The sequence below is a fragment of the Panicum virgatum genome, chromosome 7K (assembly GCF_016808335.1).
Source record: "Panicum virgatum strain AP13 chromosome 7K, P.virgatum_v5, whole genome shotgun sequence".
NCBI classification, from domain to species: domain Eukaryota; kingdom Viridiplantae; phylum Streptophyta; class Magnoliopsida; order Poales; family Poaceae; genus Panicum; species Panicum virgatum.
Window position 1 is genome coordinate 32,609,595 of NC_053142.1, and position 277,815 is coordinate 32,887,409.

Consider the following 277,815-nt stretch of genomic DNA (forward strand, 5'->3'; position numbering starts at 1 on the left):
CCCAAGGTACTACAGCAGAGAGTACGAGCACCATGGTACCCTCCGCTGCAGGGTGATCCTGGTCATCACCAGGAGTGATCGCTACCCCGACATCCAGCCGTGGCGAGTAACCGCTACGAGATTTAGGCACCAAGACACCTATCCCTTGGCCATCAGAAAGACACTCCGTTACCTGTGCCGGATTTTCGAAGAACACCTAGCACCCACACCAATGAGGTTCTTCCCGCCGGCCATCAGAACTCCCGTTTGGGAAGCTCGCATGAGGAGCCTGGAACGGCGCCGCCATGAAGAGGACCCTCTGTATCAAGTGGCTAACTACCTAGCCGCTTTGGATCAGCTCTTCGATGAACAAACCCACCTGCTGAGGGAGCAGACCCATCGTGCTGAGCAAGCTGAACTCACGGTGAGGCTCCAACAGGTCCGAGCAGCCCAAGCCGAGGCAAGAGCCGCAGCCGCGATCAGCAGTGAAGCAGTTGCACAGGAGAGCCTCAGACAAGCCCGAGACCGGTGCATGCAAGAATGGACCAGGAGTGGGACCCCAGTTCCGGCCATCGAAGAAGACCATGTTCTACTCGGGACACCCGTCATAGGATGGGGGCCACTCGGGATAACCCCACAAGCACCACCCGAGAACCCCGAAGGGTCTACTGCTGTTAGAGAAGGGGAAGCTACTGCGCAACCCCAAGAGAACGGGAACTTAGAGGTCGGCGAGCAAGGACTACTCGCACACTCCGCCCCAGAAGAAGGCTCACCCCGCGAGTAGAATGTCCGACCCTACCCTAGTGTTGTACCCCTCTAGCCCTTTCGGTTTAAGTTGTACCCCTAGTACGAACCTATACCCGGACGTGTAGTACGCGTTCTAGTCGTGTCCCCGTGTTGTACCCTGCCTCGCTTTAGTAAAAGTTGCTTGTTTGCCTTGTTGTGTGCTTGTTGTGTGTGTGCCTTTCGGCAGAAGGTTGATTCTGCCTTGTTACACGTATTAAACAACTTAAACATCACCTAATCTTAGTCTCAACCCACTTGTTCTACAGATGGTTTCCCGAAGCGTTACGAGGGCCTCCCGCGTCCGGGACCCTGCAGCCGCTGATGCAGGAGTACGTCCTAACGGGCAAAACCATCCTCAGGAAGAACAAGAAGTGAGTCAGGGCAGAGGAGAAAATCATGATGCACAGCTGCCACCACCACCACCACCACCCTTCACGGACCTGGCACAAATAATCCATAACCAGACTCTCATACTGGAGACACTGGCCAATGCTCTAGTGAACAGGCAGCCACGAGAGCAGACCTTTAATGACAAGCTGACAGCTTTTCTGAGGGCCAAGCCACCCACTTTTGCCGGATCCAGCAACCCCTTTGGATGCAGATGATTGGCTCCGCGTGATCCAGAGGAAGCTCGAGCCATTTGGGTGCCAGGATCGAGATAAAGTCCTTCTGGCAGCACATCAACTCACCGGGACTGCCTTAGCCTGGTGGGAGAACTACTGTGCCGCCGCCGAGGATGCCTCCACCATCACATGGAAGGAGTTCGAGAAGGAATTCCGTCGATATCATATTCCCTCGGCCACCCTGAAGCGCAAGGCGGATGAATTCCGCGCACTTCAACAAGGGAGTATGTCGGTGGAAGAGTATACACACCAGTTTATGGAGCTGGCTCGCTATGCACCAGAGGAAGTGAACGATGACGAGAAGAAGCAGGATATGTTCAAGAAGGGACTAAACCCAGAACTCAGGACCCTGCTCACCCCTCAGATCTATCCGGATTTCAACACCTTGATGAACAAAGCAATCCTCACCGAGAAGCCCAAGAGCGATGAAAGAAAAGATAACAAGCGCAAGTTCCTGGAGAGCAAGGCCCGCTAGCAGGATCGTTCCCAGAAGGCCAGAAGCTTCAGCTATAATGAACCAAGGCCCCAAGCCCCAATGCAGTACAGAACTCAGTCTCAAGCGACAGGACCACGGGCCCCTAACACACAACCCAGAAGCCAGAACACCATGAGGGCCCCTCAGAGTAATGCAAGCCAGGTCACTAACAACAACGGCAATGTGAGGGCCTGCTTCAACTGCCGTGAGACGGGACACTTCATCGCCGACTGCCCCTATGCCAAGAACAAGCCGGCTACTTCAGCCTTTTCCAACACAGTGAACGGACCCAAGCCAGTTCTGACCGGTGCCAACCGAGTGCCGCTCCGCGGCAACAACAACACCAACAACAACAGCCAGCAGAGGCAACCCCCGCAGTCTTTTGGACGAGCCCGCGTCAACCACATTGACGCGAAGGAAGCTCAAGGAGCTCAGGGCGTCGTACTCGGTGAGTACCTAGTCAGCTCAACTCTTGCAATAGTACCTTTTGATTCTGGAGCATCACACTCATTCATATCTTCGAGTTTTGTGGAGAAACATAAAATACCTACAGTACTACTAAAAACACCCCTATTAACCCGGACGCCCGGAGGAGACATCAGGTGTCAACTGGGTTGTCTACGGGTGAGGATCAATTTAAGTGGGGTAGAGTTTCTAGCAGATCTAGTAGTACTTAAGTCAGAAGGGATAGATGTGATCCTTGGAATGGACTGGCTAAGCAAACACAATGGTCTCATAGGTTGTACGGACAAGGTAGTGCATCTAACAAACCCAGAGGGAGTCCGAGTGACCTGTCACACCCGGGAAAGTGGAGCAAACCCAATGGTATTCAGCATGGAAACCAAGGCCTTGGAAGAGGTCCCAGTAGTGAATGAATACCCCAATGTCTTTCCCGAAGAACTTCCCGGTATGCCACCAGATAGGGACGTAGAATTTGTCATTGATCTTGTTCCTGGAACCGCCCCCATAGCCAAGGGACCTTATAGGATGGCGGCCTCCGAGTTGGCGGAGTTAAAGAAACAACTAGAGGAGTTACAACGGATAGGCTTCATCAGGCCAAGTTCATCGCCTTGGGGAGCCCCGGTTCTATTTGTCAAAAAGAAGGATGGAAGTATGAGGTTGTGCGTTGATTACCGGGCACTGAACGAAGTCACTATCAAGAACAAGTACCCCCTCCCTAGGATCGATGATCTTTTTGACAAGTTAAAAGGAGCCAAGTACTTTTCCAAGATTGACCTGAGGTCCGGATATTTTCAGCTCAAGATCAGGGAGAGTGATATCCCGAAGACAGCATTTGTCACCTGATACGGGCAGTTTGAGTTCACAGTGATGTCTTTTGGGCTGACAAATGCACCTGCTTATTTCATGAATCTCATGAACAAGGTGTTTATGGACGAGTTAGATAAGTTTGTCGTAGTCTTCATCGACGACATACTTATTTACTCGAAGAGTATTCAGGAGCACGAGCAGCACCTGAGAGTAGTTTTGGAGAAGCTGAGAATGCATAGGCTATACGCCAAATTCAGCAAGTGTGAGTTCTGGTTGGAGAAAGTAGCTTTCCTTGGTCATATTCTGACCGCGGAAGGAGTAGCAGTGGATCCCGAGAAGGTCGAAGCAGTCTCCAACTGACGGCAACCAACCAATGTCAGTGAGATCAGGAGTTTCCTCGGATTAGCTGGGTACTATCGAAGATTCATTGAGGGATTTTTGAAGATAGCCCGGCCCATGACAGAACTGCTCAAGAAGGAGAAGAAGTTCACCTGAACGGAGTCATGTGAGAGGAGTTTTCAGGAATTGAAGTGAAGATTGACGACAGCTCCAGTACTAACCCTGCCGGATATTCATCGGGATTTTGTCATCTATTGTGACGCGTCCTGACAAGGATTGGGTTGTGTACTGATGCAAGATGGGAAAGTCGTTGCATATGCTTCTCGTCAGCTCAGGACTCATGAGCAAAACTACCCGACCCATGATTTGGAACTTGCAGCCGTAGTGCACACACTTAAGATTTGGAGGCATTATTTGATTGGAAATAAGTGCGAAATCTTTACCGACCATAAAAGTCTGAAGTATATCTTCACCCAGCCAGACTTGAACTTGAGACAAAGAAGATGGCTGGAATTAGTCAAAGATTATAATTTGGAGATCCATTATCACCCTGGTAAATCAAATGTAGTAGCCGATGCCCTTAGCCGGAAATCCTACGGGCCCAAAAATGACCATTTGCGAGAGGAAATGGCACGATTAAACGTGCACATTGTCCCTCGAGGCTCCAGCCAAGTACTGAACGCCCAATCCACTCTAGAAGAAAGAATCGGGAAAGCCCAAAGATCGGACAAGGGACTGATGGAAATCCGGAGGCAGACCGGAGAAAATAAAGCCCCAGACTTTAGAGTGGATAATAGGGGAACGTTATGGTATAAAGATAGAATTTGTGCCCCAGAAGGGAGATTTCAGGCAAATAATCATGGATGAAGCCCACAACTCAGCCTACTCCATTCACCCAGGATCCACCAAAATGTATATGGACTTAAGACAGAAATATTGGTGGAATGGGATAAAGGCAGATATTGCACGATTCGTCGCCCGTTGTGATACTTGCCAAAGAATCAAAGCTGAACACCAGAAGCCGGCAGGATTGTTGCAACCCCTACCCATTCCGGTTTGGAAATGGGATGAAATAGGGATGGATTTTGTGGTAGGACTGCCCAGAACCCAGAAAGGACATGATTCCATATGGGTAATAGTGGACCGACTCACTAAAGCGGCTCACTTCATACCCGTACGGACCAACTATGGCGGAGAGAAGCTAGCCAAGCTTTATGTGGAAAATATAGTGAAATTGCATGGTGTACCCAGCCGAATTGTTTCAGATAGAGGGACTCAGTTCACCTCTAGATTTTGGAAAAGCTTGCATAAAGCCATGGGCACCAAGCTAGATTTTAGCTCCGCTTATCACCCGCAGACTGATGGCCAGACAGAAAGAGTGAATCAGATTATGGAGGATATTTTGAGAGCATGTGTTCTCACCTATGGCAAGGATTGGGAACAGAGTTTACCTTATGTAGAATTTTCATACAACAACGGGTACCAAGCAAGCTTGGGCATGTCGCCGTTCGAAGCTCTTTATGGAAGAAAATGCAGGACCCCTCTGATGTGGTCAGAAGTTGGAGAACGTGCCCTAGTCGGGCCCGCACTCATAAAAGAAGCAGAAGAAAGAGTAGCCGAGATTAGAGAGAAACTGAAAGCAGTCCAGTCCCGACAGAAGAGCTACGCGGCCAAGAAAAGACGGGAAATTTGTTTCAACCCGGGGATTTCGTGTATCTCAAGGTATCACCCATTCGAGGAAACCGAAGATTTCAGGTACAAGGAAAATTGGCCCCTCGGTACATTGGACCATACCGAGTTCTGAAGAAAGTTGGAGCAGTAGCGTACCGTTTGGAGCTACCAGAAGAAATGTCAGATATACATCCAGTATTCCACATCTCGCAGCTAAGAAGATGTTTGAGGGTACCCGAAGCGGAACATGTGCCAGTAGAAACAATAGATCTACAGCCAGACCTACGATATCAGGAAGTACCGGTCAAGATTCTAGACACTGTCACTAGGAGAACCAGAAACTCCGAAGTACGGATATGCAGAGTTCAGTGGAGCAGACACGGAGTGGAAGAAGCTACCTGGGAATGCGAAGACGCTCTAAAGAAGGAGTTTCCCCACCTGTTTAGGAACCAGCCGAATCTCGAGGACGAGATTCATTTTAAGTGGGGTAGGTTTCCCCACCTCGTGCGCTAAAGCTGTTTCTCGTCGTTGAGCTCGACCCCTCCTTAAAGCCCTAACCCTAAATTTTCGGGAATTTTCCCTGATCTCCCGATATCCCGGAGAACCGAGCTCGAGATCTGAATCTCCCGCTGTCACATATGCTTTATTGGCCCTCGTCCCGCGCGTCACGCGCGACCGGCGCGCGTGCGCGACCGGCCGCGGTCGGCGCCGCGAATCCCGCCCCCTTTCTCTTCCTTTTTCTTCTCTCTCCCTCCTTTTTTCTTTCTTTTCTCTTTTTTTTTTTCCATTTTCTTTTCTCCTTTTTCTTTTTTCTCCTCTTTTCCCTCTCTCTTCTTCCTCCCCGAGCGCGCACGGCTCGGCCGGCCCTCGGCTCCCGCGCGCGCGTCCACGCCACACTACGGCTGCCAGGCCGCACTCGCGCCTGCCCGCGTCGGCCGCACCACGCCGTCCGGACCCACTCGCCCGGCGCCCACGTGCCTCCCCCGCGCCGCTCGCCGCCCCTGCCCGCTCGCCGCCCCTGCCCGCGCGCCGCGCCACGCGCGCACGCACGTGCGCGCACACGAGCCTACCACGGCACGCCGCGCCGCACGCCGCTGAGCACCCTGCCATGCCACGTGCGTGTGCCCGCGCCGCCCGCCGTTGACGTCCTGCCTCGCCGCCGGCCGCCCTATGCTCACCCAGCGCCGCGGGCCCGCCCGCCAAGCCTGCCCGACACATCACGTCCCGCCTCGCCGCGGGCGCCGCTTCACGACGGCCGCAAGCGGTCGGAACGCCATTAAGGCGCCCCGCTGAACTCGCCGGACCGGCCACCGGCCACACCTACCTGCCACCGCCACGCTCGGCCTCCCCACTGCCTCCCCGCCGCTATAAATAGGCCCCGACGTCGCCCTCAAGCCCCTCGTTCCCGACCGCCATAGCCCGCTCCTCCCCAAGGCTCCCAGCGCCGCCACCGCACGCCGCTAGTGCCGCCGCCGCCTGCTCCCGTCGCCCCGCCTCTACGCGCCACCCCCGCCCGAGGTGAGGCAGGGAATCAACTCCCCACAGCTCCCTCTTCCTTTTCCCCCTACCCCGAGCCGCCGCCGAGTCCCCACGCTGCCGAATCACCGGCGCCGAGCGCCGCTCCCCTCCTCTCCTCTGTTCCGCGTGGGGAGAGGAAGGAGATGGCAATTATGCCAACCCCCCCCCACCACTTTCTTCTATTCCAGAAAGAGCCCTCCACCCTTTTTGGCCATTTTGCAAACCATGCCCCTCCTTATGATATAATTCAAAATAAACCCTTACCCCTATAAACATGATTCTAATTAAACCCTTGATCTTTCCAGGATAGTCCAGAGTTTTCCACAAATTATAAACAGGCCCCTGTTTCCCCCAAAATATTTACAAACAAGTCCCTAGACCCTTATTTAACCTCTAGACGTTTACACAACCTATTATTTTATGCACTAAATGAACTTTGATCAACCCGAAACTTTACCACGCCTCTCATAACTTAGTTTCGGCCATGCCATTAGGAAAACACTTGATAATATTACTCCGTACCCCATATCTTATGTGTTCCCGTTTCGAGCTCAACGATAAATCTTTGTTTCCTGTGTATTGATTGTGTGCTTGTTTGTATGCGCTGTAGACCGCGGAGTGAACGAAGGAGAGCCCGTCAACGAGCAGTACTATGAGCAGGAGAACGAGGACCCGTTCCGCGACCCCGAGCCCGAAGGACAGGACATCCCGGAAGGCTTTGAAGACGGCAAGTTCAATCCCATCCTTTGATGCATGTTTCTGTCCTAGTTTTTATAAACACATCCCAATGGTCTGCTTTATAAAATTGCATATGTTTTGCTTGCATGAAAACACGGTTGTATAGCCACCCCTTGATTTGTGATGACCATTCCTTGACCACCTAGATTAATGTCTGATTTTGCTTGGACGTTAATCGATATTAGGACGCTTAGGGCTTTACTCATGATTCTATTTTATAAAGAAAATGCGTGCGTATGTGGGATGGGATAATGTGGTGTTTTTGTAAAGAAATTTCAGACGGGATGGATGGCATTTCTACGGATTTGCCATTTGGTGTGCTCGTGCCATTGTGGCAGGGCAAGGAAGGGAGATATCCATCTCGTCGTGTCTAAGGACCGAGTTGGTGTGTCATCTCACCTAACTCCACTGTCGTGCAAACCACTCGACCGTTGAATGGGCAACGGCTTAGCATAAATCCCACTAGTTAATTTGATAGCCATCAGGAGGGCTGAGAGCAACGGGTGACTAAGGAAAAGGGATAACCCCCGAGTGACTTATGCCCGGTTATACCTAAGTGAACGGTCGATGACCCCTTGGTGCATCCCGTGATGGCTAGTCAGGTTTAGCTAAGGTGGGTAATGGCTATGTCGGGATCTACACCGACACTTCGGTGCTCGGGTTGTGGTACCCGCTTGTGGGTAAAGTTGCACACCTCTGCAGAGTTAAAAGCTATTCGAATAGCCGTGCCCACGGTATTGGGCAGTTACGGTGTGATCACATAACTAGTGTTTTATTGGGATGGGCTGGTGTGAGTTATTTTGGAATTGTGTCCGGCAGTTGTGCCGTGTGCTACGACGGACGGGGAGTCCGGTAGCAGTTTAAAACTTGAACTCCGTGTTACTCAATACAAAAACTGGTTTCTGAAATGTTTTCTGCTAAATAAACCCCTGCATAAAATTTAGCTTTCTGCAAACTAAACTGTAACCTTACCCTTGATTTACCTGTGCATATTATTCTGATATAACCCCCTCCGTGGGTGTGGTTGGACTTGCTGAGTATGTTTGTACTTACCACATTCTTACTTTTTACAGAAGAAGATCCAGACTTCGTACCAGACGACGCTGAGTAGGGTTATCGTTCTACACCCAACCTTGCCTGTGGAACCGGCCCTGTTCGAGATGTTTTCGCTGATGCAGTACTCTGAGCCCGAGCTAGACCCCATGTGGGTTGCGGTCTGGTGTTATGTTGTAGCCTGGTTACTTTTTATCATTATCTGTATCGAGTGTCCTCCTCGGAGGTTTGTACGGTAATGGACCATCTGATGTAATAAATGTGGCATCAGCCTCCTGGGACTGATGTTTGTATCATATTTAAGTTCTCTCTTATGAGGGGACGCTTCACATACTTTGCTAGGAGTTCATGATCATGTGACTGGAAATCCAAACAAAATAGCCATTAGACGGGTACACTAGTGAAAGTAAAAATTTCATTGAAAGTAGTCAGAAATAAATGTTGGGGTACTACACCAAGTACTCCCTCCATACCTATAAAGTAAGTCGTTTAGGACATGATGATTAGTGGCGAATCTAGGATTTATTGTTAGGGTGGTCCAATAGAACATTTTTAAAATATTTTAGTAAATAAATCAATTTAAATCTATAAAAATGTACTTTCTCACATTTCACCTTCTCAATTCATTGTTATACATAACAAAATAGTTGCTAACTTATTTTTCTATTAGAATAATAATAAAAGATATGAAAAAGCCTAGCCGAAGAGGGTGTTTAGGCCAAATCTTAGGGTGGATCGGGGCCCACCCCTTAGATCCGCCCCTGATGATGATTGTGCATACTAAGAAGTGATCAATTAGAGAATATTTTTCTCTGTTTGCTCATATTAAATGCTGTTGTGGGTGCATTCCTTATTATGAGAAACGATCATATATAGCTCAAATGGCTAGTGCAACAAGGCATGAGTTCCCAGGTCCTGGGATCGATGCCTGGCTCATTGCAATTAAGTTTAAATGTTATAAAACTGAATCAACTCCCTCTTTAGTCCATCACCATCAAATCAAAATGCTATAAAACTGAATCGCGGGATTACTGTTGCCTTTATTAGAGAGAATGGGGGAGTAGTTTCACTACTGGTGCAACTTGCATGGTTTCTCCTGAAACGAGCTTGAAATTTGCTCTCACTATAAAAATTTTACGGCAATACATTCCTCAACCGCTAACAGCATGACCATTTTTTTCCGAAGATAATCGGAGACGGAATGTTGGGGGTCCATATTGGGGGGGCACCGCCACTGCCACTGTTATAGCACACTGCTCACCCCACACAGTCACAGCACTGACCAAAGTGGAAACCCCGGAAAAGCCGCGCACTCGCTCGCTCCGATCCATCTCCGCCTGCCATTGATTCCCTTCCCGTTCTCGGGGAAACGGGCGCGGCCTCCGAGTGCGAGCCGTGTCCCCCGGGGTGGCCGACACCCGCGACGGGGACGTGAGGACGTCCACGCCCAGCTCCCGCGCCGAGACGCCACACACGACGGCGTCGCGCGCGCGCTCCCCGGCCTTGCCGGTGGTGACCAGCAGGCGCCGTGCGCGGCGCTGCCGCTGGCACGATCTCGCTCGCGTTCTCCAACGAGGGCCAGACAACGGACGCGCGCGCACGGCCTGGGACGGGAACGCCGGCTCTCGGCAACTGAGCCTTTGGGTCCGAGTGGCGAGATGGGCATCAGAGTGCTCCGGGTCGGGCGCGGTGGATTCGCGTTTCCGGATTTGGGCAGTGGCCGGTGGCCGCGGCCGGGCCTGGTGCCCGCCAACTGTTCCCGTGCCGGTGGCGCGCGCTCGCGTCGCCAGCAACAGCAAGCGCCACGCGTCGAGCGGGCCTGCCGGCCGGGTCTCGGCGGCGGGGGACGCGCTGGCGGGAGAGCGGGCGCGCTGCCGGTTGCTCAGACACGAGCCGCCGGCATGGTGCGCACGCCCCGCGAGCAGGCCGTGAGTGCCAGGCTCGCGCTCCCAGCGCGTCCCTGTGTCTCCGGACGGGCCTCTTGATCGAGACGCGCCACGCGTGCCGCGCTGGTCACGGGCTCCCGGCTGCTCCGGTCTCGCGCGGGGCTGCACGTGTACCACTATTCCCATGCCTACAGTATGTTCAGTGGAGCAGGGATTTTTTTTCCTTTCTGGTCGCTTTGTGCCCTGGCGTGGATGGTGTTCGCCGGAGCTCCCCGCTGACGTGTTCGTGCTCGGTTTGGCGGCGGCAGAGCTGCAGCCCGCAGGCGGTGCCGCGCACAGGCAACGCCAGCGGGCGCAAGTGCTTCTCTATTGTTATATAGATTAGTTTAGCAAATGTAAACGTGAATCAAAGTGGCGCAGCGGAAGCGTGGTGGGCCCATAACCCACAGGTCCCAGGATCGAAACCTGGCTTTGATATCTTTTTTTTTTTCGTTTTCTTGGTTCTTTTTGTTATTTTCTTGCCCTTTTAGTTTGTTTTGTATTGTCTGCCCGGTGCCTGCTCACCTCTTTTGAGTCATCTGATGGCACCCTATCGAAATCAAACCTTGTGCATGGATCCGACCACGACCATGATAGGTGCACTACCAAATTGTTTCGAACAGTAGAAAAATCAAAAATTGCATCACCAAACCTTGTTCCGTTCTGGAGCGACAATGACAAAACCTGTTTGCATACATGTATTTGTGGTGCCACAACTTTGCAACGACATACATGGCAGATCGACTAAAGAAAACCGCCAAAATTGATCAGTAAACGCTCAAGAACAATTGTTACAAGTTACAATCACCGCCTAGACTAGTAGGAGGATGTCGACGAAATCCTGCCGGTAAGGAGTACAAGAAGCGCTACAATTGCAGCGAAGCTCACGGCCAAACCGCACCACAAAATCGTGTCAACGTTTACGCCTCTCCTAGTTACAATGTTCACCTGCTGTTCCTTCCCTACCGACTGTGCTGCATTGCTTTCACTTGCTTTCGTCGATCCCTCCACGTTTCTCCTGACAAGCGTAGACTGGACTGCCCCCTGTTGATTAACGTTACCACTGGTCTGGGGTGCATCAGGTATATCCTCGCATCGTTCAGGGCCGCAGTGTTGTGCGACGTCGGAGCACGCACAGGCGCCACAAGAGTCGGTGGCACAACAACCAGCATCCTCCGCCTGATTCTGTATGTGTTCTTTCTGTGGTTCACTGCTGGTTTGCTTAGGTGCTTCCCCTGCAACCACAGATCCTTCTATCACCTCACCGAACACAGACCATCGCCCAACTGATGTGATCTTCACATTCGCCGATGTCCCTAGCATGCTATCTGGGGCAATGACCAGCACCTGGATATATCCCTTGGTATGTCCAACCTGTGCAGAAAAGGAGTAATTTCAGGGAAAGTTTAGCATCTGGGGTGAGCATCATCAGCAACTGGTGACAAGGATTACTATGCACTTACCAAGTGAACACCATCGGTAGCTATCTCAGTGATCCAGATTCGCTCTACCTTGCCTTCCATTCCTTTGTAGGGTGAAAATGATTCAAAAACAGAAGTCAGTTCACGACTCCGCTTCTTCACATCATTGCTTGGCACTTTCTTCATCCTAGCAGCAGGTGTCCCTGCAAAAACAACATTGTAGATGTGCGTATAAGAAAAGAATATTGACAATTACGAAGTGTAATTATACAGAACCCTGTGGCTTGAGAAAATCCAGAACAAGATACCTGGTCTGGGGTAAAACTGTGATATGTGGACTTGAGGAAATTGATATTCCTTTACGAGATTAACAGTCTCAGCAAAATCTTCATCAGTCTCACCTGAAAATGACATGTTATAGATCAATGCAAATAATAGCAGTAACATCTTTCACATTCAATTGATTAGAAATGGTACAGATCCACTAATAAATTATAACTAAGAGCGAATTCCAAAACTGAGAACTTCAGCATACCAGGAAAGCCACATATAATATCAGTAGCAATTTGCATTCCAGGGACAAGTTCACACAGAGTGTCAACTACCTTCCTGAACTCACCAACAGTGTATTCACGATTCATGGCCTGCGATTTCCGACCATAGACTGAGTCAGATCCAGGGGCAAATACTTGACATACAAAGAATATTCAAGTTGTATGTTTGCAACTAAAACACTTCTCAAGCAAGAGTTGAAGTTTGATCATACCGTTAAAATAGCATCACTTCCAGACTGCACAGGCACATGGAGGAAAGAATAAACACAAGGATGACGCAAAACGGCAGCTATCTCCTTCAGATGCTCTAGTATGAAAGGAGGGTTTGTCATGCCTATGCGGAGCATTGTGCTTCGGTCAACAGGAAGCTCTTGGACAATTGCATTTAACAGATTTGGAAGATTTGTACTGATGTCCCTGCCTGAAAATTTTGGAAGTCAGAACAAGTAAATTACCATGCAATTATTACATGTATCAGTCATTATAAGATCCAGAAGGAATTGGACACTAAAATTACCATAAGCACCAGTATCTTCACTGCTCAACCATATCTCTTGGACACCTTCAGACACAACAGTTTTCACACGATCCACCTACAAGATCAAATGATTTACCTGGAGTTCAAAGAAGAAGCATTGCTCGACAATAGAAAAAATTTAAATAACACTTACCAAGCTGTCAATAGTATAGCTTCCCAAATGACCACGAGCATGCTTTGTCTTACAGTAAGTGCAGGCGCCTAAACACCCCACATTAATAGGAAGAATCTCGATAAACTTGTTCTTTCTTACCTGTAAGTTTAGTTTTACTGAGTCATCAGAAATAAGCTTACAGGCTCCATTGACTACTAAAAAGCTGCTAGCACAACAATTTTCTTATCAAACAAGAAAATCGCACACCAACATGCTCATATAATACTGAAGAGATACAAGTATTATGCTTAAGATATTGCGCACAGGTTCAACTTGTACCTTAGGTAAATCAAGTGAGGGCAGTGTTTTCCGACTCAGTAACCGAACCTCATGGCCTTTTAAGGTTTCCTCAACCACTTCAACAACCCGGTCTATCTGTTGCACTCCAATTATACTAATACCTTCAAGCTCCTTGAGACCCTGGCTTCCTTGTGGTACACATCCAGCGACTACTAGTGGTTTGTTTGCGTTCTTGCATTTCGATATGAGGGTTGTCATTGCAGATTGACTAGGATTTTTCACTGTGCATCTGGAATAGAAGAAGTAAAGGTTAAGCTATATATAGTTAATCTTTTCTTCTCGAGTTTGGCATTGCAATAAAAAAGTGTAGGTTTTTTCACCATGCATCTGGAATAGCAGAAGTAAATGTTAAGCTATATTACAGTTAATCTTTTTTTTTATAAGTTTGGTATTGCAATAAAAATATGTATAGCTTGTCTCTAAACATTAAAGGACCCAGCTACTGTGAACGGGAATCTACTTTGCACCAACATAGTACAGTTCACTGAATGTGAATGGTAAAGTACGTTCAATGCTGCGAGTCCAGAGCCATAACAATTTGAGATTTCTGGTGATGTTAAATTCATTTCAGTTATGCCTGTAGTCTTCTATGAACGATCAGAAAAACAGAAGAGAGGGATCATACGTGTTAATTAGCCATAAATCTGCTCCTTCGGGTTCTTCAGTAATAGCATATCCAAATGCCGATAGCTGTCCCGACATGTACTCACTGTCACTCTGCAGGGCAGACAAAGGGACATATGTTACATTAGCATAGAGTAAACACTGCTCTACCCAGTGGCGGAGCCACCACTAGGGCGAGCCCGGGCGGCCGCCCTAGGTGCTTCTAGACGAGATCTAGAGCATACTGTTAACAACAAAGGTAGCGGAGAACAAGAAGTAGGATGGATCTGAGAAACATAAGAAGAATAAAGGAGAACAAGGAATTAACTTTCAAAGGACAAATTACTTGAGTAAAGAGTAAGAGTTCATATAAGTTGTTCGATACTCCTCCTCGTATGCACTCAGTATTTTAACCAGCGACTCTCTTGCATTTATATGGGTTGGGCTTGATACGTGCGCGCAGGCACATCTAGCGAACCCATTCGCTGCCATCAAAACTAACACTAGGCTTTCTGGTAGGACTGTCCATAGTGGTAGATGCTTCCTCCGGTTCGTGGGTGCTGACAATATCCCCCGTTCTCAACTCCGATCGGGGCTCATGACGGTGCGATGACGCCCCCCTCCCCCGAACGTGAGGACGACGGTCATCTACTGCCAAGAGTTGCGAGACTCAGATTGGGCCAATGGAGCACTGCACGAGAGGACTTCGTGATCTCGTGGACCGTCCGGTCGAGTGGGCTGTAGCCTCTTAAGAGGTTCAGTCTAGCCCCAGCCCAACGCTGTGTCTTCTTGCCACCAGACGCTGCTGGCGACTTTGGCAGTTCACCATCCACCCCCTGCCTGCAGTCCCGCTCAGGCACTCACGCCGACGCATTGCTGTCGTTGCATGATGGCGCTCCGCGTCCGTCCGTCAGTCCGTCCTGCAACCCCAACTCGACACCCGCCAGCCGCGTCAGCGGATCCCGTGCACCGCTGCCGCGGGCGCTTGCAACCGGGCAGCAATCTTTGGCGCATCACTTTGGCCGTGTGAAAATTTTGATATTGAACTCCGCCCTAGGTCATTTTTTGGGCTGGCTTCGCCAACTGGCTCTACCAACACTTGCACTAGGCGCTAGCAACAACAGCAAGAAACACAGAATTATACAGTATTTCATACCAGCACACTGCACACCAATTAGTTTCCAAGCTTGCATATAAAAAGTTAGCCCAAAATAGTGATGAGGAAAAAGCTTACCTGGTTATGTGAGCACCCGAACGTCTTGACATATATCGTCTGCAACACCGACAGCACAAGAAAACGGAGTGCGCATCAGATCGCGCCAGCGAGCACGGATCATGTCGAAGAATCCCGCAAGCGAAAGCGAGTGACGTTGTTACCTGCGTGCCGGGGATCCGCGCCTCGGGCTGCGTCGGCGTCTGCGCAACCCTTGACGACCGGCGCTTGGGCTTGACCGCGACGGCGGCCAGCGGGAGGCGAAGCCCCGGAGGCGCTCCGCCGCCGGAGAGGCCGGCCGGGCCCAGCACGTCCTCGATGTCCTCCATCTCCAGCAGCGGCGGTGGCGGCGGCGGGCGTGGCGGGGTGTGCCGAGCCGAGTAGGGTTTTTGCCCGCGGACCAGCAGCCACACGCCAACAGCCGCGGAGCGCGACGGCGACGGAAGCCAACTGGGCCTCCGCGCTGGCATCGTGGGCTTCCTCTGGGCCGAAGAAGCATGCCTTCTCTTGGGCCAAGTGGAACGAAGCCCATTCAGGGCCTATGGTAAAAAGCCCAAACGCACGTTATATCGGGCCGCTTTTTGCGAGGGTCCCGGCCGCTTTTCAACGGCCAACTCCAAGGTCCCGAGCGCGCGAGAAACGAAACCATCCGGGGCGCCGCCGCGTGCGCGCCCGCGTGTCGCCTGCGGGCGTGCCATACGTGCCGTCGCACGCGTCGCCGCCCACCCACGTGTCAACAGCGCACACCTCGGCTTCTTCTTTGGGAGCTTCTACAACCATCGCCGGCCGCGAATTTAAGCTCTTTTGGCACACGGCGGAGCACAGTAAAGAGGCTACACTACACCGGCTACTAGCAAAGCTTAGCTCGATCACTTGGTACAACCAAGCCGATGCGTGCTCACCCAATGCGACGCCGACTCGTCGCCGCCATGATGAACGTCGTGGCCATCGGGCTCGTGCTCTCGACGCTGGCCGCCGCGGGGGTCTGGTCGCCGGCGCCGGCGCCGCCGGCCCAGCCGCACGGCGACCACGTCGTCCGGGAGGGGCGCCGCGTGGTCATCGTCGAGTACGAGCGCGAGGTCCAGCTCTCGGGCGAGGACGGCGGCACCGTCAAGGTCAAGGAGACGCGCGTCCTGCCCCCGGACGCCCTCGACGGCGTCGAGGGCGACGGCGAGGGCGTGGGCGGGGTCTTCGATGGAGCGAAGGAGGTGGCATCCGACGCGGCCGGCAGGGTGGCCGGCGCGGCGGCGGAGGGCAAGGAGCGGCTGTCAGACGCCACGGGCGGCGTCCTCGGCGCGGTCAAGCGGTGCAAGGACAGGCTCTGCGGCGCGGGCCGGAAAGCCGAGGAGGCCGCCAAGGACGCGGCGTCCCGCGTCCAGCGTGGCGCGGAGGACGCCGCGAGGGGCGCCGTGGAAACGGTGTCGGACGCCAAGGACAGCGCCGAGAACAAGGCGTTCGACGCCGCGCAGCGTGGCAAGGACGCCGCGAAGGGCGCCAAGGACAGGGCCTTCGACGCGGCGCAGCAAGGGAAGGAGACGCTGAAGAGCGCCAAGGACAAGGCGGCCGATGCGGCGCAGCAAGGGAAGGAGACAGCGAGGAGCGCCAAGGACAAGATCACCGAGGCGGCCGGAAAGGCCAAGGAGAAGGCGTCCGACGTCCAGCACGGCGCCGCCGAAGCCGCCAAGAGCGCTAAAGATCGGGTGTCCGAGGCGGCCAGGCACGCCAAGGACGGCGCCAAGGAGACCGTCCGGGGCGCCAGGGACAGGGTCTCCGACATCGCCGAGCGGGCCGAGGAGGACGCGGAGGACGCCGCGGAGCGCGCGGCGGACACGGCCGTGAAGGCGAAGGCCGGCGAGGTGCGGCGCAACCTGACGGACATCGCGCGGCGGGCGCGCGGCGTGGCGTCCGACGCCGCCGCGGACCTGCTCGGCGGGGGCGGACCCCGGAAGGCCGCGCGCACCGCGACGGCGGTGATGCACCTCCTGGGCTTCGCCACCGCCTACGGCACCTGCGTGTGGGTGACGTTCGTGTCCAGCTACGTGCTCGCGGCGGCGCTGCCCCGGCAGCAGCTGGGCATGCTGCAGAGCAAGCTGTACCCGGTGTACTTCCGCGCCATGGCGTACGGCGTCGGGCTGGCGCTCGCCGCGCACCTGCTGGGCCGCGAGCGGAGCTCCGCCGCCGCGCGCGCGCAGAGCTTCAACCTCCTCGCCGCGCTGGCGCTGGTCCTCGCCAACATGCTGCTCCTCGAGCCCAAGGCCACCAAGGTAACCAACCTGCTTGTCTTCGTGCGTGTGCACGTATGTTCCCAATGTTCCTGCACAGTTTCTAAAAAAAAAATACTCGCGTGCATGAACAGGTGATGTTCGAGAGGATGAAGGTGGATAAGGAAGAAAGCCGGGGGCGCGACGTGGCGGACATCGCCGACCCGCCGACGGTCACCGTGTCCACGACGGCGACCAACGCCGCCAGGGCGGCCCGCGCAGAGGCGGCGGCAGACGCGGCCGCGCCCGCGGCGGCGGCGCGTACCTCCATCCCCGTCGACGGCGCGGCGGCGAAGGCGGGCGGCGGCGACGCGGAGATGTCGAAGAGCAGGGTGGTGAGGCTGAGCAGGATGCTGAAGAAGCTCAACGGCTACTCCTCCCTGTGCAACGTGCTGTCGCTCATGTGCCTCACCTGGCACCTCGTGCACCTGGCGCGCCGCCTCCAGCCGGGCACCGCCTGCTAGGCTCGGCTCGGTTGCTCAAGGGGGCCTCAGCTCCTCCTGATGCTCCCGCCTCAATGGCTTCATGGTGTCGTCTGGTGGTATTCAGCGTCAGTTTTAAGTCATCTTGTGGATCTGACACGCATGTTTATTTGCTCAGTACGTAGTTCTCTTAGGGTTGTGTTGATGCGTGCTTACAGGCCGGTGTCAACTTGAACGGCAGCTGTAGTCCTCCAGTAGTAATGCGAGTGTCAGTTGTATGTGGTGCTAGGAGTAGGTCGTAGCACTAGCAGCATGGGTGTAAGTTAAATCTTCAAGTTTTCATGTAAGTTAAATCTTCAAGTTTCCATGTCAAGTTTCATGTCTGCAACGGTGACTGGAGAGTGGCGACGCTGTTAACTGAAAAGTCCTACTATGTTCTTGCAATCTTGCTCGGCAGTCAGCACAGGCACTGGTACAATTCGTAGCTTCGATTTTGTCTTCTCGACTTCAGAAGACAGCACTGGTGTGCCCAAGCGCATGACGCTATAAGCTTGAAATGGGCCTCCAGTCCATCGTTAAAGCCTGGTGTCTGGCCGCCGCGGTTTTTTCTTTTTTATATTTTTTAAAAATAAAAATTTCAAAAATATATATCCGTTTTGAAATATTTCAAAAATACCCCCGGTCGCCCCCATAGGGCGACAGGCCTTAAGTGTAATTTTTTTTGTTTAAATTCGCAATGAGGTCCCTGAAAAAAAAGGCCCTGTCGCCCCCCCAACGGGCGACAGGGTCCTGTCGCCCACCCCTGGGGCGACAGGGGCTGTATATTCTGCCATTTGAGCCTGCCATATGCCGCCATTTCCTTTATCATTTGAGTATAAAAATTCAGGAAAAAAGAGAGGGGTGAGAAGAAGAAAAACGGCGAAGCTCTGCCGAATTGCGTACTTTTTGAAATGATGGAAGGGCACTGCTATTGGGTCACGTATGTCTGGGCAAACAATGCCACATTTGGGAAACCCGTGATCGCCGTGCTGAGCAGTGGCAACCTATGATCTCGTACTCGCAGCTAGATACACTATGGTTCCTATTTTGAGCTATTCGAGCGTGTAGTCGTCATCATCGCCGGCAGGATCTCGGCCGCTAACTCCTACCGCACCTAACTTTTCTTTCATTAAATCACGGGAAAAAATCACAAGAACTTCCCTTATTTCACGAGCATTGTGGAACCCACAAATATAATAAGTTCACATCAATAGTATCTATAGAAACAAATGACAAGTAAACTACCACAATCATAAACATCGGATACAAATAAGCGGTCCACAGCTATCTCATTACAAATAAACATCAGAGATACAAACATCAGATACATCTAACCACCCCTAGGGCGTCGGACCCTCTTAGCCCTCTGCTGGGCACGGACATGGCCCTCGGAGTAGATGAGAACATCCAGAGACCTCACCTGTCGCTCAGGACGCGCAAGGGCTGCGGTGTCTGCTGCTGAGAGATCCCAAGTGGTGCTCCTCCTAGCTGTGAATACCCCAAGACATCGGGGTCGCATTGCGCGGCAGGCTCTTCTGGACTCAAGCTGTCGAAGTCGTCTAAGGTGAAGGTCTCGTTATCTGGTCGAAAGGAGGAAGAAGAAGGTCCGGCGCCCGCATGGGGGTAGAATCCTACGCAAAAATGTGGATGTTAGCGTACGCTCGTATATTTTATCATGACATGTAGAAACCGAAATACGAAACATAAACTAACCTGTGTAGGCCGGTATCTGTGGCCCTGGTACCATCCCTGGATACGGTCCGCCAACTGGTGCTGTCCCTCTAAACATTTCAGTATGGCCGAACGCAGCAGCTGGATCGTATCCTGTATGTGATATTAGTAAATATGTAGGAACACTTGATGTAATTTTAAAGAGATATGTACGTTACCTGCACTTGGGAAGAACTGCGACGTCGGCCCGTGCATGGTCGACGGACACGGGAACGACGACGAGGCCTGAGACGACCCGTGGCTGTCTTCGTACTGCACACGGCTTCCGAAGTTGTGCACTACCTGACGCAACTGATCACGCTGCCTCGACCATGCCTCTGTCTGCTCAAACTGGGTCATTGGGGATCCGGCACGTACCCTCGTAAGTAAGTCGAGCAGTCTGTCTCCTTCATGTTGCAAAGGCGAAGCTGCATCAATTCAGTAAAGGTACAGTTACAAACACATGAATTATCTTATGAATATGATTATATATATTTATATATATATATGCAAATATGATCAAGAGACTCACCGCGCCAGCTAGTGCCTCCACGTGGTGCCGGCCATAGCCATCCTGAGGCCTCGCCTGGTGTGGCTGCGGGTGAGTGTCAACAAAAACCAGACGAGCCCGAGTCCGGGGTAAGTACCAGGTGAGGTAAGCCCTAAAGGAGCTGTCTGTGTGTGGTCCTGTTGGATGGACCAAGTGCTCGTCTGCCTGTTCCCATTGGTCCACCCACGGCTGGATCTTGGTGAGCCAATCATCAGAGCACGGCAAGCCACTCCTTAACAACCTACAAAGTGGACCACAAAGAATCGTTACATTCAATACGAATGTATGAGCCAAGTTCATTCATAATTACCTGTGGTCCTGGCGACTGACACGCTCCAACGCGGTGGGCACCGGAAACTCCTGGCGCTGCCTAAACTGTCTCCTGACTCTCCAGGGGCAATATGCCTTAACCGCGATGTCATAAACCAGGACGGCGGAAGTAAGCCACAGGCTCGCATTCGCGGAGCAGTGCGAAGACAGGCCTGCTGGTGCACGGGTAGCCACAGCCTCTGGGCTGTAAGGCTCCCAGACAACGTCCTCGGGCGTCAGCATGTCGAGCTCTGAAACAAACTCAGGATATGCGTGTCTAACCTGCGCATGCGCCCAGGACCTCTGCATTCGGAATAAGTAACATTAAAAGTGCGCTAATGCATCATGTAACAATGAATAATAAAATTAGATGTATAAGAATGCACCTGACGCCAGATCCAGATAGTTCCCATAGTGGGCCTCTCGTCCTCCTCTTCGCCGTACATGCCCCTGTGGTAAGGCTCGTGGCTGACTAGGGGCCGACCAACGGCTAGCCTCTCGTACGACCAAAGCTGTAGCATTAGTGGGCACCCTGCCAAGATAGCGTTCCCATGTGTCTTCATGCAGCCGTCGCAGAGTCCACGGTAAGTGGCTGCAAGTACCGCCTCACCCCAGCTGTAGGGCGGTACGTCCTCGTCCCCATCCACAATCTCCCGTGCATACGGAAGGAGAATCCTATCGACCGAGTTGCCATGAGTGTTGTTGAACATGATGTAACCAAACAACCAAAGTAAGTACGCCTCCAGCGATCTGGTCACACTGTACTCGTCTGCATCCGCAGCCAACAGGGCAGGCTGCATAAACAATTAAGATTAATGGTTTCAACTGTTAATGGAACATTTGAATTCTAACAATTAAATTTATATATGGAATGAATACGTACTGTAAACTGAAGGAACCAGGTCTTCGAAGGACCTGCTGCTCGCGGGTGCGGGTTGATCGGACCTGCTTCCTCCACGCGGTCAACCAGGGCAAAACGGGCCTCCAGCTCATCCTTCCACGAGGCCGCCACCATACGCGGACCTACAGCCTCCCCGACGATAGGGAGGCCGAGGAGGTAGGCCACGTCCTGCAGCGTAGGAATCATCTCCCCACACGGGAGGTGGAACGTGTGTGTCTCCGGCCTCCATCTGTCAACGAGCGCCGTCAGGAGGGATCGGTCGAGCTGAATAGGCCCAACCTCGACAAGACGGCTCAGAGTCAGTAGGCCGGCCTCACGTAACCTGAAAATAAACAAAAATGTCGAAACAAAGGAATACCGACGAATACATAAGTGATAAACAATAATATTTCATTACATACCGGTCACACCAATCGTGGTGTATAGAGATCGCCTCCCCGGGTGGACGAGGACGTATCACCTCTAGGGCTCGGTGCTCAACAGCTGCAAAGTAAGACCTGTGGCTCGAGTCGATCACTGGGTCTAGCAAGGAGTCCATCTCCATACCTGCATTCAAAAATATATGAGAACACATAGGTAAATATATATTTCATACAAACTGGACACATAGGTATAATAATAGTTCATTACATACCTGCAATATTTCATTACTATATATTACAAATAATGAAATACAATTGTGGATCATGACACCGAATGCCTTCCACGAGCAATTCTCGCCGATGCTCGTCTGAACGTAGGAGGTGCTCCATCTCTGGGATTTCCGAAAGGACCGACGTCAGCAGCATCGTGAAGTGCATTCTGAGGACACTTCTTGTAGTTGTGACCCAATGCTCCACATTGGCTGCAACGCTTTTGTGCCTTGCTTGCTTCCGACTCGTCCATACCATTCCGAATACGACGTGTCTGACGACGGCCTTTGCCTTTCTTAGTGGCTGGATCAGGAATAAACATCTTATTCTCATTATCCTGAGTGAAAGGCCCCACAATTTCAATCCCGTATACCTCATGTCCCCAGGTGGATACAGCTGATTCCTTGCTGAAGTACGGTGAAACAAATACTCCTGGCTGCAACGCAGACTCTGCACATGCCGCAATGAGATGGGAGCATGGCAAATGCAATAACTTAGGCTTCATGCAGGAGCAGAAGGCTTTGCCATCAACTGTAATCAAACTCTCCTGTACCACCCTATCTCTACGGATACCACGACCACTTGTACCCTTTCATAGAACCTCAAATCTATGCTCCATTGTACCTGTCGATATGACGCGGTGCAGTTTGACCTTTTCAATCTTCTCTTGCATATATTGTGTCACTCTTTTGCAAAACTGAATTTGGGGGTTGCTGATGTTTATGCTTGCAGCCGTGTAACGCTATCTGAAATACTTCATGCACCCATACATGATGAACTCAACAATTCCCACAAGAGGAAAGGCACGACAAGAACGCATAACCATATTGAAACACTCTGCATGGTTCGTTGTCTGAATACTATACCATATTCCGTTGGTATCATAAAGGAATGACCATTTCTCCTTAGGTGCACCTCGAATCCAGTGTGAAAATGGCTTCTCAATTGAATCCCTAGCCTCTGCAGCCTGACTTGTGCCTGCTCCTGATGCCCTTTCCTTCACTAGCTCTGCAGTCAACTGATCAAGCATCTGCCATAATGCATTGAATTTTCTCTGTTGATTTTGGGTGCACAACCTCTTAAACAGGTTCTTAAGATTCTTGTTCTTGAAGTGCTCATAGAAGTTTGCACCCATATGCCTAATGCACCACCTGTTTTGGACATCGGGTCACAATGGAGGCGTTGTCGCAGTTCCACGTTGTAATTTCAGTATTGATTGCAGGATACCTGCATGCCTATCACCAATAAGGCACACATCTGGGCGTGCAGCAACAACATGAATCTTCACTCGTTCAAGGAACCAATACCAACTGTCTACGTTCTCATTCTCAACAAATGCAAATGCGAGCGGAACTATTTGGTTGTTGCAATCTACACCGATTGCGGTGAGTCTCTGACCTTTATACCTTCCAGTCAAAAATATGCCATCAATGCAGATCATCGGAAGACAAAACTAAAATGCTCTAACACAAGCACCTATGCAAAAGAAGGCTCGTTGCATAATTCTTTGTCCCCTAGTCACGGCTGGTACGAGGTATGTGTCATAAAAGCTTCCAGGATTTCTAGCAGCAACCTGGGATAACATACGAGGTAGGTTATCATATGATGCCTCGTATGTGCCGAACCGCATCTCGAACACCCTTTGTTTAGCCCTCCATGCCTTCAAATAACTGATGGTGTACTGGTAAGTCTGCTCAATGTGTCGAACAATCATTTTTGGCTCATAATTAAGATTGTCCATAATAAACCCATACATTTGCTTTGCAACAAAGTCGCATGATATATTGCGATGCGAGGGAAGAACTTCTGACAGCAAACAAGTGTGCTCTGTCACAATGGAACATTTCCAGTTCGACTTCCATTTTCCCTTGAATGCATGTACTCGCCATGGACATCCATCATTCACACACTTCACCTCATATTCTTTACTGCCAGACTTTACGACTCTGAATTCTCGTTTCAATGATATTGCACATAGTCTCACAGCATCTTTTATGGCTTCAATGTTTGGATATGTTGCACCTTGCACTACCTCATTCCCTCTGTACTCCCACTCCTGATTTTGTACATCTTCTGCGACATGACTGCCAAAACCATGCTCCTTCCACTCTTTTGGCAATGAGTACTGCTCGTCATCAGATGAGCCCTCATATTCTTCCATCTCTATTGCGGTTTGATCTTCTGCCTCCATCTCGTCCACAATGCTATGTATCCTCTCTCCCTCATCAGCAAGGCCCTGTGGTCCCATGTTTTGGTTCTCTGACTCTTCTGACTCATCTTGCTCAACATAATTGGTCTCTCTTCGAATACTCGGAGTTCCTTGATCTGCACAATGTTGGATTTCATTTTGTGTCTTCTCCCGGATTTGAACAAGAATGGCCAGAGGCCACCCACGCTCTAGAGCTGCTTGCATGTACTTCTGCCAGTCATCAGTGCTGTGTATCATCATCAATTCCCATAATTCACTTTCTACCTCCCAATTAACAAGAGACTGGACAGTGATCACATGTGTCAACGGATCAACATGGAACCCACGCTGCAGCCACTTACATATGGAACCAAAACTCCTTTCCAGAGGTTTATCTATGCCGCTAGATGTGCGCTTAAAGGCAGAAAGATCTATTCTATTTGGCCCATACATAACATTGTATTCACCATAAAATACTTGAAACTGCATCTTGCTCGACATATCTGTATATCACATAATACTTATCGAGTTATACTCTTTACTTCACTAACTTATTCAATAATCCGTAAAAACTAAGTATGAAATTCAACTACAACGTATAAGTATTCATAACTATGTGATGACACTCAAATTCTATACTGCATATGCCAAATTCTATTCTAAATCATAATTAATTTATAAACACGTCTCTAATAGTACTGCAATTGTAATAATAAATGCGTAGAACTAATTTTCTAAACTAATTTACTACTACGTAACTACAAACTAAAGTATCATTGAACTCCTACTTAAATGGTTCTACTATAGCAATAATTAAATTAAATTACTCACCCCTACTTAAATTACTCATATTTAAATACATAGTACTTAAATATAACAATATATAAACTAAATGTACTAACCTGCAGATCACAAGTGCTGAATCCGGCAGGGCTTCGCAGCTTTCCTTCTCCTCACTCCTCTCTTTTTTTTTGGATTTTTGGTGGAATTTTCGGACTCAAATGAGGAGGGGAGGGTTGGAGCTTTTATAGGGGGATACCCCGGTCGCCCGCAGGGGGGCGACAGGCCCCCCTGCCGCGCCCGTGGGCTGGGGCACGCGCTGGGCCCAGCGGTCGCCCGAGGCGGGGGCGACAGGCCCCTGTCGCCCGTTGGGGGCGACAGGGCCTTTTTTTCCAGGGATCTCATTGCGAATTTGAACAAAAAAAATTACACTTAAGGCCTGTCGCCCTATGGGGGGGCGACGGGGGTATTTTTGAAATATTTGAAAACGGACATATATTTTTGAAATTTTTATTTTTTGAAAATATAAAAAAGAAAAAACCGCCTGGCCGCCTGGGTTCGACATGAGCTTCGGGCCATCGCGTGCTGCTTCCACGGTCCGGAAACAAAAAAAAAACCTCGTCCTTGAAAACGAAAGGCAGCCTGGTTTCTGGGCTTCGGCACGAATTTGCGTCGCAATTGGATAGGTGGGCCTGCAAGTGCCAGGAGCGAGAGCGACTGGGCATGAATAGAATTTTCAACTGTAGATGCTTTTACCCCCTAAAAAAAACTGTGGATGCTTTTACGTTACAATTACAAGGATTTTTGCGCCGGCAGGAATCATGGGCCAGGCCGTTGCCCGTTGGAAGGGTAATAATGTACTAATGCCGCGTAATACTATTTTCCTTTCCTTTGTTTGCTCAAGGTCTATTAATCAGGCTGTAAAGCAGGCCGTTCCATATCATTTGCGTCGGAAACACCAAAGGTACCGTTTGGATGTTGGCACTGGAGGTCGGAATTGAGAATTGGAATTGCAAATGACGAATACCGTTGTTTGGATGTATGTGGAATTGAGATTTGTTATTGAGGAGCCAATACCACGGAATCGATCGACAGCTAAAATAGCCCTTCATCAAAATCGAGCCATGCCCCTCCATATTGGGAGGAATCGCTCAGACCCCGCCATAGCCGTCGCCATTCCCTCCTCCGGCGGGGGTGAGTCCAGCAAGCCGCGCCGCCCTCTCCTCCCTCCGCTGTTGAGGCCGCGCCGCCCTCTGCTCCCTCCGCCGGTGAGGCGCGCCGCCCGCTGCTCCTGCCGCCGGTGAGCCGTGCCGCCTGCTCCTTCCCTCCACCGTCTCTCGCCGCCGCGGCCCTCCATCTCCGTCGCCGCGACCTTCCTCTTCTTCCCGTCCGGTGAGCCGCGCCGCCCTCTGCTCCCTCCGCCGGTGAGGCCCGCCGCCCTCCCCCTCCCCACTACGCCGGCGGGCCGCGCCGCCTCCATCCTCCCTCCCTTGGTGGGCTGCCCCGCCCCGTCCTCCCTCCCTCCCGACAACTTGTGCCGCCCTCGTCTTGCCTTGCTCCTCTATTCCATCTAGCAATTTCATCTGCATCCAAACAATGACTTTGGTATTGTAACCCAATACCAATACTAGTCTGATTTGGCATTGAAACTAATTCAATGCCAAGGGCTCCAATATCGACATCCAAATGGAGCCAAAGATTACTTTTTGGTGCTGTTATCTCTGCGATGCGCGTATACTTTGCAGACACTAGCGTATTAGATACCAATACTTATCGTAGATTGATGCTCCTTAGATATGTATTGGAGACTTAAAAAAAAAAGATACGTATCGGAGGATACTTGGCGAACCAGTATCAAAAAATTTTATGATTCTCGTCAGATACATAAATAATCCTGATACCTTTTTTGTAAAGACCCTCTCGGATACTCTCTCTCTCTTTTTTGAAAAGTTTGTCCTCTCGGATACTCTCCATACCTTGAAACTTAGAGCATCTCCGAGAGCTCTTGTATTTTATTAGTTAAATTAGGAGGTTGTAGGCCTTTAGTAAAAATAGAAAAACACCTAATTCTATGGGGTAGTCCAAAAGACTAGGTAAAATATGATGGCTATATTCAAAATTGAGTCCACGTCATCTAATTCCATCGACTCTTCCGATTCCACCGAGAAATCTGTTCGCGATGCCGTGACGTACGTGAGCGCCGCCGCCCCTTCACTCGCGCCGCCGCCCCTGGACGACGTTAGTGCCAGCGCCGCCCTTGATGACGTGAGCGCCCGGCGCGCGCCCCTGGACGTGAGCGTTGTGCCGCTACTCCTTCAAGCTTCATCGCCTGAAAGTCGTTTGGAAGTTGGATCAAATCGATTGAAGCGACTGGAAGTCCTCCTTGGCCTCCACGTCCAGACGGTGCAACGACTGGAAGTTGGATCAAATCAATTTGAGGTATCATGACGTGATCACTTCAACGTAGTGCCTTTTCAATCTGTACCGCATTGAAGCGATTTTTTGATCAGCTGTGTTTTTATTCAGTCTTTAATATTGCTTTGACAACAACCTCATTGAGTATGGATTCAGATGATGAATTCAATCAATTTGTAATGGATGAAATCATTGATTCCTCCTCTTCGGATGACGAGAGGAAAGCTGTTATTTCTGGTGCCGCACACTAGATAGTTGAGGATATACTTAATCATCCGGGTCGAATTCGTTCCGTCGAGGGACATGATGTTGTGGATCGTGAAAGACTACTATACCATGGTCTTCTTTACAAAGACTATTTCTCAGAAAAAACCTACTTTCGGACCAAAGACTTTTAGACGCAGGTTAGTATTTGTGCCTACAGTTTCTATCGTTACTTTTAGTGGCTTGCTTTACAATAGAGCTAATTTTTAATTGTGTCATGACATAGGTTTCAGATGAAACAACATTTATTCATGCGCATAATGAATGCTATTGAGGAGCATGATGAATATTTTGTGCAGAAGAGGAATGCGGCTGGTACCCTAAGACTATCTTGTTTGCAGAAGGTTGTGGCAGCATTCCGACTGCTAGCTTATGGCGTCGCGGCCGATGCTTTGGACGAGTATATTCGTATTGGTGAGAGTACCGCTTTAGAAGCTTTGAGAAAGTTTATCGTGGCTGTTGTTGAAATTTTTGGACAGGAGTACATGAGATTGCCTAATGAAGAGGATACCGCTAGATTACTAGCAATTGGAGCCAACAGAGGTTTTCCTGGTATGCTTGGGTCCATAGATTGTATGCACTGGAGCTGGAAAAATTGTCCTACTGCATGGCATGGTATGTACCATGGACATAAAAAGGAGCCAACAATTATACTTGAAGCAGTTGCTTCTAAAGATCTCTGGATATGGCATTCATTCTTTGATATGCCTAGTTCACATAATGATATCAATGTGCTTCAAAGATCTCCTATATTTGCAAGGCTTGCTGAGGGAGAAGGTCCACAAGTTAATTTCAATATCAATGGCAATAATTATTCTATGGGTTATTATCTAGCAGATGGCATATATCCGTTGTGGGCCACTTTTGTGAAGACTATTCCAGAGCCTCAAGGTAATAAAAAGAAATATTTTGCAAAGGCACAAGAAGCTTGTAGAAAGGATGTTGAACGGGCATTTGGGGTCCTACAATCTCAGTTTGCTATAGTTCATGGTCCGGCTCGCTTGTGGGATGAAGAGTCGCTAGAAAATATTATGAGGGCTTGCATCATAATGTATAACATGATTGTTGAAGATGAGAGAGATGAATACACTGATGAATATGATTGCGACTATGACGACATGGGAGAAAAGGTGACAATATCCCATAATAAGCGCCCGAACTAGAAGCTTTCATTCAGAATTACAAGAACATCAAGAATAAGAAAACCCACACTCGGCTTCAGGCAGATTTGATCGAGCACCTGTGGAATTACCACCCAGATTTATACTCTCTTGATTAATTAGACAAATTGTACCCAGATTTGTACCCTCTCGGTCAATGTCTTTTTTTTCCAACAATGCTGGTGATTTGTACCCTCTTAATTGTTTAGCAAATGGAACTTGTTTCTCCCATCAGCAGGTTCATTTTTCTCTGGTCACAAGCTAGCACATGAACGTGATTTGTACCATCTTGAATGTAGAATAAACATCTTGAATGCAAAATAAACATCAGTCGGCACATAAGAAACCAAACAGTACCATCACAAGGCACACATGCACACAAATTTTTTTGACAGAAACCATTTATCATCTCCAGTCTTGACCCTTGACCATTGTGCTGGTTACAACCATAACTTAAAAATAGTTTGATGACCGACAAAGGTAAACAACGATAGACTGAACTAACCTGAACTAAACAGTTTCATAACTGAACCTGAACTAATTTGAGAAAAATTCTAGATATTCGAACGCCTTTCCAGAATCTTATTCTTACGATCTTGGAAATACTGCTGGTCCTCGAAGGCCATTGTGCTCAAATCCATAGCAATAATTTTGTCCTCTTCCAGCTCTCTTTGGAACTCAAATTTCTCTCTCTCCAACTTGATCTTTTCCAGCTGCAGATCTCTCTCCAACCTTGATCTTTTCCACCTGCAGAGCAAAGGCCTTGTTGCATGTCTCTTCTTTCTTCAAATCTTTCTGAGCATCAGCTTCTTTCAACTTTGCCACAAGATAGTCCAATGCTTTAATGGTCAAACGTTGGCGTAGCTTCTTTTTCTCTGTCTTGGTTCCATCTGGTCTTTTTGAAGAATCTTGAGCTGGTGCTGCATCAACACTGACTATAGGTGCAGCTGATGATGGAGATGAGTTTTTCTTTGTCTTCTATTTCTTATTACTAGTTGTTTTTTGTCCTCCAATTTGCTTGCGCCTTTCTATCCACTTGGGCTGGTCCTTCAGAATTCTCCAACAATGCATTAAGGCAAAATTCCTATGCTTCCTGTCTTCTGCCTTAAATAGTGAACATGCTGTTGCAATCTGTACATAGACATGAAAATATTTAGTTGAAACAAGATCACATGAAAGACAACTATTTGTTTGCAAGGATTATATTTACCTTGTCATCAACTGAGCAACCACTCTGATTTCTATCCTCAATCCTGGTCACACATCCACAAAAAATATTGACATCATGTAGTATAGTGGACCATCGATTCATTAAAGAACCTTGTGTACGATCTGACTCGAATGACTTGTTAGCATGGAAATATTCATGGATTCTTGCCCAATAAGAGGTTTGTGATTGATCAACTCCTCGAATAGGATCCATGCCCACATTTAGCCAAGCAGACACAAGAAGTCTGTCCTCATCATCTCCAAATTTTTGGTTCTTCCCTGTGATCCTTTAGATGCTGCAGGACCCTGATCATTGGGTGTGACTGCAGTAGGTGAAAGATCTTGAGACTCTTCTACACCATTCACTAGGTTGTGAAATATGTCCCCGCTGAACTAGCGCCGCAGCCCCTGGACTGGCGCGCGCCGCCCCTGCTGGATGTGAGTGCCGCTCGATTGGTGGCGAATCGGCGGTGAAAAGCAGAGGTGCGCGAGGAAGAGGGCAGCGGGCGCGGGAGGGTTGTGGATGGCGCGCGCTGAAGAGGGCAGCGGGCGCGGGAGCAGCCAAATCCGCGCGGGAACAAGGGCCGCGGCGCGGGAGATCTCGGATGCCGAGCGCACGGCGCTAGCAAAAGATGGAAAGGGGAGCCTACAGGATACAAAACCGAGATACAAGACGAGATGGATGGAATACCTGTTGGAAGTGATTTTTTTGTCTTCTTTTTGTTTTTTTAGATAATCCAACCAAGATACAAGAACTCTTGGAGATGCTCTTAGACCTCTTATCTTGCTTATAAATATACTCCCTCCGTCCCAAAGTAAATGCAATTCTAAGAATGAGCATGCAAACCAATACTGTGTAAAATTACTAAAAAAATCTTTATCTATTATGATAATTGGATGAAGTGTTAGTTGTCTTGTGTAAGAATATTTCAGAAATTGTCTTGTCTTTTTGGTACAGTGGTTAGGTCAAAGTTAACATTCTTTGTAGGTCAAATTTTAAACTCTATACTCCGTAGAAGCAATTTTTTTTGGAGCGGAGGGAATAGGCTCTTTTTGTGCACATGAAACATTCCCCTAAAATATAGCCTTGCATCTCAATATCTGTGCCAGTTGTACCCTATTGGCACCATTGTCCATGCCCAGTGCCCAATATAAGATAATGCCAACATTACGTCACAATCTATACAAAGTTTTACGTATTCTCCGTCCACCGCTAAGATTTAACTTAGGACGAGCCAAAAATGTCGGAGAGTACTCGATGATCGTGGAACAGCCTTCCAAAATTTGTTAGCGGCTGATCACGTGTTTGTTGAATTCATGCTCGTCGGAGTACGCGGCTGGAAGCATCACTGGGCTGGGGTGATCACATACAGTGCTCTCGTCCCTCATCAACCGCATCACGAAGTGATAACAAGGGACCTGCTCTGTACCACGCGATCGGCCTGCCACCGGCACGTGCGCCGCCCCTTCCGGCTGGCGCCTGGCGCCGGAAGTTCGGAGGCTCTGGCCCACGCCCTCGTGCCGGGCCGTCAGGCACAGCGCACGCCCGATGCCCGACGAACCACCAGCCCCCGGCTCCCGTCCCTCGGCCGCTCGTGGCCTCGTCACCTTGCTGCGTGAACCCATGACGGCGGCGGGCCACGCGTGTACCGGCGCCGCGGCGCGCACGGGCGCAGGCGCCAGTTCTGCCGTGCGGCCGGCCGGCTGCTCTGGCCAGCGGCGACGGCGAGCCGGGGCTTAGCTAACTGATGCGCTTGAGGCTCGCCAGTAGCTCCAGACTGGGGGCAAACCCAGATCGCACAGCCACCACCAAATCCTTGCGCAAGAGCGACCGGTCTCCTACCAAGCCAACACGGGGGCCTCGTCGCAACGCGAGCTGCGACGTCCTCCCAGCGCTGGAGGCCCGAAGGGACAGAACGGGACGGAGCGATCCGTGTCGGATCCTGCCCCGCCCCGAAAGCCCCCAGCGGCGCCGGCAGGCCCGGCCTAGCAGCCGCGCATCATCACCCCCTAGGCCCCTACCCGCCGTGTACCCATCAGCCGGCCGGCCGGGCTTCGAGCCTTCGACACAGACGCGCCCCGACAAGACAACTCGCGAGGGGTGGGACGCGACGCGACGCGTCTCCGGCCGGCGCCCCCACACCGGCGAGAAAGCCTCGGCCGGCCCCGCGGCGGCACGAGCACGAGCCACACCGGTGAACCAGCGGAAAGTCAGGCCCGGGCCTAGAGGCGCAGCGCGGCCCAGGCACCGGCAGGCAGCCAGGGCGAGCCGGCGAGGCCCCGGCTCCGGCACCGCGCCGGCCGCGGCGCAGGGCGCAAATGGCAACAAAATATCAGGTTTCTTTTCCTCGCAGCGACAAACCAGACACACACACAGACTACTCGTACCAGACAAGAACAATGCGATTACTTGTATCAAGAAAATGACGCGACCAAAAAAAAAATCTCAGATCCTTCCAAAGGAGATTTCCACGCACCGACTCCCGAAGCATTTCAGGTGGATTTAGCATTACTCGAATCATTAGTCACTGATGATTAGGAGACAGTGCGGCATAGCAGCAGGGCCTAGAACTAGAACACTCACTCCAATTAAGCGGCGGCGGAAGTGGAAAGATGACAGATGTGCCCCTCCGTGGCTGCACGGACGTACGGAGCGGCCGCGTCACGGGGGGCAGCCGGCAGGGAGGGGAGGTTAACAAGAGCACGAGGGGGTAGTTGTGGTGGGAGCAGCTACTGACTGGCCGACAGTTACCTAGAGCTAGAGCTAATTAGTCGCTAAACCCTAGGGGGATTAAGCGGACGGGGCTCATTAGCGTGCGCGGGAGGGGGGAGTGTGGAGGAGCGCCCTCGATCGGCGGCTGGCCTAGGCCTAGACGCTGATGGGGGACGGGGAGGGGGAGGAGACGGCGGCGCGGGGCGGGGAGTCGTCGGTCTCGTCGTCGTCGTCGTCGTCGTCGCCGGCGCCGGTGCCCATGCCCGGGGCGGCGGGGCGGATGCCGATGCCTGCGGCGGCGGGGCTGATGCCGATGCCCGCGGCGGCGGCGGGGGAGGTGGAGGCGAGCTGGTTCTTGTGGTTGTGCATCCACACCTTGAGCACCTGCCGCTTGACGCCAATCTCGTCGCAGAAGCGCTCCAGGGCGCCGTCGTCGTTCCGTTGGATGCGCCACCCCTGCTTCTCCGCGAACTCGCGCATCCGCTCCTTCTGCTCCGGGGTGAACTTGGTGCGAAACCGCTTCCGCCCGAAGCCGCCGCTGCCGCTGCCGTTGCCGGCGCCGCCCGCGCTCCCCGCCGCGCCGCCGAGGCCGAGGCCCGCGACGCCGAAGTCGTCGGCCCGCGGCGGCGTCTCGGACCCGGACCGCGCTAGCCACGGGGCCGCGGCGGCGGCGGCGGGGTGGTACGGCAGCGCGAGGTGCGGTGGCGCCGCGGCCGCCGGAACCCAAGGGAGGAACGCCTGCAGCGCGGCCTGGTGGTGGTGGTGGTGCTGGTGCAGGTAGTGCGGCGGCGGCGCGGGAAGCAGCGCGGGCATCGGCGCCGGCGGCGGGCGGAAGAACACGGGCGGCGCGGCGCCGCCGCACGAGGAGGAGGAGGCGCCCGCGTCGCGGCGGTGGAAGCTGCGGTGGCACCCGCAGGCCGCGCACTTGAGCTGGTCCGGCGACGACGGCATGTACTCGCCGCAGCCGTCGAACGCCTGCCCGCCCATGGCCGCCGCGTGGTTGCGCATGCACTCCTTGTACTTGCCGCCGCCGCCCCCGGCGCCGGCCCCCTCGTAGGGCACCATGCTCAGCTGGTGCTGGTCCATCTCCATCATGTCCCTCCCACCCGACCAACGATCCCCACTGCCAAGGCCGTGGACGGCGGTGGGTGGCCTCCCGTGCCGCGTCTCCCCCCACCTTCCCGACCGGCACCCAGCTCCCTCTACCTGGCTATCGCTTTCGCAGCAGCAGCGGCGGCGGCGAGACCGTCTCGGCAGGGCCGGAGCGCGGCGGCCCGGGTCTTTTATCCGCGCGCGGCGCCGCGGCTCGCCCCGCCGCTGGGTCGCTGTCACCCGGCCCCCCCGTGCCCGGCCGCTAACCTTAACCCCTCGTGGTCGCGGGGTGTTAAAAATCCGGCAGCATTAGGCGTCGGCGGCGCGCCACGTGGCGTCCGGGAGCCGCTGATCCCGGGCCTGCGCCCGCCACGTGATCCGGTGCGCCGGCTCGGGGACGGAAGGGAGCGGGCGGGAACGTGTCGAGCCGGCACTGGGCGGCGCGGTGGTAACAGTGACGGCGTCCGTGCTCTCGGGTTCGGAGGGTTCGCCGCGGGGGGGCCGCCACGTTCGTCGGCGGTGGCGCTGGCGCGGCGTCAGGTGATGAGAGGGGGGCCGGCGAGGCTGGCCGGGCGGGCGGACCTGATGCTACCGGACGAGGAGAGACGTGGGCGGGTACGGGCTGGCTAACTGCCTCTGCCTGGCCGGCCTCCGGATCCTCTGCGCCGTGCGCTCTCGCTCTCTCTCTCTCTCTCTCGGTCAGCTGCGCAGCATGATCCGCGGCGTCGCAAGTTGCGATCCCGTGATGCCATTGCCAAGCGGCGGTGTGTAACGGACTCGTGATGAGCCAGCAGCAGGACACGGCATCACGACAATTACTGGCACGTCGCCGGGCGGCCTGTGACGGAGCGCCTCCCGTGGCGCGTGACGGCACACGGCGATGGGCGGCGATACACTCCCCGAAACTTAAGCAGCAGCGCTACCCGTTCATTCATGGCGATCACAGGACGCTTACCCCCTGCATTGATCATAGTTAGCGAGACGGAGAAACGACGGGGGAAGGGACGAGCGAGGCCGCTCGGCGCTCGCTGGGCGCAGTAAAGGCTCGCTGCGCACCCCCGTGCCATGGCCCGTACACAGAGCACTCCCCCGCGCTACATCGAGCTCGCGCGCGCACGGCGGTGTCGCGTCGCCCCCCGGTCGATTCGAGAGGCGCGGATAGGGCTAGCCGCCGCTAGAGAGGGCTGGAGCCTTGTCGAGTCGTCGAGGGGATCGGAGGCCGGCGCCGTTGCCGGAGACCAGAGGGGGGCCGTCGGTTGCGAGTAGGCGGGGCGGGCGGGGCAGGTGGTGGGAGCAAGAGCAAATGCGAGGCCTACCCCGCCCGCACGGACTTTTGCCGTTCGCGGGTGGTGGTGACTCATCATGAGGGGAGGAGGAGGACGACCGTGCGCGCGCGCGCGTGGGTGGGGTGGTGTCAGCGCCAGCGGCAGCAGCAGAGGCGGTTGATGGAAATGGAATTGGTTCGGCCCGGCAATTAATGGCGCTTGGCGCTCGCCCCATGCGCCGCCGTCCCCTCCGGGTCCCCTGCTTCCTTCCCTCCATGACGGAGGCCGCCGCAGCAACGGCGCATGCGTGGACACGGCCGCGGCGAGCGCGATCACTGTTTCGCGTGGGCACGGCGGCAGCGTTGCTACAGCACCACTGCTGGGCTTTGTGGGGAGACGGCATTGGGAAAAGTCCCCCAAAAAAAAGAGAGAAAAGGACGAAGCTTTCGTGTGTCCGGTTCACGTAGGCCATTCGCAGCCGCCTGGAAATCGAAACCCCCAGACACACGCATGGAGAGGCGCCGCTGGCTGCTGCTGCGGTCTTGCGCCCCCGTGGCACGCGGACCACGCCGGTCAGGATCGCCGGACAGCCGGATGGAGACGGGGCAGGCGGCGGCAGCACTGCAGCAGCCAGCAGCCAGGCCTCTTCTGTCTTCTCAAGCCCGCGTCGTCCCGTCTCGTCCCTCGGCTCCCGTCTTGTCCGCCCTCGCTCGCGCGTCGTCGTGGTAATCCCTGCCCGTGTTCGGGTAGCTGTCACATCAAAATTATACAAAGACTCCGTTTAGATTACACTCCATAAATCCGCAAACAAAAAAACGTCACAAATAATGTTTCGACACATGCATAGAGTACTAAATGAAATCTATTTACAAAACTTTTTGTATAGATGGATTGTAAATCGTGAGACGAATCTAATGAGACTACTTAATCCATGATTTACAATAATGATGCTACAGTAACTATCCGCTAATTATTGATTAGTCATAGATTAATTAGCATTATTATATTCGTCTCGCGATTTACAATCCATCTGGACAAAAAGTTTTATAAATAGACTTTATTTAGTACTTCAAATTAACAAGATTTCAACACAAAAAATTTTGCTCGTGGAACTAAACATGACAAAAAAGACAAATGTCCGCATGGAGTACTAAATGAAGTCTATGTGCAAAACCTTTTCATAGATGGGTGTAATTTTTCGAGACGAATCTAATGAGCCAAGTTCTATCATGATTGGCTATAGTGATGCTGCAGTAACCGCCCCCTAACCATTTTCTAATTACATAGTCGAATACCTTATTAGCTACAATACATGCTACAGTATCATAATTTTGAAAAATATTTTATAATTATACTTTATTTAATATTTTTAATTAGTGGTCAAAGAGGTGAAAAATTTTCATAAAAACTTTCGATTTTGTTCGCTTGTTGCCATAAAAAAGCTGCCGCCGGCATCATTCCCCCTCGCCAACCTGCCGGCTGCGCCGCGCGCGCTCTCCCCTACTCCCCTTCCCTTCCGTGCCTTCCCCTCCCTCTGCGTGATCTCGCTTCCAACACTGACGGACAGAGTGATAGAACATGGGCCTACCCTCGCCTGGCCTGGCCACCTCCCTTTCCCCACGCAACTGGCCAGGCAGCTGCAGCAGCGGCGTAGCAACCCGATGCTGCACTGACTGGTCACTGCCCATGTTTTGGAACTTGGGACTGCCATCATCGAATGCTTGTTTTGTTGATTGCGACCAGGACACTACTTGATTCCCCTCCGTTTAAGGCAATGTTTGGTTCCAAATTTTTTTTAGAAGTCTCTATCACATCAAAAAGAATCTTATTATTTTATAGTATTAAATAAAATTTATTTATAAATATTTTTTGACAGCTGAGTGCTTTTTCAGGAGACGAAACTAATAAGCCTAATTAATTCATAATTTGCTGCAATGATGCTACAGTAATCATTCGCTAATCGTATATTAAGATACATTATTAGATTCATTTCGTAGTTTAGCTCCAGAATTCTACAGTTAGTTTTATAATTAATTTTTATTTAATACTTCTAAATACTAAAAAAGCCTCTGAGACTTTTTTTAAATCCCTATTCCAAAACACCACACTTAAATGACGCTGCTGTTTCATAAACAACTTACAGTTCGTCGACGTAATTTCTTTCGGCTTTGATGTTTTCGATTCGACTGAGTTTGTGCGTAGTAGTATGTACTAAAGTACAAGTGATTTGCTAATCTGTTACTTCGTACCATTTCCCATTTCTAAGACTTGCTTGGTACGAACAAACGCTCTACTAGATACCATCCAAAGTGGTACTGGTACCGGGGTCCTGTACTCCTATGTACCGGTATTGAATTCCCTTCTTCATCATCCCGTCCAGGGGCAGGTAGGTACTCGTACCCTCGTATGAGGACGTTTAGAATGTTGCTCAAAACTTGTTTGTACGGAATAAATAGTTCTTAAACCAGATATGTATGTACTGTGCAATCAGTTTATGAGAGTTTATAGTAAAAGATATCAGTAAGCATATGGACAGCTCATAGAAACTAAATCGTATTAATCTCCCACTCAATCACTCACTACCTCTCTCTCTTCACACTTGCTTACTCAAATAGTCAAATGTGAGGTTCAGCTTACTATCTATTTTGAGAACTAACATTGCGCACGTTGTAACAACCAAAGATCTTTTTTGTATGGAATCCATCTATATGGATTATTGGATCCAAATATAATGGTCTTAGAAAGATGCTCTTTCGAACGTTGTAGGCGGCAATACCACGCGAGTCAGAACGGGCATTATGATGAACTGGAGCTCCCAAGCGCAACCGGGATTCCAAGGGGGCATTATGATGCCCCCTTTTAGCATGTCCGCCCTTCGCGAGTCCAAGACAGAATTATAATCCGCTCAGCCTTTCCTTGTGCTCCTTTTCTTTTTCCTTTGAACGATTTCGACGTGCCTGTTACAACCCCGGATTGATCTGCACTGCACATCACACTGTACCTACACTCGGTCACTCAGCTTCAACTAACCAGATCTCATCCAACCGCTAACGGCGTACAACCAAAAGCCAAGCCACCACGGGACCATGGACGTTCGAAGTCAAAGAGGTTCTTGGTAGGAGGGAGTGTACATGGCAGGTTGACAGAATGACGGCTGCGATACAGGAGCACATGACTACATGAGCAAGGAGATACACACGCGTATAGCACGGAACAGCGCGCAGAGGATGTCCGGTCCGGGCAGTGCCGTCGTCCTCTCCAGCCGCAGGATCGGCCAGGACGGCCTGTGCTGCACTCACCACTTCACCAGGAGCCGAGCCACGGACGGTTTGTTTTAAGGCGGAGATTCGGAGCACGGGAACGCCATCCGCCGCGGTCCCGCAGATGACATGATGCCACGGACATTCGCACTCCGGGTACCACAGCACGCATAAGCCGTAGCATAATAAAATCACAAACCCGTATCTCGCAGGCTCGCAGCGTGGCGAGCCAGCAGCGCCCAAGCCGCGGCCGTGCCGGACCCAAGTCAAACCTCGCACCCGGCACAGCGCCAAGTACACATCAGTCACGGCATCACATAAAGGCAAGGTGCCATATACAGGCTACAGCCGCGTCCTTTCGGGTCTGCTACAGTTTTCAGTGCAGGTACAACAAGAACTCCGCCTTCGGCGTCTTCCCAGCTCCTACCAGTAAATACAATCCTGTACTCCTAGTCCTACTGCTAGTAGCATCTTTGTGATCCAATAAGCTGTACAGGATAAAAGGTATCTGCATGCTAACTAGTAACTAGTAACTAGTGAGCATCAGCGCCTGCAGTCTAGCCACATTTCGCTTCTCTTTTTTTTTTCTGCCGGTTGGACGCAGGCGATCCGTGTCCAAATGCGGGTTAATCAGGTTTGCATCGGTTGTGGCAGCAACGGTGTCCCACTGTTGATGGAAACATTAGAGCGACAGGGGCATGAGAGGACATCAGCAGGAATGCAAGCTGTTGCCTCCATGAGGATTGAGGAAAACGGCGTCTCAGTGAGGCTTTTGCTATAGCGCCTGACTTGCCATCTGCAGAGCACGACAGAGGCGTGTTAAGAAGGGAGAGGGCACTTTCAGACACCAGTTTCAAATGCTAGCACGTAGTATGAAAGACTCAAAGCATGTTGACTAGTAGTATGTTAAAAGAAATCCGAGTTTTGCGTACACGCATGTGCGGGACTGTCGTGTGCGCAGGGGGACTGGGACGTCACAGGTGAAACACCATACCTTTTCTTGGCAGATCCTTGACAGCGCTTCTACATGGAAATTTTGTAGCTCTTCAAGGACTTTAACATCCAAGCCCCTGAGGTCCTCGCCCTGAAAAGAAAAATTCTGTATCAGAAGCATAGAAATAGAAGACGCTGAATTTCAGCACATTCTGTCAAGTGGCTCAAGGCAAGGCAAAGAAAGCTCCCAGAGAGAAATTTTATATCGCAAAAGTAGATTTATCATCTTTCCAGCTGGAAAACTAGTGCAAGATAAAAATATTATAATCACCTTCAATCTGGACACAACGCTTTCCAATTCTTTGCATCGCCTTCTTTCAAAATTGTATGCAGCTCTCGCTTCTTCAATGGTACTGAGGCCATCCCAGCTCCCATTTTCTGAAGATTGCATTTCACTTGCCAGTCTGCCACTATCAGACTTAGATGGGTGGATGCCGTTTTGCTTTGCTTTGAATTCAAAAACATCCTCTTGAGAGCTTTCTTTCTTTATTTTTGAAACAAGAACCCACATACTTGCCAGCTCGGTTTCCAACTCATGCTCATGGCATTTTGCGTCATCAATTATCTTTAGAAGCTCACTCTCTCTTCGATCCTTTTGAGATAGTGTGTCCTCTAATACAGCCTCCCGCTGACAACTAGCAACCAGCTCTTTCTGCAACTCTTCCACTAGAATTCCATTCTCATGATCACACCGTTTTGTGTCATTGTGAATGTTGCTCCTTGAAACTGATGCAATCTGCTCTTTCGCCGCAGCTAAGTCTGCTCTCACCTTTGCATTTTCATAAGAAAGCCTTGTGACTTCTTCCGCCAAATTTTTTAGTTCAACTGCAGCAGCAGATGCCAATTCTTTAGCATAGGACGATTCCTCAGCTAGTTTTTGACTGTGAATTTCCAGTCCATCCTTCTCTTCTGCTAACCTCAGATTTTCTTGCTTCAAACTTTCAATTTCTGAAGCCTGCAGCACCGTTTTAGGTTTCAATTGGCATATCATAAAAGAAGATAAAACAGATGAACTATAAAGGAAGGTGATGACATAGGGGCATATGCTCTTTACCTGCTTGAGCACTTGAGATATTAATCCTGACTCGTTTCCTTCAGTTGTTCTAGAGGACACATTTGCATGGTTTGAGAGTTCATTTGTGTTATCCTTAGTATCAGTGCTTGCTGTTGATGGTTCACTAGACTGCACACTGGCAAAACTATCCTCGCTTTTCGCAGCCTTCAAGCTACTGATTTCTTGCCTCAATTGTGCAACTGTTTCTCGGAGTTCTGCATTTTCTGCTACCTGTTTGAACAAGAAAGCAGAATCAAATTAATCCATTGAACATTAAAAAAATTATGACCTCCACCAGCTGCTCACCTTAGCTTGCAGCTGGTCTTGAAGAATTCTATTATCCGCAGACATGATCTAGAGAAACCACCCAATCCAAAAGAAAAACAGTAATTAGTCCAGCATAAATTTCAACAAAACAAAAGGATAGTAGCTGACAGATTGACTATACACAAACCTCCAGTTCAAATGTCTTCTCGCTCAACTGTGTACTCAACTTTGAAAATGTCTGTGAGAAGATCAGATTATATGAAATACTCAGAACATTGATATGGCATTAAAAAACAAAACATTCTAGCATATGGGACTGGCTCACAGAATAGAAATTAAAACTATTAAATTATTTTCCCCTCAACAATACAAAATAGAACAACAATATGCCCACTGGTAAATGGTAGAAATTTGTAAGTAAATCAAACTAGGATGAAGTTAGATTTCGGCTCGTCATTGCGTAGCCATTTCATGACCTGGGACAACTCTGTCTTATTTGCTGGGTCTTCTGTAGTTTCAAGTGATTGAACCATCCGCTGCTCCAGCACATGTATATGCGACTTCTTTTCAGTGATTTCGTCTTTCAACTTTTCAATTTGCTCCTGCAGAAGAAAATAAAGGGAAAAGACACTTCATAAAAATACACCCAGAAACTGCTCAACTGGTTACAGAAGGACAGTCAGAAAATTACCTGAATTTGCACATCATCAGGGTTGTTGGCTGCTTGCTCTGACAGCCTTTTGAGTGAGCTTGTACAAAGTGCAACTTCCCCAGCCAGCATTTTGACCTGCTCTTGTAGAAGATCTATTTGATCCACAATGGTTGTTCCACTCTACAAATGCAATAAGGCTGTCAGTGTCAATGACTGTAGTGAATACCCACTAAAACAATACACAGTTGGAATAAGATGTGAAAACCAAAGCAACACGATTGGATGTACTATTAGCAAGGAAGGTATGGCCAGGCTGCTCCTGGCCAGAGGAGGTCGCCAGGCGAGGAAAATAAGTACTAGCGAATATTATCAAACTTTCAGAGACTGCATGAAATCAAACATTCAGACTCCATATTTCCATAACTTCAAACTTGAATACACTTAGCAACTTCTTTCACCTACTATAGTTTGATATTACATTATCCTTTGATGGGCAGTGAAGATTCCCCAAGGGTCCTTGTCCTCCAGTAAGCATTAAGCAACACCCAGGGAAGTGCCAGACTTCAATTATAATTAGGGTTTGCACCAGCTAATATTGCTTGTTAGGACAAGGCAATGTATGCACAGGAAGTGCGGAATCAGGGAGAAAAAATGGAAAGAGAGAAGTGTAAACATAGATCAACTCACTGGTAGCGGGTGACGTGCTCTGGACGCCGCACTAAATAAGTCACCAGCTTGAGTCCTTTCAAGAAAAGAATCGGCAAGTGTCGGGTCATCTCCTTTCCTGGTCATTGATTTCCTTCGACCATCCTTCAGGTCAAGCAGCAAGTTTTTTTGTTGTGATGATTTAGAGCAGGAAGGTGAGCCACTAGCACTGCTATCGCCATCCACACTGGATGATAACCCCGATAGTTGGTCAGACTTCTGCATAAGTTAATACATATACAATTATTAATGCATACAATCCATATAGCTAGAATGTCTTTCTTCATGCTATCCATAATCCATTATCCAGTACCTTTAGTTTGAACCAACCAAGCATTCCACGTTTACGATTCCTTTTGTCAAACCTGGCTGACTCATCAGGATTGTTCGCATCAAGTTTCCCTTCAAGCGAAAGCTCTGAATCAAGGCTTATATCATCATCATCTACAAAGTATTCCCGCTTTCGATCTGGCAAATACACAAGCTGCAATTTGAAACAGAATAAGAACAATTGATACCCTGCGCTACACAAAAAAACATACTGTGAATATATTAGCACCACACAGTCAACACCTAGTCACCTACACACAGGATTAACAAGGTTCCCCAAAGCACCGTACTGTTATGGCATATTGCAAGTCCAGTAGCAAATGACTATTCCTTTGCGGAGGGGCAGTATGACGAGAAAATTTTCTCGGGCAGTTATCTTGGTATGGTACATGCTACTAATTGGAAAGAAATACTCAACTAACTAGTGTAGGAAGGATGGATTGAGTATAATGGATTTGATATTGCATTGAGCCTCTCGGCGGTATATATATGAGAGCTGCAAAGACTCAGGGGGCCAAGACAGTACAAGGGATCGTAATTCCAACAAACTCTAATCTAATCATGTGTTGTGATATACTCCAACAACTAGGAGTTATTGATGGAGAGAATAATTGCATGTATTCCTCCAAACCCTAGAAGGGTGGGATATATAGATCCTAAACATGGGCCTCTAGATGGGCCTCTATATATGGGCTCACATATACACCAGCACCCCCCCCCGCAGTCTGAACTACCGGCGCAGCGGTGTTCAAGACCGGACAACGAGAAAGCTAACACACCCCGCAGTCTGAACTACCGGCGCAGCGGTGTTCAAAACTGGACAAAAAAAGAGTACAAAGAGAGTACAAAGGGCAAATACCCCCCGCAGCCACAACTAGCCACCGGCTACGTTGAGGCTGGAGCGAAACTCCGTGAAGATTGAGGAGGGCAATCCTTTGGTGAAGATGTCAGCAAACTGGGAGGTAGTCGGGACATGGAGTACCCGAACATCGCCGATGGCGACTCTGTCGCGCACGAAGTGTAGGTCGATCTCCACATGCTTCGTCCGCTGATGCTGGACGGGGTTGGTGGAGAGATACACGGCGCTGACGTTGTCGCAGTAGATGAGCGTGTTCTTGGCGAGCGGGTTGTGGAGCTCCGCCAAGAGCTGTCGTAGCCAGGACGCCTCCGCCACGCCGTTAGCGACAGCCCGGTACTCCGCCTCAGCACTGGAGCGGGAGACAACCGGCTGCCGCTTGGACGACCAGGAGACCAGGTTGCCGCCCAGGAAGACGTTGTAGCCGGAAGTAGAGCGACGAGTGTCCGGGCAGCCAGCCCAGTCGTGCGGAGCGCCAGCTTGTGAGAAGCGGTGGCGGAGGTGTTAGGGTAACACGCACACCCAAAGACCCGAAGGTGGTCGTAGCGAGGAGGGGTACCGAAGAGAGCGTGGTGTGGAGTGGGAGCAGGAGAAGCAGTGGACGGAAGGCGGTTGAGCAGGTAGGTGGCGGTGTGGAGGCTCTCAGCCCAGAAGCGCGGGGGCAGAGAGGCCTGGATCAGAAGGGTGCGCACGACGTCGTTCGTCGTGCGAATCATCCGCTCAGCCTTGCCGTTCTGGGGAGAGGTATACGGACAAGACATACGCAGCTGAACACCCCGAGAGAGGAAGAAGGAACGGGATGTGGAGTTATCGGACTCCCGCCCGTTGTCACACTGGACGGCCTTAACAGTGAGGCCGAACTGAGTGGACACCCAGGCAAAGAAGTGGAGGGTGGGGAAGGTCTCAGACTTGGCGCGCAAAGGGAAAGTCCAAGAGTAATGAGAAAAATCATCAACAATGACCAGATAATATTTGTAGCCAGACATGCTGAGTACAGAAGATGTCCACAGATCACAGTGAATAAGATCAAAAGCATGCGCAGCATGCGAAGAAGAAGAAAACAGAAGTCTAACATGACGACCTAACTGGCACGCATGACAGAGGTGCTCAGCAAGAGCCCTAGTACATGAAACATCGGTACTATGACTGAGCTTAGCCAAAACGTCACGGCCGGGGTGTCCAAGCCGGCGGTGCCAGGTGGTAGAAGAAGGCGTCACGGCAAAGGCAGTAGACGAAGAAGAAGTCGAAGACGGAGCAGCGGAAGCTGGAAGCCGAAGAGTGTAAAGGGGAACCGGGCTATCACATTTGAGGAGCGGACGCCGGGAAACCGAATCCTTCACAGTAAGACCAGAAGATTCATATTCGATAGAACATGAGTTGTCAGCAGTAAACTGGCAAATGAAAAGAAGGTTGTGAACCATTTGAGGAGCAATAAAAACATTAGGAAGACGAGGAGCAGAACCCACGGCGGTGACAGAAAAACAAGACCCATCACCAACCATGATAGAAGAAGGACAAGAGGGGTGTGGGAGTCGGACGGAAGAGAGGATACCGGCATCAGGAGTGGTGTGGAACGAGGCACCCGAGTCGGCGATCCACTCGGTGCTGACCGACGGCGTCAGTCCCATGGTGTTGAAGGACTGCGCCAGAGCGGCCTGATCCTACCCCCCAGACTAGGTCGGCTGCTGGCTGGGCTGAGCGGGCGGAGTCCAGTACGGCGCGGAGAGGGGAGCAGCACCGGTGAACATGGCCGCCGGCTGGAGCTGAGGACGAGGCCCCCCTCCCGGACCCGGGAACGGCCACATCGAGATGCGCCCTGACCATGGGTTGCTGAAGGATGGCCAGGACGTACCTCCAGGAGCAGGGGCAGAAGCGGGAGTCGGAGTCGGAGCCGGCGCGCCCCGACGGCCCCCACCGGTACCGGTACCCCCAGAAGCAGGGCCACCGGTGCCACCACCCCCCCCCCCCCGCGCCGACGACGTCCACGCCCACCCCCCCACCTCCGGTCTGCCCGGCGGGAGCAGCACCAAGGAGAGGTGGCAGGGGCGGCGGAGGAAGCCGGTGGAGCAGCGACGAGCGCGGTGGAGGTGGACGAGGGCGATCCGGGCGCAAGACCCCTGGTGATCTCCTCGAGGGCGAGGTCGTCCCGGACCTGCGGGAAGGAGGCGAAGGGCCTCTGGAGAGCGATCCAGCTCTTCAGGTGGTCATAGGTGCTGCTCAGGCCCCACAGGACATTGAGCACCAAGACCCGATCGGACACCGGATTCCCGAGGTCGTGAAGAGCATCGGCCATGCCCTTCATTCGCCTCACCAACGGAGAGGTCCTCCTGCATGAAGGTGCGGAAGGTGGCGTCGAGCTGGAAGGCGCGGTACTCAAGCCTCTCGAGCGCCACCCAGGCCTGCCGTGCGGTGCCGCCGTGGGTCCTGACGAGGTCCTGAAGATCCAGGGAGGTAGTCCCGAAGATTCAGGACAGGGCGACGCTGTTGAGGCGCAGCCACGCCACTGCCTGCGCCTCGATCGGCGTGTCGAGGACATGGTCGTTGAGGGCGTAGCGGCGGAGGGCGAGCAGGACCTGGTCCCGCCAATATCCGTAGGAAGAGGACGTCGGGTCGAGGAGGACGGTGACCAGGGCCCTGATGTTCTGGACGCCGGCGGCCTGGAGGTGGAGCTGGGCGATCATGGGGTCGGTCGGGTCGTAACGGGCTCCAGAACCAACAGGCGGGGCCTGGCGAGAGGAAGAGGAGCCGGGCTCGGGGACGATGGGCCGGCCGGAGGAGGCGCGGAGGAAGTGCTCCGCCTCGGCAACCCGGAGTGCGAAGGCGTCGGCCACGGCGCGCTCGCGCTCCCAGGCGAGAGCAGCCACGCGGAGCCGCTCCTGGGCCGCCGAAGCCTCCGACTTGGCGGCGAGGAGGGCCGCGGCGAGAGCGGCGTCGGCCGGCTGCCCGCGGAGGGCGGCGGCGGAGAGCGGCGCATCCGCGGGCGACATCCCGAGCCCGGTCCACGCGGGATCGGGCGCGGCGTCAGCGGCGGGCTGCTTGCCCGCGGCGATGGCGGCACGGTAGGCAGCGGCGGTGGCGGGATCGGCGGCCGCATCCCCTGGAGCAGCACCCGCGGCGGCAGGCAGGGCTAACAGCGGGCCGGGAGGGGCCGGATCGGGCCCCGGCGGCGGCGGATCGGGCACCCCCCCCCCCCCCGCGCGCCCTCCGCGCCTCCTGCGCCTGCGGGCAGGGGCGCCAGCACGACCAGGGCGGCGGCGGCCGGGACGGCAACGCCCCCTACGGTGCTCCCCGCGCCTGCCGCACCCGCGCGCACGCCGGCGGCGGCGGCGGCAGGGCCCAGACGGCCCCAGCCGGCGGCGGCTGCAGGGGCAGACGGGGCGGCGGCCCAGGCGGCGTCCCTCGCGGCGCGCGGAGCAGAGGAAGGGAGGGGAGGGAAGGAAGAGAGGGGAAAGGGGGAGGAGGAGGCCGGCTGCTGCTGCGGGCGGCTGGGAGGGGAGGGAGGAGAGGAAACCTAACCCTAGGCTAATGATACCATGATGGAGATAATAATTGCATGTATTCCTCCAAACCCTAGAAGGGTGGGATATATAGATCGTATACATGTGCCTCTAGATGGGCCTCTATACATGGGCTCACATATACACCAACAGTTATTAAGTTTCAACATGACAAACAGCATACCATAGCATCCACAAAAACAAGGAATAGAAGTGGAACCTATGCGGCTCTTCCACACTTGCATTATATTTCAGTTTCTAGAGCATGCTATTGCTAAATTTCGTCTACTGTCCTGAGTTAGATTAAGAGAAAAAAATGCCCGCAATCAAACAAACAAAACAAAGAGGGCTCAAACCTCATCTTCACCAAACGAATGCCGTCGACGGAGGTTAGTCTTTCCTGAAACATTTGAGGATATCGAACTTTTGGTTGATACCAATATTAATTTTGTTAACCTCTGAATTCTACCCATCAGTGCTGCTTTTGCTTCTTCTTCCTGTTCTAGCCTTGATTGAAGTTTGACTTGCCCAGCTTCAAGCTGTCACACAGATAGATTATAAAGAAATAGATTAACATATCAGTATTGAAATATGACCAACAAATATTGTCCACATGGAACATGTTCATTTACTCTACCAGGATGTTTTTAGGAAAGGCATCAGTTTCATACTCCCTTTGTTTTAAATATATGATGTTTAGAATAAGCTAGCTTATCCTAAACATCAGATATTTAAAAATGGAGGAAGCAGCACATAAGCATGCAAGATAAAAGTGAAAACTACTCATGCAGTGATGTTTCCATTTGCCTGTTCTTATAGTTGTAGAAACAGTTTCCAGAGATCATGTGAGAATATTACACCAAAAGTTTGAATATGAAGCAAACCTGGAGTTTCAGATTAACAAGATCTTCTTGATCCGTAGGGAGAATACACCCATTGCCCATCATACCACGTCTCAATTGCTGTAGCTCTTCTTTCAGGCAGGATATCTCCTTTTGATACTTCTTTATTAAGGACTTCTCGTCTATTATCTGAGAATGAAAATCCATCAACATTAGTAACAAGCACACCACAGTAGACGTTTCCTGTAAAGTTGTTGTCACTATAAAAAAAAAGCAATTGTACAAGCACAGTAGTGCAAAAAAATGGATTAAAGGTTATTGACTGTTACCTTATTTTGAGAAGCTTTTATTTCAACATGCTTGCTCCTGTGAGCAAATTTTAATGTGTTATGTGTCTCCTCACTGTTGCTGGATGCAGGTGTGACTGTGCAAATAAGCTGCAAAAAAGATAAGCATTCAACATAGCAACATAGGCTTCGCTATGCACGCGGTACAACATTTAGATGTGGAAATACTTTCCGCAAATGAAAAGCAAAACATAAAGACAACAAAAAGGCTTTTTAGTGAAGCAAGATAGAAATACACAAACGATTTCCCATAAGAACTACTTACAGATATGCGTCCGTGTCCACTAAGAGAAGACTGAAGTAAGCGCGTGAGCTTTGAGTCTCTATAGGGAATATGAGTGGCCTTACCATCGGTAAGTTTAGCAATTACCTGCAAGATGTTGATGACAGTTTTACCAAGAGAAGAACAACCAAACAAATGAACAAAGAATATGACCATTCTTGCACTATCCCTGCTAAAATAGCATATTTTAGGACTAGCAAGTAGCAAATACATCTAAGTTCTCCAAATTGCAGATTAGGAGCCATATGCTGATCTGTCGCCCAACTAGCTCCGAGAGAGCAGAGGGGAACACCGGTTGGCACAAATATATTAAGGAATATTTCCATTACCACTATTTGAGTTGCACGTTTAATCTATACCACCGGGCTGTCTCAATGACATGTGGAACCAGACCCCACACCATTGACTACTCTGATGGTATAAATGAAAAGTATCCCTCAAGTGACGGTATGAATGAATCTCCCTATGTATAAAACAGTCCACAAAGTTATATACTTATATTTTCTGTATGTATCAATATGTCATAGTAATAAGACAAATAGTTAAAAATATCTGGTACTTACAGTTCCAAGGGTGAGCAAACTCTTGTTTATGTATGAACCTTCTTTGCGTCGTAAACCAGTTGTTTCAGTCTTAGAACTCTCAGACCCAGCAAGGTCAATCAAGTTCTGATCAAAGGATATAAAGAATATCATAAGAGCACTTAGGTGTCCCAAAAATTTTAATCAAGCTCCTGTATTCTAAATGCCAAGAGACACAAATTAATTGTAGGAGAATGAAAATCAGAAGCAGCTGAAGGGGAGGAATTACCAACTGAGACAACTTGACTTCTTCTGCTGCATCACTTTCACCGGAGGGACTACTCTCAATGGTCTGCAGTTGTGTTGACATATAAGTTTAACAAGTCTGCCTGATTTAGCTGTTATAAGTTTATTAGCCTAGTCTTACCGAACAAACTTCTAATGGGGAAAAAACAGTTTGATATCCAATAAAGTACTAGTTAACAGATTTTTCACATATTTAACAAGTATTAGTTGCCGTACATATTATATGGAGTAAATGGCACGAGTCATTAAACTTTGCATGGTGAAGTCAAGTATGCCCATAAATTCATTTTAGTTAACTACCACACTTGAATCTACAATGCTGATTTACTGAACCAAAAAGAGAGCAAGCAGCAATACCAGAGTGAAGATAGTGTGACTCCTACTGCTGACAAGATTGAAGTTGTTTGATCCAACATGTCTGTGCTCTGCAATAAAGCAATGATGTCAGGAGTTCAGAACAGTACAGATTTGATTCCATTGTGTATGAACCAACATTGAAGGAATTGCCCAAACGCAGCTCTCACATACTTGGATGCAGCCATGCAGGCACAAGGCACAAGCATCATGCTTGTTTGAAGCTTATATTAAATAATCCATAGAAGTATGAATTAATGTGTTATGTTTCAAGGGAAACAGCAATTAAATAATCGAGGACAATACAAGAGATGTAATTTAAAATGGAAATACCATGTGGACCCTAATCTGAACACATAAGTACATTAAAAAAGTCAACCCCATGGAAACTAAAATTCCTTGGATGCCCCCTTTCTTATTTATAAAATTGCACGAGTCATGTTTTGAACTTAGATATCTTAGATTTTAATACATTATGGGTGCACATACACCAAATCAATTCACCCAATGGCTTAATCTATCCAAGAAATTTGGGTGGTACAATATAAAGTGTGTCCTCTAGATAGAAACAAATACCTTCTCCAGATGCTATTAGAGAGAGTGCATGTGCAGGTGATAAAACAACCTCTTCTTTAATCCCTTCCACATAAGTTCCCTAAATGATTAGATCAACAGAACAAGGGTATGATAATTTATCAGCTAAGAAGGAAAGACTTATTTTCACACTAATGGAAAAGGTTATCTTTCTCAAAAAGGATAAGAAAAAGGACCCAGCCCACAGACAAAATAAACCAAGAATGAATATGGAATGGAACAATCCATATCAATTAAGGAAAAGAAATCCATGCGGCTTAACTCATTGTTCTGTATAAATTGAATGGGCACGACTGAATAATTACAGAATCAATTTTAATAAAAACCAATACTCCAGGTACCTGTGCATCTTCTCGAATTCTGAGATTCTGTCCTGTTGGATCAAGTAAGTCATTGATAACCTGCAAAGTTATAAAGATAAACCAAGCTTCTGAACAAGTACTGCACAGTTTCATGATTAGTTCTGAATCAGTACATTTCAACAAATTGTGACCACTTTGAACTGGCCTATGTTTCATTACTTGTATGCAGTTCAAGTTGAAGAACAAATCAGAATCCTTTCATATAGATTGCATCGTAATCAAAACTAGCATGGGAATTATGATCAAGTCATAATATATGAGTAGGAAATAAACTGGCATCAAATATCCAATATGGAGATGAAATTGTAATTGGTGGTGTTGCTATGCAGTAGCAAGAAAATTCACAGCTCGAAAAGAGAAGTCACCTCATTGTAAATTTCAAGATACGAAACACGCAGAAGGAACTCTCGTCCAGGTGTCTGATGTCAGCAAAAGATATAACAATGTCATGTTGTCCTTTTTAGTCAAACAGTGTATAGAAAAATGAGGAAATTACATCTTGAATAATGCTGAATACATCCTTCACTGCCAATGGAATGATTCCAGGTGACTTCTGCTCTCCCTGCAACAATAATCCAAATGTACCATGAAAGGAAGTTCAACAATGAAGAGGAGTAAATTCTTCCTGCACAAAATTTGTAGCATGTGAAATTGAAATTGAGTTTCTTTAGCTTGTTATCAACTTATCATAACAAAAGGATGATGAGCAATATATGTACTAAACAATAAAGGAATGCCTTGTGCTGAACAAGCAGGTACAGAAGACCATTGCTAGAGGCATAAAAAATAGTAGACACATAGGCATAACATGAAAGCAGAAACTTACATGCATGGTGTGAGTTTTCCCACTGCTAGTTACACCATATGCAAAGACAGTGCCTGAAAGGAACAGAGAAATTTTAGGGAACTGAATTAGTATCAAAGTACCTATGCTATCTCCATAAGGTTCACTTGTCTTTTAGGCCATTGTTACGGTCTCCAAGACACATATTTAACAACTATTACTCTTTCTAAGTATATGTTTAGAAAAAATGATTTTCCATGTAATGAAGTTATGTACTTTTCAAAGCCGCATAGTCAAAATCTTAAAATGTTGAGCACGGGCATTCTAGGGCGACATGTACTTTGGACCAGAGGTAGCAAGAAAGCATGTGCAACTGCACCAGCAACCAGCAGTGTTTGTGCTTTGGTCCTAATCAAAAGCAGAGGTGGCAATGACAAGAAGAAGCATGCACAATTGCACACCAACAGCCAGATATGCCAAATTTTATGATCAAAGAACAGGTAACACTTCATAGTTCAGAGGATACAAATAAAGTAGGGGCTTTCCCCACCAAAAAAATTGGCTCAATGAGAATGGCCACACACCCTACCAATCTGCATTCTGAAATAGACCTTATTTGCATAGTGCATAACTTGAGTCTGTTGTCTACAGAGCTCTCCTTACATGCCGCTATTGTAGGAACTGGCTACCCAATATTTTGCCCCACTCAAAAGTCTAATAGTCACGTAACAACAATTCCAGTCTCACAACTAATTAAGGTCACATGTATTTCTAGACAAAAGAACTGAAAATGGAAACATACCATTGATTCCTTGCATGGCACCACTTACAACATGCTGAGCGGCAACATCATATACATGCCGAGTCGTAGTAGCAGGGCCAAAAACTTTATCTGCATCAGAGAAAAAATGCAAAGGATTCACAAGGTTCAGTAAACACTAGTGCACTACAAACTTGGTTAATATCTCTGGAACTGCACTGCAAAGCTTATCTCTGACCTAAGGTTCTTTTCCTCGAACATGAGTTTAGATTCAAAATAACAACAGAATTAACCATCCTCTAAAGAAATGACAGAATTAACCACACTGTTCTTAACCATTTAACGAAACTTCTGCTGAAAAGCATGAAGACCTTACCATGCTCTACATTTTGCATACTGCAGCATGCCTGATCAATAAAGTGAGAAATAGTACAAAGCGGAAATATGGCTCTCTTCATTGATTACAACACTGACCCTAGGGAATTGTTTAAGCAGCCTCTCCGCTCTACTGTGACAATGTATCAACATTCATCCCCAGTATACCGCATAAAAGGAATTCAAGCTTCTAGAGCCAATCCATTACCAAACATGCCACAATCACTATCCTTATTCCTCAAGTACCTGGCCGGGCTCAACAGACAATTTTATCCCCTTTTTGGGTAAATAGTAGGTACATTTCCTTTGCAACATCGACTGTTCCACAATGTAGCATCGCACAGCAATGAGCCCAAGAGCACTCACCGAAAGCATAGGCAATGCTGGGGTTGTACTCATTGCGCACCATATTGTCACCGTCCGCGTACCACGCCACCTCGTCCCCCTTGTTCATCTCTCTAGGACTACAGCACAAAATACAAACACGCATTAGACGAACACGCAGCATAAAGCCTACGAAATCGAAAACCCCATCTCCAAACAAGGCATAAAGCAAGCAAACAAGCGTAAAGGCACACCTGAGAGGCCGGAAGCGGACGGTGACCATGATGTTCTCCTTGGCATTGGCCGGGTCCACGAGCGGCGCCCTCCCCGCGGCGCGCGAGGAGACCGACGATGGCGTGGTTGGCCTCGCGGAGGCTGTAGAGGACGGCGTTGCGGGACGGACCGAGGACGACGGGGTGGTGGGGCGCGCGAAGGCGGCGGACGGGGTAGCGGGCCGGCCGCCGGAGGTCGACGACGGGGTGGTGGGCCGCGCGGAGGCGGTAGAGGAGGGGGTGGACGGGCGGCCACCCGAAGAGGCCCTCGCCGGCGGAGGAGGCGCCGCCGCTGCCGCCGGCGGTGCCGAGCGGCGGGATCGGAATGGGGAGATACTGGAGCGCGTCGACCTCGACGACGACATTGCCGCGGCGCGGCGGTGGAAACTGGAGCGGAGCCGGGATTGGGGCGGGGGACTAGGGTTTTGGGGGGGGAGAGGAGGCGAGCACGAGCTCGTGGGGATGGAGACGGAGAAGGGAGCTCGTGGTATTGCTTTGGAGGGTCGTCGTCGTCTTCCTCCGAGGCGCCCCCGGGTGCCGCATTATGGACCACCGGAGGTGAGATCACCGCGGCGGCCTCCTGAAGAAGTCGATGGCTATGGCTCGTTAAGCAACTGTTTGGATGTGATTGTGATGATTTAGCATAACTAAGATACTTAATTCATATATCATCCGAAATTGACTAAAGCTTCAGTCAACCGTCATTCTCTGGCTTTGTGGGTTTTCCGTTCATGTTAAACTTAGGGTAGAACTTAGTGAGTGATGTCAACATGGCAAGAAAGCTAGAATGTTGTGAGCTGAGGACAATTTATGTTGAAGAATATTATTTCAAAAAAGAAAAACTAATGTTAGAAGAGCTAAGATAGGAACATACCTGAACCCAATGATTGTTGTTCAATGGTTGAGTGGGAAATCATGGGTACCACTAAAGATGAGATGATAAAAGCAAGATAAGAGTAGATGGCACAAGATAAATAGAGCAAAAAAAAAGAGGTAAAAGGAAGGAAGATGATACGAGTAGAAAAAAGGATGAGCAGTTCAGCACCATCGGGTTAGAAGGAAATGGCCCTTACTTAAAAAATGGGTGAAACACAAGCGACTGGAATTTAGTACATCTCGTCATCCTGTCCTACAATTTGAATTTAGAGCTACCCGGCCCCAATTCAACTTTTTTTTGAAGTGAGTCATGTATTTGATGAACGTAGAATGATATAACAAGATATAGAAAGCAAGCACATGAAACACGAAAAGGACAAGTATATATGGATAAATATTTAGTGTTAGGATTAAGATTTCACTCTAGCCCTAAGTATGTTCAAGACCATACGATGCACTTGTAGTCTTTACTCAGATAGTATGCTTTAACTAAGTATGTTTGTTTGAAAGATACAAAAGTATACTAGTACCGACGGTGCACCGCAAAAAGTTAGGAGAAAAGCGGTTCGGTCGTTTGGGCGGGAAGCGACGGTAATTGCCGCTAGGATCACCGGTGACGTGACCGGACACGAACCTGCGGTCACTTTGAAGTTTGTAATTTGGCTACCGGTCGCGCTTGCGCCACAGAGCGCGCCGTTGGTGCCCGGCACGTGGCGTGCACGTGACGCTGATCAGAGTTAATGCTGGGCTCGTCGCCGTGGCCCATCAGCAGCATCTACTAGCACTCCGTATGTCTCCGCTACGCTGCTGTCCTAAATGATGTCTCAAGTGGTGGGCGCCCACCAGCCAGTCGGTCCAACCGGGCGATCCAAAATTCCAAATCCAGGTCGCGGCCCGAGTTGGTGGACCGGGTCCGTCCGTGGCCAAATGGCCCATCCACTGCTTTAAAAGATTCTCTCTCCTGCCTGTGACGACAAATCCAAGAGCATGGACAGATGAAAAATTACTCCTGGCTGTGTTGGGCTGGGAAGCACTCGGCAGATGCACCAGACGTAGGGTCCAGAAAGTTTTTAAGTGCTGCGGATCTGGCTGTTATCTGTAACCCCGTGCAAGAGGAATAGAGGAATCATGCTGCTACTTGCTGGTAGAAAAATTGACAGTACATGCAAAGCAGCATGTGCAAGAGAAATGGAACATCAGATCAGATAGCTCCATCTGGAGGATCACACAATGGCTCTGAAATTCATGACGTGTCTGTTTTATTCCATTTATTCGCAAGCTCGCTTCCGAAGTCGGGATAAATAGAAAGAGCCAATCTTCAATTATAAAAAAGCTGGGGACGGATCCATCTTGTACGATGAGCAATAAATCGTATGTGTTTCTCTTTGTCTTTGATCCTGCAAGGGGCAGTAGCCGAGTTATTTTTATTATCTTTAGTAGATGTCTAAATGAACTGCTTGGTCCTTCATTTTGCCAAAGAGCCATAGAGAACCTAGTCAAGCGACTTTACATATTTGAAGGCAGGAGGAATAGACACCTTTTGTACGAGAGTATTTGCCTGCTTTGCGGGGCTAGGTGCAGCACTAATCATCCAGAGAGATTCCCTGCAGGATCAATTTGAGTGAAGGACGATAAGAATGGTCAGCATGTTGGGGAAAAAACAAATCAGCAACATTTTTGATGGAAGAAGCTAGTCGCCTGCCAAATACGAAGCACCAACTGAAACTTGCTATTTAAAGAAACTGCAAATGACAAGGCAGCCTCGTAGGAAAACTGACACTGACCTGTGGAGGATTGAACTTTGCACCCAGATTGCTCAGTTTAGCATGAGCCTCAGCGTAGTCTTTAAAGAATGCATCTTGGTCCGCTGCATATTTCTCTGCATAGACCTGTTTGTGTTGTGGATTCTCAGACAGTAAGTTCAATGATTATCGTAGGATACCAACATCATAAAGATGAGCATCAAAGATCACCTTGAATGCTGGGTCCTCAAATAAAGCAGCATCTGTAGGTAGGACCAGAAGATCCTGATCTCTTTTCTCTTTAATCTCCTGAAATATTGCTACCAGATCAGATATGATAAACTCAGATTAAATTTTGCAGTATGTAATATGTGGCAAAAGACGCATACCTTGAAGTAACTGTTATCAAATTTCAACCACTCAGCTGTCCATGACTGCCCACCAGGTGCACCAGGACCATTTTTCTGCATGAGTTGGACATGGTAGGTGAATTCAAGATTGGTCCAGCGAAATTTATTCACACACACAATGCAGCATGTTCGACTTCATATGTCCAGATAATACCAATGGTTTTGAGAGGATTTTATATATAAATCTAAGTGAGCAATTATATCCTTTGAATATAATAGAATGGTAAGATGGGGAAAAATGCCAAGAGACAACACATGGCGTGCATAGCTTAGTCAGTACATAGAAACAGAACAAAAAAGATTTAGATCCTTTAAATAACAGTCAGATGAAAAAGGCCAAGAAACAATACATGACGCGAATAGCTTAGTCAATGCATAATCATCGAATAAAAGCATTACAGAGATATTGAGGACAAATCTAAGAGCTGTGCAGGCACAATATGACAATATACCAAAGCATTGAGAAATTGCAATGTCTCTCTTACAGAAAAGTTATAAAATACAATTCAATCATTAATCAGAACAGAGTGGACGGAACAAATCATGCTCAAAATAGAATTCCTGAAGAAATGATAACTGATGTTCCTGCTTTGCACCTCACACAAAGAAGATAAGAACATACGGTATATTTTGTCTCTGGTTTTCCCCAGCCACTCCGTTCAGGCCTGGACCTTCCAAGTGTATGTGCTCCAGACAAGACAACAATGTCCTACACAGGATTCAAATTCCAAAAAGTTCAACAAAGGCAACAAGAAGTACATACTGAAACGGCTACGTGTCTTCATCTGCACACCTTGTCATCAAGGCCCATTCTGTAGAATACCTCCCTCAAGTGGTCAGCAGGTGAACTTGGGCCAGCATCTGTAAAGCACAAGATAAAGGGGAATTGAAGAGGCATCAGAACAATGGAATTGGGTAACATGCAGGTGCATCTATTCCCATCTACACAAAAACAGTGTTGACATCAATGCAGCAATGGAGGTATACCCTTGATTTCTGGAAATAAAAAATATACTTATTTGATATTCTCAGCAGATAAGAGAAGTCTAGAGAAGTATCCTTTGTATCTAACTCTTCCCTACAAACTAAGAAAGGTCATTGGTACTAGATGCAGAACACTGCAAAGTCCAGTGACGAGATCTACTAACCAGGAAGCTTCCCCTCAGGTGGGCACTGCTCAGGTCCTGTAACATCAACCCGTCCATATTTCATTGGAATCTTTGGGCCACCAGCTTCCTGGAGTGAGATTGACTAGGATTAACATGGCAGTAATATATTAAAAGTAAAATGGCTAGATACTTCACTGAGGGAAAGGTCAGACCTCAATTGCTGTAGCACTTGCCAACTGAAATAAATCCGCATAAGTAATGCCCGGGTACTTGTCCTTAATTGGTTGGATAAGCTTTAGAGCATTTATCAGGCCTTTGAGAATTTCAATAAAAACATTTAGTCATCCACAGTACACTTTAGAAGAATAAAGCAATGATACTGGGGGCAGTCTAGTAAAAGTACCAGCATTGGCTCCATGTTTCAGTTCAACATCAAATCTTAAGCTTCCATTAGCTCCACCTCGTTGTGGCCACTCCTCAATATTCTTGTCATATGTACCAGAATCATGCCATCCCAGGCGGACCTTCCCAATCAAATAAACAACAATCAACCATCTTGCATAAATGAAAGAAGCCCTAAGGTAACCCAATTACATACACATTTTTCTTAAAAAAGATACTAGAGGACGGAAAATTGAATTGCATTTGGTAGGCAAATAGAATATGCACGATTTCATGCAACAACACTTAACTGGAAAAACAACAGTCCTGTGATACCTTCAACCTCTAAAACATAAGACAAAAAATCACATGACCATTCAAAGGTAAAATACATGAGCAGCATAACTAACAAATAGAATCTGACATGATCCTGAAGCGTATATTGGATAATGCCTTCATCTACATAGTATCATTAGTCACTACTACATCATGAGTTTGAATTGAAAAATTCTGTTTGGATTACTTAATACCATCTCATGAGTAATCAAACTTTTCTAGCATACCACTCACTTTTTTTACATTCATACTGGTTGACTTTATCTTACATAGTACCATTTTATAACAAACAAACAACTCATGTCGAACTTACTTTTACCTGCCTATATGGGCTAATCTTCGTGCATCATAAAAAGACACATATTAGGCTCAGCCACAGGAGGCAACTCCAGCATATGCTCATTGGTGTCAAGTGGCAGTGTGGCATCAATGACTTGTTGCAAAAACTAAGTAAATCTCTAAGCATAATCAAGAAACAACACCTAAAAATGGGAAACAAACCCATGTTCTAGTAGGATTGACCGATAACATTTTTTTCTGGATCCACCCCTGCTCAAGAGTGCTGCAGAGGCACATATGAATGGATCGGACGCCACTAACAAAGTTAGTATGATATCACAGCTACTAGGATCATAAGTCAATGCCTCACATCTTCTAATGTTGCAATGCGATGTCACATCCCAAATCTCGCACAATACACAACGATGGTGACCAAATGGAGTGTCTCAGCAAGTAAGCGCTTGACAAAGGTGACCGTACGCACCAGGACGGGGTGGCAATGAGTCGTCCCGAGAAGCTCCCTGATGCCCTCGCGGGCGGCCTTCAGCTGCGTTGCGTCGGACGCCGCCGTCGCAGCCGCCGCCGAGCACCTCACCGCCCTCGCCTTCTGCGACCACACACGGAAACACGAGTCAGCTGCCGCACCATTTCGATCCGCGTCTCAAGCCGCCCCTGAGCACCCTGAACCCAGCAGAGGCGGGCGGGTACGGACCTGCGGGAGCCGGGAGGGCGCGGCGCGGAGGGCGACGCCCGCGCGAGCTGGCGAGGCCGACGGGTTCGGGAAAAAGGCGCGGCTGGCCCGCGCCGCGCGGCGGGCGGACGGGGCGGCGGCCGAGGCTCGGAGGGTGGCCGCGGTGGCGGCGGCGAGGCGCTCGGCCATGGCGGGCTGGGGCGACTAGGGGTTGGTGGGTTGGTGATGTGGGGGGGAGCAGCGCGGCGGCCCTTGGAACGAGGAGGAGCTGCGGGCTCCGAGAGAAAAGCAGCCGGTCGATTCCACCACGGCGCGGCGCCTCTCGCCTGGGTTTCGAGGGGTTTTGTGGGGGGTTGATGCGGGAGGCGTGCCCTGGGCTTCGGGGGCTCGGGGTCAAGGGCAACGGCGGGTCGGCGGCCGCGGGAGTGGGGAGGTTTGGTTGGTGGTCCGGAGGCGCGCCATTTGTTTATCCCGCGGCGCCAATGGGCGCCTGGCGCGGCGCCAGTCTCAGGACTCCGGCGGAGACTTCCGCGGTGTTTGGTGGCGACTGGTGCGTCGCCGCGCGGGGGCGGCGTGGTGTTTTCTGCTGGTTTTGGAGGGCCGGTTGGCGGTTGCGGTTCTGGTCATCTGGCGCCGTGTCAGGTTTCTCCACGGCTCCTCGGAGCCGCCAAGCAACGACGGGGCCTACGACTGTTCGTCCTTTTGCTTCTACGTGTCCGTTGCAAGGGCTTCGGAATGATGGCAGATGGGTTTCTCTCTGAATATTATCTGCAGAGGCTGATGCGAGATGCACGCATTGATTTGGAAAGGATTATGTTAAGTTGGGTTTATTCGCAGAACGGTTAATGCTAGGATCAGGATGTCCGATATGCAGATAAAATTGGACGCTCGGACTCATGCCGCAACAGACAAGTACAGATGTTGTAACTATTGTTTCTTTACGTTGCGTAGTGGATGTTGCATGAAACATGATATTAATGTTGCAGAGGAAATTTTCCATCCTCAATTCTGATATCGGAGTCATTGTATGCATAGTTTTTTTATGTTGCAAGAGTTGATTTCTGATGTTACAACTATTATTTATCAATATTGCCACGAATCACCTTATAAAAAAAATCCGATCGGACGTCCAGGCGCTAGTAGTGCCATTTGCCGAACATAACTGATATCTCACGAGCCAAACTATGACTAAGGGGTGTTTATGAGAGCTCTACTCCAACTTTTCAAACTCCACTCCACGAAGTCCCTGCCAAATATGTCCAGCTCCAACAACTCCAAATCAGAAAACTCAAAAAAAAAAGAGTTGGGGCCAACTCCATATTTTTCAAGGAGGTCCACAAGGGATGCTCCGAAAACACCTGTTATAGACACTCTCATGGAGTTAGGGTAAAATTACCCACCATTACCACTCTTTACACAATTTAAGGGGATCCTATCACTATCAACAAATTTGTTCCAACCTAGAATAATAAGCTCATGAGCTTGGTCTTACTTAACCCTTTTTTTCTCCCTACACCGCCCCCTTCTCCCATCGCCGCCCAAACCCTATGCCGGCCCTCCAGGGGACGTTGTGTGACATCCCAAAAATCTAACAAAATTAAATCACGCGCCAAAATATTTTTTCCAAAAACTTTTCATCATTGAGCTCAAAATCCGCCTAAAACCCTGAACCCTAATTCCCGGAATCTTTCTCTATTCCAAACGTCCGATCTCCAACACCCCCGACCCCTTTTCCCTGTGGCCTCGTTAGCGTGCACACGCGACCGCTGAGCGCGGCCGGCCGGCCCCGCGGTCGACGCCGCGATCAGCGCGGCGCGAATCTCCCTCCCTCTCTCTCTTCTCTCTCTCTTCCCCTTTCTCTTTTTCCTTTTTCCCTTTTCTTTTCCATTTTCCCTTTTCTCTTTCCATTTTCTTTTCTTTTCTCCATTTTTTCTTTTTCCCTCTCCCTCCTCCCTCCTCCTCTCTCCTTCCTCTGCTCCCGAACGCCGCCCGGCCCGCACCGTCCGGCCCCCGGCTCTCCGAGCCCCGCCGCTCCCCACGCGCAGCCCGGCCTGGCTCCTCCTCCCCTCTCCCGCGTTGGTGTGTCATCTCACCTAACTCCACTATCGTGCAAACCACTCGACCGTTGAATGGGCAACGACTTAGCATAAACCCTACTAGTTAGTCTGATAGCCATCAGGAGAGCTGAGAGCAACGGGTGATCAAGGAGAAGGGATTAGCTCTGTGTGACTTATGCCCCGGTTAAAACCTCTGTGATAGGTCAATGACCCCTTGGTGCATCCCGTGATGGCTAGTCAGGTCTAGCTATGGTGGGTAATGGCTTTGTTGGGATCTGCACTGACACTAAGGTGATGGAGTTGCGGTACCCCGCTTGTGGGTAAAGTTGCACACCTCTGCAGAGTTAAAACCTATTCGAATAGCCGTGTCCACGGTACTGGGCGAGTTACGGTGTGGTCACGCAACTAGTATTTATTCTGGGATGGGATAGCGTGAGTTGTTTTGGAAATGTGTCCGGCAGTTGTGCCGTGTGCTACGGCGGATGAGGAGTCCAGTAGCAGCTTAAAACTTGGATCCTATGTGGATCAACTTTGTGTTACTCGGTACAAGAAACTGGTTTTGGAAATGCTTGTTTTCAAATGAACCCATGCATAAAATCTAGCTTTCCGCAAAAGTAAACCTTAACCTTATCTTTGAATTATCCTGTGCATTATATTCTGTTATCCCCCCTCCGTGGGTGTGGTTGGACTTGCTGAGTACGTTTGTACTCACCCCATCCTTATTTTTACAGAAGAAGATCCAGACTTCGTTCCGGACGACTCGTTCCGGACGACTCGTTCCGGACGACTCGTTCCGGACGACGCTGAGTAGGGGTACCGTTCTGCACCCAGCCTTGCCTGTGGATTAGGGTCACCCGCAGGAGATACCGCATGGCGCAAGACTCTGATGACCCCCTTTTTATAGTTAATATCATTGTGTGGGTGTGAGTTGTTATCCTCGCGATAGTGGCGCTTCTCTGCCCATTACCGCGTAGAGTTGTACGGTAATGAACCATCTGATGAAATAAATGTGTCATCAGCCTCCTAAAACTGATGTTGGTATCACATTTAAGTCTTTTCTTATGAGGGGACGGTTCACGTTGGCAGCGGCCTCCTCTCTCATGGATATTGTATCTCCAAGATGATGTTCTCCCTTCTAGAGTTCTAGTATAGGTATTGTGGCTTGATTTCTTGTATATCCCCTTCAAATTTTCTTCTTCTCCCTCACAATTTCTCCAAATCCTTGACAGAAGCCTCCGCTCCTTCGTTGGGGCGGACCCTTTCATCCCGCCAGCGCTGGCCGGCTCTCCGCCGCCTGTTCCTGCACTGCGCAGGGCCGACACCCTGTTGTCGCTTCCTCCTCCTGTTGCACCACGCGGGCTTGGCGCTCCGCCACCTCCACCTGCACCGCGTGGGACCGGCGCTTCGCTTCCTTCGCCTGCACCTCACGGGTCCAGCGCTTCGTTGTCTTCGCCTCCTCCTCTCGCGTTGCACAGGACGGGCGCCCCCCAGCCTCCGCCTTGTGCGCGGAGTGAGCTGGCGCTCCTCACGTCACTGACACTGCTGACTCGAGTGGGTCCAGTTCTCTTCTGCATGCCACCGACGCGCGGGGCGGGCGCTCCTCGTGCCGCAGACGCAGTCAACTCACATGAGTCGTCGCTCCACCAACCGCTCGAGGGGGCAGCTAGGGTTAGGGGGGTATTTAATTTATTGCCATCTTCTCAAATGGCGCTGCTTCGATTGCCATCCTTAAAATGGCTTCCATATTTTTGCCATCGTGAAACCGAGTTCTCAACATAATTGCCATTTTTGCTGATGTGGTGCTCCACGTCGCCGTGTCAGCGTGACCTCCATACCCTATTCTTCTTCCTCCCTTCTTCCTTCCTGCTCAAAAATGGACGAGCCGTAGAAGAGGGTGTGAGTGCCAGACCTGCTGCTTCCCCAGCTAAGCGGCATCTTGTGCTCTATCAGAGTCATCCACCCTCACTGCGTCTGGGCCGCCGCGCACGAAACAGGAATGCGGCACCTCAACCGAACAGCACCCAACGGTCGTCGGCTCTCCGAGCTCAGCCGGTCCACCTACGCCTGCAGCCATGGCCCTGCACCTCCATGCGTGGAGCCATGGTGAGCAGGGCCGGCTCTACCTTTCCGAGGGCCCTAGAGCAAACAGGATCTAGGGGCCCTTTAGGGTAGACATTTATTTATATTTTTAAAATAATAAAACATATAATAGAACTAGTAAAATGTCTCACCTAGTTAAAAATAACGATATCATAAACTAAAAGACATGAAAGTAATAACAAGCTCAATTAACACCTAATAGTAATGCTTGAATGTGAAAGAGTTTCTAGCCTAGCGGTTAAAGCACCTAAGTAGCATCCAACATATTTGAATTCGACTCCCTGTGAGAGCAAATTATATGGGTCGGAAAAAATAAAAAATTGATTAGGGCTTCCCCTACTGACTTCGGTTAGAAATAATAATGTTTGAATTACTTTTAGAGAAAAAAAATAATCTAAAGCAATCCAAGACAAGTTATTATGAGGGGAGATTTCTGCAAAAGTAGTGACATAGTTTCATGGATCATTATTGTCCAAGAATATTCTAACACCGAAATTACGAAGGAATGTAATATTAGAATTAAAAGTTTAAAGCCTGAGCAACCTAACTTTCTAACCAAATAGTGAATTTAACTACTTAAGGGGCGATTGAATGAAAATAAAGATGGTTCCTGACCATGAGCCTCATGGTGACCTGATCCAAGCGCAGCAAGTGCTAGGGCGTTCATGGGTACCGGCACGGTAGCAAGTGCTTCGCTGATGACCGGTTGGAGCATCGACCGCAACAAGTGCAGCAGGCAGCAATCGCTAACAAATCAATCGACCGCAACAAGCGCAGCAGGCAGCAATCGCTAACAAATTTGCTAATTCTTTCGATCAGGATCATTTCTGAATTTTGATAAGATATGGCAGGATCCGCGTGCGACGCAAACTTCTCTAGCGGCCACAACACCTGATCACACTTGCTGGTGGGTCGTGGCTCTTCTTCCCTCGATTCAAGCGCTGTGATGATGTTTCGATATCTCTACCACTGCTGGGCCCAGAGTTCTTTACAGATAGAATACTACGGACTAAAGCCGCAAAGGATGGGACTTGAGAGTCAGACTAACCGTTGCACTGCAGATGTATCTGGGGTTGGGCCCCCCTCGGGCATGGGCCCTATGCAGTCGCCCCTCCTGCCTAGGCCCAGAGCCGGGCCCGATGGTGAGCACTGCCCAACACACGCTCACGTATCAATCAGCACTCCATGCTTGCCGAGGATTTTATCGCGATCGGTGAGTCGGTGGTAGGAGGCGGTCACTGGGTCATAGCCAGTAGAGAGCACGACGAAGACCCAGAGCAGCGGGAGCGCGCTCTAGCTGGCGAACTAGTGTGCGTGCGCGTGAACACATTGTGGTGGAGGTGGTGCACCAACGGGAACACGACCATGCTCGCCAGGAGGCCGAGTATTGCTGATGCGATGCCGACGACCTCGCCGGGCGTCACGTCGTGGTGCTGAAGCACCTGCACGAGCGCGTACACTAGTGACCAGCCACGCCAGCGACAACGCGTGGTAGCTGCTGTGCATGCCGCCTAGCGACTGCAGGATGCCCACCATCAGGTGCCACGTGTTAGCAGCAGGATAGCGGGGGAAGGATTGGAGAAGGGAATTCGAGGAAGAACAGCAAGAATTGGGGATCAAAGAGATGGATCGGGAACGGCATGAGATCCGGTTGCCTTGAGGAAGAAGAAGCTGTTTAGTTCATACATGATTGATTGATGTCTCTCCTCCTCGCTCTCTAGGTATAAGTAGCTAGCTGGTTACATGGGCTTAGCCCAATGAAGAATAGGCACGCAGGCCCGGTAGGAAACGTCGGTTCCTAAGCCCAAAACGAGACATAATAGGTATGGTGATCCTGACACCACGCTGGTCTTGACGCTGGCACCCACGGCCGGCCGAAGAGCGTCACGGGGAGCCAAAAGTCCAGAACACGACCCCCAGCACTGCCTCAGAGCATCACAGCGCGAGCCTCAGGATGTTGCCCTTGGCGAAGAGCCGAAGTCGGCGGAGTGCTGCCTTGCATAAAGGAAATGCCCGTTTGCCACAAGCACGAGCCCCACCATGTTCAGCAGGACACACAAAATGAAGAGGTGCTTGTACACAGTGAACAAGACCTGGTCGAGCAGGAGCAGTATGACGCCGAGCCTCGAGCGCGCAGATGGTATCTGCTTCGCCGACACCGGTGCTCTCGCTTTCTTACTCGGCATGCCATCAACGGTCACTGCAGCCGCGGTGACGACGGCCATCTCCTTGTCAGCGTTGATGATAACGGGCTCATCGTCCTGCCAAAAACGACAAGAAAGATCTTGGAGGGGGGACGGCTGAATGACTCTGGCAGCCAAACCCAGCAGCCAGTGCTCGGGGCGTCCGCTAGCGTCTGGGGCAGATAACGACCGTCGGCTTGGGGGCGAACGGGCTGCCCAACGGCGGCTTGAGCTCGAAGGACATACCGCGACAACTGGGGAACTTGGTGTGCATCATGGGCTTGGCTTAGTCCCACCCATCCATGGCGCCACGAGCTAGCTAGTCTTGCCAATCGTGCACGTCGAAGGAGATGCAAACGGGAGGAGAGGGAAGGAGAGCCTCGCGGGATGGGGCGTGTGAGCTGACAGATTGGTGTGGTTCCAGAGGAAGAAAGGTGAGGGTAGCAGGGTCATTTCCTATGTGCTTAGCGTATGCTAGCACGACGATGGAGCGCCACATCAGCAAAATTGGCAATTCTGTTGAGACTCGGTTTTATGATGGCAAAAACATAGAAGACCCGAAGGAGGGGATGATTAAGAGGGAGCTAAGTGGGGGATTGGTGGTTATATACGTAGGGTAGGGGTTGTTGGGTTGGGCCGGGCTGGGTTGGTCAGTTTATTATTGGGCTTCGTGTATATTTCGAGTATCTCAGTTTTCTCAGTTACCGAAGACTTAGAACTGAATAAGCCGAAATTATTTCGGTTAGTAAGAACTAAGAACCGAATTTAGAACTAATTTTTCAATTTCGGGTAATTCATCGGTACTAGGATAATTCGATTCGGTTATTGTTTATCTGTTTATTACGCAAAGCTAATTCTACGTGCGCTCGCTATTAACAAAATCAACGATCGATCTCAGTTGCCCTCCTCACATGGACCCATAAGCAATTAATGCCACCTTCCCCATCCGCTTCTATTCCCTTTTCTTTTTCCCTACCGCTAATTTCCGCATCTCTATCTCTCTGATTCTCCACATGCTGGAGGATGCGGCAGCTTCTCTCTTTTTTCACCTTCTTCATGTTGTGTTTCCAAGATATTCTTTAAACAAATATTTTGCAAAAGTAAGCTGAAAATTTATCTCGAGAATTTGTATTTTCTACAATCTATATGGCAAACTTATGCATCAAAATTATGTGAGAAATTTTTTCTAATAACTTTTACATGAAAGTTAGGTCCAAGATTATCCTTTAGCAAGTAGGCTGCAAAAAGTTATATGTAAAAATTGTACGTGCTGTGAAAGTTGTGTTAAAAAATTATCCTATAAAAAGTTTGATTGGAAAAAATTATGGCTAAAAGTTATGCACATCATAAAAGATGTGCTAAAAAATATAATCTAATAGTTATATGAAAGAAGTTATATATACATAAGTTATAACTTTCTAAAAATAGAAAGTGGTGGAGAAAAAAACTTTCCAAATAAGGAAAATCAGCAACTGTGTGAAATCGAGCGCTCGGAGCTCTCCTGGCGCGCTCACCAATTAGCACACGCCTGTTTATTATGCCCACCTTAAGCCATAGGCCCACAGCTGGCCTCGCCAAACTAGCCTTAAGTCAATAACCTATGATACACAACAAATGATTCAAACAGTTGTTGTAGTTGCTCCTCTTCGCTTAGACAAAATAGCAAGCTCTGTGGCACAATCTAAACTCAGCAACTGAGACGAACTTCTCCATTAGATGCATTGGACGAGAAACACACTAATCGATTTCAAAATGTGTGGAGAGAAAAATAGAAGATGGAGAAATCGGTCAAAATAGACTGAAATAGCTCGAGAAACAACAATAAAGATATGTCTGGAACTATATACAACTTTTGTATGGACTTGTGAAAATAAATAAATAATATAGTATCTTCTGACCGAAGTAAGCAAGGACACCCAACCTATTTTAAAATATAACCTTTTTATTTAATTCATTATTGTTTTTATGAGTCAGACCTAAGGTCTGCTATACGCTACTGAGGTATTGTAATAACTAGACTAGAGATCCTTTCTCTAAATAATAATCAAAATATTGTAAGGCACAAATCAAAGTCTAACATCTATTCATGGTGAGCTAACATTAAATTCAATCCTCAGAATTTTATTTTGCAAGTTAAACCACCGTCGAGACGTCAAGTCCAATCCACTATCAAAATGACAAGTCCAATTCACCGACGCGATGCCAAAGAATGATCGTCGCGACGAATTGAACAGAAGAATGTAGAGTTAGCTGCACCGGTTAAACCAAAGCCCCACTATCGGTTCATCCGATGGTAACAAGATAAACCGACGCTCTAGCATCGGTGCAAGTTTTGGGGCCAGAAGAGATCAAGTGAAGACGGCCCTTAGGCACTGGTTTAACCGACGGGTCACTCAGAGGCATCGGTACAATCAATGTAATATTGTCCAGAGACAATGTCAAGTGCGCAACAGCCAAGCCTTCAGCACCAATTTAATTGATGCCCCATCGGAGCTACTTCGGTACAACGTCAGCAAGAAATGATCAAGAACAACGGCTAGTGAAGATTCAGTGTCACCGGTTTAACTGGCGCCCACGCACCGGTTTAACCGATGGTTACAAGAGTTGCTACAGCTATGTCAGAGGAGCCAACGGCTACTATTTGGTCCAGAGTGACCGGTTTAACTGATACCCTCGCAGAAAATTGGCCAACAGCTCTAAACGGCTAATTCAAGTGGGAAGGCTATATATATAGACACCTCCGGCCATTTGAAGCTTGCTGGAGTTTCAAAACATCACACCCACATCCAAGAATACCTCCAAGCCATCCAAGAGCTTAGTGATTACATCTTTAGTCCTTAGCACACATTTGAGAGTGTTAGTGCTAGGTTAACTCCTAAGAGAATGAGAGAGAAAGGTGTTGCTGTCTTGTGGCTGGTTCTAGAGTGAATCAAAAGTTGTATCTCGGTGCGCCGACCCTTTGGAGCATTGGTGGCTCGTCGATACGTCAACGACCCTTCGACTTGGTATGGAGTGGCCTCGACAACTTTGTGCGGGGGACGTGGAGATCCCCTTCCTTTGTGGGCAAGCTCCTTAGTGGAAAGCGAGATCAATGTGACCGTGATTGGCGAAAGAGACTTGATTGCCGGAAGCAATACTTTTTGTGAGTGCTTCAACAACGTGGATGTAGGGGCGTCTTTGTGACAATCCGAACCACGGGATAAATTCTCGTGTCGAGAGTTTACTTCCTCTCGCCCCTCCTTTAAGCTGCCACATTTCTTATTACAATTTGTGCGACTTTACTTTCTTAGTGTAGTATCTAGCTAGGATGGGCTATAGGTTGCATTTTTTTGGGATGAGAGTTTCACACTAAGGAAACAGTAGTTGCACATCTATATAGGTTGATTTAATTTAAATTTTATGCAAACTAGTTGAAAAAATCTTTAAATTACCTAATTCACCGTTACCTCTTTTAGGCTAAAGCATCCAGGCTAAAGCATCCAATCAATTTAAATCTGAACTTCTTTTCTATGTTCCGCTCGTGTCGCCCACGACTTGGGTGGACTCCTGCCTTGCTCGAGTCCGCCGTCGCCGCCACCTTCGGCGTCCTAGCAGGTGGCTAGGAGGAGCGGGGTCCACTCTCTAGTAGATATGCTACTTTGTTAGATAATAATTTTTTTCCTTATATATATATGACTTGACTAACGTACGGCCGGCCGTACGGCCGGCCGTACGGCCTGTTCCTTTTTGGAAACCGGAATCATTCAATATTTATCCACTTTCTTTTTTTTGGAAAAAAATATGGCATCTATTACGGGATGAACCATGACCAAAAAAAGCAGTATTATAAATTCCAGTACGCAGCTCAAAAACTACACAAACATCATTCAATTCTCTGACTAAATGCCAAAGCTAGATAAAATAAAATGCTAACGGAAGATGAACAAATTGCTTGGTCAAGTTGCCTAAACGAAGACGTTCTCCGGCTTCAAGTCTCTGTAGACCATTCCAAGCATGTGCGGGTACTCCAGCAAGCAAGAAGCACTTCTGCAACGTAGAACCTGCAAGATTGATATGATCATACACCTCATAACAAACTAATTTCGGTATAATTCAACCATAATTTAGCAGAATGTTTAGGCAATTTGTATCTGTAACCTTTTAACTTAGGAAAAGAAGTAGGGAAGTCATTAGTCTGTGAGTTTCAGACTCGGCAAACAAAATAATTATCTGAAGCTTGCATATCTCTTTGTGAGCTGCGATAATTGATTGTGAACCTAGCAATTTGGTGCTGTGTGCATGCATTTGCCGCCCCCCTTAAATCCAAATTGCATCACAAGCAAAATAGAGATCTACTAGGCATATTATCACAAATGCACGTTATCTTCATATTTGCATAACTGATTATCTCCTTTCATGACCTGTCATACAATAAGGAAAAAGAGAACCAAATTAGTTAGAATATAGCATGCAAAAAAGGTTCTGGTGCCATAAGCATTTAGATTAATATCTATTATACATTTTAATGATACGAATTAAGCATTTCAGATGTCCATTCCAAGTAGTTTGTTGCGTAATGAAGTATATTGATTTGTATAATCCAGAACCATAATATTTCCTAATTCCCTCCCATATTATTGCGGGAACCGTAATTTTGCCTAACAAACTACATTGTTTTGCCTAGTTATAACGGTAAAATTGTATAATCAGAACCACATTATTGCCTACTAAATAAACTATATTATTTTGGAAAATTGAGCGAGTTACACCAGCATAGCTCTAAGATAAAGACATAGCAAAATGGTGGGTTTGTTACCCGCACCAAAACAATTTCGCCAAGATCAAAAACACACAAATAGAACTGCTATGATTAGGTTCAGCTGTACTTTATGCAGAGTTAGCATTTTTCACAAATATTTATATATATATATTTAATGATGATATTTTCCATTCAAAACAATGCTAGATGGCAAAATGAACAATATGCTTGTTGATTTAGCATAGGCAACCTTCCAGTAAACTGAATGTTTAGTCAATAAATTATAATATTGTCTAATAAATACAATATCATTGCCTATATCATATTTCTAAATTGGCTTTGAATAATCACTGAACTGCTTGGCTTCAACTTAAATGCTAGAAATGATATATTAGCAAATTATACTAAGTTTCTTTGTCTTGTTTTGTGTCCACACTTGCTTATTTGGAATTTTTCAGGATCAACAACAAAGGTAGTGTAGTTTATTAAGCATAACCATTCATGAATCTAACGATTTTGGTAAGTTGAGTTTTACTCCTATGTGAAATTTTTAGTAAATGATGATTGCACACATAGCATTTACTCATGTGTGGTCAGATAAGGCTAAAAGAACTAGATTATGTGTTAAATACCAGTGCTGATAGTAGTATATTACTTACTCTCTCTGTCCCAAAATAAGTGTACTTTTAGGAGTTGGGCACAAGAATTAAGGATGGATAAAAAAAGTAGAGAGTACATATGACAGAACAGAATAGTACGGAGAGTGCTTTGGCATGAAATGGAGAGGAGACACTATGGCTAATGCAGACGATTCCAAATGAACAAAACATTATCAAGATGGAAGTGCTTTTCTAATAACAGAACTTTGCCAAACCAATAATAAAACTTTGCATAACTAAACATAAAATTTTGCTTATCTGATAACAGTACTTTGCCAAACTAATGACAATACTTTACCTATCTAAGTACAATATATTGCCTAAGTGTAAATAGTATTTTGCCTAACTAATAATAACACAAACTAAGAAGGAATGGATAATTAGTTGCAGGAAATCATTGATGGGTCATTCAATCACTGGCAAATCATTGATGAAAAAATTGCTTGAATTGAACACTTAAAATGCTATCTTAATAGTAATTAAATGCCAACTAAATTTTATTCACATGCTTCTAATAATGCTAATAGAAAAGTTTATGGGTCGCATGCATCCAAAATGTAGTTTTGCACTTGCTTAGTCAAGCCATCATGCTGATTTACAGAAAATGAGAATGAAAAAAACAAAAAAAATCACTCACAATTAAAAATGCTACCGAATTAAATGTGTAAGGAGGAGCTGTACAAACAGGAATGCTTATTGCTTGACTATTGGGCAGCTACACCGAAGGAGTAGATTGTTCAATGTTTTCTCTTACGTATCTACCTCCCTTTCAGCATACTATAGATTTGTGATTGACGATGAGATGTTTGTTACTTTGTTATATAATATTCTATAGGTTTGCAGAAGATGAAAAAAATGATGCATAGAGAATGTACCCTTCCCCATCACAGCTTGAAAACAATCCTACTACCCATTAATTCTGAACTAGCATAGAACTATAGGAAGTACAAACTAATATTAGCCACGTTTATTCAAGATATGTGTAAAACTAATAACAGTAAACTACCATAAGTAAACTAGTAGCACGGATCTAGAATATGTCATTACATACACCTCCCACAGGCTAATCCTACCAGTCAATAAACTGCAAAACATCATACAAAGTAGGGCTATCCCTTGCTTGCAACAGTCAGGTAAAGCACAATCTACATTAAAAATGATGGATATGCTTGACTCACCTTTCTGCTGCTACATTCAGAAAATATACTCTCTCAACTTCAGGTTGCCCAGCTTAAAAAATTGTCAAAAAAACGAAATAGAATCAGAATAAATCTGGGTGACGAGATTTGACACCAAAAGAACAGTAACAGATTGCTCGCCTGATGTGAGCCTGTGATTTTGCCCCATCGATGGACAGAACAAAAATCACCTGGAGATGAGCGCGGCTGACCTAGAGTCAAACTCAGCAAAAAATCATGTGTGTGTGAGGATTTATGGTGTGCGGAAGGACATGCACTAACCTGGTCTCCCCCCACCCCCTCTCGCTCCCTCTCCTCCTGAGTATGTCGCCGAGTTCCAGGTGATTGCGCTCATAATCTCCAACAAATCGAAAACGAGAAAAAGTCGCACATCAAAATGATAAACATGGGAGGAGATCTGCGAGCATGGTGGCTGCGTAGGTGAATGCACTCACCTGTTTCCCCCTCTCCCTTCCCCTGATTAACTCACGGATTCCAGATGCTTTGCTTTGTTGGATCTCCACCAAATCAAAATGGGGAAAAGCCAGACATCAAAACGACGAACAGGGAGATTTTGCTCGGGCGTGCAAGGGAGGGGGGAATAACTTAACTGAGCTCCCGAACTGCAGCAGATGCCCACAGGATCCAGAGAATGGCGCCGATGTAGGAGATGCGAGCGGATGGAGGCGAATCGCTGGCCGATGTATGCGATAAAAGAGGAGAGAGATTAACCCTAGAGAGAGAGGGGAGGAACGAAATGAACCGGCGCTTGGAATAAAATTTCTCCACCACTCTATCACCAGCCTTCTGGAAATGTGGGACCGCCCGATCAGCTGCACATGGGTGCAGTGCGGACGAAGGGTGGAGCGGCCGTGCGAATAGACAAATATACGGCGAGGCTAAAATGCAATAAAGTGTATTTGCTATAGCAAATGCACAGACTCTCTGTAGATCTCGTATAAATGCAGATCTGGTCTTATGCATGCAAAATTAGATGCAGCCAATCACAGCTCATCCTCCACCACCTACCAGGAAGCATGCATGCAGAGAATCTTTTCTTGATTCAGATTGAAAAAATGCAATATTTTCTAAACCGTAGCTTCGATTCCAGATCCGTTTGCAGCAGGTTGTTGGAAAAATTGTGCTTAACAAACCAAGATCCATGAAGACTATATTTGATGAACTTATTTTTTCAAGTACGTAATTGCAACTTCACTGTACTATGAGTTGCCATCACAACTACAGCACAATTGCAACTTGGCTGTAATATAGTTAGCATTTATTGCAACCACTCAGAATCGAATTTCTACTCAATTGCTACTAGTGCAACTAGTTACAATCTAGTTGCAAGACTAGTCAGTGAAAGTTGTTATATGTTACTAATCAATTACTACTTGTGTAAGCAATTACTACTTATTGCAAACTAGTTACTATTAGTTGCAATCGGTTACTAATAGTTGAAAATCAATTACCACTCATTTGCAACCCAACTATTGCCGGTTGCAATCAGTTACAAGTTAGTTGCAACCAGGTAGTACAAGTTGCAACCTCTAATTAGTACTAGTTGCAATCTAGTTATTGTTCCAGTTGTAACCTAATTACTACTAGTTGCAATCTAGTTACGTGTAATCAGTTACTACACATTTGCAAGTCAACTGCTACTCTAGTTGCAACCAGAATTACGAATAAACCTATTTATAGAGATCAGATGCAAATAGTACATATAATTGCAACTCGATAATATATAGAGTTGTAATCGGTGGTACACAAAGATGCAATTTGCATAAAAAAGTAAACATATATTGATATTGGATCTTGTTTTGTTATGCACATTTTTCTGAGTAAGATGCAACAAACGGTTTGTCAATCGGAGTCACGGTTTAGGAGAAATTTTGTGTCAAAAAATTGAACCAACAAAAAATTCCATCCATGCATGCATCTGGTTGACCTTTGTGCTGATGGAAACTGCTCCGAAAATATCGTCTACCTTGCGGTCTTTCCCCGTATAGATCGCCTCACGTTCCAATCTATAGTAACCTCCCCAGCTTGTTCTCTATGTTGCCTGCTCGTCCGTCGTCGTCGCGAGCTCCTCCCTCGCCGTCGTCGTCGGTGCCTGCTCTTCCCTCGCCTGTCCTCGGCCCTGCATGGGGATCAACCTCTACGTCCCCTCGCATGAACAATAATACGTCGCCGCCGCCCTCTTTTTCTCACCACCACGCACGCCGATCCGCACTGCGCCGCCGCCGCCGTACGCCCGTACTCACCAACCGTATCGCGGACCACTCAACCACTCCGTACCTACGTGGGTCTCCATTGACGATCCAAATTGGATGCCTGCCACTGTCCTCCGCCCAGGCTGCCTGCTTTCAAATCACCTTCGAACATCATCCGACGGTATGTATACTTTTGGCCGATCCATTCAAATGTGTGCATGTTGCTAGCTGCCTAGCTGATCCAATTGACTGCCTGCGTACACTTAAAAAGTTTCTGGCTGCTGGCCGAACCAATAAAAGGTTTCCAGCAGCAAGTTTGTTCCAGCGTGGCAGTGCATGCGTATGACTTTGGAGTTTGGAGAGCCATGACTATTAAAAATGATTGCTCAAAGTCTAAGCAAAAGTTCCATCCGTCAGTGGGCTACCAAGGTATGCTGGCATCTGATTCTATAGCCAATCAATCCGATGCACTAAAATTCCTACGGTTCTCCTGGCCGATCCAAATTTCTGGTGTGCATATACATGCAGACGTTTCTGGATAAACCTTAATTATGGCCAATCTAATTGAGATGTGCATTCTTTCAAAAGTTTCTAGTTAAATCATTCTGCGGCACCCAATTCACATGAAGCGACTCCACCACTGTATGGCTCTAAACTTTGAAATTGTTATAGATCAAAGCGCCTTGCTAAATATTCATGTAATTGATTGCATATATAGGTACGCTCCTTTTAGTCATCCTAATTGGGTTTGATCATCTTATTGGGCAGTGGCTGGCAACAGCGTTTGCGCAGCGACTGACACCGGCTCGAGCTGCACCGACCTGAGCCCCCTTTCCATCCGCCGGTGATCAATGTTGGTCTGCGGGTTTAACCTGGACAGATCCATCATCAAACGTCGATCTACATGTACGTGGTTATGACATGGTCTTTTGTTGTTCGATCGGTTCAGTGCATCCTACCATAGGAATTTCCAGTACACCTAATTCAGTTTCAGGATTTAGGGATGCATTTGTAGCACTGTTTCATGTTGTAGAGTGCATATGCATTTGTTTGAAACATTGAGTTTACAGCTAGAAAATCAGGATTTCCTGCGACAGAGATGGTTCACACCCTTCAGTTCAAAATTAGGATTTCCTGTGATTGAAAGCTTGAATTTCGGACGGCTACAAAAGCAACCATGGTTGTATACTGGAATAGAAAAACAATTGAGGCCGTAAATTGATTGCGACAAGCTTTTTACTGCAGTAATAATATCCAACATGAGACTATTTTAATCCTTTTTGGAACTTCAGGACTTAGTTATAAAGTTGACACGTGCTATATTATATCAGCGTTTTGCAGTGAAAGAAGAGGCTAATGGAATCAATAGAAAGAAAAATCATGTGGTGAATGATAACGTACTTTGCCATGTTTTGTCTCTGTTTCTAGAATTTGAAGTTTGAATAATGTTTATTGCCATGGCTAATAGATTTCCTCTACTGTTATAGGGCCTAAATTTAGGAACTCAGGTATTTAGAGTGTGGTGAATAAATTCTCTGTGCCAGCTTTGTACAGATCATACAAAATTGTTTGGGTTATTAAGTTCAGCTAATCTCTACCGTGATAGGTTTAGACCCTTTATTTAACCAAAATTTTGTATGCCAAACATACCTCAACTACAACTGGTATAGATAGAGTTATATACACATCAACAAAAATTGGGCATATTGCATTACTAATAAGATGAAAAAAGTTATCATGGAGGCAGTTGATCGAAAAAAGTTATCATATTGTGTCATCGGGAAGGCATGAGGGGCCATGGTGGCATCCTTGGCAGCTCTGGTGCTGTTGCAGTTGGTTGGGCAAAATAAGATAATAATATTTGGTAATAAAAGAGAGATGAATTTGTGTAAATAAATCAATTTTTTTGTAATCCTACCTAGATTTGTTATGTTTTTATTTTCTTTACACATAGGACATTATTTGCATCCAGGATACATGAAACTCTTGTGTGTTTTCAGTTGATCTACTGATATAAGCAACAGAGAAGCATGCATGTTTGGTCCAAGTGGCCTACTAGGTAGAAGGAATCTGGATATATTCTTGTTTGAAACATTGTATGATTGAGTGAACGTGCTTTCTTTATATGCTTGCATTGTACGTGTATACAGCCCTTTTCTAAGGTATGCTTTTTCAGTTGATCTATTAATAAATCTAATACCGTATTATTTACTTATTCAATTCGTATCCTTTTTCTTTTTCTTTAGTAGTGACTGAGAAGTCCGAAGTGTCATTGTTATTACCCCTTTCTCTCTTATTTTACATTCTAGCAACTTTTTCCTTGTTTAACTTTGTTTTTGTCTAAGAATAATGGTTCCTCATAGCTTTAGTACTTTAAGGTGTGTTGGACTGATCAACAAGCCAAGCATTTGAGGAGAGACAAGCTTATAAAAGTATTTGAGCAAAGTCAAACTTATATAGAAGAATTGAAAGAAAGATTGGTTATTTAACTCATTTAAAAAGCTTGCTAGAGCTATGCGGCCAAGATCTCCTGTAGCTAAATCACATGAACGACAGCAGCGAAAGCATCCAGACCATGTGCTCTCTAGCAAGCTTTTTAAAATTTTCAAATGAAGAATCAAATGTATGTTACACACTCTAGAAAGCTGCCGAAAAGCTAAAATTTGGCTCCATGCATATTTATATTTATGCAAGCAATTTATTTCACCCGTAGCAATGCACGGGCGTACACCTGGTACCGAAAAGAGGCTAAGGGCGACGTTTTTTTCAGTCGTCTTTCGTCCGTCGTCGTCGTCCCCCTCCGCGATCGTCTAGCCTGTGCGATCGAACGCACCGTCCGATCAGTTTCATCGACGCCCGTATGACTGCTGCCATCGCGCTCGCAACGCCGCAAAGCTCGCCCCTTCCCAAATTGTGCACGTTCCTCCGGTTTTGCGATCAAGTTCCTTGATTTTCTACCGATCGAGGGTTCCGTGCCCAAACATCCTTTTCTTTCGGCGCTCAGTTCGGCACAAATCACGCCCCGCAATCCTCTCCCCCGCCGCTCCTTGATCTCCATCTGCATCTCCTATCACAAAATCCCAGGGCCTGCGCTCGCATAGTCCATGCTGATCGACAGGTACAGCACCAGTCCACCAGAACTCATTCCCCGCCAGGAGGATGGCGATTACAGATAGGAAATCTCCGATCCACCGGGAGGATGATGATGACAAACAGGAAGGCGACCATCGAAACCACGCCTAGAGCGGACATGTCCGTTCGTGAGTAATATTCGTGTTTTTGTTATACGTTGGGCTCTCAAGTTTGATTCTGGGTGTTCGCTATGGTTACCGACGCATCGTGATGTCTTCAACAAGTTCGATTCTACATACACGTCCACGTAAGATATTCAAACCATACTTGTTGATCCGACTCCCCCTCCGTGGTCATGTATTCGATTGAGGCAGCAGACTCAGAATCTCAAGCAACTAATAAAATGGTTGCCTGCAAGGAGTTACAATGTATAAAGTATGGTACAATGTGCTCATATTGTTTGTAATCCTTACAGAGGCAGCAAATATTATTAGATGAATAAACAAAACTCCCTTTAACCATAGATAGTTTAAGCATGCGACTTTGATTCAGATATCTTTTTCGATTCCGACTTTTTTAACAGATAATTAGTTCAACATCGTATCAATAGACCTTGCAGAAGTAAACTAATTGCTAAGCCACATCTAAAAGCTCTAATAGACACATAATACAATAGATAGAAGACGGGAGAGAAGGGAGGTGAATTCTCACTATGCCCAAACTGCTTGAGCTGGCCTCTCTTGGAGAGCACGGTCAGTGAGTGTCTTCCACGCACCGGCCTTGTAGCAAAGCTCGACGCAGACGACGACGGCGGACGGGGTCCGGCAGGCGTGCGCTCACCAGCGGGCGCGCCAGCGGCGAGGAGCGAGCGGCGGCAGGCGGAGGACTGAATTGAGATGGCACAAATGTGCCTTGACTTTGAAAAGCAACCAACCACACAAACTCTCCATCTGCTGCCTGCCAGTCAGCCTTACTAGGTCCCTTTGATAGTTTGATCCAACTGCTAATGGTCGTCGTTGGTGCTGTGTTCAGGAAATCTGGATCAAAATAACGGAGCTACGAACTCTGGGCTGCACACCCTGTCCAATGCTTCTCCTGTGATCATCGCAGTCAAGAGCCCCTCTTGCTTTCATAAACATAGTTTGTGCACTATTTTTTCTGCATTGACCGTGGCCCTCTTGTCTATTTGCAGGTTTGCCAACTAAACAGGGATTCTTAACTTTGTTCGAAAAAAAAACAGGGATTCTTAACGGGGTATTGCATTCAGCTATTTCCCCTGGTGGATTGGTGATCTTGGTGACATGTTTCCTCTTCTCTATGGTTTGTGTTACTATTGTTCAGCATTATTTTTATTTGGACCTGGAACAAGATTGAGAGCAAAAACAATACACATCCACCTCGGCTAAGGGTGTTGATTATTTTTGTTTCTTTCTTTTAGTTGATGTCACGTGATCCTGATAGAGACAAGGCTGGATTCATCTTGGATTGTACTGTCTAGCTGATGGAGTTAAGATAGATGTCAAACAAGATAACTCTTGCAAATTCTGCTTGAGCAGTGGTGGAATGGATCAAAGAAAACAGTCAGCAGTGTTCAACGCTCTCAGTCATTCTATTGCATGAAAAAATGGGCTTATGTTTATTTTCATTGATATCTAATTTTCATGTTCACAGTTTGAAATATTGTCTTACGAAATTCTGGGGCATGTGTCTTATCTGATAAGCTGTAGTTTCAAATTATTTTCTGGTCATTTAACATATAAAAGCTAATTAAGTTATATAGGTTCCGCTTTGTAATCTTATTTGGTTTATCGCCAGCCAAGTTAATCACTAGCTGAATTATGTCAAATGCTTAAGCACTGTTAGAGCAATTGTTATTTGTGCTGAAAAGTTAATCAATTGCTCCCAAACATATTTGCATAGGTGTCTGTTGCGGAGTACAGACAATGGCAAAGACGGTGGCCTTGGTGCAGATCCGGGATGCTTGTTGGATGCGGGAGCTTGCGGTGGATCCGCGACGGTGTTTGTTGTACGAATCTCTTGCCTATCAGCTTTCTTTTTGGACAAAGATCATGCTTCCCTCCATGACTGAGCTCCCTTCATGTTGGAAAAAGAATATCCTTGATAGTTTTTACACACCTTCCTTAGACCTGTGTCCCGCATTATTTTCTCTATAAATAGTTTAGATGGTTCAATGGCTCCAGATCAACATATAGTTGTCTTGAATGTCTTGGAATATATTATACGTACATGAATGACTCTTCCATTTTGGTTCCGAACTCACGCCACGAGTTTGAATGTCATCTATGTTTCGAATCAAGCACAGTCTAGATTGTTAGTATTCGGAATGGATTCAATAAGCGGTATTTGTATTGCACTGAATTTTTTCAGCCCGTAGCAACGCACGGGCACGAACCTAGTAATTGGATTAAAGTTTGGATCTTCATTCCGACGTTCCAATTTGGCTTTCTATTTTGTACTAGATCCCCTCCAGAGGAAGAGTCATTTCTCCGGCAGCGAAGTGTTCAGGAATCAAAGTATGTTGGTCTAGTCCTCTTTGAAAAGAGATTAAATCCATTTTCCCTTTCAGTGGAATCATCTCTCTGGCTACTGGTGATACTATCAGTGGCGACGGCAGATTTCTTCCAGCCTTCGCTAGTATGCTAGATTATCACAAATTCATGAAATTGTGAGTACTCTTGTTGAGTTGAGAGGTGTAATTTCGATAAGTAGGTTCTGCCACCAGAATTTTTAGATCTTTTGGGAGACTGCATTTGTATAATTAAGAAATTGAATACGAAGAGCGTTTCAAGAGCTACGGTCTGGGCTGTAGCCCAATCATATATACAGCCCAACCCATTATCTCTACAGGACCCACCAGTCAGTGTCAAAGCGCGATAACGAGCGGCGAGGCAGAGCCGCCACAGCGGCATAGCCCCCGCGACGAGATACCGATGTCACTCGTCTCTCCCCGCTGCGGCCCGCCGCTAGCGCTCGGCGGCCGCCACCGCCGCCGCCCGCATCGGGCCCGAGCCGTCGCGCCCAAATGCGAGACCTCCCCCTCCCATCCTCCCGTCCTGACCCGGAGGGCCGTGTCCGCCGCCGCGCTGCTCCTCCCCCTCCCCGCCTCGTGGCCGCAACTCCCCGTCGCCTCCGCGTCCGAGGCGGCGGCGGCGGCGGCGGAAGCACAAGGAGAAAGTGGAGTTCCAGAGGGGCTAGAACTGGAGCGGTACACCGACCAGGAGCAAGGCTTCACCCTCCTCAAGCCGGCCTCCTGGCCCAAGGTGAGGATTACTTAACCTCGACGACGTAACTATTTCGTAACAATGTAATGCAGCAGCGTAGGATGCTTTGTGTACTTCGGGATTGTGAATCGCATATGTGAATTTTTGTGCTGCTGCTGTGTGGTTGGTGAAGGTGGACAAGGCGGGCGCGACGGCGCTGTTTCAGCAGGAGGGGAAAGGGAGGAACAACATTGGGGTTGTCGTCAACCCTGTCCGGCTCAATTCGCTGACGGAGTTTGGGACGCCGCAGTTTGTTGCCGACAAGCTTCTGCAGGCAGAGAAGAAGAAGGTATAAATGCCTCAACAATGTTTTCCTGGCAGTGCAACTCCTCTGTTCAGTGCCACTTATGAATGCTTGCAGACGCCACACACTGTGACAGTTGAAGTGTCATACTTAGATGAACTGCTAACGTGCTGATCAGGATTCTGATTGATACCTGTGGTCTATGTACTTCATTTGCCATGTTCGGTGAATCAGTGCTAGGAGGCTCCAAGCAACTGATTGAATCTTTTCACTTAAAACAGGAAAGCACGAAGTCTGCTGAGGTGATTTCAGCTGGAGAGAGAACAGGTCATGGTGGCCTGACAGTGTATGAAATTGAGTACGCACTGGATAGCACCAGGGGAGGGATGAAGCGGATCTTCTCAGCTGCATTTGTTGCTTCAAGGAAGCTCTATCTTCTCAATATTGCCTATTCAGATGCCCAGGAGAAGCCCTTGGACAGCCAGACTAGAACTGTTCTGGAACAAGTTCTCCATTCTTTTGATTCTGTATAGTGGTCTTTAACAATTGAGGTATGACACTTTTCTCTCTTTTTTTCCAGAATTTCCTTCCGCTTGAAAATACAGTCCCAAATATTTGTTTCTTGCTTTGTAAAAAGAGTTGTAATCAAATGGTTGCTGTGTTCTGTTGTCCAAATTCCATTATACCTTTATCAATTATCAGTGACTAAGGATATAAGTTATTTCAGTTTAGATAATTAGCTTCATTTTCTGCTGATTGGTTATGTTTGCCTCACAAGCAATACAGTAAAGTGCTATAATCTTACAATTCTTAATCTGGCATACCTACATTTATAATATCTCGGACGAAGTTTTAGGCAGTAACAGTATTACTCTAGAATCTGAATGCTACATGTCCTGAAATATTATTTAGATTGGACATGGGATGGGAAGAGATAGCGGAAGAGGGAGAAAGCAAAGTAATATTAAAGTCCCAAAAGTTTACCTGATATACAGACGTTTAATTTAAATTCTGGTCTATGCCAACCTATATAAATTTAAGCTAAACTTTTAAATAGCTATGGTTTATAGTACATGGAAATAAGGATCAAGCGCGAACCTGTGTAATCGTAGCAGCTTCAGGATTTGATCCTATTTTCATTGAGCTAGGATTAAATTGTTTCTTATGTTATCACTGATATTTTGCAATTCATTAAATCATTACTATATACTCCTAAGTCCTAACAATAGAATGTTCAGATACCGGCGCTTAAATTCTTGTGTTTTTAATATGATAAGATGTTATTATATGAACAGGTCATATGTTGCAATCTTGCATCCAATGGTATTGCCATATAGGGATTAGCGCCTTCTCCATTCTTTTTTTGAAAAGCTCGCCTTCTCCATTCCCTAACTATTTAGAAAAATCAAGAACAAGGCTAACTTGCACATGCGCATAAACTTCTTTCATATGGATGGATAAACTATAAATTATATTCTCAGGCTAGAATGTTTAACCATCCCATTGTTCTCCATAAAAGAAGCGTACAATATATCCATTAAAAGAAGCATTGGACTCAGTGGGCAATATCTCCATTAAAAGAAGCATTGGACCCTTCAGTGGGTTCTTTTGGACATTCTGAAATTGGGCTCTTTGGGACCATTTTTCTTCGCCTGTCTCCTTCACATGACATAGCAGAGAGAATAATGGCCGATGTAGATACCTTTGATTAATGCAACTGATACTATGATGGTGTCCAGTTGGCCCCACCCTGTGCAGATATGAATAGCATACTATAGTGACACAAAACTGTCCTGTTGCAGGCTGTTGGAGCTAACTTAATGTGTTATCATCATTATGTTCTAGGGAAATATGTTATCATTATTATTCAAGTGATACTAATAGATGTTAATACTATAGAAAACAAACTGAGTGAAACCGATCACTGCTGAGTGAATGCCTATTTCTTCTTCTTAATTAAAAAGCCAAGTTCCTCCTAGGAGGGTTGGGTTTTTTTCCCCACCTGTAGAAAAACGCGCTAGTCTGTATGTTTGCCGTTCTTTCTAAGATTGAGAATGGTACTAACCAAGAAATGATTTTCAGGTTAGGGCATTCAGGTTGTCAAATTGTCGTAATTAAATACAACTATGGTATGTCCAGGAGCTGTATTAACATACTAGGACCTTGGCGACCTGGTCATATGCTGTTACTTTTTATTCCAGCGGCTAGATAGTCGCATGGGAATATCTTCCCAGCCGCAAAGTTGGGAGCTGGTCAAAAGAGCAAGACTTGTCGTCGCCCCTTTTCCTTTCAAGAATCTGTACTTCGCTGTCGCTTGGTGGAAAAATGGCTGATGCTGGTGTCCCCAAGTCAAGTGTCATCCATAAAATTCATGCACGTGCCAAGTTGTCCCGAAATCTTGCCCTAATGATGATCGTTTCATGAGTTCTGCGGAATCACATCCCCATGATTTTGTTCATTCTTGTCGGCTGCAGGCTGGAACTGAAAGTTGACCGGCAGCTGGATGTTAATTTGACATGTGTGGGGCTGTTGCTATGATGGAGCAATCTCTTGCTGCTCTGCCTCTCTCCGAGTCGGCAGCGCGTGCATGGTCTCGTCTCGTTTCCGGGACACAAAAGGGCATGGCGACATGTCACATGTGAACGGGTTCGAGGTGTACAGTCTGCTCGGCGCTCTCTGTTGAACGTGAGCCGCCTTATGTTTGGAAGCGTAAACATGCTGCGGGGTGGCACGCCAACATTTTTTTTTCCCGCACCGCGCCGTCAGCATTACGTGCAACGAAGGAGAACGCCGGTTCTCTTCTACGGCTACGAGCGGGGAATGGCTACTTGACTATGCATTTTCAGCGTTTCAGTGTGCGCATGGCCCGTTCGTTCGTTCACACACACCTCCATATAAAACCGTTCCAAATGTTACTCTTTCTGGTAAGTTTGATTTTAAACTACTGAACTGACATCGGAGCCACATGATGATTCAGATTCTCCTGAACTTTTACAGTATTTTGGTACGCACTAGAAAAATGTTGCGCCGTTGGCGCCCCCGAGAGGCTCGTCATGGATATATATATATGTCTGGTTATAAAGTTTTATTGCTGACTCAGTCAAATTTGATTTGGGTTGTTAAATGTATGTGTGTGAGGTGTAGACTGTTGAAATATGTCTACGGATCGTCCATGCGTTCGTAGCGAGAAAGTTTGTATGTGACAGTCATTATAGGTGTCAATGTTGTGGTATATGCAGTGTGTAAATGTGCGAGGCGATTAAACCCGTCATAGATACACATTAAGGAGGTTGGTTTCGCAAAACTCTAGGGGGGTTTCTGTGAATTTGATGTTCATCGAGTGCAGATTGGTTTCGCCAAGGACCAGCGGGTTTTTTTTCATAAAGTTGCTATCAATAGTGCGTGTCGATTTCGTTGAAGTTCAGGTGGTCTTTTGTAGACATTCACAAAGACCGGAGTTTTTTTTGTAAAATTGCCATTCATGGACTGCGGGTTGATTTCACCAAAGGTCCAGTGGTTTTTCGCCAAATTTACGTCCCCAGATCGTCCATGCGTCCGTAGCGAGAAAGCTTGTATGTTGCAGTCATCATACGTGTCAATGTTGTGGTATATGCAGTGTGTAAATGTGTGAGGCGATTTAACCCGTCACCAATATACATTAAGCGGGTTGGTTTTGCAGAAGTCTTGATGTGTTTTCTGTAGATTTTTTGTTCGTGGAGTGCAAATTGATTTCACCAAAGTTCATAGAGTTTTATGTGGAGCGACGTAGGTAGAGTGCGGTTGATTTTATTAGAGTTCAGAGGGTTTTTTTTTGTTGAAAAACTATAGTAAGCCCCACATATAATTGGTTCTGTGGGCCTCACATATGGTGGGATCCACTTGTGGGTCCTGAGGGTCCATAGTGAGGCCCACTTGTGGGACCCACGTTGTCGGGTCCTACGGGGCCCACATGTGGGACCATGTCCACAGGTCCCACGTATGGGATCAAATGCTCTATAATTGTTTCTGGTCGTTGGATCGACCGATCCGACGGCCCATACATTCTTGCCGATGTGGCCACCTCCTGGTGCAAGGAAATGCACCAGGATTAGTTATATAGATTTTTATCCAAACAATTATTTTCCTTTTTCCTTGGAACAGAAACTATTCTTTTTATTGATGGAAGAGTAAGAGCAAACCTGACAAACTCTGCAGATTTTCATGTCGCTATCCACTTCTGTTCTCGAGAGGGTAGAGTATAGAGTTCGCCCCTCCCACTGAAAGATGCGTGCGTGGTTTGCTCTGTTTACGTCGGCACCCGGACTTTTTCAAAGGCCTTCTTTGGACTTTTGTGCAGGATCCGATAGCTACAGCCTACATGTGGACTGCTACGCCTGCCGCACGAGAGGAGAGCATAGAGGAGGAGATGGGGGAGAAAGGAGTTTTGTGACTTTGGTTGGCCGACGACATTGCTCACTTGGATAGTTGGATGGGTCCAGTCAACGGCCGCTACGGCTGGACCCGTCCCGTTTGAACGCGATGACAATCAAGTGTGGATGGATGCAACATGCGCTGGCCAGACGACCGGTCGATGCAGGCGGTAGAGGGCGTTTCAGTTGCCCTCGATCGAAGCATGGCGCCCCCAGCACAGTGGCGGGCCCAGGATTTGAAGGCTGTGTATTCAAAAATTCAAAACACAAAAGCAAAATGGCTATTTTATACCTATTGTTCACACATATACATTTGATTATACCTTTAAATACTATGGATTAGCAAAAATAATTGGTATTCAATGAATACACATGCATACCAAGTGGGCCCGCCCCTGCCCCTGCAGCAGCAACAATAAAAAAAATACTACGTTTGATAAAAAAATATTATTACGTTGAAAATTGAAGCAACATATGCATACGCGTGCGCCCAAATTGGAAATTTTAGAATAGTGATGCTACATGGGGATAAGATAGCTAAACTTACGAGGAAGACGCCAATACGGGCATTGTTTGCGGCCATACATGAAAAAAAAAGAAAAAGAAAAAGAAAACTTAGCTTGTCGTTCACGTGGCGTGCGTGAACATGGTAGAGTGGTCCCTTCCAGAAGCACACGGTGCAGGCGGAACTCGTCACCGAAAGACACTGTGCGACCTTTGCCCCGTTCACGGACATGTTTGGCGCCGTTCGGATGCACTAAATTTGTCTGGCTGGGGTGAATTTAGCCGAACGGTTGGTGGTTAAGCCACGATGCTCCGCACGGCTCCATCCGCAAACACCCGCACATCCAGCCAGCCAGCACAAACATCAAAATCAGATAGCACTGTTCACCCACCCTGTCCTCCATTCCAGCCAGCCAAAAGTAGTGCATCCGAATGGGGCCTTTGTTCCCTCGGCTTAGGGTTAGTTTTGAGACTTTTTGAATAATATGGAGCAGATCGGAATTGAACATTTCACAACCTACAACAAGTTTAGACTGTATTGTTACGATCTGTACTAGAGTCTGATTTCTTTTCTTTTTTTTGACACAAATAAGAACAGCGTGCCCGAGTGCGCGCAGAACAGAAGCAGCACTTTCGCTGTGAACGTCACGAGGGCCCTGCCTTTGGTACACTTCGAGTGTGCGCATGCCATTTTCCATGCTAGTACGGTACTACTAAATTAGCCAGCTACTCCTCCAGGCAAGCAGGCGAAGACGGGCGAGCTGTCTCGGGCGAATGAGAATCCCGTCTAGTCAACCCGAGGGGCTTAACAAACCCCCCACCCCACGAAATATTTGCGCCTGCCCTGCCGCTCCTGCATATAACCAACGCCAAGCAAACCGGCGGCCAAGGCGCACGCAACGCAGCCGCGCCGCACGCCGACGCCGCCCCGACCTCCCGGTCCCGGACCCTGACCTCCTCTCCCCCTCTGCTCCCACAGCCCACGAGCGCCTAGGCCTCGCGCTTCCTCCCTCCCCGCCCCCGGGCGCGCTTCTCAAGGCGCGCCGTCCCCCGAGGCGACGACCCGTCCAGTCCAAGGGCGGCGGCGGGGGTTGCGCGCGCGCGCGCGCTTCGTCGGTCGGAGGGGTCGGAGGAGGCGACCCGGCGCGGAGCGGTGCGCGGGTTTCGTTCGTCCGTCCGTCCGCCCGCCCGCAGCCATGGACGGGGAGAGGGGGGAGGCGCTGGTGGTGGACTCCGGCGAGAAGCGCCTCAACGAGCTCGGGTACAAGCAGGAGCTCCGCAGGGAGATGGTGAGATGGGTTTTCCACGCCTCCTTTTTCATCCGTCCTCCGCGTGCTTGTACTAGTCTGTTGCTGGCCTTTTGGAGGTAGATAGATGTGGCCGCGATCAGGTTTTGGCAAAACCAGTCACGGATGAAAAAACGAGCCGTATAAATATTTTCTCTGTTTTTTTTTCTACTATAAGCATAACATCATCGGTAGTAGAAATGTGATCTCGGTCGGCTTCCTCTCGAGGCTGGATCGTGAGCTACTAGTTTTGCTCTTGCGGTTCTCAAGATGAGGGAGGATACTATACTTGATACTAGTGCTGTGTCCCCTGCAGACGCTGTTCAAGACGCTGGCCATCTCCTTCTCGACGATGACGCTCTTCACGGGGATCACGCCGCTGTACGGGACCAGCCTGCAGTACGCGGGGCCGGCCTCCCTCGTCTGGGGCTGGGTCGTCGTCTCCTTCTTCACCTGGTTCGTCGGCGTCGCCATGGCCGAGATCTGCTCCTCCTTCCCGGTACGCGCATTCGTGCGCTTTCTCTCGCTACCGTTTCTTGATTCGAGATTGTTTGCCCAGTCTCTGTTATCTGATTATTGATGCTAGTTAGTTGCCTTAGTGTGGCCTGAAGCCCGATTTCCTTGTCGATAGAGATTTGGTCAGTCGTGTTCAGTTCAAATGGTGCCATGCAAAATTTTGTTTTCTAGGAGGGCTTCTCAAAGCGTTCAACGCCATGCCATCGTTTGCGTGTCTTTTTATTTAAACTGTTACTGTTATTACCACGTGTTAAGCAATATTTCTTATTTAATTCCGTACCTGTCTCTTGTGACTCTGTCACTACTCTGCATACTGAACCCTTCTCTTTTGAAACTTGTCTGCTTTCTGATTTCTGAACTAAAAACAAGACAGATAAATGTCAGACACCAAATTATATAGCTCTGATGTGCTGCTAATTTTCTTCAGTCTAACCTCACATCCTTACAATTTGAAATTTTGCTATCCTGACTTTTGAGTGGCACCGCTGAAAAATAGTTTCAATGCATTATTCTTATACGCTTGTGTTTGTTCTTCCGGCGAAAGCTGCATGCAACTGAGTGCTGACGCGTTCTTTTCTGTTTGCAAACAGACCACAGGCTCCCTGTATTTCTGGGCTGCGCACTTGGCCGGTCCAGTATGGGGTCCGTTGGCATCTTGGTGCTGCGCTTGGCTGGAGGCAATTGGCCTCATTGCCGGAATTGGCACACAGGTACGCTCGGCTCCTCTGTTTATAGCTGATCTCGTCATATGCTCGAGATCTTTTTTAGCAATCTTACTCTGTTCTGGCGCGTGATTTCCGTTTGATCCTTACTTTGAAACAACAGAGACAAGCCCATTTTACTACTCATGTAGTACATATATTTTCAATCACAGAGCCTGTCATGCCAGCTCATAATCCGTCATTCTATATACCAAATATATAAATGTTCTATCATGCTCTGTGATTTCCATTTGATCAGGTCTTTCAAAAATTTTCGTGTGCTTTTCGCAAACTATTAACTGTCCATTTTGCTAGTCATGTATTTCCAATCACATAGCCTGTCATGCCAACTCATAATCAGTCGTGCTATATACCAAATACAAATATAGATGTTTAATCTGCCCTGTCATTTCCATATGATCAGGTCATTTGATCCGTATTACATGGAAACCACGGAAACTATTAACTGTCCATTTCACTGCTCTTTGGATTAGCACAGCCTGTTATGCCAACTCATGATAGCTGTACTATACCAAATATAAGCGTTCTATTCTGCATTGCAATTTCCATTTGATCATGTCTTTCAAAACTTTTCATTTGAGCTTATGCGGAAACAATGGGAACTTACTTTCCACTCATGTTGCCGCTCTGATGCTGCAGGCATATGCAGGATCCCAGGTACTGCAGAGCATCATTCTACTCTGCACCGGCACCAACACGGGCGGTGGCTACCTGGCCCCGCGCTGGCTATTCCTGGTCATGTACATCGGGCTAACCCTGATCTGGGCCGTGCTCAACACCTTTGCGCTCGAGGTCATCGCCTTCCTCGACGTGATCTCCATGTGGTGGCAGGTACCAGCAGTCCCTTCTCACTCAGCTGCCACCGCTACATTTGGAGAGCCATTCGCACATGGTCTGGTTGCCAACTTGCGCTGTTGTCTGATGCTTGCAGGTGATTGGTGGCACCGTCATCGTGGTGATGCTCCCGCTGGTGGCCAAGACCACGCAGCCGGCGTCGTACGTGTTCACCCATTTCCAGACGGCCCCGGAGGTGACCGGGATCAGCAGCAGCGCCTACGCCGTCGTCCTGTCCTTCCTGGTGAGCCAGTACTCCCTGTATGGGTACGACGCGGCGGCGCACCTGACGGAGGAGACCAAGGGCGCCGACAAGAATGGTCCCATCGCCATCCTCTCCAGCATCGGCATCATCTCCGTCTTTGGGTGGGCGTACATCCTCGCGCTCACCTTCAGCATCCAGGTAATTTGGAACGGAAATGCGTGCAGATTGCAGTGCAGCCAACCAAAATTCTCTGAAATAAAGCTGATGCATAGATGTTTTGTGCTCTGGGCAGGACTTCAGCTACCTGTACGACCCCAACAACGAGACGGCCGGCACGTTCGTGCCGGCGCAGATCCTGTACGACGCGTTCCACGGGCGGTACCACAGCTCGGTGGGCGCCATCGTGCTGCTCTTCGTCATCTGGGGCTCCTTCTTCTTCGGCGGGCTGTCCATCACGACGAGCGCGGCGCGCGTGGTGTACGCGCTGTCGCGCGACCGCGGCGTGCCCCTGTCGTCCGTGTGGCGCCGCATCCACCCGCGGCACAAGGTGCCGGCGAACGCGGTGTGGCTGTGCGCGGCGGTGTGCGCGCTGCTGGGCCTGCCGATCCTGCGCCTCAACGTGGTGTTCACGGCCATCACGTCCGTGGCCACCATCGGGTGGGTGGGCGGCTACGCCGTGCCCATCTTCGCGCGCATGGTTATGCGGGAGGAGGACTTCCGGCCGGGGCCCTTCTACCTGGGCGCCGCCAGCCGCCCCGTCTGCCTCGTCGCCTTCCTGTGGATCTGCTACACCTGCGCCGTGTTCCTGCTCCCCACCACGTACCCGATCAAGATGGACACCTTCAACTACGCGCCCATCGCGCTCGGGGTCTGCCTCGGCCTCATCATGCTCTGGTGGGCGCTCGACGCCAGGAAGTGGTTCAAGGGCCCCGTCAGGAACATCGACGACCACAACGGCAACGGCAAGGTCTGATCAACAAGCACGTGATGCCGCGAGCGATCGGCCGGCGCCATTTTTTCTCTCTCTTTTCTTGGCCCCTTGAGTGCCCATGATGATGACGCTCTCCGGGATGTAGTAGCTCCATAAGGAATAGGAAAGAGCACACAAGAACAATAGGAATGGGAGGCATCGAGAAAGAACACAAGCAAGGTCTTCACCTCTCCAACACTCGAGAGCGAGGAGGGGAAGGATCGCCATTAACACTTTCTCGCATGTTCCCATTCCCTTCACTCTTGCACGCTCTCTTTCTTCCTCTTCCCTGATTTGCTGCATAGCCAGCATAGGCCATGCTCTCGGCGAGATTCTCAACAGGTATACGTACAGTATAACTATAAGCACATACGTGTGATTTGGCATCTAGGCTCTAGTGCAGGGTTCAAGAATCAAGAACGAGACTCGCATGACCGTGACATCTAGGCTCTAGTGCAGGGTTCAAGAATCAAAAGTGAAACACGCACATGCACCGTACGTGCTGCGCCGCAACATATACGCGTGTGTGTCGATAAATTTGTGCACACGATCAGTGGGATTTAGTTTAGACTGTGGTGGTGATGACTTGTGTGTGGTACAAGAGGAAGGAATTACAAAGGGATTTTTTAAACCAGTCGAATTGGGAGCTACCAATTATATTGAAAAGAAGAATGCATTCAGACCAATCATTACAACGACAACATGAAACGATATCGGTCATTGGATTAGGACATCAACGTGAACCTCTCCATCCAACACTACCTCTCCCGGACAAAATAACCACACACCACTACTCCGCAATCAAACACACTACCCAAAGTACCCATACTTCATCTCGCCAAACCGTAGTAACCAAACTAGCCCATATAGACTTAATTAAGTTTCTTAATTAAACTAGAATGTTTTTGGTTGCATCTGATTTCTACATCTTCAAAGTTTAGGCGCAGGCACCAGGCACCACGGGCTAGGCGCTGTACAGGTACAGCACAACAGCAATCTTGCAAAATTCAACAGGGGCCATTTGATCCCGAGTTGTCTAGCCCAACCAAGCCCAATGATCCGTAACAAAAGAAAGCAAGGCAAGGCCCACGTACGTTGAAAGGCCATCCACGTCAGCGCACACTACTGCTCCTCCTCCCTGATCCGCGCGGTTGACGGCGGCCGCCTGCCGCCTGCCGCCAGCTCCAGCTCCGAAGTGGACCTGCCGTCAAGCCGGAGGACCAGGCGGCAACAGGAGACCTCGAGCTCCGCCTCTCCTGACTCCTCCATCCACGCGCTCTGAGCGCGAGGGGGCAGGACGCGACCGGGGCGGGGGGTGGCTCCGGTCCAGCTCGTGCGGGTGGAGGTGGAGGAGGGGGCCGTGGACGGCGCTGCCGCGTCTTCGGCTGTCCGGTAGGAGGCGCCGTGCTAACTGCGTGAGTATCCTTTCAATTAAAAATACGTGATGCAGTGACTGATGTAATTTTGTGGAGGGTTGATGATGTACGTCTGATAGTTCAGGTTCACTTTCAGTGCAAGTTACTGGACATGTTCGTGATGTCCTGTACTTCTGATTAGATCCTTGAACAATAGTTGTTGTACAGCTACTGTTAATAAGTACTCCAAATTTTTAGGAGCCGATTTTTCTTTTTGGAAATTTGGTGCCTTCATTGAGTTAGCTTTTGCGCATCAGCCATGACTTTACTCTGGCTGTAAAGTCTTTAACTTGGTGTGAAATATATGAAATCGTGCATCTGCCACCTGAGACAGAGCTGCGGACTTGTATTTTGTGTTTTCTTTGTCAATAATAACAATCATGCAGTTCCGAAGGGAAAAATGTAGGATCACCTAAGAGCAATAGGCACCAGGAGCATTGGAAATACTAAAACGAAGTTTGGGGCTAATTATGGAGAAAAATAGTTTTCATAGGCTTTCCACCATGTTTCCGTGCCCAATGCTCCTATGTTCTCCGTTCCTTCTTCTTTTGGACATGAGCTCATGTATGCATATGTTTTGTGTTTTTTCCTACTGAAACAGTCATGTAAGCCAAAAGGAAAGGGAAGGAGCAACTAAGAACAATAGGCATGGGAGGCATCAGGAAAACACCAAATGAATGCTTTCCTCCATGTTCCCATGCCCACTGCTCTTAGACACTCAATTCTTCCTCTTCCTGACTCACTCTCAAGACCCAATCACCTAAGGCGACACATAAGTATACTTTGTTTTCTTCACTAGAACAATGTTACAAGCCAAAGGAAGAGGAAGGAGCATCTAAGAGCGATAGGAATGGGAGGCACCAGGAAAACATAGAAACACGGTCATGCTTTCCTCTGTGTTCCCATTCCCACGGCTCTTGGACAGTCTCTTTCTTCCTCTTCTCGGCTTGCTTATGCATAAGACAACTTGGCTAAGATAAGAAGTTGAACCACTGAACAATGCCCACTACATTCTGTGTGGTATATATAAGCAATTGGTGCAGTGCTTTAGAAATCAGAATGTACAGTCCTTGTGAGTGAAAGCAGTGGATACGCATACACCTACTGCATGGCACACATTATGCTTGTGCAGACCATTGAATGGAAACTGGGCGAAAAGCAATTTGTTGATAGTGAAGCGCATTCGCAGAAAGGGACTAGGAAGTTAATGGGTTTTAAAAAATGCATTTACAGAGGGAGAAATAAAAAAAGAAGCTACACCTACACGTTCATTTAAAATTTTGAATGAAAGAGACGGTAGGTGCATGTGATGGAAAATCAATAGAACCAAGAAAACAATACTTTAGAATTAATGGTTCCACACTAATAAGCAATATGCCAACCCGAGATTATCCATTACAAAGAACATTAAAGTACAACACAAGGATCTTAACATTAAAGGACGGAGGGTGTCAATGGGATACGTCTCCATGATTCGGCGAGCTCGATCCCACCTCCGCCACCCGCAGACTCCGAGCACGAGTGCAGAACGCGATGGCGTTGGCTTCGGCTCGACACGGGAGGGGCGCGTGGAGGGTGCCACCGGCCACCGCATCTGCCCCGCCTGGCTGCAGACAGAAGGCGGCCTGGTGACTCTGTGAGTGCCCTCTCCCATCTCTAAAGTATGTGATTTGCCTTTTTTTTTTCCTCTCTTCCATTTTTGTTAATCTTCAGATGTTTATCGTCTGATGGTTTGGGTTTTAATTGCATCGTGAAGCTACTGGTCCTGTTCATCCATCAAGTATATGGCATACATTATACGCGGACAATTCTGCACCCATTGTTCAAGTTTCTGAAGCAGTTAGGGACCAGTTCGTTGGCAATTTGAAGCCTACATCGAGTTGGCTGTTGGAGGCTTGATGCACCTATGAACACTAGGCATAAGAGGCATCTGAAAAGCTCTGGAACCAATCTTGGCCCTTAATTTTACAGAGGAATAATCTCACTTCTTACACTCGTTCGTCCATGCTCTTATGACCAATATGCTCTTACGTTGTATGTTTCTTGCTCTTCTTGACTTCATGACCCCGTTCTAAAGCTAATTGTGCATATCTTCTTTTTTTATCTTCCAAAACAGGTGTGTGAGCCAAAAGGAAGGGGAAGGAGTAACCAAGAACAATAGGCATGGGAGGCATTGGGAAAACACTGAAGTATCTCCACCCCTAGTCGGGGAAGACAAATTTAAGCTTTCCTCCATGTTCCCATGCCCACTGCTCTTAGATACTCGTTTCTTCCTCTTCCTGACTCACTTTCAACCTCATTTCTAAGCCCACACATGAGTATATACTGTTTTCTTCACTGGAATTTCGTAGGCCTAAGGTAGAGGAAGGAGCACCTAAGAACTATAGGAACGGGAGGCATCAGGAAAACATTGAGATAAAAACAGACAGTTACCATGCTTTCCTCCATGTTCCTGTTCCAATTGCTCTTAGAGATTCTCTTTCTTCCTCTTCCTGGCCTACACGCTCAATACCTCATCATCTAAGCCTACACAAGTGCATTTTATTTTGTTCACTAGACCAATTTCGCAGGTCAGAGGAAAAGGAAGGAGCACCTAAGAACTGTAGGAATGGGAGGCATGAGGAAAACACTGAGACAAATGTCTGTATCCAATTCTAGCGGTAAAAACATACAGTTATCATGCTTTCCTCCATGTTCCCATTCCCACTGCCCTTAGATATTCTCTTTCTTCCTCTTCCTGGCTTACACAGTCCTAAAACAACAAGAACAAGAAGTTTGAACTGTTCAACAATGCCTATGGTATTCTTTGGTATATATAGGGTTGTAATGCAGTATTGCAGTGCTTTAGACCCCGCAAAATTATGTACCTACCTGCTACTTCATGGTACACTGTCGTGCGTTCCATTTAATGAAAGTGGGCTAGGAAACATATGTTGATAATGCTGCACATTTGTGGATGGGATTTTCATGATACCTTTTCCTATACACATGTAAAAGTCCTTGAACCTAAGAATGCACGCTATAGCATGGGGGGACTGATATATAGCAGAGTAGGTACCTTAACAGGAAAGCTAATTATTATTTATCACTATGCTGGAGCAGGCATCTTTGGCAAAGGCATCTCACCTTTCCATCTCCATCTCCCACATACCGTCATTACGATAGGGGATCCATTTTCATTTTTTACTTGAAGCTTACAATCTTGGATTTTTTTTCCTTTCATTTTTAGCAGAAGTGGTATTGGTTTTTCTTCCTCCTTTAGGAGGATAGAAACTTTTGTTTTACTTGCAGATTTGCACTTGGGTAGAATTAGCCATTTAGGGTCCATTTGGTGTAGCTCCGGCAGGCTCCGACCTCCGGCTCCCTCCAGCTATTGCAAGCTGCAAGTAAAAATGATAATGATCCCCAATCAAAGCTCACAAGATGCACCAAAAAGAATGGAGAAACAAACAAGAAGCAATTGACATGACCATATCTCTGATCTGTCACCTTGCTGCAACAGGTGGAAGTAAAACTTGTTGATTGTTGAAGCTGGCTGAGAGAAACCTTCAGACTGCAGCCAACAAAAAACTTTTTTTTCTTTCGAAAGATCACATCCATGCAAACCCAACAGGACTTCAACAACATGGTAATAGCAGAAAGATTCAGTAGGTGAAATACAAATCGATGAGCGTCAAATATGTGCAGTAGTAGCAAGCAATATGTGGAGAGAAATCATCACTTTTGCAATATCAATTTGTTGAACTACAAGATTCGTGATGGAACTAACAAGGAACTGAGCATGATCCAAAGAAAGAACTTAAGCTGCCGGCGTCCAACTATAAAATCATGCTGGAACCAAACAAGTATCGCAGTAGCAACGCGGACCACATGGGCGGAGAAACCAACCAACCTCACAAGCTGGCTTGATTCAGTAAAACAGTAAGTTGCTGGGCCTTGTTGGATGAGTAGTAGATGGCGGTGCAGCTGCAGATGTTGCCAGTGCCCTGCAGGTAGGACTGTCTATATATGCACGAAATTGGAGTCACCTTTTGGATTTGAATTCCTAAGAATTCCTCCATGAATAGGGCATGACCTCACCCTGCTTTGATTTCACGGCAGAAAGTAGAAAGTAAACTACTGAAACTAGTGATGGTTCAACACAAAGGAATAATAGAGAGAGTAATCTATCGTATATGTGGTTCAACACAAAGGAACTAGGGACGAATTATGAATATGCACCATGTTGACTAACAGAACTTTGTACCTATCCACGTCAAACCTCAATGTTCTGGTTTCTTACTTCGTATGCTACCTGTGAAGGGTGCATCTTCACATACTATGCAGTGTCTGCCTAATAGTCAAAAGTTTACTTCTGATTTGTACACAAGTTAGACAAGCATCATCTTACTCATGAATAGATTAAATCATGGCAATAACCTGAGCTGAAATAATCACACTAAGTAATCAAGACCTCATATTGACGAACACTTAGGTGAAGAAAAAAACACTAAATATACACTAGAATTATTCAAGCATGGTAATCGAATAAGGAACTGAGGCAGCCACACGCTTAAATATAGTATCATGTGAACCAAAAGGAAAAGGAAGGAGCACCAAAGAACAATAGGCATGGGAGGCATCAGGAAAGCTTGAAGCAGATCCCACCTCCAAGAGATAACCATCGGTTGAGCTTTCCTCCATGTTCCCATGCCCACTGTTCTTAGGCCCTCATTTCTTCCTTTTCCTATCTCACCTTTGTGCTTTCATAATCCAAATGTGTTTATTGAAATCTCTAGCTTTCCCTCAAATAACTATGTGAGCCAAAAGGAAGAGGAAGGAGCACCTAAGAACAATAGGAATGGGAGGCATCGGAAAGCACCAATGTTTTCTCCCCCATGGTCAGAGGAAACATACATGTTGGGTTTTCCATCATGCTCCCACTCCCACTGCTCTTAGGCTCTCTCTTTCTTCCTCTTCCTGACTCGCCTCTGTGCCTACAACTACAAAATATTCAGACAAGCCTGGGCTGTTGAACAATGTCTGCACAGTAGATTAGAGTATATATATAGACCCCTGCGATAGCGACTAGACAATGAATGAATCTATTGGATGTGCACTGTGAGGTCCATAAAATGGCAGTGGAAGATAGCGGGATCATGCATGCTACATTGTCAATGTAGAACATTAGCAAGGATGACATTTATGTGCATACCTAGAAAGGCAACAACCCTGACAGGACCTTGAATTTCTATCCACCCGGGAAAAATAAAGACCATGCATTAATCTGTTCCCCTTAAGAGCAAGGATAAGACTACAAATTAGAGTTAGGGAAGATGGACATGACAGACCCTGTTTCTGCAGCCTAACTTTCATATGCTCAATGAACTATGGTCCGTACAAGCAAACAAATGTAGGTTCGCATCTTCAGATAGGTAATTTCAGGGAATTGAAAGGCCCAAGCCTGCACACATAAACAGGAAGGGTGGGAAAAACAAACTAGGCAAGCAAACATTTTTGTAGCAATAGTACAAATTCCTTGTAGTGAACCAAGAGACAAGTTTAATTTTACAGACTGAATCAGTAGAAACTATTAATTAAAAGCCTTTGGAAGATCAGAATAGATCAACATAATTTTCTGGACCCTCTATGAATGTTGGTAAAAGTAAAAACTGGATTTAATTCAAAGAGTACAATATTGTAGTTTTGCTTATACTCCATCAAAGTATAAGAAAGTTCCTCATGTTACTGATAGTTTGTACTTTGATACCAATAGGGCTGATTGCGTCATTTTGTTTATCGTAGAAGTTAAGAAGATGGAGAAGGGGGTTTTCTCCCATTTGCAGTCGTATTGCCACTCCTTACTGATTGTCATCATTTTTTGCATCAAGCGAAAATGTAATTGTCACTATTTTATTGTAACAACTCGTAAGCTTCAAATAACATTGTTAACTACTGTTAGAAATTACCTGCATCATTCATGCCATATTTGCCTTTTATTGTAACAGTTGAAGAGGTGCTAATTTCTTACATCATACAACTGTCTCATAACTATACATCTAGCTGTTATCTTGTTGATTCATGTGATGAACAGTAAATAGTCAATAGCTAATTGTTAAGTGTATATATATAATATTAGTTTTATAATGTGCTAATAGATCCCAAAGGAAGAGATACACCATCAATCATGTCAAACTCACAATGCCTCCCTTGAATGTTGTGCGAACCAAAAGGAAGAGGAAGGATCACCAAAGAATGGTAGGCATTAGGAAAGCTCAAAACAATATCTTAACACTCAGTTCTAAACATGGAAGTGGAGAGCTTATGCTTTCTTGCATGTTCCCATGCCCATCACTCTTAAGCCCTCCTATGATTCATTTTCCTTGCTCATTGTCAAAATTATCTCACCATCCCCATATGAGCATGTGTTCCTTTGTTTTTTATGGCTAAAACAGCACTGTAAGCAAAAAGGAGGAAGGGGTGCTCAAGAGTAATAGGAATGGGAGGCACTGGGAAAGCCCAAGCCAAATTCAACCTCCTTTGTTGGAGGAGAATACAGACAAGTTTGGGTTTCCTCCATGTTCCCATTCCCACTAATCTCAGGCCATCTCGTTCTTCCTCTTCCTGGCTTACAACCAACACAATGTTTCCCTTCTAAATATATTGCCTTGGTATGTTCTGTTTATCCACCTAATGTTAATCTCACAAGCCTTAAGGAAAGGGAAGGAGAACCTAAGAGCCTTAGGAATAGGAGGCATCAGGAAAACACTAAACCAAATCTCTATATCCAATGTCAGATATGGATCGGAATAGAGATTATGCTTTCCTTCATGTTCCTATCCCTAGCGCTCTTAGATACTTTTCTTCCTTTTCCTGGCTCACCCTCTAGGCACCCACTGGAACTTCGACCAATATTACTCAGCTCTAGAACACACACACACACACACACACACACACATATTGAGAGTTATAGAGCTCTCTTCAGTGTTGCACCTAGTCCAGTGACAATTAAACTCACCATGTGCATGGATTGTGATCCGCCATAGGACATAGTAGTTGATGACTGTGGGACCATGCATGGTACATGTACCACCAATGTATAGCACATGCAAGAAGCCAAGAAGAATACCGACTACACTAAAAATGTTGGCTGTAACCTTTGTATTCACATATCTCTTGTCTGTACAAGGAACTTGATTTTTCCAGGCTTGATATATGTGGAAAGCCCAACCCATGTAAAACAAACTACTTGCATATTAAACAAATCACTTATACCGGTGACCTAAGACACCAATTGATGTTACAAAACGGTGACTTTGTGAAATTGTAAAATCAATTGATGTCTCAGGTTGCCTTTATAATGATTCTTTTCACATATTTTACAAAAAAAGTGGCCTATATCATGCTTCGACACTGTGTCCATGATGTGCAACTGCAAGCAGGAATGGAGGACAAGGTACTCTGGCACTGGATGGCTTCATAGGAACACACAGCAAATTTAGTCTGCAAGTTCAGTCTGCAGAGTGTGCTTCTTCGGCTCCATTTTGCTCGATGGGTCTGCAGCTGTGGAAGGTCTGGGCACTGCTCAAAGTGAAGCTCTTTGTGTGGCTGGTTTTGCAGTGACGACTCTGGATGGCTGATCGTTGATCATGCAGAGGATTGTAGAGCCACATCAATTGTCCGCTCTGTGAACAGGAATCTGAAGTGCCTTGACAATCTCAAGCTGCTCCTACACAAGGCAAGTTTGGTTTGGAATCCTTGGACATGCCAACATGCAGATACAGTTGGCGGCTGCCTAGACCATTGGCTGGTGGCACCAGCTTCGCTCCAGTGAAGACAAGGAGCACACGTAGGGGCTCGATTCTCTTCATGTTGATAACCTGGCTCATTTGGAAAGAATGGCCGTATTTTCAACAAGAAGAATTAACATCAACGCAGCTGCTCAATCGAATCAAAGAGGAGGCAGAACTGTGGTGCCAAGCTGGTGCCGAAGCCCTCAGCACCCTCGGTGCCTGCTCCTTTTCGGATCAAGCTCGTAGTTCAGCTAGAACTAATTAGCTCTCCTCTGTACTTGTCTGGTTGTTTAGTCCCTCAGCATAAGAATGAGTGAAATATTATAATCATCAGCAAGCGCTAAGGCTATTTGCATTGTAACAAACTTTACAATTCATCTTAATTTGATACAAAGATACGCAGTTCACCTGCATATGCTTGAAATAGAAAATGGTGATTTTTCAGAAGACAAGCAAAACTACACGACTGCGAATTCGAAGGAGCACTTCTGCTTGAAATAGAAAATGGTGATTTTTCAGAAGACAAGCAAAACTACACGACTGCGAATTCGAAGGAGCACTTCTGCTTGCTATTCCAGTGATTTGGAAAATGTTAAAATTATCAATAACTATTTTCATCATTGCTCTTGTGGAACTTTGAAGGTTAGAATAAAGAAAAGACATTTTCTTCCAAGTGTTGAATTTAATCAACCTTGTTGTGCTCCATTTGCAGATTTATCATGTTGGGTCACACCTGTATTAGTTCATCAGTTCGGTCATTTGTATTGCTTTGAATGATCTGTTCATGTTGTATGCCATCTTTGTTCTCTTTCTATTTTCTGGTTCCAAATATCCCAGACTCCCAGCAAGGCATATATTTGGTTTGTTATATATTGGCAGAAGTCTACAACTCTACATAACCCCCCAAACTATTAAGTTCGGAGCACTTAACCCGCCCAACTACAAAATCGGATATCTAACACTCCAAACTATCAAATACCATGCACTTAACCCCCTCGGGCGGTTTTGCTAAGTGGTTTTGCCACGCTGGACGCTGACATGGCCTCCTGATGCGTGGGGCCCACTTGTAAGAGACACATGGATCCTTTCTTCTTCCTCTGTTCTTCTCCCGTCGCCGCCGCCGCCCGTGAGCCCACCGCTCGAGAAGGACTCGGAGCCCGAGGACGAGGGAGGAGGAGGGGGTGAGCTCCACCACCGTCGACCTCAGAAAGAGGGAGGTAGAGGAAGGGGGCGGCGCCCCGCGCGGGCGTCCACTGCGAGCTCAGCCACCGCCCTGCGCGAGCGTCCATGGTGAGCTGTGCCGAGCTCGGCCGCCGGCCCGCGCCATGGCCCTGCGCTGGCCGAGCTCGAGCTCCAGGAGGGCCAGCTCCATGTGGGGAGCTAGAGCTCCGGCGGCCGCGGGCCTCCCTGCTTCGCCACCGAGTCCGGCGCGTGCGAGATCCAGCTCTGGCGGCTGGTGCGCGAGGGAGCGGAGGGGCAAGGAGCACAGGGGGGGCGATGCGCTCGCGGCAAGGCACGCCCACCCACAGCCCCTGCTTCATGCTCGCGACGAGGCCCATGCTTTGCGCTTGCGGCGCCCCTACTTCGCGCTCGCGACGAGGCCCTCCTCCGCCCATGGCACGCCCGCCCGTGGGCGGCGGCGACGGGAGAAGAACAGAGGAAGAAGAAAGGATCCATGTGTCGCTTACAAGTGGGCCGCACACGTCAGGAGGCCACGTCAGCATCCAACGTGGCGAAACCGCTTAGCAAAACCATCCGAGGGGGTTAAGTGCACGGTATTTGATGGTTTGGGGTTTTAGATATCCAGTTTTGTAGTGTGTGTGTGTGGGGGGGGGGGTTAAGTGCTCCGACCTTGATAGTTTGGGGGGGGGATTATGTAGACTTCTTCCTTATATATTTGATTTGAGCATAGGCTCATCGTGAAAGAACAGTGACGAATCTGTACCACTTTGTTACAAATAAAACTTTTGTGTCCCTTTTTCTTTTAATTTCAGATAGTATTAAAATATGGTATCCAGCAAATACATCTTGATGTCGGTTATTCTTCAGAAGTTAGAACAGCGAACGATTTTAGTTGTGTTATTTTGCAGTTGTGCTAATCTAGGATGATATGAAACAGAAATCATGGTGAATCAAGAACATGTGAATGGATAAGCACATTACAAAATATTTGGAACTCAAATTGTACCATTTAGGGCATCGTTGAAAAAAATTATAAGCAAAACAGGTATGAGGACTCAGAAAAAGAACATGCATTCTCCGAGTAATTTGTGAGCTCGGAGGAAGAGGAAAGAATACCTAAGAACAATAGGCATAGGAGGCATCGGGAAGGTCAAAATATATAGTACCTCCACCCAAAGCTAAAAACAATGGAACAAAGGGTCCATGCCTTCCTCCATGTTCCTATGCCCATTGCTCTTAGCTAATCTAATCTTCCTCTTCCTATCTCACCTTGAAGTTCTTGCCTAAGTGTGTATAAGCACGTTTCTAGTTTTCTCCACTAATACAATCACGCTAGCCAAAAGGAAGAGGAAGGAGAGCTTAAGAACAGTAGGAATGAGAGGCATCGGGAAACACCAAATTAAATTTCCACCTTCATTGCTAGGAGGAAGTCGTCAAGCTTGGCTTTCCTCGATATTCTCATTCCTAATGCTCTTATACCCTCTCTTTCTTCCTCTTCCCGACAGGCCATACTGCCATAGGACCCCCTCATATAAATATGTGCATTTTTTTGGAGGAATATGTGCACTCATTTATTACCTTCATCACTAAATAAATCGTTGTAGCAAAAGGAAGAGGAAGGAGGACCTAAGAACCATAGGAATGGGAGGCATCAGGAATGCTTTAAGCCAAATATCCATCTCTCATGCTAGAGAAGAAATTAGGGCACTGCATTCCTTCATGTTCCCACTCCTAATGCTTTTAGGACATCTCTTTCTTCCACTTCCATGCTCACAATTTTTTTTGGGTGGGGTGGGGTGGGGTGGGGGAGGGGGTTACAAGTTGTTGCTGTGGAACACCATGCCCCAGGTATATATAGAGACCTTTTGCTATCTATACTGAAGCTTCGTGGAGTGTGGACAATGAATGGACAAAGTGCATGGCACACCAGTAGGACATTGGTACGGCAGTGGATCCCAGTATGTGGGACCATGTAAACTGCAGCAAATTGATGAATGTGGGACCTTGTAACCTATACAGGAAATGGAGAATTGAAGAGCACATGCAGGAGGCCAAGATGGAGATATTCTGGTGCTATATCTGAAGGGCGGACACATTCATGTCAGCCAATTGAGCTGAGCAGTAAATTCACAAAAAGGGAATAGGGTGAAAAAGAAGCCTTCAAGTGCATTTACTTGGATTCACGTGCTCAGATTTTTTAAATCTATCTCTTGTAAGAAAATGGATCGCCTACAATGTAAGACAAAATTGAGATTTTTTTCAGACATATGATGAGTAGTCTGAATTGCCTAATTCAAATAGTGGACAGTGTGTGTGTGTGGGTGGGTGGGTGGGGGAGGGCTCCCTCGCTGTGTTTGTGGTTCAAAAAAAAATAATTACACAATGGAGGTCCCTTGCTTACTTCTCCATAAAGAAAAGATTATTTTACTAATTGTTAAACTACCAGTGATTTGACCTTGGAACCAGGAAAATTCCAAAACGTCGACATTTCTTGATCATGCATGCACAGATTGAACCTGAAGCCACTCAGAGCGTAGATGTTGGTTTGTCATGCATCAGACATAGCTATGCTTGCATCTTTTCAAGGCATCAACTGTTGCTGTCATTTCACTTGTTAAAGATTGGTTGCCGAGATATATTCTGATTGCTATGTTCGTTACCTACTAGTTTACGTGGAGCATCTGTCCATCTGGTCGCTATGCGATTTCCTCTGCCTCTATGCACTTAGTAGGGAACTAGGGATAGTAGGGACCATCCAACGTCTTTGGAGAGAAATTTTGAAACTGTACAGTAATTTACCTGCTCAGAATTTAATTTGTGCTAGTGCCATGCTTGTTTGTTGCTAATTTACCGGGGGGCATTTGTCCATCTGGTTGTTGTGCCCTATGCATGGATAAACTTGGTAGGAACAGCTCATTTGTTTCAAATAATTTAACAGGACAATTATTGTGCTGTTGATGGTCTGCACCCTGCAGATGCAATAATGTTGACATGTACATGAGTGCGTCCCATCTTTGAATGATCTGTATCTTCTCTGCCATTCATAGTCACAACAGAAAGATGAAATAATATTATTCAACTATTGTTGTGTTCTTACTGCAATATTGTTTTTGTACAATGAGATATGTAATCATTTACAGAATAGTAAAATACAGCAGGTTTAGCAGTTGCATCATTGTGCTAGTGGATATATGACCAAGAATCTATCATTCCAGTTAGCACACCATCACATTAAAACTACATAACGATTGAGGCATGCCATGCCCCCCATGCCCGGCCACTACATTGGAGCTCTTTTTACTGACTCTTCCTGTCTCAGATTGAAGATCTTGTCCATTCCAATGCGTGTGAGCTCTCAAATGTGGGAGAACAAATCTAATGTTCTCTCTTCATGCATTCCCGTGATCCCATAATTCAAAGTGGCAAAAATGGTCATGAAAAACTTTAAAAAAAACTGCACAACAGTGGTCTAAATTCGTTGTAATTAAAATGCCACAAAAAAAATTCAGCCCTAAACTCTATGTACTTGATGTACTTGGGTGTACCAAACTCTGCCAAAGAAAGTAGCAAAGGAGAAAAATAGAAAAGCTATTGTTCACCAGCATTTGTCTTCTTCGAAAGACATTTGTCATTTTTGCTTCCGAAAATAAACTATATTTGAGGTGAGGTTGAACTTTTGAGTGATATATATTTAATCATTAGATCAACCACCTAACGTAATTTTTACATAATTTTTCATGGCCATTTTTGACATGTTTTGGAATGTGTGATCAAAGCACCTTAAGGGCCAGGAGCACTATAGATGTGCTCTAAAACGCTTGTATATGTATGAATCTCTCTAGTTTTCTCTGCTAAGATAATTAACCATGCAAGCCAAAAGGCAAAGGAAGGAGTGCATAACAACAATAGGAATGAGAGGCATCAGGAAAAACACAGCACCAAATTTCCACCTTCATAGGAGGAAACTAGCGAGCTCGTCTTTCCTCAGATATTCTCATTCCCACCACTCATAATGCTCTCTTTTTCTTCCTTTTCCTGGCTTGCCATCAGGGCCTCTTCACTTGAATATGTGTATTGAGAGTGTTGTTTTTCATCACCGAATCAATGACGCTAGCGAAAGGAAGAGGAAGGAGAACCTAAGAACCATAGGAATGGGAGGCATCAGGAACACATCGATGCAATCCTCCTCCTCCAATGCTAGAGGAGAAATCAGAGCATAGGCATTCCTTCATGTTCCCACTCCTACTGCTCTTAGGACCTCTCTTTCTTCCTCTTCCCTGCTCACAAATTCTCATGGAGAGAACTATTACCCTAGAAGGTTGTAACCCTTCATGGCTGAAGAGTTTGTATATATAGACTTCTATTGTGAAGCATCTAATGCATGTCGCACTAAATGATGCTGGATTCGAACAGCGGACGATAGTGGGACCATGTAACCTATGTCAGTTAATGATTGAGGGCCCATGGCACCTACAATTTAAAGGAAAAGCACTTGAAAGAAGCCGATGGACCGGCCATGGTGAATTGTTTTATTTGGATCCTTAAATAGAGAGAGAGAGAGAGAGAGAGAGAGAGAGAGAGAGAGAGAGAGAGAGAGAGAGAGAGAGAGAGAGAGAGAGAGCAGGAAATGTTATCCTAAAGGTTGTCATTCCATTAGATATGTCTCCTGTTTTTCCGCTTCTTTAAAAAGGGGATTGCTAGTTATCTATGTAGCACAAGAACAAGACTTGCTCAAAATTTCAACAAAGGAATGAAAGGTTCAAACTTTGTGTTACAGTAAAAAACAAAGAGCAAAAACAATAAACTAAAATTTGATGTATCACTCTGAATACAAAGTTTGAACCCAAACTGCATGCAGAGAGATTCAGCCTGAAGCCACACAATGGTGCTAATGTGGTCTAGCCAAGCATTTGATCTTAGGTGCTTGCATCTATATACTATTGAAGTCATCAACCGTCATTTCATCTGGAATGATATTTCAAACCTGCGCATAAATCATGCTGTTTCCATGCTTGTTTCTTGCTAATTTACATGGACCGTGCATGAACTTGGTAGGAATAGCTCGTTTATCTCAAATCATTCTGGTAGGGAGAAATTAGTATTTGTGTTGTAGATGACCTGCAGATATTTGTTTGATCTCAAATCATTCTTTGCAATAATTCGTAGTCAGTACATAAAGTTGGTGCCAAATACATGGCACATATACCCATATCGTAAGTTTAATGATGTATTATTGTTGTGTTCCTGCTCCAAGTTTGGTAGTGTATAATCTATTACAGCAAGTTGAACAGTTGCATTATTGTGCTTGTGGAATTTGGAAATTGTGCATGGATCAAATAAAGGCTTACACCAAAGAAGTCAACTAGCTAGCTAAGGCGTCATCGTCTTAGCTTATGCATGGATACAACGTGACAAAGATTTGAATTGAAGTCACTCTAGTTAACGAAGTCATTGTCTTAAACTATCTGGATCTAGACATGCTCTGTCCCCACGCTAACTGCACTGAAGCTCTTTGTACTGACTTTTTCCCCATCCCATCTCACCTTTAAGACCTTATTGTCCAAGGTATGTATCTATCTCTCCGTTGTTCCGCAAAGACAATCACATAAGCCAAAAGGAAAAGGAAGGACCACGTAAGAACAATAGGAATGAGAGGCATCAGGAAACACCGCAACAAGTTTCCACCTTCCCAGGAGGAAACCAGCAGTGAGCTAGTGTTTCTTTGATGTTCTCATTCCCACCGCTCTTACGCACTCTTTTCTTCCTCTTCCTAGCTAGCTCGCTATCAGGGCCTTCTAATCTAAATATGTGCATTGGAATTTTATAACCAAATCAATAACACGAGCAGAAGGAAGAGGAAGGAGCACCTAAGAACTACAGGAATGGGAGGCATCAGGAATGCAAGAATGCAAATGTTCTCTAATGCTAGAGGAAAAATTAGAGCATTCTCATTCCTTCATGTTCCCATTCCTACTGCTCTTAGGACCTCTCTTTCTTCCTCTTCCCTGCTCACACTCTCAAAGGCTGTAATTGTGGAACTATTCCGGAGTGCATATATATGGCGACCTTCGATGTACCTTGCCCTGTGAGCAAAGAAAGCACAAAATAAATGAGCAGGTGCATTATTGTAGGATGTTAGATATGGCAGTAGATGACTGTAGGGCCATGTAAAGTATAGCGGTCTGAATGTGGGACCATGTGGCCTATGTTGGCAATGAAGAGCACATGGAAGAAGCCTTGATGGAGATTTTCTGGCCGTGCCATATCTGAAAGGCAGACATGACTAGCTGATTAACCTGAGCTGTGAACTAAAAAAAGGAAAATAGGGGGAAATAGAAGCCTTCAAGTGGGCATCTCTCTTCAATTCTCACAAAAAAGTAACTTCCAGGTTCTATTTTCATGTTTTTTTATGGGTAAGCTGCTCCTCTGTAAAGGAAATGTATTGCTGCTTATGTAAGGTAAAATCCTAGAATTGTTCGGATGTGCAACCAAAGTCCAATGCGTCAAAGTTTTATTTTTCCTCTAATTTACACATTTCTCAAGAAGCTCTTCTGCTTACAGATTTTCAAAACTGGTTAAACTATAAGAACAGAACCAAAATCCTTGAGACTTGGAAAATCAAAACATGTCAACATGTCTTGGTCATGCATGTATAGATTGAGCATGAAAGCCACTCTAGATTGTAGAGACCAGCTCAACAATGTATTTACCTTGGCAGTGCATGTCTCTGCTGAAGGCATCAGTATGACAGGATGCATTCACTGTCAGAAATTTTCTACCTGTCAATGTTTGCCCACTTGTATGTTATGTTGTATGCACTTATAACTCAATTGATTCAAATTTAGCATGATAGTTGCTAATTATCGGCTACGATGTTAATGGTGCACAAAGTCATAGTACAATGTTCATATTATGTATGTCATCGTCTTTGTTTTCTGTCTACTTACTTTGCAATTATTGGCCATAGCAGAAGTTTGTGGTAAATATGTGCCACACACATGGTCCATGAAACAACACATACTTTATCTCCTGAAGTTGAGTATGCAGCCAGTTTCCCTATGCTACCCGACAATTCTTATTTAGGGATAAGTCTATTTTACAACCTCGAACTAGTCAAGAAGTCCGTTTTTCAACCTCCAACTACGAAACCGGGTAACATAGGTCCTCGAACTGGCAAAACCGTCCGAATCACCCCCTCGTACACTGTAGCAAGCTGTTTTGAGGGTGGTTTTGCTACAGTAACATTTCTGAATTTCTGGAATTTCACACCTCTCAATTAAATAATAAAGAAAGCATAGTTAATATTGTCTAAAAATCATGATATTTTTTTGGGAGGTAGATAAAAAGACAAGGAATTTATTTTGGCTAGATGTGCTACATTAAACATAAAGGAATTTGAATTATAAAATTTTAAAAATAGGTAGAATTCAAAATTCCTTGAATTTTTAGGTCAGCTAAACCTTTGATAAAAATGCATTAAAAATATGATAATTCATAATTTTTTATTTAGTTTAGTTAGGTACTTTTTATTGGCCCAAGTTTTTATGAAAGTTTTTGAATTCCTTCGCAATGCTCAAATTTGAATCAAATTTGATTCCTCAAATTTTAATTTATGAATATTCTATAGAACTTGGGCCAATAAAAAGTACCTAACTAAACTAAATAAAAAATTATGAATTATCATATTTTTAATGCATTTTTATCATAGGTTTAGCTGACCTAAAAATTCAAGGAATTTTGAATTCTACCTATTTTTAAAATTTTATAATTCAAATTCCTTTATGTCTATTGTAGCACATCTAGCCAAAATAGATTCCTTGTCTTTTGATCTACTTCCAAAAAAATATCATGATTTTTAGACAATATTAACTATGCTTTCTTTATTATTTAATTGAGAGAGGTGTGAAATTCCAGAAATTCGGAAATTTTACTGTAGCAAAACCGCCTTTGGCTGAGCCAGGGTTGTTTTTCAAACTGTTTCGTTAGTTGGAGGTGTAGGATGTCCGGTTTCGTAGTTCAAGGGCCAAAAATCGGACTAGCGTGATAGTTTAGGGTTGAAAAACAGACTTTTCCCTATTTATTAGTGTGATGTGTATCCAAAATAATCACTACTTGATCAGCTATATCAACGTGCTAGTGGAACCTAAAACTTAAACCAGTGGGATAGCTGGCTAAGCCGTCCCCTTAAACTATTCATGGGCTAGACATGCCAAAGAATCAAACATTCCGATTAACAAACCTACCATACGTACGAAACTATGCGTGGATTGAGGTATACCAAAGAGAGAAAACATCAAGCAAAAATGGTCAACTGAAAGCGCACATTTATCAACTGCGTAGTGTGCCAAAAAGGAAGAGGAATGAGCACCTAAGAACAATAGGAATGGGAGGCATCAGGAAGACTTAAAAAAAAAGCCTTCCTCCATGTTCCCATTCCTACTGCTCTTAGGCCCTCTTTTATTCCTCTTCCACCTCACCTTCAAGCTCAAATTATGTAAATAAATCACGTTGTATTGCGAGCCAAAAGGAAGAGGAAGGAGTGCTTAAGAACGATAGGAATGGGAGGCACCGGGAAACACCAAACAAAAGCTTCCACCTCCCATTTCTGGAGGAGAAAACAAACAGGTTGGGCTTTCCTCTATGTTCCCATTCCCACTGCTCTTGAGCCCTCTTTCTTCCTCTTCCCATCTCACTCTACAGGATTATAGGTCTTGCAACCCTCCAGATATCTCTCAAACAACAACACTGGATTGCTCAACAAACTCCATTGGCTTTAAGGTGTATATATAGACCAGTAATGCTTTCTGCATTATGCCATTGACAGTGGGGCCCGTGTTAACTTCAGGCCTGTCCTGTACAGCTGTACTGTCAGTTTAAAACACGTGCCTGAGGAGATACTCTGTTTATCCATTTATAAAAGGCGACCGGTATAAATCCCTGCAGTAACAGTGGAGAAAGAAATGGGTGTCAAGGAAAAAAAAAGAGAAAATCGGAAGTTCAATTGATACCTTTATGCTGTTATGCAGCTCAATGTTAGGCAGGGTTCACGCATTGCGTGTAGTAGTGCTATTCCAAAGTAATTAGAGAATATGCGTTAACAAGGAACATAAGCTTGGCCAAACTATAGATAAAGCAAATAACAAGAAATGGACTATCATCAATGTTAAACAACATGTCGCGTAATGTTTCATAAGTTCTTTAGATATATTATGGAAAGGTTGTTCCTATGTTATTTTTGTAGAGTGGTTTCATATAATGCATTTGCCCTAGTCCTTGGATCTGTGGCGCATTAGGAAGCATGTGGTCACTGTAATTAATTTTCTGTTGTCATTGCGGTTTCTTAGAAAAATACATGATACATAGACTTGTGACTTGTCCATTTGATTGCTAGGACACGTGTACCATCTCTATATCGCTCTTTTTTTTTTTTGCAAAATCTATATCGCTCAATTGGTTGCCCTTGATTTGGGCAGGGCAGTTGCCAGTTATGTCCGTGCCTTAGTTGGTCCACAGAGTGTATACAATGTTCATACCATGCATCATCATCTTAGTTCTCCCTGCTTTATCTGCAATACTTTTTTTAATTAACCGGCAAGAAATTTGACAGATATATATTAATAGATAACAATATACTCTCAACTGAAACGAAAACAAAATAACATAAGATTCCAAAGATCTTTATATGTGTGGATTGAAAATGCCAAAGAAATGAAAACAAAATAAAAAATTCCAACCGAGAATAACAGATATTTTTTAAAAAAATATATAGAAAATGAAAAGAAGGAACACAGCATTCATCATCTTTGTTTTGTGTGCCTCGGTAGGAAGAGGAAGGAGCGCCAAGAATAATAGGCTTGGGAGGCATCATGAAGACTCAAAATGTGACTTAGGCCTTCTTCCATGTTTCCATGTCTACTGCTCTTAAGGTGTATTTTCTTCCTCTTCCAGGCTCACCCTCAATTTAAAAAAAATCCAAAAGGTGTGTTTTCTTTGTTAAAATAATGGTCAATGTACTGCAAGCCACAGGAAAAGAAAGGAGTGCTTAAGCACGAAAGGAATGGGAGGCATCGGGAAACACCAAACCAGGCTTCCACCTTTGTCGCTAGATAGAGGAGGAAACAGACAGACTAGGCTTTCCTCTATGTTCCCGTTCCCACTGTTCTTAGGCCCTCTCTGTCTTCCTATTCCAGGCTCCCTCAGGTCCTACTACTCTAAATATACTCTCAGACAAGACGCCTGACATGCTGGGATATTAAGTATATATGACTCAGGGGGCCATGCGGATATGAGTCGATCAGGCTTTGTTATGCATCACAAATGTTCGGCACATGCAGGAGCAGATCTCCAGCTTACCATACCTAACAAGACAACCAGTATTAAGGCCAGCATTTAGATTAGAACTAAAGTGAAGAAAATTTGCATTTAAGAATGAGAGCAGTGAGGAGATGGCATACCTTATGCATTTTAGTTGTAGGCAGGGTACGGACGTCAAGGTTATCATGAACTTGTCCACATGGACCACATTATGAATAAAGCAAGAGGTGGTGACTACTATCACTGTTGCAACCTGAAAGCAGGAGAGCTGCAAAATGTAATGGTTCAGGCTAAGAGCAAAAGCAACAAGACAATGGCCATTTATCAGGAAAACTAAGAAATGTTCAGGCTAGTAACAGAAAGCCCAGATTGCCTAATTCAAAAATGGAAGGTTCAAAGGCTACAAGATAACTTAGATACAAATTTGATATTTCTTCAATTATTAGTGCATTTCACAAGGATCTCAAGTGTGCTGTTTCCTCATTAGGCTGTTTAATTTTCTTAATTGTCAATTAGTCATATCAGGTCGGTTAGCTAAGGTTGTTAGTTTGTTGCTTTCGTCAGTTAGTACCTTGTGTTAGGTCTGGCTGTACATCCGCCAGGCTAATTTCTCATTGAAGTTAAGCAAGGATCAATAGGGAAAATTCTTTGCTGTCATGTGGTCTTAGGACCCTGTCCAAACATTCTGTAAAAAAGGAACTCGACCAACCTAGGAGAACTAGGTGACTTTTTAAATATGAAGAAATATTCACCCAGTTTCGCCTTGACGAGGACTGAAATCAGGTAGTCTGGGCGTACATCCATGGCTTCAACCAACTAAGCTAGGCTCAGTTCCTCAGCCATCTCTCTATCACAGTTCTAACGCACTCCATATCACAAAGAAAGGAATATTATTCCACAAATAGTATAACAATCGCAAAACTATCAACAACAATCAAACCATTAAGATCTTGTAAATATCGACATTTCCTGGTCATGCGGGTATAGGTTCAGCATGAAGTCCCTGTAGAGATGGCTAAGCAATGCATTTGCCTCAGCCGTGATTGCATCTGTTTAGGCAGTGGAATGACAGGATGCAATCAGTCATATCTTTACCTGCCATGTTTGTTTCTTGTAAACTTATCCAGACCACTTGGTCAATTTGGTTGCTATGCCCCATGCTTGTCTGATCTGAGTGTAGCTTATTTGGTTCAAATTTTGCAGGGTAGTTACTTTGTTCGTGATACAGACTGAAGTCAGAGCATGTGTTTCATCATCTTTGTTTCTCTCTACTTTATTTGCATCCTTGGTTAAAGATAAGTTCGCGGAAGATGAACACCATCATGTGTTCTACCAAATTATATTTTCATGTCCCTTCCTATTAAATTCAAGGGTGTGCTAGCCAGTTTCTTATTCCTTTGTTAGCTGATAAATGTTGGTGCGAGATGTGTTCATGTTCAGAACAGTCAATATTAAGCAGTTGTATAATTGTACTAGTGGAGTCTGAAACTTGAATAACTATTGGCTATCTAGCTAAGACATAACCTTTAGCTTATATGTGACTAAACATGCCAAAGAATATGAAACTGAAAGCACTCCACTCCAGTAAGCGAAGCCATCATCATTCATTATGCATCTACTCAGTCATGCCAAAATAAACATAAAAGAAAAAAGTGCCAAATGAGGAATCAAAACGCACCACTCATACTCTCTGTTATGTGATCCAAAAGGAAGAGGAAGGAGCATCTAAGAACGATAGGCATGGTAGGCATCAGGAAGACCCAAAATGGATTTACACCTCATAGGCCTTCCTCGATGTTCCCATGCCCATTGTTCTTAGACCCTCTTTTCTTCCTCTTCCATGCTCACCCTCAAGTTCAAATCATCCCAATAGGTGTATAATTTGGTTATTTAATAAAACAATTACACAGCAAGCCAGAAGGAAAAGGATGGAGTGCTTAAGAACGATAGGAATGGGAGGCATCGGGAAGCACCGAACCAAGCTTCCACCTCTGTTGCTGGAGGAGGAAACAAACAGGCTAGGCTTTCCTCCACGTTCCCATTCCCACTGCTCTTAGACCCTCTCTTCCTCTTCCCAGCTCACTCCCAAATCCTACAGCTACAAATTTCCATATGCTTCACATCAAAGAGATTGCTGGATAAAAACTTTGGCTCTGAGGTATTTATAAACCTGTAGTGTACACTGGGAAAACATTATGTAGGGAAAACAGACTACAGACCTGCCAATAGGGAAGGGGGGCATGTGATGACCAGGCCATTGTCCTGCATTGTAAATGGCACGTGCAGGAGATCCTCTACATAGTGTATACCCATATGTCCATCTTAATGGGCCAACCACAAGCAGTATTAAGCCCTACACATGGAACGGGAAAAATGGGTGAAGAACTTGCAATTAAAACTAAGAGCGCTGAGGAGAAAGAGAGGAGATAATATACCTTATGCCAGTTAAGCTGTAGCCTTGGTAGAATTCAGGTTTTGGGGATAGTATGCCACCTCAGAACATTTATAATCTAGAAGCTAAACAAAACATTAAAGACTTTTGAAAATTCCAGAAGAAAGCAAACAGGATGGTGCCAACTGCCACTGTTGATACTTGAAATCAACCCAACAGCAGGTAATTTCAGACACAAAATGCTCTGGAACAAGTAATAATGTATGATTAACCAATGGATACAGATATTACACATTAGCAAAAGATGTATATGGCCTGTTAATAGTCTATCCGCAACATGACAGCAGGTATTGACAAAAAGAACTCAGGAACAATCTCTTCATAGCAAAGCATAGGAAACAATATGAAATTTACAAGTCATATTTCATCCTAAACTACTGTACACATCGATTTATGAGGAATCATAGCTATGGAACAGCCAACCACATTTCAGGAACAAGGTCTAGAAGAGAGCCCAGTACTTGTTCTAGATGCTGAGTACTTGCCAATTGCTACCTTGTAGTCTGGCAGCAGCTTCATCAAAGTTTAGTGCCCCAAGTATCCTGGGTGACTGGGTCTGGAGCTGATGCATTTCTCATCAAGATCCTGAAAAGTTACATGTGTGAGAATATGAACAAACATCAAATCAGCAGGTGACAATTCATCACCAGCCTGATATTTTGTTTTATTGAGCTGTGTTTCAACATGATTGAACAGTTTGCTCAGTTTTGCTTGTTTACTTCATGATGTTAGGGTCCTTGCCTTCCATATCATATGCTTCACGGAGCTTGACATAGTACATGCAGATCAAATCTGGGGCTTCTGCAATATGAGCAATCAAATACCATATGAACTTGTAGGCAAACGTGTGGTACTGAAAAAGCCATCATCTTAATCTATGCACAGACTCAATGATGCCAAAGAATATGAATATTACAATTAACCAAATCATCATCATAAGCCAAGAAGGTAGATAGTCATGACAAATAGTCATCAAGGAAAAATGGCCAGATCAGCAATGGAAACAGACCCCTCATCCTGTGTATTGTTGTGACCTGAAGGAAGAGGGAGGAGAACCAATGGAAACACACCCCACATCAGTGATAAAGCATTCTGTTTAAAAGCAATTAGATGCTATAAGTTGAAAAATGCATAAGAACTTGGCCACATTAACTAAAGCAAACAAGAAGACAATGACAACTTTAACTGTTCAAACATAAAAGGAGAGCTGTATAATTCAGGTTAAGAGCAAACAACAATAAAACAGTGATAACTGTCATAGTTGGAACCAGAAAGCAGGACAGCTGTAATCACTGGCTATGTAAATGCAAAACAATAATTGTTCAGGCTAGCAACAAAAAGTTAAAATTATGTACAAGAAAAACGTAGCTATCAATTTGACCTTCTTCAACTTATTAGAACATCTCACATGGAGCTCCCCAGTTTTCTGTTTCTCAAAAAGAAAGGAAGAAAAAATTATTTCACAATCGATAAAACTATCAGATACTATTTGTTTCCAATTACTATCAGATACTATGGTCTGATGGTAACTTGGAAGGCCAAGACATGTCGGCATTTCTGGGTCATTTGATTCAAATTTGGCAGGGTAGTTGCAAAATATTGATTGTGCTATGCTCACTGATTCAAATACCGTCAGAGTATAATGTTTATGTCATGCGTATCATCATCGTCTTTTTCTCTCTCTACTTTGCGATCCTTATTCATAGAAGAAAATTCAGTTGCAAATACATGTGGCATGTTCCGTGAAATAACATACATGTATATCTTCCTGACAAGATTTCACGCGCTAGCCAGTTTTCATAACTACTTCACAAATCTTGGTGGAGTATGTAATTATGTCCAGAATACTTCACAATTATGTGGTTATATTATTCTGCTAATGAAATTAGAACATTTCTCGACGAAAATGGAATTATAACATAATCTGGTGTGCTGGCCATAGCCAAACAGTCAAGCCATCATCTTAACTGTTGGTGTATATGTGAGCCCATGTATAGAGAGGCCCATCTAGAGGCCCATGTATCCATCCTATAAGGGACGGATTGAATTAGGCTAGGACCACCCGTCCTCGTGCCCCCCGCTGACATGCACACAACCCAGTTTACCAACTAAATTGTACCCAGAAAACACAACTCTGTAAAGATCAACGCTTCCAAACACTCCTGCCTCCAATCCAACGGCCCTGGATCGTTGGCTTCAACGCGTTGAAGCGGAATCGCGTCGAGCCCGCGCGTCGCCCGCCCCTCTGCCCCCCGCGCCCCGCGTTCGATTTCCTACCAAAAGTAGTGGCGCTTCTTCTTCCTCCCGGCGGGATCCCGCGCGCCGGCTTCCAATTCCAGCGCCCACCTCCGCGGCTCCGCCTCGCCCGCAGCCGGCCCCTACGCCGCCTCCGGCCGTCGCGAACCGCACCCTGCGCCGAGTCCGACCGTGGCCTCCACCCGTGGCCGCCTACGCCTGCGCCTCCTCCGCCCGTGGCCGCGGCGGCCTCCGGGTCCGACGCGGCCGCCTCCTGCGCCGGCCTGAAGCCTCGGGCCTCGCCCGTGGCCGTGTCCGGCCGTGGCCGCGGCCGCCTCCGGGTCCGCCTCCGGGTCCGACGCGTCGCGGAAGGAGGGGGACGGCGACACGAGCGCCGGGGAGCCGTGAAGGAGGGGCGGAACGAGGCGCTGGCGAGGGAGGGGCACGGCCGCGAGCAGGTTCGTCCGCCGATGCCGTGGCCCGCAGGTGGGCTCGGCCGCCGTTGCCGGCACGCGCGCGGGTTCGGCCGCCGCCGCCAGCACACGCGCAGGCGCAGGATCCGACTACCACTCAAAAGGAGGTGCACCCATCGAACGCCCTGAAGAGAGCTGAAGGTGAGTAGATGGGACTTGCTCGATTTCACCTGCAGCGATGTTTTTTTTTTTGACTGGATCTGCAGCGATGCTGATTCTTGCTGTTGTGGTAGTGCTGTAGTGATGCCTCCTTTTGAGTGGTAGTTTCCCATGAGTTCTATGGATTTGCCGATCGAAACACAGAGCAGGTAGGCTGGAGCTCCAGTACCAAGACTGCAGACAGGTGAATAGATGATTATGCAAAATACTAACCAACGATTGACTGACTAATAATAGCATATGTTTAGATGTGAAGATATGTACCAAATGTGTGCGTGCCAGTCTGTAGGTTCTGAGTCTAATTGTCTTTTACTTTTTTTTTCTTGCACAAGATAGTTACAATGGTGGCCAATGTTATCGAATTGTTCCGTCATAGACAATGCAAATATTTTGATTGCAATTTGCAATGCTGGATGGAGTGGCAGATTTTATATTCTGCTGACCAAGCATAAGTTTTCAGGTTTTCTATTTTGTATTTAGGAAACTAGCTGGCAGCATCATTTGTATGCATGTTGATTAGTCACCACCTTTCTTAAAGTGTTTCTGTTTCATGTGTCCTGTAGGGCATTCTTCTTGAATAGAGCTGAGAAGAGTCAACTATTTCAGCAGCAAGGCATTACCATAAGCATTGGAGAAGTAACTTCCACAATGAAGCCCATTGTTCGTGAGATATGGCAAATCCCACAAAGAGTAAAGAAGCTAATAGAGCTCTTACCTCATCAAGAGGTACGGTTTCTTTTTCATCTGAACCTGCACATGGGCTGATTTCATTTTGTGTGTGGGTATGAAATGCAACAGTCTATGGTAAGTAATTTAAAAATTAGAGAACTAATTTGCAATTGGATCATCATTTGCTTATTGCCTAATAAATCCAGTATATGTATATGCATACAAATGGAATTGGTTCCTCATATGGCGTTCACAGTATGTCTTTTCCTCCTGTTCCAATCAGATTTGTAGAGCACCACTGAGGTGATTGTAAAAAAGAAAGAAACTTTGGGGGCAAGGTAAATCACATAATCAAGCTAACTGCGATTTTCTGGGGCATTGTCTTCAAGCTTTATTTTCCACGGATTAACCTATGTTCAATTCAATCAGAGTGAGGAAATTGGCCCACCCAAACTTACCATGTCCAACTTGACTCTGCCGAGAACTTCAAAAGGGTTGCTGTCAAATTCGAGAACCAGGTGTTCCATGAGGCTAACAGTAAGGTAATCTTTTTTACCCTCTGGAAAATAGAGTTAATATCCAATTTGATCCTAATATAGTAGGATCAGAGTTATTTTGGCATGTGAAGTAAAGTCAGCCTGAAGATTTATCCTATGACAACTTAACTGAATACCTAATTAATAGAAAGCCAATAAAAGTGCTTCGTTGGATCTTTGTTCGATGTCACACTCGATCTGTATTGTGTACATTACTTGCGAGATGCCAGCAGTTGAGAAAGGAAGCCTCATGCAGCCCATGCTAGACCATGATAGATGCAAGCAGACTGCTGGTTTCTTTGGAAAGGCCTTATTTTTCTGCCTGTCACTGACCATCACAAACTTGTGAGCACGCGCACACTACAAATTTTAAATTTCTGCAACTCAAACTAGCATCAGTAAGGTAGATTCAGCTCATAAAGCCAGTGTACCATATAACTCTGGACAACTTAATGCTTCAGTTGCTAAAGATAGCACTTGCACCAAGTTTAATTTGGAGGATGCAAAGCATGCATTCGGAAATTGGTTGATCAGTTATATCTTTTATTTTGGGTTTTTATTTTTACCGTTTACACTTAGATTAGATCAGAGTGTCAGACAACATTTTGCTGTTTTGCTGGTCCAAATATAGATTTTCTATGAGTGATCAGTTATATCTTTTATTTTGGGTTTTTATCTTTACGGTTTACACTTAGATCAGAGTATCAGACAATATTTTGCTATTTTGCTGGTCCAAATATAGATTTTGTATGAGTCGTAGCTTGTAGGAGAACTAACTGGAGTTCATATCACAATTCATGTTGTGTCTACTCAGTAGGAATATTCAAAGTAACTATGTTTTTGTCTTATTGGATATCCATGGAAGCATCCTACTTTCTATTATCATAAAATTTGTCTCAAGAGAAGGTCCAGTTCATAACAGATATTAATAATTCATTTAGTTAGTTTGTAAGTATGTAGCACCCTTACTTAGAGTTGTTGTTCTAACCTGACAGATGCATGCTCTGAACTAATTCTTCTTGCCCCTCTGCTACTCCTAATAACTATATGTTACATCTTCTTTGTGTGAAACATTTATTTCTTATTTTGGACTATAGATCATGTGTTGTTTTTTGTATGTCTGAAATGCATCCATAGCGTTAGATATGATCATTTTAGTAATTTTCATTTGCATGGATATGATCATTTTATTCTTAACTATGGAAACATATTATGTCTTTTGGTTGTTTTGATGTGCATGGACAAAGTGTCACCCGGAGTGTTAGCACGGGCAGCCTGTCCAGGAACACAGCCTGGACGGCAGAAATACCAGAATATGCTCAAGAGTTTTAAGTTTTGCCATGGATAGAATGCATGATGAACTGCTGAAGCTTAATGGCAATGGCTTGCTATGCACAGTTGTGATGATATTTTTTATGCCTGAAAACAAGATAACTTCTTTCTGTTCTTTCTGTATCTCTCACCCTTTTATCATTGCTAATCCGAGGGATATGCTAATGGATTTGCCAGACTTTCTTTACAATGTAAAATATTGCAGTGAGAAAATTTGCTCATATGTGCTACAAGAAGATGCTATAAGTGAGCAATTGCTTCAAAGTTCTTTCTAATTTTATCTGGAGCACAGGTATGTTTCTCTGATGATTACCTTGAATCATGAACTTGCCACTTTGCATTGCTGTTAGTTTTTTTTTTGTTATCTTCTCTGGTTAATTGAGTGATCTTCTGATGGATGCTTAATTCTAATACACTTGATCACTGAAACTCCAGAGATTCCTGGGCAATATAATCTTACTCAAGTGTCATGCTGAGAATGAGATAATACACACCCTTGCATTCTTAGCTGGTGCCATGGTTTGGTCACAGGTACTAATAACTCACCTCTCTAGACCATAATCTATGTTAAGTCAATTATGTTTCCCCCCTATCTATATTGCACTCTGATTAGCTTTAATAGTCTTTCGGCACTCTGATTAGCTAATAATTGTTATGACTTAGGAGTCAGGACTGGCATAATTATGTGGTCTGCACTTAAATATATTTGTTTTTTTAATCCGTAGCGTTAGCACGGGCCAACTTACTAGTAGAATCTATATATCCCACTCTTTTAGGGTTTGGAGGAATACAATCTATTATTCTCTCCATCATGGTATCATTAGCCTAGGGTTAGCCTCTTCTCCTTCCTTCCCCTCCCTTCCTCCTCTGCTGCCGCCACCGGCCCTGCGCCGGGCGCCTGGCCCCGCTCCACGTGGCCACGATCCGCCGCCGCCCTCCCTGGGCCGGGCGCGGGCGCGGCGGGATCCGTAGGATCCGCTCTGGATGCCGCCCTCCCTGGGCAGGGCGCGGGCGCCGCGGGATCTGCGTCCGCCGCCGCCGCCCCTGGCGTGGCCCTTGCCGCCGTTCCCGGGCAGGGCGCGGACGCAACCGCCGCCGCAGGGGCCCTGCACGCCGCCCTCCCTGCTCCAGGCGCGGGACCTGCCCCCGACGGCCCCCTGCAGCCGGCCCTACCTGTGCTGCAGGCCCTGGACGCCGCCCTCCCTGCTCCAGGCGCGGGCCCAGGCGCGGGACCTGCCCCCGACGGCCCCCTGCAGCCGCCGTCGCCGCCATCGATCCGGCAGTCCTGCGGGCCGTGGCGCAGCTTCTATAGGCCGCGAGCGCCGATCCAGCCACCCTGCAGGCAGCGGCGCAGCTGCTGCAGGATCCCTCCGCCGCCACCGCTGACTCCACGCCTGATGCCGCGTGGACCGGGCTCGGGATGTCACCCGCGGATGCGCCGCCCTCCGCAGCCGCCCTCCGCGGGCAGCAGACCGACGCCGCTCTTGCCGCGGCCCTCCTCGCCGCCAAGTCGGAGGCTTCGGCGGCCCAGGAGCAGCTCCGCGTGGCTGCCTCGCCTGGGAGCGCGAGCGCGCCGCGGCCGACGCCTCCGCTCACCGGGTCGCCGAGGCGGAGCACTTCCTCCGGGTGTCCTCCGGCCGGCCCGTCGTCCCCGAGCCCGGCGCCTCTTCCTCCCACCAGGCCCCGCCCGCTGGATCTGGAGCCCGGTACGACCCGACCGACCCCATGGTCGCCCAGCTCCACCTCCAGGCCGCCGGCGTCCAGAACATCAGGGCCCTGGTCACCGTCCTCCTCGACCCGACGTCCTCCTCCTACGGACGCTGGCGGGACCAGGTCCTGCTCGCCCTCCGCCGCTACGCCCTCGACGACCACGTCCTCCTCGACACGTCGATCGAGGCGCAGGACGTGGCGTGGCTGCGCCTCGACAGCGTCGCCATGTCCTGGATCTTCGGGACCATCTCCCTAGATCTTCAGGATCTCGTCAGGACCCACGGCCGCACCGCGCGGCAGGCCTGGGTGGCGCTCGAGGGGGACCTCTCCGTTGGTGAGTACTGCCGGCGGATGAAGGGCATGGCGGATGCTCTTCACGACCTCGGGGATCCGGTGTCCGATCGGGTCTTGGTGCTCAATGTCCTGCGGGGCCTGAGCAGCACCTATGACCACCTGAAGAGCTGAATCGCCCGCCAGAGGCCCTTCCCCTCCTTCCTGCAGGTCCGGGACGACCCCGTCCTCGAGGAGATCACCAAGGGTCTCGCGCCCGGATCGCCCTCGTCCACCTCCACCGCGCTCGTCGCTGCTCCACCGGCTTCCTCCGCCGCCCCTGCCACCTCTCTCCTTGGTGCTACTCCCGCCGAGCAGACCAGAGGTGGGGGGTGTAAGGATCACCGGGGTGTCCGACCCTAGAGGGGGAGGGGGTGAATAGGGTCGCTAATCGCTTTTTAACCTAGGACTCAATCTAATTGCATAAGATAAACCTAACACGTCCTACACATGCTAGTTATAACTAAGATTTATCTATGCTACCTTCTACTTACCCCAAAAGACTTGCAACCTATAGCCAATCCTAATCAAACTAACTAGGAAAGTAAAGTTAAGCAAGAAAGAGTAAATGCGGAAACGTAATGCGGTAAATAAAGCGGTAAGGGAGAGGATATGCAAACTCTCGTGAAGACACCAAGACACACGATTTAACGTGGTTCGGTTAGGACACCAAAGTCCCTCTCTACGTCCACGGCCACTTGTCCAACACGAACAAGTGTGATGCCGAGTCTCTTCGCTTGATCACCGTCTTGCCACGCCTCCAAGGCTCCCGACAAGCAAAGGCTAAGTGACGCCAAGTCACAAAGACGAGGTCACCGCCACCGTCTATCTCGAAGCGTCACCACGGCACCGTCTTCACTATCTTGGAGCTTTAACACCAAGTAGGGGCCTCCTTCCCCGCACAAAGTGTCGTTGCCACTCCACACCAAGTCGGAGGGTCACACGACGAGTACACAAGGTGCTTGCCGCAGCAAGGCTTTCTCTCAAGCTAGTTCTCTCAAGAACTAAGCCTAAACCAGCACTAAGCACTCTCACAAGTGTGCTTAAGCCTATATGATGTACAATGAAGCTCTATGGTGGTTGGAGATGATCTTTAACTCTTGTATACTTCCTTGAACTCCAGCACCTTCAAATGACCCGGCCTTGGGGGTATATATAGGCAGCCCAAGCAAATGTAGCCGTTGGAGATAAGCTGCCAGAAAACTGTGTAACGCCGGTTAATCCGACGTACCCAAAAAGCCATCATCGGTTCAACCGGTGTATGTAAACTGCTAATTGAAAAACTAGCCGTTAGCAATCAACCGGTGTATCGCCGGTTTAACCGATGCAATCAACCGGTGTATGTAATATTAGCGTCGGTTTAACCGGTGAGTGTAACTTCTTCACGTTCCTCCAAAAACCACCTCTCTGGACAACTGATCCGATGCAATTGACCGATGCATCATCGGTTCAACCGGTGTATGTATTTTCCTCGGTCTTCATCTGCCAATGCACCGACGTATATAACTTCCGTAGCGTCGGTTAATCCGGTGTAAAACCCTAGCCCGCAGACCTTCTTTGTGATTGCACCGGTGAGTTCATTTTGCCCTACGTCGGTTTAACCGATGATAGCAAAATACCTCAATCCTTGTCCCTTTAACCGATGATAGCGGAACCCCCATAGGGGTGGCCCTTCGGGCCTTGCTACGCCTCTCTTCTCTTTGTCATCACTTGAACCTAAAAGCCTGAGAATAGTCATCTTAACAATCACATTAGTCCAAGTGTTGTGTATGTCATCAATCGCCAAAATATTATATTGAAATATGGCATGAGAGGCCATTTTCGCTACAGGGGGGCGTGGACGTCGGCGCGGGGAACGTGGTGGTGGTGGCACTGGTGGCCCTGCTTCTGGGGGTACGCCCTGGCCATCCTTCAGCAACTCATGGTCAGGGCGCATCTCGATGTGGCCGTTCCAGGGTCCGGGAGGGGGGGGCTCATCCTCAGCTCCAGCCGGCGGCCATGTTCACCGATGCTGCTCCCCTCTCCGCGCCGTACTGGACCCTGCCCGCACAGCCCAACCAGCAGCCGACCTGGCCTGGGGGGTAGGACCAGGCTACTCTGGCGTAGTCCTTCAGCACCATGGGACTGACGCCGCCGGTCAGCACCGAGTGGATCGCCGACTCGGGTGCGTCCTTCCACACCACTCCTGATGCCGGTATCCTCTCTTCTATTCGACCCCCACACCCCTCTTGTCCTACTTCTATCATGGTTGGTGATGGGTCTTGCCTTCCTGTCACCGCCGTGGGTTCTGCTCCTCGTGTACCTAATGTTCTTGTTGCTTCTCAAATGGTTCACAACCTTCTTTCCATTCGCCAGTTTACTGCTGACAACTCATGTTCTATCGAATTTGACTCTTCTGGTCTTACTGTGAAGAATTCGGCTTCCCGGCGTCCGCTCCTCAGATGTGACAGCCCGGGACCCCTTTACACTCTTCGGCTTCCTGCTTCCGCTGCTCCGTCTTCGACTTCTTCTTCGTCTACTGCTTTTGCCGTGACGCCTTCTTCCACCACCCGGCCGCGACGTTTTGGCTCAGCTCAGTCGTAGTACCGATGTTCCATGTACTAGGGCTCCTGCTGAGCACCTCTGTCATGCGTGCCAGTTAGGTCGTCATGTTAGACTTCCATTTTCTTCTTCTTCTTCGCATGCTGCGCATGCTTTTGATCTGATTCACTGTGACCTGTGGACATCTACTGTACTCAGCATGTCTGGCTATAAATATTATCTGGTCATTGTTGATGATTTTTCTCATTACTCTTGGACTTTCCCTTTGCGCGCCAGGTCTGAGACCTTCCCCACTCTCCACTTCTTTGCCTGGGTGTCCACTCAGTTCGGCCTCACCGTTAAGGCCGTCCAGTGTGACAACGGGCGGGAGTTCGATAACTCCACCTCCCATTCCTTCTTCCTCTCTCGGGGTGTTCAGCTGCGTATGTATTGTCCGTATACCTCTCCTCAGAACGGCAAGGCCGAGCGGATGATTCGCACGACGAACGACCTCGTGCGCACCCTTCTGATCCAGACATCTCTGCCCCCGCGCTTCTGGGCTGAGAGCCTCCACACCGCCACCTATCTGCTCAACCGTCTTCCGTCCACTGCTTCTCCTGCTCCCACTCACACCACGCTCTCTTCGGTACCCCTCCTCGCTACAACCACCTTCGGGTCTTCAGGTGTGCGTGTTACCCTAACACCTCCGCCACCGCTTCTCACAAGCTGGCGCCCCGCTCGACTCGTTGTGTGTTCCTCGGTTACTCCCCTGACCACAAGGGGTACCGATGCTTTGACCTCACCTCTCGCCGTGTCCCAACTCCCGACACGTCGTCTTTGACGAGTCGGATTTCCCCTACTCCACCTCCTCCACTCCTCCTGACCCCGAGCTGGAGTCTCTGTTTCCGACTGACCCGGTGGTTCAGCCACCGTTACCTGTTTGACCTTTCCCTTCAGGATTTCCCGGCGCACTGGCACCGCTTCCGGTGATCCCTGCTGCGCCGAGCGCGGCCCCCAGACCTCCGGTCGTGCCGCGCGCGGACCCGGTGTCTCCCGTTGCGCCACGCGCGGCCCCGGTGCCTTCCCCTGCACCTGCACGGTACGCTCAGCCGATGCAGATGTACCGGCATCGTTCGGCGCCGACACCGGCGCCGCAGCGGTACGCTCAGCCGGTGCAGGTGTACCGTCGTCGTTCGGCGCCGCCTCTTGCTCCGGAGGCTCCTGCGACGCCTACACCGGAGCCGTCGCCACCGCCGCCTCCTCCGGCTCCCTCTCGAGCCGAGCCGGAGGTGTACCACCCGCCAGTCATCCATCGGGATCCTCGGCATATCCATCCCATGGTGACTCGGCGGATGGCGTCTCAGGCCGCGACTCTCGCTGCCACCGAGGGAGAGCCGCGGGTCTCTCCGGTACCCTCCTCTGTCCGCGACGCCTTAGCGGATCCTCACTAGCGTCGCGCGATGGAAGAGTACGCGGCACACTGGAGCGCTACAAGGCTCGCTGGGTTCTCCGGGGGTTCACTCAGCGACCTGGTGTGGACTACGATGAGACCTTCAGTCCAGTCGTGAAGCCCGCTACGGTGCGCACGGTCCTCTCGCTTGCGCTCTCGCGCTCTTGGCCTGTGCACCAGCTGGACGTGAAGAATGCGTTTCTTCGCGGCACTCTGTCAGAGACTGTCTACTGCTCTTAGCCAGCGAGATTTGTGAACTCGAGTCGTCCGGATATGGTCTGACGGCTCAACAAGTCTCTCTATGGTCTGAAGCAGGCTCCTCGGGCTTGGTATTCTCGGTTCGCCACGTTCTTGCTGACATTGGGATTCACCGAGGCCAAGTCTGACACGTCTCTCTTCATCTACCGCCATGGGGATGAGACTGCCTATCTGCTGCTCTATGTCGATGACATTGTGCTCACAGCCTCCAGTCAGCAGTTGCTTCAGAGTGTCATCTCCTCTCTGCAGCAGGAGTTTGCTATGAAGAATCTTGGTCAGCTCCACCACTTCTTGGGCGTCACTGTTGAGCCTCGCCCGTTTGGTCTTCTCCTTCACCAGCGGCAGTACGCACTTGATATTCTGGAGCGGGCTGGGATGTCTGATTGCAAGCTCTGCTCCACTCCTGTCGACACTCAGGCGAAGCTGTCTGCTGATCTGGGTGATCCGGTGGCTGATCCTACTGCCTACCGGAGTATGACCGGCGCTTTGCAGTACCTCACCTTCACCAGGCCGTACCTCACCTACGCGGTTCAACAGGTATGTCTCCACATGCATGATCCCCGGGAGTCACACCTTGCTGCGCTGAAGCGTCTCCTCCGTTACGTCCGTGGCACTGTGGACCTCGGCCTGGTGCTTCACTGCTCGTCCTCTGCTGAGCTGGTTGTCTACACCGACGCTGACTGGGCTGGCTGCCCGGACACTCGTCGCTCCACTTCCGGCTACGCTGTCTTCCTGGGCGGCAACCTGACCCCCTGGCCGTCCAAGCGGCAGCCGGTCGTCTCCCGCTCCAGTGCTGAGGCGGAGTACCGGACTGTCGCTAACGGTGTGGCGGAGGCGTCCTGGCTACGACAGCTCTTGGCGGAGCTCCACAGCCCGCTCGCCAAGAGCACACTCGTCTACTGCGACAATGTCAGTGCCGTGTATCTCTCCACCAACCCCGTCCAGCACCAGCGGACGAAGCATGTGGAGATCGATCTGCACTTCGTGCGCGACAGAGTCGCCATCGGTGATGTTCGGGTACTCCATGTCCCGACTACCTCCCAGTTTGCTGACATCTTCACCAAGGGACTACCTTCCTCGACCTCCTCGGAGTTTCGCTCCAACCTCAACGTAGCAGGTGGCTAGTTGTGGCTGCGGGGGGTATTTGCCCTTTGTACACTCTTTGTACTCTCTTCTTGTCCAGTCTTGAACACCGCTGCGCCGGTTGTTCAGACTGCGGGGGGTGTTGGCTTTCTTGTTGTCCAGTCTTGAACACCGCTGCGCCGGTAGTTCAGACTGCGCGGGGGGGGGGGGGGGGGTTGTTGATGTATATGTGAGCCCATGTATAGAGGCCCATCTATAGGATCTATATATCCCACCCTTCTAGGGTTTGGAGGAATACAAGCTATTATTCTCTCCATCATTAACTTACCAGTAGACTAACATGCCAATGAATCTGAAACTGAAATAATTATAATTAACAAAGCATCATCTTAAATTATGCATGAATTGAATCTTACCAGAGAAACAATGAAAATGAAAATGGCCATGTGATTAGCAGTATTAGACCATTTTTAAAAGAAATAACACCATTTTTCTTTTTCTTTTTCTTTTTTAATTATGTAAGATGAAAGAAAGAGGAAGGAGCACCAAAGAACAACAGGCATGGGAGGCATCAGGAAGACTCAAAATGAGATCTCTGCATCCTAGGCCTTCCTCTATGTTCCCATGCCCATTGCTCCTAGGCCCTCTTTTCTTCCTCTTCCACACTCACCTCGAGTTCAAATCAGCCAAATAGTTGCATAGTTTGCTTTAGTCTACTAAACCAATTAAACAGTAAGCCAAAGGGAAAAGGAAGGAGTGCCTAAGAACAATAGGAATGGGAGGCATTGGGAAATACCGAACCAAGATTAGCTTCCACCTCTGCTGCTGGAGGAGAAAACAAACAGGTTGGGCTTTCCTCTATGTTCCCATTCCCACTGCTCTTAGGCCCTCTCTTTCTTCCTCTTCCCAACTTGCTCTCAAGTCCTACAGCATCCATATGCTCCCAGGAAAGAACCTTGAATCGTTGAACAGAGCCAGCCGGCCTCCGAGGTATATATAGGCCTGTAGTGCACTTTGGGTAAATGTAGAGAAAACAAAGTACAGACCTGTCCCATGGTGCGTCATTGTAGCTTGTTGCCAGGCCCTGTCCTGCATTGTAAATGTAGGGTATGTGCAGGAGATCTCATGGTTATATAAAAAGACAACCAGTATTAAGGCCTGACATTGAATGGAGAAGAAAATGGATCATGGAACTTGCATTGAAGTATAATAGCAGTTAGGACCGAGGAGAAAGAAGGTTATAATGTACTTGTGCAGTACAGTACCAGGGATAGCATTCTCCTTTAAAGAATTATTAGAAGTTAAAAGGGCATAACAATTTTTCACCAAGTTATAAATGAAGGAAACAAAGGACAGTAAAAAAATGAAGGCAGGATAGTCATAATGTAGCAGTGTACCAAAATCAAGTTAACAACAATTTATATCAGACATAAACTGGACTATAACAAGTGACAAAACCGGAATGTATAGCTAGGTCTATTCTGTATACAAATCCTATTGTCTGCAGTTCAGCATACAACATGAAGCAGAAATATACAAGCGAACAAATGCATTTGCTTTCACAAGTGAAAATAAAACTCAGGACCACAGGAAAAACACATGGAAGATATACATAATATAGTTTTTTGGCCGAAATCACTGTACATGTCGGTTCACAAGGTATGGATTCAGCTATGCAGCAGCTGAGCTATCTAGTACCTCCTGAACAAGGTTCGAACGCAAAGGAAGAATGACGTCTTGAAGAGAGTCCGGTACTTCTTCCACCCATTGAAGTACTTGCCAATGGCAACCTTGTAGCTTGGCCGGTGCTTCACCAAATTGTAGTACTCAAGTATCTTGGGTCTGCAGTTGATGTATTCCTCATCAAGGTCCAGAAGAGTTATACGCGCAAGAATAGGGATGAACATCGAATCAGCAGGTGAGAAGTCATCGCCAGCGAGGTATTTGGTCTTGCTGAGCTGCGCTTCAACATCATCAAGGAGTTTGATCAGTTCTTCCTCACTTTGCCTCATGATGTCAGGGTCCTTTACTTTGTCCTCGGTCTCATAAGCCTCACGGAGCTTGACATGGTACATGCTAGCTAGATCAGGGGCTTCAGCCATGCGAGCAATCAGCACCCGCCTTATGAACTTGGAGACAAACGCACGGTACTTGACCGGGGTGTGCGTGAGGGTGAACATCTTAGGATTCCAAGCGTCAACTTTCTGCATCCATTGGTGAACCACAGTATTCACAGGGGGGATTTCGCCACTCAAATGCACCGCAAGTCTGTCTATGTACCTATGGAAACATAAAGCGCACAGATAAATAAAGCATTGCTGCTTCAAGAGCAGTAGAAAAATGTACAAGTTTCAGGTATACACCCAATGTGGATGAAGAACGTACTGAATGATATCGATGGCACGATAGATGACATGAACGCCGTTCTGGAAGACAGGGAGCTTCGCGGAGGGGTTCATGCGGAAGAAGTCCACGTTCATGTTTTTGCCTGTGAGCGGGTTGACGTGGTACGAGGTGTAGTCGATGCCCTTCTCTTCCAGCGCCATCCGCACTTTCTGACTGTCCAGAGAATAGGAGTGGTGGTATAGCTGCATCGCTGCAACGAACGATGCGAATAAGTGCCAATACTACCTCAGGACAATCAGTCCTGCTGGGTCGGGAATACCATGAACCACAGAGCAGTTCATCCAAATTAATTGGTGTTTTCGGATTGTTAACCTATAAATCGTCATCACAAAGTGGCTGAGAGACAAATCAAATAATAAGTAAAAAAAGGCTAGTTGGTAGTTTATTTTGTGTTTTCTCCAACGGTTCATTCATCCAAGGATACGATATTCAGCGAGCCACGCCATGAGTACCCACTGTTTCTCTTTCTCCCAATCTTAACAACAGAGTTCATCAACACAAACCATAACGGAAACTATGCTTTCGATTGCCAACCGCGCGGCACTCGTATGGACCAAGCACGAACCATAAGAGCCACGAAACCCCTACTACAGGCCACAGGCACCCTCGACGAAAAGGGGGGAAACCGATCTTCCCTGAATCTCGCCATGAGTCGAAGAGCACAAGGGAACCCCCGCAACAACCGCCCAATCCGGACCCCGAACCCAACCAACCGAATACGGGAACGGACGAGCGATACCTCCAGGCGCGGAGGCGGAGGCGGAGGCGCAGGCGCAGGCGACGGCGACGGCGACGGGACTATCACGGGAGGCTTCGCGAAGGCCGGCGACGGGAGGCTGCAGAGCGGGGCACCAGGCGGGCGGGCGGGGTTTTGGTGCGCTGGTGCGGTTCTGGGGGGACTCCGCTGCCGTTTTGGGCGGCGTGCGCTTGGATGGGTTCGTGTCCTTCCTCACTGGGCAGTGGGCACTGGCACGCTCGGTGTGATTTTTTTTTTTTGAAAGGATCGCTCGGTGTGATCTGGTTGCAAAAAGATTTTTCCTTTTCTGCGTCAGCGCGACGCCTCCTTTGTCCCAAGAATGCCCCTGCTCCCTCCTCGTTCGGTCGTTCCCGTCGTCGCCTCCGCGCCTGGTCGGTGGCCGCGGCCCATTATGGCCGTGTTTGGTTAGGGAGAAAAATTTTCGGGCATGTTTTTCGAAAAGAGAATCTCGTATGTATGGAATACTAAATGAAGTCTATTTGTAAAATCTTTTCAGGGATGGGTGTAACTTTTCGAGACGAATCTAATGGCGGTAATTAATTGATGATTTGCTACAGTGATGCTACAGTAACCATCCTCTAATCGCGCAGTCAAAAACCTCATTAGATTTGTCTCGCGATTTATACGGGGTTATGGAGATGATTTTGTAATTAGACTTTATTTAATAGTCTAAATTACACGGGGCTCTTCATTTTTGAAATAAACTTCCGGTTATCTTCATCATTCCAGCCGCCGGCTGCTCCGGCCGGCCAGGAGGAGGGAATCAAATGATTGCTTCCGCGCATTCGCCGGAAAGGGCCGTCTGCTGCCTCGTCATCGGCGCTGCCGTCGGCCATGGCCGGCTGACCGCCCGGTTCGAGTCCAAGGTGTCTCTCCCTCCCGCTGGCACACCGCTGCTGCAAAGCGTGCACTGCAACTACAAGGAAAGGAAACAACATCGTAACAAGCTGAATCATGGCATTCGTATCACGAATGATTTTCTTTTTCCATTTTGATTCGTAAAATTTCGCTCCGTCTGTCACTTGATCTCTGGTAGTAACGACGTGAAGGTGACGCATGGCGACTGTGTTGGCATGGAGGCCGGGCCAGGCCACCGAAAGAGAGCGTGGACATTTTTCCCCCTCCTTTTTTTTCATTAAAAAAGCATATTTTCGGTGGGACCTACGGGGCTAGCTAGCAGGCTGGCAACAGCAGCATCTGCTAGTCAAAAATCGAGAGACGTGTTTGGTTGCGCTCTGTAAAGTTTTTGAAAAGACATCTTTTTACATTTGAAGTATTAAACATATACTAATTACAAAAATAATTACAGAACTCGTATGTAAATTGCGAGACGAATCTAATTAGCCTAATTAATCCGCCATTAGAGGTTATTTACTGTAGCAATAATGTAGCAATTTAACATCTAATTACAGTCTAATTAGGTTCATTAGATTCGTCTCGCCATTTACAGACAGCCGTCGCAATGCGTTTTTTATTTCGTCTAGATTTAAGTCTCCATGTATGTGCCAGAAAAAAATTTAGAATTTTGGTTTTTCAACCAAAAACACGGCCGGCCCGTTTGACAGGACTCCGGCACACCCTGGCAAACGGTGGAAAACACAGCAGCTTCGTGTCCGGAGCCGAAATTGAAACCTCTTGCGGCTTCCACATGCCAGGCGGAGCCAGGAAAAGAGGCTTCGTGCGGCTCCTCCGTCCGTTAGACAGACTTGTCCTCGCGAGGGGTGGAGGGAAACGATGAAAGTAAGGACAGTGCGAGGCGCAGTGGGAGTTTGAGGTAGCAGCAAAATTCGGAGGCGCGGCGGGAGCTCGCGAGGCCGGAGGGAGATGCGCAGCCGCTGGAGCTCGAGGCGGCCGCGGCGGGGCCCGTGGCGGCCAGCGGGAGCTCGTGGCTGGAGATGGGGAAGGCTGGCAGGAGCACGAGGTGGCTGCGGCAGGAGACGAGCGGCCGGTGGGAGCTTGCGGCTGCAGACCGGGATAGGCCGCCTGGCCAGTGCGAGCTCGTGTCAGGAGCCCCGGGCAAGCCGGCGGGAGCTCGTGGCCGCGGGGATGGACAATGCCGCTCCTTGCCCAAGCCTGCAACCGATGCACACGGGGAAGAAGAGGATAAGGAGGAGAGAGCTAAGGTGAAGGAAAAATAAAAAGAAAAGAAATGGGAACAATTAAGAAAAAAATAAGGGTATTATGGTCATTTTCTTCTTTAGGTTACAGGAGGAGCCGTTTTGCCAAACATTTTTCAAAACAGCTTCAGCTCAACCAAAGAAGCCACTCCATCAGAGGAGCTGAAGCTGGAGCTGTTTTTGGAGGAGTCGAAGCCCTACCAAATAGGCTCTACATATATATGCTCTATTCCTAAAAAAAATGCTTATGGTTGCGTTTAGTTCGTGACAAAGTTTGGATTTTAATACTGTAGCGCATTTCGTTGTTACTTGACAATTAATATTCAATCATGAACTAATTAGGTTTAAAAACTCATCTCGTATGAAAAATTTATACTGTATAATTAGTTATATTTTTTAACTGTATTTAATGTTACATGTATGTCTCCAAAGATTCAATTTGACGGGTATAGAAACTAAAGAGGGCCTATATGTTATGTTATATGCAGCCGCGAATAGCTGCTACGACAGTCTGTATCCGTGCTACAGAGATGACTTGTTCCGCGGAAATGGAGTTCCGATTAGCTGCGAGTTCCGTTTCTTTTCTTTTCCTTATCTTTTTATTAAAAATGAAGCTCTGTTTCTTTTGAGCCCTACTCATTTTTATGTTCTTCGTTGAGCTTGCAGGTTTCATCCAAACTGCCTACTCGACCAGTTCATATAACTGTACAATACAAAGCCCACGGGCAGCCCGACCAACAAAATCAACCACTGGTGGTTTGGGCCGTCGTGCGAGAGCATGTGAAGCTCAAGCCGCCATCAATCGGCCCGGTCATCATGCCGCCGGAAATAATTTGCGCGCCATTGTGGAATATTTTTTATTATATTAGAACGATTGTACTAACTTCACATTAAAATTATTCTCTATTTAAAAAATTCTAAAAAAATCATCTAAACATATTCAAGTGTGATCTTATTATGTAGATTTCGTCGTAAGAAACATAATAGTGTAGTCGAATTTTAATTTAAATATATGATTTGTAAAATATAGTTTTTTTTCTAATGGTTTCCTCTTAGCCGGTGTGCCGGTCCATTCTTTTCTTATGTGATACTTTTAACTGCTATATGCATGTGACCTCTAAGTCTAACAGCCCCCCGATGCTGCCATGGACGAAGCGGAGGCAACTCTGTTCCGCTCGGCCGCATGGCCCGCCCCGCCGGCTGCCGCGCCGTGGCGGCATTGATGACTGCAGGCGCCCCCACGCCTGACGCCCCCGTCGCCGTCGGCCATCTCGCTCGCGTCCTCGGCTTCTCGCGGCGCTGCTGCTCGTGGGTTGGGTGTGAACGTGCCAGGGGTCCCGTATGCGCGCCGCCGGGGCACGAGGTCCACGCCCCGCGCTCCGGCGTGGTCCCGATCGCGAAGCGGATGGCGGCATGGGCAGGCCGCGGGCGCAGGCACCCAACCACCACCGAGCAAGCGAAGGTGTCCCCCGCCCGGGCGGCCGCGGCCGGCCCGACCCCGAGAATGACCTGGACACCGCGGGGATCGGGATGGACAAGGGCTCCGGCAGGCGATGGCTGCTGGACCGTCCTATGATCGGTCAGCGTCACCTCGCCGAGCTAGCCGCGCCTGGCCGTCGGTTGCGTTGTGATGCCTGTTCCCCTCCGGGTCCGAGCGAGCTCAGACCATCGGAGGCCCTCCGCTACCAACTCTTCCTGTGTTGTTTTTTCTTGGTTTTCACTCGAATTGCGTGCACATCGGAGCGAGGTCCAATTCAAATCGATCGAGCAGACCTCTACGAAAACATCCCAGATTATCAGTCAGTCAGCTGCAGGGTTGATGTGCCTTACTCTTTCGCAAAAAAATAAAAAAATTTGCTCCGTACCACACATTGTAGAGCCGCCGCCGCCGCGGAGTGCAGTCATGAAAGCCCCAGCCACCCGCCACTAGTCCCCGACTCCCCGTACGGCGGCGTGCGCGTGACTCCCGTGGCGCCGCCGCCGTGCCCGCGCGCGGCAGAGGCGCGGCACGCACGCAGCTTGATCGGTGTAGCCGCAGCACTTCCAGCATAATAATCCGCCGTCGCCGTCGCCGTCGCCGGCCGGCAGCCAGGACACGGCGGTGGACGGGATCGGGGACGAGACGTGACAGCACATTTATAACGCGATGAGTGGGTTTAGCATCGGCCTACCGGTAGATCTATCGCTGCCGCGCCGGCCCCGGGCGCGCGCGCGGTCGCCGCAGTAACTAGCTAGCGAGCTGCCTTCCGCAGCGTTAGCCTTGTTGATAGCTTCATTTAGTTGATGAGAAAGGAAAACGACGGAGAAGACAGGCGTTTCAGCGGCCGGCGGGTGGGCACTGTAGCAGCGTTTAGCTCAGGTACGGTTGCGAATAGTAAAATGGGTGTTTGAAGAGGACGCGGTGACGTGACGGTAATATGAGATGACAGTGTCCGATGGCCGAGGTCGTCGCCCATCTTCACTGCTGGTTATAAAACGGTACTATAATTGTGAAGGTGATTTTACAATTAGATTTTATTTAATACTTCTAATTAATAGTCAAAACTGCTAAAATTTTTCACTCCCTAACCAAACATGGTCTTCGATCTTCCTTTTGATTCCTTTGGAGATGGATCTCGCTTGGGGTTGTCGGATGGATTTCAGTATCGACCACTCCCGGAGTCCGGAGAACGAAGAAGCTCAGCCCCGCCTCCCGGCCCGCTCGGCTCTGGCGGCGAGACACCACCCACTCCGCCGCCGCCGATGCTAATCACACACATGACATCAAGGAGGACATCGACACCGACACTCTGACAAGTTGAGCCCATATGTGCGCACAGCAGGGTTCAAAATTTCGGTGAAATTTCGGCGAAATTTCGGTATTTTTTTCGTTTTCGGTAGTTACCGGGAAGTGGAATTTCGGTAAATTTCGTTTCAAAATTCAAAAATTCAAAAAAATTTGTAAAAAAATATGTAAAAAATATGATAAAAAACTAGGTGTTTTTCTAAGCAAATAGGACTAGAACACACTCAAATCTAAGATCATTTGCTAGGCTAAAATTAACATTTGAAACCGTAATTTGAATGACTCGTCATTTCATGTGCAAAAATTTGTTTTCTCCCCTCGACTTCAACTAGACTTTGGTTTATCATGATATTGGTGAGGTACCTATTCAATTTCATATGCATACCTACAACTAGGATGATGATCCATCGGCCGGCCCGGGTGGACTATACTCTCATCAGTAGACTAGTAGATCTGGTTTCCTCGTGCTGTCCAATTAGGCTCGTCGTCAATCTTGCTTCGCTTTTGCCTTTTGCATCTGCTTTTATATTATCATCTAGCAGCTCTTTTCTTTTGTATGTAGCGGTGAGATCGAATGAGATGGCAGCTAAAGCCCTCTGTCTGATGTAGTCTATTATTCTTAACCAGGCCCTCGATCTGGCTCTTCTTCTAGCTTTGTAGCCGGTAACTGTGGAGACTTGGGAGTTTTTTTTTTGAAGTTGTGGCCATTGCTGATACGTGTTAAATTCCATTGGCAATTCTTCTCCATTGGCAACTGCAGATTAAGTCAGTTGTGGCCTTTGATCTGCCCCCACTTCGTGGAAGAAAGCTTTGCATTGCAATAGTAGGTCGGTGACTGTAACCTTGATTCTAGTGAATTTCCTCCGACGCCATTCCAGTCCCGAGGATAAGAAGAGAAGGTCAAATTCTTGCATCCACAGCATGCATGTGACCAAAATCTTAGGCCACAAGAGAATTGTCACCATCTATAGAGCAGGGAAAAACTTTCCGTTGGAAAACTGCCGGAAAACACACCTTTCAGAATGCTTTAACAATTCTCTATACAAATTGAATCAAACAAAAAATTCAAACACTGTCACATGAATTGATAACCAATTCAAATCATGTTTGTCCTGTATTTAAAACAACTTTCAATTGGATCAACTAATGTCCCTAAAAATTTATAGGAATATCCGCCATAACAAGAATAATAAAAGTCCAGTTGAGGTCTAAGAGAGAAAATGAAAGTTGTCACATGAAATGACAAGACTTTTAATTGGTAGTTTTTGAAATAATCAAATAACTTTCAAACCATTGCTCAAATGAAAAAGTTCCTGAAACAAAAGTTGTAGATCTCGAAAAACTGAACAAAGTTGGTATTCAAAAGTTTTTCATTTGACCTCGGGAACAGTACGAAAATCACAACGGACATCATTTTCCGGTCGAAATCACCGAAATTTCGGTCGAAATCACCGAAATTTCATTTTTTGAATTTGAATTCTCTTTCCGTTCGGAATTAGCGAAATTCGGCGAAATTTCGGCCGAAATTTCGTTTCCGGCAAACGGCGGGATTCGGAAAAAAAACGAAAAGGTAAACCCTGGCGCACAGTGTGCCAAACGTGTGCGTGGCCTGAAACAAGTCATTTCTAGACCGGCCGGGGTTTAATGAGTTTAGTAGGTACGCATTTGGGCCCATAAGGAAAACACAATTGCGTGCGTTTAGCCCACAACCAAGACCTCTCTCATCTGTCCGTATTTTTATAACATCCACGGAACACGGTAAAAAAAAGGAATCTAAAGGCCCATCAACGCTCCCGCCGCCGTTGCTTCTCAGCTCGCCATACGAATCAAAGTGTATAGCCCGCACATTTACGCGGTAGTATTGAAAATTCAAAAATTTGCATATCGTGCCCCACAGCACCGGAGATGGAGGCGGACCGGGGAATCGTCGCGCGGACGTAGTTAGGTTAGGTAGCTACTTATCTAGACTTAGGTTTTGCTCGTCGATGCTTCTCGTCGATGGAGCTAGGGTTTGCCGGGGACTTCTAAATTCGCGGCGGTGTGTCTTTTCTGGCGGCGTTGGCATGGCGGAGAAGGCGACAGCACAGTGGAATAAGCTTTTCCGGCCTCTTCTTCGCCCCGGTGACGTTCCCCTCCGGCGTCATCGGAGAGGTTGCGGAAATCGTCCTAGGAGTTGGCTGGCGGCGCATCGGCTTCAGGTGATGTTGCTGCTGTTTTTCTTTTGCAAGGAGGAAGAGTTATCTGTGGGTGTTGTGGTTGCGGCATGGCCGGATCTGGCTCCCCCCGGTGGCGATGGTCGTCGGCGAGCTCAGATTCGGGAGTTGGAGAAGTTGGGGCGACGCTCCGGTCGATGGCTGACCGTCGACGGCTTCATCCCGTTTTCCATGACGGGTGTCTACTTCGACTCCAACAAAGCCAGCGTGCAATGGGGCTTCTCCAACTCAAGGTGAGGTTCGGCTCCTTCTTCGGCGGCGACGGCCGGCGGCGAGGTGGTCGACCTTTGGTGGATCTCGAAGGTTCCAGGGGCGTCGATATTTTCCTCTTGTTTTTCTGGGTCCTTCGTGTTGTTTGGCTTGAACAGGTGTCTCCGTATCCCGTGGGTACATGTCTGTATTCGTATATATTTGTGTATGCTTTTCCTTAATATGAAATACAGATATGTATTGTCAAAAAAAAGTTGCAAGTTGGTATTTATGGTGAGCTTGCTGCACCCAAAACTTAGCCTGTGGTGGCTACCCCGAGGCCCGAGTCGTGCAGTGGCACAGACGACGACACTGCTGCTGCTCAACTGCTAGTAGTAACATCTAATTAATCTAAGCTCACTTAAGTCACTTGCTATTGACTCATTGACACAGGAAGTGACGGCTTATGTGTATACTAGTACAGTACAACTGAAGCTGGCTGTTCCGCCCCCGTTGTTTGGTAGGGTGTCGTCCTAGCTAGCATTAGTGTGGCAACGCTACATTAGTCCACGGTACGGTTCACCACAAGGTGTCAAGGTCGGGCATCCTTGTCGTCCTATTCTCATGTAGACTTTGTTAATCAGCCGCTGCATGGGCAGCATAGCCCCTGATCCCGATGTGGTCTGTCCTGTCCGTTGGAAACTTGGAACCAATGCAAGAGCTAGCGCGCGCATTATTCATCCTGACGACCAGCCGAGCACACTACGGTGCGGTCCATGTCCACAGATCATGCACAGCCGACCCCTTCTACGCACAGTGTAAGCAGCGGGGGGGGGGGGGGGGGGGGGGGGTTGTCTTTGAGAGCTCCGCCAACAAGGGCTGTAATACGTGCTCTCATCTTCTTCTCCCCGATGAAAGGTGTACACCACTTGATCTGATCCCTTTTTGAGCGAGATGGTTAGATTCAGGTGCTAATACTTAAAAATGCTAGGTTGTAGCATTAGCTTATCCAAATAGAAGTGCTAATAGGGTGTGCTAAATTTTTACCAAGACTCAAAAATTTAGCAGGGTGTATATGAATGCTAATAGGTCCTAAAATTTAATTTAGCACTCAACTTTAATCCCATACAAACAAATCTAGGTACCACGCAGCAAGCATTTTCTCCCAAAGATCATAATGATACATAAGTCAAACCACTAGATTCCTAGGAGACGCTAATTTAAGTTGAACTGTCAAAAACGCATCATAAAGACGATTAAAGTTTAAACAACGAGTTTCTTCCTAACAGGCCCCATTTTTTAAGGGGCAATTGCATTTCATTTATTATGGAAAAAAGTCCCGTTTTACCCCCAGAAGTGGTCTATGAGTTCGAAAATATTGAAGATTTGCTACAAATGAACCAGATTTTAGGACATTTTACACTTATTTTCTGGCCATGGTTGGACGTATTAGGTTTTAAGATTTTTTTAAAAGAAAATCTTATACACATACCTTTTTGAAACCGTGCTCTGTTATTGGCCCAGTTTTATATACATGATGTGGCGCCGTTGGTTTACTCCTGGTCCTTGACCTTGAGGCTGTGACAAACTCTTCTACTAAACTTGTCGGTACCCTGTAGCAGGGTACCCACTTCTACTGCAGCAAAGCAGGATCCGCGTAGTCATCCGTAACTATGCGGTAAAGGGCGGAGCAACCGGGGCCCACAGGACAGGCTCTTACCTCACTGGGCCAACGGCCCCGGACCCGCTCCCTGCTCTGGGACGGATCCGGAGACGCCACGTGTCCCCGAGGAAGGAAAGTTCCGAGCCAGCCACTGAGTGGTCCGGGATCTCCTCACACCCGTCCGGACTTCCCACGTGCGTAGAGCTAACATACCACTAGGGGGTCCGGAGCCACCACGTGTTCCGTGGGCGCGGGAGCGAGTCTTCCGCTGGAAGGCTCTCCCACCCACCGCATTCAATGCGGGTGGTTGAGGCGTGCCCTGCCGCCGCGGCACGCGGGGCAGCTTTTGTCAGGCCTCACTGTAGACCGCATTTTACCGAGGTACACAGTTGTCGTGGGATTTCTAGGGTACCCACAGCCGGGTGGCGGAGCGCACCCGCCTATTCCCAGTGAGGGAGGACTCGGGGAAGTACTTTGGCGATTGGGATGATCTAGCTTTGAGACAAGCACACAAGAACACAAGATTTAGAGTGGTTCGGGCCGCCGAAGCATAATACCCTACGTCCACTGGGAGAACTATTGTTCTTGGTTGTGTATAAACCTATCCTCTGCCGGGTCTTGGCTTTCACCAGCCTGAGGTTTTCTTCTAGCGGGCGCCCCCCTTTTATAGAACAAGGGGTGCGGATACATAGGACGTTGGGCCCCGACAAGTGGGCCCAACGTACTGTGCAACATACTGCGAAGAGTACTCAAATGGCTACAGTGGTTGCGAATCTTTCCTCCGATATGCTTCCATGTCCTGCTGACTCTCTGACGAAAGGAGGTCTTCTCTTGTCCCGTCAACAAGGCGCCCGTTGTGGGGACGTAGCTTGCGGCGTGGCCTATTGAGGCTATTAGGTAGGCGTCATAATGGGTGAAGCCGAGCCGTCGTGTCCATCTGTTATGGCAGACTGATAGGCGCGGCGTGGGCGGCGCCAGCAGCTCCACTATGCACCTTGGTAATACGCGATCAATAGTGCCCCCTGGTCAAAGTATCGCCTCGGCTTCTGCTGCATCAATGCGGGCGTCCAACTACCACAATGAATGCAGTGGAGGGTGAGGCTTAGTATGGAGACCAAGCGGCCTTGTATACGTGTCTGTGCTTGTAGACACGTGTCGGCTCCGGACCACCTCGAGGCAGGGTGTCGACTTCTTCCCTTAGTGAGGGGTCCGGTTACTATACAGGTGGTCCGGGACCCCATCAGGGGTCCGGGACTTCCGCGGGGGTCCGGACTCCTCGGGAGGTTCGGAGCCCCGGCTGTTTGGGCTGAGCGCCTGCCTCTTTCGGGACACGCGGTGTTCCTGGACCTTTCCCAGTCGTGAGACAGGTCCGGGACCGTTGTCGAGAGAACAGGACTCCGGACCACAGGGGTCCGGCTGTTTGGACGTAGTTAAGGATAACTACAAGGCTCTTGCCTAGACACAGCAAGAGGGGGTACCCCAGTCCTGGTGTACCGACAGTGGCCCCCGGGCCCACCTCGTGAGAGGTACGAACCCGCGGGTGGGGCTACCACCGTGATGTGTTTCTACGCAGCTTGATTGCGTTGGTGTGCTCATGGAGAGAGCGGGTGTCCCGGACCCCTGAGGCCGGTACGCCTGTTGCCAGGTTCAGGTACTAGAGTGCTCTCCACAGGGCGATGAAGGTGTAGGCTTAGGGTACGGAACCAAGCTAAGCGGCTACACAGACTTCGGATCGCTCAGGGAGCAAGCACTACTTCCCGGACCTGGCTCTTGCCGACCGTGGCGAGCGGTCTCCGCCGGAGCGGGCCACCGGAGTGGACTTGGAGCGACCGTGGCGAGCGGTCTCTGCCGGAGCGGGCCACCGGAGTGTACTTGGAGCGACCGTGGCGAGCGGTCTCCGCCGGAGCGGGCCACCGGAGTGTACTTGGAGCGACCGTGGCGAGCGGTCTCCGCCGGAGCGGGCCACCGGAGTGGACTTGGAGCGACCGTGGCGAGCGGTCTCCGCCGGAGCGGGCCACCGGAGTGGACTTGGAGCGACCGTGGCGAGCGGTCTCCGCCGGAGCGGGCCACCGGAGTGGACTTGGATCGTTGCTGACGATCCAATGTAAGATATCACTGGACCTGAGAGTAAGGTGCGAGAAACCAAGCCTCATACTAGAAGGGAGCCCGGGACCTCTAAAGGCAGCAGTCTCGGATACTAGAGTACTTGTAACAGGGTAGAGAAGTACGTAAACTTAGGGTACATTACCAGGCTAAGCTACGCGGAGCTTCTCTACCCCAGGATGCGAGTACTACTTCTCCGGAGTAGGTCTTTAGGGGTACGAACTGCCTTCCAGCTTGAAGGGGTGTCCCCACCAGGCTACAAGCCAGCAACTTAACTTGGATTGTCAGCAATAAAAGGAAGATTCCGCTTAAGAGGAAAGAATAGTTAAACCAATGCGAATAAGTGTTATCAAGGTGGAGCCTAGGTAAAACTGAGAAAGAAAATCTCCTTTATTTTTGTGGTTGTCACGGTATACATCAGAGGTCGGGATTACGAGGTCGGATCTCTACCGCTCCGGACCGGTTTTTGCCTGTTTGTGTGATAGGGCCAGAGGTCGGGTTTACAAGATCAGGCCTTGACCGCTCTGGACTCACACGTAGGCGCCACGCTATTACAAAGGAGGAACTCTCTTAGTCCTTTCTTAGGAGTAACCTACGGCTGCATGCTATACAGCATGTTCTTCTTTGGTTGGAAGCGGTACCGCTCCTTCTGGGTTCTTTATGGTCGTCGGAGGTGAAGGCGCCCTGGATGTGCCTGAACTGCATCATCCAGCATCACCTCGGGAGCTCGGGGGGGCCACTCCTTGCCTAAGAGTTGTCATATGCTTAGGTAGCATGAGACAAATTCTTTGGCTTTGAATGGAAGAGGCCCCATGCCGTCGTCGTCTGCCACCGGAAGCCTGCCCGCCTGCCGCTCACTGCGGCAGAATCTGGACTTCCGCAGCATCGCAGCACGAGATTGGGTGCTCGTATGGACGAGCACGGAGTGTGGAGAAGGGCGGTCGCTCGCCAGCTTGTCCTTGGTGCTCACGCCTGGGCCCCCGCGCCTGGTGGCGGGGTCCTCTCTGCAGCAGCACCAAGAGCCTGGGGCGGTGCCGGAGACGACACGACGACACGGTCAACTTCCTCCGGGATGGCCGTCGGCTCCAGGCTCTATGTTGAGAGAAAGCCTTGAGCCGACGCCATACCGCCGCAGAGGAAGCATGACTGTTGCTTGAGAGAAAACCTTGAGTCGACGTAGGGGTAACAGCGCCCAGCGGCGCCTCCGCTGTGCGTTGCTGCGCCGGCTTTGAGGTGTCGCAGCGGCGACGCACAACAGACGCCGCTGTCGTGCGCCGCCGCACCGTGGGTGTTGGTGCCCCGGTGCCACGGCATGTGGCGTGGGTGACGCCCTGCCTCCCTTCATTTTCTCGTTGGCTGTTGCAGAGGATGAACACGGCCCCAGAAGCATGAAGATCCAACCAGCGCCTGACTCCCCACGGACGGCGCCAAATGTCGTGGGATTTCTAGGGTACCCACAGCCGGGTGGCGGAGCGCACCCGCCTATTCCTAGTGAGGGAGGACTCGGGGAAGTACTTTGGCGATTGGGCTGATCTAGCTTTGAGACAAGCACACAAGAACACAAGATTTAGAGTGGTTCGGGCCGCCGAAGCGTAATACCCTACGTCCACTGGGAGAACTATTATTCTTGGTTGTGTATGAACCTATCCTCTGCCGGGTCTTGGCTTTCACCAGCCTGAGGTTTTCTTCTAGCGGGCGCCCCCCTTTTATAGACCAAGGGGTGCGGATACATAGGACGTTGGGCCCCGACAAGTGAGCCCAACGTACTGTGCAGCATACTGCGAAGAGTACTCAAATGGCTACAGTGGTTGCGAATCTTTCCTCCGATATGCTTCCATGTCCTGCTGACTCTCTGACGAAAGGAGGTCTTCTCTTGTCCCGTCAACAAGGCGCCCGTTGTGGGGACGTAGCTTGCGGCGTGGCCTATTGAGGCTATTAGGTAGGCGTTATAATGGGTGAAGCCGAGCCGTCGTATCCATCTGTTATGGCAGACTGATAGGCGCGGCGTGGGCGGCGCCAGCAGCTCCACTATGCACCTTGGTAATACGCGATCAATAGTGCCCCCTGGTCAAAGTATCGCCTCGGCTTCTGCTGCATCAATGCGGGCGTCCAACTACCACAATGAATGCAGTGGAGGGTGAGGCTTAGTATGGAGACCAAGCGGCCTTGTATACGTGTCTGTGCTTGTAGACACGTGTCGGCTCCGGACCACCTCGAGGCAGGGTGTCGACTTCTTCCCTTAGTGAGGGGTCCGGTTACTATACAGGTGGTCCGGACTCCTCGGGAGGTCCGGAGCCCCGGCTGTTTGGGCTGAGCGCCTGCCTCTTTCGGGACACGCGGCATTCCTGGACCTTTCCCAGTCGTGAGACAGGTCCGGGACCGTTGTCGATAGAACAGGACTCCGGACCACAGGGGTCCGGCTGTTTGGACGTAGTCAAGGATAACTACAAGGCCCTTGCCTAGACACAGCAAGAGGGGGTACCCCAGTCCTGGTGTACCGACAACAGTGCAGCCGCCTGCGCAGCACCCGAGCAGGGCCGTCTGCTGCATTAATTGGATACGACGGCACGTCACTTTTCCATCATGCCGCCTACGCCGCAAGCTACACGGCCCGTTCAGCTACGTGGCAGGCGACGCCGCTAGCTACGCCTGGCGCCGTTTCGACAAGACAGCGCCTGGACATGCTGAACGGGGGATTCCATGAGCGGGCAAGGAGATCCAGAGAGAGATCTCCCTCGCCTGCAACGCCATAATGTATGAACAATACGTTATTTTATTCTACATCATTGTGCCCAACTGTCGGGGACCCAGCAGCCATGTACGCGCCTCCCTTGAGATATAAGGGGGGGCGCTCGCTGCACAAGGGAGAACACACACAGACGCACGCTGGACTCAGCTCCAAAACTCTTCAGTCTTGAGCAGCACACAGTGGACGTAGGGTATTGCGCTTCGGCGGCCCGAACCACTCTAAACCTGTTGTGTTCATCGTGTTCTAGAGCGAGATCGAACTAGTCGCTAGCTAACCCCTGAGTACTCACCTTCTGGGCATAGGCAGGTGTATTTCGCCACCCGGCTGTGGTTTGCCACACCACGACAAAACTGCTAAACAGTCACATGTTCTGGCTTCTGGCTAGAATTCGGGTTGGAAATTGGAGGAAGAACCGCGATGGCCTTAGATGGTACGGTATACCCTTCGACAATCCGGTGTCCCGTTTTTCTTTTTTTTTCAGTGCGTGATCACCATGCGGCACCATGCAAATGGAACAACGCATCCATCAGCCATCATGAGAATATGAGATGGAGATGGAGATCCAGCAAGAGCCAGGGTCCTGCCTAGCCTGAGTCCCCCAGCTCCGGCTGAAATTCCCGGTCCTGGGAACGGAAGCCCCAGCCCAAGCCGGAAAACCGACGCGATCTCGTGCCGTTTCCTCTGAACTTCTGAAGAAAAACACCCGGCCGGAGAACGCGAACGTCCCCTGACTAAAAAAACTCAGACATGGTGGCGAAGGCGACGTCGCGCGCTCTGGTCTCTTCGTTCCGGGAGCGCAACGAGTGGCCCTCCTCTCCCGCCGTCCCCCGGGCCTCCAAACCCCACCGGACCCTCAATCCAGACTCCCATCCATCCGCTGACGAAGTGGGTCCGGAAAAACGATGGCCCACGCGTCGGTGAAGTACCCGGACGGCCAAGGGCGAGCACGGGGCGACGGGAAACTACCGGGTCGTCGTCGTCCACCTCCCCCCGTGCTCCGCCCTTAATGGCGCGCTAATCAGCGAGCTTAACCCCACCGGCTCGGGCGAGCGCCAGTGTGCTTGACGCAGCGGCGGCGTCACATGGGGGTGGGGGGGTGTGGGCGCTTGTACGCTAGCCATTAATACGGCAGGTCGCCCATCCCATCGCGGCCGCCGCGGCCGCCTCCCGTCTCCCCCCGCTCAGGCTTAAATCCCCCCCCCCCCCCCCCCCCCCCCGCGTTCCGGTCGCGCACCCCACCCCCGCCGCGCCTCCCGTCGCTTCCTCCGCCGCTCGCCGCCGCGCTCCCGTTCGTGCTGGTGGGCGGCCGGCCCCGTCGAGGAGATGGACTCGGTCATGGCCGCCCCCGACGCGCCGCCGCAGGCCGTCGTGCTCGTCTCCGCCGGCGCCAGCCATTCCGTCGCGCTGCTCAGTAAGTCTGGCCGCCTACCCCGCGCATTTCGTCGAGCACGGCTGTGGGGGTCGCTGACAAGTGGCCGTGTCTGCCTTTTTTTTTTCCTTCTGTGTCTGCTTGCCAGCGGGCAATGCGCTGTGCTCGTGGGGCAGGGGCGAGGACGGGCAGCTCGGGCACGGCGACGCGGAGGACCGGCTCGTGCCCACGGTGCTGAGCGGCTTCGACGCGCCCGGGATCGCGTCGGTCATCTGCGGCGCCGACCACACCACCGCCTACTCCGAGGAGGAGCTGCAGGTCTACAGCTGGGGGTGGGGAGACTTCGGGAGGCTGGGGCATGGCAACTCCACCGACGTCTTCACGCCCCAGCCGGTCAAGGCGCTGCAGGGGCTCAAGATCAAGCAGATTGCCTGCGGGGACAGCCATTGTCTCGCCGTCACCATGGCCGGAGAAGTGCAGAGGTGAGACGGCTACTAACCGTTAAAACCGGTGGGAGTGTTTGAGAAATTGCTTGATCATCAGTGCTATCAAGCTTCACATCGTAGTATTCTCGGTTGCTCTATCTGAGTTTTGCACTTACCATTCTTTATTATGTGATCCTTATATTTGTTTATTTGCAGTTGGGGCCGTAACCAAAATGGACAGCTAGGCCTTGGAACTACTGAAGACTCGCTGCTCCCACAGAAGATTCAGGCTTTTGAGGTAAAAAATGGTATATGCCAAAATCTTCGTATAGGGAGATTTGCATCATACTAGGAAGAGTTTTTGGGCTACCTTATTGCACTTTGACACTTGTTCAATGCAGCGGACTTCGCGCATATCATGTTTATATAAATCATGACTATGAGTTGGAAGTGTCAGATTCATATCTTACTTGATGTGCAACAATATATTAGCTATAATCATGAGGCAAACTATATCTGTGCTGTCACTATGTTCACCAGTAATGGTGATGTGAACATCGGCCCTCATCCATTACATCTTGTTCCTTCTGGAGGAGAACTATCACCATTTGTCAATGTCCTGTGCGATGCAGTTAAGTGCTTATGGTCATATGTTTGTAGGGTGTTTGTGTCAAAATGATTGCTGCCGGTGCCGAACATACTTCCGCTGTAACTGAAGATGGCGACCTCTATGGATGGGGTTGGGGTCGATATGGAAACCTAGGTCTTGGGGACCGTAATGATCGTCTGTTTCCGGAAAAAGTATCTTCTGTGGAGGTAAATCATCTAATTGACTCGCCCTTTTAGTTTAAAGCAACATGTCCACTCAACTGATGTTCTACTAACACCTTCCGCACTTGATACTGCATGAAGTTTTGAAAGACAGTACTGCAAAATTGATCGTTCCATCTTGGACCTGTTACAAACCAAAATACACTCATTATTCTTTACTTGATCCCTGAGACATGTCAGCTGGGCATATATTCAGCTGTGAGTTACTCATTTCCTTTCTGGATCCATGCTGTCATCTTGAAACATCCCTCAACCAAAATCACCCTCGGAAGACAATCTTTTTTTCATGATAGAAACCCTCAAAGTAGATGCAATTCTTTTAGCTGATTAATCCGAAGTCTTTGTTCTTGTCTAGACTTTATCCAAATGATTTCTTTGAAATATAAGCATGGAATACTACCAATTTATCTTTCCCAGTCCTGACAAAGTAAAACAATAGTGTGCCATCATCCAAACACATAACAGATGTTAAATATCTGATTTATTGGTCCCATTGTTAGTGAAAAGGTTGCTCCTTACTCTAATAAGTATTCCCTCTGGTTTTGAATATATGGCGCTTATGAGAAGCTAATTAGTAAATAGATGTTTATCACTCGCTATGGGAAACAAATCTTAGCAAACTTATCTCAGAATTTATTTCCCCTGCATCTTGATCTTACTAATTCTTTCAATAAGTTAGGGTTAATTTCACAAGGATATGGTCATTAGGTTCTGTTCTCATATATGGTTTTTCTTTTTAATATTGTTTCTCTTTGTTGTTGTTCCAGGTTGTTCTATATTCTTATGTTTTGCCTTTTTGTAGGGTGAGAAAATGGTGCTTGTTGCATGTGGATGGCGCCATACCATTACTGTTTCTGAATCTGGTACTATGTACACTTACGGTTGGAGCAAATATGGTCAACTGGGACATGGTGATTTTGAAGATCATTTAGTTCCACATAAACTTGAATCTTTAAAAGATAGCACTATATCCCAGGTAAAAGCTCATAGCCACATTCTCAGACATGGTTTCATGAAGGGTTAATACAATTACACACTTAGTTTTCCCCTTTTGTAGGCTTTAGAAAGGTACTGCCTTCCAGCGTAGGCAGACATAGACATAACTTATGCTGGAAACTTGAAGAATGCACTTTTTACATGTTGTCTATAGGCTAAACGTTCTTTTATATAAAAAAAGTTAGGAAGTCTCCCCAAAAAATAAAAACCTATTATATGCTACAACTCCTTAGCTAAAAAAACGTCAGATCTCCCTGTCTAACTAAATTGGCATATTTTCAAGTCTTCTTGGAATCTTGATTACTATTTGAGCTTTGGAAGAAAGGTTTATACGCTTTGCATTCTGCTGGTTTAGATTTCAGGTGGTTGGAGACATACAATGGCACTTACATCGGAGGGAAAGCTTTATGGGTGGGGTTGGAACAAGGTCATTATCTTTGTGCCTTTACTTCCTTTTGTGCCCCATAATTGCTGTTTGATTCAAACTGCACAAGCAAGATTCTATTATATACTTTTGTCGGTGAATACAGATAGGCAAACATTTAGAAGCTTTTTTTTTTCCATTATGCACATATATAGCTGCTTACATACATAAGGTGATAGTTGCCATGATGAGTTTCGGTACTGAGCTTGTGCTTAACATGCCCCGTTTCACTAATCTAGTCACAGGTTGTGCTCAGCTCTATTTCAGTATTGAGCATTGCTTGAGTTCCAGCTGTTGTTTTTTATTTTCACTTGTCCATGTTGGTTTTTCCCTATCATTTTTTTTCACTGATTGTGTCTCATATTTTGAGCCTGCAGTTTGGACAAGTTGGAGTTGGCAACAATGATGATCATTGTTCACCAGTACAGGTTCATTTTCCTGAGGAACAGGTATGGCATGTTTGTGGTACGGTTTTATGCTGAGCTCGTGCTCAACTAAATGATCCATGTAGTACATGTATTACAAAAAGTGTCAGACATAATAATAATGGTCGTTCATAGATTCATGTGAATGGAGATTGCCAACTTCCGTTTATTACTGTGTTTTCTGCAGAAAATTTCCCAAGTTGCTTGTGGATGGAGACACACGCTTGCCCTTTCCGAAAAGAAAAATGTTTTCTCCTGGGGAAGGGGTACTAGCGGACAGCTTGGCAATGGAGAAATAGTCGACAGGTGGTCCCCATATAGTGCACTTGCTCAATGTCTTACCCTTTTTTATGAAGAAACTCAATATCTTATCTTTGCTATCTACACTCTTCCGAGCTACTAACAATTAATTAACCTGTACCATCCTGAAGGAACACGCCTGTGTTGATTGACGCCTTAAGCCCAGACGGTTCTGGCTGCAAGAAGTTAGAGTCATCCGCAGCAGCTCCATTCACAGGTTCGTATCACATCGCGCTCTAGTAGCCGCGGGTGCTTTATAGACAGGCGATTGACGTGTCTGCTCTCTGTTTTCCAGCCAAAGTCTGGGTCTCCCCGTCAGAGAGATACGCAATAGTCCCTGACGAAAACGTGAGTTGACTTCTGTATAATTCCAAGCAGGTTACTCGCAGCCAAATTCTTTTGATGCTGAACTGAAGTTCCTCCTGTGTTCATGTGCAGGTTCCGAAATCAGGCGAAGGCACCGTGCGCGGCAACGGGGCGGACGCGAACGTGCCGGAGAACGATGTAAAGAGGATGCGCGTGCAGTCGTAGCTCCACCGACTCCTCCCTTAACCCTAGTACCACTATAAAGGAATAACTGGTGCCCAGCGGTGTCCGATTTTGTGCATTCCGTTCAGCCCAAGTGCTCTCCCTCTATCTCTCTCTCCACGAACCTCCTGCTGTTGAGACCTGGGATGGTGACATTGTCTCTCCTGGTGTTAAGTAGTAAGAAGTAAGAACTCTGATGAGATGGTGCCGTCGCCTTGCAGCAAGTGATTCGCCTCATTGAGGTGCCTAGCGAAATCAGCCTGCACGGCTCCGCTCCACTGTTGTGTTCAGATGTGTTTTGGATCTTTGACAATTCCCCCTCCCCCCCCCCCCACCCCCCCCCCCAAGTACAAGAAGCATTAGGATCACTAAGCTGATACTTTGATGAGAAAATGAGTGATTGTGCAGAAATTTTAGGATCCACTACTGACAGTCTGACACCATGGCGATCATAGGATCACGCTTTTAACCAAGCGAGACACGCCTCCGAGTTCTGTTCTGATGATTTGGCTTTTCCATTTCCTCGCCGCCCTCGCCCACCAAAGAAGCAGCAGCACTTGTCGAGTCCTTGGCTTCGTCCCTTCTACTGCCGCAGAGTCGGCTTGGTCCGCTGCCGAGGAGAGCGCAGCGGCGGGACCGCGGCGGGGGGCAGGGGACTGCCCTGCCCGGCCCGTTGGTTGGCCTGGGCACGACGCATTTCGACCGCCGGCCGTTCGCCGGGCGGTTTCCGCTTGGCGCGCGTCGGCGTCCTAGCTGGTTGGTGGTGTAGCACTGAGGGAGAGCATGACCGCATGATCCGCATCAGCAGCCGTGTTCGTCCCGGACGCACTGGCGCCGTGCTCCACACCTCGGCCGGCCGGCGGCCCGAACGGCCACTGCCCGCCTGCTGCGCAGCCGCGCTGCGAACGTGTGAGGCCAGCGGAGTCCGGTAAGTCGGTAACCAGCGCCTCGACGACGACACCAGCCCGGGGTGGCTGCCCTGGCCCGCTGGCCGCGTCGCGCCACGCCGCGCCGCGGAAACGGCCGCAGCTACTTCCGCACTCATCGTACTCCAAATTCACTTTTTAAATAAAATATTCTATCCTGATCATCAAAATTCTTTACTCTATATTCCGTTCTTCCGCATCCATCCATACTTCATATTTCTTACTATACCAACTACACATTTGTGTGGGTAAGGTTTGGGGCTTAAAAACAACCCTTCCCCAGACCCCGCACAGTGCGGGAAGCCTACGGCACTGGGTACGCCCTTTATACCAACTACCACACGTGAGACCCACACCACATAATTTTTTTTCTTTTCTTTATCCCCCATCCCCCCTCTCTCTCCCCCTTCTCTTCCGCGTCGCCCCTTCCTCTCCCCCTGCTCCGGAGGGCGCCGGCGGCCCTGTCCCCATCCTCCTCCCTGTTCTCTCCCTGCTCTGGAGGGCTCCACACGCGGCGCAATGCGGCGCCGGCGAAGCGAGGGCTCGAGCTCCCCGCGGCCGAAGCGGCGGGACCGCGGCGGGCGGAGCGGCGGGTGGTGAGCCGGCAGCGGCTCCTCCACGCCCCTCCCTCCCTCCTCCCGTGCCTCCCGTTGACCCATCCCGGCGGCGGCGAGCTCGAGCAGGCCCTCCCCTCTCTTCCATGGCAACTCCCTTCGCCGGTGGCCCTCTCTACCCCCACGCTCGCCATGGCGCGGCGGCGGTGGAGGCCCGCGGCGGGGCGGCCTACGTGCGGCGCGGATCCGCCGCCTCGCCATCCTCGCACCCATGGCCGCTGGGGACAACGACGCGGCGCCCCTCCCCTCCTTCGCCTCCGCCGACGGCGCATCGGGTGGAGGAGCGGCGGGGCGAGGCGGGCGGCCGTGCCGTGCGGCGAGGCGGAGATGCGGCGGGGCGAGGCGGGCCGCGGCCCCTCCTCCTGGCGCCCTTCCTCCCCGGCGCGGATGGCGGCTCCCTCCACGGCGCAGACGGCGGCCCCTCCTCCCGGCGCCCCTTCTCCCCGGCACTGCCGGCGGCCCCTCCTCCCGGCGCGGACGGCGGCTCCCTTCCTCCCCGGCGCAGACGGCGGCGGCCCACCGATATTCGCCTCGGGTCCTCCGCCGCCACCGCCTTAGCTCCGCCCCGGTGGCGCGCCTTGAGCTCGGCGGGGCGGGGGCGGGTGCACGGCCGCGGCGGCACGCGCGTGGCGAGCCGGCGGCGGGCGTGCGCGCGGGTCTGCGCGAGCACGAGCTTGGCACGATGGCGGCGGGACGAAGCAGGGGCCTCGGCGGGCTACGAGCTCGGCGACGCACGCAGGCTGCCTCATCCAGATCCGCCGGCTTGAGCTCGACCTCCGGCCATGGCGGCGCGCGGCCTGGTAGGGCGAGCTCCGGCATCCTCTCTCCCTCTTCCCCATTTCCTCCGCCTTGGGGCAGTTGGGAGCGGCGGCGGGAGCACGCCGACGTGGCGTGTACCGTCCGGCCGTTCCCTGCTCTGTATTTGCCGTCGCTCCACCCTAGCGGTAAAGTGGCGCGTCGTTTAGAGAGCCCCGCTGCGGGAGTTTTTTTCTGAAAAAACCAAATGCATCCGGTGTTGCGTATGGGATACAGATGCCCACTGCGGACAGCCTCAGCGGGGCTTGCCACGCCACGCCGCGCCGCGCAGACCCCACCCACCAGGCGCCAGGCGCCAGAGGTCGCCGCGCGCCGGCCCGTCCGGCTCGCGGGGCCGGCCGACGCCGGGATCGCACCGCGCCCTCGAACGGGACGCGAGCGGGCAGCAGACACGCCGGGCGCGCCCACCTAGCTAGGCGCCGCGCCGGCGTGGCCACCGGAAACCGACCGGTCGATCCCCCGACGCTGACGAAACCGATCGAGCCGATGAGCCCCGCACCTGCGCGTGCTTTGGTCCCGGCGCCCGGCCGAGATTCCACGCATTGACACTGCCACCACAGAGATTCTACGCGTCTCCTCGTGTCAGGGACGCCGCCATGCACGCACACGCGCAGTGATTATTCTCGGTAGCCGACACTGCGGCACAGCAGAATCACCGCGGCGACAGCGCGGCCCGGTCGATCCGGGCTGCGCACACGCACGGCGCGACCGTGCGGCCGGAGCGACCGAGGAGGCAGACTGCACGGGATCAGCGGCCAGGGCTCAGGGGTACAGGTACAGCGCCAACCACCTACTGGGGCTTCACCCAAGGGAGCAGCGCATTGATATCCGGCAGCAGCGAAGCGACCGACGCCGTCTCTAGCTGGCTGCTGGCCCGGCCGGCTACCGATCGAGCGAGTGTTCGTTAAGAATGGACTTCGCCTTGCCGGCCACCACCACGGCAGCTGCCGCGGCGGCCACGACGGCGGCGCCGGAGGAGCTCCCGTTCCCGCGTTCCGCGGTGGCGTCGCCTCCCTCTCCGCCCGCCGCCGCCGCCGACGCCGACTCCATGGCGGAAGAAGGGCCGCGGGCTCCGGAGAAGTGGAAGGCGGGGGCGGGAGGTGACGTCGACGCGGCGGCTGCTGCGGCGGCGGCGGCGGAGGTGGAGGACAGGATGGACCTGCTGTGGGAGGACTTCAACGAGGAGCTGGCGCTGGCGCGGCGCCGGGCGCGGGGGCGGGGCGGCGGCTCCTCCTGGCGGGACCGCGGCGACGGGCTGCTGGTGCTGGAGGCGGGGCCGTGGTCGTCGCCGTCGGACGCGGGGTCGGAGCCCGCGGGCCGCGTCGGGTGCGCGCCCGTGCTGCGGCCCTCGTCCAGGGCCGCCGGCGGGGCGCGGCACTACCGCCGCCGCGCCGGGTCCTGGGTGCTGCTCGTGAGGATCTTCCGGAGGCTCTTCGTCATCGACAAGACCATCTCTGTCGCCAGGCAGCGCTCGGCCACCAGGGCACGCTGATGCGCGTGTTCTTGCAGCAGAATTGCGCGCTTCCATGAGCATGTCCAAGAACCATGCATGCATGGTACTTCGGATGCAAGAACAACCATGCATCCGTGAGTAAATTATACACTACTCTACTCCGAGTTAGACATGCAAGTAATTAATGATCGAGATTTGTTCTTGACGCTGTAATTAGGGTTCATCAGCAGATACAGGGAAATGAAAAGCAGTCCATGTCCATAGCAATGTCACTCCGTTCCTCATTCTCTCCCACTGTTACTCCATTTCTCTATCGATCATCTATCAATTCAATAGAGTAAATGTAAAAAAGATAATAAAAAAAGGCAACTTGAATTATTTTCCATTGTGCCCATTAGTCACGAGATGATGTCATGTGACTCATGATATCGTACCTTCGGATCTGAAGAACGAAAGGTGCACGGCTTTACCAGGACAAAAATGTTTTGGAGTGGGTTCGTGGGGACGAAAGGTCCTTGTGCTGTTTTACTTGGGAGGATGCGTGTTTTTGTTTCGGAGGCTCGCATAAGGACAAGGGGATTAGCTCGTACTAAAGGCAAAAGGAGACCACGGATGGGGACATCCAACCTCTGTACTACCTCCCAGAACAGCAAAACATTTCAAAAAAAAAAAAACCTGGTGTGCTCCCATGGAAACCTCTTGACCGAAAGAGAGGCAGCATACATTGTGTAAGAATGGGAGAATAACATCTTTTCGCAACTGTATCGTCCTACTACTAGCATAAAAGTAAAAGCTGTCATAATCGTGTACTTCCAATCAAACCCGAGGTCTCTAGATAATGTCGTAAATGATAAGATCTGAAACATAAAATCGAAGAAATGTAGATTCTATTGATTAAACCGTAGAATCAGGGCCCCTAATCTCTAGATGTAAAGGCACAAAATCATACTTCAGAATCACGATTTTGACAACCATTAATGACAGCATTGTAAAATTTTCTGGTTTCTGCAAAGTAGCATTGGGGTTAGGCAATCACAAACCTCATCACATCAAAGAAATGGACAATTTTGTCTTATTATTTGTAGCACTTACCTGCACCACAAATTTAAAATCTGCCAGTTTGGTATCCTACCATAACTCAATAACAAATTGGGGTCAACTAACAACAGATCAGACAGCAGACAGCCCACAAGGACCTAGAGTTTGTTTGTACACTCGCATAAACACAGCGTGATGGCAGCTGGGCCTACATTCACCAACTTAGGCCAATGTAGTACACAACACCCACATTAAATATCTACACCTTTTAAGCCGATAAAAGACTAATGCAGCTATGATCCCATTTTTTACAGAGGGAATCTCCCAAGATGATGACAGACTACACCAAGGCAACAAGAGTCAAGGGGACTGGAGTTGCATATGAATTTTGAATGGTTTACTGTGTTTCTTGTGAAGTACAGCCTACAATCCTCAGTGAAATATATAATCTGATCATAGATGACACACCACCCTTGATACATGAATTTCTAATAGATACATCATTTTTTTTTCTAAAAAAAGATAGACCACAAGCATTGTATGATTGTTGACGAGTAATAATGGCACAGTTATGGAGATTGGTGAGTTTGGCCGCAATTGTGTTGATATCTTATTATCTTGTTAGCAGAATGGGAGCCTCACAATCTGCTTGACACAGCAAGATACTTGGTATGACGGGCCTGTGCCATCAACTTTCCTGTCTTTTTCTTCCTGAAATCGACAGAAACGACGCCAACAGATTTTCCAGCACGCAACAACTTTCCCTCGACCTCTATTTCTTCCTGGACAATTAACCCAAAAAGTTGAAAGTATGTCAAAGAACTTTGTAAAGGAAGCGTGAAAACAACAAAAACTCAAAATTAATCTAGCTTCACTGGAATTAATTTGACAGGGAGCTAACTGAAGCTGGCTTCATTTTTGTCTAACTTCCAGCAAAATAACCTAAGGACTATCAACCTATATCAGCATATTTTCAATGTCATTTCTTAATAAGTATCAACTATTGAGATGGTTAGTTTGTTTATTATAACGATCAGATATTTTTCCAGATATAAAGCGATACTACACTGGTCAATAATCATGTTATAGACAACAGGCCACTCAGAAGTCAGAACTGACAACAGTGGAAAATGAATAGAGCGGATGCGACCCATTAATTCAACCAGCTTTTCTGCTTATAGTTATAGATAACACATTGATACTTCTAGGTAAGAAAAAAAACTAAGTCGTTAAAGGAAAGAAACAAAGAAGTAACCATTTTATCTCATCCATCAATCTGTTGTCATGCCATGTTCACTGTTGTTATCTCATGAAAATATTACATCCTAACTTTCTAGAGGACCATGAAGCAACACTGAAGCTTCAAGAAGAATTTGAAAAGAATGGGTATTTATCTATTCGAAAGAAACAATATTAGCCCTAATGGCGTTGGCCTGGCAGAAGGCATATGTGTTATACCTGAGCACAAAAGTCAATAACAGGTCATGTATAAAGTTATCTGTGTTGAGTTATTTATTGGACATACATCGGGAATATTTATTAATCACATTAAGGATGTTTTGTAGCATACTCCCTCTGTTCGTTTTTAGTAGGTGTATTATAATTTGAAATGGGTCTTCAGAGGTGTACTTTGAAAACAAATTTCTCGTAACAATATATCAACTGCTACAAAATCCATATCATATTAAAAGATATTTGAAATGTGAATCTATTCATATAACTTGTGTACACTAAGCATTCATATAATGAGCAGAGTAAGAAAGACAGATAAATGAATTAGGATCTAAAAGTGCCCTGTTTAAACAACCTGTCATAAAATTGAACTAACACACAGTTTCTTACATTCTGAAATTATTTATGATGATATTTGAAATATTCTAGAACAAGTACAGAAGATCACAAATTGAATTTTGCCACACCATAATCAAATCAAAGAACTTTCACTAACACAACCACAGAAGACACCCCCTAGTTGAGAGAGAAATACCAAATTATTTCAGGTTGCTGGGAAACAATAAAGGCACAATCCAACAACTTCCATCAAGTTTGAAGCAATTTCAGCACCTAATCCCAGCTCACTCCTACTCCTTATCTGCCAACAACTTGACAATACAGCACATTGACTAGTAGCCAGCAGTAGTAAATACTGCAGAGCAGATCTCAATCACTGAGGAATAGCATAACAACAATCAGGGTGCGGTTAAGATCCAATCCCGCAGCTTAGTGATAGTTTCTGATTGCCATAAAGCTATGCACAACAGCAAGCAATGGACCTGCACTAATCATTCCCCATTGCAGTTTCTACAAGACATAACCCACAAAAGGCTAATCTGACATTCACCTACAAAGCATGCCAGCAGGACGACACAGCCTATAAAACATAAAACATACCATACGCCTTCAGAGTATAGAGAGCAATTACTGACACCAAATCCAATTTCTTCAGAATTTTTTTTGAACGATCTTCTTTAGCAAATTGGATTTCCCGGTTGCCCAATTCTAGCACTAGCAGCACAAGTGCACAAAAGCTCTAGTTTAATCATAAATTACGAACCCCTGAGCTGAACCCCTGAGCTCTAAATTTGTTGATACCATAATAAAACACAGCCCGAAATGCGAACCAAGAGGAAGAGAGAGCCGGTCTCACCCCGACAGTAGCCGCGTCGACAAAGGAGACGCTGATCTCCACGGAGACCCCGCTCGCGCGGAGCCCGCTGCAGAAGAAGACGGCGGACCCCAGCTGGTCGGCGAGCGTCGCCGTGACGCCGCTGCGGAGGTACCCCGCGGGGCTCTGCGAAGCCACACCGGTTGGGAATTCGGAGCCGAAGCGCCGCACATGTCGTCAGCATCTCGGAACCGAAAGAGGGGTGAAGAGCTAAGGAGTTCCTAGGGGCTCCGCCTCCGCCGGCAGGGAGGAGGGGTCGTGGCTTACGGCGTGGCGCGGGGCGACGACGAAGGAGCAGAGGAGGCGGCCGTGCTCGGCGTACTCGATGCTGACGCCGCTGAGGACGAAGGGGTCGTAGAAGTGGAGGCGGGCCGGGGTGGATCCCGCGATCTCCTCCGCGGAGGCGGTGGGCTCGAGGCTGCGCCGCACCGCGTCCGGGTCCATGGTCGGCGGCGCGCCGGGCCGGCGAGGACGGGAGGTCGCACCACCGGGCAGACAAAACGGGCGATGGAGTTCGCTCGGCAGGCAACTGACAAGACGATTGGGCTTGCCTTGCCTACACTGACAGGTGGGGCTACGAACGGATATTTTTTATGCCTAGGAGTACGAACGAACGGATATCTGGTAGTGGGACCCGCAAGCGGCTCTTCTTCCTTTTTCCTTCCTTTATTTAATATAAAAAAATTGTACAGGTGGTGCACGCTGGGCGTTCATTTTTTTTTTTGAAATGCTGGGCGTTCATTTTTGATCCCACGTTCTATGCGCTTCTGGAGACCTGTCTTTACAATTGCAATCCTCACGATACATTAGTGGTCACTGACGTGTAGGTCCGGACACGCGTCAGTCATCTTGGAGAACATTAGAGCAAGATTAATGACATACGCCCACCGTTGACTGCAAGGATGCGTTCTGATGGTGAACTCAGTTTTTTAATGCAGAGAGCACTGGCGACTAGCATGCGCCGCACACGTCTCCGCCTGCTCAAACGTGTGTTTCGCTAATCGTCTACTCCTCTCTTTCTCTTTCACGTAGAGCCAAACTCTCAGTCCTTTATAATACTTGCTTTTAGAGGATTCTAGTCCGAAAACGACAATAAATTACAATTACAACCTCTATTTACTTCCGGGCACCACAAACAACAGAATGCGGACTAGGGACTGCAATGGCCTTATTCAATTCAGTATTGTTATATGACTTACGACTCACGAACGATAAGCAAATTTCAACACGAACAACTAATGACCTTAATACATTTAGCGATGACAATCTGTGGCAAATAGTTTCCGGAACAATTTATGCCAACTAACAACTGAAACTCGTCTCTGAACCTCGTATGAGTTTCACTCCACGATAACACAAACTGATCCGCACAACTGCCTCGAACATCTGCTCCGTGTAATCTGTGGTCTGCAGAGTACTTTCGGGTTAATTGCATCCGAGATGCCTCTGAGCAGAAGACGTAGAACAGATCGAGGAGCTACTGATCGACAAAAGGATAGGTACGGTGTCTTGGTTACAGCTCGTCTTTCAGAAGTTCAGACGGCGGTGAAGGTGTGATGCCGTCTTCTACAGCGCCGGCACCCGTCTGTGTCACTTCCTCCGCTGCACCAGCTTTTGGCCCCTTGTGCTTCTTGATGAAACTGATGATGTCCTCCGCCGTCCTCCCGCCGTTGTATGAGTAGAGGTCCCCTGTGGTCGAGTAGAAGTAGATCGTGGGGTACCCCTCGACCGCAAAGTCGGTAGGGATATCGTTTGCAGTGCCATCCTGAGAAAACCAAAAGGATTAATGGATGTGCGTACGGCCTTGTGGAAGCATGATCATATCACATCACAAAAGAGGGGGCGGGGGCTTGAGCCATTACCATCTTTGCAATGACGACATCTTCATCGTCTTGCATTGAGACTGCAACTTCCTCCAAGATCGGGGCCAGCTTCCGGCAATGGCCACACCAAGGAGCATAAAATTCGAGCAGTACTGTGAAGAAAAGGTTATGTCAAGCATGAATCGTAAAACAAGTTCAATGCAAACTTAACTGAAATCTGATTGTAACCACTAATACAATCATATTGAGCTATGGGGTACATATTACTCAGACAACCGTGGAAATGAGAAGAACCAACCATTTTTGCCAGAGTTGAAAACAATGTCATCAATGCTGTCAGCCACGACGACCTTAACAGGTTGGTCATTCACCTTGGGGATTGGCTCTGACTTAACATAAGGCGTCAAATTTCCATACTACATGAACAAAAAGAAGACAGAAGAACACTGAGTTCGAAATTATTTGACAATAAAGTACCGTGAAACAGCTTAGTAACTAAGCGACACAGTAAAGTAGAAAAGGCCTCACTATGTATTGCTTTAACCAGGGTATAACTTGATCAGGGTCAATAGTTGGATTGAGATATTTCCCACCTTGTGCGATCACAAAAAGGAGGGGCACATCGTTCTCTTTGAGCCCAAAGTACTGAAAGCATTTCCATGGAAGCTTGTTAGGCATCTAATGGTAGGAATTTATGACAAACAATGTTCAGAGAAACTACGAATAACAACCTGGAAGGCACGGTCAGCAGCTTCAACATCACCAATTAGAAAACTGATGTTATTTGCACTGAATTTCTTGGCTGCATCTTGAATTTGACTCTTGAAGGTCTCGATTCTGTCATCACTGAAGTTCAAGAAAAGCATCGCCTGTACAGCAATATTTCAAATTATGGTATTTAATGCTTTCATCAAGTATGAAAAATAGGTGTGCAGTCATATCAGGTGAAATGCCAGTCCAATGTGAATAACAATTAACATCCCACTACTAGTGCAGAGGTAAGGAATGATCAAATTCTGAAAGCATAAATAGAACATAATCACGATTGTGTCAACTCACTTTGGCACTAGGAGTGCTGTAGTATCTCTCAAGAAACTTATGGTTGGTTGGATCAGCATCGAATGTAACTACAGTAGGGAAACCAGACACCTCAATGAATTTTTCAAGAGCATCCTTATCAAAATCCTGACAAAGATCAAGACTGGTGTTATATTGCTAGTGTGTTACTCAGGCTCGAACTTATCATATGAAAAAGGAATATACCTGAGAATCAACAAAGAGCTCGTCAAATGGTTTAAAGAGACGCACAACAGGGCCCTTGACAGCCTGATCACCACGCGGCAGAATACCAGCATCTGACGTGTGAAAGAAATCATAGTCTGACTGTTTCTTCTCTGCCACGGCCATAAAATTCTCATAATCCACACCGGCAAACTTGGGAAAAACTCCTACCTGCAACAAAATGTCATCACATTTGCATCCACCATTCTCATGGTATTCAAGAAACAAGGGACATTCATAACAGTAGTGAAAACCTACAAGAACGACCCCCTTGTCACCAATGGCGCGGGCTGCCTCCTCCGCCGATCTGAGCTCGATGGAAGCCGGGCCGACCTGCTTCTTGATGTACTCCACAATGCCATCTGCATCCCGAGGACCACCATAGCCGCGCACATTGTTTCCTCTGTTCTCTATGATCTTGATGGTGGGGTACGCATGCACCTGGTACTTGTCCTTGATCTCCTTGTTCCTTTCATCATACGCGTCCACCTTTGCAAGCGCCAATGGCGGATCGTGCTTCCTCAGAACGGCAGCTGCCTTCTCGTACTGCTCATGGACATGAAGAAAACAAATTAAAACACACATCTGTCTGCGCTGCATCATCGAGAGCAAGATTGGCAGTCTGGCTCAGTGGCACATCTGTATGGTGCAGTGGGTTATTACCTCTGGAGCGAGTTGCTTGCAGTGGCCGCACCTGCAGGGCGTTAACACTTGCCAGTTAGCCACTATGGGGGAGTTGAGACAGAGGAAAACTGCATAAGGAAATGAGTGAGATGTATGTACCATGGCGCGTAGAACTCGACGACAATGAACTGGTGTTGGGCCACCACCTCCGAGAAATTGCTGGCGTCCAGCGTCAGGACCGCCTCTCCCAGCTCCACGGCAGCCTCTGCCTCGACCAAGGAGGGCCCAGGGAGGAGGAAACTGCCGGCGAGAAGGAGGGTAAACAGGAGCACCAGGGAGGCGGCCATTGCTTAAGCTGCAACTAAAAGTTCCTAGCAGAGGCTAGAACCTGAGTTAATATACCTGAAGGGGCCAAGGCGTGTTGCACTTGCAGGGATCTCGAGGAAGTCAATGGGAACTTTGTTTGCTCACTTCTCTTCCACTCCATGTTTCTGAACTTTGCTTCCAAAATACATTATTGAGACTTTTTCATTTTTTTTTCAGTAAACGTTATCTTGTAAACTTTCAGGTAAGTGCTATCAAATATTGACAGTACAAATTGTTTTCTGTGCAAGTGGCATTTCAACTTTCTAACTGAGGCCAGAGAAGCAACCAATGATCAATGATGTTACGACTCAACAGGCCATCAACAATATAATATCAACTTGTCAACACCGACTTCAGAAGTCATCTGACTTTCAATTGCAGCCACAGGCTTCAGAGCAGTAATTCGATAAGCAATTAGCAATCTCAGCATCTATACTCATTCTGCCCATCTCCATCTGAATGATTCTTAAGGTATCGTTTATTTCATTCCTGCATGGATGTCGATTATCTCGTGCGAGAAAGACATTCATTTTCCTGCCTATCTCAATCCAACTACAGCCAGGCTGCTTACTGACACCCCTGTCCTTCATGGATCTCCTCACTCTAAAAACATCTGTCCATTTCCCCATCTCAGCATACATATTGGAGAGAAGAACATAGGGTCCAGAGTTCCCAGGATCAATCTCAAACAATTTTCCAGCTGCCCATTCCCCCAACTCAACGTTCTTATGAAGTCTGCAAGCACCTAGCAGTGAAGCCCAGAGCACAGAGTCAGGTTCCATCGGCATGTTCTTTATGAGCTCCTCAACTTCTTTGAGATGACCGGCACGACCAAGCAAGTCAATCATGCATGTGTAGTGATCTCGTGATGGAGTAATTCCATGATCCTCAGTCATGGACTGAAAGTACCTCCTGCCCTCCTCAACTAACCCAGAATGGCCACAGGCTGACAGAACCCCAATCATCGTGACAGAGTCTGGCCTCTCTTTGCTGCGCAGCATTCTCTCAAAAAGTTGCAATGCATCTCTTGCACGGCCATTCTGTGCATAACCAACAATCATTGCATTCCAGGACACATTATCTCTCGCTGCCATACTCTCGAAAACCTTTGCACCATCATCGATTGAGCCTGTCTTCAGGTACATGTCTACAAGGGAGTTCCCAACAAACACATCAGACTCTGGCCCGAAGTCGAAGCGGAAACCTTCCTTGAGGACATGAACATGAGTTTGCTGACCAAGCTGAAGATCAGCAATATTCCCACATGCATTGAGAACATTTCCATATGTGTAATGTGTTGGCCAAACTGACTCTCTTTTCAGCCTGACAAAGAGCCGAAGTGCTTCCTCCTCCTCACCATTCTGTGCATACGCTGCAATTAGCACATTCCAAGCAATGACATTCTTCTCAATCATCTGCGAGAATACAACCTGAGCACCTTCCACATTTGAAGACTTTGCATACCCTGTGAGCATGGAAGTTTCGGACACGACACTCCTGGAAGCCATGGAATCAAAGACACATCTTGCCTCCCTTGTCCTTCCACACTTTGCATACATGTCCACCAGAGCATTGTTCAGCACCATGTCCTCCATAAACCTATTGCACTTTACCACACGGGCATGGACCTGCTGTCCTTCCCTCTCCGCAAAGAGGCCTGCACACGCGCTCATAATGCTCGCCAGCGTCACCTCATCAGGAATGAAACCCGCATCCATCATCTCGACAAACAGAACGAGAGCCTCGCCCACGGGACCGTTCTGCTCGTAGCAAGTGATCAAACTGTTCCAGGAAACAACGTTCCGCTCCGGCATTGTGTCGAACACCCTGCGAGCATCCTCCGGGCGCTCGCACTTGGCGTACATGTCCACGAGCGCGCTCCCGATGCGCACGTCCTCCGCATGCGGCGACTTGGCGACGAGCCCGTGCACCTGCTCCCCGGTCCGCGGGTCCTTCTCCGCGGCGCAGGCGCTCAGCGCGCTGGCGAAGGAGTACGCGTTGAGCACGAAGTCGTCGGCGTGCATGGCGGCGAGGAACCGGAGCGCGTCCCCGGCGTGCCCGTGCCCGCGCCCGTGCCGCGCGAACGCCGCGACAGCGGCATTGTAGGAGCACTGGTCGGGTTCCGGGATGGCATCGAACAGCGCGCGGACCTCGTCGGGGCGGCCCAGGCGCGCGTACGCGGAGAGGAGAGCGTTGTGGGAGAAGGTGTTCGGGAGCGGTATCCCGTCGAACACGCTGCGGGCGTCGCGGAGGCGGCCCAGTCGCGCGTACGCGGAGACGAGCGTGTTGAGCAGGAACGTCTCGCCGGCGAAGGGAGACTTGAGGACGCGCGCGTGCGCGGCTCGGGTGGCGGGGAGGCTCGCCGCAGCGCGGAGGAGGTCGGCCAGCAGCGAAGACGCGCGGAGGTGCGCGACGAGCTCGTGGCCGCCGTGGAGGTGTTGCGCCATGCCACCAAGAGGCGCGCGCCGTAAGACGGCAAGACCCGCGTTTGGACGGAGATCCTTGAGAGCTGAAGGCCCGAAAGAAGCAGAGCGGCTGGAGAACCTTGCCGCATCTTGCTTTAGGACACTACTCAAAAATATTATGTTCAGTTTCCAAATGCACTTATGAAAGAATCACAGATTCACACTTGCTGCATTTTCAGATAATTGCATGATAGATTGAACAGAGAATGTTCATTGCCATAAACCATCCTGTCAATCTCAAAATCCATGTTAACATTACTGTATTTGGGGGGTTTCAGGTAAATCTTGCGTAGCAGATTACAATCCTTCCCGCTTTATACAGAGATTCAGCGTTCGGACAGAAATTACTCTTTGTATAGAGGGAGCGAAGATATTTAATTATTTACACTTGACATGTAGGACAACTGTACTTTAACAAAAAAAAGCTACGCATAAGCATACAACAACAGTGAGGCTTCGTACAACTGCCTCGGCGTCTTCCTAGCTCTGAAGGACTGCCATTTGCTCTCCGAGAGTTCTCGTCGTAGAGCAAGCTTCAAGTCGAGGGTGGTAGTCATATTTTAGTCGAGGTGCAGATGAGTTGCTGAACGTGAAGCCTGTAATTGGAAAATTCAGTGCTACGTGATTTCACACTTGTTAACTACATTGTGCCTCGATTCAAACCCACAGGATTGCAGAGGAAGATTTGGAGCCTCGATAGACATCAATTATCAGTCAATCAGCATATGTGCTCAGCGTTCAGCCTGAATGCCTTTCTTAGCAGGGTATCATCAACAGTGATCCTAGCAGCTTAAAGGCAGCTAAAGGGTCATACTCAAGTATATGACTTCAAATAGATTGCCAATTCAGCTTCTCACCGACTGAGCCACCGAAAAATCAGTTTCATGGCTCACAGTTTGAATTTTCATCCTCACCAATTTTGTCCGCCTAGCAGAATGTCATGGACTCATCAACATCATCACTGTCACTGCACTTGTAGTCAGGAGCAGACTCCACAAATCGAACTGGAGTCAGGGGATTGCTTTCATTGATGCGCTGCGCAGCCCTCTCCCCTAATTTTCTGTTCCCATATTCCCTGCAGCAGTCGAAGATCCTGAGCCACATAGCAGTTGTTGGTTCGAAGGGCATGTGATCCACGAAATCCTCTAGCTCAACCATGTATCCATGCTTCCCCAACAGTTCGATCATGCACTCATAGTGCTCCATGCGAGGGACAATGCCATATTCATCAGTCATCAGAGTGAAATAACTCCTCCCCAATCCAACATGCCCCTCACAGATACATGAAACCAGAGCACCAAGGAAAGTGACAGAGTCAGGCCTAATCCCCTGCTTCCGCATTTCATCAAACAATTCAAGTCCATAGTCACCTTTACTATTGTAAGCACATCCAAATATCATAGAATTCCACAGGATAACATCCTGAGATAATCCCGATTCAAAGACCCTGGTGGAGTAATCAAACAGCCTACACTTGGAATACATATCGACCAGTGCACTTCGCAGTATATCATCAATCTCATACCCGTTCCTGATAATGTATGCGTGAATCTGCTTCCCATGCTTAAGCAGAAATATGTTGGCACAGGCTGCAAGTGCAGAGCTGAAAGTGGACTGGCTAGGTATTGTCTCGGATTGCATCTCACGTAGAGCATGCAGAGCTGCTTCGCTCATGGAGTGGCGTTCGTAACCTGAGATCAGTGAGTTCCAGGAGTATCGGTCTCTCTCTGACCCAATCTCAAAGAGAAGAAGCTGTTCTGCACTCCTCAAGCATCCACATTTGGAATACATCCTCACAAGTGCATTCATCAAAAAGGGATAACTGAACAAACCACACTTGAAAGCGAACGCATGGAGCTCCTCACCTTTCCCGAGGTCAAGAAGGCCTGTACAGGCATTGAGCACAGATCCAAGTGTAATAGCATCAAGCTCCTTTGTCTCCTGCCTCATCTGATGGAACAAATCAAAAGCGCCAGTCAGATCCATGGACCTGACACAGCAGGTCAGCATAGCATTCCAGGATACCAAATTGTGTTCTACCATGCCATCAAACACCCGCTTTGCATCAGCAATCCTCCCACAAGCAGCCAATCCTGACACAATTGAAGTGGACATCACCACGTCCTTCATTGGTGCCAGCTTGAAGAGCCTTTGCGCTGCATCAATGTCGCCACACTTTGCGTACATGTCTACGACTGAGCTGCGCACATGTACGTGGTGCTCGTACCCATGTCGGAGCACAAAGGTATGTATACACCTCCCTTCTCTAAGTGCACAGTTATCCCGGCAAGCAAGCATTGCATGTGTGACAGTATAAACCAGTGGCCTAACTCCAGTCCATACCATCCTGAAGAACATCTGAACTGCCATGTCGCCCATCCCAGCGAGAAGATATCTCCGTATTATTACATTCCATGAAATGTCATTAGGTTGCAGTATGTCATCGAATGCACGCCTTGCATCAGAAAGCACGAGGCACTTTCCGTACACATCAACCAGTGCCGTGCCTAGAATCACGTTGGACCGAAAGTCCCTCTTCGCAATATGACCGTGGAGCTGTTGCGCACCACGCAGGTCAAGGCACTCAGCACAACAGGCAAGCACTGATGCCAGTGTGACATCCTTGGGGCGAATGCCAACAGAGCTCATGTAGGAGAAGAGGGAGAAGGCCTCTGACGGGTTCCCGGCGCGGGACGCGGCGGAGATGATGGCGTTCCACGAACCGCCATCCCGGCGCGGCATTGCGTCGAACAGCTCCCGCGCGTCGGCGAGGCTGCCGCAGGCGGCTAGCGACTCGATGGCGCGGTTGAAGAGGAAGGTTGGAGTGGATGAGCGCGAGGTGGAAGGTGCAGATGACGAAGAGGAGGCCAGGTGGGAGGCGACGCGGCGGGCGGCGGCGAGGGAGCGACGGGAGGTGACCAGGCGGAGGAGTGAGGCGTAAAGCGAGACCGGGAGCAGGGGGGAACTAGAGCACGCGGGGAGGGCGTCGATGGCGGCGAAGAGGTGCCCGGCGGCAACATGGTTGGAGATCGCGGACACGGTTGAAGCGGGGGCGGCGGCGGCGGCCGCCATGGTGGCGGGAAGGGGAAGAAGGATGGTCTCCGCGGATTGTGTGCTAAATTGAGGAGTACTCTAAATTGAGCTTAAGGCTTTAATTACTCCCTCCGTCCCAGAATATAAGTATTTGTTAATTTTTGCTGATAACATTTAACCATTCATCTTATTTAAAAAAATTATAAAATTATAAAAATAATTATGATATACTTAAAATATATATGATGATAAAACATGTAATAACAAAATAAATAATATTTTCACAAATTTTTCGAATAAGACGAATGATCAAACGTGAATCACGGAAGTCGATAAATGCTTATATTTTGGGACGGAGGGAGTAGAATTTAGGCCCACATCTATTTTCAGTTTTTTGCATTAAAAGAAACTTTTTTCGATGTTCTTATCGCTTTGGATAGTTCTGAAAAAAAAGAGTATGCTTGGACAGAAAATTTAGCGCTTCAAAAAAGATCAATCCACATTATTTAAGATCAAAGGTGCCAAATTCGAAAATAGAATTTTTTTTCCTTCACAAATACTCTCTACGTTCCAAATTTACAAATTTAATTTATCCTTAGTTAAATTCTCTAATTTGGTCAAGTTCACAGAACATTACACCATCAAATATTTTAATTAAACCTATCGTAAAATGTGCATTGATAATGTATTTATTCTGTGTTATAGACTATAAATTTGGTTGATGTTGGGGAAGTTTAACTTAGGAAAAAATTTAAAACATCTTTGTACATTTTAGAAAAGAGGGATCACGTTTGGTCTAGTTCCTCTCTTCGCCGGTATCAAATTATAATACCCTGACTTGACATGCCTTGTGGTCAGAGCATCTTCAACAGATTATTTATCTCTCCCCAGTAAAGAAATTGTTCTTTTGTTAATGGAGGGTGCTCGAGCAAATTACCAATTTCACCTTAGTACTAAATTTTTATTTTTTGAGAAATATAGTACAAACACATACGCTCACAAACGCACACACACTCATCTCTATTAATACACGCACGCAACTCTACCCCTATGAGCACATTCGAGAGACTGAGCCGACAGATCCTCGAGATTAACAAAGTCACTACTGGCGCCTCGCTATTGACAGGAATAAGTTCATAAAAATGTAAGCACTAGTGCTGAGTTGAGGACTCGAACTCTGATGGGCAGGTTCCACCACAAGAAACCTTGCAAGCTGAGCTACACTTACAGTACCAAAATATTTTTGATATCGCTAAAACACACCTCTCTCTTACTCAAATATAGAATTCCTCCCTCTACCCTATCTATTGAGTAATCTGTAGCGGCACTTATAATACAAAATAGTGTTATTGATGATGGAGAGAGAAAACATATAGGATATGAGAGGTGAGTAATCTGGGGAGATAATCCTATAGATTACTTATCTCTTATATTTCTCTTTTCATCACGAATAATACTTTTTACGTTTTTAGTAGCTAATGTTGTAGTGGATTACTAGAAGGATAAGGTGGAGGAAGAAATATCCTACATTTGAGTAAGAGGGATATGTGTTTTGGCGATCATCTAAAATATTTTAGAATTGGTGATAGAGGCCCTGTTTAGTTGGTGAAAAATTGTTGGTTTTGATATTGTAGCACACTTTGTTGTTACTTGACAAATAATGTCCAATCATGAACTAATTAGGCTTAAAAAATTCATCTTGTGCTAATCAGTTAGACTGTGTAATTAGTTATTTTTTTCAACTGCATTTAATACTTAATACATGTGTCCGAACATTCGATGTGATGGGTACTGTAGAAATTTTTTGGGAACTAAACAGGGCCAGAATTGATAATCTTTTAAATAACATGTTTCTGGTATATATTCAGGAGAGAGACGAGTAATCTACATCTACTAAAAAGATTGCTCTAAAGAAACCATCCAAACTCCCTTTGCCGAGTGCACACATTGTATTTGAGGCAATACCAGCTTGCATTGGCTACTGGGACTTGTTTAGTTGGTGAAAAGTTGTTGTTTTTGGTACTGTAGCTCATTTCGTTGTTACTTGACAAATAATGTCTAATCATGGACTAATTAGGCTTAAAAGATACATCTCGTGCTAATCAGTTAGATTGTATACTTAGTTATTTTTTTCAACTGCATTTAATACTCCATACATGTGTCTGAATATTCGATGTGACGGGTACCGTAGAAATTTTTTTGAGAACCAGCTCTGCTACCCTTTTGTAGTAGGTAGTAGACTAGAGCTACGGCTATCCAGGATAGCCGACACTCGTCGGATTCCATGTTTGCGTCAAATGGTTCATTTGCTTTCTGGTTGTAATCTGGTCACGTTTATACAGAGAAACAAGGATTGACAAATTGACACACACACATGGCAGTTGGCAGTAGTGTCAAATAAAACACTGCTAGCTACTCCCTCCATTCCAAATCACTACCTTACATGTCATCAACAGCAAATGACTAAACAAAAAGGCACCCTAGTACCCTACTGCATCACATAATCAAACATAAATTTCCACAGCAATGTTGATTGTCTGAGCCGTAAGTAGCAGCTAGATCGACCAAAAAAAAAAGGGGGTGGGCGCGTTTAGTTCCGAACCAAAAATTTTTGGTTGTCAAATCAACAGTTTGATTAGATGTCGGAAAGATTTTTCGGACACTAATTAAAAAACTAATTTCAGAACTCACTTGGAAACTGCGAGACGAATCTTTTAAGACATTTGACCGCATTATTAGCACAAGTGGGTTACTGTAGCACTTATGGCTAATCATGCACTAATTAGGCTTAAAAAATTCATCTCGCCGTGTACATCCAAATTGTGCAATTAGTTTTGTTGTTTAACTACATTTAATACTCCATACACATGTTCAAAGAGAGAGTCACAAATTTGGAGCTGAAAATTTTTGGTAACTAAACGCGCCGACGACAGCAAGATCGACCGACGACAAATGTGCCAGATTGCTGATCCGGCCGGGCCCCTACTTGGCCCGTCAATCGAGTCGCTGGATATGCCTGTGGGAGATATCGTTCTACTGTCTGAGCAAATCTTTCTCGGAGCCTAACTGTCGGCAAGGCAATGACGAGGGATCTCTGCTCCTTCAGCCGATGCTTGGACCAAGGAGGCGCAGGAACGCGGCACCATGTTCAACCGTGACGTCCCAGCTGGTTCCGTCGGTGATGATCTGCGCATGGATTTTTTTTTTCATGTCAAAGCGAGGGGAAGAGACGACAAAAGCAGCGACATTTGTTTGTACAGGTTAATGTACATCAGTCCATACGAGAAGGGCCGAATAGGACAGACAAGCTCAGCTTCGAAAAAATTTATAAACAAATTTTATTTGATACTCCAAAATAGTTAGATTCCTTTTGATATGACAGGGATTTAAATTTTTTTTGAAAACAAACAAGGTCTCACACACACAAACTCTCTCTCTAATAGAGGAAGGGCGCTATACCATACGTCCTTTTCTTGGTGCTTGCACCAGCAGGGAAGGGATAGCCCAACATGAGCTCCCCGTGAAGTGGCCCAGCATCTCAGTGCAAAGCTGAATTAATCGCCAAGATAGATGGAATATAGTCAAATTGTGGAATCGAAGTCAGTTGCAGGCTTTGTGTAGTCACTAGTCAGCACACATGTCTGTGTGTGTTTGGATTGCTAAAACCTGGCACGAAATAACAGCTCAATTCCTATGCCCTAAAAAAAACAGCTCAATTCCTACAGGGATAGGGAAAAATGAAAATTCTAATGTTCCAAACAGGGATGAAGTTGGTATTGAGTGGTTTAAATCTAGCAATCATTAAGATAGTACTAACAGGATCAGCATACATGTTAGTGCACAGGCGGCAGGCTTACCTCTACTCAAAGAAAGATGACACATGCCGACTTGCCGGACTGAAAGAAAAGAAGTCATGCTGCCATTGAAGAGCTTGCATAGTTGGTAGGCCCTTGATCATCTTCGTGGCACAGGGATACAGAGGCAGAGTTACGTCATCAGCACGTCACCCGGGCAGCGGGACCCATGGAAGCCTCCTGTGTATGACGCGTGGGACCCACTCACGGGGAGTTAGGTAGCCCACGTGTATCCCTGCGGCTGCCTCCAGCAGCGCCACCGCTGCCCCAGCCAGCATCAAGTGGACCTGGACTAATCCTGCATGTCCTGCCCTAAAAAGACACGGCATGCATAAAACGCCATCCCTAAAGGGAAGGGGCTGAAAAGCAGAAGAGAGGCATCAGTATGCATGGGCTCGGGCACCATGAAGTGACTGAATGATTGTCTGTACACCTTTCTTCTTGCTTTACACAAGAACAGAAACCGAGTTGTTGGTCTACTTACTCGAAGATTCTGACGATCAGGACGAAGGATTGTCCTTGTAAGCTGCACCTGCACCAAGATCAGCAGCATCTTACCAACTGTTAGGGAACGCACACAGTGGTTAGCATATCATTGAAGGGAGGTTAGCAACTCACAAACAACATTGACACGGGCGCTTGCTATCTGTGGGTAGCCTTTCCTGCCAAATAAAAATGTTGTCCTTTACCAATTGGTCCGCCGCTTACTTAGCAAGGTGGTATGTACCGAAAGATTCAGCATCCTCAGTGTCGCCATCGTAAATAGCTGTCATAGTGGTAAATTTCTGCCAAACCTGTTCCCTGTCCCTCTTGCGATTGCAAACTGACCATGGAGGGTAACTTGAAATGATGATTGACAAGCCACTTTTTGACGAAGCAGTTTGCCAAAATGGATATAGAATGGATGGGTGAAAGGGGGCACATGGAACCTGAGTGGCTTCATTTCCAAGTGATGCTCCCTCTGTACTTTCCCACAACTCCACTGAAGTCTTTGCAACTTTATGGTGGAAATGTACGGCAACTGATAGTAGCAATGGTCAAGAGGCATGGCTGTGACGCCTGCATGACATGAGGAGGAAGGCAGCCATCACAGACGGATTCATGTGGTAGCAGCACTAAGAAGATCCACTATAGGGGCGGCAGGACACCTGCATGGTCCATCTGTGCTGCAAATTTTACAAAGCAGTTGATGATAAGTCCACAGTCCAATTTGCCTTCGAAATTACTTTCTTACGTTCACATCAGCACCCTAAGCTTCACGAAGAAATCAAGCTGTCAAAATCTAGGGAAAGATATCAGCAGGTCATGTTGTATATGAAATGACAAGAAGTTGAACCTAGACTATACTTTTCATATGACTGCAGCATGATACAGAATATAGTTTGAGGGACCGAAAAGGCGACCAGAGGGGGGTGAATGGGAGCCGATTAAAATTTATCGCTATCGGAAACTCGGCTTAAGATCCAAAGTATGCACCCAACACTAACGTCCTAGGTGAAGTGTGAGTAGCTATGGAGGAGCTATACCAGCACAGGACAGCCCTAGGAACAAGCGAGAACAATCGTGGAAGCTAGCTCTAAAAGCAGCACGAGAAACAGCACGGTATAACTCACCGGTTGATCTGACGCTTTAGTTTGAATGGCGTCGGTTCAACCGACGAGCAGAGCCGGCAGCAGTCAAAGCGAGCACCGGTTGAACCGATGCAGAGGCTTCAAAGGGCGTCGGTTGAACCGGTGATAGAGTACCGGATGATCCGACAAAATCGATTTAAACGATGGTGCAGTTGTCCAGAGAGAGCTCAAAATGAACTTCTAAGCACCGGTTAAACTGTCGATCACAAACCCAAAGCACCGGTGCAGTTGTCCAGAGAGATAGCAAATCGAATCCAACCGAGCACCGGATGAACCGACGTTGAGAAAAATCAATACTCCGGTTAAAGAGTAAAAACACACTCGTGGGGTCGCTGGTCTACATACACCGGTTAATCCGATGCTCTTCGAGAGCTATGCACCGGTGCAATTTGCGAACAGCAGAAAACCCTAACGCACGAAAAACCTACTCACTGGTTGATTCGGCGCATACAACTTCAAAGCGTCGGTTCATCCGGTGATAGGAAAAACAGAATCCAGAAACATTTTTCCAGCCCGCGACCTTTGGAAACTTCGATGATTGGAGGATCAAATCAAGTCCAAAGGAGCTCAAATTTTGCATGTATGATCACAAAGGACTTGTGAACATGTCCACGGAAGGAATCGCGAATCACTCCATCGTATGGGAGGAATCGAGGAATTCTCGAGCAAGAACGGGGTTTTCTCTAGAACTCAAAAACTTCGATTTGAGTGGACTCGTGATTCCAGGGGTTGTAGCACGAGGCTAGATGTACTAGAGTCACTTCAAAGAGTCACGAAATCATCAAGAACCAACTCCTCATCTCGTGCACAAGAATCGACAAAGGAAAATTGAAATCCAACCAAACAAGGCACGAAACGTATGAAATTAAGACGAAATCAAATCCCCGGAGGGCACAAGGAGGAAAGGGCCTCCTTTCCCATTCAATCTCAGTACAAAGTCTCAAGAATCCATACTTCAAATCCTACCCCTAGAAAAGAAAGGGAGGAAGAACAGAGAGGAGGAGAGGGGCGCCAGGGAGAGAGGGTGGCAGCTCTTTGTGTCCAGGCCACGTGAGTTGGCTGCCCTCCTCTCTCTTTTATCTCCACTAACTCTCTAGACTAAAGACTAAAATACCCCTAGACTTAACTAGACACTAGAAAACCCGTAGGGGCAAAACCGGAAAAGATACATTGGACTCATCCGACGGCCGATGTTCTTTCTTCGACTCGAAGCCTTCTCTGCGATACCGCCATGTCGATGAAGATCTGGTTCGCGGTTTTGGGGGGTCCGCGAAAACCGGGTATGTGGACGGTTTTGAGAAAACCGCCAAAACTCCACGCGCAGGAAGATTCCCGTCTCCACGCCGTGGCCCTAGACGTCGTTCCTGCCTCGGCCTTCTGACGGCCCTAGACGCCGCCCGACGCCCGTCACCTCCTCGCCCGCAGCGAGACCCTAGACGCCGTCGACGCCCGTCGCCTCTGTCAGTCCCGAGACCGACGCCCGTCGCCTCCGTCAATCCCGAGACCGACGCACGTGCCTCCACGACTTGGCGTCTTCAACCGCCGTCCGCCTCCTTGGTTTTGTGGCGCAAACCAAGAAACCCGCCTTCGGTCACCGCTTGCGCCCTCGATCCATGAGTGGACGCCACAGCTGCCGCCCGCACGAGCTCCGGCCCCGGCTGCCCTTCACTGCCGTCCACTGCACGGTCCATCGGCCACAGCACCTCCATGGCAGCTCTCCGTCGACACATGACGCCCGTGTACCCGCAACCAAAGACCAAACGCACGATCACACCGCACGGTTGACAATTCACTCAATACAAGCAGGATAGAGTACTCCACATTCCTCAATCTCCCCCTTGATGAGTGCATTGTCAACACACCACAATCGAACCAAGAGAGAAACAAAAACAGAGAAGAACAAGGAAGCAAGAGAGAACTTGAACAAGTGACAGAAGCTCGAAAGAAGCAAGAACAAGTCACTTAACCTAGTAGAGATCGATTTCCTAAGACAAGGGCAACCGCTCGACGTAATCGATCAAACACAAGCATGACTCCTCAAAGACAGAGGCAGGGCTCAACACAGTCATGCCAGAAGTGAAAGGAAAAGCAGGAGCTAAACAAAGCAGAAACTCCATGCATTTCCCCCTTACCAGTGCAACCCTCACCACATGTATGCACTCTCAAAGCCCTGTGCACAATAAGTTTTTGGAAAAATCACACAATTTCCCGCATTCGATCACTAACTTCTCCCCCTTGTTGGCACATGCACACATCAAGGCTTAGACCTAAAGCTCCCCCTGAAACTAAGACTCCCCCTGAACATATGCTATGCAATGAATGCAATGCAGGAGGTGTAATTGAAAGCATTCAAGGATACAAGGATATGAGCATCAACTAGTCACAAGCACGTGTGCATCCATAAACAAGACCTGCATCTAGCTCAACAGGGTATATCAAATCAGTCTAGAGCTAGGCAAGTTCAGTTTAGGAGAAATAAAAGCATCACCCTTGATCTAGCACTAGCAAGTAGGGAATGATAAACAGTGCTAATCAAACTCGTACAGGTGAGCCAAAAACATCCAAAGCATGTTGTAAATATTCATTTTGCAATCAAATTATATCAAGCAATTGATTCTGTCAGGGGTTGAAAGCTTGTCATGCTTTACTTAGCAGCGAGGCCAAGCCTATGCCAAAGATAGTCAGAAGCTTAAGACACTCGCTTCAGTCATGCACAGCCTTGCCCGGGTTCTCACTAGTGCTATGTGAGCCGTCCCGAAAGCTCGATCAGTGCGACAAGCAATCCCACCTGGATCTTTTCATTCCATTTCAGACAAATTTTAAACAAATTTAACAATTTTCGCTCATGTCAAAGATCAAAAGCCACACTAGCATGAATAAGATAGCAAAGCATATCAATACATCCTAATATGCTAGTAGCCAAGATAGGGTGATCATGTTTTCAGATTTACAAATCAAAATAGCTTAACTCAGATAATGTCATATACATAGTGGGGCAAGCTATTCATGATCACGTTTATAAACTCACACTAGCAATCACTAGGAGATCATAGCAATGTATACAAGAATGCTAGTGCAAGTGAGGCAATGCAAAATGCAGAAATGTACAATGCATATGCACAATGCAACTACCAAACCTAGAAAACTAAGAGAAGAACAAATAAACCCTACAAAGCTAACCACAGAGAAGTCAGCGATCAAAAGGGGTAACAAACCTCAAGCTCCCCTCGCAAGCGAGCAAATGTGTCATGCTCAAGAGGGTTGGTTAGGATATCTGCGGTTTGCCTCTCTGAAGGGACATGGATCAAGTCTATGTTGCCTCTCTCATGATTGTCTCGCAGGAAGTGGAACCGGATATCTATGTGTTTGGTTCTGGAGTGTAGGACAGGGTTTTTTGCAATGCTAATAGCGGACATGTTGTCTACAAAGATGGGAACCACATCAAAACTCAGTCCATAATCCTGCAAGATTTGTTTCATCCATAGGATGAGGGAGCAACAGCTAGCAGCGGCAACATACTCAGCTTCTGTGGAGGAAAGCGCTACACTAGCCTGCTTGCGAGAGGACCAAAACACCAAAGATGTACCGAGAAATTGACAAGTGTCGGATGTCGACTTGCGATCCAACCGACACTCACCGAAATCGGCATCAGAAAAGCCCACCAAAACCAAAGAAGAATCCGCAGAGTACCAAAGACCAAACTCAGGGTGAATTTCAGATACCTGAAGATGCGTTCACCACCTGCCTGTGGGAGGTGCGCGGATAAACTTGATACCGCGCACAGAGGCCGACAACGAACTGAATGTCCGGCCGCGTCGCCGTCAGGTACAGGAGGGAGCCGATCATGCTTCTGTACTCCATCTGGTCTACCACCTCGCCATCCAAGTCCTCATCAAGCGCCGTCGAAGTGCTGATCGGAGTCGGCTGAGGTGACAAGTGTGACACCCCGGCCCAGGGCTTAATTGGATTAATAGAATACTCATACCAACAAGTTGCAACTTCTTTTCCGGAAGCCGGTCTCCAAAGAACTCCGAGGTTAAGCGTGCTTGGCCCGGAGAAATTTGGGGATGGGTGATCGACCTGGAAGTTCTTCCCGGGTGCGCACGAGTGAGGACAAAGTGTGCAGAAAAGACTGGTGTTGGTCTGTGAGGACAGTCTATGTCCTAGAAAGCAGCCAGATGTAAGCGGGCCCGGCCTTGGGGAGGCGGGACGTTACATAATGGTATTAGAGCCAACTCTCGCGGTTTCACGGGCACGTACGGGCGTAAGTGAGGAGGCATGAGCATGGGCACGTGGGGGCGCAGATGCCACCGGCATGTGCACGGGCGCGTGGCGGGTCAGTGCGCGGGCATCTGGGATGCGCCGTTGGCACTAGACGCACGGACGTGGCACAGGGACCGTTGGCACTGGACGCACGGACGTGGCACATGGGCTGCTGGCACTGGACGTACGGGACGTGGCCAAGAGAGGACGTTCCTGACTTGGGATTGACCGACGAGGACGTCGGTCTCTTAAGGGGGTGAGCATGTGACACCCCGGCCCAGGGCTTAATAGGATTAATAGGATACTCATACCAACAAGTTGCAACTTCTTTTTCGGAAGCCGGTCTCCAAAGAACTCCGAGGTTAAGCGTGCTTAGCCCGGAGCAATTTGAGGATGGGTGACCGACCGGAAAGTTCTTCCCGGGTGCCCACGAGTGAGGACAAAGTGTGCAGAAAAGACTGGTGTTGGTCTGTGAGGACAGTCTATGTACTAGAAAGCAGCCAGATGTAAGCGGGCCCGGCCTCGGGGAGGCGGGACGTTACAACAAGTCACTCATGTCGAACTTCCGCAGCAAGTCCCTGGTGTAATTGGCTTGATGGACGAACGTGCCCTGAGGAGTTTGCTTGATCTGCAGCACGAGGAAGAACTGCAGCTCACCCATCATACTCATCTCGAACTCTCTGGACATCTGCTCAGAAAACTTGGAGACAAGAGCGTGAGAAGAGCCACCAAAGATTATATCATCCACGTATATCTGAACTAATAGAAAATCAGTGCCAGACCGCATGAGGAACAAAGTTTTATCCACACATCCCATTTTAAAATGCTAAGCCAGCAAAAATATTTTCATTCTATCATGCCAAGCTCTAGGTGCCTGTTTCAAACCATAAAGTGCTTTCTGAAGTTTATAAACACGGTTTGGAAACTTGGGATTTTCGAAACCAGGGGGTTGTTTCACATAAACCTCTTCTTCGATAAAACTATTTAAGAAGGCAGATTTAACGTCCATTTGGAAAACTTTAAAACCCTTAGAAGCAGCAAATGCAAGAAAAATCTGAATCGCTTCCAAACGAGCAACAGGGGCAAAAGTTTCCTAAAAATCAATCCCTTCTTTTTGGCAAAACCCCTAGGCAACAAGACGAGCCTTGTTTCGAACAACCAACCCATCCTCACCCTGTTTGTTTTTGAAAACCCACTTCGTTCTGATGGGATTACAAGCAGGTGGAGGCTCGACTAAAACCCAAACTTGGTTTCTTTCAAAATTTTCGAGTTCCTCATGCATGGCATTGACCCAATTAGAATTAGAAAGAGCGTGTCTAATATCTTTGGGCTCAAAAAAGGCAACAAACGCAGAATGAGCAAAGCCAGTGATACTTGTTACCTTGGACCGTGTGACTCGCTCATTTAGGTCACCTACCATCTGTTGAGGTGGATGACGAAGCTGAATGTGTCGCGGTGCTTCCCTTGTCGAAGTCGTCTCCTCCTCAACCAAAGCCGGTACCTCCTCAAGTGCAGCTGATGAAGGCTAAGTCACCTGCTCGACTGGCCCTCGGGAAGTAGACGTAGTAGGATCGGGGTCGTCATCATCGTCCGAGCTCGTGGCGGAGGCGACTGGGTCCACAGCACACGTGGTAGTCTCAGCATCACCCTCCGCAGCTTCTTCCTCCTCATCTTCAAAGATGGAGGTACCGAGCTCATCCTTTCCTGCAACTTCAAAGACAGAAGCATTGCACGGTGCAGTCTCGTCGAAAGTGACTTCACAAGTCTCTCTGACGATGTTAGAATCAATAAGCAACACACGGTATGCTCTGGAATGAGATGCATAACCGAGAAAAATGCCGTCAGACGAGCGAGACTCAAATTTATCAAGATTTCCTTCTTTCAGCACAAAACACCGGCAACCGAAAACTCTGAGATGGTCAACACGGGGCTGGCGTCCAAATCGCAACTCATAAGAAGTCTTGTGCATGAAAGTACGCAAGAAAATGCGGTTGGACACATAACAAGCGGTATTGACCGCCTCAGCCCAGTACTTTCGAGGAGTCCTATCCATCTCAACCAGCGTCCGATACTTCCATTCTACAACTCCATTCTGCTGTGGAGTGTAGGGAGAAGAGTACCGGTGTTCAAGCCCTTGATCACTGCAAAAGGTGTCAATAAGAGCATTTTTGAATTCTGTGCCATTATCACTGCGAATCGCCCGCATGGCCTGGGGTAGCTCGTTTTTCAACCTCAAGATCAAGTTTCGAACAAACTCGAAAGCCTCATCCTTGGTTCTCATGAAAAAGACCCAAGAATAGCGAGAAAAGTCGTCCACGATCACAAGAACGTACCACTTCCCACCAACTGACATCACCCTAGAAGGACCAACTGTGTCCATGTGTAGCAACTCTCCAGGGTGAGTGGTAATCACCTGATTAACAGGCGGATGAGAAGCGGCAATCATCTTCCCGTGGCGACACGGATGGCAGACAAGGTCCTTTTCAAACTTCAATTTGGGCAATCCTCGGATTAGGCCAAGTGAGCTAAGTCTAGACAACATGTCGAAGCTCAAATGTCCAAGTCTCCTATGCCACTTCCACATATCGGAAGAAGGACCAGCCAACAAGCAACGAGAAGGGCCAAGAGAAGTTCCAGAGAAGTCAACCAAGAAAACCCGATCGCGAGGTAAAATCCGGTAAACCAAATCTCCATTGGAATCTAAAACACGCGAACAGCCCTCCTTGAAGTGAACTTCAAACCCCTCATCAAGAAGTTGCGAAACAGAGAGCAAATTGAACCCAAGGTTCGAAACCAAAACAACTTCTCTCAGGGTAAAGCGATCAAAAACTCGAACAGCGCCTAAACCACGTACCTTTCCCTTACCATTATCCCCGAACACAATGTACTCCTTTGAGCGCATCGGGGTGAGGCTGGAGAACCATTTGTCAATCCCGGTCATATGGCGCGAACAATCGGAGTCCATGATCCACTTGTTCTCTAAGCCTCCAACCTGCACATCAGTAGTGAGACAAAGGGTGAGCAAATGTCTCAACACTGGGGTTAGCAAAGTGTGAAGCAAACCAGTGTCGAGCCATTTGCTCTACAGAAGGGTTAGCAAACTCAGGCAAAACGTATCCCCTGTCCCGTCTACCGCGAGGCTGACGACCACCACCGCGAGGAAAGCGTGGTGCATCATAGCCTCCTCCAAAGCCTTGGTCCCGTGGTCCATAGCCGTACTGAGGTCGACCAGGAGCACGACCGGCAAAGCGACCACACACTGGAGCACGGTAACCTCCACCGTCTCCCTATCCTCCACCTACACGGCGCCCCTAGCATCTTGCCTACCACCACGCCGAGGAGGACCATGCACCCGAGCAGAGTACATGTCCGAGTTACGACTCTCCTGCTCATGCCTCACAGCCCGCTTCCTTCTGAAGCAAAACTCCTCCAGGTGACCCTCTCTGTCACAGTACTTGCAGTGGTACCTCACCTCTCTCTTGGGAGGTGGAGGCCTCGCCTACGGATGAGGAGGAGCAGCCCCCTTCTTCTGGGCAACCCGGGCTGTGGCAGCAGGGAGCGTATCGAGGGGATTCCTCAGCTCATGGGGCTTTGGAACTCAAACCTGCTTCTATGGAGGTGCTTTTGATGGTTCTTTAAGCACACCATCCACGGGGTCAACAAGCGAAGTCTGTGTGCTCGTGCTAGTAGTTTTTAGAGCACTTGGAGCTCTAGCAGCCTTGCCGATCTTACTATACAGCTTGTCAAAGTCTGACTTCATGTATGTGTAACCGACCCCAAAACCATCACCACGCTTAAACTGCTTGATCATCATGCCCAACTGCAGCTCACTACTAGAAACCCAACTCAAAATCGCCCTAAGATAGGTATTTTCATTCTCCAAGTTGGCTTTCTCTACCGCAAGATTATCCAAATCAGAAATCAAACCAGAGCAAACATGACAATCAATAGGTGGGCTAGACTCCCCGACCTTAGTCTTTCCTAAAGACTTAATCAAGGCGTTTTTCTCATCTAGCTCCGACCTAAGCGTGGGACAAAGCTTACACGCACCAAGTAAAACTGGTCTAGACTTCATCTCCTCTAGCTCGCACACAACAGTAGCCAATTTAGATTGCAAAGCGGCTAGATCAGACTTAAAGATGGGACACTCATCACATTCAAGCACATCACTAACTATGAGAGTGTCCTTGACCAGTTCAAGATCATGCTTGGCCTTGGCTAGCTCGTGAGACACGTCAGCAAGCGAAGTCTTAGCAACATCTAAGTTCGCGACGTTCTCATAGACTTAACTAGACACTAGAAAGCCCGTAGGGGCAAAACCGGAAAAGATACATTGGACTCATCCGACGGCCGAGGTTCTTTCTTCGACTCGAAGCCTTCTCCGCGATACCGCCATGTCGATGAAGATCCGGTTCGTGGTTTTGGGGGGTCCGCGAAACCCGGGTAGGTGGACGGTTTTGAGAAAACCGCCAAAACTCCACGCGCGGGAAGATTCCAACCTCCACGCCGTGGCCCTAGACGACGCCGTTCCTGCCTCGGCCTTCTGACGGCCCTAGACGCCGCCCGACGCCCGTCACCTCCTCGCCCGCAGCGAGGCCCTAGACGCTGTCGACGCTCGTCGCCTCCGTCAGTCCCGAGACCGACGCCCGTGCATCCACGACTTGGCGTCTTCAATTGCCGTCCGCCTCCTTGATTTTGTGGCGCAAACCAAGAAACCCGTCTTCCGTCGCCGCTTGCGCCCTCTCAATCCAGGAGTGGACGCCACAGCTGCCGTCCGGCACGAGCTCCGGCCCCGGCTGCCCTTCACCGCCGTCCACCACACGGTCCATCGGCCACAGCACCTCCACGGCAGCTCTCCGTCGACACATGACGCCTGTGTACCTGCAATCAAAGACCAAACGCACGATCGCACCACACGGTTGACAATTCACTCATCACAAGCAGGATAGAGTACTCTACATTCCTCATAGTTTATCTACCACTCAACTCCCATGGTACAGTACCCAAACCTCAACCACAAGTCGATTGCGTAAGAGTTACATAGTGACGTTCTTATACTTATTAGTTATCTTCAAATGTTAAACCGATTGTTTAAAAAAAGTTAAAACTATTGATGAGGAATATATACTAGCTCCTTTTATTCATAAAAATACTTAACTAAATTATTTCAAATAAACTACCAAAAACCCAGAATATGGAACATCATTTTTTTTTCGCGACCGTGCCTGAGCACGTTTTTCATTAAGAGAAAGAGAGTTTAAAGTTACACAAAGGTTGGTTTCGGAGATTAGGAAACTAACCCAAGATAACAAGATAGAATATGGAACATCATTTATTGCCAAATAAAAATGGTAAAGATCACACTAGACTATTTTTATTTCTTCAAGTCAGTAATGTTAATACCGTATTGCACTTGCAGCACTTTCGCCTGGCCCAGAAGTTGACTGTTCAGGAATCACATAGGTACCCTAGCAGCGCTAAAAACAAATCTCAAGTTACTATTTGCTCTATGATTGATCGATATATCCACATCATGTCCAACACACATCAACTGTAAGCAAGTCAGAGCTCCTGTCTAATCAACATTAGGATTATTTAACCACAATACCATTATATTTTTTTTCTCATATAACTTGCACGCGCAAATGAAACATGCCAGGCGCTGATTCTATCATCTCGTCTAGCTTTTCATTCACATCTCCTGATTCCAGATATGGACGAGGATAAGAAGAAAAACCAATCACCTGATATTGCGTTCCATCGCAGTTTCCTTGGGCAGGCATGATGTTTTGAAGTGTACCTAAAGTAGAACAGAACCAATGTCGTATTACAATCCAAGAGTCCGGACATGAAAATACAAATGTTTTATGCCCCCTACGCTAATATGGTATCAAAGAGGAGTCAACGATAATGCACTCTGGAGGGCCTATCGTGATTAGTTGCTCCCAAAACAACATCAATGCTGAACAAGAACAGTTTCTCGTCTAATCACCTCTCGCTAATAAAATATGTGGACCATGATGAAGCACCATGCATGCATGCATTGATGGCCTTCAATAGTTGCCATCGACCCTTCTCAATAGCAAATTTTTTGTGATATACTCATCGAGCATCAAGGCAAGATATACTCCTGTGTTCAAATCCAATAGCAGTCTTTCGTCTTTGCAGAGCATGATTAGTTTCCTCCATTAAAAAATGGAGAGGGCAAGAAAGCAGGACACTTCAGTTGACAGGCTTATGAAAGCACCAGGCCGCAGCCGCCTCAAAAACCTTTTGACGCTCCTTGAGATGCACGTCTCTTCCTCTCTCCCAAATACATACACGCATACAGGGCCTATAAATACCACTAAGCCACACATTAAGCAAGCAGCCAAGCACTCCTTCCTCCAGTGGCGGAGCCACCACTAGGGCGAGCCCGGGCGGCCGCCCTAGGTGCTTCTAGACGAGATCTAGAGCATACTGTTAACAACAAAGGTAGCGGAGAACAAGAAGTAGAATGGATCTGAGGAACATAAGAAGAACAGAGGAGAACAAGGAATTAACTTTCAAAGGACAAATTACTTGAGTAAAGAGTAAGAGTTCATATAAGTTGTTCGATACTCCTCCTCGTATGCACTCAGTATTTTAACCAGCGACTCTCTTGCATTTATATGGGTTGGGCTTGATACGTGCGCGCAGGCACATCTAGCGAACCCATTCGCTGCCACCAAAACTAACACTAGGCTTTCTGGTGGGGCTGTCCATAGTAGTAGATGCTTCCTCCGGTTCGTGGGTGCTGACAATATCCCCCCGTTCTCAACTCCGACCGGGGCTCATGACGGTGCGATGGCGCCCCCTCCCCCGAACGTGAGGACGACGGTCATCTACTGCCAAGAGTTGCGAGACTCAGATTGGGCCAATGGAGCACTGCACGAGAGGACTTCATGATCTCGTGGGCCGTCCGGTCGAGTGGGCTGTAGCCTCTTAAGAGGTTCAGCCTAGCCCCAGCCCAACGCTGCGTCTTCTTGCCACCAGACGCCGCTGGCGACTTTGGTAGTTCACCATCCACCCACTGCCTGCAGTTCCGCTCAGGCACTCACGCCGACGCATTGTTGTCGTTGCACGATGGCGCTCCGCGTCCGTCCGTCAGTCCGTCCTGCAACCCCAACTCGACACCCGCTAGCCGCGTCAGCGGATCCCGTGCACCGCTGCCACGGGCGCTTGCAACCGGGCAGCAATCTTCGGCGCATCACTTTGGCCGTGCGAAAATTTTGATGTTGAACTCCGCCCTAGGTCATTTTTTGGGCTGCCTTCCTCAGTCTCCCTCATAGTAGCCTTCCACCTGCTTCTAGCCTATCTTCTTCCGGCTTGAACCTCAGACCTCACCTCGCCATGGGTGGAGCTTCTGACCTTCCTCCAGGGTTCCACTTCTTCCCATCGGATGAAGAGCTCATCGTCCACTTCCTCCGCCGCAAAGCCTCCCTGCTTCCATGCCAGCCAGACATCATCCCAACAATACTTCTGAACCACTACGATCCATGGGAACTGAATGGTATGCATCTATTATCAGCTAATCATATATTCTTATCAACATCACTGTTTGGTGTGAGGGTCATGTCCTGATTGCTAGCAACAACTTTTTTCTAGACAAAGCACTTCAAGCAGGTAACCAGTGGTACTTCTTCAGTCATGCAACACAAAGTAGGGTCACACCAAATGGTTACTGGAGCTCTATTTGTGCCGATGAGACGGTAAAAAGTGGTGGCTGTAACATCGGCCTGAAGAAGACGCTTGTCTTCTCCATTGGAGAGTCCTCTGAGGGGATTGAAACCAACTGGATCATGCATGAGTACCACTTACTAGACGGGAGGAAGGTGAGTAGCAGTAGCACTTCAACTAGTTCAAGCAGGAAGTTGCATAGGGAGAAAGGTCACTCAAACACAGTAAGAGCTACATACACGTTTGTTTACTTCATTTAGCACTATTAAATATATATGTGATCAAACACAGTAAGAGCTACAGGCACATGGTTATATTAAGGGCAAAATGCTTGCATGATCATTGCAGGAGTCCAATAACTGGGTGATATGCCGAGTGTTTGATTCGGCCTGCGGATCGCAAGAGAACGTCCATGAGGAGGGCATGGAGCTTTCATGTTTAGATGAGGTGTTCCTATCCCTTGACGACTATGATGAAGTCAGTTTGTCAAATAATTAGAGCCCTTATCAGCAGAACTGGTAGTAGACCATGTACCTACGGTACCATTTGATGTTGATTCTAGCAGGAAAAGTTACACTCCAAAAGATCAAATGACTTCATAGGTGTTGAATCTAGTCACTGCGTCTAGACCACACATGTAATTATTCTCCCCAAAGGACGAGCCACATGTAACAAACTTGAGTTAGCTTGACGTAACTATGGCATTAATGTGAATAACCTCCTATATTACAAGGTTACTTAGTTTTCTTGAGCACTTCTCGTAGTTACTTCAAATCATGGATGAAATCGACAGATAACAGCTTATAGATTAGGACATAGCAGTGCTTGGAGGGATGCATTGCTTCCCCTCCCCCAACACATTTCCTTTCTATGTGAGCAATAGTGTTTTGCGCCCAAAAATCATAGCGGAGAAAGTAAACATGGTTGGAGCCTGTGCAAGCATATTGCTACTGATGTCGTCCATGAAGTAAGCATCAAAATGTGATATATATCTCTGAGTGCCTATACTACCCAGATGGTTTGCCTGTATGGGGAAGTGGGGCTGCATTGAATTTCATTCGACTTGACAAACCAGTTACTGGATACACGGGTAGGCTCAAAACTTTCTAAATCATTGTCGGTGGATTTCAGTGCATAGTGCACTGGCTTTAGATCACTAATTATGGCTGTCATACATCCTGTAAAAACTTTGCTTTGTAAACAGGTAGTAGGAGAAATCTAGTCTTTGTGTGTAATTAATTCAGTGTACTAAGACAACTCCTCAATGCATCCTTCCATAACTTTAGCATGCCTGTCCTTGCTTTTCCTGGCTAGCAGACTTGACAATGATCTAGCGTATGAAGTAGAAGTCGATGGGAAAAATATCGGTAAACGAAGCAAATAATAAATTATAGTTATGCCATGCCAGTGGTTAAATGTGATATCGTTTGAGGTGTACTCTTTCTGATCATTTTTATATTGATGGGGAGCAACTAGAGATAAATCAGAAGTTCATTTCCTGACATATAGAAAAATGCCACAAAACAGAAAGTAAGTTACGTGCTTCTAAAAGCTATTAATCAAATTTGAATGTTCTTATTTGTTGCAAGCCATCCTTTATATTGCCCTAATAAGTAAAAATGCAATGAACAGAAATGAGTATGTGATAAATAAAAAAACTAAGTGCACTCAACAGTAAATAAAAATGATAGGTACTAACCATAACTGACCAACTGGAACTTTGGGTGAGCAGCTAAAAACCGCAAGTCTCACCTCACATCCAGTAATTCTTGAGGACTCCTTTAAGAAGAAATAACATGTTAGATCAACTTTTCAATCTCAAGTCTTCCATGTAAAAATGAAATCAAAAGATCAAATATTTGAAGATAAAATCAATTGCATGGGTATAAAATTCTATTCAAAGTACTCTGCCTGAAAAATCGATTTTTTTTCTTACTTCTCTAGTAACAAAAGTAAGCAAAACAACTAGTGCATTCAAAAGGATAATAATAAATTTAATTAACACTTGTAATCATAAACTCTTCCCAGTAGAATCCTATTTCAGTTTTTCATATATTAGCAGTCCTCCTATGCTGTTCAACGTCTTCTTCGGTAGAACAGGAATTGCAGGTATCAGGAATGACTTTTTTGAGAATACACAGGAGATCTGCATAATTTGTATTAAGAAGAAATATGGTTTGAGTTTACTATGTGGGACTACAAGGAGCAAGCAGACCGGGAATTACATGGATACACTTCTACTTGTACCAGTAAACTAGTACAGCAGAGTAGCAGAAGAACAGTGCTTATGGAATGTACTTATTAAATTTTGCATAGCATAATGACACATTAGTATGGTCCAGCTAGATAAGACATAGATCAGTTAATTACTGCTTCATTTGCTTTTCAAGAATGTGAAAATTGTAGAGTTATTAGTATCAAGTTTAAATGACAGTACATATGAACACTAATCATAATTGGAACAGCATGAATGGTTGACTTCAGTTTGTTCCACGTTTTACTGTTCATTGATCCTATATTCTAGTTTGCGCATTATATGTGCTTAGTAAGTGCATCAAACCCTGTTGACCTGCCCATAGTTACATCATAAAGGCTGCATGATATGGTGGCATTGACCACATGGTGCGCATGCTTTATCATGCAAAGCATTCCCCTAAGTGAGTCCAAATGCCTTGTCATGAATAAGCAAAGCACTTACCAAAAAAATAAATATTTCGGGCAAAGCAATTTCAGAAGAAAATTAGGGGGACAAAACAAAATCAGTTTCCATGCAGTATCTGAGTCATATGTACATACCGAAAAAAGAGAGAGAGAGATAGCTGAGAACTTCATAGATGAGTCAGGATCTGTAACTTTCAACAAGTACTAGCTGTCTTTCTCAGGTGACGACACGAAGTTACGCACTGAGTAAGCAAAACTAAATGGGTGCGTGTACTACTCTTATGCTCAGCGGCAATGATGCCCATGGTTGAGATAAACTGAAAGTGCAGTTAGTGGCTAAGTCCATTTCAATCCTGCCAAATTCATCATGTCACATAGCATCAAGTAGCACAGGACCACAAGAAGGCCATCCCTAAGGGGAATTGATTCTGCATGGACCAATGAAAGTTAATGATTAGACGTGGCAAAGGGTTGTTGGTGATCAGACCATCCCTTACGTGGTGCCATATCATCACAACCCCGACCTTTTTGCCACACCTGAAAATGAATGACTAACAAAAGATTAAAGATTGCTACAGCAGAAAGTCGATAGTGCTGCTAAATCATCATTAAGCATGAACAGGTCACCAGGACACAGAACCAAAGTGTTACACTTGTAATGTCTGCTGGTTCAGTTTCACTTTGTACTGAGTTATTTGAGCACGAAACCATGATCGTGTTAGGTTTTGTTTCCCAGCTTCCCTACAACCATGCGACAATCCACTAACCACTAGCATGATCACTATCCCTGGCAACACAACAGCACAAGGCTAGGTGCAGGCATAATTCAGTAACCCAACATCAGGACACAGTTAAATGCCTAAATGTGATGCCTGTGGCAATGAATATCTTGCAACCCATCAAAATCCCATATTGCCCGTTTCATCAAAAAAAAAACATATTGCCCCTGGTAGAAATAGAGGTGCAGAATCAACCCATCAATCCAGAAATACTAGTAGCAGTCAAGTACTAAACAATGCATTTATGCACATAACAATTTCCTCTCAAGTTTCTACTATCTTATTCTCATACTAGCATTCAGAAGCCACCGCGAGTCCGCAATGATGGTAAAGGCAAGGTATCGATCGAAACTTCAGCCATAAGCATTCGGACCCAAATTGTATCGATTTTTTTTCCCGAAATATTTGAACTCCCGATTCACCACCCGCGCGACAATTCTGATTCGAGAGGCCTCCAAATTAGCATCTATCCGACCTCGCGCGGGAACCACAAATCTAGGCATCTCGCTAGTAGCTACGCAGTAAGCATTCCCTCTGTGACCAAAACCATGAGGCTTCAATTCGTCCCCCGGAAACACCTTCGTCGCGCAAGGCTAAGCAGGCCAGTCGAGTGTGTACGGGGGAAGAGCACCTGTGTACCTGGCCGCCGGTGGATCGTTGGGGCTCGGGGGGTGGGCCTCGCCGGGCATGACGACGCGGCGCTCCCCGGCGGCGCGGCGCGTCGCCGGCGTACCCATCATCTTACGCCGCTGAACACAGGAAACGGAGAATGGATTATCTGCGGACGCATCAGAGGCTGATAAGTGGGCCCCGCCGGGCCCACTCGAGGGTCGAACCAGCCCAAATGCCCCCGATCCGAGTCAGCGGCCGCGCGAATTGAATGGAGCCGACCTGGACCCACGCGATTTGAATCCGAATTGGCGAACGGCGCGAAACCTGGACGCCCCCGCGTTCGAATTCGAGTCGGAGGCGAATCTAGTGGCCCCACTCTCGATCGCCGTTGCGCGCAGGCGACAGTGCTCGATCGGCGCGCGCCATGGCGATGGTGTCGTCCTCCTCTCCTCCGCGCCCGGATCCGCTGCCGCACCGCGTCCGCGGCGTCGTCTGGCGGCCGGCCGCCGGCCGGTGCTGCCGCGCGGCTCCTGTGTTCTGGACTTCTGGCGGATTTCGGCGTCATCGGCGGCGGCGGCGGCGGGAGGCTCTGCTACCCGTCGCCTCTGGGCTACTCGCCTCCCCGGCGTGTGCTTCTTCCCCGGACTACACGCGCCCGAGACTCCACAACGTACTGCTTCGCCGGACTACGCGCCGCCACTACGCACCCCTGAGTCCTCAGCGCCCAGCATCGCCGGAGTACACTACACCCCCAGCACGCGATCTCCATCGCCTTCTGTGTCTGACGCGGAGTCACGCACGTCTCCGATGCGCCACCGCCACCACCCGTACCGGAGGAACAAGACGAGCCATGGTCGGCGGCGTCGCGGTGCCTCATTCTCGCATGGATGCTAGACGTGTCGCATCTCTGTAGTTGTAATAGGACCTTGCTCAGGCAGATCGGTTTGTTGCCTTTCTATGTATGGAAGAATTGATCTAGTGAATTTGCCTGAACTTTGACAAAACGTCAATACTTACATGTATGAATTGTGATTGTGAGTTCTTCACTGAATTTTGATTGTGAGTTCTTCACTGAATGTCTGACATGTAAATCAGCATTGCTGTCCTGTTTTGAATAGCAACACATATTTGAATAGGAAAGGTGACACTGACACACTGTTGTTCCTCTCATGTTACAAGTCTTGCAAGTCGCAGAGAGCTAGAATTCTGAAGCCGGTGACTACAGAACTCTGAAGCCAAAATTGGGCGGGCTGGTCACAGTTTACTTTATTTTCACCTTCAGATATTATACTAGTTCTGAAACTAGACAGCCCGTTAGATTTGATGTGGGGCACAAACAGTTCTCAACTTCAGAGGCACACTATGCCATTATATGATTCGTTCAAATATTTCTTTTTCTGAAAGTTTAATCAACATCTTGCATTCATCACAACAATGGTAGAAATCTGGACTGGCAGTCCGACCAATCAGGCTGGGACAGTGGGGCAGCAGCTGGTTCAAGTTTCAATTCCTTCAGAGATCAAACGACATTCGTTTGATCTATTTCCCAAATGACACGGTTTTAAATTCCTTTTGACGACTTTGCTAGATCACGGAAGCCATGTCCAGTGATTGTCACCGCGCATGGCATTTGCTGGCAGAAGCCAGTCAACAAACTTCAGCGGTAGAAAGTGATGTTTCTCCAGAAAGAGGGAGGCGAGCTGTTCGATCAACAAGATACGTCGGTGGACCAAAACCATCACGAATGAGAGCGATCTACCTTATTCAACGCTGCACGTGCGACGTCTGGTCCCTTCTCTTGCTTCATTCATGGCCTAAGTCTAACCTTTTCGACTAAAGAAACTCAAACTGGCATAAAGATAGAGTGGCTTAATACTAGTAAGGAAAGGTTCAGAGAGATTCTACGCATGTGGACGTTGAGTGTTCAGGCAATGGTTCAGGATTCCTCGTAGAAATTCTTCTCCAAAATGTTCTAGTGATAATACATATACGCACACTAGAGATAAGTTTTTAGACAGAAGACCTTTTCATCAGACTAGAAATAAGTTAATACGCGTCTAATCTTTCATGTTGAACCGAATATCGATCGACGACAATTTTTATCGAATACGCAAAAAATTTGCGCATCTTTGTAATTAAGATAGAAGAAAATAACCATACAAACGACGCGCTTTTTGGAAGCGCTCTAGAAGTTCAACATGAAAAGCCGAAGCTGCTGGACCGTCCTAGAATACAATAGATTCGGAATTCGAGATTACATAAGGAACACAACCGAAGCATGCAGAGTGGAGCAACCTAAGAGGGTGCTTTGCCTCTTCCCTGCTGCCTGCACGACCCCCTTCCGGTGTCATTGAAGAGCGCGTTCAAAGTCTTGCCGTTGCCAGCGGTGCCGTCGAAGAGGTTGCCATAGGCCTTCCTTCCCGCCTCGCTTGGCGTTGAAAAGATCGACGACAATAAAGAAGAGAAACTGCTGGTAGTGGCACTCTACTACGAGCCTTCTGCGAGGCATTCAGTTCATCCACAACTTTGCGAGGCCTAGTCCGAGAGCATCTGCTTAATTCTGGTCCAAGTTACAGCTTGCAAGTAGCCTCAGACCTCACTCATGTACTATTTTTTTTCTATACATGGAATTTGACGAGGAACCAGGAAGATCAGTCCTTATTCCAAGTTCCATTTGTATTTTTTTTATTCTACTTGGTATAGTAGCATTGCGGCCAAAGTTGATGACACTCGCTTTGGTCCAAATTTCAAGCCCTTAATAATTGGGTTTACTTCTGCGGTCTCTATCATCGAAAAGATGCGGTTTTCTGCATAGTTACCAAATTTGTCCATGCGGACGGAGATGAATGAGATGAAATGGACTCGTGAAACTTGTGGGGTTGGAAATGCAACGGAGTTTACCGACTGGTGAAGGAGCAAGAATTTTTGTAAGTTCAAATTACTAACCACATATAGTCAAATCCGAAGAACTCAAGTTACAGGCTGCTTCCAGTAGAACCACTGTAACAAAAGTGAGGGAATTCTCAGGCCCCGTTTAGTTTCAAAAAAAATTACACAGTAGCCATCACATCGAATCTTCGAACACATACATGAAGTATTAAATGTAGTTGAAAAAATAACTAATTACACAATCTAACTGATTATCACGAGCTGAATCTTTTAAGTCTAATTAGTCCATAATTAAATATTATTTATTAAATAACAACGAAATATACTCAGTACCCAAACTCAAACATTTTCACCAACTAAACACACCCTCACGAATGTAACCAAACAACTGCCGCTTTTATTCCTGAGTGACAAGACTGACACGTGACGAAAGAAGCAGTAGTCATTCCTACATAAATCAAAGCAATAGGCATTAATTTCGACTCTAGCTTTCTGCTCTCCGAGTTGGGCCATGTTTGGTTTAGGTGTGTAAAAGTTTTGATGAGAGAGAAATGATATTTTGACCATTAATTAGGGATATTAAATAAAGTCTAATTACAAAATTACCTCCACAACTATGGTACTGTAGCAGTTGCTCTAGCTAATGAGGCCTTTGACCGCACGATTGGAAGATGATTGAGTGCGGTTACTGTAGCATCACTGTAGCCAATCATGATGAAACTGGGCTCATTAGATTCGTCTCGAAAAATTACACCCATTTCTAAAAAGGTTTTGCAAATAAACTTCGTTTAGTACTTCATGCATGCATTCGTCTTTTTGTGAAAAAGTTTTGATGCATTCATCCAAACATGGCCTTGAAAAAAAAATGGTCGTGTGTCATGTCAGCTGGACAGTTCTGAACCGAAGTGTTTCTGTCCACAAAACAGTTTTCCTGGTGGTTAATGTCAGTCTAGCACGTCAATAATGCACAGCATATAGCTCCCAGCTTGTTTGTGTGATCCATCGTTAAGATCATCTTTGCAAATGATCTCATCCAGGGTTCACTACTAAGGGTCTGTTTGGCAGGCCTCCAGCTCTTCCAAAAACAGCTCCGGCTCTGGCTCCTCAGATGGAGCGGCTTCTCTGGTGGAGTTGGAGCCGTTTTAGAAAATGTTTGGCAAAATAGCTTCACTTGTTAGATTGATGTGTAAGCCGCATGAAGCCACGATTTCATGGCTTCACCTTGCCTGTGTAAGCCGCCGATAGCTTCAGGACCGGCTTCACACGTGAAGCCGGTTCCAAAACAAATGTTTGGGATGGCTTCACCTGAAGCCGCTCGTGAAGCCGTTGGTGAAGCCCTCCCAAACGGGGCCTAAACACTTCACCAACGTTACATTTATATGCGCATAAATTTTCCTTAAATTTCTTCGAAGTGTTATATTTATGCGCAAGAGAGTGGATTTTATAAGCACAATGGCACCAACTCATCGTATCATGTGGCTCAAGCTTAATTGTCAGATTGGCATCGAAGGATTAAGATTGAATCATGTCACCCAGCCTGGGAGTCAATGACACGATGATGTGATATAAACAGCCAACCCACCGGTGTCTGTGCAAAATATAAGTATCTAAAAAATCAAAACGAATTGTTCAGGAAGGAGTAGTTGTTATTACTGTTTGAATCCATCCTATCTAGACGGATGCCTCTGCGGACTGGTCAGTCGTCGTCAGTGGCTGGTTAGACGGGCCCACCAAGAGCCGCACTAACCGACCGGTCTCGGCCATGTCAGGTTGATAACGTGAAATTTTTTTTCATAAAAAGACGAATGCATGCATGAAGTACTAAACAAAGTTTATTTGCGAAACCTTTTCACCGATGGGTGTAACTTTTCGAGACGAATCTAATAAGTCAAGTTCCACCATAATTGGTTATAGTGATGCTACAGTAATCGCATCTAATCATGCTATCAAAGTCCTTATTAGCTACATCACATGCTACAGTACCATAATTGTGAAGATTATTTTATAATTAAACTCCATTTAATATCTCTAATTAGTAGTCAAAGGGGCGAAAAATTTTCATGAAAACTTTTTCACCCCCTAACCAACACACGGCCCTCGTCTCGGATTCCAACATTCGGTGGCGCGGACAAAACTGATCCGGGGGGCTCTGTAACATATGTATGTATAATTTGTTCAGACAACTATCGAATTGATATTTTTAATATAACTATTAGATGATAATTTTTTAGCACATCATTTACGATACTTCTAATTTTTATGCATACTTTTTTCCAACCAATTTTTTATAGGATAATTTTTTTAACATGACATGTACAAATTTTACGCATAACTTTGTTGAGCTTCCTTATTAAAATGATAACTTTGAACATAACTGCCAATAAAACTTCTTCACACAACTTTTATGCATAAGTTTGTCATACAACATGTAAAAATACAACTTGTCGAGATAACTTTTTGACGTACTTGTAGAAAATATTTGTCAAAAGAACATCTCGAAAAGAATATAAAAAAGGTAAACGAAAAGATTGAAAAAAGAAAAAGAAAGAGAATACTAGTTAGGCCTTGTTTGGCTCCAGGACTTTTTTCAGAAGTCCCTATCACATCAAAAAGAATCTTACTATTTTATAGTATTAAATAAAATCTGTTTATAAATATTTTTTGACAGCTGAGTGCTTTTTCGCGAGACGAATCTAATGAGCCTAATTAATTCATAATTTGTTATACTGATGCTACAGTAGCCATTTGCTAATCATAGATTAAGATACATCATTAGATTCGTCTCGCAGTTTAGCTCCAGGGTTTTGAAGTTAATTTTATAATTAACATTTATTTAATACTTCTAAATACTAAAAAGTCTCAAGGACTTAAAAAAATTCCTTGGAACCAAACAACCCCTTAGTTCAAATACATAGAGTTACGTGGCCGAGGCCTCTGACGTAGTATACACGACAAGCATGGGCACACACACAGCTTCCGTCGCTGTCGCGCGTCGTACGCCGCGAAGCTAGCTGTGAGATTGTGTAGTCAGATTAACGTGCAAGGATGGAACTGGATAAAAAATAAAAATCGTTGGAGGGCCACCCACGTGAAGCCGAGCTGGGTCGGGAATCGAGCGCCAGCACGCTCGGGACGCTCGCTGACGCTCGCCCGTGGAATTGGATTCGCGCGAACGGGGCCCGCACGGTTCGAATCCGATTAGTCGATGGCCCCACCGAGTCAGAGTCGGAGTCGGAGTTGGAGACGAAAGCTGGCAAAAGCCTGGGACGATGGAGCCGGAATCGGGGACGACGATGCTTGCTTCCCTCGCGACCCGCAGAGGCTATATTGCCGCGGACCCATCACGATTCACGATCACATCTGCATCCTCCGATTCCTCCCCTGCTGCACCATCGATCGCCGCCGCCGCCACGAACAAACCGCTCTCCTCGTCTTCCGAGTTCCCCGGCTCTCCCAGATCGCCGCGCGCGATCGATGGCCTCTTGCCGCCTCTCGGCGTCGTCCGGGGGCCCGTTTGTGGTGACGCGCCGGGGGCGCTCCTTCCCGGCGGGCCTCGGCGGCGGGAGGTTCTGCTACCAGTCGTCCCCGTCTTCGTCGTCGTCTCTCCGCTGCTCGCCGCGCGCCAGGTCGACGGCGGAGTACACGCCGATGAGCTATGCCGGCGGAGCGGGGTCGCCGGACCCGGAGTCACGCCTGCCAAACCGGAGTACACGCCTGGCACCCCGGAGTACACGCCTTCCACTCCGGAGTACACGCCTGGCACGCCGGAGTACACACCTTCCACTCCGGAGTACACGCCTGAGAGTCCTCTCCGGCGCGCCGGCGCGCCGGAGTACACCACCAGCACGCCGCCTCCGGCTCCGCTGGTGTCCGACGCCGAGTTGCGCGCGCCTCCAGCGCGCCGCCGCCACCACCCGTACCAGAGGAGCCAGACCAGCTGCGGCCGGCCCGCCGCCACACCGGAATACACCCCAAGCACGCCGCCTCCGTCTCCGCCGGTGTCCAACGCCGAGTCTCGCACGTCTCCGGCGCGCCGCCGCCATCATCCGTACCAGAGGTGCCACACAAGCTGCGGCCGTCGTCACCGTGCCTTCTTCTCGCTGCATGGATACTAGATAGATCTGTAGACTGTAACAGTGAGCGTCTTGCCTGGGGCAGATCAAACTGCTTCCACAATTAAACGAATGATTTTGCCTTTGGTAAACGTTGTATTACGCTGCCTGAAACGAAGAACACTGTAGTACGAGAATCATCAATAATTTTGCTGGAAATTTCATATGATCTTTTTTCCCTGTCAATTGCGTCACCTCTGAATTGCGATCGTAACATTCTTTATCGAATCTATTATATATATATTTGAGTGTTAGAAAAAGCCACCACATTTGCCAAGAGCGTCTAGAAATTCCCACATTAATCTAAAAAAGAGAAAAACTTGCACCATCGGATTTTATGAAGATCTAACGGTCTAAACTAACCAGAAGAGTCTAACTATCCAAAAGAGTCTGTATCCAATTAAAGCTAAAGCTATAAACAGAATATACAGTAAATATAGAGTCCGCATGATACAAGAAACCAACGTTTCCATTTGTGTCGTGATTTATGTATATACCATCGTATGTTAAGTTACGGTCCACTAGCACTTATATGATATGTTATTTTATTGTCGCCTCCGTCCGTTGAATGTGCAGCATGAGCTTGGCAGTTTTGACATGTTAACGCAATGATTGCGGCTACTTGACAAGAGCAGTAGTTGGTTGGGCCCTTGGAGCTAGGGAGTCGATAAGACACGTAGGTAAATGCGGTGACTCGATGTGCATACGAGTGGATAGGATGAGATTGTTGTAGGTTTTTCTATTATTTTAGCTATAGAGTTTTCAATCAATTTGTTTTGCCGACTCTTGCTCTAAAAATCGAGTGAATAGCTTCACTCAATATTCATATTCCATCGCCAAACTCTGTTACATGCAAGAAATTCGATCGAGGGAAAAAAACACTCAATATATTTGAGTGTTAGAAAAAGCCACCACATTTGCCAAGAGCGTCTAGAAATTCCCACATTAATCTAAAAAGGAGAAAAACTTGCACCATCGGATTTTATGAAGATCTAACGGTCTAAACTAACTAGAAGAGTCTAACTATACAAAAGAGTCTGTATCCAATTAAAGCTAAAGCTATAAACAGAATATGCAGTAAATATAGAGTCCGCATGATACAAGAAACCAACGTTTCCATTTGTGTCTTGATTTATGTATATACCATCGTATGTTAAGTTACGGTCCACTAGCACTTATATGATATGTTATTTTATTGTCGCCTCCGTCCGTTGGATGTGCAGCATGAGCTTGGCAGTTTTGGCATGTTAACGCAATGATTGCGGCTACTTGACAAGAGCAGTAGTTGGTTGGGCCCTTGGAGCTAGGGAGTCGATAAGACACGTAGGTAAATGCGGTGACTCGATGTGCATACGAGTGGATAGGATGAGATTGTTGTAGGTTTTTCTATTATTTTAGCTATAGAGTTTTCAATCAATTTGTTTTGCCGACTCTTGCTCTAAAAATCGAGTGAATAGCTTCACTCAATATTCATATTCCATCGCCAAACTCTGTTACATGCAAGAAATTCGATCGAGGGAAAAAAACACTCAATATATTTGAGTGTTAGAAAAAGCCACCACATTTGCCAAGAGCGTCTAGAAATTCCCACATTAATCTAAAAAGGAGAAAAACTTGCACCATCGGATTTTATGAAGATCTAACGGTCTAAACTAACCAGAAGAGTCTAACTATCCAAAAGAGTCTGTATCCAATTAAAGCTAAAGCTATAAACAGAATATGCAGTAAATATAGAGTCCGCATGATACAAGAAACCAACATTTCCATTTGTGTCTTGATTTATGTATATACCATCGTATGTTAAGTTACGGTCCACTAGCACTTATATGATATGTTATTTTATTGTCGCCTCCGTCCGTTGGATGTGCAGCATGAGCTTGGCAGTTTTGGCATGTTAACGCAATGATTGCGGCTACTTGACAAGAGCAGTAGTTGGTTGGGCCCTTGGAGCTAGGGAGTCGATAAGACACGTAGGTAAATGCGGTGACTCGATGTGCATACGAGTGGATAGGATGAGATTGCTGTAGGTTTTTCTATTATTTTAGCTATAGAGTTTTCACTCAATTTGTTTTGCCGACTCTTGCTCTAAAAATCGAGTGAATACCTTCACTCAATATTCATATTCCATCGCCAAACTCTGTTACATGCAAGAAATTTGATTGAGGGAAAAAAACACTCGATTGTTGTATAGTCAGTCCTTTGAAAGGACCATTAATAAGAGCCAGAGTCAGTCTCTTAACAGGATGAGGATATATTTGTCTAAACAGATGTTCACCCATGTCCATTTATATGTGAGATTTTTAAGGGTGACAAAAAGAACTGAAGGTGCTAATCGATGACCAAAATATATAGGAGAAAATAAGGCCAAAAACATTATCTACAAAAAGATCTTCTTATCAGTAATATAAACATGCTCTGCAAGTATTTAGATAAGTACACAGCATAGTCCTGTGAAATGTGATCTCAAAATAATCATCTTCGTAATAAGAATATATAATAATCAGGAATTTCTAAAAAAAAAATCAGCAAGTATCAAAATAGTGGATATATGCTATGCAACAGTTAAAGCTTACGTATCAGATTTAACATAGTAGTATGTTAACATACAGAAACTTGAAACATATGGCTCACGCTAAACAATCATTTAAGAAAAAAGCTCTACGGTAAACCAACATATACCTTTCCTGCAATCAGAATAAATATCCTGCTTCCCACTAAGATGTTTTACAAATAACATTAGCCCTTCTGAAAGGTGCCAAAAAAAGACAGAACCACCGTGCCAACTCAGGATGGCAACCGCGCAGCGGCACGGCCCGACTTGGGCACAAGCTTGGGCAGCGGCGGAGGGAGAGTAGCAGAAGCACCTCGTCTGGGATCACCAGATCTTGGTGCAGCTGGGGAGGGGGGAGGGAGGGAGCAACAATGAAACACCAGCAACGTACGAGCAAACGACCGGCAGCGGCGGAGGCAGCCCAACAGCTCCTAAGGGATGGGCAAAGCAGAGCATATGGTCAGCGTGGGAAAAGATAAAGAAGGAGGTTGAACCGACAAGGAAGGTACAAAAAGTGAGAAGAAAAAAGGAAGTACGAAAAATGAGAAAAAAAAGATAAAACAAAAATTATTTTATTATGTATTTTCATATAAAATTATATTATTGTAAAATCACATTATAGGTCCATTACAACATATCATATTTTGCAAGGTGGCCCGCGCTAATAGCGCGGGTAGCTAGTTATTTATTTATTTTTTAGATTTTTTATCTTAACAGAATAGAAATATATACGATGCTATTACAAGATTCGAACAATTCCTTTTTCTGAAATTGTGATGTCTTTTATATATCCATCTCAAATGGAACAAAAGCCTGAAGCTGTCAGTCCGACAGATCAGGCTGAAACTGCAGCTTGTTCGAGCTTCAGACCACCCAGAAGCCAAGCCACACTCTTTTGACAACAATGATAGCATCACCAAAGGCATGTCTCCTCCTTATCTCTATCTATGTATAGTATCTCTGGGAGAAACCGGTCAACAAAACTCAGCAGCAGAAAGCGATGTTTCGTCAGAAAGAGCTGTTGGATCAAGAGGGATATGTCGTCGTTGGGTCGATGATCAAAAGCCAGCACCGAAAGAAACTGTTCAACTCTGCACGTGCGACGCCTGAATCTCTTCCTCTTGCTTCATATGGCCTAACCTTATGGATGAGTCCCCGCTGACTCGGGCCACTGACGTGTGGGCTCCACGTGAGCGTGGCCCACACATCAGCCACAGTGTCTCCCGCTGACTTAAAGTCAGCGGATCCGGTTCCTAACCTTATCGTTAAAAACCCAAGCTGGCCTCACGGCAGCGGATCCCGCACGTGTCGATGAGTACTGTTCAGATAACACTCCAGGATTCCTCGTAGAAATTCTTCTTCAGAATGTTATGATGATGATGATGATCTGCGTGCTCTGAACCAAATACGCCTCCGATCGACAAAAAGAGAAACTACTAGTACCATTCAGTTCATCCACAACTTTTGCCAGAGCATCCGTTTCTGGTCCAAAGTTGCAGCTTGCAAGCAGCCACAGACTTTGAACTCACGGCCCCGTGCCTGGGTTCATGTGATGGTATGCTACTATGCTCCTCCTGTCATCCATGGAATCTGACTTGGAACGGCGCCGGGAGAGCAACCCTAATTCAAAGCTGTTGCTTTGAACTACCACCTTGCTGGCACTTCATTCGTCTTTATTTCCTTTATCTTTTTTTGGTGTACTCCCAGTCCCAGTAAAATGACAGCGATAGCACTCGCTAGCTTGATAATTGGGTTTTACCTCACTAAGGTCTCTATCATAGATGTCCTTCTCATTTGTGCATATTGCCCGATTCTTTCACGCGGTCGCAGACTAAACCAGTAAAATGGACTCATGGAAAACCTACAAAATGGGGTTTGAAATGGAACAGAGTTTTACCAGTGTACTGGCATTAGGTTGAATAACACTTGCGCAAGTCAGCCATGCAAACTCATACCAAAAAAAAGGGTAAACACAAGTTCATTGAAGTGAGCTAGAAATTTGGTGTAACAAGTTCAAACACGGACCCTTCAGTTGCATTCGAATAACTCAAGCCACAAGTTATTTCGACTAGAACCACCATAAGAAAAGCACGTTCTCTAGAAGAAAAAAAAAGTATTGTTCAGCAGATGGAACCACATAATAGACAACATCTTTAGCTTCCAGAGGGAGACAATAGGACATAGTATCAGGTCACAGCCTTTTGTTTTTTGAGGGAAAGGTCTAGACCGCAATTTATTACTTATGGTTTTCCAGCCTGGACATTGAACCACAAAACAATATATCTGGAGTCAAATCGTTTGGCGTGCAATTCTCTACGCTTGGAGTGGATCTGGGCAATGTCCTTTTAACTGCACACGCAGGGTCCAATCTTTGAACAGATACGCATGCATGCGAGCAAAGTTACAGACAAGTCTAAAAGTCTTCTCCTTTTTAAAATTATGTTACTATTCTATTTCTATTCGCCATTTCGCCTAATATTCAAGCTGTTTTTTTTTCAGGGAAAACCTGACCGGATCGGAATGTAACTTCTCCATCTGAAGTTCTGAACCCTGCACAGCTCCTTTGATTTGATAAATTATTTATTTACATATGTATACCACTACAAGACAGACCGGCAGTCCTCTGCCGGCGCTGGCATGCCTAATTTTTCAATACATGAAAAAAAACAAAGATTTGTGTGGTAAGAGATTGCGGTGGAGAAAAGAGAAAGTAATGGTCTTTCGTGTACCGGTCGAAAATTACACGCAGTTAACTCTTGCTGTTCAAACCGAACTACCTGAAGTCAACTGTGCTCGATGACCTGAACAAACGGGTAACCGTCACTGAGGAGAAAGAGTTCCTGTACACGAAAACAATATTGTTGCACGCCAATAATACACCTTCTCTACTGAAAAAAAGGTAGCAACAACTAACGATAACGCACGTCCTTGTAATACCTCGAGAGCGCTATTTTGACCGTGGAAGATTCAGGACAATCTCGAATGAATTTTACATGGAACAGAACCACTTAATCCTCCTGTTCTTCTCTGACTTTCCTCAGACTACTCCATCAACGCAATAAGCTCAAAGTTTCTTTCGCAGAAAAAAAAAGGCACTCAATTTTTCGTGTTGTCACTACATGTCGTCTACGTGGCATGTGGGGTCCAACTGTCGGTTGGTTAACATTATGGAACTACGATCGTGCAAACTTTCCACAAAATTTTCCCAAAGTTTAATCTAAACCTTTGGTCATCATCTCCCTGAGTATGATCATATATGATTAATGCCTGATGAAGCCTAGAGTAGCCCCTGCAAGTGGATCTAGCCGAGTCCCTTGATTTGGGTAATGCTGCTGCCTCCGCCGGCTACAGCGCCACAAAAGTGCAGTGCAGACCAAAGACTTTGGCGCTGCTCTAAGCCTAGCCGCGCGTTAACCCTGCCATTAGCGCCTAGCACAGTCTACAGAACCGCATTGTTTATCCTCGGTGAGCTGCTCGAGACGACGGCGATTAACCGGCGCGGCTCCTGGGTTTTCAACTGTACAGATCATACTGTTTTGTAGCCTAGCGGTGTCGGTCCGGTAACAAAGATTCGTCCCGGGCCTCGTTCTGTCGTGGAGCTCTGCATCGGAGCTGCTGCTGTTACTGCATGCCACGCTGGTGGCTGACAAGTGGGCCCGGTAGATGTCACACGTGGCAGATGAATCTCATGAGAAATTTTTTATCTACTTTTTTTTTCATTGAGAAAGGTAAAAGGGAGATGAGAGATGGAGATGGGGAAAGTACTCAAAGAATTGCTCGCGTTCATCATAATGCTTCCGACGCACTCAAATTTTTTTCAGGTGATGGCTTTTCTCCTCACGCCGCATGTTAACGCCACCCACGTTGTCCGCTGCAAATGGAATAATCATGACACATGGAGTGCAGACCGGTCCACGATCGGCTACAGTACTGGCGCCAGTGTGCTACACACTAGTCGACATCGTCGTAACATGAGGGGCAAATTTAACTCTTGCAGAAGAAACTTTTGCCAAATTCTACCGAGAGAAATCGACAAACTCATAACAAAGCTTTTGGCTTTGCAATGCTAAATTTCACCTCCTGGCTTGCAGAGGCAGTTGGGTTTTGTCAAACGAAATTTCCGATTCCGACCAAATTCATCCGAGGCTTGGCAAGTTTCCAAGTGTAGCTGCTGATACAGTTCTAGTCCTGATAAGCCTGCTCTGAAGAAAAGGGGAAGAAGCCCTGATGAACATTGCAGATTGCAGTTTCTCTGTCCATCCGGCCGTTTCCAATCTGTGAAATTGCGCTCCAACCGGTCCCCAACTCTGACTGTCCCCACGTTTTCAGGCTGCAAACTTTTCCCCCGTCTCCTCTCGCCACTCTCCATCATCCCCTGTTCCGGTCCAATCCCTAGACCTTTCCCTTTCGACGACCACCCGCCCGCAAAAGAAAGTTCGTCACCCTTTGCCTTTATCTTCTTCCTCCTTGCAAGCGCCCCTCCGGCCTCTCGCTTGCATTGCATTGCTCCTCCCGTCTCGTTCTCTCTCTCCTCTTCGATTGGGAGCCCGTACCCGGCGCTGTAGCCTGCTGCAGCAGCAGCAGCAGCTCCTGTTGTCTGGCCGGCCGGCTTTATGGCCATCATCTCATCTGCAGCGAGTTCAAGTACAACCACATCAGAGGCTGCCCACAGTGCAGTAACTCCGCTGCGGTCACTCGAGCGGCCTCGTCATCTGTCGCGTCGCGTCGCCATGGATTCTTGATGGGGGCGTGCGTGGGAGTGAGTGCTCGATAAAAGATCAAGGGCTTTATTGGTGCTGCGGTGCTTCACGCTGCATTGTTCTTCGGGAGCTGGAGCTCTTGAGTCTTGATCTCACCACCCTGCTTGTGAGTTCTTGGCGTTTTGAGAGTAATTAGCTTTGCGTTGGTTCTTGATCTGCTCTTGCCGTCTTGGGGTGTGGGCCTTGAGTTGGGAATAAGTTCCTGGCGTTTCTTATTGATCGCTTCCTGCTGATCCGGTCCGATCCATCCGATCCCTAAGTGCTCGCGCGCAAGATGAGCATCCCGCACCTGTTCAGGTGCCCGATCAGCCTGGACATCTTCACGGACCCCGTCACGCTGTGTACGGGGCAGACGTACGACCGCCCCTGCATCGAGCGGTGGCTCGCCGCCGGCCACCGCACGTGCCCGGTCACAATGCAGCCGCTCGGCGACGCCGTGCTCGTGCCGAACAGCACCCTGCGCCACCTCATCGAGCGCTGGCTCTCCGCCGACCAGCAACAGATCCCCGAGCCCACGGCCGCCGGCGCCGATGACGACCACGCGGAGGAGCCATCGCTCGCGGCGCTCAAGCGCTGCCTCCAGTCCGGCGCCGGCGCCGGCGCCAATGCCAAAGTGGCCGCGCTCAAGAAGGTGGCGACGCTGGCGGCCGAGTCGGACGTCGGCCGCGCGTGCATGCTCCAGCTGGGGTTCCTGCCCGTGCTGCTGCAGCTCGTCTTCCACGCGCCGGCGCAGTGGGACCTGTCCGAGAAGGAGGAGCTGGCGCTCCGGTGCGCACTGAGCCTGCTGCCGGCGAGTCCGACCTCGCCGCAGCACGGCTGCCTCAACATGCTCAAGACGGAGGCCAGCCTGACGGCCCTGGTGCGCCTCCTGGAGCGCGGCCGCGCCCGGGTCCGGGCGGGCCTGTGCCGGCTCCTGGAGACGATCGCCGCAGCCGCGGCGACGCGGGAGCTGGCGCTCGCCGCCGCCGCGTCGCCGCGCGTCTGGCAGGCGCTTCTGCCGCTCCTGCAGCACGGCGACGAGCGCGTCTCGGGCGCCGCGGTGCGCGCGGTCGCGGCAGTCTGCTGCGCGGCCGAGCCCGCGCGCGGCAGCGCCGTCCACCACGGCGCCGTGCCGGAGCTCCTCAGGTGCCTGTCGTGGGCAGCGGCGGGCAAGGGAGGAGGCGGCGGCGCGGCCGCGTCGAGCGCGCTCGAGGCGCTGGCGGCGCTGGCCGCGTCGGAGGCCGGGCGCAGGGCGGTGGCGCGCGAGCCCGGCTCGGTGCGGGCGCTGGTGAGGCACGTGTTCATGATGTCGTCGAGCAACGAGGGCAGCGAGCACGCGGTGGCGGCGCTGCTGGCCGTGTGCCGGGAGTCGAGGGCGGCGCGGAGCGAGGCCGCCGGCGCCGGGGTGGTGACGCAGGTGCTGCTGCTGCTGCAGAGCCAGTGCAACACCAGGGCCAAGACCAAGGCGAGGTCGCTGCTGAAGCTGTTCAGGTCCATGTGAAGCAATCAAACAAGCGGTTAGGTTAGGTGTTGATGCCGCCATGCCGGTGTGTAAGGTGCTAGACGTTCTTGGCTTTCAAGCTGTAAGTCCTGCATCAAGAACGTCTGCTAATTTATTTCATGGATACATCTTGTAAGCTGTGTCAAGAATTACTGCTAATTTCAAGCCAGGTTATTTTGCAATGCTGGAGCCTGGAGAAGATAGCTTGGGAGGATTAGCTCCGGTTATTTCATGGTCGGAAACTAACGCAAATGATTCTACTCGGAACTCCTAGTTTATCAACTTATAATTTATATTCCAGTTAACAAGAGGCAGCGGGGATAGCTCAGTTGGGAGAGCGTCAGACTGAAGATCTGAAGGTCGCGTGTTCGATCCACGCTCACCGCAAGGTTTTGTTTTTTTCCCTGTTTTTAAGATTACCAAACAGGTAAAGTCACAAGCATTTTTTTAATCAGATTATCAAACATGTAAAGTCACAAGCATTTTTCCCCTGTTTTTAAGATTACTAAACAGGTAGGTTTTGTTTTTTCCCCTGTTTTTAAGATTACCAAACAGGTAAAGTCACAAGCATTTTTTTAATCAGATTATCAAACATGTAAAGTCACAAGCATTTTTTTAAAAATCAGACAAAGTCGCAAAGAACTGCAAGCGCTCAAGGCTTTGCTTTTTAAAATTATCAAACAGGTAAAGTCACAAGCATTTTTATTTCAATCAGGCAAAGTCGCAAAGAACTGCGAGTGTTTAAGGCTTTGGGCCTGTTTGGCAGGGCTCCGGCTCCTCCAAAAACGGCTCCGGCTCTGGGGTTTTTTGGTGGAGCGGCTTCTCTGGTGGAGTTGGAGCCGTTTTGCAAAACGTTTGGCAAAACAACTCCATTTTGTTTTTTATGAATGGATTGGCATGGTCAAATGTCCAATATGCCCTTAGATATTTGAGCTGCTTAAACTGATGAGTTGTGGTGTAATACATACAAGAAAACATGACGGATTTAATTGAATTCATGTGGAAATAAAATAGATAAATAAATAAGTAATATTGGTTAGGTAATATTGGATGGGTACGCACGGCGGTGAAGTTGCGGACGGAGTATGCACGCCTCCGACAACAGCACGAATCACTCGTTGCTGTGGTCCAGGAGCGCGCTCGCCAGCAGCCACCTCTCCGCCTCCACCAGCGTCCAGGCCCCTCCCCCTTGGAGGATGCTCAGCGGGCGCCGCGCCTTGGCCTCCCGTCGCAGCTCCGCCTGGATCCGCCCCGCCCTGTACAGGGACCCTGCGCCTCCGCCGTCACCTGGATCCACCTCCACCGGAGTGGATCCGTCGATTCCGGTGGCCGGGGCCCTCCCTGCGCGCCGGCGGCGGCTGCCGGAGAGGATTCATGGCCTCTCTGTATCGCTGGGAGCATGGGAACAGGAGGATGGTGAGCGCTCTTTTTTTTTTCTCCCGTCGGGGCTTGGAGGGTTGGGGGAGTGGCAAAATTGTGGTTATTCCGGCAAAGTTTAGAGGAAATCGTGGAAGGAAGGGCAATGGTCCGCTGCCGGAGCCGCGCGGAGCCTCATTTTGCCAGCTTCACGTCGCCTGTGGAAGCCACCGGTGGCTCCAGCTGGTTCCCAAACCATCGTTTGGCAGGGCTTCGACTGGAGCAGCTCGTGGAGCCGCTCATGGAGCCCTGCCAAACAGGGCCGCCGTGCACACGACACGACTGGGTGATTGGCTTTCTTGACACCAGTCCATGTTATACAGCTTTCGATGCCAAAATATAAGCTGTCCCTGTCACTTAATCTTTTTATCAATTAACCTGCTAGGATCTCCGAGTTCAAAAAAAAAACTGCTCGGATCTGGAGATGAATATAAAATGGAACATAAACTCTAATCTGTATCTTTCAGAGATTCATTCGTAAAGACATGGTTACATCTGCAAAAGTGGGAGTGGCTCTACTTGCAGAGAGATATCAGCTAGTGCAAACTTGCGAATTTGCATCCCGAAGTCAACTGTAAGATTTTGTGAGGATTTACATCAGGACTCATGTATGTAACTATATAGTGGAACCGACAGGCGACAACAGACCCTATGAATATACAGAAGTTCCTGTTACAACTTCCTCATGAGCCCGATTTTTGCTGTACAGAACATCCGGTAAGTCTCGTATCGTTGTAACTATACACAAGTCACCTCTGAATAAGTGAATAACTAACTTGTCATGGAGATATTGCATTCTTCATTTTCTTTCTCATAACTCGCCCTCAGAACCTTTTCGGGGAACCATAGGGGCTTTGGAGTTTCAACCGGCCAACATCCAGCCAAGGATCAGAAATCGCAGGAGTGGGACTTCGCCTGGCCTGATTTTGGGCGTAACTTAATGTGTTGTAGCCAGGGGAAAGCATTGGATGAGGTGGAGAGGGCATGCAGCTCCTGTTAGATTGCTTAAACTGCCGTAGTGGGCTTGAGCATGGTGAAACTGGCATAGACATGTTTGTTCTCCCAGGAATAGGGCTGTTGTATGATAAACGTTGCCTGTCAAAATTGCATGAAACAGTACAAGTCAAGGATGGAAGTGGAGCGTCATGGTACCTGTGTGGTGAAGGAACAGCAGTGGAAAATCCGGTAAAATTTCTCGCACTCAGTCCTATATCCCTCAGAGGAGTAATGATCTTCCGTGATGGCAACTCCCTGTTGGACTGCAACAAAATTGAGGACAAGGAAGGGTGAGATTTTAGGTGAACTCAGCTAATAGCATGATGATTGCATTTTTGTCCCTTTGTGAATAAGAAATCCTACACTGAACTTTATTGAAATAAATTAGCAAAAGGAGCATTTCTTGTCAGCTAAGCTACCATGAAGAGCTTTTTTGATGAAACAGAACCGAAATCACAAGCAATTGAGGTAGCATGCCTATCATTAATACAACTATAAAACACCAAGGGTGACTGGGTCCAAACAAGACAGATAGTTCGCACAAATGTAAAGTAATCAAACTACCAATCCACTATAAGATGTTCTAGTTTTTCTTATTGGTGCTTGGAAAGTAGCAAAGAAAATAAAAGAATCAGAAAAAACTGAGTCTGCATAAGTAAAAACAATTACCATTGCGAGCCTGCCATCAGCTGGAGAAGACAAGGCATTTCTCAATGCACTGGATTTTGCAGCTTTGACTGCAGGATGATCCAGAACAAAAGGGTGATCCATCAACTGGGATGCAGAGGCACGAGATGCTGGGTTCCGTTGTAAGCAAAGCTGCAAGAAATTTTTCCCTTCCTCTGAAAAACTGTCTGGTATTTCAGGTATATCTTTACTGTTCGCAATCTTAAATATTGCTGCTACCTGCAACGTCATTAGAAAATATTGGCTCAGTATCATTCATCATGGTTACATAAAAAAAACACAATTGCTAAGTGAAAGCCTACCCCCTCATATTGATGCCAAGGAGGTCTTGCCGTTGCCATTTCAATAATGGTACATCCCAAACTCCAAATGTCCACTGCTAAACTGTAGCCTTTACTGTTCATTATAACCTAATAAAGGTCTCCCAATGATGGGAGAGTTTCATTCAGAGACATAATGGATTACAATAAAGAGTCAATAAAATTTAGTATTAAAAAGCTCACCTCAGGCGCCATCCAGTAAGGACTTCCTTTGAAAGAGCGTATTTCAGCAAAAGATGATATCTGCTTCAATAAAGTAACAAAAAATAAAGGGTTTGCAGAGGAAAACAAAAGCAAGCCAGAATCTGTGTTGATCCTTGTTTTGACGGCCATCAAAGAGTTCGAACTTGTGTGTGCACTGCACATTCATGAAAACACATCACATAGATTTAGGCGTCGCCTAGGCATCCAGGCATGCCCCCAACAACACAGTATGCCACAAGGTCCTAGTTATGCCCTGTCACCTACTCCCCCCTCCAGGCCTCCATTACAAATTATAGGTTGTTTTGGCTTTTCTAAATACATAGTTTTTGCTACGTATCTAGAAATAGGGTATATCTAGGTGCATAGCAAAAACGATATATCTAGATAAGCCAAAAACGACCTATAATTCGGGATGGAGGGAGTAGGTGACTAGGCATGCCCCCAACACCACAGGATGCCACCGTGCCTCGAAAACCATGGCTGGCCATGCACAGAAGGGCAGAGAGGCTATTGGCACGCCTCCATAAATTTCCTTTTCCACAAATATGTGATGAGTGGGTAGAGAACTGGATACTTGGCTTTATAAGAAAATGGAATTTGCACCTACTTTAATTCCTTCTGCATTATATACAAAACATGGGTTCTGATGCATTTGAGCAACCTTTACTTCAACACAATTTGGAATGGTATAGTACTCTTTTAGGACGCATATAATATAAGAAATTAAATATTCCTCGGCATAATTTCTAGGATGCACAGGCAAAAAGATTAACATGGGTAGTACAAAATTTACAGCACTCAGAGACAAAATCAATAGTGACTTTATAAGTCCAGAAAAGACTAAATCTTATGATAATTGAAAGTGTAAATACATGGAAGGGAGAGGGATGATCAGAAAGTAAACGCTGCATACATGCTTAGCCATGCCAAAGTCAGCAAGTTTGACTTCACCATTAGGGCCCACAAGTATGTTCGCTCCTTTGATATCTCTGCCAAGAAAAGAAGCACAACTTGGTTATTGCATTTTGTGTTATATCCATGGAATGAGAATTTTAGACAACCAGTACTACCTGTGGACAGTGTTCCTCCCATGTAAGTAGGCAAGACCAGCAAGAATTTGACCAGTGTAATTACGAATCACAGGTTCCTTAAAAGGGCCATACTCTCTTAGTAATTTGTGGATTGAACCCCCCGAAACATACTCCAGATAAATGGAAAGTGCATCATCAGTCTGCGTACAGAAATAGATACAATCATTAGAAAGTGTAAGCATGGCCAACTATTTTGTAATGCAACTCCAATAAAAGCTGATAAACACTGAACTCTATAATAGTGTATGTAGTAACCAGAAAATTAACTTTTGAGGTGGGCAAACACTAGAACACAAAAGGAAATGCAAATAAGTCAAAACATAAGGGAAATAAGGGGAACAACAACAAAAAAAAATAAGAAAAAGGTTGGACCGAAGTACCGAACAAGGCACCACATTAGCATATACTCGATTCCCCTACCTTCCCCCTCCCTCACCATCCTTCTATGCATGCACTTCACGTGAACATGTAATGACTTGCACGAAGAGTAACTTTTTACCAATTTCTGTAACTCCTAATACTAATACCAACCAAACTGTTGAACAGATTCCACATGAGTTGGGTCACTAGATACATTTACGTGCTTTGGAGTACATGATGTTGCCATTGCATATGATACAATACTAACTCTTTCTTTGACATGTTAAGTTCCAAATAGTGGCGAAGACCTTGTAAACAAGTAACCTTTTTGTGCATGATTGCACCATGCCCTTTTCAGAACAGTCCATAAGCAGTCATTTATGGATTCTTACTAGATTCTATGCAACTTTCTACCAGCTCATAAAAATGGATCACATGGATCACAACAGAGAATATGCATTTGGAATAAAAAAAAATGATAGTACATACAAGCATTGGAACTAAACAGCTACAGAGATAATCAGATAACTGCAATGGATTATCGAATAGAACTTACCAGATCACTTCCATGATACTGCACAATATTCGGGTGCGAGAGTTGCCTAAGCATATCTATTTCCTGTCAAAAACCAAAATTAATCATGTTGGTGTGTCAATAAAAACAAGAGATGCAAATATCATATCATTCATGAGACGGCAACCAAGACAATTAAATAAGACAGCAAATACCTGATTTAATTGTTTGAGTCGTTCCTTTGAATGTGGATCATCCATAATAACTTGAACCTCCTTAATTGCACAAAACTGACCATTTTCACTGCATGTTAAGCATCATAAACTTAGGAATTTCTCTTAACGCAGCTGAATATGTTAATGTATGTGCGCCGCCATATCTCTACTGTATAATTGTATCTTGCAGTGCAATTCTAATGCGTCAACTTTCACACGCTAGCACAAGTTACCATGACGTAAAACAGGGCAAAAATATAATACCTGTTAAATCCAAGGTAAACCTGGCCAAATGTACCACTCCCTAGCAATTTCCCTTTTTTCCATTGTGATTGGGACTGTGAGTAAGTAGTGGGAGATGAAGGAAGAGGCGGGCAGGAACTGGGAGATGAAGGAAGAGGCGAGCACGAACTGTGGGTTGGAGGAAGAGGTGAGCAAGCAGCAGCAGCAGCTGCTGGGTGAAGAGGTGAGCAAGCGGCAGAAGCTGGATGGAGAGGTGAACAACCAGCAGAAGCTTGAGGAAGAGGCGAGCAAGCAGCAGAACCTGGAGGAAGAGGTAACGGATGAGGTGGGCTCCTCAAACCATCCATCATTCTCACTGGTGACCTCGGGCTAAACCCAAATTCTCTAGAATTTCCATTGCTCATGGCGAATGTATGGCCTTTTGGGACAGGGGAGAGGCTTCTCGTTCTTGGAGCAAAAAGATCTTCAGATGTCGTTCTTCCACGTGAACAACTGGTTTCACTTGTTGAAGGTTCGTCATTGTGCAAATGATGTTCTCTGACAATAGACACAGGAACATCAAAGAACTTCTGATGCTCCCGAGGCATGCTACAAGACATGACATGCTTGTCTTCATTTAAGATTCTATCTGAATCAGATGGCATAGTTCTTCCCCTCGCAAAAGCAACAGGATCCATTGACCTAGAGATCATACCAAGCAACCAATAAACATCAGAGAACATATCACCGTTTACGACAAAATGCTACTGAATAATGTACTTATTTAAATACCACAGTGGAACGATTCCCAAGATGCCATATAATTGTGTGCAAAACAAAAAGGATAAGCTAACCCATGTGCACCATATCTCGCAAAGATAAACAAAGAATCAGCAAAACAGCTTCATCTGCACCAAAGGATGATAGCTCCAATTTCGAATTGATGGAACATCAAAGTCGCGGCAGTTTACTCATTATTCCGAATTGTCGAACTGGATCATCCAGTCCAGTCCTCAATCTGTATTTACCAGACTGTTGAAGTGGGAAGACCTTAGAAATGGTCAACTGGTGCAGTCGGTGTGAATCCTCACAGCTCGCTCTAACTCTGCAGGTGATTCAAAAGCCCCTCGAATCCGTCGCACGCCAAATTGGAGTGAAAGACCATACACTAAGCGTGCGTATCGACCTATCTAATCACGCAATTCCCCCCAATTTGATCAGAGTGCCAGGTATTGCAGCCCAAATGGGGAAAGGAAATTTCAGTGAGACAGAGAACCAGGCTGCAGCGAATTCGGAATCGAGCCAGCGATAAGCAGGCCGCAAACCATTCCCACGATGACCCGCTCACGGCTCACCTAAACCCATGCTGGTCGTGCGCCTCGTCCAACGACCCGACGGAGCACGCGCTGGACTCCCCCGCGGACGAGGCCACCTCCTCCTCGAAGAGGGCCCCGACGGGCTCCGGCGGCTCCGGGTCCGGCGCGGGCACCGGGAGCTTGTACCCCACCAGCCCGGGGCACCGGGCGCGCGCCGCCGCGGAGCCGGGCGAGTCGAGGCTCCGCGCCTTCTCCCGGGCCCGCGGCGTCGGGGAGGGGGACTCGAGGTCCGCCGACTTGCGCGGGGAGGAGGCCGCGGAGACGGCCCCCGACCCGGGCTTCGACTTCGACTTGGACCTCGACTTGCCGGGCCACCACGCGGGCATCGCGCCGCCGCCGCCCCACCCGGGGGCCAACAAACGGCTCCCGCGGCGCCGGCGCTCGCCGGCTAGGGTCTCTCCGCCGCCACCGGGCACGAACGGCCGCGGCGCGCGTGCTCGAGGGAGGGAGGGAGGTGGGGAGAGGCGAGAGAGTGGAGAAGGGAGGGGGGGAGGCGCGCCGCGCGAGGAAGGCGCGAGGTAGGAGCCGAAGCCGACGGAGCTTCGCTTTAGGTGAAGGAGACGAATGCTCGCTCGCCGTCTTCCCCTCTACTACTAGAGATATTTTCGGATTTCTTTTCCTTTCACCCTCTCGAAGAAAAAATTGGCGCGCGGCGGGTGGTGGTGGTGGTGGGGAGCGTCGCGTCAGGTCAGGCCAGGTACGCGTGTGCCCGCGCGAGTTACTGCGCGCGGGTGGGTGGCAGCTACGGCGACGGTGACCCGCCGCCGCGCGGGCCCCGGCGGGCGGGCCCCCGCGTCAGCGTGCCGTCCTGGGCGGGTCCGCGGGTGCCGGGTGGAGAGCTTCTGCCAGCCTTGCCTGCTTGCGCGCGGCGGCTTCGCTCGGCTCGGGCGGCTGCATGTGGGGACCGCGGGTCCGCGCGTGCGGGCGATTGGCTTTTGTTTTTTTTTTTTTTTTGCTCGCGTGCGGGAAGGGGAAGGCGAGGGGAACTGGGGAAGGGAATCTTCGCGGATGGTGTGTCGAGCCCGGGTTTGGCGCGCGCGGGAAGAAGCTTGGTGGCGTACGCCACGGCGGTGGGCCGGCCCGGGCGGCGGTCGGCCGGGGAAGGACCCCGCTGACGTGGCCGGCGAGCAGTTAGGAGAATTTTTAATTGTTGTCATTGTTTCTCTTTTCTTTTCTTAAAGAAAAAAAAACAAAAGAGGAACATTAGGACAAAAGGATCTCGATGCCAAATGCCATGGCAATGGAACATAAAACAGCTATTCGTCGCTTATCGTGTCTCTTAAACTATGCCGGCCACGTTTTTTTTTTTTTTGTGAAACGGAAGCCGGGCAGGGAATGATGCGATGCTTGTAGTATATTGACAGACACTTGTGCAGCCGACGGGTAGCACAGCTCATCGAGAGCACCCTGGAGAGATGCGAGAGGCTGTGCTCACACAGATGCTGCTTGATGATGACTATAATTGTATCTTTACTTCTTTAAGCAGATATATGAAAGACCATCCGCATCATTTGAGAGATGCCATTAGCTAGCCACTGATGTGGCTTTAGTAGTTTAGTTTAGAGCACAAGAAGTTTAATTAGCTGATGCGACTAGTATGGCGGCAAATAATGTTGGTAAGCATTGGCTAATAGCGAGCCACGGATATATAATTAGAAGTAGGTGTAGTATGGTGATTTTCCTGGGTTAGGAAAAGTTAATTGACCAGGGAGATGAAGGCAGCCGGCAGCTAAAATAACGTACTTTGGAATATATTGGCCGCCATAGAGTATTGCGCTTGCCATGCCGCCAGGTATATATGTATTGCTTGTCAGCTCAGCACTATATATTTGATCAAACTTGACTGATTGATTGGCCATTAAGTCCGTAGAGCCTGCTCTGATATGGTTTGAATTATTTTTCTTGCGCACATTGCTCACATACTAAATCTAAGTGGCTTCATGTGGACACCAAGGCAACTCGATCACATTGAGTACAATTAGGCAAAAGTGCATACGAGGTGGTCTCCTTGTTAATATAGTCCAGTATGAGGAGTGAATTGGCACTCGCTATGGTGGCGGCTTGCATTATAAAACACTATTTAATTCTTACGTAAGTCTCAATGGTAATTTCGTGGAGCGTTTCATGATATTAAATTCTATACTATATCATCAATTTTGCTAACACGGTAAGGAGAGAGAAAAAAAGAGTTTCATCTAGCACGGTTATCTAGTTTCAGTATTGATAACTGCGCAATTGAAACTGTGCACCGAGACTGGCTTTATACATATACTAAGAAAAAAAAAACGAAGTGCGGACAAAACAAGAGCAGCAAGCACTTCAATTTTCTTGTTCTTTGGTTCAAAAAATTCTTGGTGTTCATTAGTCATGACGTAGCTATAAATATCCTATATGATCTTAGGCCGACGCGTCATCAGGATTCAGAAGCCATGACGTGTGTGCGTGTGTAATAAAGTACATCATGAACCATTAATAAGCAATAAGGGCGTGTACATCTGAAATAAGCTATCCAAGCCCAACTTATTTCAAATTATTTAGATGGTCCAGTACAGCCTTTACCCTGTACACTACGGTGTTGGTTTTACTTTTGGACGGTAAACTAGATTATTAGAGAGAGAAAACACTACTACAAAAAAGCTTTTTCCGAGGCGGGCAAAAAGCCTTTTCCGAGGCGGGCAGCGAAAACACCTCGGAGCTTCCGTCACGGTTAATGAAGTATTAACCAAGGCGGTTTGCTGCCCGCCTCGGTTAATCAAATAAAAAAATTAGAAAAAAAGAGAAAACCCGTGACGAGCCCGTCGAGCCCATCACAGGCCCACCGGGCCCATCTGAACGGGGCAGCTCGCCGCCACACTGCTCGCCTGCGCCGCTCAGGGCCCCGCCGCCGCGCCGCCCGGGCCCAATCGCTCGCCGCCCGGGCCTCCGCTGCCGTGCCGCCCGTAGGCGCCCGCTCAGAGCCCCAGCCGCCACCGCGCACCGGCCGTCGCGCCCCGGCCACAAGATCCGCCCCGCTGCCGAGGAGGCCCCGTGCTGCCGGATCCGGCCGCGTCCTTGGCGGATCCGGCAGCGTCTCGCTGTGGGAGGGGAGGGAAGCCGGCGGCGCTCGGGGAGAGGGAGGGTGACGCCGCCGGATCCGGATCCCGCCGAGCCCGCCATGCCCGCCGCCGCCAGGTCCGGATCCCGCCGTCGTAGGGTCGGGGCAGCTCGCCGCCGCCGGATCCCACCGATCCCGCCACCGCCGGGTCCGGATCCCGCCGCCGCCGCCACTGGATAATGTGGTTTCATATTTATTATTTATTTTTTAAAAAATAAAAAAATCCTGGTTATATCTACAAACAAAAAATATTCATTTTAAATTAGAAAAACATAAAACTAGTACAAAACAATTCTAGAAATATAACATATCCAGTGTTGCTCTATTTGAATCTTATTTATTGAAAAATAACAGGCATAACTACAAGTAAACAAATACTATAGGAACATAAAAAAATTGAATCCGAATAACTGAAAGTAGAATACCAATAGATATATTATATTTTTAGAAAAATGTCGGTACACGTTTCATAATTTTATTTAAAATGAATTATTTACAAAATTTTAAATGTAAACTAGAATATTTTCAATTTTCATAAAATGAAAAAGTCACCTTTAATTTGAAACCACCTGAAGGCTGAAGTGCTAAATTTTTTGTCCAGTTTTGATAGTTGGATGATCTTTGTTATCCGATTTTATAATTGGATGTCGAAAATCCATCTATTATGATAGGGTGTAACCTGGAGATTTTTCTTATTATTATATAACTTAATAAGGAAACAAACATGATATAAGTAATGATGGTCTGCTCGGTATGGATCAATCAAATTGTACATATTAAGCGTTGAAAGACAAACATACATGCATATGGATCATCATCATCATCGCGGGCACATGCCCTGATAGCAACACTAGAGATCGAACCCCATTTCACATAGAGCTGGATATTTATTAAATTAGGTGCCGTAGCGCAGATAAAATCATCATCTAGATACCACTACTATCTTAAGCTCCCTGTCACCTCGCAGCGAGATCCTTTACCCCCTTCCTTTTCGCTTCTCCTCGCTCCCATGACGCTAGCTAGCTAGCTACTGCATACCTCCCGTCTCGATCGCCAGCTCCCCGGACAGCGCCTCGGCAACAAAAAAAACCCAAAGGTTACATGGAGAGCCAGATTTAGTATATATATTATCTTTCCCGGTCGACGTTAATACCCCAACCGCAGGGGATTACAATAGTCGGCCGCATCGATATCTCCCGGTTGACGTCGGCGGAAGATCACGGCAGCACTTTTGCGTGATGATGAAGGACCGATCCGAAACCGGGCAGCTGCAGGGCGCATGCACGCTTCCAGGTCAAGAGGATGAGCTAGTTTTTGCTCCGAGGATAGGTTGCTAGTAAAGTCGCCGATCGCTAGCTTTCTCGCCTCTTTTTCAGACGACGTATCCTCCTCTGCCTCCCTTCTTGGCCCCTTGTGTGCCTCGAGTCATCATTAGCCGGCTGATTAAGAAGCAAGCAAGCACTAGCTAGTTTTATACTAGTAATTAATTAAGCTGCTGCTTGCTTGTCTAAACGCGAGCTAGCTGCTGGCAGCACTGCACGTCGTACTAGCTGAGTAACTAGCAGATCAGTCAACAGGCGAGGTCTTGTTTTTGTCTCATGTGTGTGCAACTGTGCATCATGGTAAGATCATTGCTTCTTCTTTTTTTAGATTAAGGTAAGATCATTGCTGACTCTCGTATAGTTGCTAGTTGCTGCGGGCGCCGTCGGTTCTCTGAAAGTCTGCGTCGTGCGCACGCGCAGCTTCAGGCTCAAGTTCCTTCGACCGGCCGGTACTTTATGTGGGTATTCAGTACTGATGCGTGTACGTACTGTCCCCGTCAGGAGCTGAAGTTCCAGTCTGTTTCTGTCCGGAGAAAAAGGCAGCTTGAAGGTGAAATTAATAATAACTAGGCCGGTTGACGCGCGATGCACGTCTATTTGGAAGATATTAACTTGAAAAGAATGATGAAACATAAATTTATATTTTGTTGTACTCAATCCAATATTAAATTTAGATATTTTATGTTATCATAATTGTCATCTAAGCACAGTATAACTTTTTTTTAGAAATTCGTTGATTTTTAGGTGTGAGTAAAAATAGATGACTGAGTAACGTATAAAATTAGTGATGAAAGAATAATTGTTCATATTTTTTGAATTTATGTACGGGAAACAAATTATAAAAAGTATTAGAGCTATCGTAGATGAACGTGGTGTACAAAGTTATTATTTTCATATATATAGGAAAAGTTAAATTTATTTTATATTTTGTATACGAAATCATCATTGATGTTTTTTTCAAATGATAGAGACACCTAATAGTACCGTGAGTCCATTAAGTGGGGCACATTAAATGTGCATGGGTCGCAAATGGTGTGGCTCCCATTTTGTAGTATACAAACAGTAGAGCTATTACATGTGAACGCAGTATACAAAATCATATTATTTTTTATATAAAAAAAATTAAATATATTTTATACGTGGCTCCACTTGAATAGTATGCGGGCCCCACTAAAACAGTACACGTGGGCCCCACTTAAACAGTACACGTGGGCCCATGAACAGTACCCGGGGGTCCACGTGGGCCCACTTAAACAGTACACATGGCCCGTGAAACAGTACCGGCCCCCACATGAACAGTGCCCCCGGCCCCCCCACGTGGGGCCAGAGCGAACGGGAGCGCTCCAAATCTTGGAGCGTTAGTATTATAGTACTCAATGTTAGGCACGTATGTAACGACGAGGTCTCTTTTCCGATTATATTTTTCTTTCTGATGATACGGTGCCGATTTGAATAGACCAGTGCTAGCACTCTGGCAGGAGTATTTGCCAATTGATTGGGCAGGAATAAACCCACAAACCCTGACCTTACTATGTTTTTCTCTCTCTTTTTTTAATAAAAAAAACCGACCTGCAACCATCCATACACACCCCCGGGAATGTCAACGCCGGATGCAGGTCGAAGTGTACGATGATGGGACCACACATGCAAGGCCAGGGTGCGCTAGCCGCCGGTGACGCAGAGTTCCGACAGAGCATCTAAATTGGGTAGAGGGAAAAATTTATACACAGAACAGAGTTTTTTTTTTTTGAAAAAGGCACAGAGCAGAGTAGTAGGTGGAATAGAAGGCACGAACCGAGCAGAGCTGCAGCACCGTAACAACAGGGGGGCATGGCATGGCAGCAGTGAAGTTTGCTCACACTTTTTTTTTTAATTTTGTAGTATTCTACTTTAAGAAAGAAATTCTGAAAGCACAATTAATTTCTGGAATCATAGAATTTTTTTTAAAAAAATAAGAGACCAGGATATAAGCCGGATTTGCATGGGCTTCAATTTGCTGTCTTTTTTGACAGTCAATTTGCTATCTTACATTACTTTTTTTTTGAGGGGTGCTTACTTTACTTGGTGGAAGAGTATTCCTAATAAGCCCAAATCTGTTTGTTTTCTTTCGGAGGTTCTAGGACCAGCATGTGCTCGTGGGCTCATCTTGGGCCTACCCAGTCAGATTGGTAATCCAGCCCAGAATCTGGATGTGGTTGTAGTTTCGTTCGCTTGTAACTGGGTTGCCATTGTCTGTATCTTTTTTAAAATATAAAAGGTACAATTCTGGCGCACACAATGCACGATTATGGATGTACGTACGCAAGTTCTACTCATATGAGTATCTTCGTAGATTGTGGTAGTGAAACTTTGAGATTGACGAAGCTATTGCAGTCGTCTCGCTGTCGACAAGAACATCGCCTACCATTGAAAGCATAACACCGTTAAATTTTAAAATATTACGCCGTCGCATGTAATTTCTTCGTATTCAAATCGGGCAACTACTCGGCACACGGTAGTACGGTACTCATCCCGAAACAAGCGCCGTTCAGACTCCGGTAGAAATTCAGGACACGTTGGAATCCCTACAGAAATTCCATGTAGGACTTGGGATTACTCTAAAGCCCTTGTTATCATGAAAGCATATTTAGACATGTGATTACGCTTTTCATGATGTGGACGTGGTAAATCCACTCAGCCAAAGCTTTTCCTACGAAGTGCAGGGAATGAACATACGGAGCAAAACACATGCATCAGCATTATTGAAATTAATTACACGCACAAAAACAATGAAAGAAACACACACTATGGAATTTATTTCCATGCAGGCACGCAAGTTTATACTACGGATTAATTAGAGAATGGTTACTGTAGCACTACTGTATCCAATCATGGATTAATTACTGTCATTAGATTCGTCGCGAAAAGTTACACCCATTCTTAAAGAGGTTTTGCAAATAGACTTCATTTAGTACTCCATACATGTGAGATTCTTTTCTCGAGAAGAGTGCATTCTACGATCTAGAACGATCCAAACAAAGCTATATATGGCTGAATGAACAATAATCCGTACGTTTCTGGATGTCGCGTCCTCCTTGGAGGCATCGTTATGGAGAAAATCTTCCTCCCTTCTTTGGTTGCTTTGTGGCGCAGGATGACGTTTCGTCTTTGCCGCTGTTTGTTTTTTCGGTAGTTGCTGATGTGGTGGTGGTGTGGGTCTTTTTTGTTGGTCACTTCTGTGGTGTGAGTGTGTTAGGTGTTCTTTTTTTGCGTTGTAAGTTCTCCTTCTCTATTAATACATGCCCAACAAATTTTTTCAGGTTGCTTTTCCAAAAAAAAATTAAAAAATCCGTAACGTTCATTACTAACTTTTCAACCCAAGGATAAGGAATGTCCACTAATTTAACCCTAAGTACAACGACATATATAACATGCAGATATGAATATATAGAACAGAATTACAGAAATACTACCAACTTTGCATCAAACACGTGTACACGATGCTGATGATATGCACACGGCCGCCCAACCATTTCACCTCCACGACGCCGCCGTCTCCACAGCCGCAGCCCGCGTCGCCGGCCTTGTACGCCTCGACCTAGCTCGCCGACGACCCCCTCCACGATGCGCGTGACCTTCACCTCTACGTCCTCCACCTCGTCCACCTTCGCCTCCTCCACCACGTCGGGGCACCGGCGCCGCCTGAAGAAGAGGACGCACAGCAGGGCCGCCAGCAGGCCGAGGCACATGACGCCGACGATCGGGACGACGATGACGATGACCTTGACGTGCGTTGTCGGCGACGGGGAATGCGGATGGGGCATATGGGGCTTGATATTCTTCACAAATGTATTTTCGTGAAAAATTAAGATGGCAGATGGGGCATAGATCAATGTAGCTTTGAGCCTCTTTTATAGGGAGAGGTGGCTAGGACTAGGAGTAATCTGCCTCACATCACATTGGGCTTGGTCTAAGTCTAACTAGGATGCCATCATGCATGCATACACACATGTGCAGTGCAAGAAAACGGCTAATTGCATCAGTGTGCTACATGATGACATGAGCCCAATTTAGAGTGCGGTTGTCCTAGTTAAAACTGTGGAGTACACTAGACAAGATACAACTTGTAGCTTAGCAATACTCCCACAGTCCCACTAGTTCAGTGTGGCTGATACAGGATGACGAGGTTTCACACCCAGCAGCCTATTCATCAGTTAGAACAAGCAATGAAGCAATCCATTAACGTTGACAAAAGATTGATAAATTAGATAAATATCTAGGAGAAGATAAACAATGAATTAAGTGCATGTGCACTGTAAAGAATGAGGCAACAAACATTCTCTTTTGTGAGCTATAAACGGCTAAACCTCTGGTGTTATCTGTTAGCAGAAGAAAACGCTTATCTCATCATTGATTATGACACATAATACAACAACATTCTAACTGCATATCCAGTGGGCTACCCGAGTTCAGCAAGACTGGATAAACTGACGGACTACAACAAACGGATACTGCAAAATTTCCTAAAAAAACTGCCATCTCAACATTCAGAGTACAGCCTGACCAGCTTCAGCGACTCGAACGGCGTCTGCAGCCGCCATTCCCTCTGCTTCTTGCTCAGGGGCCTGCCCTTGCCGGCCTGCTGTCGGTTTATCTTCACATCGGCTACGCCCCAGGTGCACTCTCCCAGGTCCATGTCATAGGAGACTAGCCTCAGCACACCATCGCCTTCCTGAGGTGTGGCTGCCTCATCGCTTGTTGTAGTGTATCTTACATACATCGCGCGTTCTTTGAAGCGTTCGAGCTCTTCAGGGATACAGACAACCCTCTCCACGCCAGGGGATGACACCTTGAAAGCGATTAAACCAAAAGTATACTTGTCTTAAACCAAATAAAAATAAGTCAATCCTTAATGAGTTATTGGTGTTCGCTTCTTTAGGCGAGTAGAAGTCTTTAACCAGTTATGTGATTATGTCTTATGTGTACTGTATACAGATTACAGACTGGAAAATACCTCCAAGGATATGTTCTGTGGTATCTTTCCCGCTGACTCTGCATCGTCCAACTTAGCACGGTATGCGATTGTGTATGCTTCAATGTCATCTATTGTTGGAGAACCGTACCTATATTATGAAATATGGAGCACTTGATGAGGCATTACATAAATCATGTCCGCTGAAGGTTATCTGCAACTGGGCAATTAATATGTTCTAATGCTGTTGTGGGCGAACCATGATAAGTGTTATAATCCATGCTTTAACTTCCATAGTTATTTCGCTGCCTTTTTTTATGAAAAAAGAACATTATCTCTATCTACATTTGATTACATCAAAATATGACATCTTTGAGTATACCTACTATATGCATATTTTAATACATATAGGCCTGAGTCTTGATTGACTGAAACTCATCCTTCAAACAAATGACTGAAGCTTCCACTCAAAATCTTAGAATCAAATATATGAACCCACTACATCTATCACTTTCAGGCTCCAAGCCTCTAATAAACAAGGAAAAAAAAACTCTGAAAGCTACTGCATATAGCTGCAAATTGATACATACCTAGTGGACATCTTCTCAATGCGTACTCTGATGGTTAAATTTGCAGCTGTCTTAAAAGCATAGATTTTCAAGTCATCATCGAATGATGCTGAGACCTGCTCTGCCAAAGCCAATACTTCCTTGTCCCACCATGTGCCAGCAAGTGATATACCACCTCCAGCACCTCCATCTCCAACCTCCAGAACAGAAACATATATGCAAGGTCACGCCAATACTATCCAATGAAACTATATATTTCAACAGAGTAAAGAAAACTTACGTAAAGATCCTGTTCTTCGTCACTCTCGAAATCATCTTCAAAGTCATAGTCATCCTCGCCCTCCTCATCCATTATATCTGCACAATTTGGGGAACAGAGATACTTTATTAGATATAACAAAGTGTTTACACGTTGAGCATACAATTGAAACTCCTGAGACTAGCTGAGCAGGATACATCAAAAGACATGAGCAGACAAGTATCGTGGTTGGTGGAACATGTAAAGTTTTAGAGCACACATGACACATCCAGGCGTTAAATGGGAACCATTACATACCCAAGCCAAGGCATTGTTTCAGAGTTTTTCTAGAAGGTAAGGGATCAGCCTGTCCCATTTTACCAACAAGGATGTATTGTTGCATTGCACGTCCAACTGAAGTACATAATCCTAGATAAGCAGACGGGATATATATGCAAATGAGGAATGAAATCTGCTCAAGAATCTTTGTCAGTTCCGTAGTGTTTGTGGGTGCCAACAATATGCAATGCAACTGCATCTGAGAATTTTCCTCTGAAACATGGGAACGAGTCTGCATATTGCATCGCAGTGAGAACGCTCAGAGCCTCAGACAAGGTGAGCCAAGAAATAGATCCGAAATGCAGACTCTTGGGGAAGCCACCCTCTCCCCAAAGGCCAAAGCAGACAGAACCCGAAACTCCCAAGTCCCAATCATCATCATCATAGCAAAAAACAAACAACACTGGAACTGTAGTTCACGGAAACCATTGTTACCTTCATCGTCGTCGTCGAAATCCTCCCCCTCTTCCACCTCCTCGTCCTCCTCCCACTCATCGACCAAACCATCCGCCGCCTCCTCGTCCGGCGGGTCGTCCCTGTACCCCTTCCTCTTCTTCTTGGCGAACGGCACCACCGCTGGCGCATTCCGACGAACGATTGGCGGGCATGGGCACCCAGGGAGCGCCGCACTCACCGCCACGGCAGGGGAGGGCAGCGAGCGGAGCACAAGGGGAAATCGCAATGGCCTGATAGGCAAGCGCCCGTGGAGCACTCCTCCGGCGACCAAATCCATCGGTTCACCACACCAACAGAGGCGAGAACCATCGGGCGTGTCGTGAGCGCGCGCCACAAGCGTCCGGACGGTGGCAGCTTATCACTTCCTCAGTTACAGGTAGCCGATACGCCAACGGAGAACGACAGCGTGCTTTGAAAATACGCCTTCACTGACGCGGCCTCAAAAAAAAAGAAAGAAAGAAAAAGAGCGCAATCTAGCGGCGCGGTTCCGTCTCTGTCACCGTCGGGACTCCGCCGCGGCGACGCGCGCGCCTGCCGCCGCTAACCTGATGCCGCGCGGCCACGGGGGGCACCACCACGCGATCCACCGCCGCGGCCGCCTCCTTCTCCCGCTCGCCGCGGCGGCGGCCGCGCTCCTGCTCCTCGCGCTGCTCGCCCTCCGCCCGGCCGCGCCGCCCGCCGGCGCCGGGGGCCCCGCCTCGCTCCTGCGCGCGGCCGTCGCGGCGCACCCGTCGCCGGCCGCGTACGAGCGGCCCTGCGCCAACCACCTCGCCCTCTCCCTGCGCCGCCTCCGCGCCGCGCTGGCCTCGCTCGAGGCCGGCGACGTCCCCGCCGCGCTCCACCTCGCCTCCGCCTCGCTCCAGTGCCAGTACGACTGCTCCCACCTCCTCTCGCTCCCCGCCTTCCGCTCCCACCCGCTCACCTCCCGGTTCCTCAACTCCCTTGCGCCGCGAAGCCTAACCGCTGCCCCTAAACATTTCTCCGCCGCCGCCTCAGCTCCCGCATTCCCGGCGAGGATCCGCCCGGACGCCACGGTCTGCAAGCCGAATCCCGGGGCGAAGCCGTGCACCTACTCAACCGTGCAAGCTGCCGTGGACGCGGCGCCGAACTACACCGCTGGCCACTTCGTCATCGCCGTCGCAGCAGGTACATACAAGGAAAATGTCATAATTCCATACGAGAAGACCAACATTTTGTTGCTGGGGGAGGGCGTTGGGGCTACTGTGATCACCGCATCACGGAGCGTGGGGATTGATGGGCTTGGAACATTTGACACTGCGACAGTCTCCGTGATTGGTGATGGCTTCCGCGCAAGGGATGTAACATTTGAGAACAATGCCGGTGCGGGAGCTCATCAGGCTGTGGCGTTCCGGTCAGACAGTGACCGGTCAGTGCTAGAGAATGTAGAGTTCCGTGGGCACCAGGATACGCTGTATGCTCGCACGATGCGGCAGCTGTATCACCGGTGCCATATCATTGGGACAGTGGACTTTATTTTTGGGAATGCTGCAGTTGTATTTGAGGAATGCGTGATTAAGACTGTGCCGCGGGCAGAGGGAGCTCGGAAGAGTGCACGGAATGTGGTGGCGGCGAATGGGAGGATTGATCCCGGGCAGACGACAGGGTTTGTGTTTAGTAATTGTACTGTGGATGGGAATAAAGAGTTTGTGGAATTGTTCCAGACAAAGCCACAGTCATACAGACTGTATTTGGGGCGTCCATGGAAGGAGTATGCCAGGACACTGTATGTCAGGTGTTATCTGGGGAAGGTTATCAGGCCAGAGGGATGGCTTCCTTGGCGAGGGGATTTTGCGGTCAGGACACTGTATTACGGAGAGTTTGATAGTCGAGGCCCTGGTGCAAACCGCACGGCAAGGGTTGAGTGGAGCAATCAGACACCAGAAAAGCATGCCAAACTCTATTCAGTGGAGAACTTTATTCAAGGCCATCAGTGGATTGCATACTAACTACAGTGTGAATCGAAAGCTTAGATCATTACTTGCTGTCTTGTTGGCCAGTTCAACTACATGATGTGAACTTTTTTCTGGTAACCCCTTGAGTCCTTATTCTGAGATTCTGAAGTCACATGTGTTTCTTGTTAGAAAATCCAAGCTGATGTGATTCATCCTCCTGCTTAAGTACATCCGTACCTTTTTGTATGCATATGTTAGTTGCATTATTTTTGTAATTACATTGCCCCTTCAATAGTGTAAATACTTAACTTGTGACAGAGTATGATGGAACCTCTTTTACTTTCTTTACTCGTCTCATTCATTGGTGTCGACTTACTGTTGTCTCTGGATTTTCTTTTTTGTCATAATTTCTAGCTTCTGATGGCTCATTACTCATAAAACATTAATACTTTTGGGACAACAAGAAATATTTCATCTGCTGTATGAGCTGAATGACTACTAACTGTCACTCCAGAACTTCTGCCAGCAGCTTTATACTTGGCATCTATCTATTATCTTCATGTCTTGGAGTGAGTGGTATAAAAAGGTAACAAACATAAGTTATCTTATGAATTTTTCCTATAATCACTTGGCACTGAGATATTTCTACAACTTTCTACAGTTAGATAATACCACAAATGACAAAACAATAGATACTAGCAAAATGTGCTCATTTTGTGATACAGAAGGAGTAACATTAGCTACATTTGATATATATTTTTTAATGGAGCTGACAGGAAATTTCTGGTCTATATAGTTTTAGAGCCGGAGAAAGATCAGAGATAGAAAAACAACAACAATAACATTGAAAACAACCATCAACATCAACAGCGGCCACGGCCGGACGGGAAGCAACCATTTGATATTTAACTTGGAAAAACTTTAAAAGGAAATGGTATGTTGCATCTTGTTCACAAGACCACAAAATCAATGATGCAGTGACTATAACAACATGTGGATAATAGATGCTACTTGTAGGTGCCTATACTTTTAGTGTAAGATGTGGTAACCCTGTTTCTTGTTAGATGCTTGGATTTATCTTTCTCCTGTGGCACACTTCCTCTGAGCACAGTTTTATCCCAGGATCTTGGATGCTCATTCCCCAGTATCTGGGATAGAATTTTGCTCTGTTTGTCTGGACAGTGTCCTGTTTTACTAGAGGTTTATGCCTTTCATTCAGAAGGCACTTTTGAACATACAGTACCATCGTGTCATGCACATTCCACCATCTTGCATTCAAGATTTCGAGTTATTGTAGTCCTCGCCATGCTGACAAAATAGAGAGAACAAAATGCCGAATGGATCTGCTCCAAACACACATCCATGTTCCTTTTGATGAGAAGGTAAGCAATCCAGAGCCATAACTTGCAGTAGTTCCACTCGCCGTATGCATAATATGCTGACCTTGGATATCAGAGTCTCTTTGTGGTTTTGATCTTCCAACTAGCTGCTTTTAGACCATTGCTATGGCGGCTATTAATTCTCTCATCAACAAGGATGATCAAGTTCCCCTTTCAATCCGGTTAAGTGAATGCTCTCTGCAACAGTTATGGCACAGCAAACATATAAATTTTCTGAACAAAGTATAGTTGCGTATGCGTCATGTCAGAGTATTGGTGCTCGAAGCTCTGTTTGGAAAACCTGCAAAAAAAATGAGTCCCTATCTCCCACAAAATGAAGCTAGTAAATAGTACATGTCGGAGTATAGTTGCTAAGTTGCATATGAAGCTCTGTTTACGATGAAAGCATGCTGTTCACAAAAACTAGGTAACCATCTTATTTGAAAGTTCGTTGCCTAACGAATTTGAAGTGCCACAGAAACCAGGACTTTTTCACAAAAACAAGGCCTTTTGCAAGCATCACCCTCTCTGATTTGCACAACTCTAGAGCTTTGTCATCGTCTGTATCTTTCTATTGCAGCCAGGCCAAGAACTCTGAGTTTCAGCTGTCGGAGTTATGCCAGCTCATCAGGTTCTAGCTGATGCTGCCTGACGGCCCTCCTGTGCCTTATCCAACTGGAAAATCACTTCATTTGCAACGTGAATTTGCAGCCTTGCATTCTGAACAGAGATCAACTCCACTTTCTTAGTTCTGTTGCCTTGTTTTGCAATCTGTAGCAGCAGCTTCCATGCTGACTGCAGAACGTCCAGGAAACCAGCAACCTTAACCCAAAATTGCTCGAATTTGAATGAAGCACACCTAGGCGGACCAGCCTGGTGACCTAGCTGTGCATCCCAATCCTTTTGATCGGATTAGAAGACTTCTGGTGCCTGTTTGGCCGACACAGGGGATTTAACTCTTTGTAATAGCACAAATGCCTATGTTAGTATGTTGTCCTACCTTACTTTGTTTTGGAACTTGTAAGGTGTTGCTGGCATCCCGACCCCAAGACACCAACAGGATGCTTCCTGAACTCGATCCTCCCGGCGCTCCCGTGCAGGCTGCTTTTCTGGAACATGTGCAAGGTGCTGCACCTCTTCTACCTGGAGGAGGACGGCTACGCCTCACCCAAGGAGATGATGCACGCGGCCAACGCTGTGCTGCAGCCTGCAGGGCAGCCGAGTAGGCCATTTACATGCTGTGGGTAATGTTTTGCCACCACGTAAAACCTTTCAATTGGAAAGTACTCCAAATCGCCAAGCTTGATTGGCATTGTCCACACCAGGACGTTATTAGATTGTTTTTAAATAAAGATAGATTTTGGAATAAGATCTAGGAGTCATACGTATGCAATGTTCCTAACTAAGAAAAAAGTTCTGACACTGAAAAATGTTCCAGATAGTCGTATGGATGCAAGAGAGTTTGTCCGTTGACCCGCGAATTGTGCAAGATTTCGTGGTGGCCCCTGATTTTGTGCAAGATACTAAGATACCAAGTACAGAGATATATAGCTTTTTTTTTTTGCGAAAGTACATAGATATATAGCTAATACATTGAAAAGGACGTTGAAAGCAACCACAGCACACAAATAACTTTCAGCAATTCTGTGCATTATTCAGTTCTAAAATCGAAAGACTTCGTTTATTTACACCCCTACTAGATGCAATTTAGCATCTTTGAGTCCTCACTAAATTCTGATGCAAGGGCATCCACATTCGCCCAGAATTCATCACATCCTGAACTTCCTACTGACCAACAACCGTACAACGCCATACCTCTCCTGCCAAACCGTTTCCACGTTCACATCAGAGCTGCGTACCACGGACCATAGACCTTCTCCGACACCGTGGCCACCTTGATCACCACCTCGGCGGCCTTCACCACCCTGCCGACGAGCTTCGCCGCGCCGACGCGGCGCAGCGCCGCCTCGGCCAGCTTCTGGCCCCTGGCGCCGCTGCCCCCCAGGACGACGCCGCGGAAGGCGCAGTGGATGGCCCAGGAGACCTTCCTGAAGACCACTTCGCCGGGCTGGAGGCTCTTGAGGAACACCCGGGCGACCATCTGCCTCCTGGCCTGAACCTTCTCCTCCGATGGCGGCGAGCCGACAGAGGCCGACGCCCTGATCATCGTCTCCACGATCTCGTCGGTGCCGGCGTCAGGCGAGCCGTCCAGCTCTCCAGTTCCGCAGGAGTGACCTTGGGGTTGTCAGCCATCAGAACTTGACGCAGCGTGAGCATGCTGGAGAAACAAGAAACAACACAATTTAGACCAAATTTAGCACATCAATCACCACCACATTAAAGAATTTTTACCTTTCTGACGAAATATGTTAGAAATCAAACGATGAGATGGTTACCTCGTAGCAATCACGATCACCTGTTGGAACTGGCTCTGCACGGCCCTCAGCCTCAGCAGATTGATCTGGAGGCTCTCGGGAGTCGACTGCATCTGCAGGCCCTCCATGCTACCGACGAGCTGCAGCAGGCCGATCCTGATCAGCCTGCCGCAGGTGAAGGAGATGGCGGCTGCCCTGCCGGCGCCGCCCCATGGCCTGCTCGGAGCACCGGGACGAGGGCAGGAGTCTGGCCTGCTGATGATGGCAGGACTGAAAGGCAGTCTGAATGCTCGCTCCATTCCTGCTCTGCGACGCTCTTCGACGCCGAGATCAGCTGCAGGGTCAGAGGGAGCGAAGCTAACGCGTCGGCAGGAGGCCCGTAGCGGCCGGCGAAAGCCTTCTGCAGGTACTCCACGCCAGCGGAGCCTCTCACGATCGGCTGCATCACCATCTGGATACGCGCCTTGCTCACCTCAGATTGCAGCTCCTTGATTTCTTCCAAGACGAAACGCAGGCCCTTGATCACGGCCATGACAAATGAGCTGCTGCTGCCATTGTTGACAGCTTCAGAGCTCGCAGCGGCCAGCTCGCTGAGCAACTTGCCGTGGCTCTTCGTCATCTCATCCTCCTTCACGGCAGCGGAGAGCTTCCGGACCGTGGCCAGGGAGTACTGCAGGATCTGGCCCAGGTGCTGGGCGTGCTGGGAACAACTTGACCCAAGCACCTGGGACAGGATCTCGAGGTCGATGTGCTCCACGATCTCCTCCTTCAACTCCTTGCTGGGAGCCAGCTCGTGCAATGAGTCCCTCACTTCCTTCACCAGGCTGACCAGCTGGCTGTAATCCGGTTTGTCTCCTCGCAAAGATTCAGTGACCAGATCCCAGAACTCTTTCTCCATGGCGTCTCTCACTCTCTTCTGGAAATCCTTCTCGGCAGTGGCAGTGGCAGCACCGTCAGACCTGCCACCAAAGTCGCCGCCGTCCTGATGAAGCATCTCGTTGACCATCTGCTCGTTCTCCGTCGGCTGCTTCGCCGGCGACGGATCCACGCTCAGAGGGGTGGACACGTTGGCGACGGGCGTCGCTACCGGGCTTCCGTTCTTCTTGGCTTCCAAGAACTTGGCCCTCGTGCCGGAGATCGCCGAGTCCATCCGCGCGACGCCGGCGCCGCCGCTCAGCTGCCGGACCTTCTCGCGCAGGAGCTTCTGGTCGTCGGCGACCTGCTGCCGGATCGCCTCCATGTCGTGCGTGAGAGCGGGACCGCTCGGCGGCTGGCCGTCTTCCGCGGCGCCGGCGGCCACCTTGCACGTCTGCATCATGGAGAGCTCGAGCTTGCAGGCGGCCCGGACGAGGTCGTCCTCCAGGACCCTCGCGTCCTTCACCTTCCACGCCACGAAGCGGTAGAGGTACGCGAACCACGCCGCGTCGAAGGCGGCAAGCTGGGCCCCGAACCTCCCCTGCCCTCCGCCGCCGGCGCCGAGCACCGTCCTCGTCAGCAGCTCGAGCTCCCTGACGAAGATCGCCGCCGACTCCATCAGCAGCCGCTCCCCCTCGCCGTGCCCGCTCAGAACGGCGCCGGGGTGGGCCACAATCATGTACGCGCAGAGCGCGACCCGCGGCGAGTACCTCGGCGATGTGCTCGCGCCCGAACTTGCGGCTGGGCTCTTCGCCGCCGCCCGTGCCGGTCGCTCCCTGCTAGGAGGAGCTGCCTTCGTGTTCGTCCTCCTCGGGGGGAGAAGACGAAGCGAGGTGTTTGAGCAGGTGGTCGATGTTCTCCACCGGCGGCGCCGAGTGGGAGATCACGAGGCGCGTCTCCAGCCGGTCGAGCAGCGCCGTCGCGGCCTGAAGAACCGCGGGGGACTGCATCGACAGGGCCAGGTCGTCGAACGGCATGCTCTTGACGGACCTCTCGTTGATCCCCAGGGAATCGGAGGCCTGAGCCAGCGCGAGGAGCGTCGTCTTATGCGCATCAGCTCGAGCTTCAGGATTTGGCAGCACCGCCGCCGCGGCGCCGCCCTTCGCCGCCGGCATGATCTCCACCGCCGCCGGCATGATCATCATCACAACTCTCGCCGGCTTCGATCGATCTATCCTCCCAGGCTGGCTGTTCGATCGGTGACCTTCTCTTTGCTCGGTTCCTCTCTCCCTGGCCCCCTTTGCTGCTCTCGCAAGTTGATCGATCTCCTCCCTCAGGGCCTTCCTAGCACGAATTGTGCGAACTTTGACCAATAATTACTAGTATTAAACGAAGTCAGTTTGCAAAACTAATTTCAAAACTCCTGCGCTACTTTGCAAGACGAATTTAATGAGGCCTTTGACCGCACGATTAGATGATGGTAACTGTAGCATCACTGTAGCCAATCACGGATTTTTTTGGCTCATTAGATTCGTCGCACAAAGTTGCACCCATCTGTGAAAAGGTTTTACAAATGGACTTCGTTTAGACCTTCATGCATGAAAGATTCCCGTACTACTGTTCATAGCACAAACGAACGAACCAAACAGGGCCTGATATATATTGGTCTGGTTCAGTGTGCGAAAAGGTTTTCCAAGCGACTCGGACACGGGTGGGACCCACGGCGTCAAGCGCTCGTGGACGACGGTTGGTTCGTCTCTTTTTTTTGGGGACAAGTCCGACTCTTCCGGCAGTTGGTTCGTTTTCTTCTCGTCCCTGTGATCGAGATAAGTCCGATTCGGTTTTTTACGCACTGCTGTATGTGCATAATGTGTACTCTTTTCTATCAAAAAATAATAGCAACGAGATTTTATTCGTGGATTTACTTTCAGGATTTTCTTATAGCAAAAATTAATGTAGCAACTTTTGGAAGCTAGTATATGGGTTCTTGGAGCATCTCAGCAACATTAATACGACCCTGGAACAATCATAAAATGACTTATCATTGTGTGCCCGTGCACGCGGCAAAACGCGGTCGTGCACAAAATGCTTGCCACGGGCATCAACAAGCTATAGTTTTAAGAACCAAATGGTGTGCAAATTAGAACCATTGTTTAGAAGATCTCGTGTGGAGTTCAAAAAAATTTGACCCAAGGGGAGAGCCCAATGCTGTTTCTCCGGTCGCCCGGAGCCGAGCCAACTCACGGTCGATCGATTCCTCCGCCTGCAGTCCAATTCACATGGTGGGTCCCACGCCCACACGGCCCTGTTTGGTTTCTTGCACTAGGAAGTACTAGAAAACTTTGACAGCTAATTACGGTGTTAAACAAAGCTAACTCCAGAACCACTGATTTAGGAGTTCGGAGGAATCTAATGAGGTCTTTGACCGCGTGGTTAGAGGATGGTTACTGTAGCATCACTGTAGTCAATCATCGATTAATTACCGTTATTAGATTCGTCGCGAAAAATTACACCTATCTCTAAATTTTTTTTGCAAATAGACTTCATTTAGTACTCCATGCATATGAGATTCTTTTATCAGGAAGAGTGCATTCTAGGATCCTGGAAGGATCCAAACAAGGCCAGTCCAGCGGCCAGCCTCATCTTTTCCTATCTAGTCCTTTCGTCTTCCCCTCCCTCTCTTTTCTTTTTGTTGCTGGATTCTCTTTTGCTCCTGAGCTTCCGATGCTCTTTTGGTGGAGAGCAAGCAGGCGTGAAGCTCCGCAGGAGAGAGGGGGCGTGAAGCTCGCGAGGCAGGACACAGTGCCCGACGCTGAAACTCCTACGGCGGACAAATGTGCAACGCAACGGCCCCAAAGACGCCGGCATCCATGACGATGGAGCGCGTGGCTTGGAGGAGCTGCGGCCAGCGCTTGGCTAACAAGCGGTGCGACACCACCTCGTGGAGCAAAGCTCCGAGGTGGGCTAGCAAATTTTTTGTTTCCTCTTCCCTTTTCCCATTTCTTCGATGTTTGGTTTCCAAAAGTTTGTTCTTTGAAATTTGTCTCCCAACTAGGTATTAAGTTTTTGCTTCCAAAATTTTTTCTTCTGAATTTATTCTCCAAAATTTGTTTTAAAAAATTTGTCTCCCAAATTTGCTCTTAAGTTTTTTGCTTCTGAATTTTTGTTCCCAAAATTTTCCCCAATTTTTTTCTTAAGTTTTGTTTTCCAAATTTTTTCTCCTAAATTTTCATTCCAAATTTTAATTGTATTCTAAATTTGATATTAAGTTTTTGTTTCCTTTTTTCCTTTTAAATTTTTGTTCCCAAAATTTTTTCCTCCCAAATTTGTTCTTAAGTTTTGTATTCCAAATCTTTTTGTCAGAATTTTTGCCCCAGATTTTTTTTTGAAATTTCACCTAAAATTTGTTTCAATTTTTTTCCAAATTTTTTCCCTAAATTTTTGTTGCGGTTTTTGTTTCTGGCCTTTTATATAATTTTTCCCTTTCAACATTTTTTTTGTTTTGCGAGGTTAGTTTTTGTGTATACAAATGTTTAGGGAAATTGCGTTTTTGCCTCTGTTTTGAACCTCAACTGTGATTTTACCCTCACTTTTTTCACTTTGCATTTTTACTCCTACTGTTTGGAAATGAAGACTCATTATTCTACCCCTATTCTGTGAACAACACTTAACGGTGTCAAAGAAAACAATTTTACCCTTGCGAATATACCCCTACTTTTTAGAATTTTGTGAGTATACCCTTGTTTGCCATTATATTTCAGCAGCATTTCAATATAAATATGAACAAGAATTTGATAAAATTTGGATAGCATCATGACACACAAAATTAAGTTAAAATCACATGCATATATACAGATAGATAATATTCCATCATACATATCTAAAAGAGATGTACCACCAAACCACAACCCCATCATACATATCCAAAAGAGAAGCACCACCACATCACATCCCAACATAGGTGTCCAACAAAAGCAACTAGTGTATGCATCACACTCATGCATCTATTCCTAACAATGAAGCCGATTGCCCTCTTGTTTCGTTGGCAAAACTGCAATGGGCCCTCAAAATCATTGATCTGCGCATTAATCTGAACTATTCCCTACAAATCAGAGCATTTGAAATTAAATTAGCGCAATTGTCTAAATCTCGAGGTTAATTCATCCCACAATTCAGTCAGAGATCAAAATTTCATACCTGGTCACCAAGTTCATGGCTCTGGACTCCGGCACCATGGCGATAAGCATGTTTGCTTGACTCTTGACTCTGACTCCCCTGCGCAATGCCCCTCCACACAACGCTGGAGCCCTACGTAGCGCCTCCCCTTGCACGTTCACGGAGGTACACAGCCGCAGCCGCCCCTGCCCCTCAATGTGGGCTCCACGCGGGGGGCCGCAGCTGCCACCGCCCCTGCCCCTCAATGTGGGCTCCACGCGGGGGGCCGCAGCTGCCACCGCCCCTGCCCCTCCGCGACGCGGGGCATGCAGCCGCCTCCCGTGCCCCACCACGCGGGCTCCACGCGGGGGCCATAGCTGCCGCCGCCCCTGCCCCTCCACGCCGAGCCGCAGCCACCACCCCTGCCCCCTCCATGGGCCTTCCCTTCGCGCGTGTGGGTCACAACGCCGCCTGCAGCGCCTGCACGTCTTGCTAGGGTTCAAGAATGAGCAGGCCTTAGGAACGGGAGGGTGAGTGGAGGGGATTGAAGGGATAAGGGGTAGTTTTGTCTTTTTGCCTTATTATGAAAGGTTTTTTTATTTTTTAAATTCGCTAAATCTTGGCTGCAGCTAATAGAGTTAATTCCAGGGGCAAACAGAGGTTTCATGCTCAAACAGTAGGGTTAAAAATGCAAAGTGAAAAAAGTAGGGGTAAAATCGCAATCGGGGTATAAAACAGGGGCAAAAATGCAATAAACCCCAAATGCTTTGTATGCATAGTTTCTTTTCAAAATAAAGAGAAAAGCGACTATACGTGTGATCAGTGATTAACTGGTGGCTTTTGCCGCTGCAAATTGCGATTCATTGGGTATATTGATGCGGGTATCTTTAAATAGGAATGAAGCGCGGACGGAGGGTAGGCTCCCTGGTCGGTTTCGGTCGGAGGGTAGGCTCCCTGGTCGGAAATCGATCGGACGGAGCGCTCGGTACGATCGCCTGTAAATTAAATTGCCCGAGAGAGCCATCCCAAAGGTATTGAAGATGGAGAAAATGCGACTGAAAGCTGGCTCTTGAAATCTTACCTATACATGGACACTGTTGCCACAAATGTTGGCGGTAATTTTAATTTATCGATTTCGGCCACCAACATTTAATTTAAACTAACAAGTTTTATGAGCCTTTCAAGGTGGTAAATTAGACTCTCATTAGTTCAGAGGTAAGACTTAGCTTTTCGTAATAAAACACATATATATGTTAAAAAACATTCAAATATTTTTTTCATACTATTTTATATTAACAAAATTGATAGTTGGACAGCCGCTGCCACCCCTTCACTCTCGTCGTGTTGCTTCTCCTTAGCGATTGATGTGCCAACATGCCACTTGGCGCTAAGCCGCCCACACACTGTTAGTGTGCTACCATGACGTTTCTGCTCCACGCCTTGCTTCTATTCTTCCTTGCGATCCTCTACATCTTGCGCGCCGCTACGACATTCTACCCCCATGCCTTGCTTATGTGCTTCCTTACGATCCTCCACATCTTGCACGCTGGCACGCTGCCATGGTGTCCAGCTCCATGCCTTGCTCTCGCTCCAGCTCCATTCGTGGCAGCCTGGGATCCTCAACTATACTGTTTGTGTTTCTCAAGCTTCTCTGAAAAGAGTTAGGGTTAGGGTTTTTAGACGCCCTCCTCTGTTTATATAGCTCCTTAGGTGGGCTGCCTTGGGCCCACCTTGGGCGCCCTCTTTTGAGCCTAAAAAGCCCATTAGTGCACCTAATCTCAGTCTAATTTGGATCTCATCCTTATCAGGCTTCTTTCCCTTAAGTGTGTGACCCTATGGACTCACATGCGAATAGACATGGCCCGAGTACTCTTACTCGGCCCAATAGTAGACAGTGGCCTCTAGCAAGACATGTCAACTCCTATACGCACACAAGGATCATATCAGACGAGCCGCCACAATATCATATACATGCTATTCCCTTTGCCTCACGATATTTGGTCTAACTTAAAGCTGACCTCTCTTTCTCGATGTCGTGATTTGGAATCCTTGGTTAACTCTTAACTCCAGCATGGCCATGCATTTTCTGATCCGAATCACTCGAGGGGGCCCAGAGATATCTCTCTCTTGTAGAGAGGGTCAAATCCCATCTTGACCGACTATGTCTCACAGCATGCTTCTTGACAGACCCGAAAGCCACCTTTATGACTATCCTGTTACGGTGCAGCGTTTGATGGCTCCTAAGTAAGTCGGTTCACATCTTGAGTACATACGACGATCTCAGGTCTTAGAACACAGCGTACATATTGTGTAATGAGAAGTCATCATCTCGTGTTGGGTCAGTTCAGACTCATGTCCCACATGAGGCCACATTATTAGTTTGACATCTACATGTCCATGACTTGTGAAACATAGTCATCAACTAATACATGTGCTAGTCTAATATCCATGTGTGTCCTCACATGAACTCCGACTAGGAACATCTTTAGAATAACCATACAAGTAAAGAGTCTCACAGACAATTCACATAATTGTCAATCAATACAAGTTGTCTTTCATGGATATTCAAGGAACACTTCATTAATCATGAATACAAGGAAATATGATCATCTTTATGATTGCCTCTAGGGCATATTTCCAACAGTCTCCCACTTGCACTAGAGTCAATCTAGAATGTATCTTATACCCATTGCTCTTGTGTGCTGCGCCTCATGCTTGGACTGCGGGAGTGGCTTTGTCAACGGATCTGAGACATTCAAATCTGTATGTATTTTGCATATCTTAATTTCACCACGTTCTATGAACTCTCGAATGAGATGAAATCGCCACATAACGTGTTTGCTCTTCTGGTGATTCCGATGCTCCTTTACTTGCGCAATAGCCCCACTGTTGTCACAGTAAAGGTCCAACGGACTGGACGCATTTGGAAACACACCAAGCTCAATAAGGAACTTTCTTATCCAAACACCTTCCTTCGCAGCTTCCGAAGCTACGATGTACTTGGCTTCCGTTGTAGAATCGGCCACGGTCTCCTGCTTGGAACTCTTCCAGCTTACAGCACCACCATTCATTGTGAACACATAACCTGATTGGGATTTTGAATCGTCTTTGTCGGTTTGGAAACTAGCATCGGTGTAACCCGTTACAATGAGCTCCTCCTCACCTCCATAGACAAGAAACACATCCTTAGTTCTTCTCAAGTATTTAAGAATGTTTTTCACAGCTGTCCAGTGACCTTCACCTGGATCAGACTGGTATCTGCTCGTAACACTTAGAGCATAAGAAACATCTGGGCGTGTGCTTATCATTGCATACATAATAGATCCAATTGCTGAGGCATATGGAACTTTGCTCATGCGCTCTCGCTCATCAGTCGTCGTAGGACACCGAGTCTTGCTAAGATGTATGCCATGTGACATAGGCAAGAACCCTTTCTTTGCCTTTTCCATATTGAACCGCTTCAACACTTTGTCAATGTAAGTATCTTGGCTTAATCCTATAAGCCTCTTTGATCTATCTCTATAGATCTTGATGCCCAGTATGTATGCTGCTTCTCCTAAATCCTTCATCGAAAAACTATTTTTCAGTGAAGTCTTTACGGACTCAAGCATAAGAATATTATTTCCAATCAGCAGTATGTCATCTACATACAAGATTAAGACATGGGTACTATCGATATTGGTGGCCTAACCTATAGCTAATATGTAAAGCTGAAGGTCAACATCCATCTATACATACAGAATCTACACAGCTATTCAGTTCTCACTTACAATTAATATGAAAGCTAGGCACTATCTAATCACTCACAACACAAGATTACAAACGGGGCCTTAGATAAAACTAAGTATACATGTGCTTTTTGATTTGTTTACAAGCTAAAGTCAAATATCTCCTTGGAATTAAGGTAGTACCATGCACGGCAAGGAAATTGAAAATATTTCAGCATGTTCGGCTGAAGAATCTCTAACTGTCAGTTTCTAAATGAAAGAGTTGATAGTTAGAGGGAAAGTCTGTAACCTATTTATTGCACATAATCCAAAAGATTCAGGTACGAAGTATGAAATTTGGATTCAAGTACAAAATTAATTAAAACAAATTTCACAAGATGGCTAAACCAGTCATGCCATGAGAGACAGAAAGACAGAACATATACCCTGTTCTAGGGAGAGGTAAATGGAGTTATAGTTATAACATACCTAATTCCATCGGTTAAGCCCCCACCGGTCCAACTGATTCCACCTGTGGCACATTTTGCCCTGCACCAACCCCAGCAACTTCACTTAAGATCCCTGCATCCAAAAAAGAGAGGAACTTGCCTTAAGAACAACAACTTCTCATCTCTGCATAGTTCAAATAAGAATTTGGTGATCATTGAAGGTAAAAGAGACTATATAGTGAGCCAATCTTTCGCACTAACTAAAGCCTCCAACATCTGTGGCGTTAGCGAGCCTCTTGTGTCCCCAAGAATCCTATTGCCACAACTAAAAGCCGATTCAGATGATACAATGCCGATTCTTTTGGATTATGTGCAATAAATAGGTTACAGACTTTCCCTCTAACTATCAACTCTTTCATTTAGAAACTGACAGTTAGAGATTCTTCAGCCGAACATGCTGAAATATTTTCAATTTCCTTGCCGTGCATTGTACACCTTAATTCCAAGGAGATATTTGACTTTAGCTTGTAAACAAATCAAAAGGCACATGTATACTTAGTTTTATCTAAGGTCCCGTTTGTAATCTTGTGTTGTGAGTGATTAGATAGTGCCTGGCTTTCATATTAATTGTAAGTGAGAACTGAATAGCTGTGCAGATTCTGTATGTATAGATGGATGTCGACCTTTAGCTTTACATATTAGCTATAGGTCAGGCCACCAATATCGATAGTACCCATGCCTTAATTTGTTCTGGCATTCGCGAGCCTCCTTAAAGTTTCTTGCCATATCAAGTTCTGTACCGATATCTTTCTAATGTTTATCCTCAATACCCTGCCTGACTACAATGCAGCTTTACCTGTTTTTTTCTTACACATGCATCATCCAATTCTCTGATAAGCTATATTTGTTGCAGGGTTCAGTTGACATGAACAAACCTCCTGAAATGATATCTGGCAATATGACAGCAGATAAATGAAATAAAAATACTTGAGACATTTTTAACTACAGCAATCATCTGTCTATGACTCGATGGATATTGATCAAACAGTTTCATTTGGTGCAGCCATGCGCGTCTATTCAAGACTCTTTATGAGGTAAGCTTACTGCAGCGCTGAATTCATTTTTCTTCTTCAGTCATCCACATTGCAACATCATATTTGGTGAAGTTGCCTATATATATAATGAGGGATCCTTATGTCCCTTGGGCCATACTGGCCGAATAACTATATGCAACTCAAATGGCAAAGCTGAATTTGACAGGTATATGGAGAACAAAGAACCGGAGGCTCAGCAGTAAAAAAAGTGTATAAACCTGCATTTACCTTCCCAATAAGAGTGACCTGCAGCAGCAGCTTTACCTGCCGGAGTCTTATTTATGTTGTATCTAGTGGCACATGTAAGCATATGTATGGCCATATGGCACAATTCACTCACCGCCAAAACCTGTGTGCATATGTTGTGTTTTTTTTATTTGGATCCACTCTCAATTCGACGTGATATCGCCCCCTCGCCAAAACCTGTGTGGATATGCTGTGTGCGGGGCATGTGGATAATCCATGTTTTTTTAATGGGTGGAACCCATGGATAAAGCATTGGTTTGGTTAGATATGGGGTGAAAGGAAATCATGGATTGGTGTGGTTTGGATTTTGCATATCAACTAACAGGTTGGGGTGGGTTAAATAATCATCTGATGTTGCATATGGGCTGAGGTGGGTATAGCGTGGATTCCAGGCCATTGGCAGGGTGACCAGCGAGCATGAAACCCCGATCAGCCCCTAGAAATGGGCGCGCCATGCAGCTAGAACTAGCGGAGCAAGTTAAGAGGCAAAGAGCACGCTGCACACCAATAACCACAGCAATGGCGGCCCCGAAATGGGCTCCCTTGCTCCTACTCGGCCTCGCAAAACTCCTATCCCTTGCCGCGCTTGCTTCCGCCAAGAACGACCAAGTCACCGGGAACCTGGTCTACTGCGCGGATACCTGGTACCCCAGCTGCGACACGCCGGGGTACTGCCCGGCGACGTGCCCGTACACATGCCAGATGGACAGCGACACCTGCAAGCCCGTCTGCGGTAACTTAGTGCAAGCCAACACAGCAAGCACAAGATCTTAGTTTGTGATTGCTACTACTTACTGTACCTATACGTTGTGCACGCAGACTGCCACAAGCCAGGCGCGGTGTGCGAGGACCCCAAGTTCATCCGCGGCGACGGCAACACCTTCTACTTCCACGGCCGCCGGGACCGGGACTTCTGCCTGCTCTCCGACGCCAACCTCCACATCAACGGCCACTTCATCGGCAGCCACGTCCCGGGACTCAAGCGGGACCCCACCTGGGTGCAGGCCATCGCCGTGCAGTTCTCGGGCCACCGCCTCTACGTCGGCGTGCTCAGGACCGCACTACTACAAAATTCTATTTTGCGAGGCACTTAAAAATCGGCTCGGAGGCGGGCAGAAAAAAAACTCGCCTCGGTTAATGGTCAGCATTAACTAAAGCGGTCATTTTTTTTATTAACCGAGGCGGTTACAAAAAAACTGCCTCGCAAAATCGATTAACCGAGACGGACGCCTTAAAATGTTCGTCTCGGTTAATATCCCTATTTTTGGAGGCGGACAACTTACAGTGGCCCACCACGGTTAATGGGCCAAGCCCAATGCAAGCCCATATGAGCCCAGAAACTGAAGCTAGTATATAAATGAATCGAAACCCTAAACCTACACACGCCGCCCACTCCTCTCTCCATCCTCTCTCCCTCCCTACCCTCCCACGCCGCCCCAGCCCCGTCGCCGCCCAGGCCCCTCCCTCCCTCCCTCCCCTCCCAGAGTACTCCCCATCCCACGCCGAAGAACGCCGCCCCACCACCGCCCCAGGCCCCTCCCTCCCCTCTGGCGCCACCCCAGCGCCGGCCGCGCACCCTCCCTCCCTCCTTCCCCTCCCACGCCGCCCATGCCCCGCCGGCGCGCAGGGCCGATCCGGCGGTGGCAGCCCCGGCGACGCGAGGAGGGGCGGCGGCCCGAGTAGATCCGGCGGCCCCGCAGCGCGAGGAGGGACGGCGCGAGGAGCAAATCCGGCCTGGCGGCGCGAGCACGAGGGCCCGTTGGCACGAGGAGGAGCGGCGGCCCGGTGGCTCGGCGGCGCGAGGAGCAGCAGTGTCCCGGTGGCTTGGCGGCGCGAGCACGAGGGCCCGGCGACGGTGATGCCGGATCCGCGCGCGGCGGCGGGGCAGCGGCCTACTGCGACGACCTGCTACTGCTGCGGCGGCTGGACAGCAGCGGTAGCGGCGATGGGCTTGGCGGGCTTTTGATGGGCTCCGTGGGCTCGGGCTATTTTTTATTTTTTTATTTGATTAACCGAGGCGGGCAGGTGCAACCGCCTCGGAAAAGAGATCATTTACCGTGATGGTACCACCGAGGCGGTTGTGAAAAACACCTCGGTTAATTGATTTTGCCCGCCTCGATTAATGATTTTTGTAGTAGTGCCACCGCGTGGGACGACGACGCCGACCGCCTCGAGGTCGTCTTCGACGGAGAGCCCGTGCACGTCCCGGCCGTCGCCAACGCCAGGTGGGAGGCGCCCGCCGTGCCGGCCCTGTCCGTGACGCGCACCAAGGCCGCCAACGGCGTCGCCGTGGAGCTCGCCGGCGTGTTCAGGATCGCTGCCAACGCGGTGCCCATCACCGAGGAGGACTCCAGGGTCCACAACTACGGGCTCACCGCCGATGACTGCCTCGCGCACCTCGACCTGGCGTTCAAGTTCCACGCGCTCACCAGCGACGTCCACGGCGTGCTGGGGCAGACGTACCGGAGCGACTACGTGAACCGCCTCGACGTGTCGGCCCGGATGCCCGTCATGAGCGGCGAGAGGGACTTCGTCGCGTCCGGCCTGTTCGCCACCGACTGCTCCGTCGCGCGGTTCGGCCGCGGTAGCGGTGCCGATGCGCTTGCCGTCGCCTCCGACGAGCTGGCCGGCGTCAAGTGCTCCACCGGCCTCGACGGCGTCGGGGTGGTGTGCAAGAAGTAAGCAAGCAAGCAACATGGCCTCGCGCGCGCTCTCGTGCGCCGTGACAAAGCAATAAGCCAATAATCCATCAACGTGCGTGCACGCACATACAAATGACAAATCGTTCGTAGCCTCGTAGGTGTTCATCAATAAGCTAGCTACTCCAAGGTCGATGTGGTCCTGGTCCTGTGGATGTGTGGCTCCTCTACTCCTCTTGTCGTTATACTCCTTTCGCTTTCATTTCTAAACTAAAGCAGCAACAGTTTTACTGAGATTTCCTTTAGTGGAAACATTTTTAACTCTCTATAAATGTATATGTGAATTGTTTTCACATGGGCCTTTCCTATAACTGAATCTTTAATTTGTCTTTTAATGCATAGTTCTTATGAGGATTACAATTATCAATCAAATTGTACGTATTGTTAGTTACTAACTACAATGCTCCTCAATGGATGACAGGTTGGCTTTCCCTGGTTTCTCCCCCTTCGTCATTGTCTTTTATAATTTTACCACTGCTTAGATAGCAGTTTTCCCCATTGAAAACATTTTTTAATTTTCTTTTTAATATTTTCCTCTTACTATTGGAGCCCTTGAGCTGGTCATGACTAAGAACAAGTCTCTTCATCCTGAGTAATAGAGCTCATTATTCGAAAGTTGCTTATATGGCAATATATCTTGCTATACTTACTTTTTAAAGATGCCCAGTTATTTCTATACTGCACTTACTTTTTAAAGATGCTCAAAATCAGAGATTAAAATTGATTCTTTTTGCATCTATAACTGCAGATTAAGGAAATGCTTTGTATTGTAAAATGGAGCAAGGATATTGGATTGTGCACTTTCATATTTTGTCTGTTTATGCTAGGATAGATATATGTCCATTTAACTTCATGGTGCTCGGTGAAATTATTATGGAGTGATTAAGCCTACAATACAAGCAAGCTAACCAAAGACCAAACTGCGAAGGTACAGTGGTCTCTTCTATTTGCCTTCGCGCACCTCATGTCTTTAATGATGAAAAGCAGATGTAATACAAGCCACCTTTGAGATTCAACTATAGTCAGTTTATTCGCTGACAATTGCCATAATTCAACTCTATACACATTAATGATAGGTATGCTAATTAAATTGTACACATTGAAGTGTGTTTTTGCTGCTTAGGAATGTCACAAGTAAACAAAAGAATTTCAGGGTATAAAAAATGTGAGTGTTTCTCCTCCCTTCATGTATCAATCTCTCAATCTGATCTGGTATTGCTCACTGTGATTTATAGGGTATGTTTTATAAATCCATTTTAAAATTCCTATGTTAAATATGTAATGAAAATCGAGAAACTGATATTTGTGGGGACACATGTTTCTACTTTCTACTACTGATTAATGTTTCTTTGCTGAATGCTGACCGCGTGAACCTAAGTGGTTGGTATATCTGGATAGCATGACACTTGACAGTACAATGAATGGTTGTTTCTTCCTGCTACCATTTTGCTACTGAAGTTGCCCAGTAAAATTATTTGTTCAGTTGTGCAGTCCTCAGTTACTATTTGCATCCATTTTAAGCTAGCTGGATAATGACGCTTGGAAGATATGGAAGCATATTCTGTTATTAGGTAGTCCTCAGTTGACAGTCCAATCCGTCTTCCTACCATTCTGCTGTCTTATTTACATTTTATGCTTGCATGGTTTTCTTACCTTTATTGAGTTTTTTTATCACGCTAACAAAGCAATTAAGCATGTCTACCCAACAAGATTTATTAAACCCAGGTGTTCAAGGTTTCAGGAGTAAAAGACTAGGTAAAATCCTTAATTGGGTTCCCATCAAGTTTATGCAACAACAGAAAATTAAAGTAATTGAGTTCCCATCAAGTTTATGCAACAACAGTAAATTAAATTAAATTAAAGTAAAGTGAATTTATCATGCAATTTATTGGGATCAAAATAGATTATGGAGGGGGAGAAGTCCACTTGACTTCCTTGCCAAACTGTTGTGTCTCTTCCTCGAACTGTTTTGCTCGATTTCCCTCGAACAACGTGTTATCTACACGATCACACAAATAAAAATATACAACAAATAAGAAACAACACAACAAACAGTTTAAACAGAGAAATATATGGTGATAAGGATGTTGTACGCGTTGCAAGGAACACGTGAGCATGAGAATCGCTGACAACAGAGTTAGAAAGAGAAAGATATGGCGAAAAAACAAGGTTCCAGGGGCTTATCTGTGAAGAAACAGAACTTTTAGGGGCTAGAGTTGAAGAAACTAGGGGCTAGAACATAAATAAACAATATAAGGTTTAGATTGAAAACAGAGAGGGTATGGACGATGGGTTCTATTTCTAGAAAGCTCAGGGCTAAAACAGAAAAAAAGGGCCTTCTATGAATTGTTTTTGAACTGCGCAGGATGGCAGATTGATTTTAGAGAAACAGAGAGGATCTTTTGCAAAAAGGGCAAGGGTTGACTGGTATGTGGTGGATTGACTTCGATCTAGATCCAGTATACCGTTGGATCAAGATCCGAGGGTTGGGAGCGGATCGGCTCGTCTCTGCGTGCGACGGCTAGACTCTAGCGGCTCGGCTTGCGGCTCTAGCGAGGTGGCGGCTTAGCTACGCGGCTCGGGCGGCGAACGGCTCGGGGGGGGGGGGGGTGGACGGTTCGGTGGCGGCGCACAGTGGCGGGGTCACCGGAGTATACCGATTCCGGCACTCCGGGCCACGGTTCGGCACGGGGAAAAGCCGAGGAGAGGGATGAAACGACGTCGAGCTCGATGGAGAGGTCGGGGCGACGGGTTGGAGCGGTGGAGGAGACATACGACGGTGAGGAGTCGGTGGGGTACTCCAGCAAGGAATTGCTGTCGCGAGGAGGCGAAGGAGGTAGGGGAAACGAGTCTGAGAGACTCCCTACAATGGTGCGAAGCTTCGCTAGTGGTCGAAGGCGACGAGGGTGCGGCGGAGAAGGAGATCGACGGCAGCGGCGGCGAGCTCAGGAGCGGCGGTGGCACTGCGCGAGAGACAGAGAGCAAGGGCGGGAGCGTGAAGGGAAAAAGAGTGTGGCGTGGCCTGCTGCATTTTTTTATTGGGCAAGGGAGGAAGCAGAGCGACCGGCAGTGGAGGGGGCACCGAGCTCGGTGTGGCCGGCCATGAAGGCCAATATAGCGGCGTCCATTTGCGGTGGGGAGGCGATGAGATAGAGCTAGTGCTCCACTGAGCCTTGATGGCGCATGAAGAAGAAGAGGGGAGTGCAGCGCAGACGGAAGGGATGTGCAGGAGTTTGGCGGCCGGTGGCGCCTCGGCACAGGGAGGTGAGAGGACGGGAGGTGGAAGATAGCACCGACTGGCGGGCCCAGGGTGCTAGTGAGAAAGAAAGAGAGAGAGAGAGAGAGGGAGTGGGCTGGGCCGGCACGGTGGGATGGGTCGAACAGGCCAACCAGGGGAGAAAAGAGAGAAGGAAAAGAGGAGAAAAGAAGAGAAAGAAGTAGGCCGGGCTTGAAGGAAAAAGGGAGATGAAAAGAAAGTTTTCTTTACAAGCACAATATCATTTGAATAAAATTGTTTTGAATTCAAACAAATTTTATTTTTGGGTCTTCAGGCAGTTATGTGTTCGTCGTCGAGGTCACCATCGAGTGCAGCTGCGGACCCCCTTCCCTTGCGCAACTGTACACGCACGTCTCCACAGCCCACGTCTGTGACATCATCGTCTCCAAGGTACACGAAGCCGTGAGGGTTGAGATGATACAAGGATGGAGGTACCACTACCACGGTACAAACAAAGGTTCGGAGAAGGATCTGTACTCAGAGCGCCTCATGGTTCGAGCCTTCCTTCCTTTCCTTCAACATTGCATGCATGCAGCAACAGCAACAACCGGATTAACACCTTATTACCCCTCTCTCTCTCTCTCTCTCTCTCTCTCTGTGTGTGTGCGCGCGCGCGCAAGCGAGAATTGCTTCATCTGGCAAGCCCTAGGGGCAGAGAAGCCCGATCAAGATCTAGTTCAGCAAGTACTCTGTCACCGACATGCGGTTCGAGCCGATGGCCACCCTGGACACTTCAGTGTACAAGGCCCATGACCCCGCCTTATAGTCACATGTAACACGATCCCTATTCCCAAAACTTCCATTCTGGATCACGGATCGGGGACGACACAGATCGGACGACGAACCGTAGCTGGAACGCCATTCCGAGCAAGATAGATCCAGAGGAGAGGCGGAGCTCCCTGCACTAGCTACCCAGCTGCAGCAAGATCTCTTCCCTCTCTTCCCATGGCAATCTGGGCGGCCATAGCTGTGGATCGTTGGCACTTGTATGTTCGTGAGCCTTGAGCATCGAGAGGTTGAAGAAAGGCGAACATGTATTTGGGCCAACTTTTGGACTCAGCTATAAGTGAGCACGCAGATGGCCGACTAGAAACTAGTGTTTAAAATAGCGGGCTAAGACATTTAGCGGCTGGTGTTTGTAGAGGCTAAGAAAGGCTATAGTGGGCTATAACTTAGTTAACTCATTTAGCAGCTCTGCAAATACCATGTGTGGAGAAATTGGCGACCCTAACTAACTCTATATGGGAACTCAACTCTTTATTCACCATGATTTAATACAACACAAAACACTTGCACTCTTTATATAGCTACTACACCGTGACACTACTACACTACATGGCAACTTTATCATCTCCTGCTTGAGACCTCTTATGCCATGGTATGGCAAGAGGGAAGGGAAGCACCCCTATTTATAGGACCCCATGGCTCATATAATTTTTCTATGTGTTCATCTTCTACACACTTCTTTATAAAATATCTAACTCTAAAATTTTTATCATACTTATCTAACCATACAAATATCTAATTTCTAGAGTATTTTATATTTCACTATGAAGCATGGTAACCATGGTTCATGTATACTCTCTAATCTTCTATAAGCTTCTAACAATTATGCATTTCTACTTCAACAAATGTATAAATCTATGAGTAATTTTGCATATAAACAACAAATCAAGAAAATTTCATATATTGAAGTACGTCTTGGGCTTCATTTCCTTGTTACATCATTGACGAAATACTAAATTTTGTAAATGAAGAAGTTCATTACTAAACTAACAAGAAATAGAGATTAATTATATGGTTTAGCTGGCTAAATAAACTTTATTTTAGCGGCTATAGCGAGATATAGCCGGCTATTAGCGGATTTATCCTTTTAAAGCTAAGAGTTGGATACTCTAGCTTTCTCCTCTAGAACCTTGGTAGAGACCATAGCAGTAGCTGTTACTTTTCTTTTTTTGAAAAACGAACAACAGCTGCTGCGCTAGTAAAATTACTAGAGATTTTAGATACTAGAATATCCACATTCCATAGCTACATTCCGGGTACATCGTTTCAACTATTCGAGGATCATGATCCCATCCTCAAACCAAACGTTCGGAAGAGGTATACCTCTTACGAACTGGGAACTTAAAATTGTTGATCCACGTTCCGCGTACCACGTTCCTCGTACCTACGTATTGGGAACTTTTGTGTCATTCGTGGCCGTGTCCATTATTGAGATTGTCCGACAAGGACCATCGAGGACAAGCTCAAATCAGCTACGAAAGAAGCCACCAGCTTCGTCAGGTTACGCGGCACTACCCAACCTGCACTACCCTCCCCACCAGGCCGTAGGTGGATCCTTGGGTGCTGCTCTGTGTCGTCCTCATGGTGGCCATTCTGCTGCCAGTGTATGTGGTCTTTTATGCAGACATGTTTCCCCAGAAGTGGAGTGCGCACAAAGACACCGTCATCAAGGCCTGCGCGAACAGTTTCATGTACCACACTTCCTGGGAGTATGGGTCGAGACTTTGGTCCAAAGAACAGGCTGATTGCTGAGCAGCGGCGGCGGCTGCAGCAGAAGAGCATGCGGGAGGAGGAGTGTAGGAAGAGGGAGGAGGAGAAAAAGAAGCAGCGGGAGGAGTACGAGGCGACGCTCAGACTTGAGGCTCTCGCAAAGAGCACCATGACCCCATGCAGCGGCGGAGCCAGGGCCCGGCGACCCTGGGCACGTGCCCGGGCTCCCGTCGCCACACCTGAGTATGTGTCTGGAAGTGTAGCAGAGTACACATGTGTTCCGGAGTTTTTTTGCTTGCATGTACTCTGCTGCAAGCCTCTACACATGTGTTGCAGCTAGTTGTTTGGCAGTTGTCCAGGCATTGATCGCATTGCAATGGCAAAAGTCCGTGTGTGGGTGTAGATTTGGCCCGGGTGCCGCTCAATATCTGGGTCCACCTCTGACCCCATGGCAGCGCTTCCTGTACCGCAACAACGTCGGCCACTGCCGCTTCCAGCGATACAGGCGCCCATAGAGCGGCTGGTATCTGCCATTTCAAACTGTCACAAGTGGAGCTTTTGGCAACCGCCGCTTAACATTGTTGTGCGAGAACCTGATTCTCTTTAGACCCGGAACGAAATGATTTTTGCTGTTATTCTTTTTAAGATGTGTTAAACGTCCTTTTGTGTGGCACACATCTAGTTTTTAGCACAGAACCCAATCTCTTTGGTTCCGGAATGAAATGCTTTGTTCTGTTGTTCAATGAATTGTTCTGATGTTGAATGAAATCATTTGCTTTGTTGTTGTATCATGCTTCATGCAATGTGTTAGGTCTCATGGGACCAGGGTTGATGTTGTGTTAGGTATGCAGGTCCTTGATATTGCAGTCAGCGTGCTGTTTAATTTGTTTTGTGCATTTGAATATGAGAGGAAATGCTCAGTCACCATTTTGATAGTTTGTTCTTCAAGCATTAGAACTTTTTTGTGTCAATACCACCATGCATAAATAAGCTAAAACTCTGGCAAGCTAGTGATGTCTTGAGTTCAGGTCTTGTGGGGTCAAACGCACAACTGTAGGTTCATCATAGTGCAACACTGACACTAGAAATGGAAGGCATGATACAGTAAGGATTCATCCAAAAAGTGGTCTAGCAGTTACATTAGAATCGGTTTAAACTAGAATGCTCTATGGTTTATGCTAACTTTGCGTCTGTTGGGGTTGTAATGTAATAAAATTTCTTTGGTGCACTTCTAGTTAGTATAAATAAGAAATTTAGATACAAATGTCCGATAAGTGCTTGTAGTTATGAAATTTATTTAGATGTGAAAACCAATTCCTCAAGAGTTTGAACTTTCAAAGAAGTTGAAATCTTGCCAAAATGTTTGTTATTTTACCTACATGACAATACGATTGCAATACATTGGACACTACAAGTATGATGCATCTACACAGAGTGATGAAAAACAAAACACTCAGTGATCTTTAGATAGTTTGCTCTTGCAGCATGAACACTGTATTTTGGCATCAATCGCACTATAAGAAAAGCTGAAATGTCGCAACCTGCCACAGTAGCAGTGTCATACGTTGGTTTCTAGAGCCAAATGCACAATTTTAGATACCCACTAGACATGGAAGATGTTTCTTGAATTACTTGATGTTCTTTAGTTGAGAATTAACAAAATTTCTTCAGAGCACTTGTAGTTACTAGAAAACTTTGGTGTATTCAGTTCAGGCAATGTGGAGTCAAATGCACAACTGAACACATGATCCAATAGAGAGTCGCCCCCCCCCCCCCCCCCCCCCAAAAAAAAGGTTTAATCAACTGGAAGTAGAATGAGCTTTGGTTTTTATTAACTTTGCATGTGTTGAGATTCTTAATTTAATGACATTTCTTCAGAGTACTTGTAGTTAGTACAAAACAACAATTTTTTATAGAAATGTTCAATGTGTACTTGTATTTAGGAAATATTAGATACACACGCTTATGTGTATCTTTACTGTACCAGAAACATTTTTCATCACCCCCATGAGTTTCAAGAGGTTGAAAATTTGTCAAAATCTTTGTTGTTTTCACCTACACAACCATATGATTACAGTATACTTGTAACGCCCCGCCTCCCCGAGGTCGGGCCCGCTTATATCTGGCAGCTTAACTAGGACACAGACTATCCTCACAGACCAACACATGTCTTTTCTGTACACTTTGTCCTCACTCGTGTGCACCCGGGAAGAACTTTCTGGTCGGTCACACATCCTCAAATTGATCCGGGCCAAGCACGCTTAACCTCGGAGTTCTTTGGAGACCGGCTCCCGAAAATAAAGTTGCAACTTATTGATATGAGTATCCTATTAATTCTATTAAGCCCTGAGCCGGGATGTCACATACTCACCCCCTTAAGAGACCGACGTCCCCATCGGTCAATCCCAAGCCAGGAACGTCCTCTCTTGGCCACATACCGTGCTCATGCCCCCGCACTTACGCCCGTACGTGACCGTGAAACCGCGAGAGTCGGCTCCGATACCATTATATAACGTCCCGCCTCCCCGAGGTCGGGCCACTTACATCTGGCAGCTTAACTAGGACACAAACTATCCTCACAGACCAACACATATCTTTTCTGCACACTTTGTCTTTTCTACACACTTTGTCTTTTCTGCACACTTTGTCCTCACTCGTATGCATCCGGGAAGAACTTTCTGGTCGGTCACCCATCCCCAAATTGCTCCGGGCCAAGCACGCTTAACCTCGGAGTTCTTTGAAGAATTGCTCCCGGAAAAGAAGTTGCAATTTGTTGGCATGAGTATTCTATTAATCCTATTAAGCCCTGGCCGGGGTGTCACAATACTGAAACTAGAAGTGTAGTGTGTTTTACACCGGGTTTTGAAAGACAAAATGTTCAATCGACATTTGGGAATTTGCACTTGAAGCATCAAAAGTATATTGTAGCATCAATGTGAGCATATGTAAGCAGGCTAAATTGTCACAAACTGCTATGACAACAGCGGTGCGTTAAGTTGGTTTCCTGGGAGTCAAATGCATAATTTTATATACAGCACTAGGAAAATGAAATGTGTTCTATAAATCGCCTTGGTGTACTTTAGTTGAAAAGTTCTCTAAATGTATTTTAGATATCTAAAATTTTTTTCTACACTTGCTTGTATTTACTTTTATGTATGTATCCCATGATGTAGGACGTATCTGACCCAAAGAAGAGTATGTAGTGGAGTATGTGATCATGGTAGAATATCTATATGATGGTGTATACGTGACCATACATAGAGTATATGGGCATAATTATTTTTATATACTGGTACTAATGTATATTCATAAAATATTTAAAAACTAGGGATGCTTTTAAAAATTGTTACATATATCTCTTATCTTAAAATTAGTATACAAACATACTCAAAGTAATAAATAAGTAAGTGGACATATGCACTGCGGTATTTTGATGATGAGAGTAACTACATACGAATGTAGAAAAAAATTTAGCGAATGTGACTGAGCACGTATTTCAATAAAAAGAAGCAATACAACCTTTACAAAGTTTGATAGGCAGAGGCTATCAAGGTGGAAACAGAACACCGCCAAGGAAGCGGTCGGCGACCCGATACAACAAACAAGAACAAGAAGAAAGAGAGGAGACACAGATGAACCCACGAACCTAGATACGACCACAGCTGAACCGGCTAAAAGATACTACAACGACCATAGCTGAACCCGCTAAAAGATATAATATATGTCTAGATGCATAATAAAATCTATGAATATTAAAAAGTCAAAATAATCTACATTTTGAAACTGCCTCCATATTGTAAAGAAAGTCGTTTTGAGTTTATCTTAAGTCAAATATTTTAAACTTAGACTATAATTATATTTTTTCGGTTGAGTTTGAAAATATGTAAGTGATTTAAGTAGATTCATCTTCAAATGTAGTTATTTTTGAAGACCATGTCGATGTCCAAAACGACTTTCTTTATAATACGGAGGGAGTACGTAAAATTCCATGTTTTTATAAAAATCTTTCAAATTAAACTCAAAATTTATAAAAATAAATAAAAATTTGTATACTCAGATGTGATCCAAAGGGTGGCAAGGCAACAGGTATCAAATGAGACCGTCATGCATCATGACCCTGAACTCCTCGAAAGAGACGACGCCGTCGCCGTCGAGATCGAACCTGCAGATCATGGCCCTGCACTCGTCCAGGGCCAGCTGCTGCTGCTGCGATCCCAGCAGACGGCTGAGCATCCGCTGCAGGCTCGCCGGCGTGATGTACTGCCCTCCCCCGCCGCCGGCTTCCGACGGCGCGTCGTCCGCGTACATCCCGAACGCCACCCGCAGGCACCGCCGCCTGCCTTCCGCGTCGGCGGCGGCGGCCTCCGCTGCCTCGCGGGCCAGCCTGAGGAACTCGCCGCGGTCCAGCAGGCCGTCCCCGTCGGCGTCCGCCGCCGCGACGGCCGCCGCGGCCTCTTCCTCTCCCAGCGAGGCCGCCATGCCGCCGCCCAGCTCGGACGCGGACACCTTACCGTCGCCGTCCTTGTCCAGGGCCTCGAACAACGCCGCCGCCGCCGCCGCGGCAGCCATTGGCTGGCTACACCAACGATCGCGTGCTGCGCCGCTAGCTGCTCGTCGATCGATTGAGCTCCTGGATCGGACTGGTCGCCAAATTAGCAGCTGGAGGTCACACTTTGCATTGGATGCAGCTAGCTCCTGGTTGGTTGGTCGGTTTGTTCGTTGCCTGTCTAGCTTGCTGCCATGTCTTGTTGAGGCTTGCGTCGTCGATGTATAGATATAAATTGATGGGGAGAGAGAGAGAGAGAGAGAGAGAGAGAGAGAGAGAGAGAGAGAGAGAGAGAGAGAGAGAGAGAGAACGAAGGTTCTCGGCCGTACACCCTTGTGTCTGACTTCAAAGAATTAAACGAAAGGAAATAGAAGTTGGCTGCATGTAATTTCCGCGTCATTTCGGCAGCCAGGAAGCATGCATCGTGCCGTACATGCATGTCGCAACAACCGTACACCACACATAAAAGTAAGCGCTTTATGTGAAATTATTTTGATCACCTAACCAGGAGGAGGAATCAATCGAGTCAAATAGGCATAATATCTTTCTGGCAGCAATATATATATATATTATACTTTTGTCATTGCAGAGATATATATATTTTTTAAGGAAATTGCAGATATATACTGATCTATTTGCTTTCAATGTAAAGCTGTCCGGGAGCCTCCTTTTGAACTACTAATATCTTTGGTTTTATATAGATTGGCATTGTCATATTTATTATGAAGATATTTTTATATGTAATTATTTTGAGGATAATATAATTTTATAGATACCGTTTTCAAAGATGAAAAAAGATGAACATTATAAGGAAGAACCAAAATAGTTTATAATATTAGGTTGATATAGGCACCATAATAGATGATTAATTTTATCCCTCAACTTCATTATGATGGCTAAGTTTGTCCCTCATTTTCTGCAGGAGCCATGGTCTATATCCCTCCCGTCCTACGAAGAGTGCAATTCTATAATATTTTTCAGATAAATATGACCACTTAAGTAGCGTTTGGTTGGAGAGCGAAGTAGAATGGAATGGTTCCGTTCCAGATTTTCAAGATGGAACGATTCTATGTCTTTGTTTGGTTGAAGGGACAGAATTGTTCCAATTTTCTGTTGGAGGTAGTAGAATGAACTTTTTTCTCGACTTATCATGTCGCGCGTGGCATTAAGGGCCCACGTGTTTACAGTCTTTCCTCACGTTCGGATCATCCTGACTCTGGAGCTAGGAAACAAGGAATCAGGACATAATTTGCACAAAGAAGACACTGCATGCATGTCTTACAGTCTACTCTACAAGCAAAGACCTATGTACTGGTTGCAGATCAGACCAGGATCTAACTAGAACAGCTGCTGGCAAAACGGACATGGAACCTTTACAGGACTGGGAAATACAATCAGGGCAATATTCACAGAGCGGCAACTGATAGCTTGGGACATTGGGCCTTGCCGGCCAGTGCCATGGATCATGTCGACTTGAGCCTGTCCAGTCTGAACTTGGCCTGCGAAATGCGGCCCAGACCAGATGTTAGTACCATGCATTGACACGAATCATGTTCAGCACTAGACAAAACTTTTGAAGCCGTGAGATTGAGTCAGAAGCAGCTCCAACCATCATGGAGTGGATGTCATCAAGGAGGGGCCGGAGCAGCAATGCGAGCTTCTCGATCTCATCCTTCAGAGCGGAGCAGTCTTGACCCATCCCTAGGAGCAAGCTGCTGAAGATCTTCCTCTCAGGGATAAGCTTCAGTGCTATCTGTAGACGAAAAAGCCATCAGAGATTCAGGATTACTCTAACTAATGCAACTTCGATCGCATGAAGAAGCCGAGAAGCGCCAGCATTTTCGCATATAGCCAACACACCCAGAGAATTCAGTAACTCCTGACCTTGCATGCCGCCGAGGAGATCCAGCCGTGCCATGGCTTTAAGCTGACCTCGTACGCAGCTTCGACAAGCTGTGCAAGACTCTGCTCGTCAGTGTCCTCCTCTAATTTCTGTAACAGCGCAATTGTGAAATCCATGGATCTGTCAACGATAGAAACAAGCAAAAAAAAATACAGATGAGAAGAGGTATGTTTGCAGTGTAGTAGTAACAGAATAGAACATCATCGAGTAATGGCAATGATCAGTGGAAGATTCCAAGTGGTTTTATTACAGCCCAAGGAAATTAGAGAACGAACAGCGGTAACATCTGATGTGGCTGTTTAATTACCTAGCAAGCCACAGGACAGCCCTTGCACAGCTATCGACCTTCCTTGCAGTGCCCTCCTTGACCTCCTTCTCCACTATCTCCGTTAGCGTGGAGTACTTGGCTGGGTCCATCAAGTACAGCTCCTGCAGCCTCTGCAACAGGCATCCACTGTTCAGAAAAAAAAATCCCAATCCAGGTTGCATGTTTCAGAAGGAAAATGAAATCTCTGCAGTACAGCTTGTGCTGAACTGCTGAACACAAAAGGATCATCAATGTCGATCTACATTTGGTGCTTCTTTGTAGCACCCACAGTCACTTACAAGCTACAAACACTGAAAGGACACCCCTGTTGCATCAATTATAGAACTTCCATAAACTCTAAAAATTATAGAACTTCCATGTACAGGCCTGTACCATGCCATCCTAATCTTTCACGCCAAGACAATCTTTAGCCCACTTGGCCATCTCCATCAGTACTGGCTTTGCTACAAGATTTTACCCCTACAACCTTCTCCGATCTCTTTATCTTTGAAAACAAAATGATGACAAAAACTTCAGCCTCTCCTAAAGAGAGACATCATCGTGAGAGGGACAAGACAGGAGCTGCCGTCCAAAACTACCCCCGGGCCGGATGCGACCGGAGCAGTTGAAGAAGAAGATGGGTGGATGAGGCCGGGGCCTCATCAGGCGAGGCCTGTGGGCGGCACACGCAAAGGGCCCATCCGTCACCCTCTGGCAATGGAGAGATTTCTCGCATCGGGACGCTAATCCTATCGCCTTTTGCCTCACGCCCCTCTGTCCTACCTTCAAACCCATCGCTGTCCGTTCAGCCCAAGAATTTTAAGGCGCCGGAAAGAGACCCGTTCGCGCGCACCTCTCCCCGGAGATAAGAGCTCCCGGCAGCTGCTGTTCGATTTAATATGGGCTTGGCTAATATTTTATTTAATTAAATCAAATAAATTCTAAGACCCGTATTAAATTTTACGCTTTGAGAATGCTAATTATGGCTGGAAATAATCTTTGTGGTGCATGATGCGGTGTGTGCATACATGGCGTGACTGAAACTCAATGCTATTAACGTTGGTTGGAAGATGTTTTGTCTTCTAATGAGCCAAGTTAAATGCTAGCTAATGGAGAGCTAATGGAGGGGGTTACAAGAGTTTTTTGCTCTTGATAATAATAGTCTTTTTCATGCATGCACCACATACTCTCACGTGAGTTATATGCGAATTAAACGTCACTAATGGGTGAGTCTCAGGAGTTTACTCCTCCACCGTGACTAATGTCTATGCACCCGTTCGTTTTCTGAGCTGAAAATAAATAGCAAGACTCTCTCATGGTTTTGGACTTGATCGCGCACTTGTCTCCACACTTTTGTTGCATCCATAGCATCTCCGTTCTAGTAAGTCTGGGCGCACAGACTTGCTGGAAGAGCAGGCCTCCGAAACTCCGTCCTCTTCGAGACTCTGCACAGACTGCGAACAACTACTTCGTCTACTTCTAGGTGTTCGCCTCTACACAGCGAACACCTGCACGACATCGACTTTGATAGGCTACATCGAACAGGCTCGACTAGCGATGTCGGGTAACGGCGCATCTGGTTCCTTCGGAACCGGCCCCGCCTCTGGGTACTTTCTGAACTTTATGTTCATGTTTATTGTCTTTGTTACAAGCACGTTGAATCATGCTCTTAATTTTATCTATAAAAATGTCATGATTTATGCTCTTATTTTTGGAATTAAAATGAACCCTAATTGGCCTCTAATTCCAACAGCTGCGTCGTTGCTTGGCCATGGAAGTCACAAGCGAAGTGATTCTAGCATGCTTTGATGAGATCGAAGGAAAAAGAGCATGACAAGAAATGTTGTGCCGAATCAGATCCGAGATTTAGAACACGTACTGGTTTCGAGTTGGATGAATCATGAATATAATCCTGGCTTTTATTAAAAAAATAGAATTTATTTAAAAAATTAAAAACATATAATTTCACATAGAACAGCTCAACTCCTGTAGCAACCGGAGAAACCGGAGGAGGATTATGACCATGGAGTAGGGGGCTAAAAATAAGCAGACCATGAGATAACCCCATGCGGATGAACGGACCCAGTGCTTTTGGCGCCTAGCCGTGTGGCCGGCACGGGACAGGGGCTAGCAGCCACCGGAGTGACCTGCCCCTGGCTTAGCTCTGGTTACGCACCCACACCCAACTGTTTCGAGATGCGAATTCATGTCGCGATTGGGTTCAACTTGCAACCTTTTTTTGGGGGTTTCTTTGCTCTCTCGTCGGTCATCTCTCAGGAAGAGCAAGTAGTCGTAGCTTTTTGCAGGTAGGCGTGTCTGATCGAGACTCTGTGCCTACCTGCAGGTGTACTAGCTTAGTAGCTCAGGAGCTATTTAAAGAACTGTACTTATCAGGGTTAATCTAACAAGGGATGCTGATGGCTGTTAATCTTAGTAACCAGGGAGACAAGAGGATGCCTTGTTTACTCACCTCGATGTTCCGTTGGACGTCGAGCCGCAGCACGGCCATGGTCGGGCCGATCTTATCTGCAGAGCAGAAACCATGGACGACAATGAACATCAGGAGCAAATTAAAGCTGGGAAATGGAGCGGCCATGGCTAGCCGATCAAGAAGCTCGCGCATGAAACAATTGCTGAGAGCAAGCTGCGTGGATGTGGAACCAGGAAGGCGGAGAGGAGCTCTCACTCTTCCAGGCCAAGATCAAGAGCCGGTGGCACTCACCGAGCACGCGGAGGAGGAGGTGCGACAACGCCAGGAAGGGCAGCGTGGGCGGAGGCGGCGCGGCCGGCGTGTCGCCATCGCCATCGCCATCGCCATCGCCGCCGCCGCGGTGCTTGATAAGCCGCGCCGGGGACAGCTCCTCGATGGCCAGCCTTATCTCCGACCACCCGTCCACGTCGTCCCGGCCTTCCTCCTCCTCCCGTTCGCCGTCCTCCGCGTCTCCCTCCTCGCCGTCCCTCTCGCCCTCCGCCGCGCCAGGGACCGCGCCGTCCTGCTGCAGCTGTCCGCCACCGCCGCCGCCACCGGTGGTCAGGGCAATGGCTTCTCCCTCGCCTCTCTCCCTCTCCACCATGGACGCCGGCTCCCGCTGCACCCTCGCGCTACCAGGGCATTCCAAGCTTATCCTCCCTGCTGCTTTGCTGCTCCGTGGAGTTTGAGGGGGAGAGAGTTCTTTCAAAAAAAAAAAAAAAGTGAGAGGGGAAGAGAGGAAGTCAAATGCCTGGGAGGTCGCAACAATCACAGGCTCCACTCTCCTATTGTAGCAGAAACAAAGATTTTTTTTTTGAAACTAGAAACAGGGCTTAAAAAAAAAAAGAGGACGTCCCTTGTAGATCGTCTCGTCTGGAGAGGTAAGATAAGGTAGACCTCAGCAGCTTACAGTCGCTGATGTCGAAAGCTGATCGCTTTCCTCTAAACAAAATAATGCAATGGCGTCACGTAAACCTGTCATCAGACTTGCAGGATAAATCTAAAAACAAAATTGGAATTCTAGTGTTCATCTGTTCGTCAGACTACTTAAGCGATGACGTAAAATTTAAGGGCGGCAATGCCGATGTCATTTCTCATTTCCCTGTTCAGCAAGACGATGGCGACGGGGCGACCCCGCAGATGAATCTAGTTTCCTTGTTCACTTTCCATCTAAAAGCGGATTAGCACGACCTTGATTTTTCAGGCGAGGATAATCAGTGATCGTTGGAAGAAAAACATAATACTGTCGTCAGAACGAGATCCGCACACCAAACTACAACTGTTTTGTGCAACCGCAGTTAATAAGAGATAACAAAGTTACATCAACATTAATACAAAATCTCAGCAAGAGTCGAAGAGAAATTCAGCATCAGCAGGCGAAGCTCGGGCAGCATGGGCTATAGCAATTTCCAGAACGTGCCTGAATCGGATATAGGAGTTCCTAGGCTCACCTAGGCAGTGCAGTTCAAGCCTTCAAGAATCAAAGCATCCATACAGCTGTCGCATGTTTGAACGTGTGCCAACAGAGCTCATGCCCAAAATTGCTCTGTTGAGTGTTCAAGCAGCAGTACAATAAAGGGTTTGCATGAACCTTACCATTTTACTCTTCAGACATCCTGCTGTTCCAATCAACAAGGTAGTTGGTACAGCAATTCTAGTTAGCATCAAGAATATCAGAATATCCTCTGGTGGTGCCTGTTTGAACCAGCAGCCTGCGGTAGCTAACCATAGGCTGAAGAATCTTGCCACAAAAATAAGAGAGCGGAGCTGAAGGAAAGCCAATCGCGCAGGCACCAAATTAACTCGCGGCAAAATTATCTTTATGACAGAAAGCACATAACCACACATGCGATCCCCAGTGTACAGGGGTACTACTCTCGAGCACCGAGTCAAGTTCAAGCAACCATTAGAACATCACACGATGATAGTAATCTTTATTCCATGCATACATAGCACCTTCTAAGGTTTCCATACTCTATGGCACCTTAGCAGCAACACAATAGCGAGCACAGCAGAGTTCTTTGGCAGCAGCAGCAGCAGGATAGGTGGCGGCGGCGGCGGCAGCAGCACAGCAGCAGCAGCAGCGCAGGGCAGGGCACTCAGACTGAGGAAACAAGGAGTATCCATTTGTTAAAGAGAGCTAACAGCACTGCAAATTACACAGAAAACTAAATACAGGAACTATAGCCTGCAGTATAAAGGGAAACAACAAAAGCAAAAGTTTAGGTTTGTAGACACTGGTAAACTTCTCATGGAACATTCCGTCAGGCATGAAAACCAGTTAGCAAAATAATGCAACTTCAAAACAACAGTGACATAGAATGAGTCATTCATTTATTAACTAGCTATTGAAAAATAGTTGGTGGGACTGGGCAATGCAGCACAGACCATACAATTATATCAGCAGCCCTACAACATAAACTAGTAATAAATTCTGTTACAGTGGACATCTATAACAGGTCACCTATAACTGTTGTGGATCACGCAACTATGAGCAACATTAGCAGGAGGAGCTTCCGCAGTGAAGAAATAGAATTGATCATATGAAACACAAGATATCTGATGAGGAGCAGAAGACTGTAGAGCTCATCAAAAAGTAGATCCCTTGAACGGTACATGCTGCCTTAGACAATTGGAAATCTTAGAGAACAAACATGTTCATTGGCATGCCTGTTTTGTTTGGGATAAAAGTTGGACTTCTCATGAACATATGTTAATTTACCCAAATAATGTGAATATTCAAATGACAAGAATGGCCAATCTTCAACATTTTCTATATATTGGTCTAACTGGTTTGAATGGGCAAAAAAGATCCACAAGGGATTGAGGTTAAAGTTAGCTCTGAAACTAGGTATTTTTGGGGAAGATTTCCAATTTTGCAGCCAACTACAGTAATTTGATTCTGGATCTAAAAGAGAGAAAAAAGGTATAGTGAACTTTACTTTAGCTAACGGCAACTTCAGCTTGTATATGGATGGAAAAAGCGACAGGCAGGTCGGTTGCATTCTCCTCGTTTAAAATCACGGCAAACTTCAACATTGTCACTCATTGCCTGGTCAAATAGATAAAGAAAATGAAAGTTACAAATTAGTAGCTGGTGACTAGCAGAAAACATGGCAAAAGAAAAGGCACAAATACAAACCGAGGTATGTGGATCAGGGTGCAAATATCGGCAGGATTCTCTATTACACATATTCTTCAAGAAGTCCCTACAGACTTCCACTCTGTTCTTATTATCTGTGTTTTCAGAGGAGAACATTCTTCAGGATAGTTCATCAAAACCCAAAACCAGCAGTGATGGTACAAGAGGTGGTACCTGCAAATGGTCTAGGAGGTGAAGGTGGAGGTCCCATCATTGGTACTCCAAGGGGTGGTGGTGGCGGCGGTGGCATGTAAAGCTTGGGAATAATGCATAGAGAGGATATAAATATGTTATTCATAGTCATCTTGCATTTAAATGATAATACAGAGCATGAAACACTCTCCCATTAAAAAAAATGTGATTTTTACCTACTCATTTCCAAATAAATTGTGAATAAATGTCAAAAAAGGCAAGTTGGTTGAAGCAACACTTCCAGTTCTTTTCCAAGGGATACTATCTAATTATAAGGTGGGGGAAAAACATTCTGCAAAAAATAACAGTGTAACATGAGAGAATATGTTCAACAGAAGCACATACCATCTCGGGATATGGCATAGGAACATGGCTCATTGGTGGCACTGGATGTGCTACTACATGAGAGTACCTACATGATTTGCGGTTGCACTGTCCACGCAAGAAATCTTGGCAAACCTTTCAAGAAAACAAAGTAAAAGTAAAACTATATCAGACAAAATACCTTTTTAGGAATTAGGGGGTGCCAAATGGTGAGGGTAGTCAGTTAGAAATAGACCATGTTCTTGCTTTAAAAATGAGTAGGCAGAGCATACAAAAAACTGTTATCGGTTGTTTTTAGCAAGGCTATTTTGCAATGCAACACAAATCTCAAACAGGTACTCTTACAATTGTAAGCCCTTCAACAGATGAATGGTGCATGAATCGGCACTCATTTGCTGATCTTGAACACTTTCCACGTGCAAAATCTCTGCAGATCTGCTAATTCATAAAAAGTTGCTAAGTTGGCAATCCAAAATGTAATATGCATATGAAACTACTATAATAAGATACAGAAATCAGTAAAACTGCAATAAAATTCTACACAAAAAGACATTACACATATTTGTACAAGATAGACTTCATGGTCCTAAAAAGAGTCTATATGATACTAGGTCACAACAGGCAAAACATAAATACATAAATCCTAATATAGTATTTGCATTGTCATTCTAAGAACATAGCCAACTATTCAGCTCTTAGACAGCAGATGGCACTAAATAGTAGAAACATTAAACATTCAGAAAAGGACAATTGTATGCATGTAACTGAAAAAATAAAATAAAAAGGTCCAACAGGAGAACTTACCGTCTTCAACTTTGAGTCTTCCACACCAATTGATCTCAGTAATTGTCTACAAAGAAGAGAGAGACAGAGGGGGGGGGTCGAATCAGAATTACAGCACACACACCGAAAAAAAAAACTTTGATCTCATACTCTGACTAAAATACTTTTGTGCTCCTGCAAGATAATTGCAAATGATTCTATACATTCATTCAAGTCTTCAAACAGCCTGTCTTGCATCAGAATCAAACATGCATTCTGCACCATCCCCGTAAGGTTCCTCTACCCTAAAATTTCTAACTTTGATTTCCTCCACCCTAAAAATTCTAACTTTCTCCCAGATTGCAACCCATATGTGTGCATGCCATAAGAAAACAATAGCGTAAGAAAAGAGAACAATTCAAGTAATGGATGAACCTGACTTATGGGGCCCAAACGAACATAACGAACTTCCACATTTGGATGGCTGAAGAATTGAAGGCTTCCCAAAACAACAGAAAGGAGACCAGTGGTATGCACTATGCAGAACTAGAGATGAGCTAAATCTTTACACCATGGCAAAGACATAAACAACCCACTGGCCGTGTATTTCAGTCGTCAGTACAAAGCAATGTTGTAATTTCCTTGCAGTGGGAAGAAGTCTTCAGGCAGTAGCAGTTTGCAGCAGTAGTCAGCACAAAGGTAACAAACACATTGTGAAGCAACTAAATCAAATTTCTACGCTAAGCTGCAGTATTCATAGGCTTGCGGTTACAGTATTGGTACTAATGCTTCTAAACATCAAACGAGAGAGATCACCGGAATTTCACAACCCAAAGCATAACCATTAACCAGCAGGCAAAACGAATCGAATCAAACAAATAAGAATTGGGGATCATGCGCATACTCCTGGATATGCGGAGGCGGGTGGTAGTAGCGGCATGTCCTCCCCCGGAAGCAACTGTTCCTCAGCGAATCCGCGCATGCCGTCACCTTGTTCTCCCTGACAAAATCCCACGCGCCGCAAGCAAAAAAAAACTGAAATCAGAACGGCACCCCCAACTACCGCAAGCGCGGGCGCGCAGGAGGGAGGCGGGATCTCCCGCGCGCGTACCTGTCGACGGAGACGGAAGGGTGCGGGTGCGCGTATCTGCACTCGAGGTCGGAGCGGGTGCACCTGTCGCGCAGGAAGTCGCGGCACGCCTCGACGTTGAGGTCGTTATGGCGCCGCCGCTTGCCATCGGGCGGGTACTGAGGGCTGTGGCTGCGGCTGCGGGAGCGAGAGCGGGAGCGGGAGCGGCGGCCGCGCGGGGAGCGGGAGCGGGAGCGGGAGCGGCGGCCGTGAGGGGAGCGGGGGGACCGAGAGCGGGAGGCGGAGCGCCTGGGGGAGGGGGAAGGGGAGAGGCGGCGCTTGCGCGGCGGGAGCGGCGGCGACGAGGAGGGATCGGAGCCGGGGGCGGGGGCGGGGGCGGCGGCGGCGGCGGCGGCGGGGTTGGTGGTAGCGTCCGGGCTGGGGTTGGGGATTTCGGCGGAGTCCATGGCTGGGAAGGTTGGAGGGTGGCCTGGAGCTGGAGGGTGACGTGACAGGACGGGGGATCTAGGTTAAGCTACTGCCGATTCTGATTTCGTTCCTTGGTTGGTTTTTGTTGCTCCAACGTGCCCGCCCTCCGTTTCAAAACGGGCCGGATTTCCTTTTCCAATTGAACAAAACCGGCCCAAATTTGATGCATACACGCCTCAAAGCTAGGTCTCCTTTTCACACATCTTCAGCTCCAAAAATTATTGTATCGGTGTATTTCGAGCTCTAAGAATGCCATGGATATCATCGTGACACTCCATTGGCACAGTTTTCAAAATTCCAGTCTTCATAACTGTATCGATGACACTCCTGCTAAGACTAGCCTAAGACCAAATATGAAGCTAGAGCAGGGGACTACATTGAAAACTGCGGGCGGCAGACCACAAGCTCACCGAGATCACGTCTATCAAATATGAACAGTGATTTCAGATTGCATTTCACAAAATTTGTTGGGGGTCGACGGACCCCGCTGAGAAGCTACAGTACCGCCCCATGGAAACTGCTTATATGGATCCTTCTTACTTGAATTTAGATAGAAAAAATTAGATATTGAGCAACTTTAGTTTAGTTTGTAATCTAAATCTGACTTGGAACGAGACGCTGGGCTTGTGCCGAACATGATCTTTGTTGCTAATTGGCTGAAAACAAAATTGGAAGTGGCATGAGCACTAAAGACGAGGATCCTAGGGTGCTGATTGGAGTTTCTAAAGTTTCCATAAAAAGTCTGGTTTCCATAGAATACGGTGCCGCCCTAGCTATCATCCTCTACTTGTGCTAACTCCTGCAAGAACTACCTGCCCTGCTCCCCCTCATCTGCCTCTGCCCGACCGAGATCTTCCCCCTACCAAAATATCACAGCAACTCAAGAGGGAAAGCGTTTGCCATTTGTGATCAACGTTGCAAGATTGTGCTATGCCTCTGATCCACATGCCGTTAAAATAAGAATATGTGCTCCGCGTATGAGATTGTTATTGATGCTGACAAAAATTCAAAACTATAGTAGATAGAAGACAATTGTTCCTGAAATTAACGGACATCAGTCGATCACCAAACGCAACTTGTCGCTCTTACAAAACCTGCAGGCGATCAACAACCGACCGAGTACATGAGGCACACACGGGAGGCTCGCATGGCGTTGCGTTGCCGGTCAGCTAGGACTAGGAGGTCAGAGCACGTACGTGACATGAGCGCCTGCGTGCCGCGGGTGATTCCGTGGGGACCTCCGGCAGCCTGGATCTGCGATCGAGGACCCCGGGGTGAAAGGCGATTATCAGGTGTCAGGTAAGATGATGATGATACGACGGTAGGCGCCCGCGGGTCTGCCGGCTTCGGCGATGCCGGCCGGGTGGCCAGGCCGTCTGCAAACACGACTATGGCGGTTGATCTTGTCTGCTGTCGACTATGACGCGAACAGAAAGAAAAAAGACAATCATATACACTTTTATTGGGGTTGTGATATGTTTTCTTAATGCTTGTGCTCTGGTGGTCGACTACTCCGCTCGTCCGCTGGCGACTCATTTCGCTTTGGTCATCGATTGATGGACTCTGAGGTGCCGGCACCAGCGAGGTCACGCATCTGCCTTCCTCGCCTCCTTCCCACCTCAGCAGCTCAGGCGGCGGCGTGCCAGGTGCTGCCGGTGAGCTGGTCTCTAGGCAGGTTTTTGGGGAGTTTCCTGCCTGAATTGTTGAAGACTTGTGTTTTATAATTGTATTTGCATTGTGTAGCAACTGTGCGGGACACTAGATAGGAAGCACGTGTCATAGCAATTTGTGCAAGTTTGTTTGAATGTTATCATGATACTGGAATATAGAAAAGACATTGCTGATTTGTGAAAGTTCAAGTATCCTTGTACTCTTGCTTCCAGTATCAAGTGCATATGATATAATTGCTTAAGTCTACAATTATAACTTTTAAAGATAAATATAAACATGCAGTCATATGACGCTGCCCAAAATGCGAACTGGTTGAACTTTACAATGCACAGCTGAGCATTTCATTCCAGACAATTTGAGTGTTTGAAGCACCTTCTATGCATTTCATTCTACTGACAATTTACACCGTTTTTGTTCCTATACAATCACAATTTCCACAATATGTTGGCACTTGTAAAATTTTACAGCAACCAAAATTCAGTTTGTTCAGAGCACTATGCAACCACAGTTCAGAGGTCGTACTCCCTCCCGGCCTCCCGCGCCCGGTACATGGCAATCTCCCTCCGTGCTGACGCCTGCCTCCGCGCGGCGACCATGGGCGAGCCCGGGGGGGGGGGGTGGCACCCGCAGCACCACCGCCCCCTTGGTCCCCTTCTTCTCGCTGGAGGCTGAGGCGGGCGCGACGTCGTTGCCCGCCGCGGCGGCGGCAACAGCGGTGGCCGACAACACGGCCACCTCCCGGGTGCGCGCCAGCGGAAGAAAAGAAGCAGGAGAAGAGCCAGCGGCTGGAGCACAGCGAGGAGCCGCCGCAGCGCGAGCAGCACGCTCAGGCACCTCGCCGCCTCTGTGAAGAGGAGGCCGAAGGGGTCGGCCGCGAGGACGCCGGGGGATCGACCTCAGCTTGGCCTGCAGGTCCAAGTCGGCGGGGGACGCGCGTGGAGATGGCGATGTGGTGAGCGCGAGGGAGACTCCGCACTGTCCAGGATGCCGTTGGGCGTTGGCGATGCCCTGGTTTGGGCACCGAAGGGGATAAGTTTGGCTTGGCGCCTTGGCATCTTGTTGTTCTTTTTTTTTTTTTTTGAGAAAAGGCATCTTGTTGTTCTGGGAGGTGAGAGAGGAGCCGTTCTCTTTTTGGGCCGAGGCCCAGCGACTCTCCCACGTTGGGAGATGCACAACCACGAGAAAATTATAATTATCTATACTATAAAGAATCATAACTTTTAAAGTCATCTTACATCTAAAAATTTTCTCCCCACCCCTCACATTCCTACTCCCTGTCCCCACCTGTAAGGAACCTGGACATCGAAATCTAGAAGATCAGAGAAAAAAAACGTGGTTTTTAAAATGTTTCCCGCACTTTGCCTTTTTTTTTTTCACCATCCCCTCACCTGCCCGCCTGACGTACCCGCGGCAGAAATCACGCACGGTCAAACACTCACGGCCAATCACGCTTCACCATGGCCAATCACCAAAATCACGCACGCCCCTACTCCTCACGACGATCACGCACGGGATCAATCTTGCCCCACGCAGCGACTCACGCGTCACGCCCGTGCTCCTCGCGACGACGACGCACGGACGCCCCTGCTCATCGCGACGACGCACGCCCCTGCTGCTCCTCGCGGTGACGCACCCCTGCAGCTCGCGACGACGACGCACCGACGCCCTGCTGCTCGCGACGACGAGCGGCGGTCTTGCCCTGCTCCTCGTCGCACGGCCGCACCTGCTCGCGTGCGCCTGGCCGTCCGTGCAGGTTGCCGTCTTGCGACGTCACACGGCGACCCCTGCTCCTATCGATGACGTCGCACGGCCGCCCCTTCTCCTCGTCGCCTGGCCATCTTGCCCTGCGACGCCGCGAGGCGACGCCGCAGCCGCGTTGCACCGAGACTGCCGTCTTGCCCTGCTGCCCGGCTTTGGCTCCGCCACTTCAGGAGCAAGAAGCTGCATATCCGTGCACCAGTGGATCTTTGGCCGCCTCTCGCTGATGTTTCTAACCGGGCGCCGGACATATCTTTAGCACCAACGAAGCGGAAAAGAACAGGTAACGTCACTTCAATTTTTCTGCCTGACATCTGGTTAAATTTGATGTTTCTAATCACACTGCACGGTATTTGCATGTGAAGAGGGACCGGAGAACATTGATCCTAATGAACGGGCTAGACAAAGAAGACGGGAAAGGAGCGCCGCCATGACAGAAGAAGATAAGGAAAAAAGGCGTGCAAAAGCTCGTGAAAATTATCAGCGGAATAAGTCAAAAAACATGGTTAAACCCCTGCTTGATTCAGGTAAAACTTTATTATGGTAGTTGTTGACGTTGATTCAAGTACTCGTGCTTAGAGTTTTTTTTTAGGGCAGTGCTCGTACTTATAGTTAATTGTACTGTCTTGTTGGTACAAGGTACTTCGCACAATAAACAATTGTCTGATGATAACGTGCCATCACGGACATGCTACGGCAATACAGCAGTGACATTCAGGGTTCCAGATGTTTAACATTACCATTAATGGTGCTGTATTGATGGATGCCACGGCCATATCCGGTATGCAATGCTAAAATTTATTGTCGTTCGGGAGGTCTATGATGGTAAACCAAAAAGGTTTTGATTGCTGTGATGGAAAATAAAATAAAATTTTATCGACGCAGGCTCCCCGTGTGTTACAGGTTCTACATCTGTTGCTTCCCATAAACGTGCTACCAGTAAATATGCTGATCAGCCAGAGGAAGAGAAGGAGAAAAGGCGTGCAAAGGCAAGAGAGTCTTATTATCGCAAGAAATTTTTGTTACAAACTGATCCTGTTGTGGCAACGAGTGCCTGCGTGGGCCATTCAACACCATCCACAATTGCTGTATCCGCAACCTATCATACCGGCAATGGGAATATAGGTTGTTTAGTTGAACATTGTTCATTTGATAAATTTTCTTCATTTGAGTTCTAACTAATTGGGACTGCGCTTTACCAAATTTAGCTACTCAAGAGATCACGCCGGAGGATCGTCTCAAGAAGTAGTTGGTACAGACTGATCCTGTTCTGTCAACGAATGCCGACGCAGGCCAATCAACGCCATCGACAATTGCAGGACCCACATCCTATTATACAGGTAATGGGAATATAAGTTGTTTAGTTAAACTTTGTTCATTTGATAAATTCTCGACATTTGAGTTATAATTAAATGGGACTGCGCTTTACCAAATGAAGCAATTCAAGAGATCATGCCGGTGGAACGTCGCATGAAGAAAAAAAACAAGGTATTGAAAAAATCTTTAGAGAATCGTCTACTGAGAAACTTGAATAAGCAAGGTATTGTTGGTAATATAAAAATTAAAACTGTGAAAAGGCATGCAAAACTCTCCTGCATATGAGAGGAAAAAAGGTTTCCAAAAATGAACATTTTTTGAAAACATCTAACATTCTCAGTGGTGTGTAATATTACAGGTGATTCGCCTATCACGCCGGTGGTTCACCCTTCATTGCAAAGTACAGTTACACAGGTTAACCCATCGAAACAATGCATGGGTACAAGAAATGGTACGTCTATGGTTTGTCTATATTGAATTTCTATATAAACCGTTAAAGTCCTGCTACTTAATTTGTGAGCCTTCTATATTTTCAGACATCTATGGTTTACATGAACCCGTGCAAACATCGGCGGCTCAACCAGGCACAGGTCCTGTTACTAGAGGTAACGGGATATAAACTTTGACAAATAGTGTGTTGACATGTGTGATCCATTATGCTGTGTTGAGTCCTGTTTGCTACTTGTACGCAGCTATGAACAACGATCAACGCAAACGTGTATATTTTGACTCTAGTATATGGGAACCAGACGAACCGGAAAAAAACAATGAAGGTACCGTATTAATTTTGTTAGCTATGATGCAGGACATGTGGAAACTAAACAGAACAAGTGACTATATCTTAACCCTATTATGACAGAAGAAGATTTGGATTGCTTGAAACCAGAAGTGACATACACCGACGTTTATGAAGATGATGAGGCAAGGGTTTTTCATCAAAAGGGTAATTGTTAATCCAATACCGCCTTCGAGCTGTTTCAAACATTAATACGGTCAAGTTTTTTCATCGTGCATATGTTTTCAAACATTAAGACCCCCAAACTTAATTGCAGATACGCACTTCGAAGCGTTCAGGGATCCTGAAGTGGTAATCCGAGAAAATGATCCATTCGATCGAGTATACCAAGATCTGCCTGCTCAACATCTTGTATTGAGGAAAGTCCCGATATGCGAGTATTGTGGAGCAATAAGATTTCCAGGTGAGGGACCCAGTTTTTGCTGCAGGCAAGGAAAGGTTAATATAGTGAACACAACAATTCCTGATGAACTGCGACGCCTGTTTACAAGCCAGACAGATAGGGATGCATTATATTTCAAGCAGAATATCCGGTACTTTAACTCACATTTCTCTTTCACTAGCTTTGGAGCTACCGTTGATCAATGGGTCGCTACTGCCGCTGGTGATTATTCCTTGCCGATTCTTATTTCGTGCTTATGTACATTGCTGTTTAATTCATATATTCTAATATAATGAAAGATTTGACCTAGATGCTTTGTGTATGTATATAGGTACTGGTATCTATACTTTCAAAGTGCATGGACAGATTTATCACAGATTGGACCAGCTGAGACCAGGAAAGAACGGCCCGCGTCATATGCAATTGTACTTTTATGACACGGATGAGACACTGTCACATCGGAGCAAAATATCACCCCATCTTGATGCAAATTTAATTAGGGCGATTCTACAAATTCTTGAGAACAATCCGTATGTCCGTGCCTTCAGGAGTGTTGGACAAATGCAAAATTTAGATGAGTTCAAGATTGAATTGAACACAAGTATTAGTGTTGATCAAAGAAGATATAACACGCCTGCTATGGAACAAGTTGCAGCTATATGGCAGGATGGGTCTGATGAAAAAAGCAAATTTGAACGAAGTATTATGGTTTATCCAAATTCTGGACGTCCACAATTTATACGGGCGTACTATGGTTGTTACGATCCCTTAGCTTATCCTATTCTTTATTCCGGTGGTGAAACCAGATGGGAAGACAAGAGTATATTGTTGGAGGAAACACCAATGATACGCTTTCCGCAGAACAGAAGAAAATATACAAAGCGTAAAACTGAGGGTATGACGTCCTTTACGAAATTTAATTGTTGGTTAAATTATTTAATTATTTAATACTTTCCTTCCAATATAGGGTAATGTACATATATATCCATATAGACTAAACATGTGGTCAAACAGGTAACTTCCGTGCAGCAAATGGATCGGGTGTTAAGCAGAAGCGTGTACCGGCAATCAATCAGAAGACACAGTCAGGTTGTAAACTGAGACGACTACTAATTTAAGTTAATGATTGTTTTACATTTACAATGTTCTTATTATGAACTTCTGAATTTGTAGCGCATGGTCTTTGTGAGGATAAAGTTGACTGTGACGACAACATGGCTGAGGACGGGGATGGAGGTAAACTCTATATTGACATGTTCTCTAACACATCTTTTCAATTTTTTGCCCAGATTAAATATAATGATTAATTATATTATTATTATTGTTCGTGTTATGAAAAAATAGATGGTGGGGGATCGTGTGTGCATGTCAGTGCGAGGGAGTATTACTGTTATATGATGCAAATCCGCAATGGTGTTTTTAATATTTTCTTTCATGGTGGAAGGTTTTTCCAGCAATGGATAGTGGATATGTATGTGAAAATTAAGAGTATGCGACTAGATTGGTACTCCAATCCATATCACCAAAAAATCATTAGGGCAGACCTCTACCAGGTATAATAAAATATAATGTTAGCATTTTCCATTACTGCTATGTTTATTTAATGTGTTTATGGATTCAAGTGGATCTGTTTTCCTGACAGGGTATAATGGACACCCTTGTTGCCGGTGAGCATAGAGGTTTGAAGGCTGGTAAATTGGTTATTTTATCAAAGAATTTTCCTAGAAGTGATAGAGATGTGCAGTGCAGGTTCATGGATGCAATGTCATTAGTTGCTAAATATGGAAGGCCAGATTACTTTTTAACCATGACTTGCAACCCCTACTGGCCAGAGATCACAGAACTTTTGTTGCCTGGTCAGACACCTCAAGATAGACCTGATATTGTGGCGAGGGTTTATCATGCCAAACTCATTGATTTTCATGACTTTGTGATTAAGAAGGGTTACTTTGGAAGGTGGCAGCCTGGGCACATGTTACTGAGTTTCAGAAAAAAGGTTTGTCTCATGAACATTTCTTGCTTATAATGGAAAGCAGTTCAAAGCTTAGTGGGCCAAACGATTTTGACAAATATATTTCAGCAAAACTACCGGATGAAAATAAGTATCCTCTTCTTCATGAACTTGTATGCAAACACATGATGCATGGTCCTTGTGGTGTTCTAAATAAAAAGTGTGGTTGCATGCAAGATGACGCATGTCGTTTCAGGTACCCTAAACAATTCAGTGAGACCACGGAACAAGGAAATGATGCATATCCTATATACAGAAGAAAAAATGATGGTCATAAGGTTTTTGTGCGTAAGAAATGATTGGATAATAGATGGGTTGTACCATATAATCCAACACTCCTAATGAGATATAATTGCCATATCAATGTTGAGGTTTCCAGCAGTATTAAGTGTTGCAAGTGTCTATATAAGTATGTATACAAGGGTATGGATTGTGCATCATTTTCAGTTGCAGATCATGATCAGAATGGAGAGATAGAGATCAATGAGATTAAACAGTACAGGAAGGCAAGGTGTATTACTTCTATTGAAGCAGTATACCGGCTCTATAGGTTCCCAATGTTTTCTATGTATCCTCATATTTTGCAGATGCAAGTTCATCTTCCAGGTATGCACATGGTCCCATTCAAGGATGACAACTGGAACGAGCTAGGAATCAGAGATTGATGCTAACAGAATTCTTTAGAATGAATAGTGAAGATCCAAATGCGCGGAGATACTTATACAGGGAATTTCCAGAACATTATACATGGAACAAGTCCAAAAAAAAGTTGGTCTCCTAGGAAAAGGCAGTTCCAGATTGGAAGGTTGGTGTATGCGTACCCATCTGGGGGCGAAAGATTTTATCTTTGAGTTTTTCTAAATCATGTTCGAGGTCCAACATCATTCATATCAATCAGAACAGTCCGAGGTGTGGTGAGTCCTACATTTAGAGAATGTTGTGAAAAACTTGGACTTGTCGAAACAGATAGCTCACTTGATAATGCACTTAGCGAAGCCGTAACTTTTCAGATGACATGTGCTCTTAGAAGAATATTTGCCACTATTATGGTTTTTTGCGAGTACACAAACATCCGTGCCCTCTGGGACAAGCATTTTAAATCAATGGCTGAGGACTATCGTCATATTCATGGTAATTCTTCCTGTGTTGGGTAAAGACATTAGAAATTATAGACTGCCAACCATGCAAACATCCGACGAGAAATTTTGATCTTTTTATTTTTATCATTAATGTTGTTTTTGTATTAATGCCATTTCGGACAAACTTTCACTGATATATAAAATATCTGGTCAAACAGGGGAGACGAATAGAGATTATTACAGCGAACTAACTGAGGAGAGAAAAATTATTGTATCTAATGAGGACATTAAATTAGCTGAGTCACTTAATGCTGAGCAGATGGAAGGTTTAAATGAAATTTTTGATCATGTTATGAGAAATAGAGGGAAAGTTTTCTTTGTAGATGGTCCTGGTGGTACCGGGAAGACTTATCTTTACAGGGCACTTTTGGCCAGAGTTTGGTCGACGGACTGCATCGCAATAGCTATAGCTACATTTGAAATTGTAGCATCTATCATGCCTGGAGGTCGGACAGCACAATCGAGGTTCAAAATTCCCATAAAACTTGAAGATAATTCTGTGTGCAACTTTACCAAACAAAGTGGTATTGTAGCACTATTACGTGAGGCATCTTTGATTATTTGGGATGAGGTTGCGATGACACGAAGGCAGGCTGTAGAGACACTTGACAGATCTTTACAGGATATTACAGGATGTGATTTACCGTTTGGTGGTAAAGTAATGGTATTTGGAGGGGATTTCAGACAAGTTCTACCTGTTGTTCCTAGAGGTAATAGAGCACAAATTTGTGATGATGCCTTGCTTCAATCCTATATATGGGATGATATCAAGATAATACGGTTGAAGCAGAACATGAGGGCCCAGAATGATGTATGGTTCTCGCAGTTTCTATTAAGAATTGGTGATGTAACTGAAAAGACTTTCCCAAATGACTATGTGGATCTGCCGGATGACATTATGCTTGAGTATAATGATGATCAGTCTATTGATACTCTCATCGGCCATGTGTTTCCGGATCTAGCTAAGAACTGCACCTCCGTCAGTTACATGTGCGAGCGTGCTATCTTGTCAACAAGAAATGAGTATGTTGATAGTCTCAACGCGTTGATGATTGAAAAGTTTCCTGGAAATGAAAAGGTTTACTACAGTCATGATTCTGTATATGATGACTCAATTAATAACTATCCTCTTGATTTTTTGAACTCAATTACTCTAAATGGTCTTCCTCCGCATGAGCTTAAAATTAAGAAGAATTGTCCTGTCATACTCCTTCGAAATCTGGATCCTCATCATGGACTGTGTAATGGAAGAAATCTGGATCCTCATCATGGACTATGTAATGGAACTCGACTTATAGTGAAGGCTTTTGAGGACAATGCAATTGATTTTGAAATTGTAAATGGCCAACATGTTGGAAATCGAGTTTTTATACCAAGGATTCCCTTGTCTCTGTCAGAGAATATTTCACTACCTTTCAAGTTCAAGAGGAAATAATTTCCAATAAGACTCAGTTTTGCAATGACTATAAATAAAGCTCAGGGTCAAACTATACCGAATGTTGGGATCTATCTTTCAGAGCCTGTTTTCTCTCATGGACAGCTATATGTTGCCTTATCAAGAGGTGTTTCACGTTCAACTACATGGATGCTGGTTAAACCGAATAAAGACCTTGATCCCACCGGCAGAAGAACCAAAAATATTGTTTTCAGAAATATTCTGCGGTCTTCAAAATAGAGCCATTTTATATTTTTAATAAAGGTATCTCATATGTTGTATACTTTTTTTAGTGTCAATGCTGTGGTTATCACTAATACAACCAATCTGATATGTTTTTTTACTTCATCGATCTTTAATTATTTGCAGTGACACCGGACTCCATCATCAATGGAATATGAGATGAAAATCAAATTCATGGGGCATGGTATGAAGATTCTGCATCATTTAATTTATATAATATGTATGTTATATGTGGCAGTCACATGTGAATTATCTGTAAACAGAAGATGTGCTACACTAAAATTTAGTGTGGTTAATTTTTTTCGCAATAATGTTATTTAAACATGTACGTGCCGCACGTGCACCCTACTAGTAGGACACTAAATCTCCACCAAAAGTCATAAGTTAGTATAGCTTATCACTGAATTTTCACCAAGTGTTCAGCACATTCATCTCAAAAGAAGGAAATAACTCCCATATGACCAGCCTTATACTTGTGCTTCGAAGTGGAGTGGGGAGGGGATGTTTTTCAACGCGTAGATAAAATGTGCCACCCTCGGCCACCAAATTCGCCCCGTGAGACATGGACTGGCCTTAGACTTGTGCTTCGAAGTGGAGCGGGAGAGGAGATTTTTTTCAATGCGCAGATAAATTGCGCCACCCCAACCACCAAAGTTGCCCCGCTAGGGGTTCGAACCCGGGCCGACGGGGTGCCACCGCGTCCGGCTGACCAACTGATCTGCCGTCGCTATATAGATGCATGTGTCAAACACAAATTACCAGTATATAGATCCTTTGAAGAAGTTATCAATAATAAGGGCGTAGGAGCCGTTATGAACCTTCATTGTCACTTAGTTTCTACACCACCACACCATCTTCTTGCTGCATAAAAGCATCCAGCCTTATTATTTAGCGCATAAGCATCCAACCTTATTATTTAGCAAGTAGTACTAAATATGGATAAAATATTGCAAGAATTTTAAGCACTGCTCACAGCTACATAAGTTGTCTGCTCCTAAGGATTGCTAACAACTCTGCGTCCTTTTTTCAGAACAGAAATCACCATCAGAGCTCACAATTGCAACAACTGTTATTTTCATTTAATTCTCTATAACACATGCAGAAATACTTCAAATATTGAAGCTGTGTAAAATTAGCCGGTTTGCAGTATCATAGGTGTCCCCATTTTTATCCAAGGTTCTATTTTCGAGGGGCAAAAATTATTCACTGGCAGTTTTATCAAAGCTTGATATTTTGGCAGATAGGTAAACATTTTCTCCTGTTTGACTTTAGAGCGGCACGAGACAGACACCGACACAAAAAATGCAAAACACTACCGAAATTGTGTTTAGATCTAAAAAATTTTTGACCACAATATCACATCAAATGTTTGGACACATGCATGTAGCATTAAATATGGGAGAAAATAATTGCACAGACTCTAAATCGCGAGACGAATCTAATGAGCCTATTTAAGCCATGATTCGCAACAGTGATGTTACAGTAACTATCCACTAATCCATAATTAATTAGGCTCATTAGATTCGTTTTGCTATTTACAACTCATCTATGTAAAATTTTTATAAATAAATTTTGTTTAATACTCCTAAATAGTAAAAAAAATTAAATTTTTTTTAACGGTCGCCATACACCCTCTAAAGTTGGCCCAACACCGGCCGTGACGTCCGCCCTCGGGCTTGCAACAAAAGCTGTCAGCCAAAGCAGGAAGCAAAAGCAGTGGATCCAAAAAAAAAAAAGCAAAAGCAGTGGATGGAAGAAAACCTTTTTGGCTGCTACTATCGTTCCGTGCCCTTAACCTTGTTTAGACGCAAATTCAAAATTCCAAAACTATCATGGCGAATATATGCGGTACATGTATGAAATATTAAATCTAGACGAAATAAAAAATTAATTATATTGTTTGCTGGTAAATTACGAGACTAATCTAACGAATCTAATTAGACCACTTAGACACTAAGATCAGTCTCAATAGAATTTTATCTATACTATAAAGATCGAAAATAATTGAAAATTTTTCTCACTCAAATCAGACCCGCCGTACCCTCACACCGGACCCACCTGTCATGCCCGAGGGGGTGAGGAGGGGAGGAGACCCATAATAAATGAGTTGTGCGATGTTTCTATCCAAAACGTCCTATTTTTTTTTCACCGTGAGGTTCCTACACCCCCCCCCCCGCCCCCCTATACCCGTCCGAAATCTCAGCCGTGCTCTATTCTGGAACACCGAGACTCGGAGCCGCGCCTCGCAGTCCGAGCGTGCCTACGCCACCGGGAAGCCGTCGCCGTCAGGGACGCCAAGTAGGAAGGCGTACTCCCCGGGGGTCTCCACGATGTCCACCGGCGCGCCGCCGCCAAGGCCGTGGACGTGCGCGTGCCCGTGATGGTGCGCGCCGGTGTGGCCGCCCGAGCGGCAGTCGCTGTCCGCGGCGGGTACGGTCTTACCAATTGGTTTCTTTCTTTCCCTCCGATTCCCCTCCTCCGTCCACGACGAGTTTATCTCGGCTCGGGCCCGGCCGCCCCTCTCCGGCATCCACCTTCTGCAAGGCCCTTTTGGCAAGGGGACCCTCTGGGAACGCATCGTGGAACCAATTTCCGACAAGAGACAGCGACGTGAGGAACGGAAGCGAGGAGAGAAGGGCTGCGGGGAGCGCGCCGCGTAGCCCGCGGGATCGAGCGCGAGGGACATGATGCGGAGGTAGGAGGAGTTGGCTGCGGCGGCGGGCGCGCAGCAGCAGAGGCTGCAAGGGTCGCGCTAGAAGTCCCACGGTACGAGGCAGGAATAGAGGGCGGAACGGAGGACGTGGCCACTGCACACTTGAGTGGCGCCAGCGCTGCCTTGTCGCCCAGGAACATGGCTGCTGGCGAGGGCGTGCACAATGCTGAGGCGCGCCGGAGCGCGAGCAGGAGGCAAGTGCGAGTAGCAGGAGCTGGAGCACGAGCGGACAACGCTGCAGGGTGTGCCGGAGCACGAGCCAGCTTCCCACTGCTATGATCCAAAATTCCATATCAAATGGATGCGCGATGGCGTGGGAATTCGATTCCCCCGCTTCCCAGCCACTATCTCCTCTTCTCCCCATGCCGATTTGAGCTTCAAAGGTCGCCCATGGTGGCTGGTGGGGAGGAGAACGGTTTTTTTTTACATATTTATCATTATTAGGAGAGCCACTCGCTCTTTTAGCATTTTTAAAATGACTCTTACATATTTAGCACTACTGTAGCTGCAGCTCCTACATTTTTACCATTTTGGCTGACGTGACAGTACACGGCAGCAGGACACGTTGGCGCGTAGTCAGTAGGAGCACGCGAAATGTCCTTCCTACCCCCGACCAATTTCTCTCTTCTCCCTCTCTGACAGCTGGGTCCCGCGGCTCCTCTCACTGCCATGTGGGTCCAGTTGTCAGCTTCGTCTTCCTCTTGCTGGCCCGCGACGCGCCGCTCTTCCACGAGCGGTACGGCTCGCCTTCGACGCGCTCAGCCTGGACTGCGAGCCCCTCGCCGCGAGCCGCTCGGCCTCGGCAACGGCCGAGGCCACCACGTCCCCCACGCCGCCGTCCTCGAGTAGAACCGTGGTGGGACCTCATCTGGTTCGGCGTCAGCGTCGTCATCAGCGCGGGCATCTTCGTGCTCACGGGGCAGGAGGCCAGCGACGCCGCCGGCCCGCCGTTGTCTTCTCCTACGCCGTCTCCGGCGTCTCCGACTCCCCGCCATGCTCTCCCACCTGGGCCCTTCATCCCCTGCCTTGCTCGTCAACAAGCGTGGCTGCCGTTGAGAAGGGGATCTATGGTCCCTATTTCTATTGGCTGTTGTGGATCCACACTCCATTGATTCCTTCGATTCCAGCTCCTCTGCCGGAATAATTGTTGATGTGATGGCCTCCCCCTTCCAGCGTCGTCGCCCCTGTATCTAGCACCAATCCGCATGGCCCGATCTCCCACCGGAGTTGCTGGAGCGCATCGTTGTCGTGCTCGTTCCATCCGCCTAATCTGCGCCTCCTGGTGCACGTGCGTGCGGGCGGCGTTCCCCTCCCGCCTCATGTTCGAGGCCCGCGCATGCGGGCGGGCGGCGTTCCCCTCTAACCTCCGGCAGTCCACGAGCATGACGACCGAGCAGGGGGCGCTCTAGAGCAATCCCAAGTTGGCCTGGTAGTCGGTCGCGGCTATGGCCGCCTCCGCGGTGGGCGTCGCCACAGGGGAGCAGAGCCGTGGAGCAGAGCGCATCGCGAACCCGGGGTGGAAGAGGAATCTGACGTGTGGGGCCCACCTAAGAAGTGAGAGAAGCTGTGGGACCCGGCTGTCGGAGAGGGAGAAGAGAGGAGGAGATCAGGGGCAGTGAGGACATTTCGCGTGCCCCTACTGACTGCGCGCCAGCGTGTCCTGCCGCCGTGTACTGCCACGTCAGCCAAAGTGGTAAAAATGTAGGAGCTGCAGCTACAGTAGTGCTAAATATGTAGGAGCCATTTTAAGAGTGCTAAACGAGCGAGTGTCTCTCATAATAATGGTAAATATGTAAAAAAAAACCCGAGGAGAACGACGTTAAAAGAAACATTTGCAAAAACGGCTCACCAAAACTTGTAATTTGTTATAGTATCTTTTTTAAATTTAAATCATCTGCTAATGGTAGTTGCAAATTTAAAGAAATTATTTTTTCCTTTGTAAAATAATTATTTACATGTAATATGTTAACAAGATATTGTTTTACGTATTTTAGATATGTATTACCAAACCTACTGTTTCACACATGTTTCCAACCAAATAACTTTGAGCTTTTTCACAGCTGACGGCTCACAGCCTATAACAACTCTTTTTTTCATAGCCATAGCTCAACTAAACACACCCTTAGCGTCACAGTTCACACCCATCTAGCATAGAGTTTCAGTTGTTTCGATTTGCTCACCTCTGCAGCAAGGTACTGCTTGTTAAGTATTTGCATTTATATAGAAAAAGTTGTACCAAATTTGTAACTGTTCGTGCCTGATGATACGTACTAATCCCGTGAGGTAGCTAGGAAAATATGATTCTTGGGCGTTTTTTTTTTCACGTATACAAGATATGAGACATTTTCTGTATGCTTTTTAATCAAGGTGAAATTAATAAAGGTGACATTTTTGGCCAAGCTAATCTATTATGTCTTTTTTTTCTGTTTGTATATGGCTAGCAATGCTATAAGCGTGAAATCTCAAACTAGATGGGAAAGATGTTAAATAAACCTGCTATTACGCATGTTTTATGAATATAATACATATGAATAGTGGTAGTTTTTAACTATATATAGAAAAAAGGCTGAATAAACATACCACTACGCATATTTTATGAATATAATACATGATAGTAAGTAGTTTTTTTAATACGTGCGGCACATCTTTGCTAGTGACATTAAATATCATCAATTATGGGTCGGCTGGGTCGGTCACCGGTTGACCCAAACCTGACCCACTTACATATTGAGCGTAGGCACAATTTCATTCGATGAAACTTCTTCTCTATCTTTTTTCATAATTATCTTGCCATGTTATAGATGCTCTTAACGTATCAGAGGATATCTATACCACACTTGGGTATTTTTCCCCTTCTCCACACCCGAATTTTTTTTACCATCGGATGAAGATCTGACGGTGGTGGATCTTCCTTGCACTGTTCATCTTCTACCTTCGACCTCCTCCTTCCTCGGCACCGTCGCCCCCGCCGCCGCCCCAGCTGCGGGCACGGGGCTCCAGCGAGACCCTCCCGCGCCCGCGGCTCCTCCGCCTGCCCCTCCCGGCGCCGTCGCCCCTGCCCAAGCCCTTTCGCGCCCGACATGGGGCTCCGCCTGCCTCTCCCGGCGCCGCGCCCCCGCCATGGCCGTCGTCGCCCTCGCCCCACCCTGGCCCAACCGGCCTCCTCCACCACCCCACCCGGCGGCGCCACCGCCGGCGGCCTCACCACCCCGCGCCCGCAACCTCCGCCGGGCCGGCCTGCCTCCCCTGACCTTTCCTCTAGGTCCGGCAATGGAGGATCCCGCCGAACCCCACCCCCAACCCCCAACCTTAAATCTCGCCGGAGATGTCACCGGGGATGGAGAAGAAGGCAAAAGAAGAGGAGAAACAAAAATTTGGGTGTGAAAGCTCTCCAAAATGCTCGGATATAGTATAGCTTTCCCGTAAAATTTTTATAAAATTTACACTAAGATTAGCCTAAATTCTGTTTAGATACGATTATAAGCCGCTTAATTAAGAATCGGCAAAACAACGTGATCTGGTACGCGTGTCCGAAGGCGACGAACCCGGCATATCTGACAAGCGAGGCCCTTCTCCTCACGTGACCCCGACCTCCTCCTCTCCGTGCGCCGCCTGGCCCTGCCCTCTCCCGCCGCCGCCACTGCTCCGCAGCCGACGCCGCCCCTGCCCACTCCGGCTGCAGCCGCCACCGCCACTGCTCCGCAGGCGCCGTCGCCCCTGCCCTCCCCCGCCTGCCTCCAGATCAGCGCCGTCCTTCCCTCCCCT

At 47.5% G+C, this 277,815-nt stretch overlaps 25 protein-coding genes, 4 long non-coding RNA genes, 2 other non-coding genes and 3 pseudogenes across 58 annotated transcripts in view; 14 read left to right on the top strand and 20 right to left on the bottom strand.

The window, feature by feature from the left end:
* The first annotated feature begins 10,742 nt into the window (after nucleotides 1–10,742).
* On the top strand, nucleotides 10,743–10,814 carry TRNAM-CAU. The gene has a single exon. It is a non-coding gene; the product is annotated as a tRNA-Met (tRNA).
* A 193-nt stretch (nucleotides 10,815–11,007) lies between these two features.
* On the bottom strand, nucleotides 11,008–15,548 carry LOC120641024 (threonylcarbamoyladenosine tRNA methylthiotransferase-like). The gene is made up of 11 exons (XM_039916979.1): nucleotides 15,324–15,548; nucleotides 15,181–15,219; nucleotides 13,969–14,060; nucleotides 13,323–13,572; nucleotides 13,023–13,142; nucleotides 12,869–12,944; nucleotides 12,564–12,772; nucleotides 12,333–12,441; nucleotides 12,106–12,198; nucleotides 11,840–12,000; nucleotides 11,008–11,750 (listed from the first exon to the last, which is right to left on the bottom strand). Exons 1-11 carry the CDS (start codon nucleotides 15,486–15,488, stop codon nucleotides 11,193–11,195), a joined length of 1,872 nt encoding a protein of 623 aa, XP_039772913.1. The 5' UTR covers nucleotides 15,489–15,548; the 3' UTR covers nucleotides 11,008–11,192.
* A 347-nt stretch (nucleotides 15,549–15,895) lies between these two features.
* On the top strand, nucleotides 15,896–18,219 carry LOC120641025 (seed biotin-containing protein SBP65-like). Its single transcript, XM_039916980.1, has 2 exons — nucleotides 15,896–17,423; nucleotides 17,516–18,219. The coding sequence occupies exons 1-2, from the start codon at nucleotides 16,050–16,052 to the stop codon at nucleotides 17,882–17,884; spliced, it is 1,743 nt and encodes a 580-aa protein (XP_039772914.1). The 5' UTR covers nucleotides 15,896–16,049; the 3' UTR covers nucleotides 17,885–18,219.
* Nucleotides 18,220–27,890: 9,671 nt separating this feature from the next.
* LOC120640134 (putative nuclease HARBI1) lies at nucleotides 27,891–28,793 on the top strand. The gene has a single exon (XM_039916012.1). The coding sequence runs from the start codon at nucleotides 27,891–27,893 to the stop codon at nucleotides 28,791–28,793; it is 903 nt and encodes a 300-aa protein (XP_039771946.1).
* Nucleotides 28,794–29,344: 551 nt separating this feature from the next.
* On the bottom strand, nucleotides 29,345–31,625 carry LOC120640135 (annotated as a pseudogene).
* An 852-nt stretch (nucleotides 31,626–32,477) lies between these two features.
* LOC120641026 (zinc-finger homeodomain protein 8-like) lies at nucleotides 32,478–34,086 on the bottom strand. Its single transcript, XM_039916981.1, has one exon. The coding sequence runs from the start codon at nucleotides 33,805–33,807 to the stop codon at nucleotides 32,869–32,871; it is 939 nt and encodes a 312-aa protein (XP_039772915.1). The 5' UTR covers nucleotides 33,808–34,086; the 3' UTR covers nucleotides 32,478–32,868.
* Nucleotides 34,087–38,624: 4,538 nt separating this feature from the next.
* LOC120641027 (kinesin-like protein KIN-7E, chloroplastic) lies at nucleotides 38,625–53,323 on the bottom strand. Of its 2 annotated transcripts, none has more exons than XM_039916983.1 (25): nucleotides 52,790–53,323; nucleotides 52,578–52,675; nucleotides 51,879–51,968; nucleotides 51,119–51,171; nucleotides 50,789–50,854; nucleotides 50,658–50,711; nucleotides 50,272–50,331; nucleotides 49,913–49,991; nucleotides 49,340–49,407; nucleotides 48,966–49,028; nucleotides 48,719–48,823; nucleotides 48,138–48,242; nucleotides 47,855–47,962; nucleotides 47,568–47,714; nucleotides 47,040–47,222; nucleotides 42,314–42,484; nucleotides 41,983–42,219; nucleotides 41,335–41,475; nucleotides 41,120–41,245; nucleotides 40,831–40,881; nucleotides 40,683–40,730; nucleotides 40,377–40,607; nucleotides 39,594–40,277; nucleotides 39,324–39,413; nucleotides 38,625–39,128 (listed from the first exon to the last, which is right to left on the bottom strand). In XM_039916983.1, the coding sequence occupies exons 1-25, from the start codon at nucleotides 53,170–53,172 to the stop codon at nucleotides 39,105–39,107; spliced, it is 3,465 nt and encodes a 1,154-aa protein (XP_039772917.1). In that variant the 5' UTR covers nucleotides 53,173–53,323; the 3' UTR covers nucleotides 38,625–39,104. The 2 variants fall into 2 exon arrangements, with proteins under 2 accessions (XP_039772917.1, XP_039772918.1); XM_039916984.1 differs by having other exon boundaries at nucleotides 38,625–39,125; nucleotides 52,790–53,322.
* A 1,538-nt stretch (nucleotides 53,324–54,861) lies between these two features.
* On the bottom strand, nucleotides 54,862–59,025 carry LOC120641028 (probable L-ascorbate peroxidase 7, chloroplastic). 2 transcript variants are annotated; one of them, XR_005662112.1, is made up of 12 exons: nucleotides 58,653–59,025; nucleotides 58,425–58,547; nucleotides 57,348–57,468; nucleotides 57,157–57,257; nucleotides 56,984–57,071; nucleotides 56,629–56,696; nucleotides 56,458–56,544; nucleotides 55,815–55,889; nucleotides 55,657–55,734; nucleotides 55,468–55,572; nucleotides 55,194–55,287; nucleotides 54,862–55,080 (listed from the first exon to the last, which is right to left on the bottom strand). XR_005662112.1 is itself a non-coding variant. In XM_039916985.1 (12 exons), the coding sequence occupies exons 1-11, from the start codon at nucleotides 58,818–58,820 to the stop codon at nucleotides 55,267–55,269; spliced, it is 1,035 nt and encodes a 344-aa protein (XP_039772919.1). In that variant the 5' UTR covers nucleotides 58,821–59,023; the 3' UTR covers nucleotides 54,862–55,080; nucleotides 55,221–55,266. The 2 variants fall into 2 exon arrangements, 1 of the variants encoding a protein (XP_039772919.1); XM_039916985.1 differs by having other exon boundaries at nucleotides 55,221–55,287; nucleotides 58,653–59,023.
* A 4,998-nt stretch (nucleotides 59,026–64,023) lies between these two features.
* LOC120640136 lies at nucleotides 64,024–65,275 on the bottom strand (annotated as a pseudogene).
* A 14,474-nt stretch (nucleotides 65,276–79,749) lies between these two features.
* On the top strand, nucleotides 79,750–83,320 carry LOC120641029 (psbP domain-containing protein 2, chloroplastic-like). Of its 2 annotated transcripts, none has more exons than XM_039916987.1 (4): nucleotides 79,750–80,112; nucleotides 80,246–80,401; nucleotides 80,638–80,907; nucleotides 82,831–83,320. In XM_039916987.1, exons 1-3 carry the CDS (start codon nucleotides 79,783–79,785, stop codon nucleotides 80,887–80,889), a joined length of 738 nt encoding a protein of 245 aa, XP_039772921.1. In that variant the 5' UTR covers nucleotides 79,750–79,782; the 3' UTR covers nucleotides 80,890–80,907; nucleotides 82,831–83,320. The 2 variants fall into 2 exon arrangements, with proteins under 2 accessions (XP_039772921.1, XP_039772920.1); XM_039916986.1 differs by lacking the exon at nucleotides 82,831–83,320 and adding an exon at nucleotides 82,439–82,814 and having other exon boundaries at nucleotides 79,751–80,112.
* A 2,780-nt stretch (nucleotides 83,321–86,100) lies between these two features.
* LOC120641030 (amino-acid permease BAT1 homolog) lies at nucleotides 86,101–90,242 on the top strand. Its single transcript, XM_039916988.1, has 6 exons — nucleotides 86,101–86,558; nucleotides 86,872–87,054; nucleotides 87,662–87,781; nucleotides 88,433–88,624; nucleotides 88,725–89,030; nucleotides 89,125–90,242. The coding sequence occupies exons 1-6, from the start codon at nucleotides 86,466–86,468 to the stop codon at nucleotides 89,803–89,805; spliced, it is 1,575 nt and encodes a 524-aa protein (XP_039772922.1). The 5' UTR covers nucleotides 86,101–86,465; the 3' UTR covers nucleotides 89,806–90,242.
* A 14,516-nt stretch (nucleotides 90,243–104,758) lies between these two features.
* Nucleotides 104,759–127,528, bottom strand: LOC120641032. Of its 15 annotated transcripts, none has more exons than XR_005662120.1 (7): nucleotides 113,657–114,971; nucleotides 113,433–113,522; nucleotides 112,921–113,121; nucleotides 112,705–112,838; nucleotides 110,626–110,738; nucleotides 109,180–109,237; nucleotides 108,267–109,108 (listed from the first exon to the last, which is right to left on the bottom strand). XR_005662120.1 is itself a non-coding variant. In XM_039916992.1 (6 exons), the coding sequence occupies exons 2-6, from the start codon at nucleotides 126,785–126,787 to the stop codon at nucleotides 113,515–113,517; spliced, it is 270 nt and encodes an 89-aa protein (XP_039772926.1). In that variant the 5' UTR covers nucleotides 126,788–126,850; nucleotides 127,391–127,528; the 3' UTR covers nucleotides 113,138–113,514. The 15 variants fall into 15 exon arrangements, 2 of the variants coding, with proteins under 2 accessions (XP_039772926.1, XP_039772925.1); XR_005662116.1 differs by having other exon boundaries at nucleotides 110,626–110,753; XR_005662125.1 differs by lacking the exons at nucleotides 108,267–109,108; nucleotides 109,180–109,237 and adding an exon at nucleotides 109,812–110,529 and having other exon boundaries at nucleotides 110,626–110,753; nucleotides 113,657–113,738; nucleotides 113,947–114,972.
* On the top strand, nucleotides 115,697–116,852 carry LOC120641033. Its single transcript, XR_005662126.1, has 3 exons — nucleotides 115,697–115,988; nucleotides 116,368–116,530; nucleotides 116,757–116,852. It is a non-coding gene; the product is annotated as an uncharacterized LOC120641033 (long non-coding RNA).
* On the bottom strand, nucleotides 127,053–129,052 carry LOC120641031 (glutathione S-transferase TCHQD-like). Its single transcript, XM_039916989.1, has 3 exons — nucleotides 128,838–129,052; nucleotides 128,078–128,288; nucleotides 127,053–127,972 (listed from the first exon to the last, which is right to left on the bottom strand). Exons 2-3 carry the CDS (start codon nucleotides 128,284–128,286, stop codon nucleotides 127,384–127,386), a joined length of 798 nt encoding a protein of 265 aa, XP_039772923.1. The 5' UTR covers nucleotides 128,287–128,288; nucleotides 128,838–129,052; the 3' UTR covers nucleotides 127,053–127,383.
* A 14,586-nt stretch (nucleotides 129,053–143,638) lies between these two features.
* On the top strand, nucleotides 143,639–148,227 carry LOC120641035 (ultraviolet-B receptor UVR8-like). Its single transcript, XM_039916993.1, has 11 exons — nucleotides 143,639–144,085; nucleotides 144,192–144,525; nucleotides 144,685–144,766; nucleotides 145,129–145,284; nucleotides 146,102–146,275; nucleotides 146,651–146,722; nucleotides 147,097–147,168; nucleotides 147,332–147,450; nucleotides 147,576–147,661; nucleotides 147,740–147,792; nucleotides 147,883–148,227. Exons 1-11 carry the CDS (start codon nucleotides 143,998–144,000, stop codon nucleotides 147,973–147,975), a joined length of 1,329 nt encoding a protein of 442 aa, XP_039772927.1. The 5' UTR covers nucleotides 143,639–143,997; the 3' UTR covers nucleotides 147,976–148,227.
* Nucleotides 148,228–150,674: 2,447 nt separating this feature from the next.
* Nucleotides 150,675–152,163, top strand: LOC120641036. The gene has a single exon (XM_039916994.1). The coding sequence runs from the start codon at nucleotides 151,239–151,241 to the stop codon at nucleotides 151,818–151,820; it is 582 nt and encodes a 193-aa protein (XP_039772928.1). The 5' UTR covers nucleotides 150,675–151,238; the 3' UTR covers nucleotides 151,821–152,163.
* A 997-nt stretch (nucleotides 152,164–153,160) lies between these two features.
* Nucleotides 153,161–156,045, bottom strand: LOC120641037 (acyl-coenzyme A thioesterase 13-like). The gene is made up of 3 exons (XM_039916995.1): nucleotides 155,752–156,045; nucleotides 155,467–155,610; nucleotides 153,161–153,601 (listed from the first exon to the last, which is right to left on the bottom strand). Exons 1-3 carry the CDS (start codon nucleotides 155,926–155,928, stop codon nucleotides 153,458–153,460), a joined length of 465 nt encoding a protein of 154 aa, XP_039772929.1. The 5' UTR covers nucleotides 155,929–156,045; the 3' UTR covers nucleotides 153,161–153,457.
* A 576-nt stretch (nucleotides 156,046–156,621) lies between these two features.
* On the bottom strand, nucleotides 156,622–162,101 carry LOC120641038 (protein disulfide isomerase-like 1-2). Of its 3 annotated transcripts, none has more exons than XM_039916997.1 (10): nucleotides 159,372–162,069; nucleotides 159,252–159,282; nucleotides 158,847–159,134; nucleotides 158,571–158,759; nucleotides 158,367–158,492; nucleotides 158,039–158,176; nucleotides 157,836–157,952; nucleotides 157,606–157,723; nucleotides 157,347–157,459; nucleotides 156,622–157,249 (listed from the first exon to the last, which is right to left on the bottom strand). In XM_039916997.1, exons 1-10 carry the CDS (start codon nucleotides 159,557–159,559, stop codon nucleotides 156,998–157,000), a joined length of 1,560 nt encoding a protein of 519 aa, XP_039772931.1. In that variant the 5' UTR covers nucleotides 159,560–162,069; the 3' UTR covers nucleotides 156,622–156,997. The 3 variants fall into 3 exon arrangements, 1 of the variants encoding a protein (XP_039772931.1); XR_005662127.1 differs by having other exon boundaries at nucleotides 156,631–157,249; nucleotides 159,372–162,101; XR_005662128.1 differs by lacking the exons at nucleotides 156,622–157,249; nucleotides 157,347–157,459; nucleotides 157,606–157,723; ... (4 more) ...; nucleotides 158,847–159,134; nucleotides 159,252–159,282 and having other exon boundaries at nucleotides 159,374–159,512; nucleotides 159,615–162,101.
* A 155-nt stretch (nucleotides 162,102–162,256) lies between these two features.
* Nucleotides 162,257–165,182, bottom strand: LOC120641039 (pentatricopeptide repeat-containing protein At3g26540). Its single transcript, XM_039916998.1, has one exon. It carries the CDS (start codon nucleotides 165,113–165,115, stop codon nucleotides 162,971–162,973), a length of 2,145 nt encoding a protein of 714 aa, XP_039772932.1. The 5' UTR covers nucleotides 165,116–165,182; the 3' UTR covers nucleotides 162,257–162,970.
* A 2,682-nt stretch (nucleotides 165,183–167,864) lies between these two features.
* LOC120641041 lies at nucleotides 167,865–186,714 on the bottom strand. 4 transcript variants are annotated; one of them, XR_005662132.1, is made up of 9 exons: nucleotides 186,594–186,714; nucleotides 185,319–185,720; nucleotides 184,222–184,301; nucleotides 180,569–180,624; nucleotides 180,228–180,301; nucleotides 169,549–170,096; nucleotides 169,415–169,462; nucleotides 168,934–169,289; nucleotides 167,866–168,262 (listed from the first exon to the last, which is right to left on the bottom strand). It is a non-coding gene; the product is annotated as an uncharacterized LOC120641041 (long non-coding RNA). The 4 variants fall into 4 exon arrangements; XR_005662129.1 differs by having other exon boundaries at nucleotides 167,865–168,262; nucleotides 184,222–185,720; XR_005662131.1 differs by lacking the exon at nucleotides 167,866–168,262 and adding an exon at nucleotides 168,553–168,742 and having other exon boundaries at nucleotides 184,222–185,720.
* Nucleotides 182,108–183,268, top strand: LOC120641040 (NAC domain-containing protein 104-like). Its single transcript, XM_039916999.1, has 3 exons — nucleotides 182,108–182,355; nucleotides 182,451–182,746; nucleotides 182,871–183,268. The coding sequence occupies exons 1-3, from the start codon at nucleotides 182,196–182,198 to the stop codon at nucleotides 183,018–183,020; spliced, it is 606 nt and encodes a 201-aa protein (XP_039772933.1). The 5' UTR covers nucleotides 182,108–182,195; the 3' UTR covers nucleotides 183,021–183,268.
* A 2,461-nt stretch (nucleotides 186,715–189,175) lies between the features above and the next one.
* LOC120643035 lies at nucleotides 189,176–191,187 on the bottom strand. The gene is made up of 4 exons (XR_005662835.1): nucleotides 191,117–191,187; nucleotides 190,927–191,051; nucleotides 189,521–189,574; nucleotides 189,176–189,381 (listed from the first exon to the last, which is right to left on the bottom strand). It is a non-coding gene; the product is annotated as an uncharacterized LOC120643035 (long non-coding RNA).
* A 9,349-nt stretch (nucleotides 191,188–200,536) lies between these two features.
* Nucleotides 200,537–202,548, top strand: LOC120641042 (U-box domain-containing protein 25-like). The gene has a single exon (XM_039917000.1). The coding sequence runs from the start codon at nucleotides 201,161–201,163 to the stop codon at nucleotides 202,364–202,366; it is 1,206 nt and encodes a 401-aa protein (XP_039772934.1). The 5' UTR covers nucleotides 200,537–201,160; the 3' UTR covers nucleotides 202,367–202,548.
* Nucleotides 202,549–202,680: 132 nt separating this feature from the next.
* Nucleotides 202,681–202,753, top strand: TRNAF-GAA. Its single transcript has one exon. It is a non-coding gene; the product is annotated as a tRNA-Phe (tRNA).
* Nucleotides 202,754–204,213: 1,460 nt separating this feature from the next.
* LOC120641043 (mitogen-activated protein kinase kinase kinase 3-like) lies at nucleotides 204,214–210,338 on the bottom strand. 2 transcript variants are annotated; one of them, XM_039917001.1, is made up of 11 exons: nucleotides 209,747–210,338; nucleotides 208,434–209,093; nucleotides 208,170–208,257; nucleotides 207,997–208,059; nucleotides 207,060–207,220; nucleotides 206,903–206,978; nucleotides 205,969–206,028; nucleotides 205,768–205,875; nucleotides 205,448–205,684; nucleotides 204,935–205,044; nucleotides 204,214–204,856 (listed from the first exon to the last, which is right to left on the bottom strand). In XM_039917001.1, the coding sequence occupies exons 1-11, from the start codon at nucleotides 210,091–210,093 to the stop codon at nucleotides 204,607–204,609; spliced, it is 2,160 nt and encodes a 719-aa protein (XP_039772935.1). In that variant the 5' UTR covers nucleotides 210,094–210,338; the 3' UTR covers nucleotides 204,214–204,606. The 2 variants fall into 2 exon arrangements, with proteins under 2 accessions (XP_039772935.1, XP_039772936.1); XM_039917002.1 differs by having other exon boundaries at nucleotides 204,935–205,041; nucleotides 209,747–210,337.
* An 8,118-nt stretch (nucleotides 210,339–218,456) lies between these two features.
* Nucleotides 218,457–221,145, bottom strand: LOC120641046. The gene is made up of 5 exons (XM_039917004.1): nucleotides 220,716–221,145; nucleotides 219,984–220,060; nucleotides 219,725–219,900; nucleotides 219,177–219,285; nucleotides 218,457–219,011 (listed from the first exon to the last, which is right to left on the bottom strand). Exons 1-5 carry the CDS (start codon nucleotides 221,011–221,013, stop codon nucleotides 218,703–218,705), a joined length of 969 nt encoding a protein of 322 aa, XP_039772938.1. The 5' UTR covers nucleotides 221,014–221,145; the 3' UTR covers nucleotides 218,457–218,702.
* Nucleotides 221,146–221,183: 38 nt separating this feature from the next.
* LOC120641045 (probable pectinesterase/pectinesterase inhibitor 51) lies at nucleotides 221,184–223,006 on the top strand. The gene has a single exon (XM_039917003.1). It carries the CDS (start codon nucleotides 221,285–221,287, stop codon nucleotides 222,701–222,703), a length of 1,419 nt encoding a protein of 472 aa, XP_039772937.1. The 5' UTR covers nucleotides 221,184–221,284; the 3' UTR covers nucleotides 222,704–223,006.
* Nucleotides 223,007–225,638: 2,632 nt separating this feature from the next.
* LOC120641047 lies at nucleotides 225,639–228,587 on the bottom strand (annotated as a pseudogene).
* A 2,497-nt stretch (nucleotides 228,588–231,084) lies between these two features.
* On the bottom strand, nucleotides 231,085–231,634 carry LOC120641049. Its single transcript, XR_005662133.1, has 2 exons — nucleotides 231,456–231,634; nucleotides 231,085–231,360 (listed from the first exon to the last, which is right to left on the bottom strand). It is a non-coding gene; the product is annotated as an uncharacterized LOC120641049 (long non-coding RNA).
* A 4,855-nt stretch (nucleotides 231,635–236,489) lies between these two features.
* On the top strand, nucleotides 236,490–241,162 carry LOC120641048. Its single transcript, XM_039917006.1, has 4 exons — nucleotides 236,490–236,663; nucleotides 236,830–237,642; nucleotides 237,729–237,968; nucleotides 239,053–241,162. The coding sequence occupies exons 2-4, from the start codon at nucleotides 237,327–237,329 to the stop codon at nucleotides 239,589–239,591; spliced, it is 1,095 nt and encodes a 364-aa protein (XP_039772940.1). The 5' UTR covers nucleotides 236,490–236,663; nucleotides 236,830–237,326; the 3' UTR covers nucleotides 239,592–241,162.
* An 8,305-nt stretch (nucleotides 241,163–249,467) lies between these two features.
* On the bottom strand, nucleotides 249,468–249,950 carry LOC120640137 (probable calcium-binding protein CML25/26). Its single transcript, XM_039916013.1, has one exon. The coding sequence runs from the start codon at nucleotides 249,948–249,950 to the stop codon at nucleotides 249,471–249,473; it is 480 nt and encodes a 159-aa protein (XP_039771947.1). The 3' UTR covers nucleotides 249,468–249,470.
* Nucleotides 249,951–251,047: 1,097 nt separating this feature from the next.
* LOC120641051 (glycolipid transfer protein 3-like) lies at nucleotides 251,048–256,232 on the bottom strand. Its single transcript, XM_039917010.1, has 6 exons — nucleotides 254,860–256,232; nucleotides 254,608–254,663; nucleotides 252,138–252,268; nucleotides 251,812–251,950; nucleotides 251,537–251,680; nucleotides 251,048–251,426 (listed from the first exon to the last, which is right to left on the bottom strand). The coding sequence occupies exons 1-6, from the start codon at nucleotides 255,209–255,211 to the stop codon at nucleotides 251,391–251,393; spliced, it is 858 nt and encodes a 285-aa protein (XP_039772944.1). The 5' UTR covers nucleotides 255,212–256,232; the 3' UTR covers nucleotides 251,048–251,390.
* Nucleotides 256,233–256,405: 173 nt separating this feature from the next.
* On the bottom strand, nucleotides 256,406–260,639 carry LOC120641050 (zinc finger CCCH domain-containing protein 28-like). Of its 3 annotated transcripts, none has more exons than XM_039917007.1 (9): nucleotides 260,139–260,631; nucleotides 259,932–260,027; nucleotides 259,070–259,115; nucleotides 258,611–258,703; nucleotides 258,287–258,400; nucleotides 257,924–258,005; nucleotides 257,750–257,844; nucleotides 257,550–257,659; nucleotides 256,406–256,711 (listed from the first exon to the last, which is right to left on the bottom strand). In XM_039917007.1, exons 1-8 carry the CDS (start codon nucleotides 260,561–260,563, stop codon nucleotides 257,567–257,569), a joined length of 1,044 nt encoding a protein of 347 aa, XP_039772941.1. In that variant the 5' UTR covers nucleotides 260,564–260,631; the 3' UTR covers nucleotides 256,406–256,711; nucleotides 257,550–257,566. The 3 variants fall into 3 exon arrangements, with proteins under 3 accessions (XP_039772941.1, XP_039772942.1, XP_039772943.1); XM_039917008.1 differs by having other exon boundaries at nucleotides 258,611–258,700; nucleotides 260,139–260,617; XM_039917009.1 differs by lacking the exon at nucleotides 256,406–256,711 and having other exon boundaries at nucleotides 256,920–257,659; nucleotides 258,611–258,700; nucleotides 260,139–260,639.
* Nucleotides 260,640–277,589: 16,950 nt separating this feature from the next.
* The window catches only part of LOC120641052 (protein KTI12 homolog), a 10,591-nt gene continuing 10,365 nt past the window's right edge, over nucleotides 277,590–277,815 (top strand). For 2 of the 3 annotated variants that reach the window (XM_039917011.1, XM_039917012.1), the window contains exon 1: nucleotides 277,591–277,815. This exon is cut by the window's right edge and continues 191 nt beyond it. The gene's annotated coding sequence lies outside the window, so the exon portion shown is untranslated. The other variant, XM_039917013.1, reaches the window with a different exon arrangement.

Excerpts from the sequence above, each read along its gene's own strand:
- LOC120641024 (XM_039916979.1), bottom strand. The coding sequence starts at position 15,488 with ATGGAGGACATCGAGGACGTGCTGGGCCCGGCCGGCCTCTCCGGCGGC. Across the intron at positions 15,220-15,323 it reads CGCGGATCCCCGGCACGCAG|ACGATATATGTCAAGACGTT; the intron begins GTAACAACGTCA and ends TCGGTGTTGCAG. Across the intron at positions 13,573-13,968 it reads GATTTATGGCTAATTAACAC|ATGCACAGTGAAAAATCCTA; the intron begins GTATGATCCCTC and ends CTTCTATTCCAG.
- LOC120641025 (XM_039916980.1), top strand. The coding sequence starts at position 16,050 with ATGCGTGCTCACCCAATGCGACGCCGACTCGTCGCCGCCATGATGAAC. Across the intron at positions 17,424-17,515 it reads TCGAGCCCAAGGCCACCAAG|GTGATGTTCGAGAGGATGAA; the intron begins GTAACCAACCTG and ends GTGCATGAACAG.
- LOC120640134 (XM_039916012.1), top strand. The coding sequence starts at position 27,891 with ATGAATGCTATTGAGGAGCATGATGAATATTTTGTGCAGAAGAGGAAT.
- LOC120641026 (XM_039916981.1), bottom strand. The coding sequence starts at position 33,807 with ATGATGGAGATGGACCAGCACCAGCTGAGCATGGTGCCCTACGAGGGG.
- LOC120641027 (XM_039916983.1), bottom strand. The coding sequence starts at position 53,172 with ATGTCGTCGTCGAGGTCGACGCGCTCCAGTATCTCCCCATTCCGATCC. Across the intron at positions 50,855-51,118 it reads GGAAAACTCACACCATGCAT|GGAGAGCAGAAGTCACCTGG; the intron begins GTAAGTTTCTGC and ends TTATTGTTGCAG. Across the intron at positions 47,963-48,137 it reads GTGGACACGGACGCATATCT|CTTATTTGCACAGTCACACC; the intron begins GTAAGTAGTTCT and ends TCTTTTTTGCAG.
- LOC120641028 (XM_039916985.1), bottom strand. The coding sequence starts at position 58,820 with ATGGCCGAGCGCCTCGCCGCCGCCACCGCGGCCACCCTCCGAGCCTCG. Across the intron at positions 58,548-58,652 it reads CGCCCTCCCGGCTCCCGCAG|AAGGCGAGGGCGGTGAGGTG; the intron begins GTCCGTACCCGC and ends GTGTGGTCGCAG. Across the intron at positions 55,890-56,457 it reads AACCAGAGACAAAATATACC|AAAAATGGTCCTGGTGCACC; the intron begins GTATGTTCTTAT and ends CAACTCATGCAG.
- LOC120641029 (XM_039916987.1), top strand. The coding sequence starts at position 79,783 with ATGTCACTCGTCTCTCCCCGCTGCGGCCCGCCGCTAGCGCTCGGCGGC. Across the intron at positions 80,113-80,245 it reads AGCCGGCCTCCTGGCCCAAG|GTGGACAAGGCGGGCGCGAC; the intron begins GTGAGGATTACT and ends TGGTTGGTGAAG. Across the intron at positions 80,402-80,637 it reads TGCAGGCAGAGAAGAAGAAG|GAAAGCACGAAGTCTGCTGA; the intron begins GTATAAATGCCT and ends CACTTAAAACAG.
- LOC120641030 (XM_039916988.1), top strand. The coding sequence starts at position 86,466 with ATGGACGGGGAGAGGGGGGAGGCGCTGGTGGTGGACTCCGGCGAGAAG. Across the intron at positions 86,559-86,871 it reads AGGAGCTCCGCAGGGAGATG|ACGCTGTTCAAGACGCTGGC; the intron begins GTGAGATGGGTT and ends TGTCCCCTGCAG. Across the intron at positions 87,055-87,661 it reads AGATCTGCTCCTCCTTCCCG|ACCACAGGCTCCCTGTATTT; the intron begins GTACGCGCATTC and ends GTTTGCAAACAG.
- LOC120641032 (XM_039916991.1), bottom strand. The coding sequence starts at position 126,787 with ATGCAGGACAGGGCCTGGCAACAAGCTACAATGACGCACCATGGGACA. Across the intron at positions 113,972-126,488 it reads TGGAAGCTAATCTTGGTTCG|GTCACAACAATACACAGGAT; the intron begins GTATTTCCCAAT and ends CTCTTCCTTCAG. Across the intron at positions 113,739-113,946 it reads AACAATACACAGGATGAGGG|AAGCCCCAGATTTGATCTGC; the intron begins GTCTGTTTCCAT and ends CTCATATTGCAG.
- LOC120641031 (XM_039916989.1), bottom strand. The coding sequence starts at position 128,286 with ATGCAGCTATACCACCACTCCTATTCTCTGGACAGTCAGAAAGTGCGG. Across the intron at positions 127,973-128,077 it reads CGTGCCATCGATATCATTCA|GTACATAGACAGACTTGCGG; the intron begins GTACGTTCTTCA and ends ATGTTTCCATAG.
- LOC120641035 (XM_039916993.1), top strand. The coding sequence starts at position 143,998 with ATGGACTCGGTCATGGCCGCCCCCGACGCGCCGCCGCAGGCCGTCGTG. Across the intron at positions 147,169-147,331 it reads TTCATTTTCCTGAGGAACAG|AAAATTTCCCAAGTTGCTTG; the intron begins GTATGGCATGTT and ends TGTTTTCTGCAG. Across the intron at positions 147,662-147,739 it reads CGCAGCAGCTCCATTCACAG|CCAAAGTCTGGGTCTCCCCG; the intron begins GTTCGTATCACA and ends TCTGTTTTCCAG.
- LOC120641036 (XM_039916994.1), top strand. The coding sequence starts at position 151,239 with ATGGACTTCGCCTTGCCGGCCACCACCACGGCAGCTGCCGCGGCGGCC.
- LOC120641037 (XM_039916995.1), bottom strand. The coding sequence starts at position 155,928 with ATGGACCCGGACGCGGTGCGGCGCAGCCTCGAGCCCACCGCCTCCGCG. Across the intron at positions 155,611-155,751 it reads TCGTCGCCCCGCGCCACGCC|AGCCCCGCGGGGTACCTCCG; the intron begins GTAAGCCACGAC and ends GTGGCTTCGCAG. Across the intron at positions 153,602-155,466 it reads TCGACGCGGCTACTGTCGGG|GAAGAAATAGAGGTCGAGGG; the intron begins GTGAGACCGGCT and ends TTAATTGTCCAG.
- LOC120641038 (XM_039916997.1), bottom strand. The coding sequence starts at position 159,559 with ATGGCCGCCTCCCTGGTGCTCCTGTTTACCCTCCTTCTCGCCGGCAGT. Across the intron at positions 159,283-159,371 it reads GTCGAGTTCTACGCGCCATG|GTGCGGCCACTGCAAGCAAC; the intron begins GTACATACATCT and ends AACGCCCTGCAG. Across the intron at positions 157,460-157,605 it reads TTTCAACTCTGGCAAAAATG|TACTGCTCGAATTTTATGCT; the intron begins GTTGGTTCTTCT and ends TTTTCTTCACAG.
- LOC120641039 (XM_039916998.1), bottom strand. The coding sequence starts at position 165,115 with ATGGCGGCCGCCGCCGCCGCCCCCGCTTCAACCGTGTCCGCGATCTCC.
- LOC120641040 (XM_039916999.1), top strand. The coding sequence starts at position 182,196 with ATGGGTGGAGCTTCTGACCTTCCTCCAGGGTTCCACTTCTTCCCATCG. Across the intron at positions 182,356-182,450 it reads CGATCCATGGGAACTGAATG|ACAAAGCACTTCAAGCAGGT; the intron begins GTATGCATCTAT and ends ACTTTTTTCTAG. Across the intron at positions 182,747-182,870 it reads AGAAAGGTCACTCAAACACA|GAGTCCAATAACTGGGTGAT; the intron begins GTAAGAGCTACA and ends TGATCATTGCAG.
- LOC120641042 (XM_039917000.1), top strand. The coding sequence starts at position 201,161 with ATGAGCATCCCGCACCTGTTCAGGTGCCCGATCAGCCTGGACATCTTC.
- LOC120641043 (XM_039917001.1), bottom strand. The coding sequence starts at position 210,093 with ATGCCCGCGTGGTGGCCCGGCAAGTCGAGGTCCAAGTCGAAGTCGAAG. Across the intron at positions 206,979-207,059 it reads GGGAGGAACACTGTCCACAG|AGATATCAAAGGAGCGAACA; the intron begins GTAGTACTGGTT and ends TTTTCTTGGCAG. Across the intron at positions 205,685-205,767 it reads CTTGGCATCAATATGAGGGG|GTAGCAGCAATATTTAAGAT; the intron begins GTAGGCTTTCAC and ends ATGACGTTGCAG.
- LOC120641046 (XM_039917004.1), bottom strand. The coding sequence starts at position 221,013 with ATGGATTTGGTCGCCGGAGGAGTGCTCCACGGGCGCTTGCCTATCAGG. Across the intron at positions 219,286-219,724 it reads ATTGAGAAGATGTCCACTAG|GTACGGTTCTCCAACAATAG; the intron begins GTATGTATCAAT and ends TTCATAATATAG. Across the intron at positions 219,012-219,176 it reads CACAGAACATATCCTTGGAG|GTGTCATCCCCTGGCGTGGA; the intron begins GTATTTTCCAGT and ends ATCGCTTTCAAG.
- LOC120641045 (XM_039917003.1), top strand. The coding sequence starts at position 221,285 with ATGCCGCGCGGCCACGGGGGGCACCACCACGCGATCCACCGCCGCGGC.
- LOC120641048 (XM_039917006.1), top strand. The coding sequence starts at position 237,327 with ATGAAACCCCGATCAGCCCCTAGAAATGGGCGCGCCATGCAGCTAGAA. Across the intron at positions 237,643-237,728 it reads CACCTGCAAGCCCGTCTGCG|ACTGCCACAAGCCAGGCGCG; the intron begins GTAACTTAGTGC and ends TTGTGCACGCAG. Across the intron at positions 237,969-239,052 it reads CGTCGGCGTGCTCAGGACCG|CCGCGTGGGACGACGACGCC; the intron begins CACTACTACAAA and ends GTAGTAGTGCCA.
- LOC120640137 (XM_039916013.1), bottom strand. The coding sequence starts at position 249,950 with ATGGCTGCCGCGGCGGCGGCGGCGGCGTTGTTCGAGGCCCTGGACAAG.
- LOC120641051 (XM_039917010.1), bottom strand. The coding sequence starts at position 255,211 with ATGGTGGAGAGGGAGAGAGGCGAGGGAGAAGCCATTGCCCTGACCACC. Across the intron at positions 251,681-251,811 it reads TCTCCTCGGCGGCATGCAAG|ATAGCACTGAAGCTTATCCC; the intron begins GTCAGGAGTTAC and ends TTTCGTCTACAG. Across the intron at positions 251,427-251,536 it reads ATGACATCCACTCCATGATG|GCCAAGTTCAGACTGGACAG; the intron begins GTTGGAGCTGCT and ends CGCATTTCGCAG.
- LOC120641050 (XM_039917007.1), bottom strand. The coding sequence starts at position 260,563 with ATGGACTCCGCCGAAATCCCCAACCCCAGCCCGGACGCTACCACCAAC. Across the intron at positions 260,028-260,138 it reads CCTTCCGTCTCCGTCGACAG|GGAGAACAAGGTGACGGCAT; the intron begins GTACGCGCGCGG and ends GGATTTTGTCAG. Across the intron at positions 258,704-259,069 it reads AAGACTCAAAGTTGAAGACG|CAGATCTGCAGAGATTTTGC; the intron begins GTAAGTTCTCCT and ends TTTATGAATTAG.